This window comes from Strongylocentrotus purpuratus, unplaced genomic scaffold, assembly GCF_000002235.5.
Source record: "Strongylocentrotus purpuratus isolate Spur 01 unplaced genomic scaffold, Spur_5.0 spur5_scaffold_4, whole genome shotgun sequence".
NCBI classification, from domain to species: Eukaryota; Metazoa; Echinodermata; class Echinoidea; order Camarodonta; family Strongylocentrotidae; genus Strongylocentrotus; species Strongylocentrotus purpuratus.
In genome coordinates, this window is record NW_022145610.1 from 20583753 (window position 1) to 20872110 (window position 288358).

A 288358-nucleotide genomic window follows, 5' to 3' on the forward strand; every position below is an offset into this window, starting at 1 on the left:
TTTGACCGTTATCACAATATCTCAAGAACCATTTAAGATTTAAACTTAAGACTCGGGAATAGTATTTATCACCATAGGAAGACGATCTGATTAGATTTTGGAGTACGTAGGTCAAAGGTCACAGGTCACAGAGGTCAACTTATGAAATTCCTTGTATTGAGTTTGTTAGCATGATATCTCACGAACCATTTGAGATTTAAACTTCAAACTTAAGGATAGTATGTATCACCATAGGAAGACGATCTGATTAGATTTTGGAGCACGTATGTCAAAGGTCAAGGGTCACAGAGGTCAATTTATGAAATTCCGTACATTGAGATTGTTATCATGATATCTCAAGAACCACTGGAGATTTAAACTTCAAACTTAGTGATAGTGTGTATCACTATAGGAAAACAATCTGACTACATTTTGGAGCACGTAGGTCAAAGGTCAAGGGTCATAGAGGTCAACTTATGAAATTCCATACATTGAGATTGTTATCATGATATCTCAAGAACCACTGGAGATGTAAAAACTTCAAACTTAAGGATAGTATGTATCACCATAGGAAGACGATCTGATTAGATTTTGGAGCACGTAGGTCAAAGGTCAAGGGTCACAGAGGTCAACTTATGAAATTCCATACATTGAGATTGTTATCATAATATCTCAAGAACCACTGGAGATTTAAACTTCAAACTTAATGATAGTGTGTATCACCATAGGAAGACAATCTGATTAGATTTTGGAGCACGTAGGTCAAAGGTCAAGGGTCACAGAGGTCAACTTATGAAATTCCATACATTGAGATTGATATCATGATATCTCAAGAACCACTGGAGATTTAAACTCCAAACTTGTTTAAATTGCTCTATGGCGGAGGCATCATTTTCGACTGCGCGCAGTCAAAATTCCATCTAGTTAAAACTGTTTTCCCAACGATTTTTTATAACACTACAGTCTTATGGGGAAAATGAGTATGGTAAGACCGGTCACTCAAAAGTTTTTACTTTTTTGCGGCACTTCATAATCATTTTGAAGCGCAATTTTTGTTAGCGTGTCAATTACACCATATCACAGACGCCGATAACATGGCCATGAATCTCAAATTTGGCATTAAAGGTATAGACCAGTTCTGGTCATTGCATTGTGATAGAAACGTGGAATCGATCAGAAAAGTTAGCATATAAATATTGGTGTGTACTGCAAGGTTCTGGAATCATCAAAATGATAAGAATTTTGGCCCATGCAGTCTTGGTAAAGTTATAAGCACTGTATACACAGAAAGATGTATATGGGACTACGCGATATATATCCAGTCCAGATAGATATAATAATTTACTTAATATATCTATCCACTCCAGATAGATATAATAATTTACTTAATATATCTATCCAGTCCAGATAGATATAATAATTTACTTAATATTCTTTCACATGATTGGTAATAACATCTTCCATTTCATTTTTTGAGAACAGGGGGGGGGGGGGGTGTTCCAAAACTGGTATATACCTTTAAGACATGAATATTTTACCGTCTTATTTCATACAGCACACAGGCAGACCAGTTCGAAGCAGCCAAGGGCGTTGTTGATAAAGTTCTTGCAATAGAGACTGAGGAACTGGGTTCTGAACCAGAGAGACTAGTGAAGCTTTATGAGTTGAGTGCGAATCTCTCTGATGAGGTAATGTAGCTCTGAGATTTACTTTAAAGGTAAAGATCAGTTCTGGTCATGCGATTGCATTGTGAAAGAAGGGTGGAATCGATCAGAAAAGGTTGATCATCTAGCATATAAGTATTGGTGTGTACTGCAAATTTGGTCTAGTCTTGGTAAATTTACAAGCACTATACACAGAAATATGTATATGGGACTATGCGACACGTGGGCCATATTTATCAGCTCCAAATAGATATAATAATTTGCCAAACATGTCAATTAGTACGGTAGGCGGTTTCCCTTGAAAATTTGTATCATTACGTATTAGTCAAAACATATTCTTTCACATGATTGGTAGTATGAGCTTCCATTTCATTTTTTGGGAGGGGTACGTTTCCAAAACTGGTCTTTACCTTTAAAATAAAAAATAAATATTCCATTCTTGAACTTGGCAAGTTTTCATGATCATGTTTAATTATTGAAAATCCATTTTCTTTGTGTATTTACTCCATACATTTCAGGCCATTGACGTACATGTCACTGTGTTATCACTTTACTCATGTAGTACAGTGAAAATAAAGTCCACCCAAGGGAAAAATGAAAAGTGGTCTTTATAAGCAGGTGGTGTTTATATATGTACAGATTTCTTTAGTACAGGTTTCAACAAGAAACTATATTCGGGGGGGGGGGGGCATGCTGTCTTTATAGAGAGGTGGCCACTAAGAGAGGTTTGACTGTATATAGTTTCCATGAAGAAAAAAATGAAAATGAACCCTAGAGTAACATGATCGAGGACTACATGATGGTTTGCACATTCATTTACATGCAGCTATATAGATAGCCAATGAGATTCATGTTGAGAAGTTTTTAAAGTGACTCAGTAATATTGTTGAAGGTTGATGGAAAAAACTGTGTAATTTTTGTATTAAATGTTACTTACCGGTATTATATTCCTTCCACTGTACTAACCCTCTAGTTAACATGCAAAAATTTCTCAAACCACAAAGATATTTACGGTTTTCTTTGAAGGCGTCACTGTGCAACACCCTCTAGCAGTAAATTCTACCAACCATTTTTGGACTTTGCCAACCGGTTTCCATGAAAACAAGACATAAGACAGGCTTTTAAAAATCTTTCAACACTTAAATGGTATATAGAGCCAATTCATGAGGATGCTTTGAGACGTTGTACATTCACCTAAAATGTAAATAATTGTAATAATATAGTTGGGAGAATGAAGGAATCGATCAGATAATTTTTCCCCAATTTGTGTCATAAATCTTCTTCTTCTCTTCTTCAAGATAATCTGCCTCCTACAATACTGAAGATTCTTGCAGATGCCGTATACTCGGCCTGATTGGGGTGTGCAGGTGGACCATTACATCGGGGTTCCCCCTACTCTTATACGAATTGTGTAATGGGTTCTTACGTGCAAGGGTGGTGAGTCTCCTGTACACAGGGCCTCCATTCAACATCCTATCCGAGGGACGAAGTGTTTTCCACTTGACATAACCTGTGTCTATGAACAAGGGAAGGGGCACGTTAACACACAACGCAGACTTCAGTCATCCGCCTGGGTGGTAGTCGAACTTGGGATCTTTGGTTCGACAGCCTGACGCTTTACCGACTGAGCCAACTCGCCTCCTTCAAATAATGGTCTATTTTCACTCAAACTTTCAGATTATCTTTAATTGTACATCTAGCATTGAAGTCACTACCTCAGCACTATTTTCTCTCATCTTAACAATGTTACTATACCGGTAAGTCCCTCTAAAGACAGAATTGGAATCATTTAAAAGTATAGTCACCATAATTCATTTCAACTGGCTTATTCTGACAGATTCGCAATCTCCATAATAGTACCGGTACTTACATCAAGTTAGAACAGATCTCCTACTTGAGACCTACCATCGACTACTACAGGAAGTCTGTTGCAATCAGAGAAACGTTAGAAGGACCCTCTCACAAGGTACGTACAATATATGCAGTCTATTGTATAGGTCAATAATCCCAGTTTACATAATCGTTATTCACTTAAGACATTTCAATAAATAGATATTTCAACATGGTGCCAATATGAAGATTTTTAAATTCCTATCCTCCTTTCATATTTCTGATGTCAAATGACACTGGATATTGAATTCAACAATCCTGGGCACAATTTGTGCAAAAAGTTAATATTTTTATCGCTCTACTGAAAGGTAGTCACACACTGTACACACAATTACTGCTACGAATTAAAATTGAATGTGTGTGATTCATGAAACAAGCAGTTCAAACTCAAGCAAATACTGCAGATGTAAATATTACCTGTATTTGTCCAGGACAATTAAAAAATCAGCCGTCATAATAAGGCGCTAAAGCACTCATGGAATTTTCCTACCGGGTACCCATTTACTTCACCTGGGTGGAGAGTCACAAATGTAGATTAAATGGAGTGTAGCTTCACGAGACTATGTGTCTTTCCCGTAGCCTGACTTGGGCCAATCAGGTATAATACGACCGCAGCAATCACATATGTACAACATACGCAAAACCGAAGCTTGCGGAGAACTTTGGTCTGTTTCACGAACGCTGATCATGTAGAGATTAAGTCGCTGACTACCGTTAGTCAAGTCCATTCGTTTACGTGCAGTTCTTCAAAAGAAGACGTAGATGGCGTTAACCAGTATTTGCCAAGCTACACTCCCTTTAATGTCTTGCCAAAGGACATTAGTTATTAATATTAGTTTCATTATCATTTATGTCAGAGACCAATATGGAACCCCAAGCAAAACAAAGTATTAAACTCCAAGTATCTTTACATGATGTATCTTGTTTGTATAAAGTCAATTTCTTTTTTTTCCTCAGTTCAAGTTAGCACACGTGCTGATGCGGCTTGCTTTCGCCCTGTATACTTGGATAGAGTGTAGAGGAGGAGATGATACGCTCTCTCCAGCTGAAGCTGATGATGAACCTAAGAAACACGTAGAAAGGTCCATTCAGATGTTCAAAGAGGTAAACATGGCAATTACAACAATAACATCCCATAGAATGAGTCAGCACTAAATATTTTTGGGCCCCCTATTGTCTGGGTTTCCTTTAAATGATATTAGTTGTCAAACAAATGTGATGACATTGAACTTTGTAGTCTGGTTACCGTACCTTGTCAATTACTATACTCATTTTTTTTAATTATAAAACAATATGTCTTTTATGTATATTTTGTTATCTGTATTATATCTGCATGTGAAATGTGAAACCAATATACTCAACTCAACTCAACAACTCAACCCTATTTGGCCCTCACCCGTGCTGCCGGCTGGATTCGCCCCTGAGGCACAGTGTAGGAAAAGCTGTGAGACATTAGTGGCAACCAGCCTCCTTTGTGAAGATCGACAGTCTTCTTCTTCTCATGTCACTAAGCCACAATGTTCACTCTTGATTTAGATTGTCCCTATCCAGTGTTGAAGGCATTTTATATCACCATCTACAAGAACAAGGGCGAGCGAAGCGACTGCAACAACTACAGGGGCATCTCGCTCCTCAGCATAGTTGGCAAAGTCTACACACGTACCATCCTAGTTCGCCTAGTATACGTGTCCTTCCCAGTCCCATTGTGGCTTTCGCGCCAAGAGATCAACGGTAGACATGATTTTCTCCCTTCGCCAGCTTCAAGAGAGTTGCAGGTAACAGAACATGCCCCTGTACCTTGCTTTCATTGATCTTACCAAGGCATTCGATCTGGTCAGCAGAGAGGGCCTATTCAAGATCCTTCCAAAGATAGGATGCCCCCTGAAGCTGCAGAGCCTCATCGAGTCCTTCCATACAGACACGAAGGGGACAGTGCAATGTAACGGCAGCACGTCAGAGCCATTTGACATACGCAGCGGCGTCAAACAAGGCTGCGTCCTTGCTCGGACTCTCTTTGGGATCTTCTTTGCCATACTCCTGAAGCATGCCTACGGCTCAGCAACAGAGGGGATCTACCTACACACTCAATCAGATGGCAGCCTGTTCAACCTTGCCCGTCTCAAAGCCGAAACAAAAGTACAGGAGGTTCTGATCAGAGACATGCTATTTGCAGATGACGCTGCTGTCGCAACCAATACGGAGCAGGAGTTCCAGACCCTAATGGACAGTTTCTCCAAGGCCTACAAGGACTTTGGGCTGAAGAAGACGAACGTCCTGGGACAGGGTGTAGAAGCGATGCCATCCATCACCATTGATGACTACGAGCTGGAAGCTGTGAACCAGTTCACGTACCTTGGGTCCACCGTTTGCAGCAACCTCTCCCTGGAAGCAGAGCTCAACAAGAGATTAGGAAAGGCAGCAACAACACTCGCTCGCCTCACCACACGGGTGTGGGGTAACACCAAACACTCTGTCAAGACAAAGATGGCAGTTTACAATGCCTGCGTCCTCAGCACACTGCTGTACGGGAGTGAGACATGAACGACCTACTCCATACACGACAAGAGACTGAATGCCTTCCATTTGAGGTGTATCCGCCGCATACTCGGCATCTCATGGAAGGAAGTTTTGATCATTTGGGAATCGCAGACAAAAAGCACTGTATGGTGTGCGCGCTTGCACAAAGACAATTTTATCACGTAAACCAATGGGTATCGCAGCAAAATTTTACTATTTTCATGGTAACCAGAATTTTGAGGGATCTCACTCTCGGACTATCAAGCGTTATTAGCATTTTACGTTTCTTTACGGGAATTGAGGTATATAATTCTTACTATGAGAAGACAGTACCTGATGAGGAATGTTCCATTATTGTTATTTCAGATTGGAGACCTCGGTAAAGAAGCGGCAGCCAGCATGGTCAAGGGTCACCTTTGTCGAGATGGCAGTAAAGAACAGAGAGAGGTAAGATTGACATTGTATGTATAGCTGAACCATGATAAATGGATATTGGAAAATGAATTAAGAGTAATATTGAGGCTAATTTTTGCTGTATTTATATTATGCACATATCCATCCCACATCAAGGTGCCTAATAGGTATTATACAACTTACACCTACTAAGATTCTTGCAACCTCATTGGTCAATTCTTAATCACAGGACATGCGATAAAAGTAATGTTGAACAGCGTCATTCTCCAGACGTGCAATTCCGTTTGATCAGTCTTTTCAGCACATCAGGGCCCTGTTTCATAAAACTTGTTATCAATAACAAGTTGCAATAACTGTTATAAGCTACTGAAATTGATGCATTTGATTGGCGGAGAGCAAATTTGTTATAGAAATGTGGCACTTGTGATTGAAAACAAGTTTTATGAAACAGGGCCCAGATATTTGTGACAATCTCCTACAATAGTTCCATGTTACCTTTTTTTTTTGTGTGTGTGTTTTTTCTTCAGTGGTACCAGATAGCCCTTGAACAGTGTCAGCAAGCCCTTGGAGAGAAATGCAAACTCATGGAACTTATCATTAGCAGTATAGGTATTTACTACGAAGACAAAAAAAACTACTCTTCAGCTTATGACTACTTCTTGAAATCGCGTCAGCTCTGTATTGAGGTAAAGTATATATACAATATACAGTAGGCTTGCGGGTGCACCATGTGAGAGAGAGGGAGGATTGAGGAGTCCTGAAAAGGACTCTCGGTAATCTTTCTTGAGGGTTTGTAGTCCTGAAAAGGACTGTTGGTTATCTTTCTTAGCTTAGCAAGCCTACTGTATATCTACATCACCATGCAAGCCGACACTTACAAGCAGCATCTATATAATTATACAATGTTTTGCAAACAATAGAGCAAGATGATATAGTGGGGTTTGTTGAATCAATCCATGTTTCAAACTCTAGTCATTAGCTCTGTATTAAGGTATATGTGCAGCAAGTGATTGAATGAACCCATGTTGCAAACTTCAGACAACATTTGTTAGTACTAAAATGATATTGCATCATTAATTGCGTCTTTTTTAGAGAAGTTTTGATTACGGAATTACGTGCATTTGACATAGAATTTATTCAATTACAATTCAAAATTCATAACTTTTTTTATTCTTCACTTCAGTAAGTGCTTTATTGGAGAAGTTTTTGTAACTACTTGCATTTTATATATAATTTGTGTTTGTTCAGTGGCATTTTTTAATTCATAAATTACCTTTCTTTAATTCATACCGTACATGTATTTGTGGGAAGGACTTACAATGTGTTCCAGTGGTTAATTACCTATATATGCACAAGTGTAAAATTCCTTTCTCAGGACTTTGGTTGAAATTGTGTTCAGACATACACGTTTCCTCCTCCAACAATTGCACAGGGCTTCATTTGTTAATGATATTAGGCTAGGGTTGCGATTGGGTTTTAGGTTATGTTTCAGGTTGGGCTTTAGGTGTTTGGGTGGGTTTTAAGTGACATGTTAGGTTTGAGGTTAGGTTTGAGGTTAGGTTTGAGGTTAGGTTTAAGGTAAGGATTTAGGTTACATTTTAAGTTTTAGGTTACATTTTAGGTTTTATGGTTGGGGGTTAGCTAGTTACAATTTAGGATTTAGGAATTAGGTTTTAGGTTAGGTTTTTAGGTACAAGTAAGGTTTTAGGTTTTAAGTTAATACATGTAGCTGTATTGTTTGGTCCAGGGTTGAAGTTAGAAAATTGACTGAGGAGCAATTGTCGCAAGAACCCGTTTCGTACAACCTAAAATAGATATCAATCCAAGATACAAAGCAAAACTCACAAGATACTTAGAGTGATAATAGACATATTATCAATTGCCAATTCTTGAGACAATCGATAATGGTCCCTCTCATTCTTATTTTATATGAATTCGTTTTATGTACCCTTGTATGATACCCTCGAATTGCTGCTTTGTATCCTGTATTCCACTGTTTTAGTTTTATTTTTAATTGGAAAATGAATAAAACTACTGAAAGAATAATGTATATTTCTCTCTTGGTATAATAGGTGTTAGGGGATGGTCACCAGCGCACAATCTTAGCTAACTCCTATCTGAGCCATCCTTACTACAGACGGATCGCAAAGACCAAGGCTGCCAAGCCTGCCAAGCCCTCTCAGCCCTCTCAGCCCAGTGATGGAAAGAAGAAGAGGAAAAGGAAGGACAATTATGGAATCTACATCTACAAAGTCCTCAAGCAGGTTCATCCGGATACCAGTATCTCCAGTCGGGCCATGATCATCATGAACAGCTTCATGAACGACATCTTTGAGCAAATTGCTGTCGAATCTTCCCGCCTCGCTCAGCACAACAAGAAGTCAACCATCAGCAGTCGCGAGATTCAGACCGCCGTCCGCCTTATTTTCCCCAGAGAGCTGGCAAAGCACGCTGTGAGCGAGGGTTCCAAAGCAGTGACAAAATACACTACCTCCAAATAGACGGGTCATATCTTGCTCTGATCGAACAGACAACGGCCCTTTGCAGGGCCACACAAGATGAGGGAGGTGTGAGTTGGTCTAGCGGCATGCATGTTCACGCTTAAAGTGAGAGAATGAATTGAATGTATCAAATGAAATACATTGCATATGCTTTTTGCAGAAGCAAATGGCACAGACACACACGTGCGCGCACAAATGTTCGTTGATATTTGATATGTGTGGCATGATTTTGGTAGAAATGTTATGTGGATCCGCAAAGACCGAATTAATACTAAAATCCCAATTGTTTTATTCAAATATCACATAAGCATCTTTGGCGCAAGTCGATTTTTGCACTCTCTACAATGCCTCATATTCGTCCAACCGTGAACATGATACCAAATGATTTGGGATAAAACACTCTTTCATAAGATGTATAATAATGTACTGTCCATAGATGATTTCTAAAATAATAAGCAATTTTCTAGGTGTAAACTTTTTTTTTGACTCACACTGTATAGAGGATTAGAGGAGTACATTACACAATCATATCTGATAGTATTAATTCATTTTAGAGCTGTAATATTTAATGCCTGCTGTGTATGGTTATATGCATCTGGTTAAAACCACACACTCTGTTCTGTATATTAAGAATTTGTTGTACTAGAAGATGCTTCAGCAATAACTGTGTGTGAACATAAAGAGGAATCTATAGATAATACCTGTAAAGTTTATGAATTGTGAATGACCTGTCTTTCAAATTGTGAGATTGTGGCAATACCTTATACTCGATGATGTTCTTGTGTATGTACCATAATATAGATATAGATAATATCACCATGAAGCTAATTTCAATCTTTGTAGATAAACTGGATTTTTCAACATATGGTTTACTTTTATATAGTGTAGTTTTACCCAGTGCAATAATTTTGTGTTTAACAAGATTATGAATATGTAGGATTTTGTTCTTATCCAAACTTAGGTGTAAAATATTGATTCTAATATTGAGCAAGCAAGTGCCCATTGTTAAGCAAAGATTTGAAAAGATTTTGAATAATGTAGTGTTTTGTTCTTAGCCGAACTCTCATGTCAAAAGATCAATATTGGTTTCATCCTTTGGCAATCTAGTGGCTCCCCATTAGCAGAGTTTGAATTAAAGAATTAATATCTATTTTTATCTTTGAGCAAACTTGTTGCTCCTCATATCAAAGCATATTTTTGAATGAATGAATAACTATTTTCCGTACACCAAACCATGAGGAAATGTTGGATGTCAGACCTGCTTCTGGAGGCACTATTCATGTAGTAACAGGCTAACTTTGAATCATTGGGTCATGTAGGGTGGTCGTGTTGTTACACGACCTTTTGTAAATTGAAAGCGCAAGATCTTGTGAAGATCGATGCAACTTCACTTGTTTAACATGCTGGAGTGCATTTTCCCCAATTTTGTATAAACCTGTTTTAGTTACATATAGGCTGTAGCTTCAAACTGATGGATGCATATCATCTGCAATACCGTAGACCCTATCTATTATTGATACAGATCGGGGAGGTCGATGGCTCTTTAGGGATGCTGGTCCGTAAAATTTGCGCATTGATAAAAGTTAGTTCTTTCTTTCAGCATATAAATACGATATTTATTATAATGCTACATGAATGCCACTTTATATTGTAACATAGCAGGTTGTATACCCCCCCCCCCCTCCCATGGCTCGTATTTAATGAATTGCGATAATGACCATGTTATCCCAGATAACAATACGACGTTACGCCAACGTGGGGCCAACGTAAGCTGTTACGTTGGTCCAACGTCGCCAACATGATGTTGGGCCCACGGCTTTCTTGCCGGCGGGCCAACGTTGGCCCGACAGTGACAAAATGACATTAAGCCAACATCGGGCCAACGTTATGCCGACCCCTATCCGACCATATGTGCCGATGTCCTCCCGACATTGAACCAACGTTATGCCAACCTCTTTTCCACCGTATGCCGACGTCTTTCCGACATTGGACCAACGTCGTCCCAACCCTTTTTTAACCATGTGCCGACGTACGACCAACGTTATGCCAACCCCTATCCCACCATGTGCCGACGTTGTTCTGACATTGGATAAACGTTATGCCAACCCTTATCCCACCATGTGCCGACGTCTCCTCGACATTGGCCCAACGTTATACCAACCCCTTTTCAACCATGTGCCGACGTCTCCACGACGTAGGGCCAACGTTATTCCAACCCTTATCCCACCATGTGCCGACGTAGTTCCGACATTGGACCAACGTTATGCCAACCCCTATCCCACCATGTGCCGACGTCGTGGGCTGTTACGTTGCGCCATCGTCGCCAATGTGATGTTGGGCCAACGGCTTTCTTGCCGGCGGGCCAACGTTGGTTCGACAGCGACGAAATGACATTAAGCCAACATCGGGCCAACGTCCCCCCGACGTATGACCAACGTCATGTCAACCCCTATCCCACCATATGCCGACATAGGACAAACGTAATGCCAACCCCTTTTCCACCATGTGCCGACGTCTCCCTGACGTAGGACCAACGTAATGCCAACCCCTTTTACACTATGTGCCGACGTCTCCCCGACGTTGTCCTAACATAATGCCAACCCTTTTCCCACCAAGTGCCGACCCCTCCTCCACCATGTGCCAATGCTAGACCAACGTTATGCCAACCTCTTCTCCACCATTTGCCGACGTAGAAGCAACGTTATGCCAACCCGTATCCCACCATGTGCCGACGTTGTACCTCCCCTTTCCAGTTCATGCCAACATCCTTCTGACATTATACCAACACCAACTCAAAAACATATTCACACCAACATCAGTCGTCCGTTCATAAGAACATCGTCGAGATCATACTACATCGGACATGTACATTCATTCAAACACATGCATCACAACGTGACAAGGAAAAGCCAAGTAGTTTAAGATTGGATTAAATAAATAAACAGAGCAAAATCCACAAAATGAAGATAGTAACAATTCCATCAAAATTAGACTGAATTTGAGAAAAGTTCATTATAGAACTCGACTTAGATCCCTCTGGAAGATATGTATAATAACAATATTGAAGCAAGAGGGACATGTTATTTTAATTTCGTCATGTCTATTATCTTGTACATTTTAATCACTATCAAAACTTGATAACAACTTATTTGTCCCATTTTAATGAAAAGTTCACCATCTTGCTTCTTAGAATTTGCTCTGAATACATCCCCCTCCCTCCAAAACAAAAGAACAAGGAAAATAAACTGATTTTGTGATAAAACATACTTTATTTTTTGTGTAATAAACAAACTGTTGTAAATGCGAATACAATTATTGTACATCTTTCTTTTGTATTTTCGTTTGAATTCGAAAAAGATGTTAACATAGTTTCAAGTTCAAGGTATCTCAATGTGTCACAATATAGGCCTACTATCAATGAATGCTAGGACGATAGGAGCTGTTATAAAATGAATTGTCGCTTACACGTAACACAACATAACATACTGAAATTCATTGTACGAATATAATAAACAATCCTCACAACTTCCCGAGTAAAACAAAACAAACTTTCTGGCAGACGAACACGATTGCTTATGACAAGATTCCTCTACATATGTACAGCACAAACATATAAAGAAATTAATAAAGTGTCCACCATTTGCATACCAAGAACTAGGCAATTAATGTAAACAATGTTCCATAAAAAATAAAAAATAAAATTCAGAGCAATTGCCAGCATTTTTTATGCTTAGGCATTTCAGAGATGCTGATACATTTCGTCGCCATATCTATTGTTAACACATCTACAAACTGTTTTTTTTAGGAGGGATAGTATACATTGCTTGAATGTGTGAAGTAAAGCAATCGCTAAATGTTTATATAACAAGAGAGGAAATTTGAAAGTGAAGTAAGAAAGAGCAGAGCTTGTAAAGGGAAAAACACAAGTTTCTTCACTCTGATATACCACTTTCAATATTTCTTTAAATTGAGAAGAAGGTAGTACGAAAAACATTCAGTCACTTAGATATATGAAACATTTTTTTCTTACCTTTGAAATTCTTTATAGCATGCATTTAGTTGACACGTTATACAGGCATCCAAATCAATTACGACCTTCTTCGACTCATGGTATAGCTCTCTTTTTAAAATTGGGCCATTAGTGAAATTTCACCACAATAAATAACAAGTAAAGATGCATAGCACACTATTTAATAACAAAAGTTATTGTTTATGTTTGTGTACAAAACATAATGCATAGAGCTGGCTAGCAAGCACCGTAGCTTGCCTAAGCGGAGATCGTTCTTGATATAACATCACTAATCCTTTGGTCAATCATTCCGAGGAACTCTGAGAATTGTAAGGGGCGGGGTCCACCATTAGACGAGCAACTTGGACAGGTTTTCAAAAAATTGTAAAAAATATAAGGAGGCATTTATTTATGAAACAATTGTTATTATGTTGCTTTAAAAGGGTCTTGATACAAGACATAAAAGTTTTAATTTCCTAAGGCAATGGACCTTTAAAGAATGGGTTAGTCGGAATCAAAATCTTGTCTAGCTTGTGATGGTACAGCTTCAACATCTGCGGCAAAAAAAAGAAGAAGAAAGAAACCAAACAAGATTTAAAAGCAGATCATGGAAACATCACCTTGAAATAGTACGGATATTAATCAAATAGTACGGCATTCAAGGGAAGTAGTCCTGACTCCTGAGTGGCACATCCTCCCTAGTTTTGATGAAATTTCATGGATAGAAGTACTTTGTCATGAAAATAACTTCGTTCAAACTTTAGAGCGAATGACCCAGACGTATGGAAATTAGAAAGGAATGGATTTCTTTTATTTTTGTCTTGTTTAATTAGAATAGCATCAAACACTCTTCTTAACAAAGGAAATATACATTTGAGGTAAAATGGCAGTAATATTCTTCAATAGAAAGAACCAATTTATAGTATCTGTTTGCTCAGTGTTGAGATGCTTGATTGATAACAGTTTAAAGCCCCTCTTAAGTGTTGGATCCCAAAATTAGCCAAAGAATAGATGGCACAATCTCACTTAAATGGTATGATGTAAAAGAGGATGTCATTAACACCCGGACACTTCTGCAAATAGAATATTGCCCTAACAAATGTGTTTGAAGTAGAATATGGATGAAAGAATACAAAATTTGCGTTTTCTGCATACAACACAAAACCCTTAGTTAGTAAGTTTGTATTCTTTCCAATTTTAGGACAAATGTTTGAAGAAGAGTGGCATTTTCTTTCACATCATTATAACATTGAAGTGAAATGTGAAGCTCCCAATACTTTTTTTTGTATTTATGTAAGCTCCCAATACTTGAGAGAGCTCGAGGGGCTTCAAAGTAGAAACAAAAACACAAAGCTATATCGTTAGTTGCTTATACAAGAAACAAATCAATTGACTGTGTTTTGTTTTTTGTGGCACCCTGCATTCAGAATTGTTTCCAAAAAAATACTGCTATAAGCAGTATTTCATGATTTGTTGTTGTTGAATAGTTTTGTAAGTGATCACAATGCAGTTTCTCAATATAATCAGGAAACAGATTCTAGCATCCGTTAGCAGCTATGTCCTACACAAACGTACATTAATCCAGTACATTTGTACTTTGTGTGCAGGGCACAACTATAACGAATACTAAGAAGTGCTATCCTGTCTACATGTATAACTAAATACAAAATGAATAAAATGCCAAATGACATACCCATATTTCTGAATGTTGAGGTCAATGGGGTCGTTGGGGTCGACAGTGTTCTGGAGGTTGATGGGGTCGATGTCGAAGGGGTCCTTGGTGCTGTTGATGCTGTTCTGGATGATCGAGGTAGGGGTAGCTGGATATGAACGGGTAGAGGAATCTGGAATTTGTTGTGAAGTTGACGATATGAAATGCAGGATTTAATATTTAAATTTCAGAATTGTAGGGATTATAGGAGAAAAAAGTATATAAAATTGAATGTATTAATAAAGAACGTCAGAATTTTAAAAATAAATAATTAGAATATTTACCTTCAGTTCAAATTATAGCAATTTAATATACATGTGCATAATTAAACAATAAAAACTAATTTGAAAATGAGAATATAAATGCAGCAATAATCAAATTTGTGAATGAAAATTGTGAATGAAAATTATGGGATCGATCAGTGTTACCCCCGCCCCCAATAGTTTTTCCTATTTACTATTTGATCAAATTGAGGTTCTTGGCCAATTGCGACTTTAAATGATTGCAAATGCCAAAATGAGGGTAATTCCCACCAGCTACCTCTTTCACATCACACTCACAATCCACTAAATGTGTTGATACAAAGTTCTTGCATATTTTGGCAGACTTGGCACCCTTGTAAGATTTCAGGAGGCTAGAAACATGTACTAGCGGGATATCTTAATTCACAGCTCAATCTCGTAATTTATTCCTTTTCGAACTGAATCACCATCAGCATATATTGAGCTACTACAGAGTATAGTATAGACCTACTTCTAAATCTGAAAGTATCAGAGACTATAATATCATTTAGATATGCATAAAAAAATGATGCGTCTTCCCATTCAGCTCTATTTGATTCAATTGGTCTTTCCAACAATGCATCAGCACCTTCAACACTTGTAACACCAACAGATTCACAATCATTTGATTCATGGTCGATATTGCATATTGGGATGAACATCATCACTGTCACGGACGCTGCAACATGATGCATCAATACATCACCGAGGTCTAACTCTAAGTCAGGAACATATTAACATTTATCACGGCAAACACTCAATGCATCTGATGCCGACACTTTGGCCCCCATCATAGCCATCATAGCCATCACTCACACTTCAATTGCACGCAGCGGGTGTGCATGCTAAGCGTACGGCGAGCGGTACACTAGCTCGTACTCACTTTCACTTTCATTTGGACAGGGAATTATCAATGATTACTTTAACAATTTCTCATGCTATTTCCCTCGCTTTGTGACGGGGAGTTCTCACACTATACAATTTATCAGTTTCACGCGACATGCTCACAAAAATAACGTTAAAAGAGAAAGAAAATCATTCATTTACCATGCAGTGTTGGTACTCCCCGGCAACTGATCCAGACAAATGGACAGGATATGGCTGACGTACGTTGGAATTGCATGAGCACATGGGCATGCGCACGCATGCATTTTTTTTTACCCGGATGTAGCGGTACTAGGTCGTATTTGCTACGTTGACCCAACGTCATATAGCCAACCAATACATGCACTATTTATCAGTAAAGATGGAGACGATATAGACCAACGTTAAGCCAAGGTTGGCCCCCGGGTTGGCCCAACGTCGCGTATATTAGCCAACATATATCCACCATTTCTCAGTAAAATTTGAAACGATGGACCAACATTGAGCCAACGTTAATAGCCAAACGTCGAATAGCCAATTAACAGCCACAATTTATCAGTAATAATTGAGACGATGGACCAACGTTCAGCCAACATTGGCCCAACATCGAATGGCCAGCCAAAAGCCAACATTTAAAATTTAAAATTGAGACGATGGACCAACGTTCAGCCAACATTGGCCCAACATCGAATGGCCAGCCAAAAGCCAACATTTAAAATTTAAAATTGAGACGATGGACCAACGTTCAGCCGACGTTAGCCCAACGTCGAATAGCCAACCCAAAGCCACCATTTAAAAAAAAAATTGAGACGATGGACCAACATGAAGCCAACATTGGCCCAACGTCGAATAGCCAACCAATAGCCACCATTTATCAGTGAAAATGGCAACAATGGACCAACGTTGAGCCAACTTTAGCCCAACGTCGAATAGCCAACTAATAGCCACCATTTATCAGTGAAAATGGCGACAATGAGCCAACGTTAGCCCAACGTCGAATAGCCAACCAAAAGCCAACATTTATCAGTAATAAATGAGACAATAGACCAACGTTCAACCAACATTGGCCCAACGTCGAATAGCCAACCAATAGCCAACATTTATCAGTAATAAATGAGACAATAGACCAACGTTCAACCAACATTGGTCCAACGTCGAATAGCCAACCAATAGCCATCATTTATCAGTGAAAATGGCGACAATGGACCAACGTTCAGCCAACATTGGACCAACGTCGAATAGCCAACCAATAGCCACCATTTATCAGTGAAAATGGCGACAATGGACCAACGTTCAGCCAACATTGGCCCAACGTCGAATAGCCAACCAATAGCCACCATTAATCAGTGAAAATGGCGACAATGGACCAACGTTCAGCCAACATTGGCCCAACGTCGAATAGCCAACTAAAAGCCACCATTTATCAGTAAAAATGGTGACAATGGACCAACGTTCAGCCAACATTGGCCCAACGTCGAATAGCCAACCAAAGCCAACATTTATCAGTGAAAATGGCGACAATGGACCAACGTTCAGCCAACATTGGACCAACGTCGAATAGCCAACCAATAGCCACCATTTATCAGTGAAAATGGCGACAATGGACCAACGTTCAGCCAACATTGGCCCAACGTCGAATAGCCAACCCAAAGCCACCATTTATCAGTGAAAATGGTGACAATGGACCAACATTAAACCAACATTAGCCCAACGTCGAATAGCCAACCAAAAGCCACCATTTATCAGTGAAAATGGCGACAATGGACCAACGTTCAGCCAACATTGGCCAAACGTCGAATAGCCAACCAATAGCCACCATTTATCAGTGAAAATGGCGACAATGGACCAACGTTCAGCCAACATTGGTCCAACGTCGAATAGCCAACCAATAGCCACCATTTATCAGTGAAAATGGCGACAATGGACCAACGTTCAGCCAACATTGGCCCAACGTCGAATGAGCCAACCAATAGCCACCATTTATCAGTAAAAAATGGCGACGATGGCCCAACGATTAGCCAACGTTGGCTTGCCGACTGCGACCCTGCCGACCGTGGCCGACGTTGGCCCAACGCCGTATTGTTATCTGGGATATAAGGTGCTGGGTACTTTAAGAAATGTTAGAATAATAAATAATAATATCAATTATTTTATATGTACTCTAAAAAAGAAATAATGTGTCCTGTACCCATGAATCATTTATAAAAATTATTCACACATACTTGTGAATCAGTCTCTATAACTTTAGTCAACACGTACAGTTATAAAGAAAAGATGAATATATATGGTTTATTTTTAGTGATCAAGTCATATTTTGTGCTTATATGTATACTTATAAAAATAAATGTATTACAATTTTAAGCATCTGAAGTTGAAATTTTCAAATGGTTATAATACAAAACCAGCGTGTATGGGAGTGTCCTTTAAACACATGGGGTGTTCACTGTCTATGGCAGGTGTCACCATCATTTATTACCACCCCCCCCCCCCTCCTAAAAAAAGAAAAACACATGAAAGCAGAGGCCATGATAGAATGTCCCTGATTGCAAAAAGAAGACTAGTAGTAGATATAGTCTGTGATCTATGCCTCACTATTAATAGATGATTGTAGATGATTAAATGGCCCTTGTAAACAAAGAGTACTCAAATAGAAGACTAACTGAAATAGTCTTATAATTTAGGCATCTTAAGCCTTCTGAAACATGTTTAGTTTTCTGGCATGAATTCACTTCCTAGCATTGACATCACCTGTCTTTACTGAATTAACACAAGGATATGTGCATATATACTAAAGGCAGCGGTTGAAATATTAGGAAATAATTGGGAAAGTGTGATATTAAAAGGTCCCAAAACGAGATTCTGTACTTACTAGCACTGGCACGTACCCGTTTAATACATACATACAGGCGCGTACACAGGAGGGGGGGGGGTTTGGGGGTTAAACCCCCCCCCCCCTTTGGTAATTTTTTGTGTGTAAACCCCCCCTAAATTTCTCTAAAACCCTCCCCCTTTTGGATTTTTTTAATTTAAAAAAAAAAAAAATATTCCCATGGTTGACCTAAAAAAGCTGACCTTACCCCCCCCCCCCCCCAACGGAGCAAAATGTCAAATTTTCAAATTTCGAGACCAAACTCCCCCCCCCCCCCGCTTATTCAGCGGCTGGCTGAGTCGTTGCGAAATTTTCGGCCCGATTTATAAATGTTAAACCCCCCCCCCCCCCTTGAAAAAATCCTGCGTACGCGCCTGCATACATACATACATAAACACACATAACTGAATTAACCGTGACTAGATTACTAAAAGCAGCAGTTGAAGTTTCAAGAATCTCGATCACCCCCCCCCCCCCCCCCCCCCCACTCTTCCAGCTCCTGCCCGCCATATACACAGTGTCGGATTCCGTTTTTTGTTTTAAATTAGGGCCGGAAGGGGGGAAAAGAAGAAGAAAAGGGGAGAGGAGAAAGAGGAGGGAGGAAGGAAGAAAGGGAAAGAGAGAGAGAGAGAGGAGAAAAAAAAAGGCGGAGAAGGAAGAAAGGGGGAATGACAGAGAAGAGAAAAAGGGGAAAGGATAATAAAGAAGGGAAAAGAAAAGATAGGGGATGATGTTATAAGAAAATGTTTATTTACCGGGAAATAGGGGCGGGCCAGGTCTGCGGCCCCAACGTCTGCTTGTGCAAATCATGTCCATGTTATCTCACACATCTCAGCAGCGTATACGAGAGCTCTTCACGGGTGCTCAGTATGCCGGGGTTGTATTTAAGCGTTTTGTAATTTATGATAATCATTACTTAGAATTATGTTTCCAAGCATTGAATTTTGATAACCTTGTCGAATAAAAATTTCAACTTTGCAATAATGAAAATAAAGTTAGTTTTAAAAACCAATGAATCTACTTTAAAGGGGTTGTGGGGTGCGTTATACCCCACCTGTCAGGATATTGTCGGTACAACGTCAACGAATCGTCTTCTTTCTCTAAGCAAATAATTTAACAAAAAGTCGAGGCTTCCACGCTTCGCGCGGGAGGGGGGGGGGGCAACTGAATCAGACTAGGATTAAGAGTCGAGAACGGTACAACGAATCGTCTTCTTACAGAAATTGGATGCTCGAACGATTTAAAAAGGGAGGTCTGAATTGGGAGACTAGCTTTAATTTGGGCAAGGTTTTTGGGAGTGTGTAAAATTTTGGAGCTGAGGCCGAGGCCGCGCCGCCGAGGTGGTTTTGATGTGAGTGGGGAAGTGCTTAGAAGGAGCTGGGAAGATGTTGCTCGGGAGTTTTTAAAACCAAAAGGGCAAGAACCAGTATAAATGTGAGTAAATGTAACTGTACTTAGGTTGTGGCAAGTTAATATATCGGATACCACGTCCTTCATGTTTCTTTTGAATAAACATCAGTTACTTAAAAATCATTGTTCGATAACTCTTTTCTCGCAGAGACTGTTGTAAACATGGTAAAAGTTAACTCCGGGAACCTCCAACACCAGCACCTTCGGCATCGGCGTCGGAGCTTCCCGGAGTTAGGTAAAAGTGTAATTGTATGTGTTTGTGACTTGGCCAGGCATATGGCCTTGCGTGAGCATTGCTTTAGGCTAGACTAAACCTCTGCGCGCCCTAGAGTCTTTAAATTCCCCTTTTCTTATTAAAGAATTCCCAAAACTAGTTATAACAATAGGGTGATCATACTGCCTGTGCACACAGTCTGCCCCCACGCACACACACACACACACACACACGCACACCCCCCCCCCCCACACACACACACACAACAGCAGTTGGTAGAAATAACAATATTTAATTTTTTTATTTCACATATATTTCAAGCATACCTTTAACTACAATTCTGTGTAGTTTCATTGTTACAGGCATGTGGGAAATATGTTAAATTATTTAATTAGAATATTGTCTTTTCAGCCATGTGTGACATATGGGCCACATGGCCCGCTGATCACCCATTGACTTGCACTGTTATTCTGCGTGGTGAAAATGCACCTCAATTTATAAAACTCCCCTACAAAAAATGGAATACCCTCATGTGTTTCACTCGTTAAATCAATTTGTTGTTTACACTCAAGGTAGCCACAACTGTACTGGGTGCACCAAACTTTTTGCAACTCTGAAATTCAGTCCCTGGCCATGTGGAATAAATTATGGCGTGTTGAATGGTTTCTCAGAAAATCGTCATAAATCCTCAACTGTGACATCTTTTAAAAATACAAATATACTGTGATGTACTAGCTGAAAGTCTGCAGATTCTTATTATGTGATCTTTTTTCTGAATAATTTGTGAAACACATGAGGAAATAGCTGTGACGGTGATCCAAGTAAGTTCCATCGCCACCGCTGCACGCCACTGCAAATTTGGGTCATGGCTGACAACACTGATAAGATACTTCAGCTTGCTGGCTGGACAAGAGAAGAAATTGCACTTCTTATCAATGAAGGAATTTGTCCTGGTAAGTTATGAATCTATTTTTATGTTTATTAAAGTGTATTATGTTAAGTGGAAAACACTCCGTCCCTCGGATAGGACGTTAAATGGAGGCCCGTGTAGAGAAGATCGAGTCACTACCTTTGCACATTAAGAACCCACTGCACTATTCGTATAGGGGAAACCCCAGTGTAGTGGTGCACCTGCACACCCCAGGTTAGTATGATAATACTCTGTAAAGAGGTGTACTCAAAGTGGAAGAAGAAGGAAACTGTAAACAGCGTAGTCATTTGGGGAGTATGTACGTACATTGTAAGGATCGTGTACTGTTCTCATGCATCAGTCCCCTTCGATTATTTTCAAGTCTGCGCATGCGCGTTAATAGTGACTACCATATAAGGGCATAAATTGGCTGTGCCATATAGTGCTTGCAGTCCCTTGTTTAAATTAATAAAATTAAATAAAAAGAGTTTTTTGTTTCTACTTGTAGTTGATTGTTTTAAATAATTCTCAGTATATTATTATCGGTATACAGACATTAAATAACAAGATTTTTGCTTGTTGGCTTGAAAAATTTAAACTATAAATCAAAGTTAATTTGTTTTTAAGAATATTGTATGTAATGATTGATTGCATACAATGCATGATGTGCACCCTATTTTTCTGAAAATTAAATAAAGATATCAATAAAATGAAATATGTATTTTATTTTATAAATTGTTATACATATTTTTATTGTATTTTTCAGATCACTGGACTTCAAAGCCTATTCCAACATTTGCTTTGCTTGAAGTCATACGGAGTGCAGTTGATGCTTCTGAAAACAGCTACAGACAAGGACTGCCTCCCATCCTCAAATCGCTTGGCCTCCAACAACCACAGATTCTCACTGGAGTCATCGCGAAAGTCGAGCGTTATGTTGCAAAAGCTGAGAAGTCTAATGACTTTCTGCTGTTGATGCAGGAAATGAAAGAACTTTCAAAAAGTCAGGCAGATGAAATTGGACCAGCATGCTCAAAGATTGGTGTCACCCCAGAATGGTTGAATAATAATTTGAACACTCAAACTTGCACTGAAACTATTACAAACCAGGTAATAGTTGAAATTCAACAATACTGTAAAAGGAAAGGCATCACATGGAAAACTGTTCATGATGTGTGGTGGCCAAAATTATTTCCTGGAACTTCAGTTCCTAACATACAGACCATAGCGCGGAACTGGGATTTGTTGGCAGAAAGGAAGAAAACAATCTCACGCAACTGTACCAAAGATGAAAAGGAAACGTTCCTTCAGACACCTTATATACTAGCACAGTCGCGCCCGCCAAAACAAGTGAGTGCTAGCGCTGATGAGGAACCAGAACAAGATACAGATGAAAGTGATAATTTAATGAAACGTGAAAGCCACCGTGCTTCGCATCATGTAGACAAGGATTAGAGTAATGATTTAATGAACCGTCAAAGCTTCCCGCGGGAGTGGGGAAACTGAATTCAGACTATGAATAAAATGAGTCAAAAAACAGTACAACGAATCGTCTTCCAGGCTTTCTGTAATTATTTAATGAAACGTCAAAGCTTCCGCGCTGGAGGGGGGAGGGCAACCAAATTCAGACTAGGATAAAGAGTCGAGAACGGTACAACAAATTGTCTTCTTTCTCTAATAATTTAATGAAACGTCAGAGCAAAGTTTCGGGCCTTGCGCGGGATCGGCGAAAATGAATTTAGACAAGGATTAAGAGTAATAGTTAAATGAAATGACAAAGCTTTCGCGCGGGAGGGGGAAAACTGAATTCAGACAAGGACACAAAACAATGAATCGTCTTCTTTCTCTAATAATTTAATGAAAAAGTGATTGGTGAAAATGAATTCAGTTTACTATATTGTAAGAGGGGCAATTGCCAATTTCTGCGTCAGATTTTTATTCATCTTCTTGGCCTCATGAGTTGACTGCCTTCCATTTATAAATGATTCCTTGACAGTTTCCTGAACTTAATTGGTCTTTATTTTTAATTTTTTGAATAATGAAGGTATTGAAATTGTCTTTCAAACCTCAATTAAATATGTTGTATTGCAGATGTAATAAAATAGCTAAAAAAGATTTGATTTAATTTGATATATTTACCAACAGCAATACATGTTATACATACAAGAAGAGAAGCTATTGGTTGGTAAGATCATTTAACATATAAATTGATTTCATGTAAAATACCCATTTTTGTCTTTTCATTTTTCTTCATATTGCACATGCAACTCGATAAAAAAGTGAAAGAATTATAAAAGTTGAAAAGAATGAATTATAAAACGCCATAGAAATAACCATATTTTTCTTTGTACTGCAGATGAAAAGAAGACGTGTGAAGAAGAACATGGTGACGATGAGGAGATTGTCTGGGGGAGTGCTAACTGTTGAAAAAGTGAAGTTGATGGACATTCTTCGCCTTTCACGAGCTTCACGAGCTTCAGCTGGCATTGATGGCAATGCCAAACCATCTGGTACTGACCTGCCGTCAATATTGACCCTTTGTTGGCTTTTATGTGTTGGTTATCATACACACAACCAGCCATCCTGTGTATTGTTCTTATTAATTAATTCATTAATTAATTCATTAATTAACGGTTACCATATTTTTTTTAAAGTGGAGCTGAATTGGTATGATCGTATTCAATCTAAATTCACTCATTTTGAGGTCTAAAATTACCTTTAGGTTCTAAGAGGGCACCAGAAATGTCCTACATAAAATAAGAGCAATAACCATGCACTTTAAAGGTCTTTAACAAGAACTCAACTATCCCTTTAAGCTAATTCAACTCAATTCTCCTTCATTTGCTTACATTATTTTGTCATAATGAACTCTCTGACTTTTTCTCTCTTCTCTCGTTCCTCATCTTTCTCTTGTCTTTTTTCCCCTTCTCTCTTTCAAATTTTATCTCTCTTTATCCTATCCCCCTCCCCTCTTCCATTATGTCACTCTATCTTCTCTCTTTCTCAATTTTCTGACAAAGTGATAATCACCATGATTTTCTTCAAATATATAGTAAGCTTATCCTTCACATTAAATATATCAATTATCAACTTTAATAGATATCATTATATTGTAGTAGTATTGATTAATATACCATTTTATAATTTACAATTATATTTTTTGTGATGTTTTTTCCTACTATAACTAATTGCTGAATTTTGTAATCAATTGTTTTTAGTGCATTTTTATATGATACAATGGGGGGATAGAGCATTTTCTCATTCTGGTCCGTCCCTTTGGAATAAGCTGCCAGTTAGTATTCGTAATTTAACTACCCTTCATGCCTTCAAAGTTGCTCTAAAAACCCATCTCTTTCTAAACAGTGCTATCTAATCATGTCAATGTAGCGTTATAATTTGTGTTGTTTTAGTTTACTTTATTTTAGTTAAGAAGTTATATTTTTGTGATAGTAATACATGTATGTACAGCGCCATGAGCGTCAGAGCCTGGCGGATACCGGCGCTATATAAATATCCATATTATTATTATTATTATTTTTATTTGGTATATTTCTAATAAAACCGAAATTGAATTGAATTGAAAATGTAATGAGTTTGATTTGTTTGTAGTTTAGCTGGAATAGATACGATTCTATGAACAATAGAATGACAATATTAGTGACAAATTTTCATAAATGTGAATCTTTAACATAAGTGCATTATGGTTAATGTAGTAAATAATTTTGCATCCCCCCCCCCCCCAACTCACCTCTCTTGCTGATTATACAGATGTTAAATTTGCCTTTCACCTAATTGACTATAAAAAGACTTTTCATACATATTTCTCTTTCGTTTTTTATATCATTCAGGACTTGCTGCTGGCAAATCAACTGTTACTTCCCCTATTTCTGAAGAGGAGCAGGTAGAGGCCAATACTGCGGACCCAGAAACCACTGGTGATGAAAGTAAGCGAAATTATATACATTTTGAAACCTACTGTATCTAAGATACAGATTTAAGGAATTTATATTGTATCAAATCGTTAGTGGATGAATGAAAATAACTGGAGTGTAAACATTTGGGGTGGTAATCTGGAAAGCGGACTAACTTTAGTTTATGGTTTAATCCACCGACTAAGTATGGAATGCCAAGCGTCCATATGAATATGTTATTGAATAATTTAATCTGTCACTTAATCAAAATAAAATGTAATAACATTAATAAACAACAATTTAACTATGATTATGTTATCATGGTAATTTAGGGACATATTAAATTATTCAAAAATATATTCATATGGACACTTGGCATTCCATACTTAGTCGGAGGATTAAACCATGGACTAAAGTTAGTCCGCTTTCGAGAATACCACCGTTAGAGATGAAGGTGAGTTTATCAGATGATCAAATCATCATTTCAGACACACCATACTGTTTTGGCCTATACATGTAAGTGTAATAATCCAAACTCGGTTTTAGAAACGGGCAAATCAAGTTACCTTGTGTTGATAATCCCTTCTAATGCTCCTACTGATGTTTTTTAAGCTGTATATAGTAATTGTAGACATAATCTGGAAAGGATAATGGTTAGTTGGTGATTATTAGTGATTTTGAATGATTCTTATGCGTTCATGTCTTCATTTTATTTATTTCTAACAGAGCCATCAACGTCCTCAGGAGGACAAAGAATCTACTTGAAATTGAAGAAAACATGAGCTGTCTCTGAACCGATTTCGATCAAAGATGATTTCGTCATTTATATTGTATGCTCTTTCAAATTTAACACTCAGTTTTTCATTATCCCACAACAAGAAATATCTTGTGTAGCGCCCTCTCTATTCAAAATCTCAACCCTTTAAGAATCAGGCTCTCTCGATTTTGGTTGACTTTGTATCATATGCGGGCAACCGACACATTACAAACGATTGGTATAGGTAGTATACTCCCATTTCTTATTATGCTTCTGGTGAATCACGAAATACGATCCATTGCTGACCAAGTTTTATATTCTGCAGATTTTTTTTATTTTAAAAGGTAAGGAATACTTATGAAAGATATCTTTTATATAATGGGACCAAAGGAAAAATTTTCAAGAAATTCAAATGTCTTTGATACATGTATTACAATGTTTATGACACAAACAGTGTACTTTTTGAAATAACCATGAAGCAATTTCAAAGGATAATAAGAGCTATCATAATTCTTCATCTCTTCAATATTATCAATTTCAAGTAAGACAAAAAAATTATGAACATGTATTTCATGACATCCTCTTGCAGAAAATGTATGAATGTTGGTGAACATTAAAATACTTACCTCTGTGTTTATGTGCATCTTATGTTAATTGCTGTTTCAACAACACTTTTATCAAACCAAAACGACAACATTACACATGTGTATATGACATTTTCAATAAATTCCCCAAAACATTTTGGGAACATTTTTTTATGTTTGTTTGAAGCTTGCCACAAGATATATAGGAGACCGGTATACCATAGGCTGCCACCTATTATGCTTGGATATATGTGCTATCTGTGTAATTCATAAAGTTTTTTTAAAGAGTTAAATCCTTAACTATTAATCAACTCATAAGTTAGAAGCTAGTACCTCAACATTCAATGTACATTTTAATAGAGGATGATTTTTAACCTTTTATATGTTACCAATTAAGATCTTAGTGCATTTTTATTTTCTCTTCATATTATATATGAATATGTATTAGTTTAGTATGTAGGTTTGTGTCAATTTGTTTTTGTATCTCATGACATCTGTTAATAGTTAATTTGGGGGATTGGTTTATGTTGTATTTGCACTGTATTGAAGGTTCAATGTACATGTAAATGTCTGTTCTTTAACATTTATTTACTCTGTTATGTTTTCTGGGACTATTTAAGTTCATTCTTAACTATTTTCTTCAGACATACTTATTATAAAAAAATTGCAGTAATTAATTCAATTTTAACACTTTCTTAACTAATTAAGACTTAGGTGGTTTTGGTTGGACAATATTGTAAAGATGAGTAGTTTATGTTAGTTATATATTGTATAAATAGGTATTTTTTTATTAAAGAAAAGTATCTTTAAATCATATGCATTTTATATAATTTGTGTTGTTGTTCAACAGTTAACATTACATAATTTTTGCTATTCTATAACCCAGCCATGTATTGGAATTACTATTTTAACACTCATTAGGGCGCCCCCGCCAAACTGTGCCCCACTTGGTTGCTTTAATAGCTCCCTCACGAAGTGCTCCCCCCACACACACACACACAAAACACACACATTTTTGAGGGCTTTTGAGAAACTGCTTGGCCCTGCCCTATTGAGGTGTCAGACTAGTTAGCCCCCTAAAAATTGTCAATCAGCTAAATAGAAAAACATAGAAGAAAACAAAAACAGTAATTTGCAGATTGCCGACAGCATCTGACCTCAAGATTTCACTAACATTGCCCAGCAATATGAATGAAATATCCCTGTCCATTTTTCTATTGTAATAGCATTTATTCATGTTCTGTGAATGACTTTTAAAAAAATATCTATATAGCAAAATTAAAGGAATTCGAATTGAATAGAGATCAAAGATCAAAGAGCTGATGCGAGTGTGTCTCAATATATTTTTAGTATGCTGAGAAAAAGATTGAAAAAGGATGGATATTTTGAAAATCCTTTTTAATATAAAAGAAGACAGCTAGAGAATGAGCTTGAGAGAAAAGAAACGGAGAATAAGTGAATGAAAGAGCTATAGCTGAGAGAGAGAGAGAGAGAGAGAGAAAATAAGAGCTTGTAAATATACTTGTAAATAAACTGTAAACTGTAAATTGCAGTTAATACACACATGCACATAATTTGCCAGAATCTTAAGTCGATTGAATTAGAAGAAGAAGAGAGAGAGAGAGACATCACAACTTTGGAGCCCATCAACGAAAGTGAGTGGGTGTGGCTATAATATATTGAGGGGGTTCCCCTGTTTTGCCTGATGCCATGGGCGCGCTAGGAGCTAGCGCGCGGCCACTGCTCGTGTGTACGTGTCTCTCATTTAGCTCCCCGACGTCGACGCGACGCAATATATAGGAACTTCTCCGATCTTCTGACAATAGCGAGTTGTGCAGCGCTACGTGCTTTGTGATCAAAACTCAAGGTGAGATCTCTAGCTCATTTTGATAACCACAATTATTCCCCCTGCATTTCGCATTTTCAATTTATCTGATATCAGGAAGAATAAGAAGAAACAACCTCTGATATCGACGATGGTTCCGCTGAGACTAGATCTACGTCTGGCTCCACTAGCCGCCTGCGCCTGTAAACAGAAGGTAACTCCAGGGAGCTCCGCCGCCGTAAGCGTCGGGTCGGAGCTCTCTGGAGTTGAACAGAAAGTTGACAAACTCCCCATACTAGACAGTTACCGGTATGACTTTTTTCTAAAGATCGGACCCAAGTCCCCTACTACAATTTTGGTCAGGATCATGTCCATATTTCGACTCTGTAGACTATAAGGTCTAGATCTATACTTTTTTTCTTCTTCTTCTTCTTCCCTTTTTACTAAGTAGATCTAGATCTAGATCTAGGGTCTAGACTATACCGGTAAGAATTAACAGATTAAGAATTTTGCTTCATTTCATGCAGTTCAAAATAGAATTTTGAACATTTTTTCCCCTTTTTTTTTTATACTTTAAATTCAGGCTTAACTTTTTTATTTGCAGTATCTTTTCCGTCGGACGGTACGCGGTAGAAGAAGATGGCAACTAGCAAGGTATTAGCTGGCAGAATTGCTGTAATAACTGGTAAGAACTGAACAACTCTTGGCACTGTCTTGGACATATATGATATTGGAGACACTTTCATTAGATTAAAACTAAAACTGAGATGAAATGTAAAGTAATCATCAAGATTGATGCAAATAGATTCTAGTTTTATTTCAAAAAATGAAAATGTGTATAATATATATGCAATGCAAAGTTGTTCATGGATGAGTATTATTACATAAAGCAATCTTTGAAAAAAAAAGTTTTAATCTATTTCAAACATGTTTAACAAAGCATTAACATTTTGAATTGGCTCTTATAAAATAAAAAGGAATAGGGGTCCACATCCAGCGTCTAAAATCAATGGTAATCGTCGAAATTCATAAATTATTTCTTATTTCTTGGCTCTATATATATCATATCAGATAACGTGAGCAAACATTCCAGGTGTCTGGAATTAAAATCTTAATTTTTGAGAATAACACTTTTGCAGGTGGAGGAAGCGGCATAGGTCGCGCAACCAGCCAGCTCTTCGCTAAGCATGGAGCAAGCGTGGCCGTGGTGGATAGGACCCAGGGCGGTGCGGATGAAACCATCGCAAGCCTGCCCTCACACACAGACGAGCAGATCCACAAGTCGTTCGTGGCGGATGTCGGTGATGGGGATGCTGTGCGAGGTCTTGTTGCCGGGGTAATGGATACCTACAAGAAGCCGGCTACCATCTTGGTGAATTCGGCAGGTATCACAAGAGATCAGCTGATGCTAAAAATGTCTGAAGAGGATTTCGATGAGGTCATCAAGGTCAATCTTAAGGTAAACGATCAAAGCTTGATCTCAAAAAAAAGAGGAATATATTTGAAACAATGGAGCGTCACAATATCTCCAAAAAAAGAGGAATATTTGAAACAATGGAGGGTAACAATTTCTCTGTGGTCAATTTATTACACTTGCCAAATTTCTAACTCAAACAATTAAACCATTATCCCAAACCTGACCCAAAATTCAAAAGCAACCCAAGCCCAATCCTCATTTTCTTGATGAAATAAATCCAGCAGCAAATGCAGCTACTACCGGTAGTATCTAAAGTTTTGGATCACCTATTCAAAATCTACATTTTGATCAAAAGTGAGTGATGGCCAGGTATACCTCGTGAAGTAAAAAGCCTATTTTTTTGTAAATGGATGGGTCGTGTTTGTGTTGAGAAGGGAAGATGATTAATCTGTAAATAGAAAGTGGAATCTGGAAGTGGATGGCATAAGAGGGAAAGGAAGATCACAGATTCCATGGAAAGGTATGGTGAAGAATAAAAGCAATGAGGAGGATGCTCATGACAAGAAGAAGTGGAGGGAGGGAGTGCCCTCATGGTGCGAAAGTCAGTAACCCCTCTTGAGAGGGAAAATGCTGACTTTAAAAATGATGATAAGAAAGAATGAATTATGATAATGTAGTCCCATCTACTCATATACATGTGTCTATTCAGTAGTTATGCAAACAATACCTCGCTACATGTCTGTCATCATTCATCTTCAATTTTAAGAGGTAGCTATAAGAAGAATCTTTTACTACAGATCAAGTGTAAAACAGCTGGTGGATAATGTTGCTACTCATAACTCAGTATTATTTCTTACTCTATGATGGAGGTACAAGAATTTACTGTCCAGTTGGGTTTCTTCTTCTGTCTTAAAAAAAACAAAAGGAATTATACCTTTATCCTAAATTTGTATTGGTGGCATCTCAACCCCCCTCCCCCCCCCCCCCCCCCCCCCCAAGGTTAAATGAGAGTATGTATAATTTTGGCTAACTTCAGGAGTTAGGCCTAAACAAGTTCTAGCTTTCAGTTTAACGATTTCTTAAATGATATCTTGTGCTTTATTGTGATATAGGAAAAAGAGTGATTAATTTGCAGATTCAAGCATGACCTTTGACCCTTGTTTTTCTACAGGGCACATTTCTGATGTGTCAGGCAGTGAGCCAAGCTATGGTGAAGAGTAAAGTTACAGGAGGGAGCTTCATCAATATCAGCAGTATCATAGCCACGGTGAGTTGAACAAATTTATATTACAAGCTAATAATAATTCATAAATTCCCTAAAGATTAAACTGGTACCCCCCCCCCCCCCCCTCCCCCCCCCCCCCCCCAAAAAAAAGAGCTGTTAACAGGTGCTGATTTATGATTCATCATTCTTTCACATGTAATACAATTTGCCATAAAAATGGGGGCTTAATTACTTCAGTTAATCTTCAAATAGATATTTTCATGAAAGAACATCATTCTAATCCAGCAATATACCTTGTATGCTTTCTATATGTTCTCGATTCTGAAATACATAACCAATGATTCAGAAACAAAAGAGAGTACACTTATATTGATATGGGGAAAAATAAAAAGGCCGAAACCATTATCAGTCATGTTCACTACCTCCTTGTAATAGGAGTAATGACTTTGATGATACGAATGATAATATATGAGATTTGTAATTTAATTTTACGAATAATGGGCCAAATATCTTATCATTTTGATGATTCCAGAACCTTGCAGTACACACCAATACTAATATGCTAGATGTTCGACCTTTTCTGATCAATTCCACACCTTTTCTTTCACAATGTCATTGCATGACCCTGACCAGAACTCAACTTTATCTTTAAACAAATATGTGTTAAGATTATTTCTAAACACTTGAACTGATCTGCAATTACAAATCTTTTTTCTGTAGAATGACCCCAAAAAGTTGTCTGTGACATGAAAAGTAATCTCTTTGGCAGCATGATGATTAATGCCTTACTGTGGGGAATTTAGCACTCTGGATTGATCTTGAATCTTGGCTATATACCCTGTTTTCAAGATTTTGGTTCTGTTTTGTACCGTGGAATCTCATTATAAATAACCCTGCTATCAGATATAACAAACTTTTACAGTAATAACATAATTCTGCCTGTCCCACTTTGCATTTGTTAGCCCTGAGGGGTGTTCCACAAAGATCCTAGTCGAACTTAACTCTAAGTTGGACTAAAAAATTATGGAAAGCCATTTGTAGCCTTAAAATACAATATATTAAAAAGTGAAAATTCAAGTATCTTAGACTTTTTATAAATTCCACATCAAGAACATGAAATCTCCCATTATAATAGAAAATATGGGTGATTTGAATCATCAATTTATGCCTTTTCAAATAACTTTTACAAAATATTTTCATAGATGCTAACAGCTTTCCATAGTTTTTAAGTTCAACTTAGGATCTTTGTGAAACACCCCCTGATATGACAAGTTTTTTATTTTGTTACAACGTAACTTCCTTGGTCCGTAATGAGTTTTGTCATAACGAGGTCTCACTGTATGTACCACCCATTCCTCTGTGTGTTTGATGTATATAGATGGGCAACATCGGTCAGGCGAACTATTCAGCATCTAAAGCAGGTATCTTAGGAATGACTATGACAATGGCCAAGGAGCTTAGCAGGTAAGAAATAAACACACGAGCCATAGGGCATTTTTATAAGTTGAGGGAGGAGGGGGGGGGGGGGGGGTTTGGGGCTCGGCTTGTAACTGAGCATGTTATTTTTGTGGTAATGCCATAGTATTGTATGTGTCTTCCCAAACTCAAGGACGGGCTGGCTGTACATGTAGTGACCCAGCCCCCACCACCATAGTAATATATTGTGATACATGTTATTTCACTTGTTGACTGAAAAATGGGGCTACAGCCCACACCCCTACCCCCCCCCCCCCCTTCCTCTATGCAACATGTTGCATAGACCTTTTTTAAATGACTCTAATTTACCTTAGATCACAAATTTATTAAGACTCAAATTACAAAAAGCAAAGTGTGTAATTTTTTGCATTCGTCAGAGAAGTTGAGCTTTTCTTTTACTAAGTGGATGCATGAAATATCTAAATGAATACTTTGTTTAAATAAAGCAAAAGATTCTATGTAAAATACAATCTACTTACCGGTATGTACTTTTCCCCAGAATAGTGATTTTCTTTTATTCAAGTGCTGCATGTCTGTTGATCGCCTTGTTTCAATCTTGGTAATGTAATTTCTGATAATTTTTTATCTTTTTCTTTTCTTTCTTTAGATTTGATATCCGATGCAATAGTGTTTTACCTGGTTTTATCTCAACACCGATGACTGACAGGGTTCCTGAAAAAGTCATCAAAATGGTAGGTACAGGCTGCATTCATACATCATTTGAATCTATACAATAAATTTAATGCAATTGTCCTTTTCCCCCATCTTCTGTTTGTTTTTTTGTTTCCTTTTGTTTTTTTGTCTATTGACTAAGTGGTATTTATTAATATGTTAATTTAATGGTTGTATGTATTCATAAAGTGAGAGCTTCGGGCCATTTCTCCAAACCGTCAGAAGTGTAACTTCTTTGAGATCCCATTGAAATGTGTGTTTCTATGGAATGTCCGTGAACTTGAGAGTTATGACTGTTTCAAGAAACTTGCCCCAGCTTGATAAGTCGATGGTTAAGTACAAGACCCTTGATTATCAAATATTTCTTCTGTTTAGATCAGGATTTACATCTTGCTTTCTCTTTATCTCATCTTCATCCTCTGGACATTTCTTGCAGTTCTCTAGTACCCCCCCCCCCCCTCTCTTTCTCTCCCTCTCATTCTCTCTCTTTCTCTCTCTCCCCCTCCCTCTTTCTCTTTCTCTCTTTGATATCTGTCTCTGTCTCTGTCTATCTCCCACCTGCTGGTTTGATGTTTCTTGTGTCCACTCTTTCCAACGCAATAGCTTCTCATTGTGTTTCTATTTGCCCTCTATAGGAAAACAGTGAAGAAAAAAAGGTGCATATATTTGATAGCTCAGTATAGACAAAGCATCAGGGCCTAGGTTTTATTTCTTGGAAACACTCTGAAAAGAGGCCTTTTATTGTTTGGTTTGGTTTGGTTTGTTTTACCTGACTTCTAAGAAAGCATGTGTAGATCTATGCTTGTAAGTAAGCAACCAGGGGACCGATGGCTTGAAGTCTTCTCCAAGGGACTTGGTAATGAGGGTTAATGTTCTACCACTAAGCACTTCATTATATATATATATATATAAAGCTTAAAAATAGCCTTTGAAAACGAAAGATCTGTACCCTCTCTTTCACCAGATGTTATCCTGAAGTCTTCTCCAAGGGACTAGGTAATGAGGATTAATGTTCTACCACTAAGCACTTCATTATATACATGTATATAGCTTAAAAATAGCCCTTGAAAACAAAAGATCTGTACCCTCTCTTTCACCAGATGTTATCCTTAATCCCTCTGGGTACTCTTGGTCAACCCGAGGACATTGCAGAGACTTGTCTCTTCTTGGCCTCACCCGCCAGTAAATACATCACAGGAGCTAGCATAGATGTCAACGGTAAGTGACTTCCAAACTATCTATCCTCTCTTTTTTACTAGATGTCGAGATAGAAATAACATACATGTATGTGATTGATCGTACGTAAAAACAAAAACAATTAACAAAAGCAAAAACTAACAAACACACAAACAATAATAAACAAGATTATACCCAATTTGTTTAATTTGTAATAGTTGCCGAGTCCAATATTTCTTTGAACAACTTTTACATTTCCCAAAATGATCTGTTGAAATAATCAGGTAATATATTTTTTATTATTATTATCATTGTAAACCTTCTTTTTTTTTTGCTCTTTGACAAATCAACGTTGCTAATTTGCATGTGGTCTTGATTTGTCAAAAGGTGCAAAAAGTGTTTTAAGATTTCAAAATATATTTAAATCATTGTGGAAGGAAATGATGTAAAACTAGTAGAAGGAGGAATATACATGTTTACAGAAAGTGCATGAGTGCATAATTTGAAGAAATTTGTTGTATCTAAAAACTTCATTGAGAAAAAAGAAAGATTATTCTTTGTATCAATTTGTTTTCTTCTTTAGGAGGAATGATGGGGTGAGGTGGAGTCATCAAACTAATCAGGGAGTAAAGATTTGAACAAATCAAGATGTCTGATGATTCACTACGCATGGGATAATTGACTGCTGGAAATAAACACTATATTGCAATAGAGATAATGAAGATGATGAAAATTACAAGGACAATAATAATAATAATAATATTTAATTTGTATATAGCACTTAATACAAATGTCTCAAGCGCTTTACAAAATATACTATTATCCCGGTCATTAGATTCAGTGCTTGCCCGCACACACTGTGTGCACAATCTCCACTCCCTGGGGAGCATTCCAGCCAGGCGTTACTTGACGCTCAAAAACTGACGGCCGCATCCTACCGGGTATCCATTTGACACCTGGGTGGAAAGTTGCAAGTGCAGGTTAATATCTTGCCAAAGGATATTAGTGCCTTGTCGGGATTCAAACCCTTGACAATGATGATAATGATGATGTACATGTACATTGTAGACAAAGATGAATACCCAATAAGGTTGCCTTATTGTCTGTAGGCAATATGAACCTCATTGTTGCATGATTATTGAAACTGTTTGCAAATTATAGTGTATATTTGTATTATTACTTAGTCATTATAATTTGTCTATTTCAAATATTATACAGCAGACTTAAAAAAAAATAGATTTTCTGCTTTATTCTTTATATTCATTTTTTGCTTGTTGATTGCCAAAATTTATTGATAGATTCCAGGAGTGATGGTTTAAAGCCCCACTGCACTACTTATAGCTACTTGCGCCCTCTATATAGCAAACAATGCCTAATCGGTGATCCTTGGCCCCCCATGATCTTCTTTTTCTTATGTTAATTGAGAGCTTAATATATGATTATATGACGAGATAACCAACCGTCAGTGACCATGCAGAGGTCTATTCCCCCCTGGCCAAACTAGTGCGGTGGGGCTTTAATTGATAGACCGATTGTATGAATTGATTGATTGGATGGCTGTTGATTTCCTAAATCAATATGATTGACTGATTGATATATTGGTTCATTCATCAGTGGATAATTAGTTGATTGTTCATGAATTTTTTTTCTCAGTTTCTATGTTGCGATACTGGACTTTGGCGCGTCACATCATGCACATAACAAAGAGAAGCAAATCTAAATGTATGAATCGCGGCATAGTGCAATTCCACACGTCAAGGAGGCAATTGAATTTTTGTGGGGGCAAAGGTCGTACTCTGGAAATGAAACAAGTTTACAAGGCTACTGATTGAGGGGGGATCCGGATGCAGACAGTGGTCTAGGCATCTTCTCTTTTTATCCTTTTACCCTTCTCCTTTTCTCTCTTTTATCCTTTTACCCTTCTCCTTTTCTCTCTTTTCTCTTTTTTTTTTCAGCTATAGGAAATATAATATTCTCTACTAAATACAGACACTTGCACAACATGACATAGATTCCACATCAGTTTATTTATCTCCATTACAGGAAAATAATTTTTGTCCACATCTTAGTAGATTCATCCATTTGTATAAATTGAAACATTAAAATAGATCAACTGTTAATGAAAAATTTATCCAAATAATTTGTGTTTACAGGATACCATAAATAGCTACACATGTATAGAGATTACATCCAACATTAAAGGAGAGTGCGTATAAACTACATACGTGTTCATACAGACCAATTTATAGGTATTCTGCCCGTTCAGAGCTATAAAGGCATTGGCTCTCTGTTATTAAAAGATTTGAAGTCAACACCTTTTTAGTGACTCCAAATAAAGAATATGTAAAATAAATAGTGCTTTAAAGCATAAACCACGGATGCATTCTTTCCTCTTTAGTTTCTCAAATATTGTAGGGTTTGGGTTGCAAAATCGGTCAAAGGTTACATTTAGGGTCAGCATTTGGTCCATGGTTGAATTAAAGAAATCGGACAGTGTGGGAAAGTGACTGCTGCGCCACACACGGGGCATCGTATGTGTCGTACAACCATTTTTTAATTTTCATTTCTGAACTTGGTTACATGTACATGAACACGATTATTTCAAAATGCTGCTTGGCATAGACACTATATTTACTACCATACATGATGTCAGGTTAATGAGCAATGCAACAAATTTACAGTTAAGGCATTAGCATTTGAATTATAAAATTTGGCCCCGAAATTGAAAAGGTACAAGCACATAAAACCCTCGATGCTTTCAGAGCAAACAGCAGGCAACTCAAGGTACAGTACCATAGAAGAGAAAAAACGTAACTATTACGAAAGGACTACAGACAAACAGACAAATTCTACACTCTTTGGTATTATATCTTTTTAGAGTGATACATACAGTCAACTACTAAATCATTCAGTCATACCGATAGTATGTGCAGAATAGAAACCACCTGGCAGTGTAAACATATGTTAGAGGAGGCACACTTTATGAGCTTTAGTAGTGGTGACACATTTGTGTCGTAAGAGAAGGATACGTACGATAGAAGGATCACTAAAAGTACTAGAAGAGATTAATGCTCAGTCAAATTGTTGTTAGGGTTCCATATTTAGAAGGAATAAGCATGATGATATTCCATTCATACAAGTTAAACCAATAAGAATATCATCTTTACTATTTATGGACTAAATATACATGTATAACCAGGCACAGTCCTACATGTACATTACATCATTACAAGTAAATGGGATTAAGGATTATCGTGATAAGAATAAACATTTTCCTAAGCAGAAAACTTCTCCCTTATATAGTGTTCCATAAACTGTTTGATAACAATACAACAAATTTTGTTACATGCACTAAATGTTCCAGGCTTACAATCAATGTTTTGAAAAAAATATTAATTCCAAAACCACCTTTATATCGCTTACTCTGCTTAAGATAATTCTTCCTACAGGAATTGAGTGTTGATATATTTTTAGAATCAGCTTTGTTTTAGCAACACACAACAGAACAGGTACATTAATGTAGTCTACAAGCAATTTTGAACAGAGCACTTATACGTACATTTGGCTAAAATAACAGGAAAGATTGTTTTGTTCATGTCTCTTTTAGTAAGAGTGATTTATACATAGAAACACAAGGGATTCATGGGAGATCTATCTGTTTTCTTATCTTCTGCACCTCCTATTGCAAAGGCCCCTTGCGTATTTAAAGAAGTTCAAATTAGGAAGACGTTATGAATGAAACCGCAATCAAATTAGTAAAACGTATTTAATAATAAAACTCTCTTTTTCACTCACACACTTTAGGAACTGAAAAAAGCACATACTTTATTAACACAAGGATATAAACACGATCACACGACTTTCAAAAATCAACACAAGGGCGGTTCAGTAGAGTACCGAAGTGTGACGTCATACTGGCAAAGTTGTCAAGGTTACTGGTGCCAAACAATTTGTGCTAAACAACGGTGTGGTGATCACACCAGCCCCAATCACTGAATTTTTCCTGTTGCAGTCTATTGCTTGAATGACTTCAAGGTGAACCTCGTGTGCAGGCTCTGTTGTTTAGCACCAGCAACCTGGATGACGAGCGAATATGAGGTACTCATGACCTTGTTAATCACCTATTAGTCAATTACATAATCATTACATTAACTATTCAATAATAGAATGTAGAAATAGCCACCGTGTTGATTTCTTGTAAGTTTCTGTGATCGCGCTCATAATCAAAATTAAATTTCAATAGCACATATTCCATACACACACATTAACAGAATGCCCAGAGCATTGCAAGAAATTGCATACACAAATTATGCAGTGTGCACTACCCTATATAGAACTCTACCAGAACTACACATTTCTGTGCAATCAATCTCTCTCTAAATTACAGACTGTATTTACACATCCAATTGAAATTCTAAAAAATTTAAATACTTATATTGCAATGTGCTGTAGTCTGGTGCTATAATCAAGCCCATTCACACATGGCCAATAAACTGCCAAGGAAACGCAGCTGCAGCAAAATAAAATGCCATAATCATTCTGCACTTCACATTTCTGTATTCTTTAACCTGTTGACTACCGAATTTTCTAATTCCCATAGACTTAACACAGGGACCACCCGGTTCCAGTAAGCAACGAGTTAACACACATTAGTGAGTAAGCCAAAGCCTTGCTCAGATATGACTCGTTAAACTGCACATTTCTTTTAAACAATGACGTAAATGTAATGAGCTTCATATTTTGTATTTTCTTATAACACAGAGTTCAGTCAATATGCGTAGGACCATTGCAGTTGCCATTCACTTACGTTCTTTTAAACGCTGTGGTTCATCGCCTTTTATCTGAACGAGCATTTAGGAGCCTTGGTTGCCTACAGCTATTTTGTTTTTAAATCCTTTTTCACTCCCGCTTGTCATTCATACAGAATGGATTTACTTTGGCACTTCGGTTTACATCGCCAGGTGTGAATAACCCTTTCAAGTGTAAATGTACTACATATACTTGTACTTGTTTCCATTACAAATGCTGCCGTACAATCTGGTATGGACCTAGAATTCTTTACACTCCAATTTGCCTTTCATTTACACTTATAATAATTTACTTTGCTACTTTTTTATATATTTTTTAAATAATAAGGCAGTCAGTGGGCATTACACATGATGTCATACAATTTGGCATGATTTTCTCATAGAATAGACAACCTTTTAGCTCTCAAAAAAGTCGATTGAATATTCTTTTTCTATTACAGAGGATCAATCACCTCTAGTAGAGCCATGGTAGAAGATAAACTATGCCAGTATTGACATTTAGTTACAGAAAGTAACATTAAAAATACAAAATACATTAAATAACATACACATAGCTCTTAATACTATGTAATGTGTATGAACAAGGTATAACATCCTTTATCATGTATTTAATAATGCATATTTGTTAATACTTGTAGAGGAAAGAAAAAATGGCATGTAGACTAGTAGTAAGAGCGATTTCAACACTGTTCTATTGATAGGAGTGATAACAGATCAACCCAAAAATCCCCAACTACATATTGCATTATTAAAGTTTAGAGAAAGTTTACAAGGACATGGATAAAATTCCTTGATTTTGAGTAAGTTTTTTTGGTAACCTACATGTACCACCATAAAATATCTATACTCATGACATGATCTCCTGGCTTATACTAACTCTTACGACTTTCTGTTTCTAACTGATCTTTGGCATACAAACATTGCCAAACATGTCAAAATCTTAACATATATGCTGCGAAGGAAAGAATAGCAAAAGTCTGCACGACACGACACACAGAGAAGACAACGACAGATGCACAACATCAAAAATGGAGTATTGGGAAGAATCAAATCCTATTTCATATTTCTGCAGTGTTTTACGAGTTCCTTTTCTCAAGACAAGTATACATGAAATCAAATTTTGTTCGATAATCAGTATGTCACTAGTCCACAAAATATGAAAATGGGTTAAACGAGATACAAAAATACGCAGCATCTTGTTTAGGATGAGTTTGGAAAATATATACTGTGAATGTCGTACCAAGACTGATACATAAACTACTGTACGTTAATATAACTACTGATAGACACTTAGTTGTTATTTCCTTATTTCAGAAAAACTGCAGCTCTTCAAAGGCCCCTTCTTTTTATCACACAACTTGATAAACCTTCACAATATATTCCAAATCTAGTTATTGTCATGCTCATGCAGCCATTCAACACTTTCTGAAACTTTCAGAAGTAGAAGTCAGAAAGGCAATACGCTGCAAGCCTCTAACTTTGTATGTCATAGGCCACAGGTCACATTCTCTGCATGCTACCAATCTGTTGGGTCGAGATGAAAAAATGACAGCTTCCGGTTGGGACTGATGGAAAAAAACATCTGGGTCCTATTTCACAAAACTTGTCATCAGTGACAAATGGCAATTTTTGTTAATAGCTACTGAAATCCTAGTTTCCAATTGGTTATCAGCAGATTTGTCCCTCATTTTTGTCATTTGTCATTGGAAAAAAGGCTTTGTGAATTGCCTTCCAGGACACCAGGATCCTTGACACAGGTACATTGTATCCCAGAAGATGTCCTCAGGTCTCTTTGGTCTTTTAGCGACGTGATAATTCTTGCGTTGATTTCAGTTTCCTTCAATTCTCCATGATAGTGAGTATTCTGTCATCCCACCGTTCCGCTTCATGCATACCAGCATGTACGTACATGTGATGTTCCTGGCCACGGGACATCTCAGAAACGACCCTCAAAGTCCATCCTTCAAAATTTTTCCCTCTACCATGAAGACTAATCTTGACGGTCTAGGTCTCTCTATACCTGGTCTACTTCATAACCCTATTAAGTTCTACTTGTAGCTTTCCCTTTGGATTCATTGGACTCTCAAACCTGCTGAAATGCCCAATATACCGACTATCACAAGGTACATGTAGACTTAACCGCCCAGAAGTATTATCCTTGATCCTTCATGTTCATTTATGTTGCTATGACTACCGACGACTCACAGGACACTGATTCTAGTATTGCTTCTAAAGCAGCTACTTCGATGCTATTCTATCAATAGCTTCATTCAATTCCTTCTTGTTCACATCATTCCTGATGGTGATTGATGATGCAGCTACCACATTCAAAGTCATTGTGGTCGCTATGGTTAATAGTCCTGGCTGTCGAGGTCGCTGGGATGACATGAGCTTCATACTTCTATGTCAAATGTCAGATGAGGCTGTAGAGAGAGAGAGAGAGAGAGAGAGAAAAAAAAAGAGAGATTTTAGAAATGTATATAATGAAATGCAGTCAACATCTCCAATACACTAAATCACAAGTAGACAAATGAGAGACATACAGTGTGCAAATGAAAGACGGAGGATGAGACAGAGAAGAACATGAAAAGGAAGATGCTAACCCCATGTAACAATATTTTGAAGAAAGAAAAAAGATCATTACACCACTTATAAATGGGAAACTCAATGAAGGGATGAGTTGAAAGCAGTTGAAAGGAGCTTTAAAAAAAAAGATAGACAAGGAGAGGAATCAAGAGTGGAAAGCATGAGTACTCAAAAATTACAATCAGAACTTGTATGAGTTTGACAGGTGGAAGACAAAGTGGTGGTGCATGTAGACCGTATTGGATGAATTGATTCAGCAAAAGGCTAATCTGCCTAAGATCTTTCAAAATAGAAAAAGACAGAGAACAGAAACAACTAGATGGATGTAAGGGACGCAAGGACGTACGTATGGATGGACGTTTGGACGGACAACCCGAAAACATAATGCCTCCGGCTTCTTCGTAACAGAGGCATAAAAATGAGAGGGGGAAACGAGAGAGTGGCAAACAAGAGAGGATGAAATCTTACACTATTTTTGCTGAATTTGAGAAGGAACTCATCATCCGAGTCCGATTCAAGGTGACTTTCATCAAGCAACATAGATTTCATCTCCAGTTTGGTTTTCCTCGAGGACTTCTTGCTCTCCTTCTTCCCTGACGATTTATCGTCTTCATGACCGACCTGCTGCTTGGCAAACGTCACAAACACCTGCGAGACACATAGAAATTGAGATTCCATTGACACTATGCTTAACCCATTGAACGCCAGTTGACTTGGGTATGATTGGTTTGAAATACTGAAAAAAATTATTGATTATATTTTCATCATATGATTTCATAATTTTTTACAAATTTCTCTTCCTTTGATCTTTAAATTCCCCAGGTGCTTCAATCATTTTATTTTAAAAATGCATTCCTTTCAGTGTTATATCTTGTACAGTCCATTATGATGTGAAATTCATCTCCAACTTTTCCTGTATTCAATCATTGCAAATTCGTAGATGTGAGGGAATTTTTCTGGACATCTATGACTTCCAGTTTCTATTGGAAGGTTCTGTGAGCCAATTCTAAATCGACATATATATAAATATATATATAGAGAGAGAGAGAGAGATGGGGGGGGGGGGGTCCCACAAAAATATTTTCCATCACACTTCATTAAATCTCGTCAGACTGTTTGTAAAATCTACTCTGAATACTTACATCATCTAGCGTTGTTTGACTAACGGAGTACTCCTTGATGTTCAGCAAGGCTCTCACGTCTTCGATCTGACTGAAGATAGCAGCTAGATCAATGTGTTCTAGCTTTATACTGTATTGCAACATATTAAAATGCTCCTCCTGAAAACAAATAATTACAAAAAGAGCAAATAATAATTTTCCATCTATGGTAATTACCCTTTACAAAATTGGTAGTACATGGATAAAAGTACACACAAATGTACCATTGATTCATAACAAGAAAACTGCAAATTCTGGAAAATACAGACAGCAAAAAGCACAAAAATATGTCAACTCTCAATACATGGGCCTAAAAGAATTCATGAAAATTCCTTGGTAAATTGACTTACAAGTTTGTGATTTTTTGTCTTCTTCTAGTATTGATAATTACTGAGAGAAATAAAGAGAACTGGCAGGGAGCGGAAGAGGGGAGAAGGAAAAGAAAGACATATGATATCCACATAGAGATATAAAGAGGCAAAGACTCAGGAAACACAAGATATAAGGACAGAGATAGATTGAATTAAATTTATTCACCACTTTCATAAAAACATACAAAGGCAAATAATACAATAGTTTCTTGCAAACATACAATAAACCACTAAAATGGAAAATACACTAAAGGAAATTACGAAGTGGTTGGATCATCAAAAAAGTTACAAAAACTTATAGGTAGATGATCCTAAAAATGTACACACAAAAAACAAAAAAGGGGTAAAGAAAATACAATACTACAATGGTAACTACACACATAAAAATTGCATTTGTCAAATTCAAATTGTCTGTATCAGGTGAAGTTTTAGATGATGCTTAAAACTGTTTAAAGATGCACACTTTATAAGTTTAGGGGGTAGTTTGTTCCAAATAGTGGGAGAGAGATAGAGAGATGGAGATATAAATAGAGAGAGGCAGACAGACAGAGGGGAGAGAAAGAGGGTAGAGAGGGAGGTAGGGAGGAAAGGAGAGAGAGAGAGAGAGAGAGTAAGCATACCTTGAGTTCTGAATGTGGGAAGGTATGACTGAACCATCTTGTAACCGGTTTAATACAAGGCCTCTCCCCGTCCACCTTCAGCGTCACCGTGTACCCGTCGCCATAGCGATTCTTCAGATGCTGGGCGGAGCCAAGGCACTTGAATTTACCGTTGACCATGATGGCCAGACGGCCGCAGAGGACCTCGCACTCCTCCATACTGTGCGAGGTGAGGATGACCGACCTTTGACCTTCTCTGACGATGGAGAGGAGGCAGTCCCAGAGGAAGCGCCGTGAGTGGGGGTCCATCCCTGTTGTAGGTTCATCCTGCATCATACATGACAATGATGTAAAGTAATGATAAACTCACATGTATGAATATAGGAGAACTGGGGGGGGGGGGGGGGGGATGTTTCACAAAGACTAAGATCGACTTAATTATGGCAGGCCATTCATGCCACTGGTTGCTCTCACTATTTGTCTCTCAATTTGATCTTTAGATAATATTTTTTCCTTCAATGATGAACTTTTAAAAAATGTAAATTCTGTAGATTTGTGACCACGATTTATACGTCCCTTGAGAGACCAATGCCAGTAAATGGTGAGATCAAACAGTGGCATGAACGGCCTGCCATAGTTAAGTCCAACTTAAAGTCAATCTTAGTCTTTGTGAAACACCCCCCAGCAGCTTTGAGCAATTGCCAAATGGCTAGCACTGCAAGGATAACACAGGTGATACTTCGCAAAAGCTGTGTTAAAAATGTGAAGGAGTAGAGAATGGAAAGAGGACATATTCAATTCTTGTTGAGCATGCATGAATCTGTTATATCTACTGACAACAAACGGAGATTACACTAAACATGTCTATACTCCTACTTACTATCTCACTAATTTAAGTCCTTGATACCGATTTCTTTCCCCATTTCAATTTTAAAGTTGTCACCCAAAGAAAAATGACAACTTGATAATTATGGACAAATCATAATGGATGGAAAGATTTTCTCTTGAAAAACACAAATAATTTGCTAAAAAATCATATAGATATCATGAAAAGGCGTAAAATGCAATATTTTGGCTGGCTGTGTCTCGCATGTGACAGCAAAAATGTTGACGCTCTACGGAGGATGGCTGAAGGCAGAAAATCTGGATCTCAAAATGAACATTTTTGAGAGATGATTACTGCGGGCCCCAAACATATTTTGAAGAGGGAAGTTGTTGTATTCGATCAGTAAGGCTTCCCCTTTGCAATGATATGAATTTTGCATCAATTCAAAACACATTTGATTCTTCGGGTTACTACTTTACTACAACACTGGATAACTCAAGAATCTTACCATGAATATAATCTTTGGATTGCCGAGGAGAGCGATGGCAGTAGACAGCTTTCTTTTATTGCCTCCGCTGTATGTCCCAACCGGTCGGTCTGCATATTGCATCAATGCCATCTTACGTAATGCCCAAGTTACAACCTAAATTAATAGAGGATGAGACAAAAATAGAGATGATGAGAAATGATTCTTTCACCCAAGATTCAACCACGGTAAAGGACACATGTGTATCGTTATGAAAATCTTGACAATACAACAATAAACTGTGACTTCTAAAGGTACATGGACAATCTAATAGGTTTTGTTTCATGACCCGAGATTATTCTTTCTTAACATCACACTTCACATAATTTTTGTCTGAGAAAATTGTATATTCTCTTATCACACATCTCAGGGTCTACAGATACACCCTCAGCTAAGAGCAAGAAGGATGTTAAGTTTATATTAAATAAACACCTTTCTGATTCTTACCAGACAAAATGATGTTTCTCCACTTAAGATCGCATTTATCACATGCTTTATCAGCAACCATGTAGAGTATCCCCTACACATTGTGTATGGCACATATCCACTAACCTGTCTGATGATGTCCACATCATTACATATTGAATCATTTCAAGTCACCTGTTTCTCGTCTCTCTGTTGAACCCCCTTGATCCTTGCGTAGAATAATAGATGCTCTTTGGCAGTGAGTTCAACAAATCCATACTTATCAACACACACAAACCCTAATGTTATCATGATCATAATTATAGATAAATATTTCTCCTACATGTATTTTCATCTTTCTGCTGGAACCCTTTAGAATTTGCATAGAAGAGAAGGGGATCATCAAATCCATACTTATCCATCATAATCATCATAATTTGTAAATAAAAAACACAAACACTTAAAAAACATATCAATATACCTGTTTTTCATCTTTTTGTTGAACCCCTTTGATCCTTGCATAGAATAATAGATGCTCTCTGGCAGTGAGCTCATCAAACAATGCATCAAACTGGGGACAGTATCCTATACATTTATATGCCTTCATCTTCTTCTTGAATATACTGTAGACAAAAAAAATTTAAAAAAAATGAAAGAGTCAGAACCAAATGTCATAACAATAACAGGAACACAATTGTTTTCTAGCAGACTTCACACAAAGTTCATGTTTTATCAGGAGGGAAAAGCCTATTCCATATGTTAAATACATTTTTCATACAAGACTTCTGTTGCTCTCTTGAATAATGCTAAACATATTGCCAAACATGTCAAACAATGTTTGAATTTATATTAGCATTGTTTTTAGATTGTATTATTGGTTTTTATATGGGATAATGGAGAAAACAGGACTTATATTATTCCTTTCCACACAATCTTTTTAAGATTTACTCAAATTACTTTTTATTGTGACTGTTTACATCCAGGAAGAGCAATATGGTCATATAATCATGAATACCAGCATACAATACATTTAAGCAATTGCTCTATACAAAAATGTCATTGGCCTGAAGAGAATTAATGTTATCACATCATCATGAGACATTAATGGAAAGACATGTATGTCCATATACTTGTATTACTATGATTTCTACCTTCAACCATGGTTTATTGTGAACACTTATCTCTGTGAATTGTGTGAATCTATTTTCATTTCAGTCTAAGCTAAGTTAGGCTGAAATAATAAAAGATGTCCATAATTCACAGATATAAGATGAAGTAACTGAAGGAAACAAGGAAAGAAGACTTACCTATCTCTATTGATATATGCATCTCCCCCTGTGATGCCTAAATCACCACAGAGCATCTTAAATGTGGTGGTCTTACCTGCCCCATTCACTCCTAATAGACCAAAACACTGGCGAATCAAGATAAAGAAAAGTATTAAACATTGATAATATTTAGAGGACTTGATGACTTGACGTGCTTCTTCTGATTTATGAGATAAGTACAATATGATATTTTTCAGAGTTTAATATTGAATTTCACAGGAGCTTAAAGTTAAAGTTCAGCTGTATGTATGTATGTATGTATATATATATATATATATATATATATATATATATATATATGTTAGAGTTGAGAATTCTCGCACTTATATACTCTTCATTCATGATTCTAATGATTCTAATTCTTAGAGGAAAAGGAGGAAAATGATTATAGTTATTAAGAATAAAATTTGTTGAAACTCCAATTCATAATGTAGGAATCCTAATTATATGAATGATTCTTACCTCTCCTTCTGGCACTCCTAAACACAGACCATCCACCGCTAGATGTCTCCCTAATCTTCTAGTTTTATAAATCTGCAGCAAAAACAAATGAAACAGACTCAATTATTAAATAAATACATCGCTTATTATAATAATAATATTCCGCTTTTATATAGCGCTTAACACATCAATGATGTTTGTTTCTAAGCGCTTTACAGATATATGATTACCCTGGTCATCGGATTCAGGCTTGCCCACACACAATGTATGCACATTTCTCCACTCCCTGGGGAGCATTACGACCAGGCGTCATTTAAGCCCACACTTGCTCATCTTACCACATCAACTTATGACAAATGATGCATACCTACAGTGTACATGTACATGTATGATATGAATAGTGATAATCATAATCAAAGCATTTTGTAATCTGACATCTTTCTTGTCAGATTACTCTGAGGCAAAAGAGAGGATGATTACCCCATTTGAAACATGAGCACTATAAAACCAACTCTTTTACAATTGGTCTTGAAAATCTAAAACAGTGTTCATTATTTTCAATGAACAATTGAACTAGAAACAATGAACTGTAATAAAATAATAACGATAGGAATTTGTTATATGATGCAAATTGTTTAGTTTCCATGTTACTATTATAGCATTCTTTCACTTCTTAATTCTTTTACATGCTTTTTGTTGGATAATGCAATAAAGGGCTCTCTCTCCTAAAGCTGTTTCCATGTACTGAAGAGACGGCCTTATGTAAACCATACAAAATAAACAATTCTAACCCAAACCTCTTGAATGAAAGTTGAGAGAAGAACGACTCCTAAAATACTAAAAAACTTGGGCATACATGTACATGAAACTTTTGCACATTTCAAGAATGGTCCAGGATTTATGAAAATTTTACGCAACAAAAATGTCAGATTTAAACAATTTGTGAAAACTGCAAGTCACAAGAGTTCTAGTATTTAACAAATAACCAACAGTATTCCGATCAATAGTCATGCTCACCTTTGTGAGGTTTTCAATCCTGAGTAAATCTTGTGAAGCTTCTCCGACTAGCACTCTCTGCCTCTCCCTCAATACATCCTCATCTTCACTGAATAGAAGACTCTTATCAACCTTCTTTCTTCTAAAACAAGGTATCTCTCTGAATAGAAAAATAGAAAGACAATCAGAAAAGTTTTGAATGTTAGGCTTCATCTTCATCTCCATCTTCACTGAATAGAAGACTCTTGTCGACTTTCTTTCTTCTAAAACAAGGTAATATCTCTCTGGAATGAAAAGAGAAAGACAATCAGAAAAGTTGTGAATGTTAGGATACCTGGGAGACGTTACAAGAGTTCTTAAGAAATTTTTGGCTTGCACCTAGAAGATAAGATCACATGCTTAATCTTGTATTAGTAAACAAGTCAGACAAAATCTAGGAAAAAATCTTGCTAGTTCCTAGCTTTTTTCTGACTTGTTTTCAATTACACAATCTTTGTCAACTGGGTGCAAGCCAAACATTTCTTTAAAACAAATAAAAAAGTGTTATGTCATAATAGTAATACAGCTACATGTACATGTACCAAAAGTCAACACAAAAAGTTCACTACAAGCCATACTGGACATCTTCTTGTGCCAACCGATTTAAGAAAAATGTGATCCATTGAAACATTTGTCCTTCTTATCAAGTTATAGAAACAGAGAAACATAGGATCATGAAATAAACAGGAAATGAAATGTAAGACAAAACATTATTCAAGTTTTTTGCAATCATAACATGACAAATCAGGGCAATAAAAGTAGCATCCTTTTCCCTTTTTCTTTTACATATTAATTACAAAAATACAAAGCATACGAATTTCAAAATTTCAATCAAATTTGAAGGAAAATCATCATACCACACTTTAAATTTGCTCATGCATGGATAATCCAGGGCAGCACACGAACGTACGCACGGGAGGGTAATACCCATTGGCTCAGTGTTATGTAGTGATCACCAAGTTGCCTACTTCACGAACGACTATATACCCACGCATGAACATCTTTAACACTACACCAAATACTTCATAAAATGTTTTTACAAAGAAATTGTTTTCAAAGAGGGCAGTATTTCTTACATGGCTCTGAGGATATATCCATATTCACAAAGGAGGGTAAACGCAAATGCAAGAAGCATCTCTTTCCCTTTTTCTTTTTTACATTTAAATTACAAAAATACAAAGCTTATGAATTTCAAAATTTACACACTACACCAAAAACTTTTATTTCATAGAATGTTCTTACAAAACTAGATGGAATTTTGACTGCGCGCAGTCGAAAATGATGCCTCCGCCATAGAGCAATTTAAACTAGAGAGTTACTTGACCTATTGTGACCTAAGGTCAAGCCGAAAATCATTTTGTGTACAAAATGAATGGCAAAGTGAAGTTTCTAGTTTGGTCTATAAATCAGCATAATTTTACTCTTTAGAGTTTAGTTATCATTTATTCAAGCAAAATATTGATACGTAACAACCTCAAGTATCAGAAGTCCTAAAACAATACAATACATAAGATTAAGAATTAATAACAATAGAATACAAAAGAAGTTCATAAAACAATGAAATACATAAGAATTGAAATAGACATGGACAATTTTTTTATGTGATAATGCCCGATAGGCTTTTTAGAAACTTTTTGCCACAAAATCAACTCTGTAAAAGCTTTATTTATGTAATTGTTAATAAAAATCATTATTCATGAATTTGATTTGCATAAATTAGCATAATTGATAAAATAAGTAATTTTCAGCAAAATTATAGTGAGGTCTTTTCCTTTATGCAATTGCATAAATTAGCATAATTGATAAAATAAGCAATTTTCAACAAAATAATAGTGAGGTCTCTTCCTTTGCGCAATTTCTCAAGACGCGTGCCAAATTTTGAGGCAATCGGCCCCTCCCCCCCCCCCCCCCAGTCAGGGAGGTGCTCAAAATAGCCCAGTTAAGTACGGGTTAAGTAACGGAACATATTTCAAGTGGTTCTTGACATATCATGACAAGTCCTATACATGTAGTCTGAATTTTTCAAGTTGACCTCTATGACCTTTGACATACATGTACTCCAAAATCTAATCTGATCGTTTTCCTATGGTGATATATATACTATCCTTAAGTTTGAAGTTTAAAATCTCAAATGGTTCTTGAGATATCGCATTAACGAGCTGAAGACATGGAATTTCACAAGTTGACCTCTGTGACCCTTGACCTACGTGCTCCAAAATCTAAACAGATCGTCTTCCTATGGTGATACATACTATCATTAAGTTTGAAGTGAAAATTCTCCAGTGGTTCTTGAGATATCGCGATAACGATCTCAATGTATGGAATTTCATAAGTTGACCTCTGTGACCCTTGACCTGTGACCTACGTGCTCCAAAATCTAATCAGATTGTCTTCCTATGGTGATACATACATGAACTATCATCAAGTTTGGAGTTTAAATCTCCAGTGGTTCTTGAGATATCATGATAACAATCTCAATGTATGGAATTTCATAAGTTGACCTCTGTGACCCTTGACCTTTGACCTACGTGCTCCAAAATCTAATCAGATTGTCTTCCTATGGTGATACACAATCTCATTAAGTTTGAAGTTTAAATCTCCAGTGGTTCTTGAGATATTATGATATGGTGATACATACTATCATTAAGTTTGAAGTGAAAATTCTCCAGTGGTTCTTGAGATATCGCGATAACGATCTCAATGTATAGAATTTCATAAGTTGACCTCTGTGACCCTTGACCTTTGACCTACGTGCTCCAAAATGTAATCAGATTGTTTTCCTATAGTGACACACACTATCACTAAGTTTGAAGTTTAAATCTCCAGTGGTTCTTGAGATATCATGATAACAATCTCGAATGTATGGAATTTCATAAGTTGACCTCTGTGACCCTTGACCTTTGACATACGTGCTCTAAAATCTAATCAGATCGTCTTCCTATGGTGATACATACTATCCTTAAGTTTGAAGTTTAAATCTCAAATGGTTCTTGAGATATCGCGCTAACAAACTCAATACAAGGAATTTCATAGGTTGACCTCTGTGACCTGTGACCTTTGACCTACGTACTCCAAAATCTAATCAGATCGTCTTCCTATGGTGATAAATACTATTCCTGAGTCTTAAGTTTAAATCTTAAATGGTTCTTGAGATATTGTGATAACGGTCAAACGGGACGGACGTACGGACGTACGGACGGACAACCCGAAAACATGATGCCTCCGGCACCACCTTCGGTGGCGGAGGCATAAAAATTGTTTTCAAAGAGGGCGGTATTTCTTACATGGCTCTGAGGATATATCCATATTCACACAGGACGGTAAACGCAAACGCAAGAACGCCCTCTAGGACCATAACAAAGAACATCCGGTTCAGCATATCCCATCTGAATGGTGACTGCACCTCATCAACAGCACCTGTGTGAGACAAATGAGGACAAACGGAATAACATATAAAGACTACCTGCCTATAAAGACCACGTTTTTCATTTCCCATAAATTTAGTATCTAATTGAATATGGTACTAAAGGAGCCGGTATTTATTTATTTAACTTGATATATCACAATAATTGAACATTCATCAACTTCATTCAAATGTGAATTTCACCTGCTTCAAGTTGGAGTGAATTTAAAAAATGACTTCCCCTGGTATACAGTTGAACCTGCTTCAGTGATCACCTGTATAGAAAGACCACCTGTCTGTAAAGACTACATTTTTCATTTCCCTTAAATATGGTTTCTAATTGAATATGATACTAAAGGAACATGTACAAAAAGACCACCTGCCTATAAAGACCACTTTATTTTATTTAACTTGATGCAAGTATATCAAAATAATTGAACATTCATCAACTTTATTCCAACGTGAAATTGAGCATCGGCCATGCTTCAAGTAGGATTTCATTCAACCTGCTTTCTGTGAAAGTAGGTAGTGTTATATTAAACTTATCTAAAAGCATCAGTTAGCTAGCTTATAACATCTGCAACATTATTTTGAACACAGGGTATAAAAGAAATCAAAAAATATTTTAAAAAATCCTATGAAAGACTTTATTCTCCTCCATTTATTTTGTAATAATTATCATAAACTAAAGTTGGGGAATGAAATAGCTCTTCCTTAATACAAACAACTTAAAGCAACACATTCTTTGTTCTTACCAATTTTGGTGTAATATTCATTCATGTAGTCGTTGTAAGCTAGGTCCATGAGACCCCGGCCAAGACAGTAGTTTGGAAAGATGAGGAAGACTGTGTACATTGTGTCATACACCTTTTTGAGAAGCTGCAAGTTATAAATGAGATACACAAGAGTACAGTGTGTCATACAAACCTTTCTAAAGATTGTTAAATGAATCAATACAGAATATAAAGTCATCACCATATTATCATCATAATGAACCATTACTTAGACCAAGACCAGTACAGAAGTTGCACAAGATGATACAGGCTCAGAAAAACATAGGCTGCCATTACAATTCAGCCGATTAATCATCTATCTCCTTACCAAATCACGTTTTTAGATAGGACTTTAGGATTTTCATAACACATCAAATAACTTAAAGCCCATCTGCACTAGTTTGGCCAGGAGGGATTAGACCTCCCTGCATGGTCACTGACAGGTGGTTATCAAATCAAATCAGCTCTCAATTAACATAAGAAAAAAGGGGGGAAAAGGGGGTCATGGGGGACTAACAGGCACCGATAATGCATTGTTTGCCCTATAGAGGGCGCAAGTAGCTATAAGTAGTGCAGTGTGGCTTTAACACTTGAAATATGTATCAAATTCAGGTACCTCATCGTCGAGATTGAAGAGTTCCACCAGGAAGCTTCCACAGATGGTAGTGATACCGATGAAGAGATTGATGACAATGAGACACACGTAAGCGAGACTGGACTCCTTGAAGACAAATGAGGCTGGATACATCATCGGTGTGATGGAGAAACTAAGTGAAGGAATACAAAAGACAAAGACAAAATGAAAATATCATTAAAACATAATTTTACCAATAAAATTGCCTTTCTTTGCAAGCTTATGGCCCGTCCCACTGGCCGATGGACACAAAACATATGCATAAAGGACACAGCGGACGAGCAAAATCTCGGGGGTGGTTCCATCCGTTTTCATCCGCTCCAGAAATGGACAAAATTTGCGAAAACAGAACAGAAAATAACGGACGTGGTTAGTATGTAGCGGGGATGTTAAACGGATGTTCATCGGAAGCCTAGCGGATGAAATAGGATGGAAGTGAATGACAGCTTTGAATACTTCATATACGAGATGCATACGCTTACATCCTTTCTATTTCCGTGCTACTAACGATTTATAGACGTTCCATGTACCTTATCTTTCCTCCCTCTTTCCGTTTTCAGCTGCAGCGGATGTGAGTTGCGAGGATGCCCAAGAGGATGCAGAGAGGATACAGCGGACGTTTAACGGATGATAACGAACATAGAACGTTTGTGGCTCGTATTTGTCGCGGATTTTTCTTAGTAAAGTAACAAGCACTGTACACAGAAAGCTATATATGGGACAACACACATGGTGTCGGGGCTAGTACTACCTTGATTTCCTTGTCTTTCTATGCTCATTACTCAGCCAGTATACATTTTCTTCCAAAATTGTTTGGCACATGTCATTTATTTGTAATCTTGAACATTCAGTGTAAGTTTCGTTTGATTCTGTGAGAATTAATTTCCTTTTTTTTTTTACCAGAACTGGAGTTTATCTTTAGAAGGTCTGAGACATCATAATCCTATAAAATAAATTCACATCTGTACAAAATATTAAAATGAACACAAGTGACATCGATGCTTACCCGTATAGCAAGAATAGGATGATAACAGCTGGGAGATTGGTAGCTGATGAATAAGCTGGGATATCAAATGCCTTGAGTATCGTCACGCAACAAGCCGCTGGTATCAAGTAGTTTGTCTAAGAGTAGTATAACAAGAGAATGATTCAGTCATCTTTGAGATCATTGATTGATTGATTGATTGGAATTTATTTCATTTCATATATCAATTGTTTGCACAAGAAAAAACATAGTTGACAAAATAAGTTCAAAATAATTGAATGAAACAGGAACCTACTGGAAAGCATAGCTTATTTTTGTAGGTTCCCAAGAATAAATATAATATGAACATTATTTTCATAAATCATTTTGAAGTGTCTTAATAATCATAGTAAAATAAATATAATATAATAACATATTTTCATAAACCCTTTAAAAGTGTCTAAATAATTGTAATATACAACAACAAAAAAGAATTACAAAACGGGACACAAAGGACAGGAAACTGACATAATAAGATAACACAGGACATGACAAAACAGGAAAAACAAGACAAAAAACAAAGCTGCACACTACAGAAATTATAAGGAGAGAGAGAAACTGTGTGAACCAGGGGAGATGTGAGAGGTCTACCCATTTGGAGGAACTATTCAGTCTTATACAGTCAAACCTGCCTTAGTGACCACCTGTCTACAAAGACCACATTTTTTGTTCCCCTTGAAAATGCTTTCTCATTGAAACATGTACTAAAGAAACCTGTCTACAAAGACCACTTTGTGTTTCCCTTGGGCGGTCGCTATAGACAGGTTTGACTGTAATTGTATGCAAATGACATCACACACACTGAATCGACCAACATAGATGAAAGCAAATCTAAAGAAAAAGTGTAGTTCGATGATTTATTAAATGAGTGGATAGAGAGATAAGTAGAAAGGCAGAAAGGTAGATAAGTAGATCGATAGAGAGAGAGAGATAGATAGATAGATAAATAAAAAGACAGATAGACTGATACATGGAAAGATAGATATATAGATAGATAAAAAGACAGATAGACTGATACATGGAAAGATAGATATATAGATAGATAAAAAGACAGATAGACTTATACATAGAAAATAGATAGATAGATAGATAAAAAGACAGATAGAGAGATAGATAAATAGATAGATAGATAGATAAATAAAGAGACAGATAGACTGATACATTGAAAGATCTATAGATTGATCAATAGAGAGATAGATAAATAGATAGATAGATAGATAGATAATGTAGATACATATAGATTGACAGATAATGAGATCAGTGAATCAGGTTAGATATAGAGAAAATAAGATACGACTTGACCATGGGAAATTAGGTAACAATCCTTTAGTTAATACCTCAACTTCTAAATTGGTTTGTTTGTCCAACTGATTGACATCTACCAGTAGTGCCTACACCAAAGGCATGAGAAGCAGAAAGGGGAATGCTCCCCAGGGAGTGGAAAAGGTGCATACATTGTGTTACAGGTAAGCGTGAATCGATGACCAGGGTAATAATATGTGCTGCGCCTAGAAACAAAGTATTAGGCGCATTATAAATGTTAGCTACATGTATAATTAATATTATTTCTGTGAAACTTACCATGTCCCAGAAGAAGTTTGACAACCAGTAGACCAGAGGGCTGACCCCACTCACAAACTGGAGATGCTTGGCCTTGGAGGCCCTCTCCGCTACCACAAAGACCACGAAGCTGGCCGGTACAAAGGACATGGCCACGATGATGAACATGGCAATCAGGACCTGAGATGTTTCTTGGAGACTGCAGAATTGAAAGGTAGTAAAGAATGTAAGAAAAGTTGAAAAACAAGTAATATGCATTATATTCCAATTAGGAAAGAACATAGCCACTACCGGTTAATGTCTCTCTACATATTTCCGAAGTGTTTTGGACATGTTTTTTCATGGCTCTAGCTGTTAACCCTTACTGTACTGGGGGGGGGGCCTGGGAGGCCCCCCCCCTCGACATTTTCGGAGATTGCGCCGCAACCGCTCGGAATTTTGAATTGTCGTTTCATGACTTTTTTCCCTGAAGTCTTACGCACATTTTGATACCATTTTCGTCAAAATCGGATATACCTGTAAGGCGTTACATAACAATTAGTATGCGCATGTCATCAAAAAAACAACAAAAAAAATTAAAAATCCATCAAAATTTGCATTAATTATCATTATTAATTACATTAAAATAACTTTTTTGTGTTAGAAAAGAAATTTCATATGAATAATGAGTTTCAACATTCAAAAAGTGGAGTTTGACACGTTTTCTGTAAAATGCATAAAATTAGCGCATTTTGCATAATTAATTAGGCTAACGACAAAAATTTGCATATTCGGAAAAAACTAATTGTACCATCTTGTTCCTTACGTAAATATCTACAAACGTGCAAATTTTCGTGTTCATCGGACAATCGACGGCCGAGATCATAGGGGGGGGGCCTCCCAGGCCCCCCCCCCCCCCCCCCCCCCCAGTCAGTGGGTGCTCAAAATAGCCCAGTACAGTAAGGGTTAAAGGCCAAGTCCACTCCAAAAATAATTTATTTTCAATAGAAGCAGAAAAATCAGACAAACCAATCAAAAAAAGTGTAAGTAGAATCAGATATAAAGGATGCTCAAGAGAGTTACTCAATCCAATATTTTGATACCAGTGTTAGATGAGGCTTGACGTCGGTGTGATATAAGGCTTGACACCAGTGTTACATAAGGCCAAACACCGGTGTTAAATAAGGCTTGACACCAGTGTTAGATAAGATTTGACACTGGTGTTACATAAGCCTTGACACTGGTGTTAGATAAGGCTTAAGATTGGTGTTAGAGAAGGATTCACACAGTTGTTAGATAAGGCTTCACGCCGTTGTTGCATAAGGCTTCACACCGGTGTCAGATGAGATTTGACATTGCTGTTAGATAAGGCTTGACACCGGTGTTAGATAAGACTTACGAATAATCATCTAGCATGGTGGAGCTGGTCTTGTTCATCGGCTGGTTGATGACTGAGATGCCATATGCGGAGGGGTTACCATGGATACTAGGGTCTAGGTTAGCTCTCAATATAGCATTGTTCATCACGCTCAGATAGGTCGGCAGGCTGTGGAAACCTTTGTGGTTGTGCCATGTCTGAAAGGAAGATAAGCAATGAAAAATGCAGACTCATTTCACTTTCAATTTATAGCCCATTAAAGATGACTCAATTTTCATGAAGCATGGATTGATAATGGGTTCGATCCCGAGATACAGCAGGTTTTAAGCATGCTTCTGGGCATATCCGCATTAATGTGTGACCACATCATTCAAACAAAATGGTATAAAGGATGAGATCATGCATTTTTTTAATGATGAGGATCACATGTTCAGAGCAGCATTACAAGTTATTACATGACTGAAGCCTTGTTCGCCTAGGTAAATCACCTATAACAAAGTTCTAAAATATAATGACATATGAAAAGTGCACTTCAAATTGCTGTATCTTAAAACACATACTGTAGATAAGTAAGTAGACTAAGAAATCTTTATTGAATGAAGGTCCTCTTTAGCATTTCCATCCACCCTTCTCTTTCATATAAAATATTCATATTTGCAAAAGCATTTTGTTTTCTTCAGACGATTATCATGTAATGTGTAATTGAAGCTTTACAAACCAGTACAAAAACCTAGTTTCATTGACAGCTCATTTGAACTAAACCACGTGCACCTGTTAGAACATATGGTGAATCTAAATAGTTGCCAATTTGAGGACTTACCATTGCAGCATTGCGCACAGCGATCTTCTTGTAGATGGCAGGCACTTCATCATTGAATTTTGGAGGAACAAAGTTTCTAACATTGCCAAATGACAGAGCTCCATACCTGTAGATATACAAATAATATTGAGGGGTCATTTCCCTTTTCCAACATTGATCAAATTCAATTGAAATATATCTACCAGTAGTATGCTTTGATGAGCACAGGAATACATTATTTATTGTCACACTGGCTTACATATAATCTAATCAATTAAACATTTTCTTGCAAAATGGTATTCTTGCCATTGGGATACCCTACATGTATTTCACATGTAAAGTTTGAACTTTTTTGTTGTATCAAAAAGATGTGCAGAAATATTCCTGTTACTGATTTTTGTTTTTTTCCACTGAATTTCTTACTGTATTTATATAATTGTATTATATTTAGCTTTCTATTTAGCTTACATTTGAAGTCTGAACCTGTTTGTCATTTAGAGCAGATACTCTGACAGATCTCCCCAACTAAGTTCCAGTAGCAGATCACCATTGCTTGAACCCTAAACTCCAGACTCTAGACTAGGGTCACAACATTCTAAAGGCACTTAGTGATTACAGAATGTTCTACAAATTACATGTAGCTTACCTGTGAAGCCTGAACCTGTTTGTTGACAAGAGCATACACTGTGACAGATTTCCCCAACTAAGTTCCAGTAGCTGATCACCATTGCTTGAACCCTCAAACTCTAGACTCTAAGGGTCACGGGTGTCAATGTTCTTTAATACGACACTTACATAATTACGAAATGTCCTTCAAATTACATGTAGCTTACCTGTGAAGTCTGAACTTGTTTGTCGTATAGAGCAGATATTCAGACAGATTTCTCCCGCTGACGTCTTGCAGCTGGTCACTTGTGATGACCTCCAGGACCGCGGGGTCAGGGGTGCCGACGTTCTTGGGACACTGGAAGTTCTTGCGATCCTCGGAACATGAGCACTTTACCTCCTTGATGTGGGTTCCACCATGGGCTTCTGAATTATTATGAAATATATTACATTAGGCACAGTTAATTGGAAGTAAATCATTTTATTTACCGTACATGGTCATCTGATATTTGCACTTTTGTTCCAGGCTTATTTTTGTCAAAGATACAGGGTTACAATTTGGGTTGTAATCGTGTTTTAACTTCAGGTTAGGGTTAGGGTCATTTGGTGGGCATTAAATTTTGATTGTTGTTAAGTAGTGTTACAAAATTAGGTACATGGGTATCAGAAAGGACTTTCAATTTAATTTATTCATGTATTTATATATTTATTTATTTATTGATTTATTTATTTATTCAAAAAGGTAACTCTCTCAGTATTCAAACTCTTTCTTTAAAAAGCCCTGGAAGTTCCTCTCAGGGAATATCTGAAATCTGACAAATCTTAAATAAGAAGCATAGAATTACAGGAGTCAAAAATGATTTTGTAATTTGGTAATACGCTGAAGGCAAATACTTATTAGAACACAAAAACACCAAAATTTAACTTTATACAGGAGAATGACGGAAACTATATTTTCTTTTGCTAAACGCAAACACAGAATATCTTAACTACCGGTATCTATTAATTTGATGTGAAAATTGCAGATCTAAATAGGAAACTTTTAAATGAATCAAAGATTTTGAGAGAAGATGGTGTGGTGTGTGAATTGCAAAGTGCTGCAAAAACTAAAGAATTTAACTACTCTTATATTTTATTGTGAAAATAGATCACCATGAACACAAATAACAGGGTATCACCATTAATAATGTCATGTATGAAAGAATTGTCAGAGGCATCTTTGAAAGTTGAACAAAGAAATCCAATTATTGTTGAGAATTATGGGATATTTCAATTGAACACCGGTATGCTTGGGTCTTCACATTGTGATACAAGGGAGTCATCGTGCTAAAACGGTCAGGGGAGTGTTTCACAAAGACTAAGATCGACTTTAGGTTGGACTTAAAGGTAAAGACCAGTTATGGTCATGCGATTGCATTGTGAAAGAAACGTTGTGGAATCGATCAGAAAAGGTTGATCATCTAGCATCTAGCATCTGCAAGGTTCTGGAATCATCAAAATGATAAGAAATTTGACCCATTCTTCGTAGAGTTACAAGCACTATACACAGAAAGATGTATATGGGACTACCCTATATCTCTCACAGTCCATGAGAGAAAAAAATTTACCAAATATATGAATTAGTAGGCGGTTTCCTGGCAAGTTTTTTATCATCATGTATTAATCAAAACATATTCTTTCACATGATTGGTAATAAGAGCTTCCATTTCATTTTTTGAAATTGGGGCATTTCCAATACTGGTCTTAACCTTTAACTATGGCAGGCCATTTATGCCACAATTTTCTCTCACCATTTACTGACCTTGGTCTCTCAAGGAGCATACAAATCATGGTCACAAATCTAACAAATTTGTATTTATGTATAATTCACTATTGAAGGAAAAGGTATTATCTAAAGTTCATCATGGTGAGAGCAAACAGTGGCATGAACGGCCTGCCATAGTTAAGTCCAACTTAAAGTCGATCTTAGTCTTTGTGAAACGCTCCACTGGTTTCCCATGGCAGCCAGAATAAGCTGAATGGCACTTAAAATCAATAGTAAGGAAAGTATTCCAATCAGCAGCTGCATTCAGACTGCAACCAAAAATTAATAATTTTTCAAAATGGAGTTTGGGCTGTGTAAATGGGCCTAGTGTTTGTATTACTTTCAAATACTCGGGCAAGTGATTTGGCGTTTTGGAAAGTGTATCGAATTACTGACCCAATGGCAAGTTGGCCAAGTGTGGAAGAAATTTTGTGTAGCACTACTATGATCTTTGCGTTATTGTGAAAAGACAAAAGACCTGGTGATATAGGAATCTAACTAAATTCCGCCGCACATTACATGATTTTCCTGCAATCCAATCTTTGACGGCAGGGCATTTATACAACACACTGCCCTCCAGATCTAGGTTCTAAATGAGAATAACAATATTAACAACCAGAATTGTAGTGCATTTAAATCTTCTTGTCAGAATAAGAGCTGAGCTGGCTACAAATCGTAGACAATCGCAATAATGATCTGAAGTCAGTACGATTCTGAGCCTGCATGTACTGTACATGTGCAGATTACATTGCCTTGAACATTTCATCCCATGATAGTTTAAGCATTTGTGCAGCACTTCAAATGAACAAAGGTTAAAGCAAACCACACAGTGCAAAAAGAAAAATACAGTCAAACCTGTCTAAAATGTATATTAAAGGCCCACTGCACTACTGGTAGCTACTTGCGCCCTCTATATAACAAACAATTCCCAACCGGTGACCATTGGTCCCCCATGATCCTCTTTTTCTTATGTTAACTGAGAGCTGAGTTGATGAGATAACCACCTGTCCAGTGACCTTGCAGAGCGGTCTAATCCCTCCTGTAAACTACGGCAGATAAGCTTTAAGGCCACCCAGGGAAACACACACAAAATGGCCACTGTAGACAAGAGTGGCCATTATAGACAGGTTCTTCAAAACATGTTCCCTTCTAGAGGAGGCAATACAGGTCACCACTTTAGACAGGTGGCCTTTATATAGAGGTGATCACTATTAAAGACAGGTTTGACTGTAAATTAAAGTACATTGCGTCTCACACTGAGCTCTCAAATCATATTATTCAATCCAAGATGGAACCTCTATTATGCTACATGAAGAAGCAGATTTATACTGGAAATATACTGAAAAGGACAATGTTTTGTCCTAATTCGCATGCTATGTGCCATATTTGCAAGAATTAAAAGATTCTGGGTGCTGAGAATAAGACATACTGTAGAGGTGTAATTCATAAATGTACTGTTTATCTATTGTTATACATACATGTAAATTTTGCATTTGCACCAAATGTACTTTTTAATTCATAGAAGAATGTTTGAAGAGTTTGTCTATTTTTAGTACAGAAATACTAGTTTATCATAGTAAAGACTCAGTTTGCACTACATCCCTATACTGACTTTAAAAGAATTGGTTATCAAACTTGGATAAATACCATAAATTTCAAATGTTGAAAAAGCAAAGAAGAAAATTATGTCAAAGAGCAATTAACCAAGAGTTGATACTCATTGTTTTTTAAGAATCACTCCAAAAACACAGATTTATTTTCAACGTTGCAAAATTTTGTCACAATTCAAAGGAAATGATTCACATCTTTTTGAAACCCAAAAAATTTGTTATGAACCTTACAAATAAACAAAATAAGACTAAAATCTGTGCCTTCTGAAGAAGAGCTAATTTGTTTGTAATGATTGCTCAAGTAAAACAGTGCACTGAATGTATATTGCAGCATTCAAGAGATAGGTAGATTGCAGAGGTCACACAGTCACTGTCTGTGAAATAAAGACATCAATCAAACTATACTTACTCTCGTCATCTAAATGTGGACAAAGCAAAGGAGATGCAAAATCAAAATAAAAAGTCTAATAGTGATTACTCGCATTCTTGCTAAGGCCTGTCAGGACATAAACACAACTCATAAAGTAATGGGGGTGGGGTCAGAGGGAATGGAGGGGAAGGGGAGGAGGTGGAAACTGGGAGGGGGAGGGGGATCGAGGGGAGGAGAAGGAAAAGGGGGCAAAGGGGTAGGGGAAGGAGAGGGGGAGGGGAAGGAGAAGGGGAGGGGGAAGAGGAAGCGGAAGGGGAGGGGAAAGGGGAGGGGGAGGGGGAAGGGGAGGGGGAAGGGAAAGGGGAGGGGGAAGGGGAGGGGAAAGGGGAGGGGAAAGGGGAGGGGAAAGGGGAGGGGGAATGGGGAGGGGCAGGGAAGAGGGAAGGGGGACAAGTAAAAGGGGAAAAGGGGAAGAAGAGGGGGAAGGAGAGGGGGAAGGGGGACAAGGGGGAGAAGGAAAAGGGAAAGGAGAGGGGGAAGAAGAGAGAGGAAAGAGGGGGAAGGGGGTCAGTAGAGATGGGAAGGGAACTAGGGAGAATGGGAGAAAGATGGGAGGGGAGAGGTTACGAGTCATATGGCAGTGGGATGCTACATGTTAAACTGGAGTTGTCCAAACTGCCATTTCTTGCAACATGAGGATATAAAAAATAAAACATATATCGTGCATGAGCCCGAAAATCATGTCCATCAACGCTAAATATTAACTTAACCAAAATGCAGTCCCCATACATGTACCATATCAAAACTGGAGAATGAAAGATTTTATGATATTTACCAACAAAAATTAAGCAAACTGCCATGCTAATACATGCATGTATATATACATGTACAAGTCAAGGCTATGAGGTTACGCAATAACGGTTCAATATAAGTACATTCCTGTTTTCAATAATAATAATAATACAGTGCTTATAAAGCGTTTTCCACCAAAGGCTCTCAGCTATAATACATGTATATCAAAGCATTCACATGAAAACCATGCAAATCTTTTCATAATATGTTATCAATAAGGAATCATTATTAATCATTATGAAGGGATTAGAGTTCTAAACATGGGATTAGTTTGGGATTTATGGATTAACATGATGATTAGTTTCATGCTTGAATGTAATTTGTTGAATAAAATGCAGCAAAACTTAGATCTTCAAGCTTTCAATTTAGAGCCCTCTTGTGCATTTACCCACACAAATATATTCAGAATCTTGTTATCAACTTTCGGCTTTTTGTCATTACCATACCCCTTTTATAATACCCCATACAAATATATTGAGACGAATCATGCAAGAACAAAATAAATAAATGAAGAGATTTTTTTTCTCACCGTCTATCTCTTCCTCATCATCACGAGGGTTGGAACTGGGCGGGGTGGGAACGTAGTTGGAAAGGGGTTTCCCCTTAGTGAAGGATTCCTCACACATGTGATCATAGTACTGTCCAGTCAGCCCGACGCTGTGGGAGTAGTTGGCAGACTCCACCAGCTGGTCCAGGGTTCCGTTGAAGGGGGTCTTGAGGATGCAGCTGGCCCCGATGCCGGCGGGGAACTTGAAGGTCTCGGTGAGCTGCTGGGGCCCGGCGTCGCCGCACTTGGAGTGGTAGATCCGGTAGCTGCGTCGGTCGTTGAGGGCCTCATCGGTGTACGGGATGAAGTTACCTGAACATGAAGTGTATCGTAATTTTGTGAAGTAATTAGCAAGGTCTCACAAACATGGATATCAGGGCCCTGTTTCACAAAACTTGTCATCAGTGACAAATGACAGCTTGTGTTATAAGATACTGAAATCCTTGCTACTGATTGGTTATCAGCAGATTTGTCACTGATTTTTGTCAATTGTTATTGAAAAAAGGCTTTGTGAAACGGGACCCGGGAAGTTTGCTGATTTAGTCTTAAGAGAAACAAAGACATGTTAGTCAGTATAGTGTCAGAAAAATCCTGAAACAGATGCAAAACGGCTGAAATCAGGCAATAGCCTGAAAACTTGAATCCTGCATAATAAACCCATACATTGCATTTTCTTTATCTTCCATGACAGCGTATTAGGTTTAATATTTTCTATTTCTTCTTTGTAACCAAATCTTTGATAAACGTATACATGTACTTATATATGCAGATCCATACTAAAATTGATATATGTTTTCAATGAGTAGAAACATATGTAGAGTACTCCATCTCATTTTCATATATGTCAGTAAGAACAGTAAATCCGACCCTCCAGATATCTTTACAACTTGAAGACCCTGGGCTGGATTTGCAATAACAAAATTTAAAAATATATACTTACGATTAAGATTCACCACGTTAAAACATCTTTTTTTTATAATCATCTCTGAAACCTTGATCAATCGTCTGATAGTGAATCATCATTAATGTCATAATGAAAATTTATCTTGATCTTTTTGAATGATTTTAATGATATTCCACACTTGAAGCTGGATTTGCACCCCAAAAACAGAAACAAAAACAAACAAAATTGTGATTCAGATGCACAAAGTTAAAACATCTTCTGTTGTTTATAATCAACTCTAAAACCTTGATAAAATCGTGCGATAGTGATTCATCTATGATGTCATAATAAAAATTCATCTTGGTCTTTTTGAATGATTTCAAATGATATTCCACACTTGAAGCTGGATTTGCACCCAAAAAAGAAAAACAAAAAGAAAAAAAGTACCTGTGATTAAGATGCACCAAGTTTTTTATAATCAACTCTTAAACCTTGATCGTGTGATAGTGATCCATGTACAATGTCATAATAAAAGTTCATCTTGATCTGTTTGAATTAATTCAAATGATATTCCACACTTTTCCCAATGGCATAACCCAAACTCACCTTCTGGATACTGAAAGGGAAGATACTGAGATGGAGACAGGGTGAGGGAAGGAAGATCGCCGATATGGGGAGCCGAGAGCGCCACTGTCATCGCTATGGTAACAAAGAATGCCGGGAGAAGCAGCTGGGAGAAGAGCCCCTTGGGGTTCCTCTTGACGTGATGAAGCCTCTTCTTCATGAGCGCGATGAAGACAATCAGGTGGTGGAGGATACCGGTGTGCCTGGTGAAGGTGATGTTGTTACCCAACTGGGCAGCATCTATGCAAATGAGGTAAGAGGATGGAGGAGATGTGAGTCTACATACAAGTACAGTCAAACCTGTCTACAGCGACCACCCAAGGGAAACACAAAAAGTGGCCTTTGTGGACAGGTGGTCTTTATAGACAGGTTCCTTTGTTACATGATAAACCATTTTCAAGGAAAACAACAATGTGGCCTTTGTAGGCAGGTGTCTTTGCAGACAGGTGGTCACTAAAGCAGGTTTAACTGTATCATACTCTTGATGCATGTAAGATTACACATGAATTGAAGTAAATGTACATTTATGTTGTCCATCATAAAGATAGATTCTGGTATTTATCTGCTTTAATCTGAACCAATGGCTCTGGAGATGGAAATCGACCTATCATCCAAAATGAGATTTTTGAAAGTCTCTATTTCACACGACATAGCATGAAAGTAATACACACCAGCTGTCTTCTCTTGTATAGCATTCAGAACAACAATCATTAAAGAATTTAAGTGCTAAAACATTAGACCAGCCTTTATATGTACATACTGAGTTGACACATATCCATAATGAAAATTGTGCAAATGTAATCAATTCGCAGTCATTTATCTTTTCAACGTGATAAAACTTTGGAGTACCGTCTTGTGCAGAAGCGTTTCCATGGTTACTCGTCTCCTCATTGACGCTGATCAGAGGTACATCTCCGGCGGTACTGCTCCTCCTTGCTCCATCTCCTTTTCCTCTCCTCCTCCTCCACAGCTTGGCGAAGCTACCCCCTCCTGATCCCCCTCCTTCTTCTCCGTCTCCAGCCTCAGTTTCATCATTCTCCATCTCAGCTGGTGATGATGATGGGTACTGGTCTGATGATGATGATTGGGTTCTGAAAATAAAGGAATCGTAGTCTTCAAATAAAATGTCATAGTTGAAATCCCCATTTCCTCTTTTCCTTACGTTTCCAAACTATGGATCATGTCATTGATGATTGTCCTATCTACAAATCCCCTCACAGTGCTTCTGGACTTCGAGAGCTTGATGATGAGACAATCAGTTGGCTTAATAAGGATCTCCCTATCTAGATGATGTACTCCCTGATATTCTTTGTATGAACGAACGATCGAAGGAACTGTTTCCAAATAAGTAATGTACACACTGATACCCTGCTTATAAATACTGGTAGGATCTGTTGTTAAAGATGAGGCAATAGCAAATACTTTAAGAATTGAAAGAGTAATCCTGGTGATAATACAGTAGTTGGGTTTTTACTAGCATACATCCTTGTCCATCTCCATGCAATATTTAAACATTTAGATCTTGCTCTTGCTGAGCTCCCCAAATAATTCGGTACCAAGAAAAGGAACATGTTTTGAACGCAATATTACTAACATTTAAAATGTCATTGTTTAATATAGAGGTGTCGAGGCCTAGTGCATACATTATCGGACTGTGGATCACATGGTTTGTGGTTTGAGTTGCACTGCATTGTTAAAGGCCTTTGGTAAGACATTAATCTACATTTGCCACTCTGCACCCAGGTGTAGAAAATGGGTAATAATTATATGTACTTATATAGTGCCTAACATTTAATTTATCAGAAGTCTATAAGCGCTCTACAACAATGCGGCATAATTACCCTGGCTTTAGCAGAGCAGCTGTCATGTGCTCTTATTTCAAGGAATAAATTCCTACCAGGTCCCCATTTACCATTTGAATGTATTTCTTGCTGAAGGAAATTAATGTCCTGGAGTGGGATTCAATCTCACGACCTTATGATAGAAAGCGAAAAACAGAACAACTACACCATGACACACTTCCAGGTACCTGGTAGGACTTTATTCCCTAAATGCCTTGAGTGCTTTATCGCAGCAGCTGGGCTAAAGGAAGGGTAACTTTAGTACTTTTTAGGCACCTTGAGCATCCCCTTGGATGGACATGTGCTATTATAATTATTAAGGATGTGCTTGAAAACATTTGGGGGACATCCCCTCCTAGAGAACCATAATGGATTTGACCAGAGCCATCTATACACAGAGTTTGGCCAACTTGGTTTCACTGGGTCACAGCATGGCATATAGTCTTTTGTTTTGTGGTTGCCCAACAAAGCAGAAGTTGTCATATTGTGTCCAACTCGAACCGGGTTGGCCAAACTCTGTGTATAGATCGCTCTGGGTTTGACACTACCTCCTTGTTTTTGGTACTAACCTGAATGTGTTAGATCCTGAGCTGCTATGGGTATCCTGAGATTCGGCCGAGCTTTCAAACCCTGAGGATGAGCTACTCCTTGATGTTGACGGTACATCTGCAAGGGAATGAAATGATTGGTCTTCCATGTAAATACATTTAATTTTACTTAAATCACAATTAGTACATTTTGTCCTTAACAATGTACAGTAAAACCTGCTTTAGTGACCACCTGTCTACAAAGACCACGTTTTTTGTTTCCCTTGAAAATTGAAATATGTACTAAAGGAACCTGTCTACAAAGACCACTTTTTGTGTTTCCCTTGGGCAGTCGCTATAGACAGGTTTGACTGTATCAAGTATTGATTTACTTATGTGAATTAGAAATATCAATTTGCTGTTAGAAAGGTGCAGATAAATAAATACAATAGACACTAATGTAACTTTTTAGCATATATTCAAAATAAAAGCTGAGAAGCACTTATGGATTCTGAAAATTTTAATATCACTGCAAAAGCTGAGAAGCACTTATGGATTCTGAAAATTTTAATATCACTGCAACTTATGGATAGAGAGTGCTCTGAGATGACAGCCCTCTCGCAGCAATGGAGTCTAAGCTGTCAACTTCTACGCAGATCTGTAATTAAGATTTTTAATAGGTGAGGTCTCAGATGCTCTTTAAAATGTTCCACTGATGATGAAGATGTTTAGGCCTACATGAGTAGGAATTTAATTCCACAGCTCAAGACCAACATCATAAAACTTGTTATCAATAACAAATGCAAGTTTGTTGTTACTGAGTGCTAGAAAATAATAATAATAGGCATTTATATAGCGCCGTCTATCTAGACAATTCTAATCCGAGGCGCAAAAATTAATTATTACCCCGGCTTTAGCCTAGCTGCCATTACAGCCCTCTAGCATTTCAAGGAATTAATTCCTGCCAGGTTTCTGTTTACCTCATCCGGGTTGAGTGTGGCAAATGCAGATTAACGCCTTGCCTGGCAAACAGCGATTCAAACCCACCTTGCCTATTGGCGCCTGTCTTCTCCGCCACCTTGAGGAACACCTCCTCCAAGGTGGTGTCCATCAGACCGTAGCTTGAGACGTACAGTTTATCCTTCTTCTGCTCCAGCGCCGTGAAGAGCTTGGGGAAGTGCCCGCAGGCCACGCTGTCGAAGGGAAGGGTGTAGGACAACTCCCTGAGGTTCGTGCTGGTGAGGCAGGCGCCGGGGATCAGATCCTGGATGAACTTGGTGACGGTGCTCTCGGTACAGAGGGTGCGGAAGGATGTACCAAGGGTATCCTCTGAATTTGGAGGAAAAAAATCAAACATCACTTTAATGATCCAAACTAGCTCAGGTAATGAGCAAAGATCTGGTAAAAGCAGGGTATTAAAACATTTTTCAAATATCAGAATAAAACAGAATCGTTTTTTTAAATGATGCATTACAAAGATGTTTTCAGGTCCTGGATGAACTTGGTGACGGTGCTCTCGGTACAAAGGGTGCAGAAGGACGTACCAAGGGTGTCTTCTATCAAGTCAATAGAGTTAGATTTAAGAATGATATATACAGTCAAATCTGTATGGAATGAGGTGTGTGTGTATTGGGTTTTTACAGACGTTTTATCAATCAGATATGATTATTTACGTCTGGGGACCGACCTTTAACGTTACCATCCGAAAGACATGACTCAGTTTCGAACCGGGGTCACCTAGCTGAGCCAGTTTGTAGGCGTAGACAGAGAGCTGACCAAGTGAACGTGCCGCTAGACCAACTCACATCTTATGAGGGATAAGTAAAGCTATCTTTATAGGAAGGTGGTCTTGTTGTACATGTACTTAGATAAAGGTTTCAAGAAGAACCACTAATCAAGGGAAACAATTGTTAAGGTCTTCATGGACAGAAGGTCCTTCTGTACAGGTGGATGCTATAGCAGATTTCACTGTATCTGTTTTTTCTTCAGATGTCTCAAGGTATGAGCATCAAATCAAACTTCCTATAATATGCAATATGGCTATTCATTCATTTTGTAACGATTTTAACATTATGTATCCATGTTCTTCCAAGGGGGGGGGGATTTACAAAATGTACATTATGTAATTTCAATAATATTGTAGTAGTAATTGTAAACAAGTTTATACTCATTTTTTGAAAAAAAGATTGTATGAATAGTAAAAAGTCAGTGCTGCAAATTTTGAAAGTAAACTCTAATTTTTACAGTACTTAAAGCATCCATGTCTTTGATGAAATATGAGCATTTTATCAAATAACAAAATTGTGGTTGTAGAGTGCTGTTAGTAAAAGACTAAATGCAGCATTCAAACATGATAGCAATCAAATTCAAATATGTTCCTAAAACAGCTAGCAAATGCTATTTGTCTAAATCACTAGTGTTTACCTGATTCACTATTGCCCTGGTTCGGTTGTCCAGCAGGTTTCTTGACCACCGTGAGGTGATAGCCATCTCCATACGTGGTCTTGAGGAACATGGATGACCCGGCGCACTTGACCTGACCGTGGGAGATGATGGCTATACGATCTCCAAGGAAGTCTGCCTCGTCCATGTGATGGGTGGATAGCAGGATGGTACGACCTAAAAGAAGGAATACAAGATGAACAATCAATTAGATGAGGTAGAGGTGATGGGTGGAGGGTATGAAAGAAGGAATACAAGATGGGCAATCAAAGAGGAAAAGATGTGATGGGTGGATAGGAGGATGGTAGGACCTAGGAGAGAAAGAGCAGAAGATGGAATGTCAAAGGTCAATGGTGTCAATACAATGAAAAAGCAATTATAAGGGGCATTTAAAGCCTGTCTGCACTAGTTTAGCCAGGAGACCTCCATGCAAGGTCACTGACAGATGGTTATCTCATCTCATCAGCTCTCAATTAGCATAAGAAAAAGGGGATCATTGGGGACCAATGGGTACCGCTTATGCATTGTTTGCTACATAGAGGGCGCAAGTAGCTACGAGTAGTGCAGTTCTGCTTTAAAGTAACTTTAAATTAGACTCTGGAAAGGGTAAGCTCATGAAGAGAGGATAAAGTTTAGAGGAAAGAGACACACAAGAGCACTGAACGACAAAATGGGAAAGAATGTTCACATCGTGTAACATATCAAAATCATAATTACCATGTTTATACTTGAGAAGCAGGTCCCAGATAGCTCTCCTTGCACAAGGATCAACCCCAGCTGTCGGCTCGTCCAAGATGACGGTACGAGAGCCTCCTACGAAGGCGATGGCTACGGACAGGCGACGTTTCATTCCTCCTGATAAACGATGGACGGCCGTCTTCCTCTTGTGTGTAAGACCAATGTCACTGATTAGTCTAGAAGAGAATGAAATAGTTATGTATTTATCATCTCCTCCAATGTTTGTTGCTGTCACATCTGTAGGTGAAACTGTTCAAGGGAAATTATAGAAGTGGTCATTATAGACAAGTTCCCTCAATACAGATGAGAAACACTGCTCAAGTAAATGAAAAAAGGTTTTCTCTCTAAAGCAGTTCAAATTTTTTTTCAGGCAGGCTGTATTTCCAACATAATATTGATGTAGGTCAGTTTACATTAGTAACAGACATTATAATTAAATGTAACAACAGAAGCCATGTCAAAGGCAATGAGCAAATAAATACACATTTTCATAGTCTTAAAGGTACTATGTCCCCTTTGCAGCCATCCTTAAATTCTGTAGAACTTTGCAGGAATTATGAATATGTCATGTATGTCCTATCTGTGAAATTTAAACATTAGCAGTGTCCTAATATTCAAATTATGCAAGGAAACATGTTTACTTGCAAGACTTCACTGTCAGACACTATTGAGTGACTGACTGGCTTTTTTTTCCATTGGTAATAACATACATAAAATGAGCTGTAAAGGGTACATGCGCATTTGTCAACATCAATAACCCACTTCTTGTGATGGCCAAAATTAAACTGATTGAATCTTTGCACAGCATAAATCGTACGACCATTCGGTACAATGGTCTGAAAATCAAGACTATTACTTATTGGCTCTATAGCTCCTAAGTCGATTTGACAACTAATAGTCGTTATTTTCCCACTTAAAGACATTTTCAAGCCCCTCTTTTTTTAGGGAAGTTCTAAATTAGTATTTTCTTTCAAATGCCGTTGGAATATAACCTTTTTATTTTTTTGGCCTGCAAATGGGACATAGTACCTTTAAGGGATGGTTACCTGTATATTTCAAATGTGTTGTTTTTATCATAATCGTGATTATACACCACCAATACCACTTTCATCATCATCATTATCATCATAATAATCATGAATATCCACAAAATTTATCTTGCTCCAAATGTAATTATTCATATCTTGCTCTTACTTGTCAGTTTCTTCTTTGATCTGCCATGTGGGTTTTCCTTTCAGCTGAGCATAAAACCAGACGTGGTCTTCAACTGTCAACCTGTAGGGAAAAAAGGCAAACAAGAACGTAGAATCTTGGACCTTGGAAATTTATTCATCTCATTCTACAGGTCTAATGATTGATGTACATCGTACAATGGCAAAATCGTTATGGCGACTAATGTTCAAGAAGATTCATTTGAATTTGTGCATGCTAAGGATTCATGGAGCGATTCAACATCATTTTGTATCAGAAATAGTTCATTGCGCAATATTCTCCCTCCGTCCCTCCGTCCCTCTCTCTCTCTCTCCCTCCCTCCCTCCCTCCCTCCCTCCCTCCCTCCCTCCCTCCCTCCCTCCCTCCCTCCCTCCCTCCCTCCCTCCCTCCCCCTCTCTCTTTCCCTCTCTCTTTCCCTCTCTCTCTCTCTCCCTCTCCCTCTCCCTCTCCCCCCTCCCTCCCTCCCTCCCTCCCTCCCTCCCTCCCTCCCTCCCTCCCTCCCTCCCTCCCTCCCTCCCTGCCTGCCTCCCTCCCTCCCTCCCTCCCTCCCTCCCTCCCTCCCTCCCTCCCTCCCTCCCTCCCTCCCTCCCTCCCTCCCTCCCTCCCTCCCTCCCTCCCTCCCTCCCTCCCTCCCTCCCTCTCCCTCTCTCTCTCTGATCCTTTGGTCATATTGAATGAAGCTTGATACCAATTTCTAAAAATTATAATTTACTTGTCAAAGAGGGCGTTGTGTTGTGGGCACATCCCGAGGCTCTTCCTGATGGCGGTCATGTCCGTTCGGATGTCCTGACCGTAAATCTTTGCAGTCCCGGATGTCGGTGGGAACAACCCAGTCAAAACTGACCTGTAAAGGGATGGGAGAGGAAGAAAAATACAGAAGATATGATTATAGAAAGAGTATATGACAGACAGTGAGAAAGAGAAACAAAGAGATAATGTTATAGAAATTTAATTTAATTTGATTTAATTACTTAGTCTGAATCGCATTTTGTGTTATCTTTTTTCAAATCAAATGTATTATTCTGTATCCATCTGTACCTTTTGATGTTTATAATCTGTAATTTTGTATTGACATGCAAACAAAACAAATTGGACAATCAATTTGAATTGAATTGAATTGAAAGGAAAATAGAGAAATGCAATGGAAGTATAATGAAGAGGACAAGGAAGCAGTCAACATGCAAATACAGTGAAACCCGTCTATAAAGACCACCCAAGGGAGGCAAGAGATGTGGTCTTTATAGGCAGGTGGTCTTTATGTACAGGTTCCTTCAGTAGTAGATGTTTCAATGAGAAACCATTTTCAAGGGAAACAAAAATTGTGGTCTTTCTAAACAGGTGGTCACTAAAGCAGGTTGGACTGTATTTTTCATTCCAAACTTTCACTGCATATATTCAATTATTTTGAAGCTTTATGCAAACTAATATTTTGAAGACAAGTGACCATCATTTACATTTTGCAAATAAAACATCTTTTTTCCCCTCCAAAATCATGTGTTTATATCAGCCCCTCTTGGACACACAACCATCCTTCCCCCATTAGCAACCACTCTCACTGATACATCTACATATAGCAGGAGGAGTGATGACTTAGTGGTAGAGCAGTGGTCTCGTAACAGTGAGATCCTGTGTTCGAAACCAAGTTGATGCGCTAGTGCCCTTTGGTAAGGCATTAATCCTCCTTCCAAAGTCCCATGGAGAGTACCTGAAGCCGTCAGTCCCCTGGTTGCTTAGGTACAAGCATAAACATGCTTTCTTAGCAGTCAGATAACACAAAGAAACAAACAAACAAATAAGTTATATTTCTCTGGGATATATCTCGAAAACACTTACATTGTGGTTGTTTTGCCTGCTCCGTTGTGCCCTAAGAATGAAGTGATCTGTCCCTCGTAGAGGTTAAGACAAAGGTTGTTCACTGCCAGCTTCTTTCCTGTGCTATAAATCTATACAAAAAGGGAAAAGACAGAAATGAGGATTAGTTGAGACCAGCAAAGCTTATGTACATTGTATGCTTCAATCACTATGGGTTGTATTCTCAAAAGCGGACTAACTTTAGTCCATAGTTTAACCCTCCGACTAAGTATGAAATGCCTAGTGTCTATATGAATATATTTTTGAATAATCTGTTGTCCCTAAATTACCAATTGTAATTAACTATGTTTTTACAAAATATTTCTTTAATGAAAACATTTTTATTTTGATTGAGTGACAGATTAAATTATTCAAAAAGATATTCATATGGCACTGGTTTTTTTAACTTATACCAAATGTGTCCACAAATGGGTCCAAAATGAAATTATGTTTACTCACTTCAAACTTGTATTTTTAGGATCAGGACTAATCATATTTTTGAGAAATGCAAATTCTGGACCTTAATCTATCTCCTTATTTATTCACCAGATATGAATACTTTGAGTTTTTACAATTTTATTGTGAACTATAGCATATCTAATAACTGTGATATAAAACTCATTTGCTATTAACTACACCTTTAAATATGTTGGGTCTTTAAGAATATGTTTCAGAGATTATTCATGCAAATTGTTGAGTTTCTATCTTGAAAAATACAGATTTTGTATCCCTTGAAAGTGAAAAATAGCTCTAAATTAGGGTTTTGACAATAACAAGTTTTTATTTCAATAGGTAAAATGTTTTTTTCTTAGGTCAAACTTATTTTATTATAACAACTGATGATATAAGGTAAATACATGCAAAAAAATTGGGAACCAGTGCATTGCCTAATAATTTTCATATGGCACACCACTGATGTTTCGGACGTTACACACTGTTAACATTATAACTTTATTCAAGTTAATTGCTTTTCTTTAGGTATTATTGACCTCAGTTACATTAATTGTTTGCAGAAAAATACTTCTGTAACATTTATGGAAAAAAAATTGTGCAGTTTTAATTAGTTTAGCACATACATGTACATGTATACCAAGTTTGTCTTCATCGACCACTCAATTTATGTAAGGTATATTATTCATTTCAAGAATGTGTACCGGTAGTTAAAAATGCTTATGTGATCTAACAGAGTGAAATATGAAGCTAATAGCAATTGTAGTCATCAAAACTCCTTAGAAAATTCACTTAGAAACATACTCTTTATTGCATGTTATGAACAACAGTGTGAAATATATACTATGGTTTGTTTCGGATGTTACACGATGTTAACATTTCAATGAGATCATCAATTTCTACAAACTCTACAATATAGATGTTTAATCAGCTTGCTAATGTTCTTTGCCTTCAACTATATAGTGTGTCATTCAATAATATCACTAACACATACATGTATGTAAGCACTGAAAAATTGACAAATCTTTAAAAAAATAAAACTATAAAAAAGTACCCCCAGTCATGTACGGTATTTTTTTACGGTAATACGAAATAAGTGAATCCTAATGTATGTACATCTCGAGAATGAGACATTTTTGATGTATTTTAAAATTGTGTATGTTTTAGGTTATAATACTACTGTAGTAACAATCATCCTTTACCACTATTTGTATTAGGAGGCTGTTTCAAACGACAATATGTTTTAATGCTCTTAAATAAGTATTCATTTATTTATTTAATTGACGACCGATTGATGAATGGATGGATTGATTGGTTGGTCGGTTGGTTGGTTGATAGATCTTAACTCTTGCTGTGCCTATATTACAGGTGACAAACAATATACAGTGTACGTTAAACATGTACCGTATTTGCCGGCGATAAGGCCGCAGCGCCGCACCCCCAACTTTGACATTTCGTAGAGGAAAAAAAAAACGGACAGCCCATTTTATATTTCACACGAGTGTAGGGTTGCGGTTCTAACAGATAATTACTAGCACTCTTAACACAGAGGCAGCCCAGCAGACATGTTATAGGATTGATAACTACTAGCTAACTGACCAGGTTTTAATGTGTAAAAGCATTACAGCATTTTATGTAGCATTCCACATACATTCCATGCAAAGTAGAATTAATCAATAAATATTCATACAGTTCCATACAAATATAAATCAACATCACCAAGTATTCCTGAATATTCAAACATAAACAAAGGGTATATATTGAATATGCATAGTATATGTAAATTATACTACATAAGCTTGACTGCATCAGGTGAACATTGAAACCAATGAGAGAGAGAGATAGACAGATGAAAGGATGGTGGATGAAAAGGGTGAATGTGAATGAGGGATGACCTATTAATATGAAAGGGATGAATCATGGATATGAAGGGGAGTTTCAGAAGTTCAAAATAAATCCCTACACTACTTATACATTTTGTATGTATGCATACATTTGAGGAAGATACTACATGTATATGTTTAGGATCATTAAATAAGGTATTACTGGTAATGCCCTTTTCTTTTTTACATGTATGTACTTTCTACACAGATTAGTTACGTGTACTGAGTGCCCTTTTTAAAAGGTATTTTTAAATGAAAATCCATATTTCCCATAATTTTTTAGAAAAACATTTTAATTTGCTTGATTTTATCAACTTCATATACCTGTATCATATCCAAGTCATGACCATGCACACTGGGTATTGCTTAAGTGGGTGATTTTGATTTTTGTAACCTACCAGATAGTTTAGATTGACCATACAATCTTTGGTTATATGACATAATTTGGAACAACCTCTGTAAAAATGAAAACGTGATGATTTGCAAAGACACAGCAATGTAAATAGCAAAAGGAGAGGTTGAACAAATAAAATTTGCTATTCTCACATCTATCTTTGCCCCTCATTTGAACTAGTTAAAGTATGAAAGTGTCTGTTAACAGTTTAATGTAACATCCGAAACGTGCTACAGCATAACAGAAAGTGCTGTTAAAAAGGCTGAATAATGTTAATGAGTCACTTTTATTGAGATTGTTTCTGATAAATTACAATTAAGGATATAATAAGGCAGCCAGGAATGCCTTGCACCACAAAGTGTGGCTTCAATATTTATGTTTTAAAAGTCAATTTTGCAGAAAAATTAGATATTTTACGGAAAATTTGATTTTTTGCATCATATTTCTTCATATTTTTATATTTAGATCTAAATGAAATTATCAAAATAGTGTTTTTAACAGGAGTGTGCATTGTGAAATCGTAACTTGCACATATGATAGAAAATTAGTTGAAATTTGCAAACTATGTGTTAACAATCAAATAGTGTAACGTCCGAAACAACCTTCTTGAGTTTACACAAAATTATTGGATTTGAAAGACCTGATTTGTGTTTTGACTTGTGTTAAGACTTATAATAACTTATTTCATAATGATTTATTCACTCTAGAAACCTTAAAATATGGATTATTATCATTTTATTGGTATTTTTTGTTTCGGACGTTACATTTGTTTCGGACATTACAACTGTTAACGGAAAATTGGTTTTAACTATAAAATAGTATTGTAGTAATGTATTGCAGATTTCTTTGTTTTGGTAGGTAGCTGCCATGAGAAGTTAACAAAATGTTATGATAGATATATCCTGCTGTTCATATATTTTCTGCTACTTCAATTTTCTGCTACTTCAACTTGAAAATTGTTTCGGACGTTACAAAACTGTTTACGGAAAATGAGACGACTTTTTCAAATTTTAAGTATATTTCTAACATAAGCGCTACTATAATTAAATTATATTTTCTTTTAATATAATCACTTGGAGCAACTAATAAACTTACTCAAACCATATACAATCTCATTAATTTGTTGTTCTAGTGTGTTAAATGAGGGTCTACATTGTTTACGGAAAATGTAACGTCCGAAACGCCATTTTCAATTGCACTTTTCCATTAAAATAGGGGAGTTGATTCAGATTACTGTTAAGTTTCTTTAAGATCCACTCATGCTCATTAATCATCAATAGAAAAAAAACATATTGTTCGTGGCTATATATTTTTTTCAGCTCCGACCAAAATGGCATGTCAATTTTGTTACAAAATTCCGTAAACAATTTGCTGTTCAGGGATACCTCATGCGCATAAAGCAACGATGAAAATTTTTCGTTAAGCTATGGGAGGTTAACCTAGGTCCATGCTACTAGAAAAAGTTGTTACTGATTTCTAGTTCTTTATCTTTGGAAAGTTTCAGGCTCTCAAAGGGCCATTTAGGTATTTGGTCATAGTTAAAAAAAACCAGTGCCATATGGAAACTTGGCATTCCATACTTAGTCAGAAGTTTAAACCATGGACTAAAGTTAGTCTGCTTTCAAGAATACCACCTTATGGTATCAGGGTTACACAGGTGCACCAAAACTATACATAATTCATGAGACAATGGTAAATTCAGATGGATTTGATAGCTTACCTTGGTCAGGTTTTCAATGGTTACTCCCAGCTCCAGATCCACAGGTTCTGGCTCAAATCCTGGCTCTGTTAATTATTTTTAAAAGAACAAATATAAATATATAAGTGAGTGGACCTTTGCACGTTGATAACCCACTGCACAATTTTGATAAGAGTAGGGAGAAACCCCGGAAAAGCGGTCAACCTGCACATCCCTACCGATTATACCAAGAGGAGAGACAAGAGCGTCACTCTTCCCCTCCCAGGCACAGGTGACGCCAAATACTTAACACAGTCGAACCTGCTTTAGTGACCATCTGTCTACAAAGACCACATTTTTTTGTTCCCTTGAAAATGGTTTCTCATTGAAACATGACCTAAAGGAACCTGTCTCCAAAGACCACTTTTTGTGTTTCCCTTGGGCGGTCGCTATAGACAGGTTTGACTGTAATAACAATAATAATCGAGGATCCATACCATCATCTGAGCTTGACATGGCCATTGCCTGATCGTCTTCTATGACTGACAGATGACTGTAACGCTTGGGTTTCCAGAAGTTCTTTGACATGATGCTTCCCTTGAACCGATGAGTGCCAAACCAGTAGGAAGGCTGGACAGGGAAGTACCAGGGTCTGGGGAGACCATATGCACCTGGAATAATGGAGACAGTCGGGTGAGAAATTTAAAGAACTGAATTCAATATTGAATTGATATATACCTACAGTTTGGCAAAAAAAGAGAAATTGTAATGATGAAATGTCCTTATGGGACATATCATACAATATCAGGGTCTAGGAAAACCATATGCACCTAGTGTAAAGTAGACAGTCGGGTAAGAAGTTTAAAGAAACTCTAAACAATGTACTTTCTTGAAAGGGTTTATATACAGACCAATGCATGCGTTACATAGAAAATCAAAACTCGAAACATTGAAACCTTCTTTAATCGTTAAAATGATGTTTTAAAATCAATTGCAAGATGTTTTGACCTCTAGTAGCTCTCATGACCTGTCCATTCTTTCCTGAAGACAGATGGCACTAACGCCCTTTAGCAGGACATTAATCCACATTTGCCACTCTCTACCCAGGTGTCAATGGGTACCTGGCATTGCTAGGTTAATGATATATGCAGGGCCATCAGGAAGAACAGCATTTAAGGCTTTAAGATAAAGTTGAGTTCTGGTCATGCGATTCATTGTGAAAGAAACAGTGTGGAATCAATCAGAAAAAGTTGATCATCTAGCATATAAATATTGGTGTGTACTGCAAGGTTTTGGAGTCAGCAAAGTGACAAGAAATTTAGCCCAGTCTTGGTCGAGTAACAAGCACTGTACACAGAAAGATGTATATGGGACTACACATGTGGCATAAAAATCTGGCCTCATTTTTAAGCTGTTACTTGTCATATTTAGAATATGAAGGCATTTGAAGAGCCATGCTTTTCAGGGAAGATTTTTTCTCTGATGTTCTTCCACACTTGCATAATTACAATGATAACGCTCACAAATTATTTTTCACCTCTCCCCAGAACTCAACCTTCTCTTTAAGAGGCTTCCCCTGGGTAAAAAAATATGATTATTATATACGGATCAGCCAAACACTAGATGAATCTTATTTTAACTTACCTGGGTGAACCCCTTCAATGTACCAGGTTAGGAAGAGATACAGCACAATGTCTATGATCAGCATCTGGAAGATCTTCTGCAGGTTGAAGTCGTCATGCTCTACCGGACTCAGGTTTAGGGTGTGCCACTGCACCCCTACACCACCAATCTCGTAGAGGGCGAAGTAACGCGCCCCTAGACCAAAGGCTGTGGTGCAGGATAAAGACTGCAAGGAAGAATAACATGAGAACAGTTTCAAGTTCAAGTTTTTCAGGTATTAATGTCTACATGAGCTTAGAAATTGTTTAACAATGATAGTACATGTAGATGCAAAAACAGGTGTATAAAATGAAAGCAATGTTATATCTGTTATATCTGCCAAAATTGCTTAATATGAAATTAAAGATTGGAATTTTAACGTATCCAGACAACCAATATTAACTATTTAGGTGAAATTTAGTCTAAAAAGTTAACTTTAGATGCTCTTATCAATAGGAGCAGAATTTGCCTGTTTAGAAGATGTTAGAAAGATACACAAAAAGTGTAGAATGTTCTATAAACTTTTAAATACTTTTTTTTAATCCTGATGGGAGGAAATTGAGTGAAAAGATACTCACTGCCACAGACTTGATGAGAGCTGATATGGTGGTATAAGCCCAAGTCTCTTCTCTGATTTGAATGTAGATACACGGCACAAAGCTGGTGAAGTATATGATCCCTGCACATGCTGCAGCTATCTTAGCCTTGGAGCACAGGGAACTCACCAGGAAACTTAAGAAATGGGAATAAAAGCATTGACAAATTAATGAATCGTTCTTGATTTGAAAATCGACAAAAATCATTTTAATAACATTCTTCACACCCAGAGCTGGTGAAATATATGATTCCTGCACACGGTAAAGCTATCTTAGCCAAGGAGCACAGAGAACTCACCAGGAAACTTTTTTATAAAGTATATAAAAAAAGCATTGGCAAATGAATGAATTGTTCCTGATTTCATATAAGTATACAGTTTTTGATAACAATAATGATATAAAGTACAATAAGTATTTTTCTGACAATGAATCATAAATAAGCAAATATATATATATATATATATATATATATTAATTGTTATTTTCAAAAACGAAATGATAAACTGTCATAATTACTAAATTTCCACAAACATTATAAACCATTATAAAATTATTTGCGGAAAAAGGACTGTCATTGTAAGCAGATTGCTGGATAATTTGAAGATCCACAGAATAATTTTGAATGACACGATTCACACCCAGAGGAGTATAATGTCACATATCCTACAAGAACATTCTTTGAAAACACATTCAGCAGTTGGGGTGGATTTGGGGAAGTGGCTCGAAGTGCCTTAAACATGGAGAGCAATGAGTGTGTGTGCAGCACTATGTAAATACAAGGAAAAGGCAGTATATCCGATACCTTATAGGTTGGATTGGATTGGATTTTAATTACTGCTTCAACGTGGTTCCTTGTGTGCAACTCGATAGAATGTCTTGTCTGCATGTTTAATTTGTTTTTTTGCTTGTTTTGGGGTGTTGTCTTTTAGAAAGTTGTTCCTTCTGTTCTATTCATAGTTCAGTATGGTGATAAGGTACATGTACTGTATGCACAGAATTTCAGATAAAAAGTGAAATATTCTTGAACATATTCCTGAAAATAATGTCTCTGGCACTACCTTTGATGATGGAGGCATAACGATAGGTAGTACACTAGTGCCACTGACAGCAATATTAATGAAAACGAGATATAGGAATGGCTGTTATAATTACCAATCCAGTAAGGATTATAAGCTAGGCTTTGAGATCATCACATACACATGCACACCTTTAGTGGTATCATATTAAACACACTAGAAACTAGTAAGATATGCTTCCAAGGCGCACTATGCACAATCACTTCAATCTTCTGCTATTTCTCACCCAAAATCCAAAATCAGGGTTTTTTTTTCCTCAACCAAGCCCCCCATAAGTAAAAAAAAAAAAGAAAAGAGGATTCTGGGGGGGGGGGGGGATGGCATCTAACAACATTCCCAGCCTTTTGAGTAAGAAAATAACGAAAAAATAGGGAAAAATAGGGGGAAAAAAGAGAAAATAAGGGAAAAATCAGGCAAATCAGGATAAAATCAGGACGAAAAAAAAAAATGGGGGAAAAAAAAGAAGAAAAAAATCAGGAAGAAAAAAAAATCAGGATTTTTTTTGGTTTAAATCGGGAAACCGATTTAATTCGAGTAATTATCAGGCTTGCAAAATTTAAAAAGTATATTCTGTACCTGAAGCTGATAACGCTGACAGAATAGACAGTGAGGAAGAGCCATACAATGACAGGATTGCTGTTAGCCAACACCTTGCCTGCAATCAGCATGGCCGTTAGTGCTCCCGTAGTCACGGACAGCTGGAGGAAGCTGGTGATGAACCACGCTACCCAGTGAACAGCATTGCTTAGACCCATCATCTTCATCACCTGTAGGAGGAGAAGGAAAGAGGATTTCACTTTCTTTGGTCTCATTTATTATTAAAGGCATTTTTGCCAATTCTATTTCCACTTTTTAGTTGAATCTTTATTAATGACATATTTGGCAGGTCAAATATTTGATTCAACATTCAATAATTCTTTTTTATTAACATGAGCATGGAAGAAAAAAGGTATGATTTACATGGGGGTAAAGTGACTGAAAATGCATTAATCTGTTTTCAATTGCTTGGCAGAACACACATAGAAGTTTCAGGCACAAGATTGTTTAGTACTCTGTTGAGAGGAGAAATGTACTTTTTGTTCATTGTTTTTTGCAGCGAGATGGCTCACTGGTGGAGCAGTGGTCTAGTAACCAAGAGGTCCCGGGTTCAAAACCAAGTCAATGTGCTAGTGCTCTTTAGTAAGGCATTATTCCTCATTACCAAGTCCCTCCGAGAGGACTTAAAGCCATTGGTCCCCTGGTTGCTTTACTTACAAGCATAACATGCTTTCTTAGCAGTCAGGTAAAACAAACCATCAAATCAAACCAAAACCAATTATATACCTCACTTAAGAAATCCAGCCATCTGATTGGTCGAATTGCATTCATAAACTTCAACTGTTCCTGTAAAATTCCCGGTAACCATGCATAAAACATTTACTATTTTTAATAACCATGGTTATTAAAAAAATAGGTCAGCCTACATGGTTACCCCATAGGTTTACATGTTAAAAAATGGTTTGAGCGATCGAGGATTCCGTATGTGTGCGAAGGATTGGTCGGTAATTTCAATACAATTGAATCTCGATCGATCTTACCGACAATTTTATCTTGCATTGTTGACATGAAGACGAAAATAAACTTCCAAAAACAAAAAAACAACATCTGCCGATAGATCTTGATCTAAGTTCGTGCCAATATGCATTGCAAAAGTAAAAGAAGGGTGCTTTTGCGAAGCATTCATCACGCCGAAGCCGGTTTCAATCCACTTTAATGTATATATTGTACAAAACTGCCAAGCTCGTGAACAGCGCGCGATGGCCGAGTGGTGTAAGGCGTTGGTGTAAGATTCATCACTCATTGTACGCGAGAGTTCGACTCTCACCTTCGACAAAAAAAAAAATTATTTTTTATTTTTTATTTTTTAGTCTATTTTTTTTCGGCATATAAAAGTATTAATGACTGCTTTAATATTCGAGAAATAGTTGTTTTCATACGCTCTCGGTAAGGTTACAATTGGGCTATTCCCCTCGGCAAGCCTCGGGGAATAGCACAATTCTAACCTTCCCTTGAGCGTAATAAAACAACTATTTCTCTCAAAGCAGTCATTAATACTATACTGTCTAACAATCTTACCTAAAATATCTGTGGCAATGTTTCTGTCCATATCACTTTGAATTGATTGTGTGCCAACTGCCAAACCACCTAGATCGTTCCTTAAGACCTTAAATGACAATATCACACCTCTAATTTCTCACAACAAAAATAACACGACCATACAAGTAAAAGACCCACCTCTTTGAGTCGTAGTTCCTTCTCATAGACGATGCTCTGAGTGAGCATGGCTACTGAGTACACCCACGAGATGACCATCACCATAGGCATCACTTGTTCTATGGTGAACGGAAACCTGATAACATGAAAACAAGGAGAAACATTTCAATATCTATTTGCCAAACATTGTCATCTATTACAATATAATAATTATACCTCTGAAAAGATGATTGGTACTACAAAATCAGAAAATAGCGTTGAAAAGAGCCATACTTATGCTTCTCGTCTTACACTTATCAAAGTAAAATGCAAGAATGAAACAGAAAGCCAAAATCGAACAATATAAACGGGAACTTAAAGGAACAAGGCACGAATATAACTAGCTCTGATTGGCTGTCTAAGGTAACAGTAAATTAGGCTTATTGCCAACCTCTGACCTAGAACTGACCCTTAAACATCAAGTTCTATCTTATGTGAAACTCTATCATTTTTTATATTCCATATTGATTTATTCATGTCGTAAGACAGTCAGAAGACCAATGAAAAGAACTATCACACACTAAAAAATTGTATCATAAAATGGTGTTTAACATAATGGTCATCCGCGTTATTTTACTAAAATGCAAATGTTTAGTACATAACCTCTCATGAGAAACGTATAACATTAAAAAAATCAGGTGGAGGTCTTGCATAAGAATAAAACAGAAGTCCTGAATACGTATTTCTAAGAGGTATAAAATCAAGTTGCGATTAAATGTCACTATTATATTATACAAAAAGGCCCCTGTACGAACGAAAGGATTTACATTTAGAGAAAATGATTCTATGAGCTTGCTATCCTTCATCTATTAAAGCCCGTCTGCACTAGTTAGGCCAGGAGGGATTAGACCACCCTGCAAGGTCACTGACAGGTGGTTATCTCATCAACTCCGCTCTCACATAACATTAGAAAAAAAGGATCATGGGGGACCAACAGGCACTACTTAGGCATTGTTTTCTATATAGAGAGAGCAAGTAGCTATAATTTGTTCAGATTCTAAGAGCTTGCTATCCTTCATCTAAAGTGTATGTACTCACGTATCTGAGACGTAGCACGGGTAGGGGAACTCCTGGGCGTAGCTCCCTGGCTCGATGACCGTCCTACCCACTCTCTTATCAATGATAGCCCTATCGATGATGTCCTGCACCCAGACAAAGCCGTACGTGTAGTAGCCCAGGACCTGGTGGTGGTTGGAGCCCGGTCGCCAGAACCGACGTCGTACCAGGTCAGTGCGGTCGGTGAAGGAGGAGTTCTGGCGGATCTTGTAGACCGTGTGGGACGGAAGGGTGCCATCTTTGTTGGTCTCGAAGGCCACACCTGGAAAAGAAGAGAAAAGAAAGTGTATAACCTGGAGGGTGTTTCACAAAGCCTTTTTTCAATGACAAATGACAAAAATCAGTGTCAAATCTGCTGATAACTAATCAGAAGCAAGGATTTCAGTAGCTTATAACAAAAACTGTCATTTGTCACTGATGACAAGTTTTGTGAAACGCCCCCCTAATGTTTCCTAGAGCTATCCAGCAACTGAGGGCTCTAAATACAAAAACCCAACTTGAAATCACTCAATGTATAGTCTACTAAGGGACTGTAAAATGTGGCTACCGGTACTTTCTTTAGAGATGGCCACTACAACAGTTCTGACTGTACCACAGGAAACACTACTCACTGGCAAAGACGGTCCTTCCATCGGCATGAGACTCCTCCAGGGCGTACTGCACCATGGACGCCTCGTCCGGGAAGCCCACAAAGAGATCCCACTTGATGGGTCTGGTGAGTTCCAACCAAGCGCAGGCAGCATTGTCTATGACGTCCAGGTGGTTCCTGATGTAAGGCACGGACACCAGGGAGCTGTTGGTGATGAAGACCTGCAGGTCGGGACTCAGGCTGGAGTTGCTCAAGAACTCTGGATGCTCACTCAGCTGTTCTTCCATCTGAAAAACCCAAACATAATAAGAATTATAATATTCCGCTTATATAGTGCTTAAAGGTGAAATTCAAAGAAAATCACAAATATGTCAACTAATGTATCACTAAAAACTGGTAAGCTAACAGATGGCCATCGTACAAGATTGAGGTCAGCTACATATCGGGTGATTTATAAAAATACAAATACAACCACCTCCATAGCAGCTGGGATATACGAGAGATTCGCCAGAAAAATAACGATGTTTTAATGACGTCACAACAGGGACCAATACTGCCCAAGCAGACGACATCCCATAAAGAATGAACATAATTGCAAAGCTATTATTTGTCAAATTATAATGAGTTTAGTGTATATAAATGTACTGGCACGTCAAACCGATCAAAAGGGGACATGACCCGATTCTGATAACTAAAATCTTTTGCTTGTAAATACACAGGATAAGGGTTAATTAACAATCAAAGAAACCAGACTTTCAAATTGAAAAGCCCCCAGATTGATATTAAGGACGGCATTTGTTCCCTCTTAAAACGCCGAACATACCGCGGTGTCTGCAGCTGAATATACAATGGCGTCTTATTTTGTTTACAAGCGACAGATTCCTTTATTTTTGTATCGCTGCATTTGTCATCAAAATAAAAACATGCGCGGGGTTTAGAGTGAGGCAATAGATTATACATTTAGCCTGACGGTAGTGAAGTAAGAGAAATAACTCAATAGAAGATGAAAACACAGGCACTGAAAATGTGTGAGATGTTATGGGACATCGTCTGCTTGTGCAAATCATGTCCCTGCTGTGATCTCACACATCTCAGCAGCGTTCGGAGAGCTTTTCAGGTGCTATGCCGGGGCTGTATTTAAGCGTTTTGTAATTTATAATAATCATTACTTCGAATGTTTCCAAGCATTGAATTTTGATAACCTTGTCGAATCAAAGTTTCAACTTTGCAATAATGAAAATAAAGCTAGATTTAAAATCAATGAATATCTACTTTAATACAATGTCTCTAAGCGCTTTACAGATATACTATTACCCCGATGTGTGCACAATCTCCACTCCCTGGGGATTATTCCAGTCGGGCGTTACTTGACGCTCAAAAACTTTTTGACCAACAATGACGGTCGCATTCTACAGGGTACCATTTAGCACCTGGGTGGAGAGTAGCAAGTGTCGGTTAATATCTTGCAAAAGAATATTAGTGCGGTGTCGCAATCGGTTTCATTCAACTATTTGCCAACTTATCTAATTTCATTAAATCTTGTCTTTGTCTTATCCCATCTAGGAACTGTAGAGCTCCAATACCTAGTTACCACATCACGGGTACTGGTGAGACAAAGAAATAATGGGCTTGTTGCATAAAACTTACCATTGATGGTAACTTTGCCATCAATGGCAACTACCATGGTAACAGGGCTCAACAGCTCATTAAAAATCAAGGTTTCCATGGTAGTTACCATTGATGGCAAAGTTACCATCAATGGTAAGTTTTGTGCAGCGGGCCCAGTTCATACTGTTCATTAATCATAACGAAATAACAATAAGAAATAATAAGGACAACACATAAATAATACAGACCATTCTGTATATTGCTAGGACAAAACCTGACAGAATTACATGTGACTGAATATGCAATTCACTGCACGTTAGGTGTAAACATTTTCTAAAGATTTGGTAATATTTTTGTAGCTACATGTATATAACACATTATTTCACTGTGAGATATAACAATAACATTGACTTTATTATCAGTTTTCCTGTCAGAATATGACCATACCTTTCCTAGATACTTCAATTATATATTTTTGTAGGTATAAAACACATCATTTCACTGTAAGATATTAAAATAAAAAGGCTTTATTATCTGTTTTGCTGCTAGAATATGACCTTACCTTTCCAAGATACTGCAAGGCAAGTTGAGTTGTGTTCAGATCTAGGTACTGCCGGATGGTCTTGGAGATATTCAGCCACATTTCTGCACTGTGCGAGATGTTCTTTGCCAGGTAGATAAAGTCACTTGCCTGTAAAAAAAAAAAAGATGGAAGATTCATATCAATCACTTTTTTTATGAATTTGAGTGAATGTATGATTTCAATTATCATTAAGTTTGACTTAGTTTAAAAATGATTACCATAAATAAACTTCAAGAGCTGGAATTGTGGTTTTTGTGTTATGCTATGAAAATTGACATAAAACACATGAAATGGAATCGCAAATCATACACCTTTTTTTTCATCTCATAAGGAAAAAATAATACTATTTCATAAAGATCTCAGTCGAAACATAAAAACCACCATTTAAATTTTCTGATGGGATTTGTAGCCCATGACAGGAAATGGGTCAAGGCTCATTAGCATACTGTGCGGTACACTGCAGTATTTTTTATGGATGTAAGTAAAATGCACTGATTATGCATCAGATCTTTGTTGCATGCAGCTCCTTTTTTATCCCAAATTTCCATTTATTTATTCATTTTTATTTGGGGTTTTTTCTTCAAAATGTTCATTCATTTATTTTTCTTCAAACATTCGCTGCAGTTTCCAAGCCATCAATCACATAAGCTAGACAAACAAACATATCGCAAAAACTGAAGATTTATTTTTACCTTATCGATGACGTCCTTGACATCGGGCGTGTCGGGGGAATAGAGGATTGTGGGTCGGCTGAAGAGGACGTGAAGCAGAAGACTGAGACTTTTCTTCTGATTGTGGGTGAGTTTTAACCCCCTCACATCCCCCTTGTCCAGGAGGCGTTGATTCACTTTCAGTTCTACGCCACAGACACTGTCAGTGAAGTAAAAAAGCAGATTACATGAGAATCTGACACGATGTGGTTATGGGGACTTTCCCTAATCCAGTAAACTACTACTACTCCCCTCCCCTGGCCCCTCCCACTTGTCAGCTTTCACCTCCCTCCCTCCTAACTCACACACACACAAATATACAAACTCACACATGTAATTACCTATATTGTATCTTAGCCCAGAGCTTATAAAGAAGAGCTATTTTCTCTTTCTGTTCCTCTTGCTTAGTCTTGGGAGTGGGCGGAGGGCTCGGTTTCTTGGTTGCCTTGGGGGTGGGCGTGGTGAACACTGGGGTGGGCGTGGTCTTGGACATCGGGGATGCAGTCAGGTTGATCCACGACGACCCGTTCCAATTGGTGGAGAGGTTGGTGGTGAAGTTTGAGATGAACTCGTCCGGGAAGGTGGTGAGAGGGACCTCAGTGCCGAGACCTTCCACTAGGGTGTGGTCCTCGCTGGGAGCGGGAGGGGTGACGGAGGGGGACTGCGGTGTGATGATGGGAGTCTGGGAAGGGGAGGAGGAGGGGGAGGAGGAGGAGGAAGGGGATGAGGAGGGGGAGTAGGAAGGGGCCTCAGAGGTGGATGGAGATTCGGTGGGAGGGGGAGGGGTGGTAGGGGCGGGGCAGGCGTCTCCAGGAAGCTTCTGTGCAAACATGTAGACATCCTGAAGAGTCTGCTGGAATTGAGCAAACTTTTGAACCTGAAAAATTTCAAACACAAGTATTGTAAATTTATTGTATCAAATAGTAAAAGGGGCTTTACACAAAGACACCCCATACAATCTGTAATTACTACAGCATCGCCGGTACATCACATATATCAAGATATTTTACTTTATCCCTGGAAATTTACAAAAACTCTATCAGCCAATTTAAAAGTCTGTTACCCCTTTTTACCCTTATTTCTTGTAGGCAAATATGATCAACCACCCCTTCAACTCAAAATGGCCTAGAAATGCCCCTTTATTTCGCAACTTAAACAACATCCTAAATCAGCACATGATTTCACTAATGGTAATCCATCGCCTAATTCACAAGTTGTAAAAGTATCAAAAATATGATAATCCCTATGAAATGAAGTTATACTTGTATCATAGAAATATATAATAGGCAGGGAAAAAAATATTTAAAAAATTTTGGGGGTTACTTTTCAAGCTCGCTTGCATGAAAATAACACTCTTTAATTTGTTTTGCATTGAACTCTATGCAAATTTTTGGGGCTCTTTTATGACTCTCGGGGCTCTTTTGGGCATTTCGGGGGCGGATTCGCCCTCCGCCCCCGTGTATTTTGTTGAATAGGTAATCGTTTTAGTAGAGTCATGTTCATCCCGATGGTTACACACTCACCTCTTTTGAAGCAAGCACTGCTCTTATTCTGCTGTTAATCAGGTCATTATCAGTCAAGTTTAGCTGTTGAAAAATAAACACAAATATTATACAACCTAAAATTAAACAGAGGTACATGTACAGGTGTATATAAAATACCAAAAAACATTTCACACATCATTGAAAGGGTACAGGAATATAAGGAGTCAATCTCGTAATCTTATTCATTTTCAAATATTATGATGTACTTAAAGATAAAGTTGGGTTCTGGTCATGCGATTGCATTGTGAAAGAAACGTTGGGGAATCAATCATAAAAGGTTGATCTTTTAGCTTATGAGTATTGGTATGTACTGCAAGGTTCTGGAATCATCAAAATGATAAGAAATTTGGCCCAGTCTTGGTAAAGTTACAAGCACTGTACACAGAAAGATGTACATGGGACTACACAAATATGTGGCATAAAAATCTGTCCCGATTGTTATGTTACATGCCATATTTAAAATATTAAGGCATTTGAAGGGCTGTATCCTTTCAGGGAACATGTTTAATCTGATGTTCCTCCACACTTGCATCATAACAATGATAACGCTTACAAATTATTTTTCACCTCTTCCCAGAACTCAACCTTCTCTTTAAACCCTAGATGATAAACTGTCACATAATCGTGCATGGGAGCGCCTTGCACGAGTCCTGTTGCACCATGCCCTATAACATACTCCCATCAAATTACTGTATCAGGAACTGGGGTGAATAATCACATCAACATTGCACCTTGATACCAATTTATATCAACAAAGACCTGTAAATCAAGCGTGTGTCACCTAAGTACACACAAAATTGAGAAGGAAAAACAATGGTCAAACAGCCAGAGTATTTTTATGTGTCATTTTAATCTTTGTATTTTTATGTTGTTTTTAGTATATAATATTTAAGAAACATTTGATGTAAAAAAAAAAATTCTTTGGGAATAACCTTGATAGGCCATTGGCCTCTGTTTTTCCCACAACATTAGGATTTTAATTGAAGATGTTTTATCTTAAGGTTTATTATTGTATATATTCATATGAATTTTGTTTTTTTTATAATCAGATGTGGAGATAAAACTTGAACTTGAACTAACAGCTAGTCATAATCTTTTGGTTTATTCTTGTGATTATCATATGTATCTTTCACATGGAAATTAACCTTTTAATCCCTCTATAGTCACTTACCTGCAATGCTAAAAGTTTATGAAATTTAACTTTACCTCTATAAAAAATTAGTTAATGTTTTACACACTTCATTTTGCCCATTATTTTGATATAAGTTCTTAGAAGTATACAGCAATCCATCTTTTCAGAATAAAATTTAAATAAAGAATATAGGCACAAGAAGAAATGATAATTATAATAACAATGTTAAGTATATGTGGCATATAAACAATGTATATGTATGATTTTACATGTTGTTTTAAACCCAAGCTTATTCATTACAAAAGCATTATGTGTGTGATAAAAACTTTGATAACATTGAAACTGGGATCTAAATCACTTCTTTACTGTTTTCAGAATTTCATTAGGTTTCTATAGTTACTGGTACATACATGTAGGCCAGGATCCATATCAATACGATTCTTTGATGTGATTTGTATTGAAATAATATACAATCTAAAGAATACTTAAAAATATTTGTTAATATCTCATTAAAACTCATACTTAAAAACAGACAGATCAACAAAAAAGAAAACAAAACAAAGTGAATGCATAATGCAGAAGAATAAATAATCAATTAGATTGAGTTAAACTGAATATCATAATCAATCCATTACCAGTATATCGAATCAATATGTTTTAACAAATCATGTGAAGAATAAATATAATGAACCAAAGTTAAAATATGGAGGATAAGAAATTTAATAAAAGTTAATAAAAAATTTGGTCTTGCAACCAAAGATTCCCTTCACGCATTTCAAGTAGGAAAATTTACCTGAAAAGGGTTCCCTGTACCTAAAAGATTATATCATGTTTTGTGAGGTTTTGAATAAAATGAACTTGAATTTGAACTAAGATGTCCAATCAAAGGTCTGAAGTCTGAACATTTCTACTTACAAGTTTTTGTAACCTACGTGCAATAATGATCTTTAGTCAATAAAACAGAGAACAAGTTTGGGTGAGAATAAGGCGAGGGAAAAGATACGAGATAAAAAAGAGGGGAGTATATTATTAGAACATGAAGTCAAAGGGAGAAAATACACAAGTTAGAGAAAGGAAAACTAAAACTAGTAAAGGAACTGTTTTAAAGGACTTCTTTCAAAATGGTTTATAACATAAAGAAAGAAGCAGTGCATCAATCATAACAATTCTTAAATGAAACATTTACAAGTGCAACATCATGACATACTTGGCTGAGCATATTGGCACTGATTTCCCATTTTCCATGCTATTTTGAAGTTTTGCCTTGCTACACATATGTCCGTCTTTAACTAATCTATGCAAGTCACTACTACTGGGCAAAGTCTGATATGTCTGCTTCTCACAGGGTACCTTAAAGCCACACTGTACTACTTGTAGCTACTTACTCCCTCTATATAAAAAACTTCCCCAATCGGTGCCTGTTGGTCCCCCATGATCCTCTGTTTTCTTATGTTAATTGAGAGCTGAGTTAATGAGATAGCCACCTGTCAGTGACCTCACTGTGTGGTCTAATCCCTTCTGGCTGAACTACTACAGCCAGCCTTTAAGAGCAGTTGTGAAATTTCTTTCACTCTGGGTATAGCACCTGACCTCAAACTGAAAGCATTTGCCACCGTTCAGGCATTGACGGATAATTTTTCCAAACACCCTGAAATGGGCCCGACCCTATACTATTTGAGTAGAACAGCATTAAATGGATTGTAACACTAAACCACACGGATCGAACTGGATAGAATTGGATTTTGATGGATTAAAATAATTGTCAACAGGAATTAAACGAACTAGTTGAAATTAAAAGTATGTGCATACGATGGGTTGTACCAAGGTTAACTGAACTCTATCGCATTGAACTGGCTTGTACTTAACTGCAGTGGCGGATCCAGGGGGGGGCCCGGGGGGCCCGGGCCCCCCCCCCCCCCCCCTTGAGAAAAAAATCATGTAAAATCACGCGATTTTTACCTTTTTGGGGGGTTGGGCCCCCCCCCCCTGGCGCTCAAGGGGGGGGGGTGCAAATTTTAAAATTTTCGAGGACCAAAAAAAAAAAAAATGTGCTCACTACCCCCCCCCCCCTCCACTGAGCGACTTTTCGGCTGGTTGAGTCGTTGCGATTTTTTTTTTGGACTCCAAAAAAAAAGAAAAAAAAGTGCCGCTTACCCCCCCCCCCCACCGAGCGACTTTTCGGATAAGACAGGATTAAACCAGATTGAACTGGATTGCATGAAACCTACCTTGTCAACCAGTCTGTCCAGATCAATCTGGTCATGTAGCTCTTGGGAGAGACTGACAAATAATGGATAGCTCTCCTCGTGGTTGCACACTCGCTCTCTAAAACCGCCCTGTAAAAAATGTTTTAAACAAATATAAACAAGCTCTATGATTTGTCAAAATGTAATAAACATGCTGTATTATCATATGGAAAAAGTCCAAAGTATAATGTCATTTACGAGGCAATATGTTCTTAACGAGGATAGAATGTTTCTTGATGGTAATGGACTAATGGCATAAAGTTAAAGGAGAACTAACCCCAGAGAACAAGTGTAGGCATTCTGAAAAACAAGATGAATTCCTGCCTTTCGATGTACAATAAATCTTGCAAACATGTACAAGAGATACATAAATGAAGATTTCTTGGCATGATGCAATGTCTTTTAGCATGACATTGGTATAGCCATGTTCTTGAAAATGTGACGTACCAGGCGGAGTTGTTTTAATCTCTGAACATGTTGCCAATTTAAAGATTTTAAAGCTTATTTCCTCTTTAAAAGTCCTGGGATCAAATGCAATACAGTCATGAAACAAAAATGGATGCAGTGTGTGCGTACAGACATTTTCTCATTATTTTCTCAATAACTTGTGATTCAGAGCCCTAACAAATATGCCATATGCAGATCTGGGGAGTGTTTCACAAAGATCCTAAGTTGAACTTATCTCTAAGTTGTGCCTAAAAATTATGGAAAGCCATTAGCATCTTTGAAAATATTTTGTAAAAGTTATTTTGAAAGGCATTAATTGTGTATTCTAATCATTCATATTTTCTATCATCAAGGAGATTTCATGTTCTGGATTTGGAATTTATAAAAAAGTATAAAATACTTGAATTTCTGCTTTTGAATATATTTCATTTTAAGACTCCAATGGCTGTCCATAATTTTTAAGTCCAACTTAGAGTTAAGTTCTACTTAGGATCTTTGTGAAACACCCCCCTGGCATATTTGTTCACAAGTTATTGAGCCAAACCACGAAATGTGGCATGGTAGTCACGAAAGGCAGTGTCCATGCCTGTTGCCTCAGAGCAAATGACATGTACAACTGTATGTATGTAAACTGAGAAATGCACAGTCCTTGGGTACTCCATGTGAAGGGTCACATTTCCATCAAGTATATATCACTGTAGGAAACTTCCAATTATTGATTGATTGATAGATCATTTTGGAGGCTTTGGTGCAAAATCAAACTAAAATGTTTTTAAGAGAAACCATACTGCACAATGCACAAAATATCTCTCCAAAGTATCACAATTGTAGAGCATTATGGTCATTTTCATCTAGAGCTATGCAATTACACAACTACATGTAACATAGATAGCAGAAACAAAGATCTATTTTAAACAATTATCCTTTTGTATAACACTTTCCGATGTCGAGGTAATATCTATGGAAATTTCACACCAGGAAGAACTTACCGTAGTGTTAGTGTTTTGGCCTTGATCGGAAGAGGCTGTGTCATCATAGAGAGAAGTTCCTAGACCATTGTTGCAGGTAAGGTCTTGGAGCTCATCGGGATCTAAAAGCCGATCCTGTGGACATTAACAGAAAATACAATCACAATAAGAAATTGAATGCTGAATCCAGTGCAATAAGTTGAAGATTGAAGTACATGTTAATTAAGTTTATTGCTGAGATATAATGAGCTAAATCATTTCCAGGGAAAAGTGCAATAAATTATAAGACCAACTCACTTCTTTTCTGAAAACTCACTTCATAGAGGTATTTGCATAACACAAAGTGGTCACCTCCTTGTTCTATTTCACATTCTTTGTCATACATGTAGGTCTTGGTCTACTGTCTTAGCCTAAGGTCTTGGCTTATGGTAAAAGTCTCAAGGTCTTGGTATTAGGTCCTAGCCTAAGGTCTTTAACCAAGGTCTTGTTCTAAAGTCCTTCCCCCTGTCCACACACAACATTTTCCGTGATTAGCTAAACCGTGTGTGTGGACGCTCACTAACGATACGTCGTATAACGAAACTAGTCTAACGAAACACAGGTTTGGGCATCGTTTCGAACTGAAACTCAATAAAGAATCACGCCTAATCATGTAAATGTTGTGTGTGGACAGGGGGAGTGTAACTAGTGTAACTAACTGGGCGGGGCTTAACGTGACCTCGAGCGAAAGGAGACCAGACTGTAGAGTTACAGGATTACTTTCTTCTGTTTATGGACATCCTTGAATTTATACGATGATTATTTATATGACGTTTCTTGTGTGTGGACACTTTGAAATTTATACTATGATTCTTTATACGATGTTTCGTTATAGAGTTTCGGGATAAATTGTTTTGTGTGGGGACACGCTGCTTGTTTAAGGTCTTGGTTTAATGTATTGGTCTAAGGTCCTGCCCTGAGGTCTTGGACTAAAGTCCTGACCTAAGGTCTTGGTCTAATGTCCAACTTACCTCAAAGTACTGTGCTAGCTGCGTGGAAGCAGACTTGTTCCCTCCGGACTCATCTGTCCCTCCAGGAGAATCAGACACACCCGGTGCCTGGCTCAGAATATCCACCAACCCTTCCATGCTGTACATATCACTGGGGTCCGCAGTCCTGTAGAGGGCGCCACTCTTTACATGACCAAAGCGTCGGTCCAGGAAGTCGCTGAAGTCGGTGGCATTGTCGGGGGAGTAGGGATCGCTGGCATTACGGGGTTCACTGCCATATAAGACTTTGAACAACTGAAAATATGGTAAATGGAAAGGAAAAAGAATGTTTATAGCTTCCAAGTTTCCTTTAAGATATTACACAAAACGAAAATAAACTGAGCATGTAGATCATACAACTGCAATAATTGAGATCAAAATACTGTCAAGGACTTCTGCATAAATATAACTAACTTTAACATAATTTTCTGAAGTTCGTAGGGGTTGGGCAACGAACATACAGTGTACATGTAGCCATGTTTTATTGGTTATAACATTTCACTGATATTTATTCCAGTTAAAGCATCTAGAGGACAGTCCGTGAAAAAAAATGAAATAAATATTCCCTTGAAAAATCAAATTATTGGATAACATTTATATTCACAGCAGGACATTTCTACCATCCTCATTCCTTGACAACAATGATATAAGATTTCTAAATTGTACATGATAAGAAAACCCAAAACTGAAATTTGAGTGCATTTATCTCTTCTAGTCAAGTATAAAGGCCAAATCGGATTCAAATCATAGACAATCCCTCGACTGGTGTGAGTTTTGAGCTGATTAGCTTTTTCTTCTCCAACCCAGGTCGAAATTCCCATATAAACTAGTAGAGAAAACCAGTATAATTTCAACTGGTTTCTACTGGTCAATTCTCTCTCTCTCTCTCTCTCTCTCTCTCTCTCTCTAAGTGCCATATCGTTTGACTTTGGCGATCATGCTGTTCCACAACCCTTGGCTCCTAGCCTTCTCTACTGGTTTCAATATGGAAAGTGGAACTTTTTCCAGTAAAAACCAGTAGAAAAAATGATATCGGAACCAGAAGAAGACCAGTAGAATACATGTATCTCTACTGGTTTCTACTGGTTTCTACTGGTTTCTACTGGTTTCTACTTGTTTCTATGTGAATTTAGACCTGGGAAGGAAGCTTGAAATTCCTTGAAATCTAGATATCCTTTACCAAATGACTATTCAGATCCTCGGTCATTGAGATGTTTGAATGTTCATATATCTGCTATTGCAAATTCTTTCAAAATCAGATCTTAGTCAAATTGTATAGTGTGGCAGTGAGCTTTAGGTCCCTGAAATACTAGCTTTGCTACTTAGTGTAGGAAAACTGAAAGCTTAAATAGAGGCTTTCTGCTGGTATGCAGTATATGTATATGATATGCAGGAGATCATATGGCCAATTGATGTCACGTGGGTGTTGTATTTCTTTTCCTGAAGAAAGAAAGTCTGTATCTCTATCTGTGATTTTGTTTTTACCTTTAAAGGAAGAGTCTGAATGAAAATCATGTGAGTAATTCTTCTCTAGATTTAATTTGATCACTAACTAGAGAAGTCTAATAGTCTACTTTTCATTTCATTTATTTCATTCTTCATAAAAAAACATACAAACATGATATACAGATAAAAGATTGATTACAAGAAACATACAAAGGGAAGGAGCAAACAAAATTTTATGGGAATGTGGGGTTTAAAAAAGGGCAATTAGCCTTAAGAACGTCAACCCCTATGATCTATGCACTGTATAGTTAAACAGGATACCCACTGTTTACACTAAAATGCAATTAGGCTTTTATATGTGTAATTTGGTGTGCATGCCAAACTGACAAATTGTATAATATAGGTTTAACTACTAACAGATTCTATTATCATAATCACCCTTCATTTTTTTACCTTATCTTTACACTTGTTTGACTTCATAAACAATCCTCTGTACCGTCAGAACAAGTGCTCATTAGGGACACAAGTTTTGTGGGAGGCTACATTGTATGTTCATGCCCATTCAAGTGCAACAATGTGTAAAACTGTATAATGACCCTCCCAGTGGTACATGTACATTGTATGTATACACAGATAGATATTGGTATCATCTAAATAAATTAATATTTGGCCTTGTCCTCACATTTGTTCAACTTTATAAACAATTATCTGTAACATCACAACAAGTGCTCAGTAGGGACACAATTTTTTGCGGGACGCTTTTTTCATGCCCATCCAAGTGTAACGTAGTGTTAAACTGAATAATATTCCTCCCAGGGACACATTTTATAGACAGATACATGTAGATATTCTTTTCGTCTAAATAAATTCATATTTGGCCTTTTCCTCTGGCTTGTTTAAAATTTATAACAATTCTCTGTAACATCACAACAAGTGCTCATTAGGGACACAAGTTTTGCGGGACCCTATTTTCATGCCCATCCAAGTGTAACCTAGTGTTAAAATGAATAATGATCCACCCCGGGTACATTGTACATTGTATACACAGATAGATGTTCTTATCATCTTAAGACATGTAAATCAATATTTGGCCTTGTCCTCACATTTTTTCAACTTTATAAACAATTGTCTGTAACATCACAACAAGTGCTCAGTAAGGAAACAATTTTTGAGGGAGGCTTTGCAGCCTTTGCTTGTGCCCTTTCAAGTGTAACGGGTGTTCATGGGTGTTCCCAGCGTTTTAGAGAAGACTGTCATTGATTTTTCTCAACCCCACAATAGATTTCTATAATTCAATAAATAGCTTAGAGATCTAAGAACCCCTGCAAAATGCTTGGAATACAAAGTATTCTGTGTTTTGATAGTTGGTGTGTTCGTTTTCCCTGACTGCTATTAAAGAAAGCATGGTATTTTAATCGGAACCTCCCGTTTTCAGACCACTGTTCTACCACCGCGGCACTGCGCCTCCACATTGGGCGCTATCAACATGAAAACATTAAGGCATTGAAAGAAATGCTTTTATAAAAATGCTTTTGAAAAAAATGCTTTTGAAAATAACAAGAGCAATGTACTTCAAGAGAATTCTACTCGGTGACTTCATAAATGTCATTGTACTATTAAAGTGCATTTTCTGTCTACACTGTATATCCTTAATTACTTTTAATCAATAGCAACCACTCACTATAATCAATCAATCAATCTAATCTAGCCATCATTATATTTGGTATACTCTATTGTTTCGGGATGGAAGCAACATGGGAGTATGATTTGAAAATTGGGGAGATGATTAAACGCAAAAGCATCTCCCTAGACAGTGGGTCATTAAATGTCTGATGTTTAATGAAATTACAGATGGGATCAGTGGCATGGTTCTACTCACTGAAGGGACGCTAGAAGGATGAGGGGGAAGGGTTGGGGTTTTACTCTGAAAATGAAATGTTAATTTTAATACAAGGCTACTGAATAGGGGAGAGTGCAGGGGGTAGTCCAGGAGTCTTCCAATCTCATCATTTTTCATTTTCCCAGCCCCCCCCCCCCCCCCTCTCCTTCTCAACTCCCTCTCCCTCTTTTCTTGCTTTTCCTTTCTATTTTTGTTTAATCATCATCCAATTGGGGGGTGAGGGGCTTGGGACAAAGAGAAAGAAGGAGTGATCACCAAATGACACAGAGACAGGTGGAGGGGGGGGGGGGGAGATTTAGGGAGCAACAAAATATCTGCCCTCCCCCCCCCCCCTCCCATCTATACAATGTGTGTGTGTGTGTGTGTGTGTAATTGGGTTTTTACGGACATGTATCAATCAGATATGATTATTCTGTGGACCGACCTTTAGCGTCACCATCCGAAAGATGTGTAATGGATTGTGAGTTCTTATCAAAATGGCCTTTTATTTTGAAGTGATTTTTATTCAAGGGTACCATCAGCCCCTTACTGTTTCTCAGCATGAACACAGTTTTCTGCAGTGTATAAATTATGTACCTAATATATTTATTCCAATCAATATCTACTCTGTCAAGGTACCTACATGTAGGCCCATACCAGAATGATCAAAAGGTAGTAATATATGAACTTTTTCACTGCCATAGATGGTTTCAACCACTCAAACTTCAACATTTCATCTTACATTTCTGACATAAAAGATGCTTTTACTCTTTTTCATATCAAAATATGAAATTATTTATGAAGCTTAAAATCATAAAACACTGTTCAGAATTGTGTTCAGTAAAAGGAACCTTAAATGATATGCCTGATTAAATGTAATTTGTGAGGCAACTTTGCAACCTTACTTAGTGCCTTTAGTGGTATTATTAAGGTTGAGGTGGGGAAAAGATGAAAGTGAAAGTAAAATAGAATGGATAAACAATTAAAATTCATGTGAAATGAGGAAGCGTCACTCTTGTACTGAATAAACCATGTTCCCACTTCTACAATCTTATTTTAGAAAGTATTACATGAAACCCAAAGTTAAAATTTCTTAATCATTCTACAAACATACAACCATGTTATGGAACATGTTTCTGTTACACAAGTATATTTAAAAGTCGAAGCAGTGGAAAAAGGCATAGGAGCCGGAAGCAATTTAGCTGTTTAGCTGGATTTTCGTCTACGCAATACGGTATCAGTTTCTGTCTTTTTTTTTAAAAGTTTTATTTATGTGATATTTAACTCATCCATATTCATATGATCTTGACTATTTATTACTTAACAATACTTCATTTTTCTTCTACACAATATGGAATACACATTTGTCCTAAAGTATAATATGTGTATGTGACTATTACATGTACAGGTTGTATGTGTATATTTTTATGTTTTATGTTTTACTCAATATTTACTTTTATTCAATATTTCACATAAACATATACGTTCTTAACTTATTTATTTTGTTTTGTTTCTACTATATAAACCAACAGATTTTGATGTTCATAACTTATCTTAATTTTTATCTTTTAGGCCTATCAATATAGTTTTTATAATTAAAGTGTTTTTTTTATTTTATGTATATTGTTGTGTTATGGTTGTAAAGTTGTCAGTGTTATATTACTTTTTTTTAAATTTTGTCATGATTTTGTTGCTTTCCATTAACAAGGCCCTGATTTACACCAGTCTTTGGACTGTTTCGGGTTTTTTACTGTGTATAAATAAAATAAAATCAACTCGACTCAGCTAAGCGCAAAGAAAGCCCTGGAAAATTAGAAATGGTGTGCTGAGTTCAACAAATCCCAAAAATAGCATCTGTGAACAATGACATATCACCCTTCAAAAACATTCTGGTGTCAACAACAAGATAATTAATTGAAGAATCGTCTAATACCTGACTTGTACTTATGTTACGATTCACTATCTGATCGGCGTCGTGATTGCTCAAGCTCAGATTCTGAACCAAGAAATCCCTGAAACCTTCATCGTCCTTCAGTACAGATGACAGAGGAAAATCTGAGAGGAAAGAGAGAAATAGGGAAAATAAACATAATCATAATAATAATAATGATAATAATAATTTTGTTTTACCCGAGAAGCCTCATCAGCATCGATGCTGTTCTTCCTGACAGCCCTGCAATTATTATTACCCCAGCAATTGCCAGGTACTCATTGAAACCCGGATGGAGGGTGGCAAATGTGGATTACTGTCTTGCCAAAGAACATTGGTGCCAGGCTGGGATTCGAACCCTAAACCCTAGGATTGAGAGCCGAGTGAATAAACCACCATACCATGACTTTTGTATACAAATATTCTTTCGTACAATACAGGTACAGGGTTGTATCAACAAGAGGACGAATACCAGGGGGGAGTTTCACAAAGATCCTAAGTAGAACTTAACTCTAAGTTGGACTTAAAAATTATGGACAGCCATTGGAGTCTTAAAATGAAATATATTCAAAAGCAGAAATTCAAGTATTTTAGACTTTTTATGAATTCCACATCCAGAACATGAAATCTCCTTGATGATAGACAATATGAATGATTTGAATAAACAATTAATGCCTTTCAAAATAACTTTTACAAAATATTTTCAAAGAAACTAAAGGCCTTCCATAATTTTTAAGTCCAACTTAGAGATAAGTTCAACTTAGGATCTTTGTGAAACACCCCCCTGTAGTTATATCAGATCATGGTGGATAGCTATTTAAAAAGTTGAAGGGAGAAAAAAAGGACATAATTTTATCCCCTGGTATCAATACGCCTGTTCACATTTCCATTGTTCACGAATAAAAGATGTGAAAATAATAATAATAATTACATAAATTTAGCAATTTAATTTATCCATGCCATTACCAAGATTTGTCGTTTCTTAAGTATTGGAAATATTGACGTGTCCCAGCTGATGTTTCTTGAGAATGTGACATATTAAAGCTTTCATCTTAAAGTATTCAACAAAGGCCTTAATTCAACTTGAGTTATGAAAAACAAGAACACAAAATTAATAAGGGATATGAATAATAATTCAATTGTTAACTGTATATGTCAAGAATTTGTCTGAATTTACTGTTCCTACAGATCATGTTTTTCTATACGCATCATTTTACAATTCATGGTTGATGATGCTACATTTGGGAACAAAGTAACAATTATTGTATCAGTAAGCTCTCCACAAAAAAATGAATTGTTCATATTTGAGCAATCTATTCAAAGGCAAAGCATTCATTTATCAACCTAGGAAATGTCACAAAGGAGCAATTATTTTCATGATACCGGTACATGTACATGTAAATAATATCTTTTTTATTAGTGCTTACACTGCAAACAATGGATCAAACAATACAAATGTCTGCACAAAAGGCTTCATAATTCCATTGGAAAATGCATCAAGTGTGTCTTCGCTCTGTTCCCATACTGTACATGTACATGCATGCATCAGGGGGGGGGGGGGCATTTCACAAACTGGTTGTTAGTGACAAATGACAGAGTTTTGTTATAAGCTACTGAAAATCCTTGCTTCTGATTGGCTATCAGCAGATTTGTCATTGATTTATGTCATTTGTCATTGAAAAAAGGCTTGTGAAATGGGTCCCTGGATATCAATCATAGAGAAACACAGAGAAGTTCCTGACAAACACACAATCAGCAATCCCTAAATTGAAATGGAAACGGCAAAACATAATTCGATACTGTACACTTTTGTCGAGGCTGAAAGTGGATTGAAGTTTCTTGGGAGGATTGGATTCTGATATCAATTCTGTAAATGATACCTAGACTTTACATTTCATGATGTTCTGCATTTTCCAGGCACATACGTGTATATATTCATACAGTATCTGCAAGAACCATACAATGCATTCCATTTTGCCTTTTTTCCTGAAAACATTCCAAATTGAATTAAAATATTTTAGAGTGTTGGATTGAGATATTGTTTCTGTATAACTATAAGTGGTTCATGTACATCCACATTTTAATCAAATAATTGATGCAACATTTTTTCCATGCAAACAAGTACATTTGAACATGAAACAACATATTGCAAGAATTTATATCAATGCAAAATGGATGTAGACAGTCACATGATGTAATAAAAGTCCTCCAGTTTCACAAAGGGTGAAGAGTACAGTATCTGTTACTGTTCATATGGAAGCAGAATATCTCTTTATTTTTCTTCTTCTTCTTTTTCTGTTTGTGTCCTATCAATATTTGACCTTTTTATTATACCATCCATGCGTTAGAATCTTTATCACTAGCTAGTTGCTACACAAAAGGCCTGGCTTCATCAGCTCGAGATTGCCAAATATCCCGCTATTTGAACTATCCCGATCGCAAATTATCCAGTTAATTTGCGACTTCACCAGCTATAGCGGGATATTTGGTTGAGATAATCATCCCAAGATATCTTGGGCTAGTTTGCAAAATATCCCGCTATTTGTTTGGTGCGTCCTCACCAGCCCCGAAGACTCGCACTGTGCACGAACGCTCAGCAAAATATCTCAAGCTAATTTCTCGAGCTCGAGTTTCAAGTTTCGAGGTCAAATCTCAAGCGATTTGTAATTTCTGGATTATTTCCCAAATCAGAAAAAGCGGGCTTTTTGGCAATCTGGAGCTGATGAAAACAGGCCTAAAGAGATCTGATTAAACAGGCAGTAAACAAAATGGTTCAGTAGAATCGAAGGGCAAAAACACGAAAAAAAATTGAGTATTTTTAAGTAACTTCTGTTTGGAACTCCGATGGAAATAAATTGAAAGCATCAAAACAATCTTCAAACAACAGCTCCCAACTCAGTGAAGCATCATCAATACAGTTCCTTCCCCATTTCAGTCAACAATTGGCTATATACTTCTTGACAAAATGGAGCAATTTTCTTCTCATGAAGGTTATTTTACAATAAATTAACTAACATAACGACTAGTATTTCTCCAATCAATCAATCAACCACAACACATGGTCATTTCAATTCATTGGAGCACATTTCTAGTTATTCATTGCATTATCTATGCATTAATGTATGGTTGAATAAGAAACCCAGACAACTTCCAATAGGCGCGTCCTCATAATCTCGAGATTGCCAAATAGCCCGCTATTTCTGATTTGGGAAATAATCCCGAAGTAACAAATCGCGTCTTCACTATCTCGAGATTCGACATCGAAACTTGAAACTCAACCTTGAGAAATTAGCTCGAGATATTTTGCTCAGCGTTAGCGCGTATTGCGAATCTTCGGTCTAGTGAAGACGAACGGGACAAATAGCTGGATATTTTGCAAATTATCCCAAGATATCTTGGGATGACAATCCTGACCAAATATCCTTCTAATTGCTACTTCGGTCTGATGAAGACGCAAATTAGCTAGATAGTTTGCGATCGGGATATTTGGCAATCTCAAGCTAGTGAAGACAGGCCTAATATGTAATTCTATTGCTAGCAGCAGACGAGTGTGTACCCACTCCCACAAAATGTGAATCTCTACCCAGATACTACACACAAATTTATAGCGATACATATCTGATAGACAGATTTGGATAAATCTACCATCAGTGGGAACAGAGTTTAGGCAAACACACTATTCGCAGACGCAACAGTATCCTACCATGCAGACTATATACATGTTGACATATCTGAAGGTCTATCCAAACATGAAATCCTTTTGAAAGCAGTGGTTTCTTAGAATGTCAGACAATGATACCTTGTTCCGATGTTTTTTTAGATTCTATTTATGAAAGGAAGAAAAAAATTCTGAGGTAATTTGTTTTATTTTTTTAGACATTGCTCCAAGCTGCCCTGTATATTCTTTGCTTATGCATTTTAATGTCAATTAAATGTCAAATTTTCTTGATTTGATACAAATATACCCTTTTTGTGTGTTTTCTCTATTTGATACTTATATTCCTTTTAAGTGTTTTTGTTTTCTTTCTTTTTCTTTTTCTTCTTCTTTTTCTTATTTTCCCCTTTTCCCCCTTTATTGGGGCTGGGGGGGGGGGGGGCATACTAGACAGTAGCCATCTGTAACAAAGCTATTTTCTAACAAACATAGAAATTTAAAAAAGAGAAAAAGACTATACACACACCTGCAGCTGAAGCAAACTTGTATTCCACCGAGTCTTGATTTCCTAATCTTTGAGATTCTTTGTCTTTGATGATTTCCAGGACTGTCATCCAGTTTTGATAGTAACTCAATTGTCAACAGAGAGCTCTCTCCCTGGCATTTTCTTACTATTTTCTTACAAACATATAAATTAAAAAGAGAAAAGACTATACACACCTGCAGCTGAAGCAAACTTGTACTCCACCGAGTCTTGGTTCCTAAGGATGTCCTGGAAGACATCCGGTAGAAGACTGATATCACTGATGGAAAACTTGCGAGTGAAGATGGTGTTGGTGTTCACAAGCTGGTCAAGTTGCTCCAAAAACATGGTCACCCTGAAGATGGAAAAGATCAAAGCAGGATAAAATTGGTTTTCAATTTGGATTGCTACTTGTTATGTAGGAGTGTCGTTGCCGAGTGGTTAAGGCGCTTGACTGGATGGAGATGCGAAGGTCGAGGGTTCAAATCCCTAATATCCTTTGGCAAGATATTAACCTGCACTTCCTACTCTCCACCCAGGTGTTAAATGGGTACCCGGTAGGATGCGACCGTCATTGTTGGTCAAACAGTTTTTGAGTGTCAAGTCACGCCTGGCTGGAATGCTCCCCAGGGAGTGGAGATTGTGCACACAAGTATTGAATCCAATGACCGGGTAATAGTATATCTGCAAAGCGCTTAGGGACATCGTAGATGTATCAAGTGCTATATAAAAGCGCATTATGTTATTATTATTATGTTTATTTTGTGTTACATTTTTCTTCTTCAGAAATTCATATGCAACTTGGCTTGCACAAGTATAATTGTATTTACAGAGTGTTGAATGCCTTGGCTGATCATGAAATTGGACACTCTTGATAACTCCATTCCTTTGAAGAAACTACAGTGTTATGCTCTTGTTGATACAGAATGCATTTTTTTAAAGTCCTGCCTTCAAACTATCACATGGATATTGGATGTTCAGAATATCCACCACCCCTGCCCCCACGAGAAAAAAAATCCCTTGGCAAGCTCATTTGAAAAATTATAAACAGGAACGGCTAAAACTTAGCCATGCACAGATAATAAACCCTCAGTAAGAAAAACTAAAAGATAGTAATGAAGGTTCGATCCAAACGTAACCATGCAAAGTGAAATCTTGTCGGCCTGAATTAAGGTCAATAAACATGGGGAAGAAATGAACCAGCAAGTCCGTATAATTGAAATACAGATCTGCAAATAGGCAACCAACGGGATGACATTCAGCCTGTAATAATTGCCTGCATGATCTATACAAGAATAAATTGGTATGCACACCGGATCACCCCAAGAAACATTAGACGATGCTACATAGCTTCAATTATGATAATGATGATAGCTTTTGTGACAGAAAGAGGAAAGCACTGCCTCATCAATTATTCCTATATTCCAGATTCTATATGTAGAGCGAACTTATGGATGGAAGGAAATATAACCTAAATATACCACAAGAGGAAATCATTATAGCCATTTGAAGTAACACTGGTGTATCTTTTCATTATCATTGTATTTGATTCGTAACCTCTAATTTACTGTAAGTTATATGAGGAAATATATAACCTAAATATACCACAATTAAGAGGCAATAAATATAGCCATTTGAAGTAACACTGATGTATCTTTTCATTATTATTGTAATTATTTGATTTGTTACCTGTAAGATACTGTAAGTTATAGAAGGAAATATATAACCAACATACATGTATACCACAAGAGGCAATCATTATAGCCATTTGAAGTGACACTGATGAATCTTTTAATAATTATTGTAATCATTTTATTGGTAACCACTAAGATACTGTAAGTTATACTGTAGAAGGAAATATATAACCAACATACATGTATACCACAAGAGGCAATCATTATAGCCATTTGAAGTGACACTGATGAATCTTTTAATAATTATTGTAATCATTTTATTGGTAACCACTAAGATACTGTAAGTTATACTGTAGAAGGAAATATATAACCAACATACATGTATACCACAAGAGGCAATCATTATAGCCATTTGAAGTGACACTGATGAATCTTTTAATAATTATTGTAATCATTTTATTGGTAACCACTAAGATACTGTAAGTTATACTGTAGAAGGAAATATATAACCAACATACATGTATACCACAAGAGGCAATCATTATAGCCATTTGAAGTGACACTGATGAATCTTTTTATAATTATTGTAATCATTTTATTGGTAACCACTAAGATACTGTAAGTTATAGAAGGAAATATATAACCAACATACATGTACATGTATACCACAAGAGGCAATCATTATAGCCATTTGAAGTGACACTGATGAATCTTTTTATAATTATTGTAATCATTTTATTTGTATACATGTATCTTCAAATCACATCACAATCTACATCATACAAACTTTCCCATCAATCAATAGATGCCGCAAGCATGATAATTACATTTATTGTACTACTGGTACATGTACATGTATGTTTCGCTAATGATGCCCAATATGAAAACAAAATGTCAAATCCAACCGAATTCTGTTCTTTCATTTTCATGTATCCTTTACATGTACGTCTATGTACTGTAACCCTAGTTGTTTCCTTGTTCTTGGAATGCTGAACACATAATTACAAATACAGGTATTTAACGATATACACACAAGCAGTTTATTACTATCAGAAAGCACTGTGCAACAGCAGTCAAGTTTGTAAGAGCAATATAGTGGTGGTTATTTTAGTACCTGACTGCTAAGAAAGTACATGTATGTTTTCATAACCTAATTATAAAAACACAACCAAACATTAATAGGCATCTAAATATACATTCATGTTCTAACCCTAGTTGTGTTAATAATCTCCAAACACTGCCTAAACACATAATTATAAAGGTAACATCAATTAAAAACATGCGAAAAGCCATAAATATCAGAGAGACAGTTTCAATGGACCAAGTACTTTTGCTATACAAACATTTGTATTCATATACATGTATAGTGCTGTGAAACATTCTGTTACAGTGAAGTTTGCAAGGGGATTACATAAATGAAATTATTGCATTGTGTTGTAAAAGTTTCTATGCACTATCTCATACTTTCATTGATTAATTATTAACCACCAATTATCTTTTCGACAAACCATACAGGATGCATCCAATATTACATATAGGCCATGGTCATGGTACATGTATGTTGTCACAACCTAAATTTTACCAAAACCAAAGCACATCTAACACCAAGAAAACTAAATCCATACATGAATGTACTGTAACACTCCCCCTTTCACATCTTTAGATGGCAGAGAGGGTGGAAGTTCCAATGTACACAACATGTTAAATGCATCCTCTGAAAACTGACAACTTCCTGTGCCTTTGTTATGTTTATCCCTGTACATTACTGCACCTTCATTGTTAAAGGGGAAGTCCACCCTGAAATTAAGTTAGTTTTAATAGGAGTAGAAAAATGAGAGAAACAAGTCAGTGAAAGTTTGAGCAAATTCCGATTAAAAATAAGGAAGTTAGGATTTTTGAAGTTGTGATCAATCAAACACAAATTGGCAACACTATGATGTATCATGCGAGCTCAACTTCCATTTGCTCAGTACTAAAAAAATCTCAAATTTTCATTTTCCCTCAAGAAAAATTTCAACCATACATGCACCCTAAATATAATAATTGCAAATATGTTTCTATACTCCCCCTGCAAGGAACAAATATATATTCCATCATCAATAGCGAAGAAAACATGATTTTATGGAATATTATGCACAAAGCAAATGAAGGAGAGCTCGTATGATAAGTCACAGAGTTGCCAATTTGTATTTGATTGATCACAACTTCAATAATTCATAACTTTCTTATTTTCATTCAGAATTTGCTCAAACTTTCACTCACCTGATTTTCTTATTATTCTGCCTCTATCGAAACAAACTTATTTTGGGGGTGGACTTTCCCTTTAAGGGGTCCAAGCGTATATTATATACCTCACTTAAGAAATCCAGCCATCTGATTGGTCGAATTGCATTCATAAACTTCAACTGTTCCTGTAAAATTCTCGGTAACCATGCATAAAACATTTCAATATTTTTAATAACCATGGTTATTAAAAAAAGTTGGTCAGCGTCCATGGTTACCCCATAGGTTTACATGTTAAAAAATGGTTTGAGCGATGGAGGATGCCGTATGTGTGCGAAGGATTGGTCGGTAATTTCAATACAATTGAATCTCGATCGATCTTACCGACAATTTTATCTTGCATTGTTGACATGAAGACGAAAATAAACTTCCAAAAACAAAAAAACAACATCTGCCGATAGATCTTGATCTAAGTTCGTGCCAATATGCATTGCAAAAGTAAAAGAAGAGTCCGTATATGGAGCTTTTGCGAAGCATTCATCACACGCGAAGCCGGTTTCAATCCATTTTAATGTATATATTGGAGAAAACTGCCAATCATGTTAACGGCGGGCCATAGCCGAGTGGTCTAAGCGTTGGTTTTCGGTACACCTTTTGTTGTACGCAAGAGTTCGAATCCCGTCTTCGACAAAAATGATAAATATTTTTCATTTTTCATTTTTTAGTCTATTTTTTTCGGCATATAAAAGTATTAATGACTGCTAGTATTAAAAACAACATCTGCCGATAGATCTTGATCTAAGTTCGTGCCAATATGCATTGCAAAAGTAAAAGAAGAGTCCGTATATGGAGCTTTTGCGAAGCATTCATCACACGCGAAGCCGGTTTCAATCCATTTTAATGTATATATTGGAGAAAACTGCCAAGCATGTTAACGGCGGGCCATAGCCGAGTGGTCTAAGCGTTGGTTTTCGGTACACCTCTTGTTGTACGCAAGAGTTCGAATCCCGTCTTCGACAAAAATGATAAATATTTTTAATTTTTCATTTTTTAGTCTATTTTTTTTCGGCACATAAAAGTATTAATGACTGCTTTAATATTCGAGAAATAGTTGTTTTCATACGCTCTCGGGAAGGTTAGAATTGGGCTATTCTAACCTTCCCTTGAGCGTAATAAAACAACTATTTCTCTCAAAGCAGTCATTAATACTATATTATTTGTTGAAAGCCAGAAGGTACATATAGTTGATAGTTGATCGGTAAAAATCAATCTAAAGCGATGTAGAGCCTTGTCCGGCACTGGAATTATATACCAATGTCGCAAAGGATGTATTACAAGACCATGGCACACCTTCTATCGGTCCTCGGATATACAAAATGAAATTGAAATTACCCTTTGATGTTTGTGATAGTGTGAATTGATGGCCATTTAGCTACTAGTAATAATAGCTACATTTATATTGCGCATGTATCCATTAACCCCTGGGATGTAAAAGGAACCTTCAAAAGTACAAAGTAGTATCATTAGTTTATTGCCAGGGCTGGCTTTAGCCCAGCTGCTCTAAGGTGCTTTAAAGCATTCAAGGAATAAATTCCTACCGGGTACCTATTTACTGCATCTGGGTGGAGAGTGGCAAATGTAGATTAATGTCTTGCCAAAGGACATACGTGCCACAGCAGGACTCAAACCATGAACCATGTACCAGGTACATGTTACATGTCCTTTAAAGGTAAAGACCAGTATTGGAAACGCCCCAATTTCAAAAAATGAAATGGAAGCTCTTATTACCAATCATGTGAAAGAATATGTTTTGACTAATACATGATGATAACAAATTTGCCGGGAAACCGCCTACTAATTCATATATTTGGTAAATTTGTTTCTCTCATGGTCTGTAAGAGATATAGGGTAGTCCCATATACATCTTTCTGTGTATAGTGCTTGTAACTTTACGAAGAGTGGGCCAAATTTCTTATCATTTTGATGATTCCAGAACCTTGCAGATGCTAGATGCTAGATGATCAACCTTTTCTGATCGATTCCACAACGTTTCTTTCACAATGCAATCGCATGACCATAACTGGTCTTTACCTTTAAAGTTTGAGCCTAAAAGGTTTTGTTTACTTTCTTTTTATCTTCTTTCTCTCATCTTCAGTTTAAAAAACGTACATCATTTGGGGATAAACGTAATATTTCATAAGTGCACATTACTGTCACAACAAGAATTGGTAGGGGACCAGACCCCCCCCCCCCCTCCCCCACCCCAACAAACAAACACAAACACAAACACACACACATACAAATAAAAGTTCGTTCTAATTTAAGATATAACCCTGACAGAGAAGGAAAGACAGGAAATTACAGGATACAAGATTAGGAAGAGGGTTGTCAGAACTATTGTTGTCCTGGGCAATGTAGGCCTATAAGTTGTAAATGCTCAAAATGGTTAGTTCCTTTATTTACTGTAGAATCAGGAAATGTTTTATCAAATTTTGATATACATGTACTGCTTGCCTTTGATCCATCAAAAGGTAGGAAGTGAATATAGAACACAATACATGTTAAAGATCAACTTTTGTTAATATAATGGCCTAACTATCCCAGTGACAACATCAACATTTTGAATCTTGATCTAAGGAGACACGAACGAATGATCAATTGATGATTTCCTATTTGTTTTTGATCTTGAAATGTCTATATTATCCACATTTATTTAAGTCCAAGGTGTAAGTATGTGTACATTACTAGATATTCTTGAAATGAATTATGGAATCGTAAACATGAAAAGACATGATTTTATGTTTTGACAGCTTCAAGTTCTATAGTTCAAGTTCTATAGTAGGGGTATCAGCTTGATACAGGCACCAGATAAACAGAAATTTTAGATGTAGTCTGGCATTTATGTTGAAATAATTTATGAGTTTGGAATTGCCCTTAATCACTCCCGATATTATACTGTAGCCTTTTTGACAATTTTTGTACGTAAAAGAGCAGCAGCAGGTTTAAAATAAACTTATTAGCGGAAATAAAAGTAGAAGAATTAAAACCAAGAGGTACACAATTGTTATGCTGTTTTGTTGTTATGTTCTCAGTTGTTGTTTTTTTCTTCACATTTTAAATCTTTAGGAAATGGTTGTATTGTCAATTTGAAGGACAGATACTTACTCTGAATTTGGGTGGTCCGGGAGACCAAAGGGGTCCCTGACTGCTGTAGGACAGAAGACCTGCATGACAGGTATGACACCGGAGGAGGGCAAAGGTTGCGCCATGTAGTATTCTGTAGACAGATGGAGAGAAAGAGATTGTATCATGAATGGTAAGGTTTACACGGCAGACCGTAAAGTTAAAGTTGAGGTCATGGTTATGACACTTGAAGTTTACTCAATGCTATCAACCGCAAGTGATCTTATGAGGCCTGTCATCATCAGACTGAAGTTGGAAGAAAAAAAAACACTATTTTCAGACTCGGGATATTTTCCCCAAGCGCGAAAATGCGTCGTCACCAGACCGATACGCTCATCACAAATGAGCTCGAACCGGCGCGAAATAGCGGGCTATTTTGGAAACAAGACCAAGATCTCTCGGGATATTTTCTTGACCAAATAGCCGCTAATTGCAACTGAAGGCTGATGGAGACGCAAATTAGCTGGCATATTTGAGATCAGGCTAGTTAAAATAGCGTATTATTTTGCAACTTCGGTCTGATGAGGGCAGGCCTATGGTAAGCGCGAAAATTATGAGCAGCAAGGGGGATCTCACTCCAGGTTGCATGCCGTACGGACGCAATTACTTTTGCAGTTACACCAACTTGTAAGTAAAATGACTGCTTGGCAAGATTGTAGTTTAAAACTCTGTATACTCTGTTTTGGTCCAGTGTGAACCCCAGCCATTGTCAATGAATAGTTGTTTAAAACTTTGAGGTTTTGCAAACTTAAAAGTTAAAAACTACAACAGTCCCGTCACTCCCGTGTGAACATATCAGTGAGAGAGTGAGAAACACATCAACAACTATGACAGCACAGGTTGCACCATGTAATGTAATGTAATAAAGACATCAACCATCACGACAGATTACACCATTTAGTAATCTGTACACAGATGGGGAGAGAGAGAGAGAGAAAGAAAGAAAGGATAGGTCTATAAGAAAGACGTCAGCAAAATTACATAGCAAGGTTGGGCTATGTAAAACTGCAGATGAGAGATATTTAGAAAATCCATGCCACAGCTCTAGCATCCTTTCGCAAGACTTTCATCTACATTTGCCACACTCCATATCAACAATCATGGCATGCCATGTAGTAAATGGAGAAAGAGAGGGGGGGGCAGGAGAGAAAGATGGAAAGACATAGATAAGGAGGGAGATGGAGAGAGGGGGTAGAGAGAGGAAGATAGATGAGAAGGGAGGGGGAAGGAGAGGGAGAAAAAAGGAAAGAGAGGGAGAGAGGTGTGGAAAGGGTGACTGTCAAATACTTATGCCTTCTCAAGTATTCTGGAGAAAGTGTAAGGTGAAAGGTTGTAAAGTGATTGAAAGTGTCACAATGATGAGAGAATCTAATCTTTGACTGGAGACAAAATCTAAAAGGCCAAACTTGACATCCGAAGATGAAACCCAAATTTCATCTCTCATTGGCCTACCGGTAAATATTACCATAGATAGAAGAAAAAACGTTTTGTGGGTTTCTTACTTTCTTGCCATACATCAAGTATTTATTTTTTAAATCCCAGTCCCACACACCCATTCGATTTGGTGGAGTTTTATAATGTACACAAACCTATTCAATGCTTGGTGCACATCTTCAAAACAAGTTTGCAAAAGGGGTGTAAATGTGTATCAATCATGTATGTGCAAACTACGGTAGGTTAAAGACCTTAAAATACTGTTACGAATTTAGATATATGTCTGTATCATGTGCATAGTCCATTATTATTTCGCTATAATATTATTGCTTGCTGTGCAAGTCAAACTTGTCCTTCGGTAGATTTACGACGTTGTTTTTCGTCCTCGAGTAATTCTTGCAGTTCGATTGCGTAAGCCCAGGGCCACGCTCGTCTAGAGAATCTGTCCTCGTCTTACGTAACGGCAAGGACAGATACTCAGTCGCGTGCGGCCTCCGACTGACCCCGAGCGGAGGCCAGACTTTGTCCTCAGTTTGAGGACAGACTCTGCCCTTTAGCTCGAGGTCGGGTTGTGTCCTTGCTGCTACAAAACAGCTCCCTATATAAAGCCAGGGATTCTAAAATCGAGAGAGTTCGGACTGACTTCTTGAGACTTCTCCTCGTACTCCTTTCTGCCGTTTTTCGTAATTCACTGAACCTGACTGTATACCAAGTTGTCATTATTTGAAGTAATAAACATCGAATGGAACTGAAACTCACGAATACTCCATTTCTTCTGTTGAATTTATATTGCATACACGCATGAGCTCGAGTGAGAGAGATATTGAGCGAGAACTGAACGAGAGCAGTCTGAATTAAACACTTGTAATCAAATTTCGTTACACTGGTGGCAGCGGTGGGATTTTGGACTTCAACACGCTAATCGAAATGGCAAGGAGGCGTAGAAAAACAGATTTAGAACAGGAGATCAGGGAGCTCCAATTGGAGCTTGATGAAGCACGACTTCAAATTCAACACTCTAGCGAGACAGATGCACAACCTTTGGAAGAGGAGGTTCAAATTCGCAGCCCCGCTCAACCAAGGGCTGCTATTCAGCTACCCCATCAGGAACATTTTGATGGAACACGCCCGTGGGAAAGCTTCATCTTTTCGTTCCAGAACATTGCAGAAGCGTGTGGATGGAACAAAAACGAAAAACGATTTCGAATACTGGCTTGCTTGCGAGGTAATGCAGCAGACTTCGCTTTCCAACAACTCTCCTCTGACGTCACAGGGGACTTCGATAACCTGGTAGCGGCGCTAAATGAGCGATTCGAAAATAGGAAAACACCGGCCTCATTCGTCTCCCAGTTGGAGGCAAGGCGTCTTGGACCGAAGGAGACTATTGCCGATTATGCCGCCGACGTAAGAAGACTGACAACTTTCGGTTATCCGAGTGCCGACGTCGACACAATAGAAACCATCAGCACAAGACATTTTCTACGAGGAATCGGAGACCAAAACATGACATTAACAGTGGGAATGCACGAACCTAAATCCCTGCAAGAGGCCCGTGAGATAGCCGAGCGGTATTTCAATCTGCGAGAGGAGAGTAGCCCCAATGCCTACCGGCCGATTAGGGCCCTGTCATCCTCGCAATCGGTTAGCGTTACCGAAGGCCGGCTTGCTGATTTTGAACGTCGCGTTATGTCCATTGACGAAAGACTGAACACACTCTCATCCCTCTTAAAGGATCAGGCTGAAAGAAATTCGAGAGATGCCAATACAACGGGAGATAGACGGCAAGGTAGGCGAGGGAATGATGACAGAGGACGTCAACCTCGAGGTGGTAGACCCATGCACAACAGATGTTACGAGTGTGATAGGGAGGGGCATTTAGCTAGGAACTGCCCTAATCCTCGTTATGACAACCGCCGCTATCAACAACAACAACCATTCGTCCCACAAGCCTGGGCACCTCCACAGTTTGTGCCGCCCCAGCCCCAGCCAAAGACACAGCAGCAAATGTGGGTACCACAGGCACCACCACCACCACAGCATCAACAACATGTACAACATCCGCAGCCTATGCATCAACGACAGGCCAACCCCTTACCATCCGTAAATAATGTCGAGGCGGGAAACTAGCTGGGGCCGATCCAATCGACCAGGTTTCGGCCCTTAAAACTACAGTGAGTAATGCATCGAGAATAATTAAACTCGTCAAAAGTACAGGGCTTTCGGCTTTTATTGGAGCAAATGTTCATGGTGCAAACGCTAAATTTTTGGTCGACTCGGGCGCAGCAGTGACTGTTATTTCCTCTAAAGTTTACGAAGGTATAGACATAGATTTGCGTAAACATCTTAACGAGCCGACAGAGGACATTCAACTTCAAGCAGCGAATGATGAAATACTACATATCTATGGGACTATTGATCTCGACATCACACTTGAGGACATGACATTCAAGTGGAATGTCTTCGTGGCTGATATAAGTGACGAGGGCCTTCTCGGATTTGACTTCATGCACCACTTTAACTTTATTCTTGAACCTAGACGTGGGCTTCGTTTGAATGATCGCTTGTTTCAATGCGAAATTATTTCTGACTTGAGCTGTAATGTGATAGCCAAGCGTGACGTCATTATCCCTGCTAACTCTGAATTCATCATCGCCGGCAGTGCTAATGTCACTAAACTAAAAGGCGATCTTCCATACGGATTGATTGAACCCATGAATAGCGGAGAAACATTACAACCAATCCATGTAGCCAGCTGCGTGATCGATATCAATAGGAATGATATCGATTTGCCTGTACGCGTAGCCAACACACTTGGGGTGGATATTCATGTGCATGCCGGAACCAAGCTCGCAAACCTACAGCTTATAGACAAAGTGTACCATGAAGGTAGTGATGGAGCTAAGCCTCTTCCTCGAAATATTAATGTTGTAAAAGGTAGCTCTGCATCAGGGAAACCTAGGTTTGAGGATTGGTCTGAAGACTTAAAGTCGTTGTATAATCGGAGCTGCGGAGAGTTGTCATCGACACATGAGAGGGACAAATTAGCTGAGCTACTCGATAAGCATAAATCGACATTTGCAGTTTCTCCAAATGACTTAGGACGAACATCATTGGTTAAGCATGCAATCGACACAGGTAATGCCTCACCCATTAAGCAGAGGCCAAGACGCCCGCCTCGAGCTTTTGTGGAAGAAGAGGAGGAGATAATTCAGACACAGTTGCGATCAGGGGTTATCCGCGAATCCACGAGCGCCTGGTCGAGCCCGCTGGTGTATGTAAGGAAACGAGATGGATCAACAAGGCCATGCGTAGATTATCGCAAATTAAATGAAGTGACGACGAAAGATGCTTATCCACTTCCTCGTATAGAGGACTGTCTTGATTGCATAGGAGGTGCTAAAATCTTTAGCACTTTAGATTTACAATCCGGATACTGGCAAATAGAACTAAAGGAGGAGGACCAGCAGAAGACGGCATTTAGCACTAGAAGCGGACATTACGAGTACATCACGATGCCGTTTGGATTATGCAATGCCCCGAGCACGTTCGAGCGGGGTATGGAGCTTCTCATGAAAGGTTTGCAATGGAAAACCTTAATCCTTTATCTCGACGATATCATCGTTCTCGGTTCCACCTTTGAAGAGCATCTCGAGAGGCTCAATGAGGTACTCTCTCGTCTTGGCCAAGCAGGGCTAAAACTAAAACCAAGCAAATGCAACCTAGTGAAGTCGGAAGTACACTGTATGCTATCTGGGGCATGTAGTGAGCGCAAAAGGCATCAAGCCCGACCCCGACAAGATAGATAGGATTCACCAATGGCCTACACCCAAGACGGTAACCGATGTTAGATCTTTTATCGGTCTTTGCTCTTACTACAGGAGATTTATCCGTGGATTCTCTTCTATCGCTTCACCCTTGACTCGCCTCATGGAAAAATCTCGCACATTTGAGTGGGACAGTGAATGTCAATCTGCCTTCGATGAGCTGAAACTAGCGATCACGAGTGATAATTGCATGGCATATCCAAATGATGAGGGTATGTTCATATTAGATACTGATGCGTCAGCTACAGGCGTCGGTGCTGTTTTGTCCCAACTACAGTGGGATGAGTCAGCCCAGTGCGAATTGGAGAGACCAGTCGCATTCGCTAGTCGATCTCTTACTAAGACACAACGTCGTTACTGCACTACACGTCGAGAACTATTAGCAGTTGTCTCATTCGTTTGCCACTTCCGTCATTTTCTGTTTGGCAGAAAATTCTTGATCCGGACTGATCACTCATCTCTTAGATGGATAATGTCATTTCGCGAACCAACTGATCAAATGGCTAGATGGATTGAGAGATTATCTCAATTCGACTTCGTGATCGAACATCGGGAAGTGAGAAAGCACGGCAATGCTGACGCGTTATCTAGAATCGCATGTGATCCCGATACATGTGACTGCTATGACAAATCATCGATCCTCGAAAAACTACCATGTGGAGGATGTAAGACCTGTGAGAGGCGACATCGTGAATGGTCTGACTTCTTCGAAGAAGACGACATCATCCCACTTTCCGCGAGAAGTATCCGGCCAACACAGAAACCGGCCTCACACATCCAAGCTGACGCAAGCTGTCAGACTACGCCAATAAGTTCTCATCAAGGAAGGGGACCTGAAGTAAAGAAGGGACTATACGTCATGATTGTGTTCGTCATCGCTTTCTTTATGAGTTTGATCAGCAGTATAACAAGGTGTAGAACGCTATGGGGAATTATGACAGTGTGTATCCTCGGTATTTTGGCAGTATTTTGGCAGAATGTTGTGCATGGAGGATATTATGTTATGAATGGAGCAGTATTGTCGTTTGGAGGAGGATTATGGTCAATCCCAAGTAGATTAGCTAGAGTGAATCGTGCTTCGACGTCGCAGAAGAAGGTGCCGCCTGATAAGCGAGGTAATGATGTTAACAACGATGGCCAGTCAGACTTTGTAAGTGGGGGGAGGCCCGAGCTCCAGGGAGTCATCATTGGAAATCTTACCCGCGAAGAATTGATAACTATGCAAAAGAACGACCCCAATGTCGCGATCGTGCTCGATTGGCTCACCAAGTCACCTGACCAGCCTGACAGACCAGCACGCAATCTTGTGCAGGATAAGAGTCCTACTGTTCGAAACCTATGGTTGTCCTGGCAACAGCTGCAAATTGTTGATGGGTTGTTGTACAAACGCCATGACACTAATTCAAAACTCACAACAAGATTACAACTGGTTGTTCCGGAGAAGTTACAAGACCGTGTGATTGAAGCTAATCATGCCTCAATTTTCGCTGGACATTTGGGAGCTAAAAAGACATTAAGTAGAATATCACCCAGTTTTTTTTGGCTCAATATGAACGAAGCAGTCCGCCTATTCATAGCAAATTGCGTAATATGTGGTGCTAGGAAACGACCAACATCGAAGCCAAGGGCACCACTGGGAGAATATAATGTCGGGCACCCCATGGATCGAATTGCAATTGACATTATGGGCCCCCTTCCAGTTAGTGACAATGGAAATAGATACGTCATGGTTGTAGGTGACACTTTCACTAAATGGATTGAGGCATACGCCATCCCAGACCAGACCGCCGAGACAGTAGCCGAGAAACTTGTTAATGAATTCATATCTCGATTTGGAACGCCCTTAGAGCTTCATTCTGACCAAGGCAGGACATTCGAATCTAACCTATTTCAGGACGTCTGCAAATTACTCGGAATTACCAAGACAAGAACAACTCCATACCACCCCTCCTCAAATGGAATGATTGAAAGATTCAACCTGACTCTTGCCAACATGATCTCATCTTTCGTGGATAAAAACCAAAAAGACTGGGACAAGAATTTACCACTTTTGACGGCGGGGTACAGAAGTTCTACACACGAAACTATAGGATTTTCTCCTAATTTCCTCATGCTAGGTCGTGAAGTACGGACACCGTTAGAGTTTTCACTCGACATCGACCCGATTGACGAGGAACCGAGTGATATCGGAGGATATGCTAACCGGATGGCCAAAACAATGAAACAATCATGGAAGCTAGCTCGTGACAACATTGGGAGAAGTACGTCTAGGCAAAAGCGCAATTATGATTTGCGTACATCAGTCAACAACTATGAAGTCGGCGACCTAGTCTACCGTCTAGACTCCACTAGGCACAAGGGCCTATCTCCTAAACTTAAAAGTGCACGATGGATAGGCCCCTGTGTAATCACGAGAAAGCTAAGTGAATTAATATTTGAAATTCGCAGTAGCCCGAGAGGAAAAACGACGATTCTTCATCATGATAGACTCAAACCCTTCCTTTCAGCCAACGTGCCATCATGGGCCCGAGAACTATCCCAACATGCACGAAATGTGTTTACTACTAGGAATCAACGACAGGCTGGAACACAGACTAATCCCAAGGACGGCATCGAACTGAGGAGGAGCGGCCGAAGGCCAAGACCGCCCGTCCGGCTTAGTTTATAAACAACGGATCTGGCCATCATCGGTTTTGGCATATCTCGTCATTCCATGCCAATAACTTCAACAAGACGAGACGCCTGCTATTCACTCCTATATTTCTACAATGGCTTACCACCCTTCATATTTGACAATGGGGATGAATAACTGTGATGGGAATATGGACAGCGGGTTTGCATCTCCATCGACACCCATTGTCGATGAGAGGACCTACTCTCCTGTATCGGCGGCGGGTGATGAGGCCATCCGCAAGTTGCCGAATGATGAATTCAAGACAGCTACCCAGGGGTTCATCTTCACCCACACGCCCCTACCAAGAGACACCACGCGAGGGACGGCAGGGAGGAAGCGCCAGAAGGAGGAGCCCCGAACTGGCAGTGATGTCGACAGGGTCCTGGTCGCCATGGCAGCCATGGAGAGGAGATTCTCCACCGAGGTGAGCTCGCTTCGGGAGGAGGTGAAATCACTGCAACATTCGGTGGAGCAGCTTTGCCACCAAACCGAACTGAACAGCGGCGAGGCCCGTACTTTTACGGAGCATGTCCAACTGGACATCGTGAAAGGTGTGAACCATTTGTCGGGACTCATCCAATTAAGGCAGGAGAAGATTCACAAAGCATCGTTTATCTTGCAGGATTTGTTGACAGCTCCTCGGCCCTCTCCATAATTAGTCTCTTAACTGTGCCATTTATTTGGATATTACTGTTCCGGATTATTTTCATCAAATGTTTCACTCTCTGTCCCTTTTCTTCTTCTTCTGTTGTTCGATGGAGATTAATCATTCAACCTATTAAGGCGTCCAGCATGACATGGTCATTTATTTTGAAATTGGTGTGTTGAGCCAATTGTATAATGTGTTTAACATGTACCTGCTCTTCGTTCACGAAAAAGGAAGCGTTTGTACTTCAGGATTTATCATAGATACGAGGAAATATACTGCATGACCAGTCGACGATTTCAAAGGGAAACCGAGTGCCTTTTTATTTATTTTTGACGGTTGCTGCATTGGGTGCCAGCCTCAGAAGGGGAGCACAGCAATGGCAACAAGAGGACGTAGTGCATGGCCATTTATTTAGTAGCAATAGTTTCGTATGTGTAGGGCCAATTTATTTTTGTTCATTTTATTTGTCGAGAGCATCGGTGTGGAAAACGGAGGCAGAGAGTCATCATTTGGATAGCGTTAGAGATCTCGGCATCGTATTAGTTTTGTTGGCGAATTTTTTGTGTATGCGTCAGTTTGGAAACCACGGGACAACCTCGAAGATATCGGAGCAACGTCAATCATTCGTGTCCATGATATTGCGCCATGTAGAAGTGGAGGACCCGCCGTAGATACTTGATTGTCAATTTGTCATGTGTTGGGAATATTGCGAAGTCGACATGCTGAGTCAATGCTGTTACGTGATCCTTATGGAATATCCTAAAAATATTCTTATTTCTGATTGAGTTATCTGAATTCAGTATAGAGGCGAGTTTATACAACCACGAGCTTTATCATGTTTATGGAAGCAGAATTATCATTACAAATTTCCCGAATATAATGGAATATCAATGTGAAGCCAGGATTCCTACACAGAGTCACTCTCGCTTAAACTTAAATCAGCAGGACAAGACATCGGTCCTCGTCGACAGATCTGGACATTTATTCTAACATTTCAAGATAAACTGGGACTATTTGATCATAGATCGAGGAGACTTTGATAGAGAACTCTGTTGTCCGAATGAAGATTGCGCGATTCTTTTACCGAACTTTGTTTCATTGTTGAAACTGTTGTTTTGAATCTATTTTGTACATGTTATCAATTGTATATTGCATTTGCATTCTCTTCTCTTGTTCCTCTCTCCATCTATTTCCCTATCACTATGTCTTCTCTATTACCTCTCCTTATTTCTAGCCCTCGGCAACAATATGCCTCCCTTTATACCTCTCGATCCTTATAATTATCTTTCTTCTCTTGTTCCTCTCTCCATCTATTTCCCTATCACTATGTCTTCTCTATTTTTCTGTTACATATTTCTATGATGTGATTGAGATGTTTTAATCTTTTAATCGATTTTTGTGCATATCGTTGAAACTCAATTCGTTAGCGGCCGCGTAGCCGTTATCTTGGGAACGTATTTTTGTGTGTTAAGTTTAGCACCCCTCGTTCACTGATATTCTTTTCGGCCTGTACGTCTTGACATCCGAAGCCGTCATATTGCTGCTAGAGGCATGGTGATGAGTAATCACAATGATCGCGTTTTTTCGGATCGCGTGCTGCATTTCTGCTGACCAAGAGTGGAAAAAAAAAAAAAAATCGGACACGTGGCCACTAAATTTGCTTCGCCAAAAAAAAAAAAAAAAAAAAAAAAAAAAAAAAATTGATACTGTTGAAGCGGCTTTCATTCTGCTGCTTCAGCAAATCTTGACTAAAAAAGGATATCAGTGTACGAGGCGGTTAATTGTCAATAATTTTACAGCATTTCAGTAGCTTTTGTTTTTGCTATTTGTTGTTTTCAATTTCATATATCTTATTGCAACCTGAACGATTATGTAAATAATTAGGTCTGCTTTGACGTTGTATTTCTAGTATTATATTAGTTCTCCTCGACTTTTCGACAGTTACTTGCGTTGTATTATAGTAACCTGTAAACGATACTTTTTTATGTCTTACATAGATTTTCGTTTTACTTTATAAGGTCGTGGCTTCATGACCCCGAATCTTATGTCAAACTCACCAAAACTTTTGAAAACTAGATTACACTGTACCAAGCGATTAAGACTGTGCTGGTTTCTATCACAATGTTACGTATGGGTAGACAAACATATATGCCGTTTTGAAATTTACAAAGTCATGTCGTCTGTTAAAGTGCTAATTAGGCAACTTCTGCAACGTGCTTTTATTTTGACCAAGTTTTCAGATTCAGATTTGATGTTTGCTATCCCTCATTCGCTTCATTACACGATATGTCAGGATTTTTTTCCTTTAAATTCGTTATATACATTGTAGTGCAAATCTTTTGGTTTAACATGACTGTAATTCTATTTTTTTATCAATCACTGAGGACAGTGACTTTTTAAGGAGAGGGGGAATAGTGTTACGAATTTAGATATATGTCTGTATCATGTGCATAGTCCATTATTATTTCGCTATAATATTATTGCTTGCTGTGCAAGTCAAACTTGTCCTTCGGTAGATTTACGACGTTGTTTTTCGTCCTCGAGTAATTCTTGCAGTTCGATTGCGTAAGCCCAGGGCCACGCTCGTCTAGAGAATCTGTCCTCGTCTTACGTAACGGCAAGGACAGATACTCAGTCGCGTGCGGCCTCCGACTGACCCCGAGCGGAGGCCAGACTTTGTCCTCAGTTTGAGGACAGACTCTGCCCTTTAGCTCGAGGTCGGGTTGTGTCCTTGCTGCTACAAAACAGCTCCCTATATAAAGCCAGGGATTCTAAAATCGAGAGAGTTCGGACTGACTTCTTGAGACTTCTCCTCGTACTCCTTTCTGCCGTTTTTCGTAATTCACTGAACCTGACTGTATACCAAGTTGTCATTATTTGAAGTAATAAACATCGAATGGAACTGAAACTCACGAATACTCCATTTCTTCTGTTGAATTTATATTGCATACACGCATGAGCTCGAGTGAGAGAGATATTGAGCGAGAACTGAACGAGAGCAGTCTGAATTAAACACTTGTAATCAAATTTCGTTACAATACTGTTGGCTAGTTGAACCAACCTACATATGAAGCGACAGACTTTATACACATCCAGTTTCCAAGGGTCTTCGTTTAGCCAGCCACCCAAAGTTCTGTTGAACACTGAATGCACCATTTCAGATTTAAAGGATCCTATAACTTTGTCTCAGATTTTTAAACAAAATCCTGGATTTAGCTCATGCTACGATGATAAGTATAAACCTTTAGGTCAGTCACGAACTCCATGACTTTTACAAGCCTATCGCATGTCTGATTATAATCAGGTGGGCTGTATATAATACAGACCACCTTATATTTTTGTTAAAATCGCCTTTATTTATTTATTAGGTGGTCTGTTGAAAACAGATCACCTATTGTTTTCGTCAGAATTTTCTTTCTTCTTTATTATTATTTATTTATTCTTTATTTTTATTTCTCCCCCTTTTTTGTTCAGAGGATAACTGAAGATCAGTTAAATCAATTTCTTTTAATTTTGGCACAGTCATAGGTCATTGTCATGAGACGTGACAGGAACATTTTCAAGGTCATCAGGTCATCGTGACGTCATCCAGGCGCCATTTTGTGAAATCACGTTATCCATCATATCTTCATGATGCATAAGCAAAGGTCATTCATATTCATATCACATATACTTCAGGTCAAGGGTCAACAAGTCATGTCATCAAAGGTCACATAAAGGTCATGACGCGCACGTACGCGCGCGTCAAAATTTAAAAATGCTCAAAATCACTTAACTATTAAACGAGAGTACGAATCAGGTCATTTTAAGCATTTCAAAATTTTCCGTCCGTAAGTGTCACCGCGCGCGTTGCGCGCGCTCATAATGCGCGGAAAAGGTCAAATTCAAATTGTTTACATGATTTAGATTCCTCTTACCGTAAATGACAATTTACATTAATTTCAGTCACTCTTGACCTTTCATAAGGCCGTGAGCGCGCGTCAAAGTTAAAAATCTGCGCGTGCTGCTATGGGCAATATAATGCAAATTTGATCAAAAACATCCCATTTTAAAAATCAAAATAGCTCTTCAGATAGTCAATTGACCCCAACTTTTATATCATGGTCGGAAAAAACATGAGTTGGAGATATGATTTCATGTGTCATTTGACCCTCAATTAACTCATGACGTCATCATAATGGCCACCGAACTCATAATTTCAATTTGCATATTATGACGTCAGAAGATTTTTGAAAAATTGATTGTATCTCTGTAAATATTAATTAATTTTCTTCCAAATTTTGATATGTTCTACCTGAGAATATTGTCTACAAATGCAGTTTTCACGATATTTCATTTTGACAAGGGCATCATGGCGTATTTTTGCGATTAAAGGAGGCATGTCAATTTTTCACATTTTGCGTGTATTCTCTATGGGACATGACTTTTTCTCAAAACTGGATTCTACATTCTCGTCTTTCGGGAGCAATATCTCCATCGTTTTATCTTTGTTTATGCTGAGCTTTGAGTATGATGTAGCTGAGAGAATAAGCTATCACAAGTGTGCCTTTTATTTTTCGATCAGATGCCGGGATCATGCTCATATTTCACTTATAAAGTGGGATTTGTGAATTCTATTTTCCGTTTACGTGTAATCTCTATGGGAAATGTTTTGGCATATCGGTAACGCACTTGACTTCCGACCTGGAGGTCCCTGGTTCGAGTCCGGGAGTCTCCAACAATTTTTTTTTTTTTTTTCTTTTTTGACTTTTCAATGATCATAAAATTGAAAACAGACCACCTAATTCGTCCCCACGACGAATTAAATTTCTAGTTTATTTATTTATTTTTCTTAATTCGACCCACTTTTTTGTGTGCAAGATAATTTAAAAATGGCTCAAGCAAATGTCTTTAAATTTGGCACACGTATTTATAGGTATATGAACAAAGCACAGCAACGTTTTCAACCTTGACCTTGACTGATGACGTCATCTAGGCGCCATTTTGTGAATTTTTTTGAAAATTTACTCATGATCATATTTTCATAACGGTAAATCATTTTTCATTCATATTCAACATGATCAAGGTCAATATCCGTCCGGTCAATTTCGGGTCAAAAAACGCGCGCCTGCGCGTACGTCCGCGCGTCAGTGCGCGCGCAAAATTTTTAAATGCTCAAAATCGTCTAAAATTTATTTTGCATACGTTTCAGGTCATATTAAGCATTTTATAAAAAATCGCGCGTACGAGCATGCGCGCGCGTTTTCGCGCGTAACACCATTACAAAACATAGAATCGCCATTTTTTTTTCTTTCATGATATTTCTCATATTTTTTCAAGGAATTTGATACCATGTTTATCTCTTTATGACCATTATTAACAAGATGAGCGTAAATTCAAGATAAATGTCAGTGCGCGCGAGCTCTTGTAATACATAACATACATGGGCAAAAAAATGCCTATACACAATCCATTATAGCTCATTGGGATGCACCTGGACCCCAATTCTGTTTTAATATTTGAAAAGAGTATGAGTCAGAAATATGATTTCATGTCTCATTTGGCCATTAAGTGTATCGTGACATCATGTTAATGGCCTTGGAACTCAAAATACGAATTTGCATATTATGACGTCAGCATATTTATGGAAAATTGATTGTATCTCTGTATATATTGATTGATTTTCTTCAAAATTTCAATATGTTGTAGCTAAGATAATTCTCTACAAGTTAAAAAAAAAACTTTTTCATTTTGATGACGTCATCAGAGTGAAAATTTTGATTAAAGGCCTCATGTCAGAAATTTCATAATTTGCGTGTTATGACTATAGAAGGTGAATTTCGTTCACGTAATGAATCTACATGAAAGTGTTTTTTAAGAATTTTCAAGCAGTATCTCGCTTAATTTTGCTCTATTTTGTTTTCAAATTTAAGTTGACCAGCCCACCTATACTTGTTCCAAACAAGTATTATGTCTAGTTATGATTGGAAATCGAAACCAAATTTTGCGTTTTACTAACAGTTTTCATAACACTATACAGTCTATTTGGGAAAGCGAGTATGGTAAAACCTGTCTCTCAAAGGTTTGTATTTTTTTGAGGCACTTCTTGATCATTTTGAAGAATGAAGAGCGATTTTTTTTTCAGGGCTTCACTATTACACCATATCACAGACACTGATAACACGTAGGGCCATGCATCCATGCCTTTAAATTGTAATTGAATGACATGTCCAAGTTGTTTGTACACGAGGGACTACATGCCTACATGTTTGTATTAGTATGGACTATGGTTGCGTTTATCAACCAGATTTTTGGCTAGAATCAGGTTTCTCAAACGTCTTTCAGGCAAATTTAGAAGGTGATAAACGCAAAGCCTTTTTCAAACGTCTTTAGATATGGGCATATCTAAAGACGCAAAAAGGTGCGTTTTGTATGTGACATACAGCCAGAATCACGTTTCTGAGAGATGATAAACGCAAAGCTGTTTTGAACCTCACATACAAATATGACCACCCAGGTGTTGTGTACAAGCATGTACATGTATGTGAAGTTGATCTCTGAGAAACTGTCTGCTTCCCTGGTCAAAACAGCTGGGCAGACACAAGGCCTTTATTTTGAATCGTGAAGGGACGATAAACGCGACATCCCGATCGTATAGTGGAATTCGATAGTGGGGTACGATATGTACATATCTAGTGGCAAGCCTTGATAAACGCGCCCTATGTCTGAGGACAGATGAATTGCTCTTTTGTCATGGTTATTTGTAGACACTCCAGGCAATCCTTGGCAATTCCTTGTCATGTTACCAAGCTCAATTCAACCACATCAAACTATAAAAATCAACACCAGCCGACATATCATGACAGATGATGTGTTGTATGATACAATATGCTCCAGCAACAATTACTCCATACATATAGTCAACATCTTAATGATCCTATGGTACAGTAACCAAATTCTCAACTTCAACCCTGGACCAAACACTTACCTGTAATACCAAACCCTAGAAATACAACTGAACTTAAACCCAAATGCAACATTAAAGGTAAAGACCAGTTATGGTCATGCGATTGCATTGTGAAAGAAACGGTGTGGAATCGATCAGAAAAGGTTGATCATCTACCATCTAGCATCTGCAAGGTTCTGGAATCATCAAAATGATAAGAAATTTGGCCCATTCTTCGTAAAGTTACAAGCACTATACACAGAAAGATGTATATGGGACTACCCTATATCTCTCACAGACCATGAGAGAAACAAATTTACCAAATATATGTATGAATTAGTAGGCGGTTTCCCGGCAAATTTTTTATCATCATGTATTAGTCAAAACATATTCTTTCACATGATTGGTAATGAGAGCTTCCATTTCATTTTTTGAAATTGGGTGTTTCCAATACTGGTCTTTACCTTTAATATCTACAAAATGTATGTTACACCGCCAAACCCACTTCAGACCGACTCCAGACCGACTCCCAACCGACCGATTCTTGGTCACAGATGTAGTGTACTATTTTGTTCGGTCTAATGTTGGTCTGGTGTCAGTCTTGTCGGTGTGACTACGGGTGTGTTTATTGGGTCTTGCTACTAGGTATGTACATATCGTACCCCACTATCATACCCCACTATCGAACCCCACTATACGATCGTGATTTGCGGGATGTCGCGTTTATCGTCTCTTCACGATTCCCAATAAAGGCCTTGTCTCTACAAAGCTGCTCTGCGCCGCCGTTTGACCGAGGAAGCAGACAGTTTCTCGGAGGTCAACTTCACACACATGCTTGTACATGTACAACAACATGACACAACACATGGCGCGCTAGCCTCCGAACCGGAAATTAACCTGGGAGGTCTGATTTGTATGTGGGGTTCAAAACAGCTTTGCGTTTATCATCTCTCAGAAATGTGATTCTGGCTGTATGTCACATTCAAAACACACCTTTTTGCGTCTTTAGATATGCCCATATGCCCATACCTTTAAAAAAGACCTTTAAAAAAGGCGTTTATCACCTTCTAAATTTGCCTGAAAGACGTTTGAGAAACCTGATTCTAGCCAAAAATTTGGTCAATAAACGCACCCTAAGGTACATGTATATAACCCTTAACCTACATGTATATCTTTCAAGACATGAAATTTGGAGCCACTGTCACCAGAGCAAATAAATCAAAGCATCCAATGAAGAATAGGCCTGTCCTTATCAGCTTAAGTTTACCAAATAACCCACTATATTTTAACTATTGCAAATTAACCAGTTAATTTGTATCTTCATCAGCCCGCAGTTACAATTAGCGGGATATTTGGTCGAGAAAATATCCAGAGAAATCTTGGTCTTGTTTCCCAAATGTCCCACTATTTCATTCGTGCCCGTCCGAGCTAGTTTGTGATGAGCCTATCGATCTGATGAAGCCGCAATTTTGAGCGAGTCTGAAAATAGCGGGTTATTTGGCAAAGTCAAGCTGGTGAGGACAAGCCTATTGTCCCTTCTAAGCTGCTTCATACTACCCAAACAATCAAATCAAATTATTTCTAGTGGCTTAAAATTCAGATGCAGAGAGAAAATTGAATTAGCATTGAGCAATTCCAATTATGCAACAGAGTACACACCACGATAATGTACATTGTGTACATGCACATGTACATTTCAAATGTACTTTGTATAATTTCATGTCTATCGAAATACAGCAGATTCCAAGGACATTTTACCACAAAGCGAGACACCAAGGTCGTTTGTTTGAGTCATTCTTTACTAACCAAGGTACATGTAATCTATTCAACATGTTTTTATCTTTTCGTAGTAGAATTGTGCATATATATATTTCAAAGTGGTAGAAAGATAATCCTTTTGGTATGGGTTTAAGGAAAATCTTGCATTCTTTTGAGTCCTACATGTACTTTATTTTCATAATATTGCACTGGATACCAGTTTAGTGTTTAGTTTTATTTCCATATTGTTTTGTTTTCCTTTCTTTTGTTTCCTTCCAAGGGGGGGGGGGGGGGGGGGGGGGGCTGGGGTGATTTGTATCAAACAATACTGAATACTTTATCTTGCACTACCGGTATATCATAACGATGTTAAACACTAGCCACATCTGATCATTTTGATCATTTCAGAACACTTGGTATGAAGTCACATTACAAGTTGCAAGTGATCAATCAACTTCGAGAACCACAGTTGGGGATGCTGTAAATGTCTTCCTTAAATGTAATTTAAAATTCACCCTCAACAGGCCAATGCTGTGTATCATAAAGTGAAGTGTTTATAAACAATGTGCCACATGCATACTTCCAGAAGAAACATGTATCAATCATCCACAAAAGATAGCACCTAAAGTTTAAATTCTCGTTCAGATATATGCGGTGGTTAAAACTGCAGCAGGACTTTTTTAAGATGACGTTAACTGTCATAGTTATCCGTTCACATTTTTGTATCTTAGACCATTTTGAAAAATATACATGTTTAGCATCCAAAAAAACAAACATGGAAAACACTGCTAGAATTATCAATTACTGTTTTTGTTTTTTTTTAATTTAAAAAATGCCGGCGGCCAGCTTGAAAAATAGCCGACTGTCAGGGGAAATGTACCGAGCTGCCATTTTGAAGAAAAAAAAGGGCCTCCTCCTTCCTATATTTCAAAAAGGCAGAACGTTAAACATGTTTGTTTTTTTATTTGGCCTTATATCATAGAGCTCAGTGACTATGCATTAGACATTTGTTGTGTGCAGTGTCCATTCACTTAAAGATGAAGTTGAGTTCTGGTCATGCGATTGCATTGTGAAAGAAACGGCGTGGAACCGACCAGAAAAGGTTGATCATCTAGCATATAAGAATTTGTGTGTATTGCAAGGTTCTGGAATCATCAAAATGATAAGAAATTTGGCCAAGTCTTGGTAAAGTTACAAACACTGTACACAGAAAGATGTATATGGGACTACACGAACACGTGGCGTAAAAAGCCGGCCCCCGATTTTTACGATGTTACATGCATATTTAGAATATGAAGGCATTTGAAGAGCCATGCTTTTTAGGGAACATGTCTTAACTGATGTTCTTCCACACTTGCATAATAAGAATGAGTAATGCTCACAAATTATTTTTCACCTCTTCCCAGAACTCAACCTTCTCTTTAAACATTTTTTCTTTTTAAACAGTATGCTTTTGCGGCTGTTCACCATGTCATATCTGAACCAACCTTAACAAGGCCATCTCTCTTCATCCTGTGTTAAAACAAGGGAACATGTTGAACTGTACACCAGGGCCCTGTATTAATGAGCCAAATCGATTACACTTCTTCGATCAAACGCAACTTATAATCTCATATCTTTTACATTACAAGAACAGATCTGCAATAGCGATGCATTTTAATCAATCGCAGCTCTTTACAAAACAAGGTCTGTATGTCCCCTCGGGGGGGGGGGGGGTGTTCAACCAAATAAATGACAGCTATAAAAAGAAATCTGGGTTTATTAAAGTCCTAGGCTCCCATTTCTGTCTTTTCCTAGAAAAAAAGTATGAGGTGGTCAAAACTCAAAAGGTACAGTTCTTAGTTTACTTTTTAAAAACAGAAACCCATTAAAATCATTGCATTTTCTAAACAGATCTTGAAGACAGACATGGAGATAATAGACTCTTCGAAATTCACAACAAAATCATTACAATTTACAGGGGGGCAATTCCACGGTAACGGAAGGACACTCAGACAAGATTTTTGAACTTCAGGTTCATACTAAATGAACTGTTTTATTAGTATAAGATGTGAAACAGTACAGATATAATACCTATATAAGTGCCTTTAATTCTCCCCAAAAAATTGTCATTAGAGTTAAGTAGTTTAAGAATGTGCATATTAATTATCTCGGTAACGGAAGGACATAAAAATGGACATGGTTTTTCCAGTTAATTAGTGTTTATCCAAACTTTGTGAAGTTGATGAAGCTTTCCACTTGACTGAAACACATTTTGTTCCCCATAGTTTAATACATACAAATAAAACATTTCTTTTAGTATGAACCTGAAGTTCAAAAATCTTGTCTGAGTGTCCTTCCGTTACCGTGGAATTGCCCAGGGGCCAATCTTTCTGTGGTCTAGCCAAGTGGAAAGGGGAATCCAGAAGTCCATACAAATATTTGAAGAGATTAGATTTTAAAAGCCCATATGAGACAAAGAATCTCCTTTACCTCTATCTTTGCTTTGTACAACAGAGAAGAAAAAAACTTTAATAGGTGGAGTATTAACTTAAAGGACGCTACAGAAATACCGCCATCACTGACCAAGCGTAAAATCTTCAATCGAATGAGTTGTTCATAATCCCTGATTAAATGCCACAAAAGACAGGAAATCAACCGAGATGTAAGCAACATCTTCTCTAAAATGTCTAGCTTCCTCTAGTTGGCAAATTGTTAGTTTCAAGCCAGCTGCTCACAAATCTATTATGCACACAGTTAAAGGGAAAGTCCACCCCCAAAATAAGTTTGTTTCGATAGAGGCAGAATAATAAGAAAATCAGGTGAGTGAAAGTTTGAGCAAATTCTGAATGAAAATAAGAAAGTTATGAATTATTGAAGTTGTGATCAATCAAATACAAATTGGCAACTCTGTGACTTATTATACGAGCTCTCCTTCATTTGCTTTGTGCATAATATTCCATAAAATCATGTTTTCTTTGTTATTGATGACGGAATATATATTTGTTCCTTGCAGGGGGAGTATAGAAACATATTTTCAATTATTATATTTAGGGTGCATGTATGGTTGAAATTTTTCTTGAGGAAAAATGAAAATTTTAGATTTTTTTAGTACTGAGCAAATGGAAGTTGAGCTCGCATGATACGTCATAGAGTTGCCAATTTGTGTTTGATTGATCACAACTTCAAAAATCCTAACTTCCTTATTTTTAATCGGAATTTGCTCAAACTTTCACTGACTTGTTTCTCTCATTTTTCTACTCCTATTAAAACTAACTTAATTTCAGGGTGGACTTTCCCTTTAATGATCCTTTATCTATTGTTTATCTAAAGTGCAATGTTGATATTGCGGGACTTCACAGATATATTATGTACAAGTATACAGTGGAACGTCATAAATCATGGTCACTTCAAACAAGCGTTATCATATCAAACAATTAAGTTTGAGATACTATTGTATCCACTCACTAATGATTGATACTATAAAACAACACTTGACCTCTTAAAGTAGGTCCTTTGATTTAACCTCGGTTCTGAATTTGACCCTTATTAAAAATGTACAAAAGGAATCTTGAATAAAGTGACGAGACAATTATAATAAAATGAATATCAAAAACAACAAAAACCATCATCACTATTAACACAACAACAATGGCTTTAAAGTATGGTGTTCTTATCTACCATACAATTCCATCCTACAAAGTACATATAAGACTATCTACATGTACCACTTACTACAAAGAAGAAAGTGACTAATGATGGCTATTTTTTGCCGTAACACAACAGTGCCATACTGGGGATTGAACCCACAACCTGCACATTCCCAGTTTAGTACATAAACCACTTGACTACGATCAATCTCCTACAGTCAAACCTGTCTATAGCGACCGCCCGAGGAAAACACAAAGAATCAATGAGAAATCATTTTCAAGGGAAACAAAAAAAATGTGGTCTTTGTAAACAGGTTCCTTTAGTACATGTTTCAATAAGAGACCATTTTTTTCAAGGGAAACAAAAAAAGTGATCTTTGTAGACAGGTTCCTTTAGTACATGTTTCAATGAGAAACCATTTTCAAGGGAAACAAAAAATGTGGTCTTTGTAGACAGGCGGTCACTAAAGCAGGTTTGACTGAACATTAAAACTCTGACTTACTTTGGCCTCTTGGAACGGATGGTTTATGATGTCTGAGAGACACCAGGATGAAGAAGAGAGTGAGTGGAATCAAGATCTCCAACAGAAGGACAAACTGGGTGGAAAAACAACAAGATATGAACAAATTAAAGAGAATGTTGAGTTCTGGGGAGAGGTGAAAATAATTTGTGAGCATTATCATTGTTATTATGCAAGTATGGAAGAACATCAGAGTAAAAATGTCCTCTGAAAAAGCATGGCTCTTCAAATACCTTCATTTTCTAAATATGACAAGTAACAGCTTAAGAATGAGGCCTGATTTTTATGCCACATCTTTGTGTAGTCCCATATACGTCTTTCTGTGTACAGTGCTCGTTACCTTACCAAGACTGTGCCAATTTTCTTATCATTTCAACGACTCGAGAACCTTGCAGTACACACCAATACTAGGTATGCTACATGTTCAACATTTTCAGATCATTTCTTTCACAATGCAATTGCATAACCAGTACTCAACTTTATCTTTAAATACCAAGCACATAATGATCAAGCTCCAGTTCAATTCAGCGATGACAAAAATAAGAAATAATAGAAGTATGGATTTCATAACAATTTATCTTTAAAATGCCTGTAGGCATCACACAATTATTAGGAACTATAAAATTCCACTGCGTTGTAGATGGCAATAGAGATTACACACTTCAAGAAGCTAATGATCTTGTTTCAGATTAGGAACATAAAGTAATTGCAAGTGTTACATCAATATGTGATACATACATGGATGATATGTACATGTACATACTACTATACTTTAAAGATCCATTCAAGTGCATGTATACTGAACATGATGGGGTGAGTCATAGAGCATTATTATTCCCACGCTCATTTAGAGATCAATTGTTTGTGTTTGTACCAGAGTATATTTGCATATTTTTTAACTTTAGCAGTTCTTTATGCAGATAATGACCTTTCCATATGGGGCGATTGGTGGAAAATGCAGAGCGTTACATAAGGCCTGTTGGTCATAAAACTGAAGGCTAATCCCGGTTTAATATTGACAACACCTGTTATTGGGTAAACACCAGAATGGTGTCTTATTCCTGGCAATAAAGTACCAAAGCTGTGACATCATAAAAATCTATTTTTAGAACATTTTGCTCTGGTTCATAACATTACGAACCAGAGCCAAATAACACTGACTTCCTATCAGAAATCTATTTAATCAGATGGTCATATCTCAGCCAATACTTCACATATTCATTTGGTTTTTCGACATTTGGACATTATTTTTGATGCTCTTTTGGAAAATGGACGAAAAAATGGAGAATTTTTGATGACATCACACTTCACCACTTTATACTTACCGGACTTCTCCTCTTCAATGTCCAGTTCTTCCACAGAAGAATAAGGAGCTGGTGCATAAACCCCATTTTGGTTCTGGTGGGCTACAGGAGGACAGCTCAAATGTCTTTCAAAACAACCAGAGAAACTAGTACCTGACAATATCTCACTTGGCTATGGACCTGTTTACAGAAGAAGACAAAAATGGGTACAATAAATCATACAAATAATCTTTTCCCTTAAAATTTCTGAAATAGTTAAGCACTAACTTTACACAAGTCGACAACAACAAGCTAAAATACATGTACATGAAGGTATCTTTTGGCAAATGATAGGCCTGTATTTCTTTTAAATCTGAATGTGTTAAAATGTGGTTCACAGGCAATATTTCACATAGTTAATTTGGGGCAGTGCTTTATAATCTTTGATGTTTGTATTACTTGGGAGGTGGGACTGAGCTTGGATCATGTTCTCCATAAAATTTTGAATTTTGAAGTATAATCGGGCGAATGTAATTCCTAATATAAACGGATCAATTTGTTATTCTTATTGTTTTCCTCTCATCCAGCTGATCATGCCCTACACCTCATTTCCATTTTCAGTGAATCATACACAATTACCCATCTGTCATCCCATGTCATCCTCGTCGGTTCACCTTTCACCCCTGGTTCTTCTTCTTTCTGGATTATCATTATACGTACCATTCTCTCTTTTTTTGGTTATAGCATGGTTACCTTTCTTTACCATTTCTAATATTTGCATATTTTGTAAAAACCTTCCAGAGAAAAAGGTGTGCTGTGTAGGCTGATACATCAGAGCATTTCTGGATTTCTTGATGTCAACAGTTTTTCTTTTGAGTACTTCTCTCGTTTCAGCTACGTATATTTTTAGGTTCCTGATTTAATTAAGTTGGTGCTCTAACTAGCAATTTTTTCTTTGCCCCAGTTTGATTCTTGTTTGTTTGATTGTGGAGTGTGTTACACTAGTCTCTGTGAACATATACTAGTACAGCATTTTCAGTTGGCATGCACAGCTGGTTAAATGAGCTAGGAGAAATGTAACATGTGCAGGTTGCATTGTTATTTTCTTGGCTTACTTCAGAGTGGCCAAATATTTCCAATCCACCAACCCAAATAAGCCCATTTTAGCTGTGGTTGACATCTGACTTGCAGAGGTCATTACTCCAAAATAATCACACAATTCAACCAAAGCTCGATAATCAAATATATATTATTTCAAATATAATTCCATTGGCTGGATCTCTTTCACCTCGATCAAGCAGCATGTTCAGGCCGTTTTTTGTATACATGTACCCAGACATTGTGTCTGGACAGGTACAGGCTGTGTATCCAGATCTTAAATGACTGTAGGCCTGTACAATATTATCATAGATAAATTTATGATGGCTAGTGCTACATGTATCTGATGCATACATCGTATCAAATCCAAAGGCAAAAGTGGTGGCATTATTTGTGGTAATCAATCGGGACAAATGTGACATATAATATATACCCCCCATCATAACACAACCTATCAGCTGCTGCGGTAACATCTCCAACAGTGACCATCTTCCAGGAGGCTGCTCTACCCATCATCAGAGCGTTGCCTCCTCCTGTTGGGTCCAAGCTACTGTAGACAATACGACTCCACGTCTCGGTTTTTACTTGCACGTCCACCGTTTTATTGTAAATAATAGACATCATTCACTGTTTTGAATTACTTCATGCACTGTCACTATGCCAGCATGTTGCATGGACATCCCAGTTTAGCTGTATGATAGCTGCCATCTGGATTATCTCTACAAGTAACAAGTAATAGCTCGCAATCTTGCTCTTGTGAAACTCTTGCACAATTTGAAGATATGCGCTCACAGAAATCTACCAAGCCTGGCCGGTATGTAATAAAGTGGTGTGGGTGGCGCTGGTCCGAGAACAAGGATAGGTCGCATGAACGAGGATCGTCACCGTAAACACGGACAGATCGACGCGTGCTAAGAAATAAGGATCGTCTGCATTTTCGCGGACGATTCTTATTTCCTATCCGCGATGATGCTCTTTGATGCATTTCACATTCACTTTGCACAGAGACTTTCACGTTATGAATGATAAATCCTCGGGAAGGCAGACAACCCATAAGCAGACGGTGACCTGGGGGTATTTTATAACATGGAATCCGTTTTCGGATTGCCAGTGAGCCGATTTGTCCATGTTTACGAGGATAGTCTACTGTCTAGATCTAGTCTATATCCTTGTTTATGCGGATGATCCTAATTCTCTGAGCTGACCAGCGCCCTACGGCCCTAGGCCCTACAATACCCTATCAACTCGTTTAGCACCATTTCTCAAAACATGCCCATTTAGTGTGATGAAAAGAAGAACAAAATTGGCAGGACAATAATAAACATTAGAACTAACGTTAGAAGCTCTTACTCTCAGACTATCCCACACATACACACTGACATTCACACTCACTTCTCGGCTCATTCACACAACACTCGAACAGTTATCATGACTTGGACTTCCACTGTTTCACTTTCAGTTTCATGCTTCATCAGCTCAAAGTAACAAATATATCCACTTACTGCAGCCACTGTTCAATGTCTTTCTCCTATTTCTGACCTTTCTGCCATTTCTAGATAAACTCGGCAACGAATGGGATATGCGGCACGATAAAATTAGACACGTCCTATTCAGAATCGTGTAAGAAGATGTCAACAAATTGCCAATAGTGCACTAGTGGTACTGGTACTGTACAGATCCGCCGGTAATATCTCTGCATCATTTCTGAGTTTGCGTTGCTCACTCTGTTTTCTGTCCGTATTTGCTCAAGAGATGGCGCTATTGCACAAAGAGACCGTAGGAGGACATACTGTGTATGATCGAATCTCTTTAAAAGAAACATTTTGGACTACAAGACTGTATTTCTACAACTTTTCTGATAAAAAGACTATTGCACAAAGAGACCGTAGGAGGACATACTGTGTATGATCGAATCTCTTTAAAAGAGACATTTTGGACTTCAAGACTGTATTTCTACAACTGTTCTGATAAAAAACACATTACTAAACTCTTATGTACTTTAATTCTTAAAAATGTGTTTGATAATCTCAGTTACATAATAGTAAAACACATTAAATGTAATTCTCTCTCTGGAAAACCAGACAAAATAAACCGTAAACAATAATTGGAGACTATGTAGACGGAGGTAAAAGAATGATACATTTACCCTCAATTATTTCAGGCTTAAAGATTGCCTGGGTTAAACGTCTTCTTGACGATAGTAATGTTGGGCAATGGAAATGTTTTTATGAAGTTTGTTTGGCTCCATTCGGAGGAAATCTTTTTTGGTATAGTGATATTAATGAAAACGATTCTAGTATATTGTCGATAAAAAACATTTTTATGCGGGAAGTTGCCCAGTCATGGGCTACTTTAACACGGAAATCAGTCCTTCCCATATCAGACGACAAAATATATGGAACAACACTATGATTCGTGGGAACAAAAAAGTATTATTCATAAAGTCATGGTATGACAAAAGTATAATTAAATTATCTTATCTTCTTGACGAAAATGGTAATATTTTTACCTTCTTTCAATTTAGAAACAAATATAAGTTTGAATACAATTTTGTAGAATTTTATTCTGTGAAAACGGCTATTCCCCATAATTGGAAAAATAATATGCCTAAAGGTTCAGAGGCAGACCTAACAGCTCAAGAGGAAATGATTAAAAATATAATGAAGGCAACGAAGATATGTCGCTATATTCATAATGTAAGTGTTCAACAGGTTTTTAGTCCCCCTAAATCAATAGATAAATTGAATTCTCTGTTTAATATACCAAACATAGACTGGGGTAAAATTTTCTGAGTTCCTGTTAGGTTATGTTTATCTACACGGATCCGTTATTTTCAGTTTAAGATAATACATCGTATACTTGGTGTTAATAAATATCTTAAATTATTAAATATTTCGCAGTCAGACCTATGTTCATTTTGTTATAGCTCCGTGGAATCTATAGAACATTTATTTTAGGATTGCCCAATCATTAGAAGGTTTATTGCGGATGTCCAACATTTCATTTTAGAGGATAAAGTTACTTTGAATAAAATTAATTTCATATTTGGGTTTTATGGAAACGTTAGAGTTCAATTTAATTTTGTTATTTTATATGCCAAATACTATTTTCCAACAAATGCAAAAATATCGTACTCTCACCAAATTCTTTTAAATGCATGTTAAGGTATTATCGTTCTATTGAACAATACATTCATGTTCAAAATAACAAATTTGTATCATTTAATAATAGGTGGAAAAACATTGTGTTGCTTTAAAAAAAAATTATCTTGTATAATCAGCTATATTCTTGTTGTTGATTCTATTGGCTATATTATGTATGTATATTCATATATGTTTTGTTATGTTTTGTAAAGTCGAAAGCAAAATTGAATAAAGATGATTTTAATAAAGAAAACAAAAATTCTCTCTCTCTCTCTCTCTCTCTATCTCTCAATGACTCTAATTTAGTCTCGTAGGCCTATCATTCTTTTTTTTCTTCTGTATGCTGTACTTTTCCAACACCACGAATTACCCCCTAATTGATGTATTTTGCTTGTAAATGTACTTAATATTGTCAGGTCTCACAAGGCAAGCTTCGCTTATCTTGGAGCCCTAGCCAGTTCTGTTTGAAATAAGTTCATATTCCTTCATGTATGTTTAATCTATAATGATGTTATTATGTATTCAGAACTTGAAAAAAATGAAATTAAGAAAGAAAAAAATGAATTAAAAATGTTACCTCATAATAGGTTTATATGCTATTTTTCAATAAAAAAGGAATGTGCTTTTCCTCTTGGCTTTAATTTTTTTTAATGTCTCTTTTTCTTCTTCTTCTTCTTCTTCTTCTTCTTCTTCTTCTTCTTCTTCTGTTCTTCTCTCTTCCTTCTCCTCCTGTACCACCAACTCTTCCTCTTTTCTCTTCTCCTCCTCTGCCCCTCCTCCTCCTCCTCCTTCTTCTTCTTTGTCTCTTTCTCCTCTTCTCTCTCATTACCTACTAATTATAATACTCTTAAGGGCGCGTTCATGCTTGATTTTGACGGCCAGAATCAGGCATCTGTTACGCGTTTAGTTTAAAACACGCTTGCGTTCATGCTCACTTTTGTAGAATCACCGAAAAACGGCGATCACGATCGCCGATCGTAAACTCACAAAAAGATGCGTTTACAATTTGTAAACGCGTTTAAATGGGGTCAACGCACTGACCTCTAGTGGGTCTACGTAGCATGCGCACACAGGTTTGCGAATCCAGCTGAAGGCCACCCAAGAAGAATTGCCTGGAGAAGTAAGCATGAACACTACATCGTGGAACTGCGATCACGATGAGCGTTTACGATGAGCGTTTCAGATCGCTCATTCTGCCTTCAAAATTTAAGCATGAACGCAGCCTTAGTCGATGAAATAACGATCAATTGATAAATAAACAAAATAGACTGATCTGAACGCATGTAATAACAAAGAGGTTCTGATAACGTGGATAGGGAACACATATCTAGTTAATGATTAATCACAGAATACATAATCTTTCCGAGTCAGACATTGTCAATATTAACAGGTCAAAGGTAAGCATGAAATTCGTTCATCTTTCGTTTGAACGCAATGTAGACTGCCTGATCGGTATTTTTAAAAGTCCATATGCATAGGTCATTCTGAACAGTGAACTGCCATTAGTTTTGTGGATCTTATGTCATTATTATATGAATTAATTATTTCATATTTGCGTGCATGCGGTATGTTATCTTGGATGACGTCATTTTCAGGGCGGAATGCTTATTGATCATCAACACATCACTTTGCAGTAGTAAGTAAGTAATAACTATTACATTATGTACATACATGTATTTCTTGTATCGTTCATCTGATCTAGCAAATCCTATAGTTACAGGCTTCTGCTGCTATACTGCTTAACCTTATACAGCAGATATAGACACGTGTCTCTATATCTGATGGTTATACAGCTTACAGCTTCCACTACAGACTGGTAATCAATTAAAATGTTACAATTAGTTTTTTTTTGTTAGTGGCTAGCGGTGATAGTATAGTATGCACTTATTAACAGTACTGAACAGGCTTAGATCAGTTGGGGATCGTTCGCTATTTTAAGCAGCCAGGTTTTGTATGAAGTATTTTTGTAGCATACTAATAATTACAGTAGACTGATGGCACATATTGCAGTATATACCTTTACAGAGATCAGAATCAGAATGATTGATTGATTGATTTTTATTCGACAAGTTTCAAACATACAACAATAATAACAGATCAAAAATAAGTCAGCTTGAACAGGATAACCCACGAAAGCTCGAGAGCTTGTTTTCAGTGGGGTCCCTTACAGACATGTATAAAATTAATAAGTTAAAATAATAATATTTACAGACAGATAATGGTCACGTTTTGTTTTGTTTCAGAAACATATTCTTTAAGCAAATCAAAAGAAACAATTATTGTTTACCATCGCAAAATTACCAGGTATCCCTCCTTTACACAACAAAAATAAAAGAGGTAAAGTGAAAGGGTTTGTCAAAAAAAAAATCCCTGGATATTAAGCCTACTCCCCAGTGTCTTCCTAATTATTATCTCGCATACTACCTCTCCCCCTCTTCTTCTTCTCTCCCTTTCTCCCTCTTCTCTCTCTCCCCTCTCCCTCCCTCCCCCTCTCTCTCTCTCTCTCCCTCCTCTCTCTCTCTCTCTCTCGTTCTCTCGTTCTCTCTCTCTCTCTCTCTCTCTCATCCCCTTTCTCTCCAATGAATTCAATGATAGAAGATGTATTCATCACAAATACGAGAGAAATAGTCATTATGCTATAAAAATAGTTACAGCGATGAAAACCTAAAATTGGAGCAGATGGTGATGTGGCGTTACAAATTATCACATAAACTATTTTTGTTTGATCTTGAGAGTAGGCCTAATACGAGCAAATGATGAATGCACACTTCGCCATTCACATTCTATGCCATTTTTGTGTGTTTACATCGAGGTAGTTCCAGGCAGGAATGATAAATGAAGCGATGTTTCGTGGTCGCTCTCGTCGATTGGCTGTTGGGGCAATCACCGTGGTCATCGTCCTCCTCGTATCGATGTGGTCGACATGGTCGAGAGGTAATACGAGCGAGGTGCTTGACCTAAAGGAAGACGGTCTCGATTTCATCAACAAAGAGATGGTGAGAAAATCTTATTTCTGCACGATTTATATATTGTTTTACCTCGGGAAATTCACTGTAATAATTGAGATGAAGGCTTACACGAAATGAAGGAAATAAGATATTGAAACCGCAGGGTTATATTATAAATGAACTAAATCGATAAGAAATAATAACAAATTTTGATTCTACCTTATTGATGACTCTTCACTTTGAAACAATAGGCTATAAGGTGACTTGAATTGAATAAGGAAATAAAGAATACAAAAAGATATTAAAAAAAATAATGTGAAAATGCGAAGAAGAGGAAGGAGATGACTTGAATTAAATGTAGAAATAAAGAATTAAGAAAGAGATAAAATAATGTTGAAAATACAAAGAAGAAGAGGAAGAAGATGACTTGAATTAAATGTAGAAATGAAGAATTAAGAAAGATATAAAATAATGTTAAAGATGCAAAGAAGAGGAGGAAGAAGAAGGAAAAAACAGCAGCAAGAAGAAGAAGAAGTAGAAGAAAATTAAGGAAAACAAAAGAAGAAAAGAAACGAAGATGAACAAGGACAATATTTGGGCAAAGGCATTGAGATGAAGTTGGAGAAGTATTAGAATATGTGATATACAGGAAGTCAACGTCATTGCTCCCCTTCCGGTTTTGGCTCTGTTCTTTAAGTTACACAAATGATCTTGATCAGCCTTTCCATCATTAATGACAACATCCTCTAATACTCAAGGCTGACAAAAAGAAAAGACACCAATAATGGTCAAATTTCTGTATCCTCCTTATAATCATTTTATTTTATTGTTATCAGTGGCATTGTTAAATAGGATGTTTGCTCTAAAGACTAGGCTTTATCTACCATTATTAGTTGTTTTAGATTTAGATTGTAGGGGATGCCACAGGTTAATAATTTTAAGAATTATTTGTATTCTATTCGTGCATTTAGGAGAAAACTTCAAGGCTTACGTCCTAGTCATCTCAAATCAAAGAAAATCACTGACTCATGAATACAAAAAAAAAACATCTTTAAATTACAGTAGAACCAGTGGAATGGTCAAATTTCTGTATCCTCCTTATGATCAATTTGATTTATCGTTATCAGTGGCATTGTTAAATATGATGTTTGCTCTAAAGACTAGGCTTTATCTACCATTATTAGCTGTTTTAGATTTGGATTTTAGGGGATACCATAGATCAATAATTCTAAGAATTATTTGTATTCTATTCGTGTATTTAGCAGACAACTTCAAGGCTCACTTCTTGGTCATCTCAACAGACAAAAGAAAACAAATCTTTACTGACTCATGAATACCAAAAAACATCTTTAAATTACAGTAGATCCAGTGAAATGTGTGACAAGATTACCATTTTATTTCTGAATGTTGTCGTACATTACTGAAATAATTTCTTGTTATTGCTACCTCTAGCATGTTGCATCAAAACCCTGTCCTCAGCCATCTCGACATAGAGAAGAAGAAAAAAAGAAGAAGAAAATCGTCACTTATTCATGAATACCAAAAAACATCTTTAAATTACAGTAGATCCAGTGGAATGTGTGACAAGATGACCATTTTATTTCTGAATGTACATTACTGAAAAATAATTTCTTTTTATTGCTACCTCTAGCATGCTGCATCGAAACCCAGTCCTCATCCATCTCGAAATAAAGAAGATCTTTACCGCACCATGAACACTAAACAGCAGTTTTGTCGGATCGACTCGACACCGAAGATAAAACCAAGCCTCCCTCGGATTAAACCGTTCGACTGGGTGTACGGTTCGGACATCACCAGCAGACTAAACTCAACGTTTGAAATCATCAATAAAAAGAGTGCCTACGAAGTTTGTGATAGGATACAAGTCAGGATAACAGCCAGAAACGGGCGGAACGAACAGAAGAGATTTGGCGGGGATTATTTCCGATCGCGGATCGTGACCAACGATCACAAAGGACATACGTGGTCGTCGATGTCGGATGGTGAGGTGGATGACCACGGTGATGGAACATACACGGCAACGTTTACTTTAAAGTGGCCCGGAGAGGTACAGTGATAAACGGGATGTCTTACTTTGCTATTATCATTATTTACTATGTATTCGACCACAAGAAAAGTTATAAAATAAAATGTGACAGTAGACCAACATGTCACCAATATAAAATACAAATGTAATTTCATTGTAATATTTTAGGGAAATTGTTCTAAGCAATCTAAGTATTTCCTTCCAGCACAAGTAATGTCCAATGTATACCGAGTTGATATTTTCAATTGTTTATAATGCTAAGGTAAAGAAATAATTGTATTTTCTACAAGCGTTGGCCTGTCGGGCAGATATCAAAGTGTAATGAAGAAATAAACTGAAAGATTAACGTTTGATAAGCTAATCTATTACAAGAGAACTAGTTGAAAAAATAAACCAATCAGTCATTGAAAAAAAGAAGGCAGTCTATCTTTAGAATCGAAATATGACGCATTCAGTTCTAAATCCTCGGTCAGAGGTGCCACTAGAAAAAAGTAAGAAAGAGAAAAAGAAAAAAAGGAGGGGAGGGGAGGGAGTGATGGAGAGAAAGAGAGACAAAGAGAGAGAGATAGAGAGAGAGAGAGAGAGAGAGAGAGAGAGAGAGAGAGAGAGAGAGAGAGGGGAGGAGGAGTCTCGCCCAATATTCTGGCTGTTATTGTTTGGACTCTAACAAATCCATATCCTAATTGGCAATTTTCGTAAGTTTGTATTTGGAAAATGTAACCAACCTTGGGCGGAATATTGTGACCCTCGATACACCCCATTAAACATATATCAGGGGCACCCCTATCTAAAATGAAAGCACAATGCCCCTTTTAACAATTTATGACTTATTTAATTCCAGGTGGTGATTCGTATCTACCTAGTGCATCCCAGTGAAGCAGTGTCAGTTCTTCAAAAGCAAAGCCAGTCTCAACTAGCTCGATATTCTTACAAAGGAATCTTCTGTTCAAACCATGGGCCCGTGGTTCAAGAGGAAAGAGAATGCAACGTCTTTATGTCACCACAGGTATGCATGGCACTATAGCCCATCTAATCCAGGGATTGCCATGATGTAGATAGGCAAGTTAAGTTGTAATATAAACGCAGGAATAGCTATGGGGCGCACATGGCACATGCCAGTTCCACACCAAAGACTCCCAACTAGGGTAGTTTCAGCTTATCCTCAAATTCGTCCTCATCTCCCTCTCCCCACGCTCTCTCTCTCTCTCTCTCTCTCTCTCTCCTCTGTATTCCATTCGATTGGGGAGAGAGGCATGGCATTAACCTCTTGCTAACTGTAGCATTATCATGCATTTGCACATGTATATTTTGAAAACTGATGATGCGTTCTTTGGTATAGTGTGAGTTTTAGTGGTGAGAATATTTAGTGGTTTCGATTTATCTATTTTGTGTGGATGTGACGGTATATCGGTTCGTGTAATGGTGATGACGATGTATTTATTTGATGTGGGGGTGACGATGTATCTGTTTAGTGTGGTGACGATGCATCTATTTGGTGTGGTGGTGACTATGTATCTATTGGTATAATGTGACGATGTATCTATTTAGTGTTGTGGTGACGATGTATCTATTTTATGTAATGATGAAGATGTATCTATTTGGTGTGATGTTGACGATGTATCTGTTTAGTGTTGTGGTGACGATGTATCTATTTAGTGTGGTGATGACGATGTATCTATTTGGGGTAATGGTGACGATGTATCTATTTGGTGTAATGATGACGATGTATCTATTTGGTGTGATGTTGACGATGTATCTATTTGGTGTAATGGTGATGATGTATCTATTTGGTGTGGTGGTGACGATGTATCTATTTGGTGTTGGTGGTGGTGGTGACGATGTATCTATTTGGTGTAATGGTGACGATGTATCTTTTTGGTGTTGGTGGCGATGGTGACGATGTATCTATTTGGTGTGATGGTGACGTTGTATCTATTTGGTGTGGTGGTGACGATGTATATATTTGGGGTGGTGGTGATGATGCATATATTTGGTGTGGTGACGATGTATCTAGTTGGTGTGGCGTAGTTTCGATGTATTTATATTGTGGCGATGACGATGAATCTATTTGGTGTGGATGTAGGTTGTATCTATTTAGTTTGATGGTGACGATGTATCTATTTGGTGTGGTGATGACGATGTTTCTATTTTGCGTGATGGTGACGATATATCTATTGGGTCTGATGGCAATGACGATGTATCTTTTTGGTGTGCTGGTGACAATGTATCTAATATCTATTTGATACGGTGGTGAAGGTGTATCTTTTCGGCGGGATTGTGACGATATTTCTATTTGATGCGATGATGACGGTGTATATATTTCTTGCAATGATGACATTTATGTATCTATATCCTTTTCAGACTAAGCATGTCTGTAAGTTTACTGACCGTCGGACGCGACTCTCTTGGTACTGTCACCATCCCACGAGGGCAGGTCTTAACTGCTCCCACTGGTGTCGTTTTAGGAGCGATTCTCGCTCAGCTATCACCTATATGATGACGACTTTGCCAGAAAAGGAGAAGGCACTATTCCAAACGTGAGTTTTGGGAAAGGGATATTCTTTTATCCATCTTTAAATTATAAATTCTCCATGGATTTGTAATAAATTTTAACAATGAATGGAATAACAGAATAATTCGGACACGATATAAAGGTTTTATTGATAATCATATACCCTGTAATTTCTTTCCGCCGTCAACATGTTCAATAAAAGATATCAAACAATTTTTTTACTATGATGATGTTTTTACTTCTTATCGATAGAAACCGAACCAAAATACAATGGCAAGAAAATGATTAGATTTTACAATTATAATGTTTCATTTCTGCTTTAAAACGTTGAAATCACTGGATGAATACATAAATAAAATAGATAGTTAAATGTTGTGAGGTTTTATAACATATCTGGAAAGCCAGATTTGTTCAATTCCACCATCGCAACGGAAATACAAACAATGTCGCCACTCTCTTTTTTTGTAGAGATTTGAAAGTAAGAAACAAGGATTATTTTGAATATTCTAAGAAAAATCTTCTCTACATGTCTTTTTATTTGTTGCACAGATCTATAATGAATAATAGGAATTTGCTTCATTCAAAGGACTATACAGTTCAGGGTAAGTTTTTAAAATGGAATGCTATAAATTGGCATTCCAACGTAACAGCACAACTTTAGATTAAATGCTTGTAATAAATTATCCGAAAAGGGGAAAGGTGTTAAAACATATTTAATTTTGTGATGTGGTGAAACGAACTTGGGGGAGAGGAATTAGATCAAGTTACAAATGTAAATGCACCCACTACCATGATTGCAAATGTAATAAATCTCTCGCCGTCAATATCAAGGGTCCCTTTATTGGTTTATGTATTAGAATCACCTGACACGATTTGTTGGCATTTTACCAATTGGAAAGTCATAACCATGGCGACTCTCCGCAAAGGTATTTAGTTTGAAGCTTGGCATTTGATGCGACGAAGGATGATTAAAAACCTTGTCTTTAGACGAACAATTTAATGATAATTCATAGTTGGACGCTCCCTGTTACAACTCGATTATCTGGTTCACTAGGAGTTTATTTAAACCATTAAAGCGTGTAAATTTATATCGTATAATGTCAGTCTACTGAAGTTTGAGTTTAGATAAGCTTTCATTAGTTTGCTTTTATTTGAAGCCCTCGTAATTCGACTCCTTTATATTTTTTTCCAGCAAAACCCGACATTCATCAAAGGATGGACTTCTTACCGCCATGTAAGCCTGGTATCCATGGGAACAGCTTCGCCCACTCTGGATACTATGCAGACGATGAGTGGGTATCGTCGTACTGCAACATTTTGCGTTTCTCATCATCTTTTCCCGCCACTTTGGATTGTTTACGCAAGAAGACTCTCTTCTTTCTGGGGGACTCCACCGTCAAACAACTGTTCGACTACTTCATGAAGCGACTTGAAGGAAACGTGGAGATCTTTCACGGGAACACCTTCTCCGCGGGAAAGAGTGCTCCGATCCTAGCCGTGGACGAGAAACATCGGATCAACCTCATTTTCCGCTCTCACGGGTATCCTATCGGGGACGATGCCGTGTACGACATCCAAAGCATCCAGTATCTCGCGAACACCCTCGACGATATGAAAGTCGGAGACAAGAGCGTGGTCATTGTATCGATCTGGAGATACTTCACTCCACATAGCGAATCGCTTTACGAAGAACGCATCAGAACAATCGTTGAGGCTGTGAAGAGGTTGCATACGCGAAGCCCCAAAACACTTGTGATCTTCAACAGCGCGAACACAGGAAACATGGACACATTAGAGAGCGTCGTGTACAACAGTGACTGGTACGCGAGGAACTTAGATGAAATTTTAAGACGGGAATTGTCTGGGTATGATCGCATCGGTTTTCTAGATTCTTGGGAAATGACGAACGCTCAGCTCTTTCCACATCGGACTCATCCAGTCGGCATGCATGTACAGAACCTAGCAGATCATCTTTTGTCCTTTATATGTCCATCTAGCCAGCTGAAGTGATGTATACGGAGAGGCTGAATACGACGAATAGAAATATGTTTTTACACTCTTTATTGTTTCTAGCATATATTCCAAGGAACATGTACTCTAATAGAACACTCGTCAATGTATTGCATTGGTTTCACTGACTATCTATCTCCCCTACCTCAAATTCTGTCGATCTCTTTTTACTACAACTAATTCCTTCCTTCTGTCTTTCTTTTTATATCGGCGCCCTGCTTCATACCCCCCTTCTATCATTTCTGCATCCTTTATAGTAATGCTGTCTCTTTTCTCCTCTTCTACCTCTCTGCTCCTTTTAATGTCAAACTACCAACCTCCGTCCGCTTAGGCCTCAGTCACAAATGCCATTACGAACTGCTACGAACGCCGTACGAACGATTTTCTGATAATGGAAATTCGGGAAGACAATGGAAAAACAGGGAGATTCGTACGAAATTATCGTTTGTACAAACCTTTGTGACCGTAGCATTACTCCCTTCTCTCCCCCACTCTTTCTCTGTGTTACGTCTATTTATTACTTTGTCTCTCATTTGTATCTCTCCCATCTCCTCTCTACTGCTAATGCCGTCTCCTGTCTCCCCCGTCTCCTCTCCGCTCTCTTCAATGTCAAACTACCAAACTTCTTTTGCCTACCCGTTTCTCTCTCCCTCCCTTTCTCTGCTTTACATATATTCCTCTTCTACCTGTTTTCTCTCTTCTACCTCTCTCCATCCATTCTCTATGTCGGTCTAGATCTATCTCTCTTCCTCTCTCCATTTTCCTCTCTCACTTTCTCCTTTCTTTCACTCTCTCTTCTCTTCTTTTACATGTTTATATGAATGTTCTCTCATTTGAAGAAAAAAATGCATATCGCACTGAATAGAAATTGCAAAGCTGACTATCCTGACACTTTTTCTTATCATGATCACGTGAAAAGTTGTGATGAAATTGAAGCTGCAATCTAAGCCAGATATTAAGTCATTAATCATCATTACACAAAAATAAAGGACTTCTTTCTACAAAACTTTATTATGTACATTTTTTTTATACAGTACATGTATATACAAAACAGAATATTTGTGTTAGAAATGAAATGTAACACAGTAAATAGTAGTGTACAAGAATAAATGTAGCTCACTGAATATGGAATGGAGTCAATGGACATTGACCATTTCGTATCTTCTGAGCCAGAAAGGCATCATCTCATAAAGTTAAAGGGGAAGTCCACCCTGATATCAAATTAGTTTTAATAGAAGCAGAAGAATTAGAGCAACAATTCAGTGAAAGTTTGAGAAAAATCGGGCAATAAATAAGAGGTTATGAATTTTTGAAAATCATGGAATCTTTGAGTGAAATTGGCGATGTGGTCAGAAATGTTGATGTCATCCCTTATAGTTCACCACTGATCTGAATGACAGAATGACAGAATGACCCAAAATCTCAATTTCTCTGAATGTTAATGGAATAGTAGACCTATCTTATACGGGGGTGCATGAATAAACATGTTTTCTGTTATATGTGATCGAGATAGGCATGAAGAAGATATATGTTTTTGATCAAAATGAAACTTAATGACATTTCTTGCATTCAACAAAGGATAAAAGGTGAGGGGGTGACACCATATTTAGAGACCGCGTAGTCAATTTGATTTCATGAAAAGTTATGGATTTAAAAAAAAACATATATATAATAATATCTGATTTTTCTCAAATCTTCGCTGATCTGTTCTTCTCATTTTTCTCCTTGTATTAAAACGAACTATTTATCAGGGTGGATTTCTCCTTTATTAAGCACAGAGTGAATAATCCTCCTATCTCTCAACACATGTTTTTTAATTAAATATAGCACTTTACAATGCCAAGTAGCAGAGTACATGTATATCTACAACTGGGTCAGTCATGCATTTGAACGATGCAGATAAGCATGCCAAGCAATTTTGATGTGAGCGCAGATTCAAACCAAATGTTTATGCTTCATAGAGGGTAATTACAATGTGCATCTTGTTTGATGGAATCATCTAATCTAGGTCATAATATTGAGAGTTGGATAAATTAAGGTAAATAATGTGCTATAATTAATTGTAGATTGGCACATAATATTGTACATACCGAAAATCTCATAACTGAAATAATCTGCCGGCAAATTCAATTCAGCCTACACCCATGCTATTTTCTTTAGCATTGTAGATGAATCAAGAATATTTTGATTGTATATCACATTTGAATTTGAAATTGAATAGCAATGGAAATAAATATCTTTATAAATTTTTAATGAAATGTAATTAAAGTTTGTTTTTATTATTTTTATTATTTTTTATAAACAGTATATGACTTGCTTTAGAATTGACATTGGGGACTGCGAATAAGGACAATCGTAAACTGTAAAGACAATAATAAGACACATTTTCATTTGAACAATACCTTCCTGCATACCTGAAATAAGGTATTTATTCTCAATTTAACCCACTGAATACCAGGCCAGAGGTAACTTAAGTTTGAATCTATGTAAAATGCAAAGTACACCAAAATCAAACCATTAAAGATTTAATGTTTATTATTCATCTCTGTAGCTATTATGTGTCCCCTAATAACTTACTGACATCCCAAGATATTGAGCATATTCATAATTCTGAAGTTTTCTCTATCATTAGGTATAGATAATAACATATTAGGGAGTGGTGCTCCTGCATACATGCCAACATTTGAAAATCAGAAATCTGTACAAATTATGCTATTTTCAAAAAAAAGAGGAACAATCCTAACTCTCCTATTCAATACTACAGACAAATTTGTACAGGAAGAGGAACACCTGCATTAAAATGATAATTATCTTCTCCCAAAAAGAGGAATGTTCCTCTTTAATCTGAACAGTTGGCATGTATGCTCCTGCTCCACTACACTGTTACTTTAACAATGTTTTGGCAGGGTACAGTAGGAGTATGATAGTACAGGTCCCTGTCTTATAAAAAGGTTACAATTGATCTGCATTGATTGAAAGTCCTACTTTCAATCACAAAGTTCACTGATGTCTTATGTACCGAGTTGCAATTGATATCAAAATCATCAGAAGGAAGTTTATATGTGATCAATTTGGATCAATCACAAATCATTATAAGACAGGGCTCAGTTGTATAAGCTTAACATACACTGATCCAGTAAGTTACAACGCGAAGGACCTTCATTGCAAGCAGATACCTTTTCTTATCCCCACTTGCAGTTCACTTACATGTAAAAAAAAAAACCTGCCATGGTTTATCACATCACACATGGATGAGGCTTTACATGCTAGCTAAAGTTCTAGGCCCTGCCAAATAAACAGTTGCCGTAAATCGCAACTAATTTACGATTGATATCAATTGCAACTATGTACATACAAGACAAGAGACTGTAAACTAGCGATCGATTGGAGGACTTGCGATTGATTCTGACCAATCGCAACTCTTTTATGAAAAAGGGCCCTGGGGGTGTTTCACAAAGATCCTAAGTTAGACATATTTTTTAAAAGGCATAAAATGTTAATTCAAATCAATCATATTTTCTATTATCAAGGAGATTTCATGTTCTTGATGTGGAATTTATCAAAAGTCTAAAATACTTGAGTTTTTGCTTTTAAATATATTTTATTTTAAGGCTACAAATGGCTCTCCATAATTTTTAAGTCCAACTTAGAGATAAGTTCAACTTAGCATCTTGGTGATGGTGGTTATTTTACCTGACTGCTAAGAAAGCATAAATGCTTGTAAGTAAGCAACCAGACGGCCGACGGCTTTGAGTCCTCTCAGAGGGACATGGTAATGAAGATTAATGCCTCACCAAAGGGCACTAGTACTTTGTGAAACACCACCCTGATTTATTAGCTGGATTAACCTCAACATAATATTGTCTGCAGCTCACGATGCATCATCAGCAATGGGGTTGGCATGTATGGTGACTCTCTTGATCTTACATTCCGTCAATGGTTTGAAGTTCTTCTCGTTGACCCTCAACTTTTCAAGCTCGTCCAAGGTCTCTAAGCCATCGATTACTCTGAGGAAGGGGGGGGAGGAGGAAGAAAGAAAGAAAGAGAAGTACTTGTTACAATCCAAATCAGTTTTTAGTAGAGACCAACTGTATAGAAAGACTACTTGTCTATTAGACCTCAGTTTGGTTCCTTCAAAATAAATTTTCATTGAAAGCTGTATTAAGCTAACTTGGATATAAAGAGCACGTGCTTGTTACAACCACTTTTCTTGTCTCTTTCAATGAGTCTCTGTATAAGAGTCTCTTTTTTAGAGACCCCCCCCCCTCCATAAAAAACCTAATAGGCATGTACATTGCATTACACTTTCACTGAGAAAATATTACACATTTCAATCTGTGTTTCTCATGTGTAATTGTGTAGATAATTGTGTAACATGAAACGATTTAAATGTATGAAAACTTCTCATTTGACATATGACTTGCTAACCATTGGCTTTCACAACTCAAAAGAGAAATGTACAGGTATGCTGAGTTCTAGTCTTTTATCAAAAGTAGCTTTAAATATAAATATCAAATGAAGGGGAAAATATATATATATACAGTCAAACCTGCTTTAGTGACCACCTGTATAGAAAGACCACCTTTCCTTAAAGACCAAATTTTTTGTTTCCCTTGAAAATGGTTACTTATTGAAACATGTACTAAAGGAACCTGTACATAAAGACCACCTGCCTATAAAGACCACTTTTCTTGTCTCCCTTGGATGGTCTTTATAGACAGGTTTCACTGTATATGAATATTGAAGATTCTCTTACTTTCCAATGATGGTGTATTTCATATCGAGATGAGGTTGCTTGGCATATGTGATGAAGAACTGAGATCCAACGGTATTGGGTCCATTATTCGCCATGGAAACGACACCTCGAACATTGTGCTGTATTATAATAAAGACATGAGATAATAATGAGGAAACTAATGCAATTATAGTTATAACATATAAATTTATTAATCTTTATTACCCAGAATAGTCTCATTAGTATCTATACTGGGGGGACAGGGGGTGTTTCACAAAACTTGTCATCAGTGACAAATGACAGTTTTTGTTATAAGCTACTGAAATCCTTGCTTCTAATTGGCTATCCGCAGATTTGACAATGATTTTTGTAACTTGTCATTGAAAAAAGGCAATGTGAAACAGGTCCCTGTTCTCCTTGGAGGCCGTACAATCATATTATTACCCAAGCTTTAGCCAGGCTACCATGATACGGTGCACAAGCTTCAAGAATGTCTTCTAACGGGGTAATTCACCTGGGTGGATAGTGGCAAATGTGGATTGATATCTTGCCGGATGTTAATGCTGTGTCAGGTTTAGAACCTTTTCTTTAAAGGCATCGTTTAACAATGTTAAATCTGAGATGCACAGCCCTAGGTGTTATCAGTGTCTGTGATATGGTGTAATATTGAAGTCCTAAAAAATTGCGCTTCAAAATGATCAAGAAGTGCCTCAAAAAAGTAAAAATCTTTGAGTGACCGATTTGACCATACTTGTTTTCCCCAATAGACTGTAGTGTTATGAAAACCGTTAGGCAAACACAAAATTTGGCAGCATGAGCTGAATCCAGGATTTTGTTTCAGAATCTGAGACAAAGTTACCAGATCCCTTTAATGACTAACCTTCAATTGTTTAGGCCAACAATCATCAACTCACTCACTTTCCTCACTCTCTTATTCAAAACTGCATCTCTTTTACTACCTTACCCTCAAGTCGTCAACAAGTTCATCTTCTATTTTCTTTCCCCAGCAGCTCATTCCTCCCTTCCCTGTTCCTGTCGGATCGCCTGTCTGCACCATGAAACCTGGGATATTCCTGAAAAAATATAATAGTTGTAATAATAACATTAATAATAATAATAATAGCAACAACAGTAGTTATTGTAGTAGTAGTACTAGTAGTAGTATAAGGAGTAGTAAAAGTAGTAGTAGCAGTAATAGTAGCAGTAGTAGTAGTAGTAGTAAAAGTAGAAGTAGCAGTAACAGTAGTAGTAGTAGTAGTAGTAGTAGTAGCAGTAGTAGTAGTAGTAGTAGTAGTAGTAGTAAAAGTATAGTTGTAGCAGTTGTTGTTGTTACAGAAGTAGTAGCCTACTAGTAGTGGTATAATAGTAGTAGTAGTAGTAGCAGTAGTGGATTTTTGTAAAGTGCTCAAGCTGTCATATTTTACACTCCTGGCAATACAAGAAAATGTGATACAATAAGGACATAGGCTTTTTTTCTGCTGTGGTCTACTTTTGCAATGAGCAAATGTCTGCTTAATACAGATCATATTATATATTGCATATCAAACTATATTGGCAGTTCAGGAATTCACAAATTAGCAAACAAAGGATAACAGTTCATGTTGATGTCAAAGAACTCTTGTTACTATCACAACCTGCAAGCAATGTCATTTCAGACAGGCTTTTATGCTTTTATGAGCTTTAAGTTTGTTTGGTAGAATCCTCGGAAAAAATATTCTCGCAACACCCATGTACAGTCAAACCTGCTTTAGCGACAACCTGTATAGAACGACCACATTTTTTGTTTCCCTTGAAAATTGTTTTTTAATGAAACATGTACTAAAGGAACCTGTACATAAAAACCACCTGCCTATAAAGACTGCTTTTCTTGACTCACTTGGGTGGTCTTTATAGACAGGTTTCACTGTATCATGGTTTAACAAGGATAACACCACAAACCTGTGAAAGAGGCAGTCGTTGTAGTAATCACTGGCACACAACGCTAGGAAGTTCTCACAGGACTTGGGCACCTGGTCACAGAACAGCTCAATCTTGATATCACCGACATCGGTATGGATCGTCACAGACTACAGGCAATGAAGCGAGGAGATTAAGAAGACAGAGAGGGAAAAAAATGTTGGAAATTAGGTCAGATTCTTTTAATAGGCACCTTGTAATGGATACGAATGGTCCTCATTCTCCTTTTCATTTTCTACTCTGTCCATCTCTATACCCCTCTCTAATCTTTTATATATTCTCTAATCAATATTTCTTTCTTTCTTTCTTCTTCTCCCTCCTCTTCTTCCTTCTAGTTTCGTCTCTCTCTCCTTTCCCTCTTACCTTTGATGACACAGAAGTTTCAATATATTTAGATTTGTATGTAATATTTCAGAGTTTTATATAGTTCATTATGCATGATTTATGGTTGTACGTTTTAGTCATTCATATTTTGATAGTTTCTTTTGTTGTACTTTCAATTGGTAAATTTAGCAATTTCAGCTTTCCAGCTGCTTGTTCTTTTATTGCAATGAATCAATTCAATATTCATTTTAATGCAACTGATTATACATGAACATGCATTCCTTATTCTTCTTCTTCCAGTCGAGTACCGGCCTCTTAAATAGAGTATTTTCGTACTTCATGCGGTGCTTTTATGCCGTGTGAATTGTGAAGGGTGTGGATGCGCATCTGTCCTTCTAATATTCAATGACTAAGAAAGTGTCTTTTGCAAGTAAAAATGTCCCCTGTGTACCATCTACTCTGACCCCAGTGTGACTCCTTCTAGCTCCCTTTTGAACTGCGTAAGGGTGTAAGCTGCTCCAGGAGATGGCAGAAGTATATGCCACAGGCATTTGGGGGATAACTAAAAATGTGGATCTAGGTAATAGCTGTTAATCATCACCATAGTCCTCATATACAAATAATCAAGATTTGTAAATTTATCACAAGTATATTACAAGTATGTTACATTGCATTTTGAAGAAACGGTAGGGCCTAATGACTGATATGTTTTATTTAGAAGAAAGAATATTGGGTCTATAAATATGGCATGATTCGGTTGAAGAAAAACTTTTTTGATAGGAGTTGTTTCAAACTATGAGTTGCAACATATTTATTTTTTGAAAGAGAAGCAGGGATATATCCTTTAGCCTAATCTAAAAATGAACAAAAACAAGCATTGTGAGCAAATTTGTTGATATCTTAAATTTCATTTTCATTTACAGCAATCCCTTGTCCATATCTCTTTTATTTTATATTGAAGGTATCATTGATTTTTCATTCAAATTTTGCCTATTTAAATAGAAAATAAAATGGAAAGTAGGGTAAAAGTACAAATGGGAGATGAATGATCGCATAAGCACTGTACAGGCACACACACACCCATATGCACCCCCTCCACACCCACACATTTATGCAACCCCCCCCCCTACACACACACGCGCACACACACACACACGCATGTATGCACCCACACACACACACAAACACCCACTGATAGAGAGACAGATCTAGAGAAAAAAAGACAACATAAAATAGATAGACAGACTGATAAAGTATCATATATATATGAAATAGATGAATAGATAGACTGACCTATCAAATTTTAAAGATCCTGTATTTTAAATGTATTGTATAGTTGTAACATCTCAGTCTATCTAAAAAAAAAATTAATGAACCTCTTTGCTATTTTCAAAAGAATCTTTAGGCTATTCCAAACAAAACATGAACAATTTTGCTACTTCATAATATGTATTCTCAGAAGGCACATTTGAAAAACATTCATAAAACTTGTTATCAATAACAAATTATAATAACTATTTTAAGCTTGTGAAATCATTGCATTTATTTGGATGAGAGCAAATTTGTCATAGAAATTTAGCATTCATTTTTGAAAATAAACTTTTATGAAACAGGGCTCAGATGTGACCATTTGATTGCAAACACTGTTGTTGAAATAAAAACAACTATAAAAGATTGACATTTTCCACTTGTATTTTAATATTCATATCCACTTTTTCCACACACATTCCACTGGTCAATGAATGAACACACAATATTATGGATGGCTAGATAATATCTATTTTAACACAAACGTAACAATGCACTTTAAAAAATAAAAAGCATAATGTTGCAGATTTTAGCGTAACGTTTGTCTCTGCTTTCCAAAACTTCTTGTACTGCTCAAAGAACTATAAAAGGACTTACCGACATATTTAGGAATTTTCTATCAAACATTTGCACAGCTTATCAAAAGTCAAAATCACAAATAAATTGATGTTCATGGACACTACTACCTTCAAACACCGACATCACTATTGTCAGTGCTCTTTAAAATAGTTAGATTTTACTAATTTTGCGAGTCTATACTTATACATGTGCCTTTTGTATTTTAAGATTACACTTGTATCTTGATATCAAGGATTGTTATTTCTTGCATCTTGTTTAAGTTACCATCTGTTGTATATTCATGTCACTCCTTTAACTCTTCCTTTTTCCTCTGTTTCTATCCTTCTCTCTATCTTCTTCTTCTTCTCTCTCTCTCTCTCTCTCTCTCTTATCTATCTATCTTCATCTACCTGAGCAACTCTGTTTCAAAATACAACCCCACATGAAGTCTTCGCTCCTCATCAGACACACTATTACTTAATATACCCAGAATAAAACATGCTTGGGGGGAACGGGCTTTCTCAGCCATGGGTCCAAAACTGTGGAATAAGCTCCCTCTAAAATTACGTCAACTGTCATCGACAGAAACATTCAAATTACAACTAAAAACCTATTTGTTTCTTTCATTGTAATTATTGCAATATTCTAATTTACTATGTCTAGGAGAATTCCGAATTTGTTTTTCGGTTTATTGTTTTTTCTTTCTGATGCCTGTTACATGTACTCTTTTCTAAGCGCCATGAGCACCGAAAGGTGGACCTGTGTGCTATACAAGTAGCCACTATTATTATTATAATTATTATCTCTCTCCTCACACACATCTTTTCATCTCACTTCATGTCTCCTTATTATATTCTTTCTTCCCCTTTTATTTCTCCTTGATCTCCCTCTCTCTTTCATCATTGTTGGATATATATCCTTTTCCCTCTATCGTCATATTTTACCTTACTTAATTCAGCAGGCATATGATTTAAATGCCAATTTTATTATCAATGTTTTTAATGTACATCTTGAAGTGACAGTGTAATTGTAAAACTTTGCAATTTGGCCTTGTGGCCATGAGGAAAGTATTTGAATTAACCAATTTGAATGAATAAATGAATATTGCACATGTAATGGATCATGGTTATACAATGGTTCTATCATAAGCAATGCAAAGGTAGAGGTAGGAGCCACCAAATATCAGAGCACACGCTACATGTAGTCCTTGAATTGATCCATTGGCATCGGACCTCTTAAATATAATGCTTAAATGTGCATAAGTAATACCAAAACCTAACCTTTATCCTTAAAGATAAAGTTGAGTTCTGGTCATGTGATTGCATTGTGTAAGAAAAGGTGTGGAATGGATCAGAAAAGGTTGATCATCTAGCATATAAGTATTGGTGTGTACTGCAAGGTTCTGGAATCATCAAAATGATAAGAAATTTGGCCCAGTCTTGGTAAAGTAACAAGTACTATATATATGGGACTATACCAACATGTGGCATAAAATGGGGCCTCATTTTAAAGTTGTTACCTGTCACATTTAGAATATAAAGGAATTTTAAGAGCCATGCTTTTCAGGGAACATTTTTCCTCTGATGTTCTTCCACACTTGCATAATAACAATGATAATGCTCACAAATTATTTTTCACCTCTCCCCAGAACTCAACCTTCTCTTTGATCTAGCCTAAACCTACATGTATACATATGGGGTTTCCTCTCAAAGAAAAAAGAAATATCCAAAAAACATAAAAGGGCAACAATGTCAATGTTATAGCACAGAGGGCTGTACAGTAGTCTGTATAAAGGCAAGTCTTAATGATTAATGATGTAATCTAGTCAAAACGATTTTTGCGGATGTTGGGTACTTCGACTTACAATGTTTTCAGGAAACGAGAACCACATTTCAAAGGAATGAATTTTAAGTTTATAATCTAGAGCTATATATATATATACATCCAGCTGCATTATCAGAGGTACCTTTGGCAAGTTCCACTTCCCTTCCAAACATGAATGGAATATGTTTTGCATGGAACAATTGATACAGTTCACTACAAACAGGGGGAAAGAGAGAATACTGTATAACTAGAAACTTGAAAGGATCACAAATTTTGAAGTGCAGCCATTTCATGAAAACTTCCATGAATCACAAAAGCCTAGTGTGGTGTAAGTTGTGAGTCATATATTGATCCAATTATGTTGACACGTGAAACTTTAGTGACAAATCTGCCAGGTTTTTATAGTAAGTAGAGAGAATGATTTATCTACCTTGGAAAAGGATAGTACATTGAAAATCAGAAAATTACACTCATTGAAAAAATATATGTTTGTAAAAATAGCCCATTCAGAAAACTCTGTAAGATATTGTGTGACATTAGAATTAATAGGTAACGAAGAAATCTACCAAATCCTTACCATTTCGTTCTAATATCACTGGCTGGTATGATATCCAAAGGTTTTTTTTAAAGATTATGAACTTATTAGGATATTTTCAAAATTGTACTAGAGTAGATATAAATAATAAAATGTATGTAGAGTTGGTAGTCCCTTTAGCTATTGATAATCTGATATACATGTATAAGCGGTTTTGTGGTTGAGTGGATATGTCACCGGACTGTGGATCACAAGGTCTGTGGTTCGAGTACCGCTGCAGCACTAAAGTCGTTTTGCAAGACATTAATCTACATTTGCCACACTCGACCCAGATGAGGTACAGAAAATGGGTACCTGGTAGGAAATTAGATTTTGGAGCATAAGAATGAACATGATTGTTGTGTCAGTCAGGAATGTAAAAATATAAATCATTACAAATACATCCTATGATGGAGTTGACATACATGTAGGTTTAAACAACAAAATCAACTCACAATATTAAACAATTGGGTCATTTCTCTAATTTCATGATTGATTGTTATTCTTCCATCCCTTATATTGCATGAATTCAATTTTGAACAATTCGTACAGTCCCAGGAAGTAGGCACCGCCAACGGACATCCAAATGAATCGAGGCACAACTCCATAAAACAGCCCCCTCACACCCTTCTCCTTGAGCAGGGTCCTAAAGATGTCTGGAATACGATCAATGTGACCCTTCGACCCTTGACCTCCAAGCATGACACGCGTCTTAACCACATCACAGGGTGTGGTGATGATTCCTGCAATCCCACCCGCTATTGCACCACATATACTCGACTGCCACACCGTCACTGGATATCCCTGTTGCCTTGCCCATATCCTCTTGCAGAGTTCCCATAGAGGATACTGCACAAAGGCGTATGGTGCGTCCCTCAAGACAGTACTGGCGAATCCTCTGTAAAGGCCTCTGTAACCGTCTTGCTTGAGGATATCACTCAGGATGGCCAGGCTGGGTATCCTGGACGCCTGCGCACGTTGCTTGACAACCTCTGCAGGAACCCGTATCAACAGGGAAGTCACTTCCCCGGCCGTTGCACCGGACATCATAATCCATGGCTCATACTTGGCCGGGAGATGGGCATCACCAAGTGCTTTCGCAGTCTCATAGCAGCCAAAGAATATGGCAGAATTGGGAGCCGTGACCAAGAGAACGGGCAAGATACCGGCGAAAGAACCTCGAAAGCCACCGGCCTTCCACAAGCCACCGGGGGACTGTAGTCTGGTTTTGATGGTGTCGATGGGATGGAGGGTGGAGTCTACAATGGTTCCTGTCACGCCTCCAGCCAGGAGAGCCGCGGGAAGGGACGGGATCTGATCGCTCATTCTTCACAAGTCATATCTGAGGCAAAATAATGAGAAAACACATGTTTAGCATCCTGCTTTTTTTAAATAAAGGAAGGAGGAAGCACTTTTCCTTTCTTTCCAATTGCCTGCTCAACTCTTTTTTGAAAAGACTGGCCCAGGTCAGGAGTCTCGAATGGACATACCGGTACTGACTTTTTGTGGACCGAGAGGCAACTAATGATTCAGTGCAAAAAGTTCAATGAATAAAATATATTTTGTCTATAAAAAATTCAAATAAGGCAAGCAGCCTAAAAAGGAAGTACCGGTAATAATAATAATAATAATATTTAATTTTTATATTTTTATATTTTATATTTTTATAGTAGGCAGGGATGCTAAACATGCTTTCTCATCAGTTTACCAGTAGCAGAAAATGATCAGATACTCCAAAGCAATTGATAAGACTAAAGTCTTGTAGTTCTACTTATTTCTTCTCTCTAGCTTTCTGACCATATAGGCTTACAATGTACATTGTTTGGTCTCCTAACTTCATGCTTTTGCATAATTTTGTTTTTGTTGTTGTTGAAATAAATCTTTATTCAGATAAAATCATGGATAACATCCTATATACATGTAAATATTCATAACAAAACACTTAATCACATGATTAAATGAGATCAAATCAAAAAATATATCTCTATTTACTTAATTGATAGCAGATCGTAATAATCAGTAATTATCTTCCTCCACTTAGTAATATTCAAATCTGTTGTCTTAGTTTTATTTTCCTTGACTTCTAGGTTATTTATCAATTCCTGATATCCCATTTAAAATGGTGCTTCTTCTTTGGCAATAAATGTTATGACACAAAATGATTTTATTTTGTATCATTCATTTGCATGTATTAGTGTTGCTAAAGATCACATATATGAATAATAAATAAAAATATTATATTGTGCCCTTTATCCAAAGAATAATACACACAATGTTAGTCCCTAATAGGCTAATACTGTAAAGGTTCTATAGCTAGTATAATAAATCACCTTACAAGAATATTTGGACTTGCAACTGTAATGTTGAATTACAAATCCTGGACAAAACCTTAATTTATGCTTGTGATATTGTGAGTCACGATATTCTATGTCCTGTTATACATTTAATGTACATGTAGCATGTAATAAACTTCATTTAATATGTAGTCATGTAATTGTATTTCATATTGTATGGATTTCAAACTGAGAATATGACCCAAAATAAGACAAAATACCCAAAATAAAAGAGCAATAGACTGACATAATGTAAATAACTTTTTATTTGAATGGTAACCTCTTATTACCAATATTTCTTTTCATTTTTTCATTTTAAATCACCTCACAAGAACAATTGGACTTGCAACTGTTACATGTATATGTAGCATGTAATGTATTCATGTAATTGTATTTCATATTGTATGGATTTCAAACTGAGAATAAGACCCAAAATAAGACAAAATACCCAAAATAAAAGAGCAATAGACTGACATAATGTAAATAACTTTTAATTTGAATGGTAACCTCTGATTACCAATTTTGTTTTCATGCACCTTAAATACGTAGGCCTACATGAATAAGCAGTAATTTTTCCTTTTTTTCTCTCTTTTAGACAAGAAATGCATATCTCTATTCGATGAGTTTTCTAATCAGGGCATAGCAGTAAAACAAACACACAAACAAACAAATAAAAAGACAAAAATATGGGAGCTCTAAAAAAAATGGAAGTTACACTCCTATAAAGTTCCAGATGAAATATACTACATGTAGTTGTATACCGGTACATGATATATCATTTTCATATACCGTAAACATGAAAAGATTATTTAAAATTCTTTCAATGGTAGATGACTCAGTGAAAAAAATACATGGGGGCTCAGGGCGAATTTGCCCCCGAAATGCCCCAAAGAGCCCCCGAAAATCAGAAAAGAGCCCCTGTAAATTGCATAGAGTTCAATGCAAAACAAATTTTAGAGTGTTATTTTTATGCAGGCAAGCTTGAAAAGTAGCCCCCGAAAAATAAATATTATTTTTTTCCCTGAGATGACTTATTATCCTTCAGATTGATTTACAAAAATATTCAAAAAATAAATGACTAAAAGCAACAACGAAATGGGCATATAACAGGCACAGCTAAAAAATTGCTTTGTACTGAAACTGAAACATACTACATGTACAATCAATATTCTAAACTACAACTTTCCCTGTTTTAAAAAAAAGAGTAAAGAGGGCCTCAACTGCAAAGAAAATAGAGTTACACCTATCATTTGGTGTATAATACCTAAGATGTTTCTTCAAAATGTTTCTTCAGGAACATATATGGCACTGCTAAATTTTCTGGATTATCTTTCTGACATTATCACACATTTCTTAAATACTGGCAAATTTTTCAATACATGATTCAGGAAAAATGTTTCTAGTTAAAACCGCAGTACCTACTGTAAATGAATATCCTTGTAGTTTGTTACTTGATAACATAATTTCAAAAACAGTCAGTCACACCATTCATGAAGCTGCTAGATTGCTACAAGCAGATTTTGTACATTCATAAGTTACAAATTAATCAAATGCTCAAGAGAGTCAAGATGTGGTTGTGCAAAAGGTAAAAATCACATGAAAATACCCTAACAAAATTACAACATGATTAGTTTAGAATGTAAAAACCCAAAGAGAATGATTAATCATATAAAAATCAAGGATTTCCTCTTAGTCTTAACTCCTTGGTCAAATCAATCATCCCTTTTAGGTTATTTCTGAACACTCCCAACTAATCTGCTATTACAAATCGCTCGAGGGAGAGCATTCCACAGCGAAGGTTCTTTCACCCACTTTCTATTTAGCTTAGAAAGAACAAGAAATCAAGAGCATAAAGATCAAGATGGAATGTAGCGATTTATCAAAGTAACATTTTACCGTGAAGAAGAGCTATGGTCACATCAAAACAAAAGCAAACACAATGGATTCACTCATGGGCAACCAATGGAATGCTTTGAGAACTGGTGTGATGTGAGATCATGTGACTCTGTTTTATACACGTATCACTATCATAAGTCTTGATTCGCATAGAATCAATTGCTTTGTAAACTGCAGCAAAATCTATTCATTAGCAGAGATAAAAGGGGATTGCTTCCCATAGGTACATGTAATAGTTGGACATAGTCTTCAGGACAAACAAAGCTGATCACTTTCTAGAGAATATATCCCTGTTTATGAAAGCTGGAGCATTACTATCTTAGACTTTTCATACATGCCTAGAAACACAAACCCTCCTATCGATATCCACATAACCCGAGGTACAATGCCAGCAAACAGTCCTCTTAGTCCTTTCTCCTTGTGTATCTCCCTAGCAACTTTAGAAAATACAACTGTAGCTGGACCGTTCTCTCTCGATGATAGCATAATCCTTGTCTTCACAACATCAAGTGGGGTGGTTGTTGCAGCTGCAATGCCTCCTGCAAAGGACCCGCAGACGGCCGACTGCCAAGCGTCTACCGGACGTCCTTGATGACCAGTCCACAGCTTCTTGGTCAACTCCCACAAGGGAAACTGGATCAGGGAGAAGGGGATTTCTCGTAAAAGTGTCACAAAATAGCCGCGGTAGAGTCCGCCCACTCCCTCGCTCTGTACGGTACGGAGGAAGATACCGCTGCTTGCTTGGCGAGTGGCTTGAGCACGCTGTTTGATCACCTCTACTGGTACACGTATCAAACATGCCACGACCTCGCCACACGATGCTGCAGCCATGTGGACAAGGGAATCATACCGCCGCGGGATGTATTTGTTTCCTACAAACTTTGTCGCCTCATACGTGCTAAAGAACAACGCGGCAGATGGGGCAGAGCCTAAAAAGGCAGGCAAGATACCAGAGTAAATTCCGCGAAATCCCCCAGTTTTCCAGAAACCCTGCGAGCTTTGAAGACGTGTCTTGACAGTGTCGATTGGGAAGAGGGAGGCATCGACAGACACACCAGCAATGGCTCCGGCAGCCAGGGCCACGTAAAACGGTGGCCTCTCTTCGTTCATAGTGTCTGAGGCAGGGAAATACAAACAGAAAGAATACACATCAGGGGGACTCTCGTCAGTACGTAACACTTGAAGATTACATCAAGCGATCCGGTTTTCTTAATAGAGAAAAACTACTTCCTGGGGGAAAAATTCTCCAAACGTGTGGGGTACTAAATGTCCCAGTGAATTACTCCACTTGTTCAACCAGCACAAGAGATGTGGCCCCATGCAGATACTGCAGTCCAAGCTTAATGAATTGGCTGACACATGCTTGTAATTTATAATCAAATTTTAGCCTGAACTTGCACACAAAAAAGAGGCAAAGGAATAACCATGTCCAAAGTCCTGAACTTCTAGAATGATTTGCATTTTCTAGAGATAGGCAAACACAGAGTTTGTATACTTTCATGTTACAGTTCAAAGGTCATGTTATGTTTTCATTCCCACTTCTTGCTAAGTCAGTGTAGGTCCACACACCTTCTTTCTAGATTCTTCTATTTCAAGTCTTGCTCTTTTATCAAAATACATTCGAACCCAGCGGCATACGCAGGATTTTTTAAGGGGGGAGGGGGGTTTAACATTTTTAAATCGAGCCGAAAATTTCGCAACCTCTCAGCCAACCGCTGAATAAGTGGGGGGGGGGGGGGGGGGGGGGGTTAAGAGCACATTATTTTTAAACCCCCTGCTGCGTACACGCCTGTTCAAACCTATGATCTATAGTAGAGAAAGAATGCTGTGTCATACACCTTTCTGGATTCTTCCATTTTAGTCTTGCTCTTTTATCAAAATACATTCAAACCTATGATCCATAGTAAAGAAAAGAATGCTGTGTCATAAATACACTGCAGTAGTCATTACTGAACTTGCTGACTTGCTGTAACGTTTTTAAAGGAGCAGGACCGCCGTCACAATGCTAGAGCCTGAAAATGTCACGATATCAAGGCGAAAGAGATCCACCTCAAGAGAAGTCGTCACTCACCAGATATAATTTTTTAGTTTAGGTACATGTAGGTAGTCATTACTGAACTTGCTGACTTGCTGTAACGTTTTTAAAGGAGCAGGACCGCCGTCCCAATGCTAGAGCCTGAAAATGTCACGATATCAAGGGGATAGAGATCCACCTCAAGAGAAGTCGTCACTCGCCAGATATGATTTTTTAGTTTAGGTATGATTCTAAAAAAGGAGTTCCTCGGCTTTAAAATATTAATGATATAACTCATCATAATTGGATGTTACTAACCAAATCAAAAATGAGAACAATGTCCAGTCTTATAGAATGTTACTTTAAAAGAAAATGGCATTTAAAGTCTTGAGTCTATTTCAGCATGATAACTCACAAGGAATTGTGCAAGGTGATAAGGACATTAGTGCGTGGAGAAAGCTTGCGATTTTCCATTTGATCCGATACCAAAATCATGACATTCCAGTCAAACCTCGATTTTGTATGATTTCTTCAGCATATTCAATGTCTTACTTAAGTTTTCATTTTTTTCTTCATATTTAACATACAAACTGGCAAGTTGTGCTGAAATGTTCGTAGATTTGTTTGTAGATGTGTGAAGTGCGTCACCTGTATAAAGCATGACATGTCAGTGTGTAGTAAGATTGTGTTTGGTCAGCACCATTGTGCTTCACTTCAATTTAAAACTGCTCAAGAGGATCGGCCAATGGGAGCGTGTTAACTCACTGTACAGCGCTCAGTGTGAAAAGTTCTACGTGCACGTGTAGGGTCAGTTCCCACACAAAAATAATTGGATTTAAAAGATACAAGTATGAAATAAAATCACACACACACAAGCAGGGCTCAAATTAATTTTTTGTCCATGAAGGCTCTTCCAACAAAATAGAGCTTTTAATACTGACGGGGCCTCTTTTTTTAATACAAATTTCCATTGAATTGGTGGTGCCCATGATACTCCTAAATTCTTTGCTATTTCATCATTATCGGCATTATTTCCCTCTTACAACTTCACAAGTTATAACATGCAGCTAATGGTCAGATCTCCTCCCTCTGTACGAAATTTCTGGTCCAAGCCCGTAGAGTCTCCTCGCCAACTGGTTTCCTTTTACTAAATTTAGCTTTCGGTTGATTTACTGGTCGAGGTTCATTATTTGCTGGTCTTTTGGAATCACCAGATTTCAGGAGATTCATGATTTTCACAACGAAAAACTTCTCCATGTTTCGGTCCTTGCGCGATCGCCTCTATCTAGCTCCAGCAGATATGGGGCAAAAGCGTGCACACTATACTATCGGCACAGCTAGTATAGCAACTGCTGATGGCCGCAGTGCACTGCGAGCTTCCGTTGTTTGTATCTGAAAAACTCTTTATAGAGATGTGGAGATGGTCGATGGGAGATATAGCGCAATCTTGCTGCGAAAAAGCGTTCATTTGTTTACAATATGGCAGCCTCTAGACACTGAAAAATTAGAGCGAGAAATCCTGCACGCTAACCTTATTTCCATAATTCCATTTCATTGGTTTAATGTTTGAAAGTTGAACTCAATATCAGCAGGGGCGCTGGTCCGAGAATGAGGATCGTCCTCATAAAGAAGGATATCCTCATAAACGCGGACAAATGCGTCCTCATAAACAAGGATCGTTTTTTTTTATCAGCGCTCTGCAGTTTTTGGGTTACCGAACCTTCCGCTGGCAATGCAAAATTTGGATTCCCCAGAGGAAAATATCCCTAGTTGACCGTCTGCTTTTATGGGATGTCCATCTTCCCAAGGATTTATTGCTCATAATGTGAAATTCCCTGTACAAAGTCAATGTAAAATGCATCAAGAAAATCATCCCAGAATCCGTTTTTTGCATCGCCAATATGCCGATCAAAAATATGGAACATCTGCTTTTTTGAGGACGCATTGGTCCGCGTTTACAAAGATGATCTTCGTTTATGAAGACAATCCTTATTCTCGGACCAGCGCCCCTACTGAATATTGTGTGAGAGTTATAACAGAAAAGATCATCTTTATTAATTTTATTAATAAAGATCATCTTTATTAATTTTATTAATCTTAATTTTGCAATCGCCCCCGTGAGCAATCTGACAGAGGTGATTAGGAAGCTCACGGGGGCGAATCGCCTACCACCCCCGTGTATTTTGAGCCTTGCACACAAGACATACATTCTAAGATCAAGTGGCAGCCATTCACATCAACAACAAAAAAGTTAAGCAAGCTTATTTATTTGTAATTTTTGTAATGTAGGCTTTGGCTTTGCCTTTAGATCTAGGGTAGCACGCCCAGTATTCAGTCAGACAGCCGTTTCAACAGCTGTAACAACTAAAAAAAATAATTAATGAGCCGCGAAACTTGCACAAATCAGTCAGCTGAACAACTTTTCTTAACTCTCAAAATTAAATCAGATATAGGGCCCCTCAAAGATCTCCAACTTGGCTCGAAATTGGTCAGTGTCGCACAACTTTCTGCACTTCCGCGTTCTGTTAGCACATGCGCTAACATGCATAGCAATATGTAGAAGTCTAAATTGTATTGCGAAACAACTATGTGTGCTGTCGCAATGAATTTAGTATTTGTGTGAAGAGGAGCTCTTCCGTGTTCGCTCCATCGCAGCGAATTTGCAAATGACGCACTTGCCGATGTGCAAGAGGTGTTTATACCATACCCTTGCCATGCGGTATCGCTAGTCTAGTATTCGGTCAACGCATTGACAATCAGTGCTTTACCATGCAATTGTGTGAAAATAGTGCGCAAATACGCTTGGCTCCTTGGCAACGGAGATACCAAGCACAAATCGCGTGATCGAATTCTAATCAGCGCGGCCGAATTCTGGGCAATAAAATGCTCCGTCTTCTTTCAGAAATATTTTTCTTATCATCATTCTTTATTTTAAGTGACAATAAAATCCTGTTAGAGGAATAATTTTCTTTTCTTTTGATGGGTAGATTGCAAAATAAAAGAGGTAAGAATTCAAAATATTAGTGATTTCCCCTTGTCTTAACTTAAGTGACCGAATACTGGGCACTCTACCCTAGAGTAAAGGAGCCGGTTTTCGGCCACTTAAGACAAAATCCTATTTTTTGGACCCTTTACTTCCTATTTATTATCATTTTTTGTTCAAATCATCAAGCAAATATTATTATTATTTAAACAAAACAAGAATCCCAGAAAAAAAATCACGAATTGCCATGACAATATTCATTTCAATTTTCACTGTTTCGGAGTCAGTTTTCGGCATAGCGTACCAGTTTTCGGCCGCATGTACAAAGTCAATAGGAAGCGCGCGCACGCGCCGTGCGTTTCCGCGCTGATCTATAGCACTAGCAGATATCCCACGCCGGAGCTCGCGAGGCCGAAAACTAGTACTGCGGTGATCGGATATTGGAATCTGAATTAGATAGAGATATCGTGTGTGCGTTGTGGTGTGCGGCTGCATTGATTTAATACATGCGATGAGATACTTTTGAGCTTGCGACTAGCACAAAATCAGGCTCTAAATCTGAAAAATACTTGAAATAAAGCTCATTTTATGGTTGGTACCCATATTTCTTACAGACACGCGTAAGATACTCGATTTTTCAGATTCGGGTAGCGGGACGGCCGATTACATCACTAAAATGTGATATTTTAGAATATATTTTTCATTGCAAATGTGGTTCTTCAGTGACACTGGCATGGTATGGTATGTGTGGGATATGTGTTATGCTATTATGGATTTATGCGATGTATTTTAGAGGGATTTTACCTTGCATCCAACCAATCGGCCGAAAACTGGAGCTGGCCGATTACCGGCTCCTTTACATACTTTATCTTAATGGTGTTTTTTCCCCCAAACTTAAGTTTTAATTTATGGCCCCTTTCTCTTCTTTTCAGGCACAACATCAGTAAAGATATGTGCCTCTAACTTTAACAAAGCGATGTTAATCTTCCATCCTGGCCTGCTCCGTGCGCCTGTACCATAGGCCATACATGAATTAACAGCCATGGGACTACAATGACAATTTGGGCGTCCGACAAGATTGAATTCGATGTTTAAACATTTCGTTTAACGTACAAGTACACATAAATGACGATAAATGTGTGATTTTTATTAACTTACCATATTTGTAAAAGACTCTAATTCAAAGCGTTTCAAATTATCAAATTGTAAAACGAAGCGTGGTCTCGGCGTTTTCGATTTCAGTTGAAATGATGTATTCAATGACACAAATGAAATAAGGAAAAGGAAAATACACCTGGCCTGGAGAGAAGCAACAGCGTGATGGCTCTCCAGGGGGCCGTTTCATGGAACCAACTCCATGACAGTCATATCCAGGGGCGTACGCAGGGGGGGGGGGGGGGTTCAAACCCCCCCCCCCTTTGGTATTTTTATGTGTGTAAACCACCCTAAAAAAAACTAAACCCCCCCCCCTTTGTTTTATTTTTTTGTTTTTTTGTTTTGTTTTTTTTTAATTAAAAAAAAAAAAAAAAAATTATGCCCACGGCTAACGTAAAGTGACCTTACCCCCCCCCCCCCAACGAATTTTTTTCTTCAAATTTTCAAATTTCGAGACCCCCCCCCCCCCCCCCCCCCCCCCCCCCCCAAAAAAAAAAAGCGTCCGTCTTTGGATATAGTGCTGCCGAGGTAAGTGAAGTCATCTACCTGGTTTAGGGCTGTCCCATCCACTAGGATCTCCTCCTCCTCTCGATGGTCTGTACTTGGTTGGAATAGTACTTCAGTCTTGTTTATGTTTATTTGGAGACCGAACTTCTTTGATGCTGATGAAAATACATCTATAACATGTTGCATCCGCTCTGGTGTATGAGCAACAAGAGCACTGTCATCTGCAAAGAGGAGTTCCCTCACGAGAATATGTGTAGACTTCGTCTTAGCTTTGAAGTGTGCGACATTGAATAGGTCGGCGTCTTGACGTGATTGTATGTATATACGCCCTCCTCAAACTCCGCAAAGGCCTCCTCCAGCATCGCCGAGAGAAAGATGGAGAACAGCGTAGGGGCCAACACACATCCTTGTTTACACCGTTACTTACAGGGAAGCTATGGGATGTTTCGCCTGCTTCCTTGACTTTAGCCATCATACCCGTATGTATAAGGACTCTACCATTCCGGTGAACTTCTCGGGACATCCATACTTTCGGAGTAGTTGCCAAAGACCTGTCCTACCAACAGTGTCAAAGGCTTTCGTGAAATCGACAAAAAAACCACATGGAGGGATCGGTTGTGCTCAATACACTTCTCCTGTAGTTGTCTGAGGAAGAAGATCATATCTACTGTGCTCCGGTTGTCCCTAAATCCGCACTGCGTCTCCGACAATATATCTGGTGTTATGTGGGCATTCAATCTGTTCAGAAGGATCCTGGCAAAAACTTTCCCCGCTATTGACAATAGCGATATTCCTCTGTAGTTTCCACATTGAGTTATATCTCCTTTTTTGGAGATGGCGACAATATTAGCATCCTTCCATTCTTGAGGTACGGAGCCTTCTGCCCATGCTTGTTGCATCAGCACTAGTAAACTGTTGGTTAGTGTGGCTCCTCCGTGCTTCCATATCTCGCTTGGTATCCCATCCACTCCGGGAGCCTTGCCATCACCCAAGGAGGCAATTGCCAGGTTTAGCTCTTTTCGTGTTGGAATATCATCGAGTGCAGTAATTACAGGTCGCTGGTTAATCCTATCACGCGCTGCAGGCTCGATATCTCCTGGCTGGTTGAGTAGTGTCTCAAAATGCTTTGTGCGACCATCGTTCAAGCACCCTTTTGTTGTCTGAAAAGGTTGTGTTACCGTCCAGGGACTTGAGATGAACTGTACTCCTTGTCTTGGGGCCCCAGACTTCTTTCAGTCCAGTGTAGAAGGACTAATAAGGAAGTAACGATTTTTTTAAAAGTATGAACAACTATAGAACTTAGAAAATCAGTTTGTTAAGTCATTGCCTCGATATTTTTTATCCCATTAATTTCCCTTTTTATGCCCCAAAACTTGATTTCCCCATGCCTTTGCCCAGGGTATATGATTTGTATCATAATTTATTGCGTGCACAAAATTTCATGAAATCTGTTATGAACTTTGAAGAATTGATACTATTTTCTGAATATTGTACATTCTACATTCATAATAATTGATTTTTATGTAAATAGTGTATCAAATTTCACATTTTTCATGATTTAACTGAAACAAATAATGCATCCACACAAGAACATATTACTATCAATATAACTTGGATGCTGGTGTTAGAAAATAAGATTTTTTAGGAGGAAAATTGGAATTTATATTATCAATATGGATAGTGAGGCAATGACGTCACAGACTCATGGGTGAGTTGCGAATTTGTCCTGTCATTCTCAAAGATTTTCATGTCATTAAAGATTCATAACTTTCTTATTAGTTATCCGATTTTGCTCAAACTTTTTTGATCGGTTTGTCTGATTTTATTTCTGCTTCTATTAAAACTAAGGAGTTGACTTGCCCTTTGAATAGAAGCGATGAAGTTTTGCCAAATTATAATTGCCCTAGCTACCCCTTTGATGGAATAACCGTCCCCCACCCTCCTCGCAACAATGTAAAAAACAAACAAACATACAAACCTCTAGTCAAAAGTATACACATGTACATGTACATGTACATGTAGATATGAACAATTAAAAACTTTTTGTAAGTAATCGATTATTTTTATTGTATAATCGATTATTAATATACAGCAATAAAATGTTCGCTGATTAAACTAATATCCGTTATATTTAACTTGTTAATAATAATCATGCTTATAAAAGATGTTTTTTAAATACATAATTAATAGTTGTTAGTATAACTTATTTTTTTCTTCTTTTGAATACTAAATAGCGTTAAAATGCGTAATTTCATATGTGCCAACTGGAAATATATATGTATATTGTATTGTAGGTGTAACATGGCGGACAACCTTGAATTAAACGGACGGACGGCACGGACAACCCAGTCTTTCTGACTGCGCGTAGTCGAATCCGATGCCTATAATTAATAGTTTTTGGAGTCCATTGAAAGATGGACTTACTTTACCTTATGAAATGAACGAACATTAAAGATAAACTTGAGTTCTGGTAATGCGATTGCATTGTTAAAGAAAAGGTGTGGAATGGATCAGAAAAGTTGATCATATAGCATGTAAGTAATGGTGTGTAATGCAAGGCTCTGGAGTCATCAAAATCATAACTTTGGCAGAGTCTTGGTAAAGTAACAATCACTTACACAGAAAGATGTATATGGGACAACACACATGGTGTCGGGGCTAGTATTACCCTGATTTCCTTATCTTTCAATGCTCATTACTCAGCCAGTATACATTTTCTTCCAAAAGTGTTCAGCACATGACATTTATTTGTAATCTTGAACATTCAGTGTAAGTTTCGTTAGATTCTGTGAGAATTCATTTTCTTTTTTTACCAGAACTCAAGTTTATCTTTAAGCTATTTTACAAGTCTCGTCGAAAACTTATCATGTTATGTATATCATGATGCGAAAGCTAATGTGCTTAGATTAGCAAGTGCGCTTGTAAAAATAGTGCACTGGCTGATATGCTCCCCAGGGAGTGGAGAATGTGCATACATTGTGTGCGGGTAAGCCTGAATCCGATGACCGGGGTCAGGCGCGGATCCAGGATTTCTTAGGGGAGGGGGCCCAACTTTTTTTTTCTTTTTGCTCCCGAAAATTTGAAAATCGCGCCGGCCGAAAAGTCGCTCAGTGGGGGGGGGGGGGGGGGGGGGGGATGGGGGGGGGGGGGGGTAAGCGGACATTTTTTTTTTTTTTTTTTGGAGTCCCAAAAAAAAAATCGCAACGACTCAGCCAGCCGAAAAGTCGCTCAGTGGGGGGGGGGGGGGGGGGGGGGGGGGGGGGTAGTGAGCACAATTTTTTTTTTTTGGTCCTCGAAAATTTTAAAATTTGCACCCCCCCCCCCCCCCCCCCCCCTGGATCCGCCACTGACCGGGGTAATAATATGATTGCAGGGCCCTCAGGGAGAACAGTATGAAAACTGATGAGGCTACCCTGGGTAAACAAGACATATTATTATTATTATTGTCTGTATTACTGCCAATTACATCACATCTTGGTACTTTGAGAATTCTGAATTAATTATATCTGAAGAAAAAAAAAATCCGTAAATAAAGCACTCTTTCCACGCACCTTGTGAATCATCATTTCAATAGAACCATTTCGATTACAGAATAAGAGTAGGGAGAAAGGTAGAAGTTTGTTCGAAATTGGACATGAACACGGATATGTTATGTATCCTGTCTTATGATACTTTGAGAATTCTGAATTAATTATATCTGAAGAAAAAAAAAAATCCGTAAATAAAGCACTCTTTCCACGCACCTTGTGAATCATCATTTCAATAGAACCATTTCGATTACAGAATAAGAGTAGGGAGAAAGGTGGACATGAACAGAAGTCTGGAAAGTGGTGTAAACTTGCATTTTTAGTCTTTGGACTTTTTGACAAGTCGTGAATAAAACCTCATTTGAATCTTGAATGTAATGAGCAGTAATACGAATGATATAATGTGATAAAGTTTCTATGATTAAGACGAGACAATGTATTAAAGCTAATGTTCTTTCATTTCATAAAAATTTAAGTCCATCTTTCAATGGACTCCAAAAACTATGTATTATAGGCATCAATTCGACTACACGCAGTCAGAAGGACTGGGTTGTCCGTGCCGTACGTCCGTTTGTTCGGGTAGGTCCGCCATGTTTAATATACAATACAATATACATATATATTTCCAGTTGGCACATATAAAATTACACATTTTAACGCTATTTAGTATTCAAAAGAAGAACAAAAATTAATTTCTACTTACAAATAATGAATAAATATTTAAAAAACATCGTTTATAAGTATGATTGTTATTAACAAGTTAAATATACCGGATATTAGTTTAATCAGCGAACATTTTATTGCTGTATATCGGTAATCGATTATATAATAATAAATAATCGATTACTTAAATAAAAAATAAAATAATAATAATTGTTAATTGTTCATATCTAAACGCAATGTGTGTATACTTTTGACGAGAGGGTTGTATGTTTGTTTGTTTTTTACATTGTTGCGAGGAGGGTGGGGACGATTATTCCATCAAAAAGGTAGCTAGGGCAAGTATTCAACACAAAGTAATTGTCCATCATCATACCGTATTTATAACCACATGTCCTATCTTCTTGTAATTTATTTATTGTCTAATGTACTTCAGTATTGCAGTTTCATCAATTATACTTAATTAATGTATTTACATTTTCATTTTTCATTATCATGTTATTGTTATACATTGTTAGTTAAGTAATTCGTTCAAACTAAGCGCATTGTTCATTTCACGTTTCTTGTTAATCCTTGTTACACATTTAGTTTAACCGTACTTTTCATTTCACTTGTTTTGTAAAGCGCTTAGAAACTCTATTTGTATACCAGCGCTATATAAATCTTAAATATTATTATTATTATTATAATTTGGCAAAACTTCATCGCTTCTATTTAACGGGCAAGTCAACTCCTTAGTTTCAATAGAAGCAGAAAAAATCAGACAAACCGATCAAAAAAGTTTGAGCAAAATCGGATAACTAATAAGAAAGTTATGAATTTTTAATGACATGAAAATCTATGAGAATCACAGGACAAATTCGCAACTCACTCATGAGTCTGTGACGTCATTGCCTCACTATCCATATTGATAATATAAATTCCAATTTTCCTCCTTAAAAATCTTCTTTTCTCACACTAGCATCCAAGTTATATTGGTAGTAATATGTTCTTGTGTGGATGCACTACTTTTTTTTCAGTTAAATCATGAAAAATGTGAAATTTAATATACTATTTATACATGAATATAGAATATACAATATTCAGAAAATAGTATCAATTCTTCAAAGTTCATTAAACATTTTGTGAAATTTCATGCACGCAATATGATACAAAACATATAAACTGGGCAAAGGCATGGGAAAATCAAGTTTTGGGGCATAAAAAGGGAAATTAATGGGATAAAAAAATATATAAAGCAATTATTGATGAATAGTTAGGCAATGACGTCAAAAACTGATAACCAATTTGTGTATTGATCGATTTTCTAAATTCCATATAGTTGTTCATACTTTTTAAAAATTCATTACTTCCTTACAAAAGCTCTTGGGGAACTGAATTCTTGGCTGAATAAAAATAAGTTGATTTTGAAAAGTGATAAAACCAAAACGATGCTGCTAGGATCAAAGCAAAAGCTTAGATCATAAGATAACAGTATGCTGTCGATTGAATTAAATGGATGCCAATTGGAATGTGTATATACATATAAATGTTTGGGAGTTATAATTGATAACAGTCTTGACTTCAAAAAACATATCGAAAGTATTGCTTTAATTGTGAAACAGAAATTAGGAACTATTCGTCGATGTAAACATTATTTTGATAAAGCACAATTGAACAAACTGTACTGGGCTTTTGCAGTGCCCCATTTAATGTACTGCTGTACCGTTTGGTCAGGGAGATCTGAAGCAAACCATAGTAAACTGGAAAGATTACATAAGAGGGCAGCATATATGATATCTCGTTTTTCCTGGGAAACCCCATCTGAACAAATTTGTGAAATTCTATCTTGGCCGAAAATAGATCATCTGTTTTTTAGAGCATCTTGTTGCATGATTCACAAATGTTTACATAAAGCTGCACCTGAAGTACTCGGTGATAAGTTTATTTATATTAAAGCGATATCATCTCGGAGAACAAGGAGAATAAATAAGATGCTAATTAGGATGCCACATGTTCGTACGACCTTTTATCAGAAGTCATTTCTTGTCACAGGTCCATCAAACTGGAATAAATTACCCGAACGTATTCGATTTATAGAAAATATGAAACCATTTAAACAAGAATTGGCATAAATACAGGACCCGCCGGGAGAGCAGAAACGTGATGTGGCTGCCATAGGTAAATAAGACCCTATCGTATTTTTAACAATTTGTTATAATATATATATATATATTGTTATTATCATCATTGTTATTATCATTATTGTTATACCGTATTCAAAAAGTTCGTCCCGCCCCTATTTGCCAACTTATCTGTTCATAAGACTACTTTAGTAATAGCGCAATCTGTTACTAACCAAATGTACATGTACTGGATGTATACTAATGACATTGACCTCACGTTTTGCCGGGCTTTGCCTAGACATGAATAAGGACCTTCTTGCATCATTAGTGGACGATAACTGGACCAAGCGTGTTTCACAGGTGATCGACCACCAAGGAGTTTGTTCGTTCTATGTTGGTATGTGTATGTTGGTGTGTGTTTGGTATACTGTTGTACTTGTTATGTGTTTAAATGTTGTGTGGGGCGGGGGGGTAGTAGGTGTTTTCTAGCTCTTTCTCTTTTTATATATACTTTTTTTTGTCTCTAAAGGAAATTTAAGAGGAAAACAGAATATTGTAGAAAAGAGATTTATGATCAAACTGGTCGAGAAAATAGTACAAACTTTATTTGCGACTTTTTTTTTTTGGGGGGGGGGGGTGAACATATAATTTGTTTATGTGAATATTTTTCATCTGTAAATGTTTAACTTTAGTTGGAACCTTGTATGTAAATGTAAAAGTTCATTTTCAAATTTATTAAGACCTATGTTAAAAATATTTTTATTAGTTTGTATACAATGTTATAAATTATGTACAATTTTTCATTATGAGAGAAATGAATAAAAAAAAAACTATGAAAACAAAGGATAAGGCAATGCAAGGAAAGTACTCGCAAACATGAATCTTGTTGGTTTGTTATTGTGGTTGTTGCTGTTGTTTATTATTTTTTTAAATATTTCACTGTTTGCTTCAATTAGGATATATGGCATTCGTATCATATACATATTACTCATTTCGTTATTCTCTATTAAAAGAAATATCCACTGTTTTTACATTCAGGAAAAAATATAAATGTTATCTTCTTAATTGTGAGTAGTTTTATTTGATCTAATTGCCTTTTATGTGATTTATGTAAATAATTATGTTGTGTTTTTTATGTGATTATGCTATGTTATATTATCTGTTTGTTTGATTGTTTTTATTTTTTATATTTTGTATAATGTATTTCTCTTGAAGGGTGGAAATATAGGGGATCAACCTTGACAGGCCAATGGCCTTTGTTGATCCCCCACATCCTCCACCCTTCATCCTTATTCATCAGTACAATGTAAATGAATGTTTTTTGTATGTATTTATATTGTTTTAAATAATGATTTGTTTGTATATCTTTTAATGTGTTTTTTAAAGAGATGTGAAATAAAATTGAATACTGAATACTTGAATACTATGTTCAAATCCTTATTTATAACTTGGTTTGCAATTTTTTGTTTGCTAAAGTCGTATTTTGTAATTTTCTATATTGATTTATATTTTGATGTGTTTGCAAAATGTATATACTTGTTTGTGTCATGAAGCGTCTCAACGAAAACCAGTAAAGTTTATTTGCTGATTGGGCTATCCTTCTTTTTAAAGGTAGGCGTTACTACTGCAGCTAGAAGGGATTAGACCACACAGCGAGCCAACGAGGTCACTGTGACAGGTGGCTATCTCATTAACTCAGCTCTCATTTAACATAAGAAAAAGAGGATCATGGGGGACCAACAGGCACCAATTTGGGAAGTTTTCTATATAGAGGGAGCAAGTAGCTACAAGTAGGACAGTGTGCCTTTAAAGTTGTTTAATGATAAATAATCGGTATTTGTTGTGGTTTAGTCCTGTTTGGACGCATCATCGATCTGTGACAACATTATACAGTGTTTCTTCATGATGTCCTTCTAGGGGCTATACTATCCAATCCTCATTAAGCTCTCTTTAACGACTCGGCGAGCAACAACACAACCTTTGTTTGCCTCGTTGTATACGCTCTCTCCTATTCTGCTACAATTGATACACGATCTGCTATTAAATCCTTGTTTTGAATAAGATTCTATAGCGTCGACCTTATCCGGTTCCATAATGTTCCGAGTTCCGTGAGACCCATCTGGGTGTTGTAATGTTAACGAATAACGCATTCATGATCAGCAATCAAACAGATAGAGTTATCTTTCTCCAGCTGCAGCGGTGGAATCCATTCCTATCTCACTCAACCCCGGATTTAACTACCTAGCGACTTCAAACTTGTGCAGAAACTTCTTTCCAAAGTCTTACTCGGAGTTTCAAGAGCATGGACCCGGTACACTTCAAATTTGTAATGGTCTGGCTTCTGCTAAACTACTTGATATTAAGTCATATTACAAAGGGTAGGTATTATTTCGTACCATTTTGCGTCATGCATATACTAAGACAATGACGATGATGATGGTGGTGGTATATGATGATGATCATTATTAATGATATTATTTCATGTATTATTAAAGGTAAAGATCAGTTATGGTCATGCGATTGCATTGTGAAAGAAACGTTGTGGAATCGATCAGAAAAGGTTGATCATCAGCATCTAGCATCTGCAAGGTTCTGGAATCATCAAAATGATAAGAAATTTGGCCCATTCTTCGTAAAGTTACAAGCACTATACACAGAAAGATGTATATGGGACTACCCTATATCTCTCACAGACCATGAGAGAAACAAATTTACCAAATATATGAATTAGTAGGCGGTTTCCCTGCAAATTTTTTATCATCATGTATTAGTCAAAACATATTCTTTCACCTGATTGGTAATGAGAGCTTCCATTTCATTTTTTGAAATTGGGGCGTTTCCAATACTGACTGGTCTTTACCTTTAACACTCTTATCATCATTATTACTAGTACTACTATCCATTAGTCTAATAATCATTTAATCATAAATAATAATCATCATCAAATGGTTATTAGAGTATTATACCCTATGGACAGCACACGAAATGGACGTTAGACAAACTTGCATTTAGACTAAATGAACAATAGACTAAATGGGTAGTAGACTTATTTGAGATTAGTCCAAATGTAAGTAGACGTAATGGTTATTAGACCATGTTGATAGTAGACGGGTAGACCAATCGGCAACGGAAAGACAGAGGGAAAACAGATTGTGACGTTGTTCAAGAGAAACGGTAAATCCAATTGTGATACAAGATGATTCTAAATACAAGCAGAAAAAATGAGAACTTTAAACACGTAGTAGGAATACTTTAAAAATATTTTAAAAGATATAAATGCGACTGCGTCTCCTATATACCCCGCCCTAAATTCAGTTTAGGAAATGGATGAACTTTTGGGTTTTTTTTGTAGCATTTTTTAATTGTATTCATTCAGTACAAAATATATATAAACAAATAAACATACAGCTTCATTGATTTACATAACATATCAAAACATAAAGAAAATTGTACATCCCTCAAAAAATACTTAAGATAGTTTAATACACAGTACATAATGTTTTCAAATTAATTATACTGATTGAATATTATAAATCAAAGCGTTATACGCACAGACAGACAGACACACCACACACGCTCACATACTCAGACACACATACACACTTAAATATCCCCTCCCCCCCTTCATTCCAAAGCTCAACAAATCCCCCTCCCTTCCCGGAGCATACACATCTACACATTTGTTGGAAATCCTGTCCCTTCCTTTTCCTTAAGACCAAATTATATAAAAAATGTCTGAGTCTGAGAAAGAAGTATTTGCCTCGCCGTCCTTGACTGTGGAAGTTGTCACATTTCCTGAAGTGAAGTGTTAAAGTGCCCCTCTCCCCCGCTAATTCCTTTTCTTCTTGCCTATTTTCTATAATTCTTTTTTTAATTTCTTGAGAAATTGGGGGTCTATTTTCAGTTGAACTATATTTAAAAATCATATGTTTTGTTAAAAGAATAATGTGACTTAACAATTGTTCTTCTCCTGCATTGGATCTATTTATCCCGATATGAATTTTTTGCCAGTGTAGATTTGTTAACGCTGATAAAGCGTGACATATCACTATGGAAACAAAAAGCCTATCTTTAGTAGTTCTTGAGATATCATCATAACGAGGCCAATACCTGGAATTTCATAAGTTGACCTCTGTGACTTTTGACATTTGACCTAGTTACTCCAAAAGCTATCTATGGTGATACATACTATATTCAAGTTTTAAATTCATATCTCAAGTGGCTCTTGTGATATCGCGTTAACGAGAAAGCGGGACGGACGTACAGACGGACGGACGGACGTACAATCCGAAAACATAATGCCTCCTGCACCACCCAGGGGCGGATCTAGCTTTTTGCTCAGGGGGGGTTGACCAATAATGACGATGCGGAGCATCGTCCACGAGCCGATTTTTTTTGGGGTGTTTATTTGAACCCCGTAAGTGATGTTTTCCTGGCATCTATTAACACAATGGATACCATAAAAAGCAGTGCATGATAACGTCTTTTTAAATCAAGTAACAGTTAAATACACAGTTATATCCAGAGTTATCATGTGTTTGGTTAAGTTACCAGATGAGTTGAATATCTTCTCAAAATATTTGCACTTGAAAGGGTTTCTCTCCAGCGTGCGTTCTTTTTTCTTTCTTTTTTTTTTTTTTTTTTTTCTTTTTTTTTCCTTTTTTTTTTTTTTTTTTTTTTTTTAATGTGGGGATTTTGGGGATGAGAATCGGCAACGCTGGCCTAGCTTGTCACTTCGGCGGTGGCCCGTGTCCTCAAAAAAGCTGATGGGGGGGGGGGGGGCAAGGGACTCTGTGACATTTGTTCGCCCAACCCCCCCCCCCTCCCCCAAAAAGAAATAATAATAATAATAATAATAATAATAATAATAATAATAATAATAATAATAATAATAATAATAAATGAAATAAATACATAGAAATAGAATAAAATAAAATTACAAGTTTTAAAAAAAAAGATAAGATTTAAAAAAATGGTCCCCGGATTTTTTTTTGGGGGGGGTTGCAACCCCCCCAACCCCCCCTCTAGATCCGCTTCTGCCACCAATGGCAGGCAGAGGCATAAAAAGGAAATTTCTGGGTTGAAATTGGTCCAAGAAAATTGACAGTTCGGTCATGCAACTGTGATGTCCTATATCATATTCATATACTTTTTGTCATTTGTTTTGAACATTGATATATAATCATTTTCTCTATTTTTAAAGTCAGTTCCTATTTTGTCTGAGGTAACGAGTATCGAAACAGGAACTGAATTCCCAGACTGAATTCCTGTATGTGAAATAAAAGGATGATTAATAAATCGCCCTCTTCCCCTCTGCTACAGCTCACAGAGTAGACGTCAACACAACTTTATCGGCAGAAAGCAACATCACGACGGAGAAAGAGTTAGTTGCGAATCTCCTCTCGGAATATGGCGACACTTCTGTTCGGCCTGTCAAGGATCACCTCCAACCAGTGGAAGTCTTTTTCAGAATGCTCCTCTTTGAGCTAATCACCTTGGTAAGGGTAGATCACGTTGCTGTGGGGAATATTTTTCCAGGGAGCGAGTGGTTTACGGTTAGTAGAGGTGTTGTGGACGTTTACGGTTAGTAAAGGTCCGTGGTTCAAGTCCCGCAGCACTAATGTCCATTGGCAAGACATTGATCTACATTTGCCACTCTCCACCCAGGTGTTAAATGGGTACCCGGTAGGATGCGAAAGCTAATGTGGTTAGATTAGCAAGTGTGCGCTTGTAAAAATGACGCCTGGCTGGAATGCTCCCCAGGGAGTGGAGAATGTACATATATTGTGTGCGGGTCAAGGCCTGAATCCAATGACCGGGGTAATAATATACTTATCTGTAAAGCGCTTTGAGAGGGCCTCCGGTCCTGAAAAGCGCTATATAAGAACGAGCTATTATTGCAATGACGAACCTTCGTCATTGCCTTGTTTTCGTTCACATTCTGCCCCATTAATATTCTCCTCCTTATAATTATATTCCTCGTCAGAAAATCGCATTCGTTTTACACATGGTGCTTGTGATTCCTAGTTAGGTGCTTTCCTCATGTCCTTTTCATTTCAAATTTCATAGGCATAGTCTCTAGCATCTCATCAAGGTCACCTACTTTTTCGATTTTCGAAATCACTCATGCATAACCGTCCAGGCGCCATTTTGTCCGTTTCTGGTCCATTTTAAGGCCTTTCTATCTTCCTTCCTATCTCCACTATCCTAGATCCTACACATTTCTAACAATTTCTCTAGATAGTCTAAGAGATGTTCTTTCATCTGCGACGTATAACCTGACCTTCAAAATGCCATCTTCGTACTCAAAATTCAAATCTGAAACTGACTGCGTCAAAAATCTCTCAAATTCTTAAAAAAATGGACCCCTAAAAATCTAAAACTGCCATAACTTTCTCATATAAATTCCGTTTTGTGTTTAAATCTCACATTATCCTTATCTCATAATTGCACATAGCCATGCCAAATTTCATGCTCCAATGACTATGCAAAACATAAATAGCGCCCTCTAAAGTTCTGGGAATTGGCTTTCTCTCTGTGGCCGTATCTCCATAATGGCTTGGCAAACCCGTACCCTTTTTTGGATTTAGATACTTGAAGATATGCCCTTTCCAGCCATATACAAAATTATATACCCTATAACTGACCAAATATGAGAAAATTGCCCTCCAAATTCGCCATTTTCAAGAAAATTGAGAAATAACTTCAGCTTGCTCTAAACCGGCGATCTTTATACCTACATCAATGAAACTTGGCAGACACATGTATCCATATACGTGACAACTGTCTGCTAAGTTTGGTAAATTGTAATGCTCTATTCGCCAAGTTATCGCCAAAAATGATGAATTTACTATGCTTTACGTATTAGCGCGTTTGATGCGTGCAGTACGTTTTGCGCAGATGACAATGGTGTCAAACTGACCGCACTGAAGTGCCCTTTCGAATGATACCAAGTATGGTATATGTTCACGCACAAAATTGTGAGTAAATCACATTTGAACAAGTACGAATTCCGCCGAGTTTCCATGACGTCATTTGTTAAGACTGTTATTCGGTTGTGTTAGTATGGGCGGCCGTTCGTGCCAAAGCACGCGTCGTAACATGTTCATCATGCACCAAGTCATATTGGTTTTGCACGCAGTGCTTGCGAGCCCTTTCTAGATCCCTTCCTCTACTCCAATTCCCTTCAAAATTCGTAGGCGTAGTCTCTAGCATTCCTTCAAGGTCACTAAATTCTTCGTTCTCCGGAAACCCTCATGCGTGACCGTCCAGGCACCAATTTTTCCGTTTCGGGCCGTTTTGGTGACCTTTCTTTCGCCCTAACTATCTCCACTATCACAGAAGCTACAGACTTCTTTCATATTGCTCTGGATAGTCCGAGAGTAGCTCCTTCGTTTGACACGTAGAAACATGGCGTCATTGCACGCACATCGTTGTGACACGATTGCATTTCTAGTTATTAGTATTATTAGTGTTACGAAGGGTACTTAGCAGATAGTAATAGGGACTTTTAGATTTACACGACGAGAACGTGGACCGCCACGTGTGACATCCTTTTAAGGTAATGTGACGTCCTTTTAAGGCACTGCTAGCTGGGCACGGCCCAGTGTCACACGCGGCAGTCCACGCTTTCCTCTTGTAAATCTAAAAGTCCCTAATTAAACCAGTGGGGCCCCCCTCCTCCCCCGAAGGCTTAAACTTGTAGACATCTTTTTAGGAGCAAGCAAGAAAGCACACAGAAGAAGACAACAAAATGTTCTCATAATAGAATTTGCCTAAATTAAAAGATATGTCCTTTGTCCAATTCCCTTAAATCATAATGTTCCTCTCGAGTAATACAGTTATACTAAAAATAGGATCAGTTAATGATAAAAATGCTGTCACTGACAAGACACCTGAATTCAGGTTCGAATCTCAGCCCGGCACTAATGGCCTTTGGCATGAGATTAAACCACCGCTCTCCACTCAGTAATCAATGGGTACCTGGCAATCGCTGGGGATAATAAGAATAGCAGGGCCTCATGATGAACAGCATAGAAACAAATTTATTCTTCATTTAATTATTTTGTAGTTCATGATCTATTATCATCATCATTATTATTATTAGTTCTATTATCATCCCTATCATTATCTTTATTATTTGTATTATTATCATCATCATTATAATAACACTTCTTTGACGTAATGCCCAATGCCTGAACCACTTTCTGTAATTCCCCATAATCTCTAAACATTTTCTCTCTCACCATGTTTCCAGGATGAAACACATCAGATGGTCACAGTTCGCTCCAATATGAGACTGGTAAGATGCTATCGCGAAATACAATTGCACAGACGGTATTTCTATATCATAAACAAAATCCAAGCTATTTTAGCTGTGCCATGTCCCACCCTCAAACGTGTTAAGTTGTAGTATATCTGACTACTATACTAGCTGATAGCATTAAAAGTTGGAGCTCGGATCAGCCTGTTTGTCAAATTGTTACAATCATGTATGATACCGTAATACCATTCCATAATATTTGGTAATGTATTGACATGCCGTGGACTTGCTCTCTAATATACATGATAGAAGATAGTGTAAATAACAAGCTTCAAATGGAGTGGATCGTCAGTGTCCATGTGCAGAAGGTAATAATTCGCTGACACCAGACTTGGTAGAAATACTACGGTGGTGGGTGTACAAGTCTGCACACATCAAACCCGTAGTCCCATCACGAAATACCTCCTAGTCTTTCTTGGAGAGTCTTTAAAAGGGAAATGAAAGATAATGACTGTACCATATTAAATATGAGTGGAAAATTCAAAGCATTACGTAAGGCCTGTTGGTCATAAACCTGAAGACAAATCTTAGTGATTGACAGCACATAATTTGGGTAAACACCCGAATTGTGTCGAATTTCCCATGAGAGCCCATTAATATGCGTCTTCAAAATGCATGCAGTAATACACCAGTTTACAGTTGTATCAGTGCGCATGCGCAGACAGTTGACCTCGGGTCATTGGCCCCAAAATTGGGGCCAATAACCTCTGACCTCTGGTATTTATGCGTAAATTAAAATTGCGCCCATGCAAATGATGATGTGCGCGCACAACGCAGCGCGCAGGCAGTGATGTCATCATTATTTGCATGGGCGCAATCTTAATTTACGCATAAATACATGACTCCCAGGTCATTAGCTTTGTTTAAAATGGCGCACACAACTGTAAACTGGTGTATTCATACTAGGAATCGAGTCTTTCAAATTCATACATTTCTGTGAGCGTGCGTGTGTGTGTGCGTGTGTGTGCGTGCGTGCGTCTGTGCGTGTGTGAAAAAAGTGTGTGTGTGTTGTGCAAATTTGAGGCTTTGAAATACAACCCACAACGGAAACACAGATAATAACGTCCTCGTCTGAAAATTAATAAAGATAGCATGCCATCAAATATCAAGTCGGAATTAAATGAAGTCACAAGCACAAAAAGATGATAAGTTTTAAATCATTATCGTTTCCATGGTAATAGCAATGGACAGATGAGTACCTACAATGGGACCCGGATGAGAATGGTGGTATCTACAACATCACACTCAAGACGAATCAAGTTTGGAGACCTGATGTAGTCTTAGATGAAGAGTAAGTGATGATTTTTAGCGTTATATGCACGTGGTCATTAATGTAATTAAACCAATCTTGATTAAACCAGAGAGTTGGAACTTCCTGGTTGAGCGGAGGCTTTACGTTCGTACCTTGATGAGGATCAATATCCCCGTTTAATCACAGAATAAAAAGGCATCAACACCATAAATATATTAAAATCATGGCACATTAATTTGCAAAACTATATGAAGACAAAAACCACGGAAATAAGCCACAAACAAGCAAGAAATAATATTTATATCCAAGTAACTTCTTCCATTTTCGTACCTCAAAATCAGTCTGGACCGCGATTTCATCAGTATTCCTGAGGCCGACACGTTTGTGATCGTCCAGTACACCGGAGCGATGGACTGGCTATTCCCGGCAATCACCACCAGTGCATGTAAGATGAACATACAGTATTTCCCGTTCGACACACAGCAGTGTGTCCTCACTTTTTATCCGTGGACACTGGACGAAAGCAAGGTAAGTAGCGAAAGGTGCACGCCAAAGTATTATTTGAATTCGATTGGGGCTGAGACGAAGATGACGAACAAAAAGAAGAAGAATACAAGAAAGATTAAAAAAAAAACAAGAAGAAGAAGAATAAAAAGAAGAAGGAAGAAAAAAAGAGAGAAAGAAAGAAGATTAAGAAGATCCTTAGAATCATGGGCAAGAATTCTTCATTTTCATTTTTTTTCAAAACTTTATTATTATTTAATTATCTATCATAACGCAGTTTGCCAGTATGAGTAACACATTGCTCTCATGCTGCTATTTGCCTATATAATGGAATTAAGAATTCACAATCGAAAGTACAACGGGAGGGGGGGGGGTGGATGTTACACGAGATTCCTCCAGAGACGTCATATTGCGTGACCGCCTCTCACCAGTTGCTTCGAGTATTGCAACCATAATCATTATAAATAATGATTAGATCAATTTTCATAGCGCAGATACTATATATACATTATTGAAATAAAAATATCTCCTGTAAGTATTATTTTTTGTTTTTTCAGCCGTCATTATTTATAGGCCTATCTTCTGATGTTCATATCAATCAAGTATAGTAGGCCTGTTCATATTCCCTTATATGCACCAATCCTGCATCTTTAAGTTTAAACACCATTCAGAGTAATGCGAAATTACGACAGACGTATCGAAATCAAAATTGTCATCATAATTCGTAATCTTCTTCTGATTTAAATTTTCAGATGCGTTTCTTCGCTAAGAATGACGAGGATGCCTTGCAGGCGCGGTACGTCCGCAATGGCATCTGGTCTATGACAGACTTCAAACCTGAGAACTTCAGCTTCAGGTACATTTGCTGTCCCTACCCCAACGACCACATCCGTTATACCCTGACCTTCGATCGAGAATACGGTTTCTTTCTTTCCAATATAATCGTTCCTGCTATTTTCCTGACGTCGTTGATGCTCGTTGGTTTCTGGCTTCATCCTGACTCGGGGGAGAAGGTCGCATTCACCGTCACCAACCTGTTGGCTCTGATTCTCTTCCAGCAGCTGGTCAGTGATAGCATGCCGCCCATCGGTGAACCAAGATCCATCATAGGTTTGTCCGCAATAAGAAAATACGACCAACTTTAATACAGTGAGGTAGGGGAGGGGGCATGGGGCGGCTATTATGATACACGCTCGGGTACCTAGATCTGCAGCCAATAATCTTTACTATAACCATGCTTACTGAATTATGCATCAAGTTCATCTAAACCCTGAACCAAACTCTTTTCGTGAAGCTAAACTTAACACTAAACCTAAAACACATTTTTTTTTCTTTTTCTTTTTCAAAGCAATTTTGTTTTATTTCTTCAAATGTGTAATATAAACCATAACATACAATTGAATAAAATAAACGTGTTCAATATTGATTGCTTTAACACAAACATAATTAAACAAAATCTTATTTGCAGTATAATTATATAACTTAGCAAAAAAAGTAAACGTATAAGTACCTAAACATAATATATATGTCATTTGTAAATGTTATTCACTTATATAAAAAAAAATTTAAACAAATCCGGAGGTAATTTTACTGGAGCAATGCCTGCTCCTCCCTGCCCCCTCCCTCCCCTCCCTCACACAAACACCCTCACCCACCCACCCACGCACATACTCACCCACCCACACACATACTTACCCACCCCCACCCCCACACACATGCAAACATACACTTTTTAAATATTTTTTTAACAATTTTGTTTTATTTCTCCAAATGTGTAATACAAACCATAACATACAATTGAATAAAATAAACGTGTTCAATATTGATACACATACACGCACACACTTGCACGCACACACGCACCAAAAGCCTATCTCTGACGAAATAAATCATGGAGCCTGTGTTGCCAAAGCATGTAAGAACCTGCCCCCTATAATCGAGCGAGGGCAGAATAGAAGAAATTAAGTAAAAGCAGGTTGAGAAGAAAATGAAAATTCTATTTCCGAACTATTGATTTAAAATCAAAATAAATCATATCTACTGAATTGCTTGATATTTCATGGCCTCTTCCAATATTGTTTTCATGATTCTATGGCAGGTGGGGGTGGGGAAGGGCGGGGGTGGGCGGCGGCTAATTTGGGAAGAAATGTTATTTTTGTTGGTAATTAATGTGTAGGCTACTTAGAATATACCAGAACTGCGGCTTTATCACACCGATTTCGAATGTTAAGACTGAAAACTACTTCAACAAATATTGTAAAAATAGTGTTGAACATCACTTTTCTACTCTGCAAGACAAACGGATATATTCTGTGTCCTTGTCTCTCTCTGTCTCTCACACACTCACTCTGTTTCTCTCTCTGTCTCTTACTCTCTCCCTCCTTCTGCCTTTATATCTCCAGTCACGTGTTTCTTCATGCTGGTTGTCGTGAGCGGATGCAGTGTATTCTTCTCTGTATTGGTCCTACGTATGTACCATCACGATGCAACGTCTATCCCTCCGCGTTTGGCCATCAAGATGCTCATGCCTTGGATAAGTAAGGGAAAGAACAAGAATTATATGAGGTGAGAGGTACACTCTAAAACTCAAGGTTAAATCAACGCATAAAAGTACAGAACTTTAAAGTACAAGTCCACTCCAAAAATAATTTACTTTCAATAGAAGCAAAAAACTCAGACAAACCAATCTAAAAAAGTTTGAGCAAAATCGGATAACTAATAAGAAAGTTATGCATTTTTGAAAAAATATGTAAACCTATGGAACAATGAATATCACTACACAAATTGCCAATTTGGTTTTCAGTTCGTGACGTCATGTCCTCACTATTTATCAATTGCTTTATATAGTTTAATCCCATTAATTTCCCTTTTTATCCCCCAAAAATTGATTCCCCCACACCTTTGCCCAGGTTATATGATTTGTATCATATTGCGTGCATGACATTTCACAAAATCTTTTATGAACTTTGAAGAATCAATACTTTTTTCTGAATATTATATATTCTTAATTATTGATTTTTATATAAATAGTTTATAAAAAAAAAAATCACATTTTTCATGATTTCACTGGAGAAAAAACAACAACTCTATATTAGTGCATCTACACAAAAACATATTAACATCAATCTAACTTGGATGCTGGTGTGAAGAAATAAGATTCTTAGGGGGGAAATAGGAAATTTATATCATCAATATATAGAAATAATTAGTGGATAGTGAGGACACGACGTCACAGACTGATGAGTGAGTTCCCAATTTGTCTTGTGCTTTTCATTGTTCTATGATAGTTTTACATACTTTTTCTAAAATTCATAACTTTCTTATTAGTTATCCGAATCTGCTCAAACTTTTTTTGATTGGTTTGTCTGATTTTTCTACTTCAGCCCTTTTGGATGCTAGTTTAGAGTGTGCAATGAAAGGACATATATATATATACAGTGTGATTCAAAAAAAAGTTTACACCTAGAAAATTGCTCATTATTTAAAAAATCATCGCTGAACATTAAACTGTTATATGTCTTTTGAAAGAGTGTTTTATCTTTGCAAAAAACATATGCAATGCATTTCATACATTCAATCCATTTTCTCACTCCGCTAATCCCAACATAATACATACTGTAGGCATCACTTTGGCGCAAGTCGATTTGTGCCCTCTCGAAACAATGCCACCTGTTCATCCAAGCGTGAACACATAACACACAAAAATGGTACCAAATGATTTGGGATAAAACACTCTTTTATAAGATGTATAATAATTTACTGTTCATAGATGATTTTAAAAGTAATTAGCAATTTTCTAGGTGTAAACTTTTTTTTTACTCACACGATACACACACACAGGGGTGGCGATATATATATACAGGGGCGGTGATTTCTTTTCATGACAGGGGGGGGGGGGGGACGAAAAGCGAGATTTTTTTTTACAATATTCACTTTACTTTTTAAGGGACATTATACGAGGGTGCGTAGCGATTGAGCCAGAAGATTTTTGCATTTTTATGAGTCTAAATGCTGCACTCTTCCAAACAGCCTAAAAGTGTGTTGCAATCTTCAGTCAGTACTTGTTATACATTTTTTCTCAACTTTTTACAATTTCCAGGGGGGGGGGGGATACCTGTCCCCGCGATCACCGCCCCTGTATAAATATTATATATATATATATATATATATATATACGTACACATAATGTTTTTGTGGGTGTTGGCGGAGGGGGTTGCATGTCACAAATTCTGGCTTTTTCAAGGGGTCGGGCAACTCAGGTAGGCTAGATGAGCCTAAACATGCTAAAAATTTGAACAGGAGTAACACGTTTACCTGCGCAGTTCGAATGTTTTGGATGTGCAAATAAGGTTTATCAATGATAAATATTAGAGATAGAGGGAGAGGATAATTTTGCCCTGCCTCCCCTAATTATTCGCAGGTGATTGTCGGAAATGGATTTGGTCAACATATCCGAGTTAGAATGCTTGTCGAAATTTTATGCCAAGAAATAAGAGCAAAATCGATGCATTGCTTTTTAATAGGTTCCTCACATTCTACTTACAGCCTTTTCACACACAGCTAAAATTCTATACACATGATTAGTTTAAAGGGCTTTAAAATAATCAGCTATACATACGACATCATTCACACACAGAAATTTCGGTGCGATCGTTATTCGTTTCGTGATTAACTACTGCTCTTAAAAAGCGCAGTAGTGCCATTGCGCATTGAAGGTCATGGTCATATCAAACAAAGCGCACGCTCCATCCAGTTTAAACACGTTTAACCGTTCACACATAAAATGTCAAGCTCTCTAGATACGAACTTCGTATCTGCAGCCTGCTTTGAGGGGCGTATGAATCGCAACTTCGTATCTATCCGAACTTCGTATAAACGATGTTCACACAGGGATTTTTTTAAAAGCTGTTTAAAACTGTTGAGTTAAATACGTTTAATTAATCATCTCTAGATACGATGAATTTTAGCTGTGCGTGAAAAGGCTGAAGATCTATCATATGAATTGAGAATCATTGAGACGTGCTCATATATACTACATGCAGTGGTGTACGCAGGATTTTGTCAAAGGAGGGGGGGGGGGGGGGGGGGGCTAACAAGCGGGGGTGGGGTAAGAGCACTTTTTGTTTGTTTTTTGGTCCCAAAAATTTCGCAACGACTCGGGGGGGGGGGGGTTAAGGTCACTTTTTTGGTTTACCCTTTTTCACACAATTTTTGCCAATTAAAAAAAAAATTACTGGGGGGATTAACCCCAAACCTCCCAAACCCCCCACATTGTTTAATTTTTATTTTATATGTATGTCTATACTTTGTGTAAACTGTGGAACAAATAAAACTCGAAACTTGAAATGCAAATTGAAAGCACATTACTTAAAGATCGGGCGACATCCAAATATAAGTTGATTCCTGTTGATGTGCAGGGCTGCATACAAATCAAATTTTATTATTCAAACATCTAGATATATTTCATATATTTTTAAATATTAAAACAAATAAAATTCTCAGACCTGCTAAGCTCTAACGAAATATAATGACATCATCTCTCAATTAGTGAGCTAACGCGAGACAGTGGTATGTAACTTCCCCTGGCTCAGCACATGCTCACAAACTTGAAAGAATTGCATTCTTTCGAAGAATACCTCCATATTACCTTTCTTTTCCTGGTGATGCTATAGTACGTCGGACATAGCAACTCTTATGCTGGTATTGTAATGGTCTTTTCTAAAATGGTGGTCAGCTCTGGTGAATTGTAATGTAAATTTAGAAAGAAATTAATTAAAGTTAAATGAACATCCTTTTTTTTTTAGCGAAAAAATATTTTGTTTACTTAAAATTTATTAGCAGTGTTACATTACGTATTGAATAGTTCCCTTCAAATCTTTTTCTCCGTCCAATATATTTTTTCTAACACCAGTATGTAACCATGATCTTTTTTAATACCGATATGCCACAGCATGTATTTGTTTGAAGTATTTCAGTACTTTTTGTTCACTAATGATTTAATACACTATTTACTTTAAATCACAGGAAATTTTACAGCTCCTCTCTACCCAACATCACGGACATCGTTTTTATGAACGGGAAAACGGAGGTAAATAAAAGTAGTTCCAAGGCAGACGATGATCAAGAAATGGATGACAGAAATGTATATTTATGGAAACAAACGGCCCTGGCATTTGACTCCTTCTGCGGAACGATTCTCTCTCTCTGTATGCTTGGCACATTGCTGTATGCTCTTATCAGTTTCCTTATGGGAATATAGTTAATGTGACGATTCGTGCATTCTAACTGCTACTGTGCTGGGGGTGTTTCACAAAGATTCTAAGTCGAACTTAACTCTAAGTTGGACTTAAAAATTATGGAGAGCCATTTGTAGCCTTAAAATAAAATATATAATAAAAAGCAAATATTCAAGTATTTTAGACTTTTTATAAATTCCACATCAAAAACATGAAATCTCTCATCATAATTGAAAATATTCATGATTTAAATCAACATTTTATGCCTTTTAAAATAAGTTTTACAAAATATTTTCAAAGGTGCTACTGACGGCTTTCCATAATTGTTAAGTCCAACTTAGAGATAAGTTAAAATTAGGATCTTTGTGAAACACCCCCAGGTGTCCTATTATGCGACAAACAGCCCATGTATTTTCCACCGAACACTGTTTTACCAAGAAATATGCACGTGGTGCTTGGTCTATTTGTTTCAACCTTTAGAGCAAGAATCATTCATACAGTAGGCTTGCGGGTGCACCATGTGAGAGTGAGAGTGACTATCAGGAGTGACTATCCGTCGTCAGGAGTTGACTATCCGTCGTCTCCTGACGACGGATAGTCAACCTGTTCGAAACGTCGAGCCACTCCCGCCACTCATCCTCTCCAAGCGCTATAGTTCTCCTTAGAACTATAAGCTAAGAAAGATAACCAACAGTCTTTTTCAAGACTATACCAACAGTCCTTTTCAGGACACCCTCAGAAAAATTACCAAGAGTCCTTTTCAGGACTCCTCAATCCTCGGCCCCTCTCTCTCTCTCTCTCTCACATGGTGCACCCGCAAGCCTACTGTATATCTACATCACCATGCAAGCCGATACTTACAAGCAGCATCTAAGAATCAATCATTTTTAATATTTAAGAAAGATTAGATCCAATAGTAATTTTTAAACTATTTTTTTCAAATTAAAAATTCCAGATTTTTAACGTGATATTTTCTCACTTTAACATAACAAATGATAAATATAATACTTTGGGGGCATTTATTGATCTGTGTACTCTCTTGACCTTTGCTCTGTGTATTTTTATATTCCCTATATTTATTGTTTACATATATTTTATTTCTTTTCTTGAATTGTTATATCATTGTTTCTTTTAAATGTGCCTTTTTATGACAAATGAAGAAGGAATTAATGAGTAACAGAAACGTCAAGGACAATAGGAAACTAATTTTATTCAAATATAATTGTGATGCAGGAAATGGAGTGAAGTAGATAGGTTTGTTTATCATCACAAAATATAACGAATTTTCTATAACTTTGGTATATAAAATGTGGTAATTGGTTTAAACATTGCAGACGTTCACGACGCTTGGAATGTAAGCATTGTTTGTGTTTTAGTAATATCGGAACAAGAAACTCCTCATGTAGGCTTAACACAAGGAGATAATATCTCTTTGGTTCAAAGCACAATTTTTTACATGAGCACTGATATCGAAAAAGTGAAACAGGCCTGAAAACACATGAACTCGTTCCTTTCCGTCTTTCATTTTTCTGTACCACTTTCCTTCTTTTTCTCGATATTCTTTCTTTTTCGTTGTTATCATTTTATTTCATTCATTTACATACTCATTATCATTATTATTATATATTTCTTATATTATATAGTTTAGAGTGTAATCGATGTACCTCATTTTCTTTTCTTTTATGATAAGGATTATGGCAATATTAACAGTTGTATAAATCGTCCTTGTTTTCACGAAGTGACGGTAGTGAGGAAAATCGTAACGCAAAGTGAATGCAATTTTTGTTCACTTCCGTCACTTCGTGAAAACAGCGACGAAATAATTAATAAAAATAATAATAAGAAGAAGAAGAAGAATAATGATGAGAATGATATTAATATTGATGATAATAATGTAAATAATGTTAAATATTGTAATAATATTAATGAAAACACTAATAATAATTATAATGATAACAAATATGATAATGAAATAATAGTAATCATAATAACGATCATGTTTACTCAGGGAAGCCTCATAAGCTTCAATGCGTATAATCCTCCCGAAGGCACAGCAATTATCATTACTGCAGTAACTACAAGGTACTCAGTTACACCAGGGTGAAGAGTGGCAAATGTGGATTAATGTCTTGCCAAAGGACGCTATATAGGACCATACTGAGATTCGAACCCCAAACCTTTGTATTGAAATACAAGTGAATGAACTTCTTTACAGCGTCACCTTCTCTTTTAGATATATTGATTACTCAACAATGACCAAATTGGAATCATGTATGTTGTTGCACGCTTTGCCACGCCCATGATTGTGTTGAGCAAGGCTGCTTACTTTTCTCAATTATATACAGATTGCTTATTTATTTTAAAAAAAATCAGTATTACTAAAAGCTTTCAGATTTATATTTCATAACATTGTCAAATAATGTAAATTGAGAAGGAAGTCACAAAGTGTAATAATGTTGCACATCAATTTTAGAAAATAAAACTTTCCTTATTTTCATGATTATTTCCATAATAAAACCGTGTCGTAATCAGAGTATCGACTCACTTGTCAATGTAATTTTTTCAGCCAGTGTAAATTAACATACTTTCAAAGAATACGAGAAGTCTCAATGAAAGTAATACCAAACAGGATTGCAGCGAATAATCATATAATTTAGGCCTTACGTCGGGATTAACTTATTCTTCCTATTATAATTTGTGTTCATATTTTAAAACTCCTACTACTACTTTTACTTTTAATGCTACAATTAATACTACTACTACTACCAACACTAGTAACAGTAGACTAGTAGTAGACGTTTTAGTTGTAGTAGTCAGGGGCGTAGACAACGGGGGGGATGAGGGGGATGGCATGTACAATCATCCCCCCCCCAGGTTTTGGGGAATGATGATAATAATAGTAATAATAATAATGATAACAATTATAATATTAATATTAATAATAATTATGATGATGATAATAATAATCCTCATCATTATTGTGTTTATTGTTATTAGCCGCATTCACACGGTGAAAGCCAATTCAGACGGTAAAAAAAAAGAAAATCTTACAAGTATTTTGTGGTTATCTTGTGGTTTGGAAACCACAAGATAACCACAAGGTTAAACAGGCGCGGATCTACGGGGGGTTTAGGGGGTTTAAACCCCCCCTTGGGCGGCCCCAAAAAACAAACAAAAAAAAAGGGGGGGGGGGGGAAAAAGAAAAAAAAAGAAAGAAAAAAGAACGCACGCTGGAGAGAAACCCTTTCAAGTGCAAATATTGTGAGAAGATATTCAACTCATCTGGTAACTTAACCAAACACATGATAACTCTGGATATAACTGTGTATTTAACTGTTACTTGATTTAAAAAGACGTTATCATGCACTGCTTTTTATGGTCTCCATTGTGTTAATAGATGCCAGGAAAACATCACTTACGGGGTTCAAATAAACACCCCCAAAAAAAATCGGCTCGCCGCTACGCGGCTCGTGGACGATGCTCCGCATCGTCATTATTTTGGTCAACCCCCCCCCCCCCTTAGCAAAAAGCTAGATCCGCCCCTGAGTCATCCCCCCAGGTGTACGAACCTGTCTACGCCACTGGTAGTAGAACTATTATTATTATTAGTTTTAATAGTAGAACTATTATGAATAGAAGTAGCAGTAGTAGTATTAGTAGAGTAATGACAGTAGTAGAAGTAGTAGAAGAAGTAGTAGTAATAGTAGTAGTGGTAGATTTTACCGACGCTCACAATGCTGAGCAAACTACTTTTTCATCCTATCGGGTACCCATATAACAGAGTGACACATGTAGATTGAGTGCCAAAGGACGTTAGTGTCGGGCTGGGATTTGAACCCGTACCTTGTGATCTGCAGTCGGATGACTAATCCACTAGACCACAACACCTCTACATGGCATAGAAAGGCGAATGTGTCACGTTTTTTTTTCATATTTGGAACAACCCAATCTCTTAGGGCAAGTCCGAGCTAATTTTATCACATACGTTACCGAACACATCTAAAATATACCTGATGACTGTTTCAAGCTGATAGCCCAACTACAACTTGAAACAAAAATATCAATAATATTTGGTAACGTAATGAGGCATACCCAGGACTTTGCCCATAACCTTGAAATCAGATTCATAAGTTTTGCTTCTTTTTTTGTTGTATTATAATTTCATATATTCCGCTTTGCTATCAATCTAGTGATGTCATTTCCCTTTATTTTTTCTTCATTAAGTTTAGTTTTCTGTATGAAATTAAATTTTTGAAAAGATTCTCTCTGTATGCATTTTACTTTATATATACTTTTTAGGATTCGAGCGAGTTTGTAGGTTTTTTACCCCCACTGACCAGGTTATGGGATGAATATACAGCGTACGTGTGACAAAAATCGGCTGTTGCAGACCGATGTTCGTTCCATTTATCCACCCGAACCCGCCGTAAAACAAAGGTAATACAAAGTTTTGGGATATTTTGAAAATTGGGTGGATAGTGATTCTTTACAATTTTGATATAATTGGATGCCCATGTAGATGTATTATAAGCCCTAGAAAATGTATTCCCTAAAACACTTCTGCTTTTGAGAAAAATTGAATATAAAAATCTACCGGTGCTCCCTTTAAATTTTGACAAATTTCAAATAGCGCCTACCGCCATACAATGGTATCTGCGACCGTGAAAATCTCAGAATATGTAGTTGTGATATATAATTTTCAAACAGGATTAGCTAATCGGTCGATTTAAGTCAAGAAACATTGTTTCATAGCTTAATTAATATCTTGACCTTGAGAGGGAGCTATTCAACATAAAGAGTTTATTATTTACAATATCATAACTTTAGACTCGAATTCAACCGCGACAACGATCACTGGATATTGTAGGATCGCATATGCTTCCAATATTATGTTCATTTCAACCAAATTCATGACCCCACACCAAAACTTTGTATTACCTTTAAGTTACAGCTGTTAAAAGATGTGGATTTTCAGAAGTGGCATCTTGTTTATGAAAATGGGTCGGTCTAATTGTATACGTCGAAGTAATATTTCACTCAGTCTTGGCCATAAGCGGTTATATGTCAGGGGCGGATCTAGCTTTTTGCTAAGGGGGGGTTGACCAATAATGACGATGCGGAGCATCGTCCACGAGCCGATTTTTTTTTTGGGTGTTTATTTGAACCCCGTAAGTGATGTTTTCCTGGCATCTATTAACACAATGGAGACCATAAAAAGCAGTGCATGATAACGTCTTTTTAAATCAAGTAACAGTTAAATACACAGTTATATCCAGAGTTATCATGTGTTTGGTTAAGTTACCAGATGAGTTGAATATCTTCTCACAATATTTGCACTTGAAAGGGTTTCTCTCCAGCGTGCGTGATTTTTTCTTTTTTTTTTTTTTTTTTCCTTTCCCCCCCCCCCCCCGGCCCCCTTTTTTTTTGTTTTGTTTTTTGGGCCGCCCAAGGGAGGGGTTTAAACCCCCTAACCCCCCCCCCCCGTAGATCCGCGCCTGTTTCCCTGCGAAGCGTGGGCGCTGGATGTGTTTTATTTACTCAAATTATAGTATTACAACACGTCCGTATTACACCCCCATGTATGGTAATTTACCCTGTATGCCAACTTTTTTGCATGATTCAAACATACCTTCCAGTAAAAAAAGATGCGAGACTGGATTGCCGCAACTTCTTTGCCCTGTTTGCTTCCATATTGCTTGTCACTACACCAGTGGCGTACCTGGGGTACTCCGTCAGGGGGGGCAAGCGACCGAAAAAGAAAGAAAAAAAGGCGATGCTAATTTTCATTTCTGGCGAGCGAGCGAGCAAAAAAAATCTTTAAGTAGCGTTTGGTATATAAACTGGTATTGTTGCAAGTTGGGGGTGGGAATATTTACTTGTTAGTGACGTTAATTTCATTTTTTTGCAAACGAGCGTAGCGAGCAAGAAAAAAAATCACTTCTTTTTAATAATTGCCACTTAAACTTGGTTCAATTGTCCCATGCAGGGCGCGGGAACAATATTGTGTTTAGGGTGATTTTATACGCATCTTAGCTAGCGAGTGAAAATACATCTTTCTCTCAATGAATTGCTATATAAAATTTGTTTCATTGTTGCAGGTCGGGGGCGGGCACAATCGTGTTTAAGGCAATGTCAATCCCATTTTGGCGGGCAGGCAACCCCCTACATTTCTCTTTTTAATGATATTGTAGCAGGTTAGTGGTGGGCACATAATTCCACGAGCTAGCGAGCGAAAAAAATCACTTCTCTTTTATAGGGAAAATATGGTACATAAAACTTGGGTTCATTGTTCCATGTCAGTGACGTGATTATTAAAAGCGGTGTTATTTCTATTTTGGCGAGCGAGCCTAGCGAGCGAGCAAAAAAAATCACTTCTCTTTTATAGAGAAAATATGGTACATAAAACTTGGGTTCATTGTTCCATGTCAGGGACGTGATTATTAAAAGCGGTGTTATTTCTATTTTGGCGAGCGAGCGTAGCGAGCGAGCAAAAAAATCACTTCTCTTTTATAGGGAAAATATGGTACATAAAACTTGGGTTCATTGTTCCATGTCAGGGACGTACGTGATTATTAAAAGCGGTGTTATTTCTATTTTGGCGAGCGAGCGTAGCGAGCGAGCAAAATGTTTGTAATGATAATTGGTTCATAAATTTCAGATTTTGTTGTTGCAGGTCAGGGCTTACACAATCATGTCTAAGGTGATGTTAATTCCGTTTGGCGAGCACGAGCACACCAAAACTTCTTTGAATAACGTTTGGTACATAATTATTAACTGGTTGTTGCAGGTTGGGGCGGGCACGTTAGCGGTGTCAATTCCATTTTGGCGAGCGAGCATATAGCGAGCAAGCAAAAAAAAATAAATTCTCTTTTAGTAGAAATTAATAAATAAACTTGTTTTTATTGGTGCAGGTCAGGATGGACGCAATCGCGTTTAACGCGATTCAATTCCTTTTTGGCGAGAGGGCGAAACAACTCTTCCATTTTTAATGATATTGTTGCAGGTCAAGGGTGGGCACAATTGTTTCCAAAGCAATGTCTATTCATTTTATTCGCGAGCGAGTGTAGCGAGCGAGAAAAATGAATTAATCTCTTTTAGTAACATTTGGTACATACATTGTGTGTTATTGTTGCCATGGTTGCAGGTCGGGACCCGTCGGGGCAGGCACAATTGTATTCTAGGCAATGCTAATCCTTTTCTTTTTTCAGGGGGACGAGCAAGTGAAAATATTTAATACAAAATAGGCTAGCAAGCAGTTCGCGCCAGCTAGGAGTTTCGAATTTGTTATACCACTTATATTTTCCTATTTTCATTTGTCTTCATTTTTCAGGGCCGTTTGCGGAATATTTTTCTGGTGGGGGAGGGGGAAAGATGCGTTAAAAGTTTTCGAAGAATCTCAAAAGCAAAAGGATTGAAGGGAGTTCGAGCGACCGAACTGGTAATGAGGGTACTTTTGCATTTTCAAAAGTAGAATTGAAGGATTTGGTATAGGCCTACACTACATTTTCGGGAAAAAACTGTACGTTTTCAAAATATCTGGGGTCAACTGCCCCCCCCCCCCCCGATGCGTACGGCCATGGTCTTTTTTTTTATTTTCCCCATTTTTTTCCTTTCCTTTTCTTTTTCCCTTTTTCTTCCTTTTCTCTTCTTCTTCCTTTTTTCTTTCCTTTTCCTTTTTTCCTTTTTTCTCTTTCTTTCCTTTTTTTCTTCCCTTTTCCTTTTTCTTTTTCTTTCCTTTCCTTTCTTTTCTTTTCTTTTCTTTCCCCTTTTCTTTTTTCCCCTGGAGCCCGTCAGGGGGGGCACTCTGCCCCCCCTGCCCCCCCCCCCATAGGTACGCCAGTGCACTACACTCAGACCAGACTGATAAAAAAGTGAGCAACTTGAACAAGTAATCCAGGAAATGAGCAGCCCAGCTCAGCGTGCGTTGCCAGGTTAAATCTTCACAAAATCCCCACCCAAACGACACTTAAAATATCCCCAAAGTTGCCAAATTTTGACAGAAAATCCCCAAATTCGTTTTTCATAAAACTCAATATTATTTTCATTCCCAAATATTTATTTTTCATCCCCAAAGACTTCAACAATCCCCCAATTTTTTTTTTTTTTTTTTAATGTGGGGATTTTGGGGATGAGAATCGGCAACGCTGGCCTAGCTTGTCACTTCGGCGGTGGCCCGTGTCCTCAAAAAAGCTGATGGGGGGGGGGGGGGGGGGGGGGACTCTGTGACATTTGTTCGCCCAACCCCCCCCCCCCTCCCCCAAAAAAGAAATAATAATAATAATAATAATAATAATAAATGAAATAAATACATAGAAATAGAATAAAATAAAATTACAAGTTTAAAAAAAAAGATAAGATTTAAAAAAATGGTCCCCGGTTTTTTTTTTTTTGGGGGGGGGGTTGCAACCCCCCCCCCCCAACACCCCCTCTAGATCCGCTTCTGTATGTATCTATTAAAGTTTGTATTAACCTCATGTAAATGCGGTGTTGTTCTTCTACAATTGCTGTGATGCAGTTTAGATGTATTATATGATACAGGGGCACAGGGCTATCATGTTAAACAATATTAGTTATACATGTACTTTTATTTCGAATTTATTACATTGTTCAGTCCACTTTAATGTTGCCCTACATGAACTATGGTATACTTGCCTGAGGTAGTTCATTGAACCCAAACCGGGCAAAATCCTGGTTGTTCAAAAAAGAGCAATACGTACGATTTGCAATGTACCTATTCGTACTCACTCGAGCCCTCTCTTCTTTCATACTAAGGTACTGAGAGTTCAGGATATTTTTAATTTACAATGAGGCTGCCTCATGACTTGCTTCGGCTGAAAACCAACGAACTGCCCCAGGCACTATCATATTTGTTTTAAGAAAAGAAATCAAGTTCACGACTATCCGACCCTACAGGCGTTTTCCTACCAACCTTCCTAGAACGAGAATACGCTTTGCTCAACATACCTTAATATATAAGGTCCCAAGTTCTGGAATTCTGTCGATTCTGTGGTTAAAAGGTCTGTAAGTTCATGTATTCAGAAGAAAATCGAAATGTCATTATTTGAATACATATTGTCATTCCTGATTCCTGACTATTTTTGTCTCCAAGCAGTATACTTTTCTTGATTACAATGAGTAAAGAACAGTATATGACCATGCCAACTATAATGTCGATATTATACTCATATTGGGACCAAACTATTGTTTCAATAAGTTGCAGATATATTCCCTTCCCTTTCCCTTTTTTGTGTAATTAATTGTGAGTATTGGTTAATGAATCCCTATAATCTCTCTCCTTTCCCTGTTTTAGCGTCTATTTGTATTTTATAAACCTAACTTAAGTTAATTATGTCATTTGTAGTTTAAGGAGCCTGTCCACAACAAGCTTTGCTTTTCCATAGGCTCCGTCACTATATCTCAATTGTCTGTATAGTGTGTACCGCGGTACTGTATGTACATGTATATTATAATAATTTTTCAATATGTTGTATATGCAATCTTTATAAAATGAGATACTGTGGAAAGCAATAAACTAACTATCTAGCTGGTATTACTACTAAACAGAGCACGTCACAACTTTTCCAAGAACCCATCACCATTGCATCTTGTTACTCAATTTCCAAACAAACGCAACTTCCTTACAGAGAGCCACGACATTTATATTCAGAAGAGACACTAGGTATGTATATATACAATCTTAATGAGTCATTTATTTTTCTGACTACCAAGTAATCTGTATAAAAACACATCATCATTGTTATGGCATAAGTTTGCAAACACGTCACCTCTGACAGAAATACTGTTCTATGACACATTGTTTGTTATACGTATGGGTACTCGCTGTTCCCTCAACATTTTACCAATAAAATAAGTATAACCGAACAAAACAAAACACGAACCCTTACTCAACCACGAACAAAAAAGTATAGGCATATCAGCTGATTTCCTAAACTTGTGATGTTCTTTGAAATAAACAAACTTAGGTTTGTCTACTTCCAGTGGCGTATCCAGGACAGAGTGTAGCCGATGTGTGCCCCCTCTCTTTTAAAGGCACATAAAAATAGTTATAATAATTATACAGAGGTATATCATCTCTCTTTTAAAGGCACATAAAAATAGTTATCATAATTATACAGAGGTATATCATGGTGGTAAGAATTAACATCGACCCCCCCCCCCCCCCCCCAATCAAGGGAGAACCTGCTCTTCCTTATCGAATTTTGAATACACAATTACTAATGATATTTAACGACTGACTGCAAAACATTAAAAACAAAGCAATACATAATCAACAATGGAAAATAAATATCATTTAAAAAAACAACGATGTGTAGACAAAAAAAGTGGCGTTTTTGTCATGAATACTGTCCTTAGGCCTCAAGTCACACCAACGACATCGGCACGAGATCGACTACGTACATGCCATCACAATATTAAACTACCCTCGGTCTGGGGGGCGTTTCACAAAACTTGTCATCAGTGACAAACGACAGTTTTGGTTATAAGCTACTGAAATCCTTGCTTCTGATTGGTTATCAACAGATTTGTCACTGATTTTTGTCATTTGGCATTCAAAAAAGGTTGTGTGAAACGTGTCCCTGGAGCAGGCGCAGATCCAGGATTTCTTAGGGGAGGGGGCCCAACTTTTTTTTTTTTTTGCTCCCGAAAATTTGAAAATCGCGCCAGCCGAAAAGTCGTTCAGTGGGGGGGGGGGGGGGGGGGGGGGGGGGGGGGGGGGGGGGGGGGGGGGTACAGAGCACAATTTTTTTTTTTTTTTTTTTTGCTCCCGAAAATTTGAAAAACGCGCCGGCCAAAAATTCGCTCAGTGGGGGGGGGGGGGGGGGGGGGGGGGGTAGTGAGCACATTTTTTTTTTTTTGATCCTCAAAAAAAATTTCAATTTGCACCCCCCCCCCCCCCCCCCCCCCCCTTGAGCGCCAGGGGGGGGGGGCCCAACCCCAAAAAAGGTAAAAATCACGTGATTTTACATGATTTTTTTCTCAAGGGGGGGCCCGGGCCCCCCGGCCCCCCCTCCCCTGGATCCGCCACTGCCCTGGAGTCAGGTTGGAGACAGTTCGGCAGTGTGACTGAGGTATTACATATTTTTATAAGCATTACAACTGTCCTTTACTGATGATGCAAACAGCCATGGAAACGTTGACGATGATCCCAATGACATGAGCTAGCAGGCGGGAGGGTTGCGGGAGGGGTGAGAGGTAGGCTACGGTGTGGAAGACTCGAGAGAATGCGAATGCCCGGAAGAGAAGCGAAGCTGCATTGAAGGTAGGCTCTGTTGCTATGTAAAGCAAGCCCAATGCGATGAAAGGAACGATGTTTTCAAGATCGTTTACATGGCATCTGTAAAGGAATGAAGAAAAAAATGATATAATGTTATCCTAGGTCTATGTAATATAAGATACGACCGCCCCTTCCCTTACTCTAGAAAAGAAAAATAAATTTACCCTTTTTACTGTAACCCCGCCCCTCTCCTCCACCCCGAGTTGCGAGAAACGGATCCCGGGAAAATTGTCATGCTTTTTTTTTTGGGAGGGGGGGGGGGTGAGTTGTTCTAACCTCCACTTAAGTATAAAAAACAGTTAATTTTGTTTATTTTTTTAATAATAATAATTATCATTAATATTATTATTGCTATTATTGTTGTTGGTTCTATTATTATTATTTTCATTATTACTATAATCGTTATTATTATAATTGTTATTGTTATAGTAGTAGTAGTAGTAGTAATTCCTGTAGTAGTAGTAGTAGAAGTAGTAGTAGTAGTAGTAGAAGTAATATTTTATTTGGCGATAAATAATATACAAATAAAAAGAAGAATCTTGAACAGGTTTTCTTATACCTTTTAAGTCTTTCTACATTTTGATCATCATAAATAGGTTTGAGTTTATCACTGTCGTCTCGGGCTAAGGCTAAGTCTTCATGGTTGGCAAATACCTGGAAAGAAAGACAGAAAGAAAGGAAGCAAAAAAGAAATAGAAAGAAAGATAGACAGAGAGTAAATAGCAAGAAAGAAATAAAGAAAAAAAAAGAACAACGTGAACTAAATAAGCGTTTAATAATGTTTCACCCCTATAATATTACAGCTCGTTGCAATTATCGTAACATCCATAAGGATTCTTTAAAAGGTGTAATGCAATGGTTAGACGCAATAATGTTTCTGTTATAACACATGACATGAATATCGGCGCACCTGTCTCACACACAAAAACAGAGAAATATATACATTATATTTTCGATATTTCATATTTACGTTGCCAACTTTTTAGCTTCCTTGAGCTAAATTTCACATCTCCAAATGGGTGTCGATTCGGTTAAAAATGGACATGTGTGCCACCCACTGCTTTTGCCTGCAGTGTGCCTTTACTTCACTCCTGTTTCTGTCCATCTTATAAGAAAGGGGGAAATCCAAGTTTTACTCAAAATCATGAGACCCGTCTGCAAACCAACTTTAATAGGCAATTTCGGCCTCTCAGTGGGAAGCGCATTTCTCGCAATTAACCAATTACCTGTAAGCATGCTATAATTAATGCTCTTTATTCATTCACATTCTGTTTCGTGGCCGCAGTGATCTAATTTGCTTTGAATAGTGCACTTCTTAGAAACTAAAATTCACCATTTACGGAAGGAGCGATTCAAGAATTTTCTTGAATTAAAAGGACGATATAATTATGTCATTCAGACAAATAGTAAACATTACAAAGCATCTATTATGGTTGTTGTGTACTATAGGTAAATTTTGATATCAAAGGAGGGGGAACGGGCCGTTGCGCTCCATGCACTAAATCGGGGATGATTGTGATAGGTGAATACTTTCATGATACCTATTTTCTTACTGGAACAATCACCATATTAAGCAAAACTTGGTGAACGCCAATAATAATTTATAAACCATAAGGAAATACTCTTATCCTGGCCACGTCATTTTTTAGAATAAATATGTGCATCCAATGAGGGTTACCGATGTCATTATTATGCATGATTTCAAAAGCAGATAATGTATTTCAATTGGAAGAATAAGACTTGAGCACAGTTAAGTTACACTCTAAAAAAAACTGCTCAATTTGAGTCAAAATGTTACTCTTTTGGGTGGTCAAAAGGAAACCACCGACTTTTGAGTAAACTTTACTCAGCATGTGTTGAGTAACAAATCTACCCATCTGTTGAGTAAAAATATTACTCAATAAAAGACTAAATCTCTACTCAGTTGAATGAGTCAACCTTTACTCAATATTTACTCTTTGTTTAGCGGGTTTCCTTTTTTACTCAGTACTGGGTAGAAACGTAATCAACTCATGTCGAGTAAGAAACTGCTCATGAGTTGAGCCAAATTTTACTCAATTAACGAGTACATGTTTTGACTCAAATTGTTTGAGCGATTTTTTTGCTCAAATATTGAGTATGTTTTCTGGGTAACGCTTAGTTGCTCAATCAATATTGAGTAAAAACATGTACTAAGTTAAGTACATGTTTTTACTCCATTAGGGGTGCAAACCGATGCAATAGCAGCACCTTTAGGGGTTCAATCCTGCACCCTTTAAAAGGTGCAATCCTGCACCCATCATCGAGGAATACTGGTAAAATTTGCTCGTACACGAATACATATTAAACATGCATGATGTTTCTTGGTTAGTAATCATATAATCAATATATCTATTGCTAAAACGTGAATGTAATTGTAACATGATCAGACAAAATAATATATTGGTTAATGATTGCCAAAGGAAAATACAAAATCAAAAAATTGATGTGCATTGTCATAATTTGCTTAACAAATCATGATAAATGTATTTTTATGTGAACACGTGGAAAGTAATCATGAATATGCATGCAATATGCAAACTTTTATTTTGCACCCTCTTTTGGTCGATAGGGTTCATTTTTGTGGGAAGGGTGCAAAATCTTATTTTCCCCTTTTCCTTCAATAGGGTTCATTTTTATGTAAAGGGTGCAAACTCTTATTTTGCATCCTTTTTTGCACCCTTTTTTCTAAGAGTGTATCTCAGTTCTTTCGCATCTTTCTGCACGCGCACATGCATGCACGAGACATGCACATGACGGACAATGAAAGAGTACAAAATATCCAGTTCCTTAGGTAGACAAAGGAACATACAGCTGCTATTATGTAAAAATGTGTAGAACAGGTGTCACATGCATATTGACAGCTAGTTGCACTTTCCATCGATCCAACTTTCACTCGCACCCGAGGTAAATTCGGGTAAGAGAACAATGTTGATTTATTTATCACCTGCCGCAGCGTAATACCCAAACGTAGTTTACTCAAAATTGATACAAACGAAATTCGTACTCAATGTGAGTCATTGATTACTCTTTATCGAAGGTAACAAATTACTCGGGTGACGAGTACCACTAAAATCAAGGTCTTACTCCAGCTTGAGTACTGAATTGCTCATTTTGTTACTCAACTTGTTTTACTCGGCACAATTTACTCGCTGACATTAAGAGTGTACCTTATAAACATCTGGATCGGGACTCGAGAAACCCTCAACCTCTCGAATAAAAGTGGAACAAAACAACCATTATATCATAGTGCCCTCATATTTGTAGGAAACGTTAGTACTCAAATTTCAGACACAGCGATAACCCCTCAATATGCCACGCGTGATTCACTCTGTTCAGATACACGCAAGGGCATCAGAGTATTATTATCGAAAAAAAAAGATAAACCTGTATGCTCTTATAGATAAGGAAAGTCATCAATACTATGGTATCTGCATTCTACAGAAATAAAACGCATTACAAATAACATAAAGGTATACGGTTAACTCCACATTATATGTTTGGAAAGAAAATACACAATGTATACAATATACAAAAACAACTTTGAACCATCCTTTATTTTCACGGTGGAATTTTATTTTATTATCGACAGATTCGACTATATGATTTTATTTACCCAAAAACAGAAATAAGCATTTTGGAGAGACAAATCGTTTCGATTTTTACGTAACTCTTATTCGGAATAATGAAGATGTGTCATCACAGTCTCTTGTTTTGATTTTATTTAGTCTCGTTTGATGCAAGGTGTGATGCTTTCTCGGTTAATTGTTAATCATGTGCAGATATTAAATAGACTGAATAGCAAGCAGTCGTTTGGTGACTTCAAATACAATATATTACATTATACATGTAGGCTACATCGCATTACAAATTATTACAAAGTAAGCATATTAAATACTCAATGATTGAAAACACAAGTTAGCAGTTAATTGTCTCCATCAACTACCGCGGAGAATTGTTTAGTAGAGACTTAAATTAGTATCTCGTCTTTTTTTTACTCAAGTCTCAACCAGAATTGTAATCGCACACTAGTACAGAGACGTTGACATTTTAATTCTAACCCAAATCATGGATATACTAATTAATAGGATACTACCGTACGACCACGCCCAAGATAACTATAGACTTTTCTTTTCTGAAGTGCTATAAAAAGAGGCCTATTGAAAAGGGGGAACGAAGAATAGATAGCAGGATATAAGAGAAGACGAATAACAGAAGATTACTGAGAAAGAAGACAAAGGAAGAGAGATTGCGACCACCGATAAGAAAGCGCGCAAACCTTCCAGTCTTCGTCAGTATCTTGCAGTAAGAAATCTTAGAATATAAACCTGTACATACCTTGTTTTGAATACGGTATTTCGATGTCCACATGCCGACTGCTAACATCTTGATGATAACGATGGAAATATAGGTCGCGAAAAGGCAGAATATTTCATTTCAAATGAATACAAAGCTGCAGATGCCATGATTCAGAATGTTAAACTACAACTGACCGACACAGTTAATTTAGCATTACACCTGGACTGTGGCATTCGACCTTCAGACAAAATACTATATACAGCGAGGGGGCTATGAATGAAAGATGCAATAAGTGGGCGGGGGCGTAGTCTGCACACACAAACCTTTGTGAGTCGCAATGCATAAGATGGTGTCTGAATTAGGAAACTATAGAGAGACAGCCCTCAATAAACACCGCAGTTAGCTGCTCTTCTTATTTAAAATAGTCAGAGACTAAAATAGTTAGGTTATGCTCAAGATTATAAATAATTTAGATTAAATGATTAAACTATAGTCTGCTTTGAAAGACTACATAGAGGGAAGGATGATTGGGAACGGTAACTGATTACGCAATACCAAGGTCCGGGTTAGTCCATTCTCTGATGAGGGATGACAACAAAAAATGCTAGTGAAAACCATTACAACTTCCTGTGAAAAGACGGTATGGGCCCGTGTCTTGAGGCGCAAGCATATTTATAATTTAACTAATGGGAATGTGTTGTTTATGTATTTTTAATTGATTTATTTATTCGTTTATTAATTAATTAATCACCTACCCTTTTATTTTTTCTTCAAGTATATTTATTAATTCATTCGTTCATTCATTTATTTATTTTCTTAATTATTTAGGTATTGATTTATCTGTTTGTCCCATATGTGTGTGTCGCTCTTTCTTCTCTTATTCTTTGCACCCCCTCTCTAATTTTTATCTTTTTCTTTCCCTTTCTCCCTATTCCTCCTCCTTTTCCTCTCTCTCTCTCTCTCTCTCTCTCTGTCATCTTCCCTTGTCTATATCTGTGTGTGAATCTTTTGTTGTCTCTTCTTGTTCTTCCATTGGATAAGTCCATTTCAGGCAAGACAAACCACACAATACATAATTATAATATAATTGGAATGTTGGATGTGGTTTATGCTAGTCAAACCTGCTATAGTGACCATCTGTCTGCAAGGACCACATTTTTTTTGTTTTCCTTGGGCGGTCGCTATAGACAGGTTTGACTGTATTGTGAGTATAAATGGATCAATTATTTGATAATTTAACTCACATACCTTAATTTTGTACCACTGTGGTACATTTTTCTTTTCAATTAAATTCCAATAGAAAAAATTATTAGAAGATTATGATACACCTACGATACATTTCTAGCTGTTATTACTACTAAACGGAACACTTAACCACTTTTTCAAGAACCCACCATTGTATCTACTCAATTTCTCAATTTCCAAACATACACAACTTCCTTACAAAGAGCCACAACATTCATATTCAAAAGATACAACAGGTATGTATACAATCTTAACGAGTCATTTATTTGTCTGACTACCAAGTAATCTGTATAACTATAAACACATCATCATCGTTATGACAAAAGTTTGCAAACACATCGACTCTTTAATCAACAGAATCTGCCAGAAATGCTGTTCTATGACACATCGTTTCTTACGTATGGGTACTCGCTTTTCCTTTGCTTGCCCATCAATGTGCAAACATACCTTTAACCAACTTTAATGAACTGTTTAACCCTGGTACATATTTTGTGTGTTCAAATATAGTACCAACGGTTGTTGAATTGTGCATTAAATTGATATAAATATTTTATTCCTAAAAGTAGCTTCACCTTTACTTTTCATCCCCGTTTTGATTTAATCAGTACTTCAAACCCATAACTGGTGTTCACAACCTTTTGTCATACACTCAAAATGTCCCTTGTATACAACAATGGGAAGGCATATATTTATAACACAGGATACTCATATTACAATCCTTTACACATTGTATTTACACTGTATAATAGTAAGATTTATCAGATTAGTCAATGCAAAAAGGGGTTATGTACAAATATGATGTTTCACAGAAATTAATTTTAGTTTGACATTAACCTTTCTTCATACTAATATACTGGTCAGGGAAAAGTAAAATAAGAGCTGGATTTGGGGAGGGAGCAGTCCAATCCTTGGGTCAAGCAACAAATAAATTGATAAACACGACATTTTAGGATCATACCATCAGTTAAGAGTTGGAAGAGCGTTAACACTCTAATTCTGGCTCAAAACAGGGGAGGGTTTCACAAAGACTTAGATCGACTTTAACATATACTGCCTATAGAACTTTTTTCTTCTTCAGAATTTGAGAAATGGTCGTTTTATTTGCATATCAGAACACATAGGGAAAAACTGAATATGTGTGCCTGGATGTAAGTGAGAATGGATTAAAAATATGTTGCTTTGATACCAAACAGTAAATACTTCCAAGTACCAGTAAATGCAAATATTTGAAGGCCTATATAACCTGGTAAAATGACTTCAAATATAGCAAGTCAACTCTCTCTTACAAACAAATTATACCAAGGATTACTGCTTTCTTTTATCACCAAGTCTCTCCGTTAATATAATGTAATTCACATTATCTGCTTGTCAAAAATCGTTTGTAGAGACAGGGCTTCGAAATCTGATGAATACAAATTTATTTGATATAAACATTACTCCTTTTTCTTAAACAAAAAGCACATTTTGTATTTTCACATTTGACAAGCATGTTTTGCATTTACTAATGTGTTATAAAAATAAGTCAATGAGAGGTTACAAAACTTCAACTTAACAGAATTTAGAGAACAATGGCACATGTTTATTCCTAAAAAAGTGAGAAAACAATGCAATTTGTCTATTTCTAGAACATTTCAGCATGCAGTTGGCTTAACAGAGGTATACACATAACTCAGAATTGAAATGCTAGTACTTTGTTTAAGAAATGTTTATCTTCCGATACACTCTTGGTTCTGGGATCTGAAGCCTTGCACCCATCCTCTGTGCTATCATTCTACACTTGATTTGTATATGTTCAGAGGAGTGTTTCACACAGCCTTTTTTCAATGACAAATGACAAAAATCAGTGACAAATCTGCTGATAACCAATCAGGAGCAAGGATTTCAGTAGCTTACAACAAAAACTGTCATTTGTCACTGATGACAAGTTTTGTGAAATGGGGCCCCAGTTCTATACATTTCACATTATCATGGACATCAACCAACATGAAACATACAATGTATAAACATTCTCCTCCTTAAACAGAGAGAAAAATGGAGAATGATCAAATGGAAGCATCAATATACATGATTACTGGTATCCAGTGACTGCTCAAAAGCAGTATTTCAAAAATCATGATAGGTAATAATAATAACAGTGGGTTCTTGTATAGCACTCATATCTGTCAGACTTGACACTCCTGGCGCTCCACAATTATTACCCTGGCTTTAGCATGGCTGCCATTACAGCACTCTAGCATTCAAGGAATTAATTCCTGCCAGATACCCATTTACATCACCTGGGTTGAGTCAGAGTGTGGCAAATGTAGATCAATGTCTTGCCAAACGACATTGGTGCTGCCGCTGCGGGACTTCAACCGCGGACCTTGTGATCCACAGTCCGGTGGCGTGTCCACTCAACCACGACACCTCTGTGTCAAAACAGATCACGTGTCCAAACTTTCCATCTGTTCAGAGCCAGAAGGGTATTGGTGTGTTCAAGTAAACGAGCCAACATCCTTCTGGCTCTTAACAGATAACACACAATTGGCCCGGAATATACCGAGGGTTCAGTGACACAAAGACGTAACTCCACATTTTTTTTGAAAAATGAGTATTTGATATCAAAATGTTCAGAAAAATGTGGGCTTTCGAGGAAACACACAGACTTAACTCCACCCAACACCCCATTGAAGTCAATGGCTAGTGAAACATAGACTTAACTCCTAAGTTAAGGCCAAAGTGCTCAGTGACACATAAAGAACTTTTTCTCAAAATGGCAAAAATGGAGTTACGTCTTTGTGTCACTGACCCCTCGATACGTTCATCACCTTTCTGTGAATCCTGCAGTCCTCCAGTGCCCCTGTTTCATAAAACTAGTAATCAATAACAAGTTCCAATAACTGTTATAAGCTACTGAAATCGTGGCATTTGATTGGCCGACAGCTAGTTTGTCGTAGAATTAATAGCATTTGTTATTGAAAACAAGTTTGATGAAACAGGGCCAAGGACTAGAAACAAATTCAACTACAGAAGACAAAGGCTTCTCTTTTATTGTAGAAAGTAGATGCCTGCTGATGCCTTTGACAACTATTACATACACAGATACATTTTGTGCAGACATTACCCAACAACCCACTGCAATAGAAATTTTGCAATGACATTTACATCATCTTTTACCCAAGGAGATTTAACATTGTTTTGAGAGTACTGCCCCAGCGTTTAGTGTTCCGTCTTCAGCTTAGATTCTCAAATGGGACTTGTCCTTGACCATGTACCTGGAAATGAAAAGGCACAGAATAAAACATAGAAAGATAAATTTAGTAAACAAGGAAGTTTTTGATTGCGAAAAGAATTATCCATTTTGGAATGTTATTGAAATATTATTATGTAACTCCTGTAGAAATGTTAAATTCTCACCTATTTGTGTTGTATATGGTTTTCATGACATAAAGGAAAATATTACAAATATTAATTTACTGCTTCATGTTGCTATATTTGCAATTTATATAGCGAGAGTTGCAAATAAATTTAAATGATGGAGAAATATTTCTTGTTTATGTTAAAATACAGACTAGAAGTTGAAAAAAATAAAACTAAGAAAATAGATGTAAATACTACTAGTGGATGAAGATAATTTATGATTTACAGGAAATGCAATCATAATCTGCTTTCAAGTAAATATATATATATTATTTGATCTTATTTAAACATGTGATGATTTGCTTGTTATAAATAATTATGTTTGATGACATCCATGATTTTGTAACTGAATAAAGATTTGATAAAAAATAAAAAAAAGTTACCAAGGAGAGATAATCATCACAAAGAGATATGACTCATGTAAATGTTCTTTAAAGGAAGTTCATTAAAATTAGGCCCCTGCTTCTGACTCACTGTATTCTGGCCTGTGCTTTACAAGAAACGCTTTGATAATTTGATTTGATTTGATTTATTTATTTCTGTTTGATTTTCTTTTTCTTTTGCAGTTTTACAATTATCTAACAAACAAATCCTTTCAAATTTTATACATGATGAAAGAGTATATGTAGAATATAGTAAGGTTCGCTGTTGACAGGTGATGGGTGATGCAAAAGTGCTAATTCTGCGGGGTCTTTAAATATATTATCGGAATAGTATGCAAGTAGTGGAAATAGTAGAGAAGTTTTACTTACTTGTCTAAGACTTCCCAGAAATTGAGAAGTCTAGCTTTGTCCAAATGGCGTTTACTCCGACTGAGATCCATAACGTGTACATTCCATTTCTTGACATTGGGATCGATCTTGAGATTATCATACTTCAAATGGAATCCACGAACTGAAAGGAAGATGATTGATAAATAAAAGCAGTGAATTTCAGACCTCCCAATGGTGACAAGTACAGCAGTTCATAATAGAGTACCGAAGCTGTGATGTCATAAAAATCTATTTTGATAATTTCTTGATTTGAACTTTGAATTTTCAGAAAGAGCATCAAAAATAATGTCCAAATGTTGAAAACCAATTGAATATGTCAAGTATTGGCTGAGATATGACAACCAAATAAATAGTTTTCCTATAGAAAATCACTTTTATTTTGCTCTGGTTCATAACTTTAAGAACCAGAGCAAAATAATAGTGATTGAAATCTACTTTTTTGGATGGTCATATCTCAGCCAATACTGAACATATTCAATTGATTTTCAACATTTGGACATTAATCTTGATGCTCTTTCGGAAATTGAAGTTCAAATTTGGAAAAAACTCTAAAAGTAGGTTTTTGATGACGTCACACTTGACCACTCTATGGTGTTATAATCAGATGTTCGCATTAAAGGTAAGCTTCAGTTCTGGTAATTATAGAAAAAAATTCTCACATAATCCAAAAAAACTGACATTGAATCTTCAACATTGCAAATAAATGACATGTGCTAAACGATTTCGGTAGAAAATGTAAAGGGGCTGAGTAATGAGCATAGAAAGTAGGCCCGACACCATGTGCTTAACACAGGTCACTATGTGCACATGAGAGTTGTGGTTTTTATTGTTGATGATTTCCAGCAAGTTTTTGTGAGTTTGTTTTTATTTAACTGGTTCAAACAATCAATCTACTGCAGGATAAATAACCCGGAATGAATTATAATGCGATTCCAATACCAGAGCTCAAGATTAGCCTTAATAATTACATAATAGCCAAATGACAATCAGTAAATATCAACAAAGTCATTCCAGCTAAAGTGCCCTTCTATGATTCCTAGCATTTCCTGTATAGTACATGAACATTTTTTGTTAATTGTCGTATCTTCTGTGAAGAAGAGATGAGAATTGTTAAATAGAAAGCCCATTCTTTATTTCTGCCATTCGTCTATCAAATCTATGATACTGTCTAGACAAAGCCTTTCCTGGTTTTGAACAGCAATGCTCAATTCACTTTTATGGCAAAATGATAAAAGTTAAAAAAATATTTAAATAAAATTCCAATTATGTATCTAATTTGATACGGCACTAGAATTTTTTAATCAATGTACAAATGTTGAATAAGAGGGAGTTGAACTATAAACAACAGTTCTAGGACACCTACCCCCTGGACATCTACCCCCGGACAACCACCCCCAGTAAACTAGGGCAACCATCCTCTAGGACGACTAACCCCCGGACAACTACCCCCAGACAACTACCCTCGGACAACTATCTCCTAGGACAACTACCCCCTGGACAACTACCCCCTAGACAACTACCCCCTACGACAACTATCCTAGGAGGGTAGTTGTCTGGGGGGTGGTTGCCCTAGGGGGTAGTTTACTGGGGGTGATAATCCGGGGGTAGATGTCCAGGGGGTAGGTGTCCGGATACGATAAACAGCACATCAAGAATTAGTTTGGAGAACACTTACTTCTAGCAAAGATATCTACAGGATTGTTTCCATTCATATATGGCCATCCTTTGAATTGCCACGTTGGTCCTTGAACAAATACTGCTACTACACGATCCCTGTTAATAATAAAATTAAGAAAGAGAAAATGTTACTATCAGATATCAAGCAACAGTTATCATACTATTAGCATATGGGTTTTACACTAAATGTAAAGCATAAATCAACACTTTACTGCTATGATTATAATAATAATATAATAATTTTGTTTTCATTCATTCATTGAACTCACTGTCACTGCTTGGTATCTTGTATATATAACTCTAGCATCGACTTATTCACAGCGTCTCAAAGCGCTTTGCATCTAGCAGAAAAGGCGCTATATACATCGCAACCATCATGACAACTATTATTGTTAACCGAAGGAAGTCTCATCAGCACCAACGCTGTTCTTCCCGAGGGCCCTGCAATTATTATTACCCCAGTAATTGCTGGGTACCTATTAACACCTGGGTGGAGAGTAGCAAATGCGCATTAACGTCTTGCCGAAGGATGTTTGTGCTAGGCTGGGACTCGAACCCTCAACCCTTGGATTGAGAGTGAAGTGAATGAACCACTATACCGCGACAAAAGCAGAAAGCAGAAAATTAGGACATAACTCTTGTAAGTACATCCAAGATCTTAGAGCAACATAATGTGGGGATGAGGAGGAAAGAATTGACCATCCCTCTTCCAACAACCTCCCCTCCCCCCCCCCCCCCACCAAAAAAAATTAAAAATTCTAGACTTTCAGTTTTAAATCTTATAAAGACTAGCCAGACTCAAAATGCCTACCGTATTTGCCGGCGTAAAGGCCGCAGTATTTTGGAAGAGAAAACATCAAAAAGTCGGGGTGCGGGCTTTACGACGAAAGAGTAAAAAAAAAAGTCAAAACCAACACGAATTTGCACGTATGGGACTAGAAACGGTAAAATAACAATACCACTATGGTACAGGACATTTCCAAACATCTTACCGACAATTTTATCTTGCATTGTTGGCATGAAGACGAAAATAAACGTCCTAACACAACATTTGCCGATAGATCTTGACCTTTGTGCCAATGCATTGCAAAAGTAAAGGAAGGGACAGTCTAACGGAGCTGCCGCGAACATCCATCCGAAGTCGCCATTTTGTTTTTCCATTTCATGCAGTTTCGCATTACACCGTACATTGTGGTAGGGGTATATCGGACACCAAATCTGCCTGCGATCACTTTTTTAGGTAAACTTCCGGTAAATTATAAGAATATGGATGAATTTGGTATCAGTTTGTAAAAAAAAAATAGTGTTTTCGAGAAAATTATGATTATTTTATTTTGTCCGTTTGTTTTTTTTTCCTTTTTTTTCTTCCCTCTTTTAAATGTCAAAGTTGGGGTGCCGGCAAATATGGTAGTCAATATTGATTGCAATGGTATTAATCTACAAAGACATACCAATTAAAAAAACAACAACAACTAAATCAATGACCTTGACGAAGAATTTGCATCACCGTTAAATCTGGTTAATACAATTTGAGGCGCTTACCAATCCGCTCGAGTGAGTTTGGTTACTGTGTCTATGACTCTGTATGGCACTGTACTACCATCGTCTTTCCTTCTCTGAATTAGGACATCATTCTCCTTCCTGGAACCTTGCTTCTTCTTTTCATCCGACGTCACAAACCTGCAGCAAGAAAAAGGAAAGGTTTTTAACATTACACAGAGCTGCTAACCTTGTGGGACCAAAAAAAGGAACCATGGCAAAAAAAAGGAATTCAGTAAATCAAAACATACAACCATGCGTGACACACTTCCAATGCAGAAATGTCCATTCCTAATCATTGCTCATGCTGTTTTTTCTATACAAGCAGGTATTTTTCTTTGTTATTTTGGTATTATCGGCATTTCATTCCTTTTGAGAATATTTTTCTCTTCAAGTATGTTTTAAACTTAGTTTTCTATTGAATTTGTGATCAAATCAACATTTTAGGGCAGTTGTTTGATGTGCGGTTTGTAAACAACAAAAACAAACAAAAAATTAAAAACATATTTTATGAAGAAAAAACGTACCGTAATTTGGAGGAAAAAACAGAGTAAATCTGGCAAAAATGGAATGGTTGGCAGCTCTGATTACATGTTAGTTATGACAATTCAGTATGACAATTCAGTCCTATGGACTACAGGGGATAATATTTTCTTGAAATGTTCTTAAAGCGGGACTTCACTACTTGTAGCTACCTGCGCCCTCTATACAGCCAACAATGCCTAAGCGGTTCCCGTTGATCCCCCATGGTACCCTTTTTCTTATGTTAGTTGAGAGCTGATTTGATGAGATAACCACCTGCCAGTGACCACGCAGAGAGGTCTAATCCCCCTGGCCAAACTGGTGCAGATAGGCGTTAAGCCTTGCTCTGGACTGTTTCAAGTACAAATGCTTTCCCCATATCTGTAGAATCCACAGTGATGTGGGTCAAAGGTAAAGACAAGTTCTGGTCATGCGATTGCATTGTGAAAGAAACGTGGAATTGATCAGAAAAGGTTAATCATCTAGCATATAAGTATTGGTGTGTACTGCAAGGTTCTGGAATCATCAAAATGATAAGAAATTTGGCCCAGTCTTTGTAAAGTTACAAGCACTGTACACAGAAGATGTATATGGGACTGTACGACACATGCGTGATATCTATCCGGTCCAGATAGATATAATAATTTACCCAATATGTCAATTGGTAAGCGGTTTCCTGGCAAAATTTGTATCATCACATATTAGCCAAACATATTCTTTCACATGATTGGTAATAACTTTTGAGAGGGGGCGTTTCCAAAACTGGTCTATACCCTTAAACATAATGAGACAAACCTAAAATCTTGTAAAAGGTCCATGGCATTGTAGAGTGTGATGAGAGCTGTGGTGGCCGCAGGAACGATGATGATGGGGGTACGCGAGACCCTCTTGGTGGGCGTCTGGGGTTTAGGAGCTACCACCGGTTCTGGGCGTGGTACTGGTGTAGGGGCGACAGGCTTCCTGGCAGGTGCAGCTTCCTGATCAGAAAAGAGAGAAGATACTTTGATGAGACTTGCTGACAAAAAAAAATTACGACTTTTGATGCTGTTGTATGGATAGATATACAGTCAAACCTGCTTTAGTGGCCACCTGTCTACAAAGACCACCTGTCTACAAAGACCACTTTTTGTGTTTCCCTTGGGCGGTTGCTGTAGACAGGTTTGACAGTATGTTGGACCTCTGCAGGCAACAAAGCCTCAAAATGAAAATACCACTTGTAAACCCAATTTTCGAGTTCATTTCATGGAGAACCTAAGTATCTGAATGCATTAGTCCATCAGAAGTCCATCTGAAGTCACTACAATTCTGAGCCAATTTAGTTAGCTTTTCCTCTTCCAAGGAAGCATGAAATCCCTTGAAATTTAGATTTTCTTAATCACATGACTAGTCAGATTATTTTTGTTTACATGTTTGAATGTTCGTATCAAATGCTAATGCAAATTCTTTCAAAATCGGATCATAGTCAAATCGTAAAGTGTGCGTTGGCACAGCACAAGTCAACATTTTGGGAGGAGGGGAGCGGTTGCCACCAATGTACCCCGAGGGTTGACACACCTTGGGGGTGTTTCACAAAGATCCTAAGTCAAACTTAACTCTAAGTTGGACTTTAATATTATGGAGAGCCATTTGTAGCCTTAAAAGAAAAAATAAAAAAAATAAACAATTCTAGTTTTAGACTTTTCATAAATTACACATCAAGAACATGAAATCTCCTTGATAATAGAAAATATGAATGATTTGAATTAACATTTTATGCCTTTTAAAATAACTTCTACAAAATATTTTCAAAGATGCTAACAGCTTTCCATGATTTTTAAGTCCAACTTTGAGATAAATTCAACTTAGGATCTTTATGAAACACCCCCCTGGTCTACAAACGATATCACAGAGGTTGCTTACCTGTGCAGGTTTGGCGAGACTTGACATGCCATGGAAGGCACCCATGTGAGATCCACCGGTATCAATCTTGAAACCCTCAGTTTCTGTTTAAAAATGTGTGGAATACACAAATACCATTAATGTCAAAATAATAATCCAACACAAAATATGTTTTTATACATTTACACAATCCCTTCAAGCACAATACTGAACTACTTTTGCTAATCAGTATGATTCATAGAAATAATGAATAGGCAACACGCATGTTCCCAAAATCTGACTACCGGTATATATTTTTTCTCACAAATTTTAAGCTTTTGTGTACATCAATTTTGTCTGGTCGTAGTCCTGAAAAAGAAAAAAAAAGGGATTGAACTTCAACTAAATAACAATTTGTAAGAAGGGTACAGTGTAATACAGTGAAACTTGAATTTAAAGACCACTCAAACTTTATACCTCTTTTTAGCCTCATTGTACAACACATGCCAGTATATTGAAATGAAGTTACTTTATCATACCTTCTTTTCCCTTGAATCTTTCCTGATCGTATCTGTTGTATTGCTGTGCGGTTTGCTGAACAGTTTTCCTTCTTTCTGTGGGTTGCTGAAAAGACAAATGCAAGAACACAAAATAAAATTAAATATGGATTTATTCTCATAGAACTCTGTTATCAACATTTTATTTATAATAACCAAGAGGCAATGATATCATATTATTATACATACAAGCCTCTTTTCCCAGAGAATAAAATCATGTACTTGATTCCCTTTCTCTGATCGAGTTCAATAATGTTAGCATATTGCTTTTCCTACGTACAATACGTCTAGTCGAGGCAATGTTGGATTGGAAATATCCATGGATGGGATAAATTGATCTTTTCAATCCTTTAAGTTACACTGTAGTTCAATTTTGTTTATGTATAATAACAATTAATATTGGCTTTCTTTTGTGATATATCAGGGGGGTGTATCACAAAGATCCTAAGTTGAACTTATCTCTAAGTTGGACTTAACAATTATGGAAAGCCATTAGCATCATTGAAAATATTTTAAAATGCATAAAATGTAATTCAAATCATTAATATTTTCTATGATCATGGGAGATTTCATGTTCTTGATGTGGAATTTATGAACAGTCTAAAATACTTGAATTTTTGCATTTGAATATATTTCATTTTAAGTCTAACTAGATGGAACTTCAACTGCGCGCAGTCGAAATGATGCCTCCGTCATAGAGCAATTTTACAAACAAAAACAGAAGAAATTTTTCAAATTCAAGTTCAATTGTAATCCATTAACAGTTTCTCAGAATATCGTGATTACAAGCAATTTCTCATATACATATATGACCCTTTGATCTTTGACCTCATGACCCTAACATCTACTCAGTTCATTGGCTCTACAAGATGTCCCGAGTTAAATAGTAATCCATTTGTCAGTTCTAATGAGAATGCGTTCACGAGCTATTTTTGCATACATAATGAGCCGCATGACCTTTGACCTTGACCTTATGACCCCAAAATCTAATCAGTTCATCGGCTCTGCAAGTAACATACATGACCTAATTTTGGCAGGAATCCATCAATCGGTTCTTCAGATAACGCGATCACGAGCTGTTTTTGCATACATAATGAGCCCTGTGACCTTTGACCTTTGAACTCGTGACCCCAAAATCTAATCAGTTCATCGGCTCTGCAAGATACATACATGACCAAAGTTTGGCAGGAATCCATCAATCGGTTCTTCAGATAACGCGATCACGAGCTGTTTTTGCATACATAATGAGCCCTGTGACCTTCGACCTTTGAACTCGTGACCCCCAAATCTAATCAGTTCATCGGCTCTGCAAGATACATACATGACCAAAGTTTGGCAGGAATCCATCAATCGGTTCTTCAGATAACGCGATCACGAGAACGGGACGTACGGACGGACGGACGGACGTACGGACGGACGGACGGACGGACAACCCGAAAACATAATGCCTCCGGCTACTTCGTAACGGAGGCATAAAAATGGTTCTCCATAATATTTAAGTCCAACTTAGAGTTAGATTCAACTTAGAATCTTTGTGAAACACCCCCCCCCCCCCCAGATATAGTGCATTCAGCTAGCATGAATATTGCACTCGTCTTTGACTTGTGCAATATTAATAGTGAGCTGAATGCAATATATCTCATATAACACTCAAGGGTAGCCAATATTAAATCAATATTTCCATAGGATAGTTAGTATATAACCCTCTTATCAGTGAGAGTACACTTCTTTGTAATTACCCCTTAGAAATGTTTTGATCATACCTGACTTTGTGATGGGGTTTGATGTGATGATTGATTCTGACTCTGCTGGCTTTGCTTTCCTTCCTCTCGCGCTTTCACAGACTGAAGAATAGCAAAGATGTTCTTGAACTCCTGTTCACAATGAAAATAAACATGTTAAAGGGACCCGGTAACTTTGTCTCAGATTCTGAAACAAAATCCTGGATTTAGCTCATGCTGCAATGATAATTATAAACATTTAGGTCAGTCAGGAACCCCATGACTTTTACAAGCCAATCGCATGTCTGATTATCAAGATATTTATGATTGGAAATCGAAACCAAATTTTGCGTTTTCATAACACTACAGTATATTGGGGAAAATGAGTATGGTAAAACCGGTAACTCAAAGATTTTTACTCTTTTGAGGCACTTCATGATCATTTTGAAGCCAATTTTTTTAGGGCTTCAATATTACACCATATCACAGACACTGAAAACATGTAGGGCCGTGTATCTCAGATTTAACATTGTTAAACGATCCCTTTAATAGTAAATTAGTTGGGCTGAAAAAAGGGGTTAGGTATAATTGTGCATTTACACAAATATGATACCCAACTAGTGTTTCCCTGACAAGGTACAGAGGATTAATTTTAGATATCATTATACAAAGTTACAAACTGTCACACTCTTTTATCCATGCCTGTTATGTCAATTCATTTTCTTATCTCTATTCTAACACCTTTTCTTCACTGCTAAAGCATTATCAAACACATCCAGAACAATTCATAATCCACATTTCTTTAATTTCCCTCCTCAAATAATAATAATAATAATAATAATAATAATAATAATGATATTTAGCTGTTATATAGCGCTTAATACAAATGTCTCTAAGCGCTTTACAAATATACTATTACCCCGGTCATTGGATTCAGTGCTTGCCCGCATAATCTCCACATTCCAGTCAGGCATTACTTGATGCTCAAAAACTGTTTGACCAACAATGACGGTCGCATCCTTTGGGGTACCCATTTATCACCTGGGTGGAGATTAGCAAGTGAAGGTTAATATCTTGCCAAAGGATATTAGTGCCGTGTCGGGATTTGAATTAACTTATAGACATGAACAGTTAAATGTAATAATTTCTTATTTCATCGACAATACAAAAAACTCACCTTTCCATTACTCCTTAGTACCGACGTTCTCGTTCTCCAATTTCTTTCTCTGCTCATGATATCCCTCGACACGTCGACCTCTGCATCGATGAAACTTCTCTGCTCGAGACCTCCGACCCCGAGGTCAGCCTCCACGTCCGCTTTGATGGTCACACGTTTCTTGATGTGGAACTTTGCTCGGATGGATGCGATACGCTCAATGGACATGGTATCGGAAAGGGGTCTGTAAAGGTTTTGTCAGATAGCAATGTCCTCCTGAATTAAGATTATGGTTTCTAGACATGAATGTAACATGGTGTAGATTTGTGTATAATAAGTGGTCATTAAGGTTTTTTGCAGTTTGTCTAAAGTTTTGAAGTATAGAACTTAACTAGAGAATTATAGCAGCAATAGTAACCAGAAACAGAATGCAGCCGTGATTAAGACCAGAAATGAGCAGTTCACGCTTCGGATCTCTTCGTAGGCAATAGCTTATAATGGGCAATTTTCTAGTCATTCTCCTGAAAACAATCAGAGCGTACTGATCGAAACATCCTGAAAGACAGCTCTCAGCGGAGCTCACCAGCCCTTTTCAATGGTCATATTCAATTAAAAGAATTACATGGGATAACCCTGAAAACTTTACCTACAATTTGACATCACTAACTTACTTAACTTTTCAAATGAATAGTAGTGCAGTTTATAAGATGATGAAGCGAATCCTAATCAAATGATTGGTTGAGAGCGTACACGTGACCAGGCATTTATTTTGCCTAACGCATAATTTTACTAATGACCGATCATTAGTAAGATCATGAAATAAAACATCATTTTATAAAAGAAGTAAAACATCATCTTATAAAACAAATAATACACATCATTTTGTTCGGGCATTAGTAAAATTACCCCGTCAAAACACCTTTGGCTATCGCCTCGGGCATGTTAGACTGTTCCAAAGTTACCTTGTGTGGGTTATTTTTACTAATGCCTTCACTGCTGTGTATTATTTGTATAATAACTCACCTAATTTGATTAGTTGTTGCAACAGCACCTTCTTTATGACCCTCCAGTCTCTCCAAGAGACGTTTCTATGGAAATAAAAACATCAAGCAAATCATAAACATTTTAATTATGTTATTATTATCTTATTCTTTTAATGCAACCTTCTTAAAATTGTGATGAAGTTTAAATGTTATGTTGAAATGTAATTATTTTGTCTGTATTATATATTTATGAACATGTATAGCACCTTTAAATGTCCGAAGACAAATTTTATGTTTTTTTTACATGACAATAAATTATCTTGATTATTAAATCTTGAAGACAAAAAAAGTTGTTGACCAAATCATCATTTAGAGTAATCTCACTCTATGGAAAACTACATTTAAACATGTATATAATGACCACTTAGGGTAGATAAGAAAAGAGGTCTTTGTACGCAAGTGGTCTTTATAGACAGATTGTTTTAGTACAAGTTTCAATAGAAAAGAATTTTCAAGGGAAACAAACTATTTTGGTTTCGCTGTATTATAAAATGAAAGGATTTCTGACAAACTCATTGGCCCAAATTCACAAAGGAGGTTTGAAACGCGTCAAGTGATACACATAAACCTAGGTTTGTCTACAAACCTCCTCTGTGAAATCGGGCCATTAAGTACAACAAAATGAAGCAAGGGTTACCTTGTCTTGCCTAACTTCATCATCCTCAAATCTGATTTTCTTGGTTGTTTCTGTCTGTGGCTCTTCTGCACTTCTTTTGACTGCACGAGAAGTACAGGGAAAAAGACCTTATATACATGTATATCAGAAATAAATGGCTTCTATATACTACTAAAGATCAAATAGTTAATCAATTTGATGCAATTGATACCATAAAAAGATACCATTGGCAACACTGTGACGAATCATGCGAGCTCCTCTCCAATTTGCTCTGTCCAGAAAATTTCATAAACTATAGGTTATGATGTAATAAATTTGTTTCATACAGGGGTTGTATAAAAACATATTTGCAATAATTATATTTAGGGATTTAAAATTTTCTATAAGGGAAAATATTTATTTCGATTTATGATGGAATAGATTTTTTTCATACAGTGGCTGTATAAATCATATTTGCAATAACTATATTTATGGTGAATGTATCTTTAAAAGTATGAAAATCTTAAAATTCTCTAAATTCTCCTGTTGATTCCTTTTGAGAGTAGCATGCATAAGGAGCTCCATGAGTCCGTCTATGTAAAAAATACAATCGAAAGACTCTTTATCTGATTGATCTCATTTAGAAGTTGAATTATATGTACATAACTGCATAGGCCGATATCATAGCATGTTACCACAGATATCGATTAACTGAAGATAAAAAAGCATTTACATTTGCTCGAGTATATTACCTTGTGTTGGTCTTTGTCTTGATATTTCAGGAGGTGCACTCTTGTCGATATTTGCAGATGTTTCTGATTAGATAGAAAACAAATAAGCAAACAAGTTACAAAAGCATATAGATATAATATATAATCAGACATAGAGAAGATATTTTGCATTTCTTTGATAACTTTTATATAATTATGGTTATGGAAGTGGCTTTTACTGATTTGGTCATAAGAGTTTAGTAAACCAAAGCACTACAATCAGAAAGTACTAGAAAGTACTTATCAGAAGTACTTATAAATTTAAAAATAGTAGCAATTTCTCTTTTTTATTTGAAATCTTATGCCATTCTTCTTATTATATTCTTTTCATTCGGCAAACACAAGGGAGAGAGAGAGAGAGAGAGGATCTAAATATTACTCACTTATTTCTCCACTGAGATAGGCGAGGAGATCTCTCCTGTCAGGCCTACGCACAACTGGAATATTCTCTGCCTGTAAATTGGTAAGAAAACAAATATTTTGCACAATAAAATGGTAATACGACTGATAATGTAATAAAAAGGAAAAAGAATAGAATATTATACAAATACTCTGCTTGTATTTAAAGCAATAACATCCTTCTTTCTGTGAAAATGTCAGCTGAATTGTTTAATCACTTTAAGAAATCTGTACACCAACATAATGACAAAGCTGGGTTATCAAATAGATTACGCGATGTTGTGGTTTTCATACGCAAACAAATACAGATTACCCCGCAACACAAGCTACTCTAACCACTTTAACACAGTGACCCTACGGTTTAACCCTGACAATAACCGTAATCACAACCCTTACTCTGACCCTGACAAGTTGCACTGATGCATGGTGTGTTAGTCTGAAGTTAAAGGGATCTTTTAACAATGTTAAATCTGAGATGCATGGCCCTACGTGTTATCAGTGTCTGTGATATGGTGTTATACTGAAGCCCTAACAAAATTGCGCTTCAAAATGATCAAGAAGTGCCTCAAAAAAGTAAAAACCTTTGAGTGACCAGTTTTACCATACTTGTTTACCCCAATAGACTGTAGTGTTATGAAAACCGTTTGACAAACGCAAAATTTGATTTCGATTTTCAATCATAAATATCTTGATAATCAGAGAGGCAATAGGCTTGTAAAACTCTTGGGGTTACTGACTAACTTAAAGGTTTATAATTATCATTGCAGCATGAGCCAAATCAAGGATTTTTTTAAAGGATCTAAGACAAAGTTACCGGATCCCTTCAAGCCATTCATACTTACGAGAGCTTTCTTGACATAGCTGGTGTGAGTAAGCTTCTCGTTCTTGAGGAGATAGAGGATAGATTCTAGCGTGTAGTAACTCTTCGCCTCACCTTCTTTGCCAGTACTGCATGGAAAGAAAAGAAAAGGAGACTAGCAATCAATTACTATCCATTTATATCACAATTTTAAAAATACCACAATAGATCTATAACAAAAGTGAAGAAAACATGGGCAAAGACAAGATGACAACATGTGTTATTTTGGGGTTGCAGACAACATTGCAAAAGGCTATATTTCTGTAATAAAAATGATAGAAAAAGAACAAATATAGGTAAAATTTGTCATCTTTCTGTCTTGTTATTAATTCATATTTTCAATTTATTTTTTGTTCTTAGTTCTTACTTGGTTAAAACTGCAAAGGAAGAAATAGACTAGGAAATAGACAACAAATTTCTTGCAAAGAATCATTTTAGATTAATAATGTATAAATAACTAAGTTAAACATAACCAGTCATGTTAACAGTTCTGTTGACAGAGTCAACAAAACTTCAAAATCAGAAGAAGGACTAATCATGCATGACACTATTTTTGAGTGTCAGACAGTATCTGAAAGAAGCAAATATACATAATTAAAAATCAAAAACTTGCTGAAAATCATATTTACTGAAATGTAAAACACCAGGGAATAATTTTCCTCAAATATTTTGATTAGCAATTTCAGCTGATGGACAAATAATTCAAATGAAATTCTGTACATTTCTATGGAAGAAAACTGCTACACAAACAATATTTTGTATAGCAGTCATGCAAAAATGCATAGCAAATTGCGATGCGATACCAGGAAAATTATTCCCTGAACACCATGGATTATCATAATACAGATCCAGTTTGATTGACTAGTCACTTGTGCGCACCTGTGACACGTACACGTCAGTGGGTTTGGTACGGTCAACATCATTGCACTTCAGCCAATGGGAGCATGTTAACTCTGCGTGACTTGGCAGCGCACTTGCAAGCAAGAAAACATCGAAAACAAAAAAATAAAGATCCAAATCAAGTCTTTAAAAAGTTTCATTTGTACATGAGCACAGCAACAACCAAAGACTTGGAAGACCAGCTGACAGGTCTCAACAGGGAGAGCAAACGTATTGGCCTAACTATGCACAAAGAGAAAACTAAATATATGACTAACTATGACACAGATGAAAACATCGAAATAGAAGGTCGAACGTTAGAGAGAGTGAGCAGTTACAAGTATCTGGGACAAACTTTGAAAATGGAGGACACCACAAAAAAAGAAGTTATGATGAGAGTAAAAGCAGGATGGATGAACTTTGGAAGATACAAAGACATGTTGACTGATAAAAACATACCCATGCCACTAAGAAGAAGAATGTTCAACCAATGCATTTTAACAACTATGACATATGGATCAGAAACATGGTCATTGACAAAGGATCTAGAACAAAAGCTTGTGACTACTCAACGAGCTATGGAGAGAAAGATGTCGCATTTATCTCTGCAAGACAAAATCAACCACAAAGTCATACGCCAGAAAACAAAGGTTAAAGACATCATGGAGAAAGTCAGAGAATCAAAGTGGAGATGGGCTGGGCATGTAGCAAGACTTAAGGACAATAGATGGACAAATCGTTTAACAGAATGGGAACCAAGGATGGGAAAGAGAAGAAGAGGAAGGCAGAAGAGAAGATGGAGAGATGACCTAACATCATACATGGGAACGGCCGCTTGGACTAGGACAGCTAGAGACAGAAGAGAATGGAAATTTCATGAGGAGGGCTTTGTCCAACGTCTGGATGAACTATAGCCTGATAGATAGATAGATAGACAGCAGGACCTGTCTTAACTTTGACAATGATATGACTCGACAAGTTCAGAAAACATGGTCCTAGAGGGTCTATGCCATAACTTTAAAAATATTATTAGAAATTTTGGATTTTATTTTTATTTTTATTTTTATTTTTATTTTATTCTTAGAGCGGAGGAAGAAGAAGAAGAAGAAGAAGAAGATGAAAATTGACGGCATGCCAATTTATTCAAATCAATTTAAAGTAAAAATGTATTGCATAAGAAGGTCGGCTGTTTAGACCAACGAAAAACATTGATTTTAGACTTTTCTTGGAAATGATAGTAGACCTAGACCTAAATGCTTTTGGTTCCCCATCAATCATTGCTATAATCAATGATCATTCACACATCGGCCCCAGTGCACTCGCTGCGATTAAGGCCTAACCCTCGTCTCTGTACGCGCAAGTTGTGCATTGGCACAGCGCACCGGTCCGAGTTAACGTTAATCTACTGAACAAAAAATAGAGAACTTACCCATAAGTGACGTAGTTAGTCTTGGTATCTTTGGGCCACGAAAATTCTCCGAAAATGACATCGTCATTTCTTTCTGTAATAACCTTGTTTTGAGAATGATAAACACGAAGTAAACTTAAAACGTCAGCCATATCGGCATCTCTTCCTAACGTCGGTCGAAAGCAGCTTGAGCAGTTCTCACATAAAATGAATCGCCCTAAACCCAAAGAAGAACTAACTCGGCCAAAACACATACTCGCAAAATATGAACTCGGTCAACATTGTTTACTCGTACTTTACATAGGGAATTGATCTCGGGATCTATACTTGTCTATACCATTTCCCATATTATTTGAAACACATCTAGACGAAGTCATGTCAATACAATTCATTTTAGGCCTGTTTATTTAATCATGATATATGGCGCAGCCCAAGGTATGATAGTCTCATGAAAAAATTCAATTCATACTAGATAAATCCTATTAAGAAAGTCATTCCACCGCTGATAATTATATCCTTATGCCAAATAAAATATTGATTCCCAATTTTCTCCTCCGGTTTTTTTCTTCTTCAAAAGATGAGGAGGAGGAGAAGGAGGAGGAGGGGGGGGGGGGGAGGAGTTCTGTGTTATTTGATATTTGATATTTTCATGTACGCGTTTTTAACAATGGTTTCTAACGAACAATAATCTATCTGTTTCTTTTTGGTGGATGCCGACAGGCCTACTTTAATTCTAGTCGGCCAGAAAGTCCCCCCTCTCTCTATCTCTTTGTCTCTATCTGTTTCTCTCTATCTATCTCTGTCTCTCTCTGTCCCTCTTTGTTGCTCTCTGTCTCTCTCCATCTATTCCCCTTTCTCTCTCTCTCTCTCTCTCTCCCATTTTCTATTTTTCAATTGATGTCGAACTTTCTTACAACAAAAGTGCACTGAAGCGTATAGCCTCGAGAAGGGGCGGGGGTGGTTTTTGTGTCTTAAAATATCCCCCGCCCCCTTTGAGTTTTTTTTGTATGTGTATGTTTTGTGTATGTTTTTTGGGAACCCCCCCCCCCGCCCCCTTTAGAGCTTTTTTTTGGGGGGGGGGAATAAAAAAAAATAAAATAAAAAAAGATTATGCCAATGGCTGACCTAAAAAAGGTGGCCCTACCCCCCCCCCAAAAAAAGTGTCCTCTTACCCCCTCCCCCCGCTTATTCAGCGGCTGGCTGAGTCGTTGCGAAATTTTTGGCCCGATTTTAAACCCCCCCCCCCTTGAAAAAATCCTGCGTACCCCACTGGTTGCACCTGACTTTTAATATTATTGTTAGACAGCGGTGTGGCGCTAGGATGACTCAGGCAGTGCCCCCCCCCAAAAAAAAACAAAGGAAAGAGCCCTTGGTACTACATGTAATTTGTTATATATACAGTGCGTCCCAGAAAAAAAGAAACCGAGAGTTATCGATGTTTTATCATAACTTAATCACAATTATATGCTTAATAATTGACACATATTAGTGAAGCTTAGATCCTTCTCTTTCATTTGAGGCAACTCATTTGATGCATATTTCACGCATGAGCGATTAAAAAAAAAGGCGAATGTTATCTGAATTTTAAAGAGAAAATCACATTTCCAGAAAGTTCATTTTCTGCCTTTTCATATGACATCTCAATCATGAATAAAAAAAAAAGTTCTGTTTGTTTAAAGTAATAATTGCATTTCCATAATTTTATCAAACTAATTAGTTTTTAATGGCTGCCTGCCGTGGCAACAAACAACAAACTCCGTTTCGTTGACAATCAGCCATGTCTTTCGTCTTCTGTGTTGTTAGTGCAGACAACCAGTGAAAATAAAGTGAGTTTTTAAAATCAATGAATATCTACTTTAATATAATTATGGAAATGCAAGCATTCACTTGATCTTACGAGAGTGCTACCCACACGTGTCCATCAACCTCTAAAATGGACCCCAATGGCCCGGCCCCCACTCCGGGGCCGGAATGACCGCATGTGTGTTACCAAAATTTCCGGTAAAGGGGTACTTTTCACGCAAAAATCCGGCCCGTATTGACTTTACACACCGGACTTGGGGGGTGTTTTCAAAGGAGGGAACACGCATTATGCGTACCGTAAATAGCATTGAGTGGGGGGGGGGGGGGGGGGGCTAATGGATGGCGTATCGCACCTTTTCTGAGATGGACCCTAATGGCGTCGCATCGCACCTTTTCTGAAATGACCCTTATATCCACCTTTATCCATCTTTTATCTCACCACCTGGTCGACAGTTGCAGATTATCGCATAATTTTTCGGCGGCTTGGAGCATGGGGTCAAAGGAAAGCGGCTTGATTCCACTCTTCATATGATAATTGCCCTTTTTAATTTGACACGAGCACTTTTTCTTTTCTAATAATTGTCCTTTTACCTTTTCATAAGTGTCTATTTTTCCTTTCTCCATAACATGACTTAGAGCCCCTTTTTCTATAATTTTCCCTGGAATTCACTCGCTAGGCCTGTTCGCTTTAATAGATGTTATAATTATGTTTCTTATAACAGAACTTTAGTAGTGAGGAATAACTTTTTTGTTTGGCCCCTCGAAAATTTGAAAAATCGCACCCCCCCCCCCCTTGAGCGCCAGGGGAGGGGGCCCATCTCCAAAAAGGGTAAAATTATTGTTTTTACACGTTTTTTCCCCGGGCCCCCTGGATCCGCCACTGGTAATCACAATCATGACGATTTAGGGGTATATACCAATGTTTTTTTAATGTTTCCCTGTGTAGGTGCCCCTTTTTAAGTTGGTGCCCCCTATATTTTGGAAGACGCACCGCCGCCCCTGCATTATGCTACTTGGTGGTGATGCGGATTTTGTTCTGAACCATCAAAAGTTTTTGCTCACTACGCCACTGCCTATTGGCGCATGTATAAAGAAAACATTGAAACCTGTGAGCCTGATATACCCTTCAGTTTTTGGTTTTTGTGCAATCAGTGTTTGAAAAACACCCCCTTTTTAAAGAAAACGTCGACGACTCCGTATAATAAAAATCACCTTTTGGCGACGCTTGTTCTCGGGGAGCGGGTGCGTATAGCCAGTCATGTACGCGTTGCCGGAATGACCCGCGCCCCCGGGGTTAGGCCAACCAATTCATTATAGGCTTTTAATATTTATTGTTTACATATTGTTACTTTTAATATTCTATGAGCACTGATATACAACGCATTTAATAAACAAAAACAAAAGCAAACAAACAAAATTCAAAAGGATCACGTTCGGCCTACTTTGAATAAATTGTCCTTTTTATTGTCTTTTGTCACAATCCTAAAGTTACCCCTCAGTTTTATTAACTGAACGATTAATTCCTGCATTTTTTGGTATAAAGAAGTCCCTCTCACTGCAAACAAGATCAATCAGTACAGTTGGTGAATATTTAAGCAGGATTGCCTAATCATTAAAAAAAGAAAGGAAAAGAAGGGCCAGGCCTGATCCCCTGCATGCTTGCATGACTTATAAAAATACATAATCACTTCAGACTTGACAAAATGAAAAGAAGACGGCCTATATTTTATTGAACATAATATACTTAAAAGTGCATGGATTATATGAATATATATTTGTGAACTGTTACTGAATAATCATAAGAACATCCAATATTATCAAATCCATTATATTGTCCAACTGTATTATGTAACTGGATGCTTAGGCCCTCGATCTAGCCGGCCGCCGTCGTTCAGATGATATTAAATAGGAATTTAAAGGTATATAGATTGAGGGAGAGTGAAGAAAGAGGGAGTCTCAGACTAGGAGAGGCCTTAGAAGAAGGCAATAAAGGAAGGAAAAGAGAGAGAGACTACTGAGATAGAGAGAGAGAGAGAGAGAGAGAGAGAGAGAGAGAGAGAGAGAGAGAGAGAGAGAGAGAGAGGGGGGGGGGGGGGGGGGGGGAGGAGGGAGGGAGGGATAATTATTAATCAATATTAAACCACTTCCCTTTTCGTGGCTTCCATCAAGGCCATTAGCCCAATACCATTTCTCTTACTATAGCGGCTGAAACTAAAATGAATTTAAGAGTGATAAAAATACCTAATTAGGACCTATAAATAATGTTCACATGTTCATATTGATATAGACTCTAGTGTACATAATGCAAATGCATTTATAACTTTGTGTTTCGGAAGTGACGTCATAATTGTTGTTTTGGCATACGAGGAAGGAATTCAGGGATCGGAAGAGGCTCTCTAAACAAGGTAATTTGTTTTGCGATTTAAACATTCTTCTGTTGTCTATATGTTTTCAGTTTTGAAACTTAAGTAGTAAGCATCGATTGTAATGCCTGGAGTAGCTCATTTTATAATTATTGCTGATGAATTTGATGTTTTTGTGTGCTTTTTTTTAAATGGTGAGTGAGTGAGCGTGGGAAAGTATTGTCGTGGACACGGGCGTGTTGCTTCAATGCGAAGGCACCGCAGCGGGCCAAGCGTGCAGCCTGCCAGGCACCTGCACGCAGCTCAGATACAGGGTCCGCTTGCAGCTCGCTTCATCAAGTTCATGTTGGGCGGCGCGGTCTCTGTATAACTCTTAAAGTAGACCTACACATAATACGCAGGCCTTTAATAGCCCTGTAATACAGCTAAATTGATTTAGACAATGTCATTAATGTAGTGGATCTAGACCAATTATTAAGAAAGATATGAGTGTTTGAAAAAATGAGATCACCAAACTAAGCTACCGCGTGCAAATCTCAAATCGGCAAATTGGTTACAACAGGATTGAGATGTACATGTACTAGCTATGTAGTCGACTCTAGGTCTAGATGTGGAAAAAATTCTCTCCCATTTCTCGTGTACAAAAATACCATATATTTCTATTTTTTCCTTGGCGCCTTCTTCCTCGGAGCACTACTCAAAATATGTTGCTGGTACAAACCTGGTAGCATATAATTAAAGGTTCTCTAAAAAGAATAGACGCCCCCGAGTCATAGTCTGGGGGAAAAATTACACTTTAGTCATTTTGTGTGTGGGAACAAATTGGATTACAATTGATGAATCAATTATACATTTGTTTTATTGTCAAAAGTCAAAGAAGAATACAAAATAAGAAAAGAAGAAGAAGGAGGAGGAGGAGGAGGGAGAAAGGAAAACAAAAAGAGGAGTAGATGAATGAGGGGGAGATGAACAAAGAAAGAGGAGAATTTGGAGGAGAAGAAGACATTAAGAAAAGGAAGAAAATTTAAACTTTAAATATAAGAATGAAAAAAATGCAAAAGCTGAACAGAAAGTACTCAATTATATTTGCAGCTAATGCCAGCTACAATGTAAAGTTGTACACTACAATGACTGACATGTAGATTGTAATTTAAATAAAGCCTTTTGAATCATCTATAACGCAAAAGTTGTAACTCAAAGGCTGTAAACCTTTTTTTTTTTTTTTTCATGAAGAATTCATGACTATTGGGTTACAACTGTGAAATTTCAATTTTGAATCACATTACTGTATGTGAATTAATTAATGATAAATACTAATGTATGGCCTTGATTTAGCCCCCCCCCCCCCAAAAAAAAAATTATAACCTGGGGTTCATAGCATTATTTTAATAATATCAATTGAATTGGTGTCATACAAATTGCTCCAAAATCAAATGGCTTTAACCGTTTTTTTTTACATCATTTATATTATACAAATATACACTGCCTTGAGAGGTTCTGGTTAAAACTATGCGCAAGATGTGACTCCAATAGTACGATTTGCTGAGGGGCGCAGCCCCGAAGCAATGTTTCTCATTGTGTGTAAACTAGTCTACAGTGAAACAATGCATAATATGAATGTACATCATGTATGTGCTATATTGTGCTTTTATCTGTGCAGGTAAAACTTGTATTAGAAGGCAGTGTATCAATGGTTGGTGTTTGGGTTAAAAGGAAAAGTGGCAGAACAGCGACCCATTTCACAAAGCCTTTTTTCAATGACAAATGACAAAAACCAATGACAAACCTGCAGATAACCAATCAGAAGTAAGGATTGCAGAAGCTTATAACAAAGACTGTCATTTGTCACTGATGACAGGTTTTGTGGGTCCCTGCTGTGTGTGTTCTTCAGGCCTCCTTCCCTGTGAAGATTCTAAGGCATGGATCAAAGAGAGCTAGATGTAGATGCTTCTCTTCCTTTGACTTTAGCCTAGGTGGAGAATGTGTGATGTGTTTGTAAAAAGATTTGTGTGGTATTACCATGAGATGGTTGTACAGGATGTTGAATTATTACAGAAGATGATTCATGCAGTAATAAGCCGATGACATCTGATTATTTCTTTAAAGACGTTCACTCACAAAAGCATGTACATGTACAGTGCCTGTATTTGCATGCACATGTACACTGTACAGTGTGTATGCATATAGTTGCTGCTTGCATACAACTTTTCTAACAACTATTTTTACAACATGTACCCTCTGATTGCCATACAGTACTTCTCCTTCTGGTATAGACTCTCTAATTTCAATACAGCATGTACATGTACATGTAAATCAGTGTAGCATAAATTAATTTCATGAACGCAATGACATTTCCCAAACTTTGGACAGAATTGTTATGAATAATATGAAGTCTTCTTTCAAATGGCATCACAAGTCATGTACTGTACAAACCGTCAAAACATGAAATATCAGTGCTCTGTAGAAATTTGTTAATTTTTGCTGGATAATGGTGCACTCTTCATGTAATTTATCTGTTTCCACTTTGCAGGTTACCGGGTTAGAAGTTCTTCAGTTTCTTCTCAGTTTGCCTGACCTTTCAACTCATCCAAGATGGCATCCGAAGGGGAAACGAACAACATTGGAATTAACTCCGACCTGGTCACCCTCAGACGATACCTCTCTATGGGCCAAACGAGTGGAACATACTACGTTGTTAACAAAGAACCCAAAGAGAATCCCCTTCCAGAATGCACTCAAACGATCCTCGAGGAAGGGCGTGGAGGGGACATTGTCAAAGAACTTGTAAGGTTTTCTAAGGCCGGGCACGTGCTCCATGAGGAATCCTACATGAAAGTATTGGTATGCGTTGCAAGGAGCAAGGACACGAGTGCCAAGAAGGCCGTCTATAATGAGCTGGGTCAGCTGTGCTCGACGGCGTCTGGACTCTTCCGGTTTGTGGACGGGGTGGAGAAAGGGGGAGAGGGGACAGGCTGGGGACGTATGCAGAGGAAGGCAATATGCAATTGGTATTGTAGTAAAGATGGTCAGGAGTTAGCCAGACTGGTGACAGGGTGCAAGCAACGGGGTGGATGGTCGCATCGAGATCTCATACGACTTGCTCATGTCAAACCACCCGCAGAAGGTGAGTTACAAACTATTAATATTTTGTTACGATATTTTGTTGTTCACTATTGTACTCTTACTTTTATGATATTTAAAGAAAAATATACCAAACATTGGACTTCTACTGACAGTTTATTTCTTCTTGTGAATATTCTTAGGCAGTCATTTGATTTTTGTTTGTAAATTAATCATTTATATTTTTATTTCCAGTCTTACATCTATGTTGATTGCCTAAGTTTTTTTAATAATTTGATATCAGATGCATGTTTTGAATCAAGATACGTTATGAACATGTCCCAAAATTACATTTGTAAAAGGACTTACCGGTAATCTTCCTGGTTGCTTCATGATATCTCTTTATAGAATACATGTACATGTACATTTTTTGTACATATATTTGATAATATGCAAGAATAGACTTTCAGTTTCATGCTGTCTCAAGTTTTGGGCCTATTTGGGGCAAAGTTGCAATGGGCCTTGTGCCTTGTAGTAGTTTGCATCACTAATACCGAAAGCGGTACTTTTTATGCCCGATTGGGCAATTCCATTCTTATGCTCATCTACATAGTACACACTAGGTTGTCTTGTGCGAATGCACATAATGTATTCTCTTCCACATGACACATGTTTTTCATGTTTCATGTTTGTGTCAACATGTCAGTTGTCACACAAATAGCAGCCCAAAATATCTTATCAATATTAAATAATCAATTAAACCACATGTAGGGTGTACATGTACATGTATGTACCATTGTTTAAAGAATCAAGCCTGCTACAGAAAATTGATTGGTTACATTTTCCTCATGTTTTGTACATTCAATGTAGGCTTGTTCGAATGAAAATGAAAATTATGTTATAATTTTTAAGGATCAATAGGCCATTTTCGTAAGGTAACCAAATTTAATGCATACATGTAGGTCTTTGTGAGGTGTCTCAATACAAATTATTTCATTCACCTGATAAAAATAATAGTATTTCAATAGTCAGCATGCAAACTGCATATAGTGCTGCTAGGTAGGTCAAGCCATTATGTTTGTCCTACCTGGCAACAACTAATGTATGCAGTTCAAATTCTGTATGAAATGTATGAGATGGATGTAACCCAGGTACACATTGACAGACAATAAGAAACTAGAAATGTCATTTTCCCAAATGGTGACACCTTTATCCCCTCCTCTCAACCACAGCATGCTTCACATACCAGCATGTCTTAGTGATGAAGGGAGGGAATCTTTATTCTGGAGTGCGACCATTTCACTCAGACTCTCTTCCAAATAGACATTGGGAATTGTGTGCAATATTTCTTGAAGCAGCGTTTACATGTGAGATAGGGGAGAAGGCTGGGGAGGGGGAGGAAGGGAGGGGTATGGAGGGAGGGAGGGAGGGGCAGGATACTTGATAGTGTAGAAAACTAAAAATACCAGTAACAATTTTTCTGGGGCTTTCATGTTCAGCCAGCCAGAAAGCAAGTGTTCTCACTGTTCTTTATTATATATTTTTGTTTTGTTTTTTGTTTTGTTGCAGTAACAGCACTTCAATATTTTTTAAAAATAATATTAGTTTACACAAGATTTTCCCTTAGCCCCTAACTTAATGTTATTTTTTTCCCCTTCAAGTTCTTTACCTAATGCAAGTAATGTTCCATGCCTTGCTACATGCAACATTCATGATGACACATAATATACCAGCATGGGGTCATGTACAGTGAGGCCTCCATAATGGCCAGTACTTTGTTTTAAAATTTGAGACAAACTCGCCTTGAATATATCTGGTTCATACCAATATGTGTCCATGTGCCTATGTACAACTGTATTGTATGGACATCTTTCAATATATCTGCATTAATCTGAAAATGGTGTTCAGTTGATACGTTTTTATGATGTATAAATTCTTCTCTTTTATCATTCAGACTTTTAAGAAAGGCACCAAAAGTACCCAAATTTGATGTAGTGGTCTAATATGGTTTTACACAAATTTTACAATTCATGAATTGTTTGACCAGAAACTGTATTATTATTATTATAGAACAAAATAATGAAATGACCCCATACACATACACAGGCGCGTACGCAGGGGGGGGGGGGGGGGGGGTTTGGGGGATAAACCCCCCCTTTGGAAATTTGTTGTGTGTAAACCCCCTAAAAAAAACCTAAAACCCCCCCCCCCCCCTTTTGGATTTTTTTTTTTTTTTTTTTTTTTTTTTTTATTAAAAAAAAAAAAAAAAAAAAAAAATTATTCCCATGGCCGACCTAAAAAAGGTGACTTTACCCCCCCCCCCCAACGGAGCAAAATGTCAAATTTCCAAATTTCGAGACCAAAAAAAAAAAAAAAAGTGTCCTCTTACCCCCCCCCCCCCCCCCCCCCCCCCCCCCCCCCCCCCCCCCCCGCTTATTCAGCGGTCGGCTGAGTCGTTGCGATTTTTTTGGGACCAAAAAAAAAAAAAAATGTGTCCTCTTACCCCCCCCCCCCCCCCCCCCCCCCCCCCCCCCCCCCCCCCCCCCCCCCCCTCCCCCCCGCTTATTCAGCGGCTGGCTGAGTCGTTGCGAAATTTTCGGACCGATTTATAAATGTTAAAACCCCCCCTTGAAAAAATCCTGCGTACGCGCCTGCACATACATGTATATTGTGTGCATTGATGAATTAAATAAATTATTTTATTGGAGTACAGATACATGTACACTGTACATGTACAGTACATAGACAAGAATATTAGAGTAAAGATACAGAAATTTTGTTTTCCACTGGTGTTACCTACATGGAATACATATTAATTATGCAAAGATGGTATGGTATTCTTTGCTAAAAGCCAGAAGGGCATTAACAGATCATAAAATATGAATCAATATGTATCAGAAAATCAAATTAAAGATAAACTCCAGTACTGGTAAAAAAAAAAAATTAATTCTCACAGAATCAAACAAAACTTACACTGAATGTTCAAAATTACAAATAAATGACATGTGCCAAACAATTTTGGAAGAAAATGTATATTGGCTGAGTAATGAGCATAGAAAGACAAGGAAATCAAGGTAGTACTAGCCCTGACACCATGTGTGTTGTCCCATATATAGCTTTCTATGTGAGTGCTTGTTACTTAACCAAGACTCGGTCAAATTTATTATGATTTTGATGACTCCAGAACCTTGCAGTGCACACCAATACTTACATGCTACATGATCAACTGTTTCTGATCCTTTCACACCTTTTCTTTCACAATGCAATCGCATTACCAGCACTAAAGTTTATCTTTAAGCACTGATTTGATTTTGTTTCCCCTTCTTTGATTTGTCACTAGGTTCAGGCACAGCTATTGTGTTGAAGTACATCATGCGTGGGTTGAAGAACGTCTTGGAGTCCCACCCCAGCGAGGGGGCGGACGACAGCACCCGGGCCTTGACGGAGTTCCTCAGGGATGTAGATGGTCTCCGTAAGGAGGAGGACTTGGAGAGAGTCGCAGGCCTGGTAGAGAAACACAAACTCTCGCCAGAACATCTTCCTACCAAGAGCCTCAAATCAAAAGATGTAAGTGGGAAACTAGCAGATCATCTTTAAAATATTTAACTGTACCGGTACTGACTAAAAAAAAATATTTCCTCCAATTGTCGATTTGTCTCTCTCTCTTTCTTTCTCTCCTTACTTCTTTTTCTTAGTCTCCTCACCTGTTTCTTACTTCTTACTTCATTCTTTCCACTATCATCTTGATTCCCTCTTCTCAAACTCTCCCTTTCTCCTACATTCCTTCTACATGTACAGTGTACATGTACTCTCTTTTTTTTGCTCTATCTCTCAGTGCAATAAATGTGAACCTAATTTGACCCTGTTTTAAAGGAAACCAAAACCTTCATACTAAGTTACTTATATTGTAAAGTTTAAGATATTTGAAAAATATCAGTGAAAATTTGAACAAAATCGGGCAAGGAATAAGGAAGTAAGAGCTTTTTTAAATTACTAGTCACTAGAGGGCGGTATTCAATTTGATGACATCATCTGTGGACAACCCTCCATGCCTTTTGTACATAAAATTTTATGTTTTTCCTTCTTTCTTGTGATTGAGATAATGTACTCCCCTGAAAGCAAGATATAGAATGCAAAATGATATTCTACTTCACATGTTATGAAGTCGGATCAAGAACACAAATAAATACGAAGAAAACAAAAAAATTGTGAAATTATATGTACAAAAGGCATGGAGAGTTGTTCACAGATGATGTCATCAAATTGAATACTGCCCTCTAGTGACTAGTAATTTAAAAAAGCTCTTACTTCCTTATTCCTTGCCCGATTTTGTTCAAATTTTCACTGATATTTTTCAAATATCTTAAACTTTACAATAAAAGTAACTTTAATAGTATGAAGGTAATTACTTTGATTGCTGTATTGTTTTGATATTGAATATGTTCACATTGTGTACAATAGGCTAGTGTACAACTGTGTATCTTGCACTGTTGCATACAGTACTTGCATATTCTTCCTATAATCATCAAAACAATTGTATTATGGTCCATTGTAGTTTGAAATTGCTATGTTGAGAGTGTTCAGGATGGCAAGAAATATAGAACATTCAGAAATACAACTGAAGTTGAACAGCCATAATGTAGAATGCTCAATGGATAAAACATGTACATCTATATGTACATGTTGCCATGGTGGTATTAGAAAATGAAAATTATTTAGACTGAAAAAATGATAGAAATGTAGAATATCCTAGTCTGTCTAAAGGTTGGATCCTGAAGTAATTGCTTTGTTTATGTTCATGGCTATGCACCTGTTGTGCCTTTTCAAAAACTCTGTAATACCAGGGGGGTATTTTACAAAGATCCTTAAAGTCAAACTTAACTCTAAGTTGGACTTAAAAATTATGGAGAGCCATTTGTAGCCTTAAAATGAAATATATTCAAAATCGAAAATTCAAGTATTTTAGATTTTTTATAAATTCTACATCAAGAACATGAAATCTCCTTGATAATAGAAAATATGAATGATCTGAATCAACATTTTATGTCTTTTAAAAAACTTTTACAAAATATTTTCATAAATGCGAATGGCTTTCCATAACTGTTAAGTCCAAATTAGAGATAAGTTCCAACTTTGGATCTTTGTGAAACACCCCCATATGTTGTAACATATATTGTTTACAATACATATAATCTACACAGGTATGGAAAGCCCTAGTCCCTCACTTGTCGGTCCAGTCCCTACTGGATAACATCGTGAGACTAGCCTCAATGGGTCTATTCAAACCTAAGAGTCCCGAGGTCGACGTGATATGCAGGCGATTGCAGACTCCCAGCGCTCTGTCAGAATCGCACGTTCATCCGTTCAGTGTGCTGATGGCGCAACGTATCTACCGCTCCAAGAAGGTGGAGAAGACCAAGGCCCACTGGGAGATCAACAAGGAACTAATGAAAGCCCTGACAGAAGCTTACCATAAAGCCTTTGAGGTGAGTTGAGTTTGAGTTTGAGTTTGAGTTTGAGTTTGAGTTTTGAGTTTGAGTTCATTGGTTTCACATTTCAGATCTAGATATAATACAGATAGATAACAAAATAAACATAAAAGACATACGGTATTGTTTCATGATTTAAAAAAATGATTATAGTAATTGACAAATTAATCAGACTACAAAGTTACATATCATCAAATTTGTTTGACAACTAATATCATTTAAAGGAAAAGAAAAGTATAAACTGTGATGATTGTTTAGAGAGAAATGGAAGGTCTAATGGTCACTTCTTTAGTCTTCCTTTAAACCTATCCGAGTTTGAACCACGTTCTGTCTTTGGGATAGTAACATACCATGGACTTAAAGTTTCTAAATTTTGATTCTTTGTTTATATTTCCTTTGTGGGAACTGAAGATGCATCATCTGTATTTCTGTTTCAGGAAGAAATTGCTATCATTTGTCCAAACATATATGGTACAATATTTGATTTCTTTGGCAAGATTTGCCACCCAAGGCAGGAAAGGGTTCGATTCCTATTTTGTTCTGATGGTTTAGCTGCACAATGAAAACATGGACAAAAAAGGTTTTAGTGTGACCCTTGTTACCTTACCCTTCATTCATCCAATTTGTTTTCTTCACTCTTTCTCTTTCAAGGCTTTTAAAGAAAATGTTGATTTTTCTCTGAGATGTCTTTTTAAAGGTCTATAGAGTACTGAAGCTCTGACATCATAAAAATCTATTTATGGAATTTCTCAATTTTTTCTTCATTTTCCGAAAGAGCATGAAAAATAATGTCCAAATGTCGAAAACCAATTGAATTGTATTGGCTGAGATATGACCATCTGAATAAATAGATATCCTTATAGGAACTCAGTGGTATATCGCTCTGGCTCGTAATGTTATGGACCAGAGCAATATAACACTGAGTTCCCATAGGAAATCTGTTTATTCAGATGGTCAGTTCCGAAGTTAGGACATTATTTTTGATGCTCTTTCGGAAAATGAAGACAAAATTGAGAAATTCCAAAAATAGATTTTAGATGATGTCACACTTCACCACTCTATTATGCCTTCCTAATCTAAATCACTCTCTACTCCGTGCATTCTTTTTTCCTGCTGTCCTTAGGTCTCGGAAAAAACAGGCAAGCGTTATCTTCTGGCCGTAGACGTCAGTTCATCGATGGCCCTGAGCGGTGTGAACGGCACCAGGAACATCGCCGCTAGAGAGGCTGCCGCCACCATAGCCATGATGATCGCTAAGAAAGAAGAAGATAGTCGTGTCATGGGCTTCACTTCAGAACTCAAGGAGATCCCCATCACTGCTAACATGAAGCTAGAAGATGCCGTCAAGAAGATGGGAGAGGTTTGTATATTTCATTTATTTCATTTATTTTTCATTTATTTACAGTTAAAGATACTATCTCCCTTTTGCAGCCAACATCAAATTCTGTTGAACTTTGCAGGATTTATGAATATGTCATATATGTCCTATCTGTGAAATTTAAACGTTAGCAGTGTCCTAATATTCAAATTATGCAAGGAAACCTGTTTACCTTCTAGACTTCACTGTCAGACACTATTGAGTGACTGACTGGCTTTTTTTCTTCTTTTAATAACATACATAAAATGAGCTGTAAAGGGTCATGATCATTTGTCTACATCAATAACCCACTTCTTGTATATGGCCAAAATTAAACTGATTGAATATTTGCGCAGCATAAAATATACGACCATTCGGTACAATGGTCTGAAAATCAGACTATTACTTACTGGCTCTATAGCTCTGAAGTCGATTCGACAACTAATAGTCATTCTTTTCCCACTTAAAGACATTTTCAAGCCCCCCCCCCCTTTTTTTTAGGGAAGTTCTAAATTAGTATTATCTTTCAAATGCCGATGGAATTTAACCTTTTCATTTTTTTGGCCTGCAAATGGGACATAGTACCTTTAACAATTTAATCATTCATAACCTCACCAAGTATGTGAAAAAGATGATTTGCCCCAATTTATGTATTTTGAGAATGTGGCATATATCAAATCTTACATCTAATAGTATTAAAAAAAGGCCCTGATTCAACCAGTCCAGCTTTCACTCTTGAGTTACAAAGAGCACAAAAAGCATGAAATTTACAAGGAGTATGAATAATTCTGTTGTTAGGCTAAGAACTAAATTATTCATACCCTTACCAAAGCTTGTAATTTTTTAAGTACCGGTATGTGAAAAATTGATTCCAGAAATTCAACCTATGATTCTTGAGTTATAAAAAAACCCCAAAAAAACTGTCCAATTAACAAGGGGTATTAATAATTCAGTCGTTAAATGTAGCTTTAACTTTTTTATTTTCTAAAATTTCCATCAATTTGATACAGCTTTCGATGGGTCAAACAGACTTTGCTCAACCGATGCTCTGGGCAGTTAAGAACAAGATCGCTGTGGATCAGTTCATCATGTGCACAGACTGCGAGACCTTCAACGGCGATGTCTCGGCGGCCGACGCCCTCGCTCAGTACCGCCAGGCCATGAAGATCGATGCCAAGGTTGCCATCGTTGCCATGACGTCCAACAGCTTCTCCATGGCAAACGCAGATGACCAAAGCATGCTGGATATAGCAGGCTTCAATGGCCATGCGGCCAAACTCTTACAAAGCATGGCGCTGAATTTTCAGTGATGCATGTTATATAGTTCAAAGAGTGCAACAATATTTATTATTATTATCATTATGTCTTGATGCTTTGATGTATGTCATTCTATTGCGATGGTGGCACACAAAAGATATCTTCCTGTGGTGCTACTGGCAGGAGACCACACGTTACCTGGGGGGCGTTTCACAAAACTTGTCATCAGTGAAAAATGACAGTTTTTGTTATAAGCTACTGAAATCCTTGCATCTGATTGGTTATCAGCAGATTTGTCGCTGATTTTTGTCATTTGTCATTGAAAAAAGGCTTTGTGAAACGGGTCCCAGATCTACTCCATTTGGGTTCACATTTATTGCTATGCCAATCTAATACAAAGAGTACCGGTAACAATGTTAAAATCAGTCTATCCAAGTTTGTCATTTTTTTGCAATGAAATGAAGCAAGTTTACATAAATGTACTGTGCAGTCAATTACTCTTGAATCTATTTTATACAGAATATCACTGTATTAAGAGATGAATTTTCACATGAACTTATCCCATTTTTTTCTCTTTTTTTTTTCTGTGTTTATTTCAAAATTGGAATAATGAATTGCTTATTGCCACTGAATTGAGTTGTTGAAATGTACTACCGGTAATCTACATTTCCTTGATCCATGCTTAAGCTCCTCATTATATTGTGGACAATCTCTTACCTGAGAAGCTACAATTAAATTTGAAATCAGTATTATAAGATGAAATCTATTTTTAGATGTGATGAGATCATATGAATAGAAATTCCTGAACCATATTAGTTTCATACTTGTAATTCAACAACAAACACAAGTGTGGAGAAAAGATAGGTTACTCTCACTCGACTATCATGGTGATGGTTTAGATGCTATCATTTCTCTTGGATGCCAAAGTACTTCTTTCTTTTTATTGCAACCTGCTGCAAAGTGGGGAATCTTTTGTCTTCTTATTGACTTATACGCTTCAGTTTCCTGAAACGAATTGATTTGTTACATCTGTGGCCAAAATTCTCAACGACAAAAAAGACACACAAACAAGGGATTTCAACAAACCGTTTTTTATGTTACTCATAATTTATTAGTATATTACCTTGATCCTTTGGTGTTTTTATTGGGAGGAGGGGGAAGGGGGTTGACAAAATTATGCAGTCTCAATTCAAGACCCTAGTTGATTTTAACATTGAATGAATTTTTCTCGATTTCAATGTTTCCCAATTTAACACCCTCACAATGTACATGTATGATGCAAGAACCATAACAGTAATATTGAAGATGGTAAATAGTATAGTATTATATTATTGCTATCATTATGATGATGATTATTATATTTTTTTAAATTATACATGTATTCTACAAATGCAAGTAGAACTGTTTTGGTATAATATGGAAGGTCTCATGAAATCAACTTGAATAATTTTGCAGAGAGGCATTATAAATAAGACATTCGACCCTCATTCCCAACTTTTAAGATACACATCCCGGATACTGACCTAACATGCTTTTTTTGTGTGCCAATGAATAGAGAGTTGTGGTTGTGGTCGATTCTACCGGTAAGCCGAAAAGTATATTGTGCCTTGTTTTGGTCAAGAAGATTTGTCAAAATATAATTCCATTTTTTTAATTTGGCTGTGCCAAGGAAGTGGATTGCTGTTTTTGAAAGTTATCTAATTTACTGTTGCATACACAGTTTTGAATAATTGACCAAAACATTTGAATTTCGTGGTCCTATTTAAAAAATTTGGATTGACGTAAAATAAAATAATGCAATTAGATTGGGCATTTTTTTTCAACTTTGAAAAACCTTTATGTAAATGATTTTTTATTAAATGATGCAGTACTTTTAATGTGTTTACTGCAAATGATAATTTTTAAAATTGCAGTAGCCTGTGTATAGTTGTTTGATATACTTGTAGATATTGTGTTTTTATTGCGGCATTATGTTTGCATGATTGATAATCAAGTTTCTAAATCTTAACCTTATAAATGAAGTAAAGTACATGTACGTTTGTAATTCAAGTAAATTATGCATGCAGGAATAGCCTGATGTCAGGTAAAGTTGATAAGTTAATCTACCAGTAATTTAACTTCTCTATAGAGGGAGTGTATGAGATATCGGTAATCCTACATTTTAAAACGCTTTTAAAAAGATATGCTGCAAGTTTGATGAAGAGTTTGTTATTTGTGTAGTACACAACTCACCTACATGTAGCAGAGACATATATTCACCAAGCATAAATCTTGTATTTAAAGATAAAGTTAAGTACTGGTCATGTGATTGCATTGTGAAAAAAAAGGTGTGGAATGGATCAGAAAAATTTGATCATGTAGCATGTAAGTATTGGTGTGTACTGCAAGGTTCTGGAGTCATCAAAATCATAATAAATTTGGCCCAGCCTTGGTAAAGGAACAAGCACTTTACACTGAAAGATGTGGGTCTACACAAATGTTGTCGGGCCTACTTACCTTGATTTCCTTATCTTTTTATGCTCATTACTCAGCCAGTATACATTTTCTACCAAAATGGTTTGGCAAATGACAATTTGTAATCTTGAACATTCGGTGTCAGTTTCGTTTGATTCCGTGAGAGTTCATTTTCTTTTTTTTACCGGGGGGGGGGGGGGGGGATGTTTCACAAAGATCCTAAGTTGAACTTATCTCTAAGTTGGACTTAACATTTATGGAAAGCCGTTAGCATCGATGAAAATATTTTGTAAAAGTTATTGTAAAAGTTATTTTAAAAGGCATAAAATTTTGATTCAACTCATTTGTATTTTCTATAATATCAAGGAGATAGCATGTTCTTGATGTGGAATGTATAAAGTCTAAAATACTTGACTTTTTGCTTTTGAACATATTTTATATTAAGGTTACAAATGGCTCTCCATAATTTTTAAGTCCAACTTAAATTTAAGTTCGACTTAAAATCTTTGTGAAACACCCCCCAGATCTCACGTATGCTATGACCATGCAATCTGCAAGACTCAATATTTTGAGGAGATCAATCACTTTAATTCTGGAGGGATTCAATCCATCCTACGTTTCTAATGTACAATTTGTAAGAGGATAATGTATCTTGATATTGCATTATCATTAAATATATATGCAAATATAAGTTCTAAATTTAAGGGGGGAATTGGTTGAGTTTTTTGCAGGCAAAATGAACTTATTGAAATGTGTAAGGTCTTTGCCAATTTGTGATTCATTTTCAATTCAGAATTTCATTAATTGGAAGTGAAACATCTGTTTTTTTTTCTTCTCAACTGATTTATTTGTATGCATTGAAATATAGTTACATGTACATTGTCAAAAGAAAATAGACATTGCACTGCATGTAGGACATTCTTAAAATGTTGGCTGAAAATGTCATATCTGAAGATTCTTCTTGCCAGTCTATAGTTATTAAATATTGTTTTACAGAGAAGCTATGGATTTAATAACAAATGCCAATTCATATACAGTCAAACCTGCTTTAGTGACCACCCATCTACAAAGACCACATTTTTGTTCCCTTGAAAATGTTTCCTCATTGAAACATGTACTAAAGATACCTGTACATAAAGACCGCCTGCCTATAAAATATAACATTGGTATATGATGGACGTGAGGCTCTGAATATTCAGAATGATAAATTGTCCCAACCTCGTTTACAAGCACATGCACACAGAAATAGGTATATGGGACTACATACACATGCAGATTTAGTGTCTGGCCCAAACCCTTTAGCTATTTATCTGTTTGAACTGTCCTTTAATCGATTTATGAAAATGATTGAACTGCACTATTCTCATCATATTTTGAAAATTAGGGCATTTGGAGAGCAATGCTTTTCAGAAGACATTTCTACCGCAATATGCTTCTAAACCGAGAGAAAAAGAATGGGAGAGTTTACAAATTATGTTTCAACTTTACAAGAACTCAACTTTTCCTTCAAGGAATGGCTAGGCATCGAGGTCATCCAAGTTTGCATATGATGGGTGGACTGTCATGTGATATATCTGATATTGGTTCATTTATCACTACTAAGCCAATATATTTAAAGTGTGTTTTATTGGGTTATAGATTGAAGTTCTAGCAAGTGCTTCACTGCTACACAGTGCCTAAAGAAAATGAAGAGACAAGTTGAACATGATGAAAAGTGTGTGGAATATTAGCTATCATGTCATAGCAAGACTTACAAAGTTAGCTTTAGTATTTGTCAACAGTATACAGATAACAAAATCTGACATATAAATGTGAATGTTACTTTATTGTTCAAGGAAACAATACTAGATAAGAGATTAAACCCTTGTTGTGAAAACTGCACTTTAGTTTAGATATTCATTTGTGACAGATGTAGATACGTTTGTGTGAGAGAGAGGATGGGGGAGGTAAGAAAGGGAGAGAGTACTTGAAACATACAATAAAAATACTGGTATGATTTTTTCTCTTCAGGTTTATTCATATATTTATACACTTTTTCCCACCAGATAATATACAACGCTACACTGCATAGAGATATATCCATATGAAATTCTAATCAAATCCCCATCTTTGAATAATACAGAAATTGTGAAGATAAAAAAATGAACCCCTCGTTTATTCTCAGTCACATTGTAAGCCTGTTGACAGACTACAAGATTGACAAAGCCCATGTATAATTCAACTATGCAAGGGAGTGAAGGGACATATTCTAGATTTAGAAGAAAAAATTAAGGGATGTGGCATGAATTTTTTTTTACATGCATGCGTGTATATAGGAGTTGGCCCAGGAAATTTCTGTTACAACTCTAGACTATAAACTGTATATAAAAAAAAATCATCACATCTAAACACAAACGAACATAGGTGTATATCACAAGCGAATGAAAACTGAATGGCTAAATTCAGATGAAGATGAACTACACGTATACACTTCTTCTGGATCAAACTTTCTCATGCAAATTGAGACTGAACACGAGAATCTTTGGTTTTTAATTACATATCATGCTTCATGCAACTTAATGTTTTAATAGTAAACAAAGAAAAATATTCCAGCATGAAAGAAACGTGTCAGACAACAAAAATTTCAAAGATAACATCTCATTCAAGACCAAATTCTTCTTGAAATTCAGGCAAACAATGGGCCCAATTTTAGTTGCTTCAACAAATGTCCTTTCAGATCAGGAATTTTTTAAGTATAAATAAATACTACATTCTTCAAATTGGCAACACGGTGGCAAATTTGAAATCAGTTTAAAAACAAAAATCAGAATGCTTGCCTAGTGATATCATTTCCATTCAGCTGTTTTCATTTCTCTTATATGTATGAAATGATATGAACGGGTATTAAAAAATGTCAGTGACGCATGCTTGATGAAAATACTGATTTCATTAGAAATCAAACACTTTGAAATGGCCCTCATCATCTCTGCATCATAAAAATCACACAAAAATACAGTGACACAAACATCGGAAAAGAAACAAATATTAAAATTAAAACAATAAGAAAATATAAAGAGCAAATAATGTTAAAAAGGCATGAAAAAGACATTGAATTTGCTTTAAAATAAATTCTGTTTACTGAATTTGAAGACTTATCATACAAAGTGTTAGGATGGTTAGAGCAATGCAAGTTAGTTGTTCCTGAGTTTGATGTACCGTCATGGGACTTCTAAGACAATTAAATGTGATCAACATATGAAACCTGTGTTTGCCTATTTTTATTAGGTAGTAATATTTCCATTCCTATTTGTCGAATTTTCCTAATAACAAAACCTGGGTGGTATTTCCCAAAGATCCTAAGTTGAACTTATCTCCGAGTTGGATTTAACAATTATGGAAAGCTGTTAGCATTTTTGAAAATATTTCGTAAAATCTACCGTTTTAAAAGGCATAAAATGTTGATTTAAATCATTCATATTTTCTATTATCAAGGAGATTTCACGTTCTTGATGTGAAGTTTATAAAAATTCTAAAATACTTGAATTTTTGCTATTGAATATATCTTTGTTAAGGCTACAAATTGCTCTCCATAATGTTTAAGTCCAACTTAGACATAAGTTCAACTTTAAGATTTTTGTGAAAACACCCCCATATCTCTTATCCTCATACTGTACAGTGTGCACACATCCACATACTGGATCCTATCTCATCCCATACCTAATGTCTAATGTATGAACATGCACTACACAATATTATTTACAATAATATACAAAATACTTGTAAAATACAATTATACAACTTGATATCTCTTCACCATCTGTCAAAAAATCTTGAATAAGAGAAAATGTTGGGTCCTCGGGTTGACTACATTTTTGTCATATTCCAGCCATTATTTCACAATTATGACTCTAGAAGGGGAAATGAGAGCCAGACCATGTTATGGGAGAGCAATAAATAATATTGTCATAGATTAAGAGTGTATTCATCAATTTCTGTTTATTGTTATTCACTCAAATCTGGCTGTAAAAATGGTAAAATAATGTTGAAAATACAGAAACGGTTAAGTATGCACAAAGTAGAAATACGGTAACGTGTGAATTAAAGGTGTGGATCATGGATACAACTGAACAATAAATACTGGTACATGGATAATAGGATGACGTTCTTTCTGATTTAGGTATAAAGCTTAAAACCAAATTTTTGTGAGTGCAACGTGAGAAAGATTCAATTTAATGCAAGGATATATGAATAAGATTTACATTTTGTTTAAAAAAAAGTTTGACTCCAGTAATCAACAAGGCTAGTTTATTTTCAAAATAGCAATAACCATTGTGCTTCTTGTATCTAGATTTCTCACATGACAATATACGCATGTTTTTCAATAAGATCAATATCTTGCTTCTGGAGGACCAGTACATAAATCTTCTCCATATTGACCATAAAACAGTGACTTTATAGAGCAATTTTTTATTAGATTAGCTTGGATGGGATTGAAAATAAAAATACAGTCAAACCTGTCTTAGCGGCCACCTCTCCATAAAGACCACCTGTCTACCTCTAAGAACAAATGTGTGTTATAGACCTGTCTAGGAAGGCCAGTTTTCCCATTTACTAGAATCTAGAATACATACGGCCGATCCACAGCAACAGGTGCAGATAGGTGTTTTAATAATCCTAATCAAATATGCCACTTGCTCCATGTCGAACAGTCTTTACGAGATTAACAAAATGTGGAGAATCAGAGGAAATATGGAGTTGTCGTCCTGGCTGGAATCACACGTTCGCTGTCTGGAACGTTGCGGAATAGTTTTGCCTCTCGGGTGGTGGCGTCGTTGAATGCGAGTATCGATGCGATGTTTCCACAGCGGTAGCAGTAGTTGGGGGCGCTCCACACCGTTACTAGCTTATCGTCAAACATGTACTTGTATCCTTCTTGCACTAGCTGGTGAGCTCTGCATATTAGCTTCAGGTTGTTGATGTGAACAAACTGAATAAAGATGACACAAATAGAAATACAAGTTGGTGAGGAATAAGTTATGCATTAATCATGCACTTGTGATATCTTTGCACCAAATGTTTTGTTTGTTTGATGATTGTTTTACCCGACTGCTAAGAAAGCATGTATATGCTTGTAAGTAAACAACCAGGTGACCAACGGCTTCATGTCCTCTCCGAGGGACTTGGTAATCAGGATTAATGCCTAACCAAAGGGCACAAGCGCATGGACTTCGTTTCGAACCCTGGACCTCCCGGTTACAAGACCACTGCTCTACCACTGAGCCATCACGCCTCCTAGCTCTCCACATTTGCTTTAAACTCTCAAAAGATCAGGAATTTTCTAAATTGTAAATACAAATGTTGTATGATTCAAGACTACAAAGGAAAACTTCATTCTCTTCACAAAAACAGTTTTCAATACTGACCTCATTGGTGACCTTTGACCCAAACAGCCAGCCTGCTCCCCTCGGACTGATGGCCCATGTTTCCACGTTGTCAGGGTCCGACCAGACAAGATGTGAAGACTACTAAGTCAAGGAGAATCAACATTTAAAATATTATCAACACTGAATATCAAACATTGTCATTTATTAACCAATGGGATAAAATAAGTGTGTGATATTGTATTAACTCAAACTAATTATACATTCATACCCTCTTTCTACAATCGACCTGCTTTATTGCAAACCTAAAGGATGAGGATGATGAAGAAACAGAGCAGAGCAGATTTCCCATTATTAAATATGAAATCAAATCAGTTGTTCAATACCTCACATATGTTTGACATTCTTAGGAATCATACTTCGTTGTATCACCCATTCCTCGTCGATATAATCTTTCCTTCTGTATTTCAAAAACTCTATTTTTTTTTTCTAGTCACATTTGTCGAACAAATACATGGAAATACTGAGTTTGTAAAGGATATCACAAAATGCTCCTTTGTGTGGTATTTCCTGTGCACGTTCTATCATTCTGATCTGGTCGATAGTTTTGACGTCTGGTGACAGGCCTCCGTGTACACATAGAACCTGTTCATCTATGATCTAATAAAGACAGAGAGAAAATCAAAGAATAAATACTTCAATGAATAAAGAAGTGAATGATTTATTGCAAGGATGATCAAGCCCTTCTATATATATATCAAGCACCAATAAAGATTACCCCTTTACTTCTCTTGATGCATTTTCCTTCCTCCTTCCCTCCCTCCTTCTCTCTCTCTCTCTCTCTCTCTCTCTCCCCCTCTCTCCTTCCCTCTTTTTCTCTGACTTTGACACCTTTCTCTTATTGATTACAGTTATAGCATTCAATTTGTTTACTACCTTAACATGCATAATATTCAATTGGTTTTAATTCCAAATCTTCTTAAAACATCACTGAAAACATGAACAAAAAATATATCGGACTCATTCTATCAATAATATTTAATTCATTTAGACCGTATAATAATATAATTGATTAGGTACTTACTGCAGCAATAGTCAGAAGATCAAAGACTTTGGTACAGTATCTCCATGCATTAGCATTGCCGTATTTTGTCTGACATTCATCTAAAACACAATGACAATAACAAAATAGATTTCACATATCAACATATCTGTTGTAAAAGTGGAAAATGTATGCTTTGAATACTTGAAGACAAGAATGGGTGCATGTGAGAAGAGGTATGCGCCCAGTACCCCTTGGAGTCTATGCCAAGGTGAAGGCAAAGTGACGAATATGCCACTGAGAAATTGAACAGCAACTGTACTACAAGCCTCCAAAACCAGGAAAGAAAATATCACAATGATTGTAGGTACTGCGTCATGCTATATGAATTCTATTTAAGCAGGCCTTAAATTTCGTCATTTTTAGGGCAAGGCCAGTTTGGCCTCGAGTACCTCATATTTTTAAGGGCACCAAGGCCAAAATATTTTTACAAAAAGGGCATCGAGGCCAAAATATTTTACAAAAAGGGCATCGAGTATGAGGCCAAAAAAATTGATTCTATTTTTGTTAGATGTCATGTGTATTTTATGAAACTTGTGCAGGATCAATTTCCCATGACTTTTAGCACCAGCTTCTTCACAGAATGTATAGAGGTCTACGGTACATACAAACAAGCAGGCGCGTAGCCACGGGGGGCACGTGCCCCCCCTAAAATTTCCAGGATCGGTTGAAATTTTGTAGACCCCTTTTTTTTACCTCGATCGATTACATGTATGTGCCCCCCCCCCAAACACCAAACTCTGGCTACGCGCCTGCAAACAAGGCGGCGGCCCGCAAGCCTTAGATTTAGCAGCCAGGAGCAAGGGGCAATTTTTGTTTTAAGTTGCCCTTTGCCACGGGAATTTACCAGAGCAAGGGGCAATTTTCCAAAAACAGATAGGCCGCTTATCTAATCATAAGTTCAAAGAGAGACAAATGTTAATTTCATAATGTGAATAGATTGAACGATCAATTTAATAACTTTTTAATCTTAACAATATGAACAGGAAAGATTGATTAAGAACATCAAACTTGCACATTAAACAGTATTTTAAAGTAACTAAAAATATTGATGAGCAAATGAATAAATAAATTGTCAATTTCACAAACATCGAAAGTCAGAAGGACTTAATTGGCAAGTTTACCGGGCCGGGTATTCCAAATCAAAATCGCACCTCACACACAAACCTTCCGCCACTCTCTCGGTAGTAGGAGCAAATTTGAAGAAATTATCTTTTGAACTGTTGTATAGAAAGGTCTACATAGGCCTAACTAATGAAATAAGATGTAAAAATGTCCTTATAGACATTCGACAGCTGAAAGTGACACGCTCAGCTCAGTTGCGTAACGTGCATTCACGAAACCAAAATCGTTCCTCGCACACACACTCTCGCCACTTTTGGTGGGAAGCTGTCGGGCTGGAAGTTTGCCAGCGAAACCGATGCACCCTCGGAATTTTACCGGGACTCGAAACGTTCGTCTTGGGAAGCTGGCGGGGTAGCTTTTTGAAGCGAGGTCGGCTGGTGGCAAAATGAGAGTAACTACGATCGAGAACATCGTAGGTGTTCTGAACTTATTAATAAGATAATTCTAAATTCTATTTGAGATAAAATAATAAACTAGGCCTACAAACAAACCTCGACAGATCTCTAATGACTATTTGAATGCTTGTTTATTTCTCCATTTGACGATTTGTTTTCTTGATCCTGGCCTTCGATTTGTACGTACGTGCGTGCGTCAACAGCATGCACCGTATGCATATCATGCGATCGCATAATATGAACGTACGTACGTACGTACGTGCGCTAGCGCATTGCCTATATAATAACAAAGGGCGCATTTTCACGGCACTTGCGCCTTATTAAAGCACTAAATACGAAGCGAGCTCGTGGGCGGCAAACTGTTCGTGATTCGTGTATTTTTACTGTTCTAATAATTTATGGGCGCATTTTCACGGAAAACACTTGCGCCTTGCCGTCTAGTTTTAGATGATTATGGGCGCAATTGGTGGTTTTATGTGCGCAAATTTAAAATAAAAAGGGCACGTCCAGTTGGAAAAAAAGGCCATCGGCCAGTTTGAAAAAAAGGGCACGGCCTTTTTGGCCGTGAATATATCTTTTTTTGGGAGGGCACCGCGGCCAGTCATAGGGGCATCGACGGCCTGGCCGTCGATGGCCGTCGATTAATTTAAGGCCTGATTTAAGTGTATGCAACAAAACTTGAATCAATTTAGATAGCTATGCTTAGGGTAGAAAAGTTATTGGTAATTTTATTTCTGAGGTAAGAAGAAAAAAAAAAGCGTTATAGCAAGGTACGGCGTACAATTGCGAGAGGGAAGTACCAAGAAAAATATATCTTGGTTATTTACATAATGAATATAAAATAATCTTGACCATAAAATTGGAATAACTTTTCTTTCCTTTCTTTAATTAAACGATTGTGACAAGGTATGATCTATTTTCCATAGATAAACTTGACTTTCTTTTCAGATCTGTATTGATTTATATCTATGACTCCTTACACTATTTAATAAAGTTCAGAGAAGATATAAACTTTATCTATCAAGAATAAATCATACTGTCACAATCATTTCATTAAAAAGAGGTAGCCAAAATTTATTCAACTTTATGGGCAATAGTGTACCATTATCATTAATTCAGAGATGCCAACCTCTTGACACAAAAAAACAGACTGAGTATCCTAAAAATTTCAAAAAAATGTTTGCTCTTTCATTAATTTAATAAGAAAATTGTAAAGCAAAATTTTTGTTGGGGTTGCGGGGGTTCACTTGTACATGTTTATGCGGTTCTGCTGTTTTTATGGGTTAAAAAAAAATAAAAAAATAAAAATGAAAAATCATATTTTAAGATCGTATTTCACTCTTATTATCGTACTGGTTGGCATCTCTGTTAAATTCCCTATAAAGGGAGCCTGTATAGGAATTTTTTCCAAGGTTGCATTCAGCGACAGATTGATTACTTGAACTCACCATAGAATCCATAGACCTGTGTAATTTGTCTGCTCTCGTGGTTCCCACGTAACAGGACAATACGGTCCGGAAACTTAGCTTTGAGTGTGAGTAACCTGGTGAATGTCTCCAAGCTGTAGTACCCTCTGTCTACGAAGTCACCCTGCAAAAAGAAAATAATAATAATGATAATAATACATTTATAGAGCGCAGAAACTATTTAACATTAAGTATATATTCTACCGCGCTACAAGAGCTCCTGATATGCTTAGATTTACAGTTAATTAAAAAGATGTGTTTTCAGTTATGATTTAAAAATATTTACAGATGGTGATTTCCTGACTTCAAATGGCAAGTGATTTCAGAGTTTTGGGGCTGCACAAGCAAAAGCTCGATCACCTAGTGTTATTTTTGTTTTGATAGATGGGATCTGCAGCGACAAAGTATCACGGAAACTGCGCAAGTTGCAATTGTGTTGATTAAGTTTGAAATTCAACAGTTCTTTGATATAAGTGGGAGCTTGACCAAGAATGGGACCCATGAAGTATTTCAAAATGACACCCTGAATTGGAATTCTTTTTGAGGTGTCATGGTCTGGTGGATACATCGTCGGCCTGTGGAGCACATGGTTTGTGGTACGAGTACCACTGCAGAATTAATGTCCTTCGACATAAGAATTATAAAAACCTAGAGCCAAGTCCAAGGGTAGGAACCATCATATTGTCACTCTGGAGCTAGACGGGTGCGTCAAGTAATATCATTATATCGAAACACAAAGCCCCCCGCCTGGCTGAGCTGGCTCTAAATGGATGATATTAATATAAAAACAAATCCAGACATTCTTCAATCCCTTATTACTATATTTTAAGTAAATTTCCATTTATGTAACATGCAGTATACACTTAGATGTCTAAAACAAGATTTCACTTACAAGAATAGATGATTAACAAAAATATTAAAAAAATTACCATGAAAATGTAGCTTGTATCTGGGATCTGACCTCCTGTCCTAAACAGCTCTTCCAAGTCATAAAACTGCAAAAAAGAAGAAAAAAACAAACTTTAACAGTAAATAGGGGAAAATATACAACAACAAATGTGTAACGTGGCAAAGGTACATGTACATTTAAGTGTAAACGAAAGATATCAAATGGGTGAAATTGACAAATCTGAAAAACGATAAAGGCATGTAAAAGAATACAGTGACTGCTACCACACTCACAAAAAAGTATCAATTTCTTCTTATAATGATACATTGAAGGAGGAGGAGGAGGAGGAGGAGGAGGAGAGGAGGAGAAAGGAGGAGAAAGGAGGAGAAAGGAGGAGGAGGAGGAGGAGAAAGGAGGAGGAGGAAGAAGAAAGCAACAAATTTAATCAGGAATGCTTCTCAAGTACATCAAAATTACCTGGCCATGTATATCCCCACATACTGTCACTGGAGTTGAAACCGGCTGAACGTTGCATTCTTCTAACTGCAGGTCACACACCAAGTCACATAATTTCTAGGAGATGAAAAGTAGAGAAATAATTTATTTGGAAGGCATGAAGTACATACAAGACACTATGAACATGACAGACAAAGAGAGCGGACAAAATATACAGTTCCTCAGGTAGACAAAGGAACATTCCTTCACTGCTATTGTGTAAAACAGGTGTCATATGCATATTCACCTGTTCTACACATTTTTACATAATAGCAGAGAAGGGATGTTCCTTTGTCTACCTGAGGAACTGTATATTTTGTCCGCCTTCTTTGTCTGTCATATTCATAGTGAGAGGAGCATGTGTGTAGTACACACACACAGAGGCATATATATCAAGGTAGACCAAATGCTCCAGACTCTGATACCGACGATTATTCCAACTGACTCACTGAATGCCTCTATGCAGAGACTGAAGTACATCGTACAGGTAAGTGAGGCAATGCACTTTGCATGATTGCTAATCTCATCATGTGCAGTTCACTAACTTCAAGAAAAAAACGGACAGATTAGATTAGCTGAAAGTTAAGTCCTTATGTTTTTATATTTTACAATGATTTTCAACATTTTTGTTTATAGTTTATATAAAATTTGACTTATTTTCTTTCTACTCATCATTTTTAAGACTAGATAACTTGTGCATTTGGCAAGGATTACCATCTGTGTATAGGGAAGATTGACAAATATTGTCAATTTTACTAAAGAATTCCCCACACCAGATGGGTAGGATGAGAGAAGCCAGTTAATGAAAAGTCAATTTCCCAGAGACTCTCTATAGACATTAAGTTCTCAAATATATTGATGAGATTGGAAAACAAAAAGTTAAGCTCAAAGTAAAGTAGCAATGGCTTCTTACAAGGAGTTTTCAAGGCTGGAAGAGGTGTTCAAAATGTACATGATAAACCGCCGAGTTGCCAATTGGCGTTTGATTAATTATACAATTTCTACTTCCCAATCTTCTATCAGATTTTACTTGAACTTAACCTGATATGAATGATCCTCTCATTTTTAATTTTATACCTTTGTATTGGGCAACTTGATGCCCGAGTTGAGTGGACTTTTCCTTTTGTTTCGTCTCCGTACAACAGAATTTACTACAATGCTTAGAGTCTATCCTAATTTGTGCATTGCAATAACAAATAAAACATGCAGTTGGTGCAACAATTGAACAGTTAATAATACTTTCAAATAGACCTCTATTCTAAACATCCTGACCATTTGTCCTTTCACATTTTCATTCTATCTTGAATTTTGAAACCTGTGCCTGATTTTGAGGGGACTGGCAGGCATTTTACTTAGGAGTAGCAGCACACAGACATTGTCATTGATCAGGTTCTTGATTTAGCAATTTAGCGGCGACTCGAGTCCAAGATTGAAACATTTTCAATGTGATATTTACTCATGACAGTTCTGTTGTAAAAGAATATTTACAAGTTGCTTGTGATGCTCAAATGACATCATGTATTGAATGACTCAACCTTAAACTTTACCTTTCGTCCTACATCAACTCAATCGCCACTGCACTGCACTGCAGTTGCTGAGCCGAGCTGATCAGTGAGCGGCGCACAGCGTTAGTGTAACTGTAAGTGCCAATGCATGAAAACTACGGCTTCCCAAACCACGGAAAAGATTTGTGGTTTATATTTAAAATAACACGAATGATAAATATTTAGCTAGTTTCTAAGAGTGTCCGTACATACCTTCAAGTCATTTTCTGGAAGATATTTGCACTGCTTCGCAATCTCTATCCATCTATCGAGGTTCGATGTTTCTGCCATTTTGAATGAATATGTGAGTCATGAGCTAAGAACCGGAAGTTGATGATTCTTGTTATGTATGCGCTACACATGCACGGTACGGTGGCTGCATCGAGGGGATGGGAGCCAAAGGAGGGCTAGGGGTGGCGGTGGTGGTGGTGGTGGTGGGGGGGGGGGGGGGGGGGGGGTATTTACGTCATAGCCGTTAAGTTAGAACAAGAAGTGAAAGAAAGAAATAAATAAAAGAAGAAAGGGAGATTGAAAAATAAAGAGAGAGAGGGAGATTAAAACATTTAATTAAAACAAATATGTTCATACTGCAGATCCTCCGGCCCCCATGCACCCCTCCCCCCGGCACCCCCCCCCCCGAAAAAAAAAAAAAATTGAGAGAGAACCATAACATATTGAAATTTGCAAGAATCAAATGACAAATGAATGTCAAGGTAATGTCAAGAATTTTTTCAATTGCCTGTCAATCTACCCCCTTTCTTTCATCATCGTCATCGTCATCATCATCGTCATCATCATCATCATCATCATCATCTTCATCATCATCATATCGACATTTCTGGATTGAATTTAATCTATAAGTTATGTGCATGAAATCTAAATTTCGATCAGGAATGTATGTGGATATAATAAATCAGATGTACATAATTACTATACACCATCATTGCAGTGACTTTTTTTAATACCGTTTACATTTAAGCTGAAAAACACATATAAACAAATGAATACATCTGAAGACATCATGTTCTTATAAAATATTTATTCAAAACTTTCCCTCATTTCATTTCCATTCCTTATACATGTATACAACATACATGAATAATAAACATGCAAAGTAAAAGGAGACTTCGCATAGCAGCACGTAATATACACATTTTTATCAATTAACAAACAAGTATAAACATGATGACTTTTAAAAGTACTTTGATCTATAAAAACATCCAGGTCATATATATGTGAATGATTCGAAACCAAATAATTATATAAAACAGAAAAAAAAGAAGAAAAAAAAAGAACATAGGTAAACATGATACATGAATTGGCCACTAAACAATAGTTAGATATCTTGATCAAACCTGATCACATAAATGTGTTGGTCCTCTGCATTTAATGTGGTAAGAGCATTGGTTATTTGATTTAGTGGTCACACCACTTGGAAAATGCTAATGAAAAGAGCCTCGCAATCTAGAAGTAAAAAAATATATACCGGTAGTACATATAGTTATCATTATCAGAAGAGGATGACAGAGCCTTTAGTAAAATTGTGTTTTTAAAGAAATCTTTGCAGAAAAAAAAATCAAATTGCAATAACTACAATCTGTGTTTTGATAGTTTACAAAATATATATATGATATTGGTTGCATATATTCTGACAGGCAAATGTTTCTTATCTGTACAATCTATATAAAAACTTTTCTATGGTATTTGAATTCCTGATAAACAGAATATTGTATTTCACTAGTGGGCATACAACCTAAACTGTGATTATATCTCCCAAACTATAAGCCCTGTTTCATAAAACTTGCTATCAATCCTGATTAAATGCTAAATTTTGTATGACAAATTTTCTCTCAGTGAATCAAATGCCACGATTTCAGTAGTTTATAACATTAATTGTAACTTGTTATTGATAACAATTAGTTTTGTGAAACAGGGCCTAGAACCTAGCTGAGCCATTCATGAAGATAAAGAGACCTACAAGAATCTTAAAACACATACCGGTACATAGTACATACAAGATACAAGATAATTAATTTGGTCTTTGCAAACATGATAGTTACATAGAAATTTGGCTTCCACTGGCGTTACAATAATATTCAAGAAAATACACAACTACAAGAAATAAATATATCACATTTATAGATGAAATAAGGAACAAATACATGTAAAAGATAATGTTTGGTTTCCCAAAATTCAGGAATCATTAAAAATAGAGAATCTCTGTTCTTGCCTTTATAAAGAATTTAGAAGTATACAACGCCACCCTTTATAGAAAGTAATCCACGAAGGATTGAATCTGGTTTCAAATGAAAGTGGACGTAATATTCAAGATATGGAATTGTCAGAGCTGTGCTGGCTGCCAAGGTGGAGTATGCAGTTGGACATGTATGAAAGGATGATGGAAGGATATGTGCATTTGTGTGTCTGTGTGTGATAATGTATGTATGTTTGTTAATTTGAAATGAGCTGGTGGAATCAGTGTGGCAGGGTTTAGCTAAGATATAAGGTGGACATAGATGGAGATGAGCATGTGGTTGAGCTAAAGACCAAGACCAGTGAACTTCCAGGAGACCCACCCACCCACCCAGCCATAGCCATACCAGCAAGCTGAGGAAGAGGCCGATGCAACGTCCAAGAGATCCCCCATCCTCAAGATGACAAACCAGCTGCCACATACTCCAGTCACGTGGAGGAAGGAATTTCGAATTCAGGGGCAGATTGGCGAGCCTAGCCAGAAGAATAAACTTTCTTTTGTTTCCCTCACCAGACAGATCAGCAGTAGCCTAAAGAAGGGATTCCCAGCTGATGAGATCACAGAAGCAGTGGTGCGTGCCGTCAGCCCAGGGCTCTCGCTTCGAAAGCTATTTGGAGGGGCGAAATGATTTAGACTTGCCACTGCTGCGATCCCATTTTAGGGAGAGGGACGCCACTGCACTCTTTCAAGAATTATCCACTGCTGTACAGGTTTCTAAGGAATCAGCGCATGACTTCGTCCTCCGCACCCTGGACCTGAAACAGAAAGTACTGTTCGCCTCGGAGGAAAAGGGAGCAGCAATCTGCTATGGCAGCACGCAGGTCCACAAGATGGCATGGAGAGCAATCTCCACCGGTCTCCAGGATGCTGTTATCCAGCATGAGCTCAGATCAACTCTGCAATAAGATGTCTCCGATGAGGAGCTCCTGGAGGTATTGACTACTGCAGTTGCCCATGAGAGCGAGCGGCAACAAAAGTTAAAACCCCACCAAGCCCGAGTTGCTGCTGCTGTCATCACAGAACCGACACAACCGACACATTCTACCCCTAAACAAACAAGTAAGCCAGAGACTTTGTCAAGGCGGAGCTCAGTGCGCTGATGGCTTAACAGAGAGGACCAAGAGCTGGTAGGAGAGAGAGGGGCTGCGAGGCATGCCAGCAGCAAGGACAAGGGGAGAGCTGTCGCCACTGTTTCCGCTGTGGAAGCTCCGAACACTATGCCAGGGGCTGCCACCTAAGGAGGCAGGGAAATGGGGTAGGGTTACTCGGGAGGGACAACCAGTAACCTCAGACCCGTCACAGTCCCTACCTACCCTCAACTCAACAACAATAAACCCCAAGACGAGGACGAGGATGGTGAAACTGGTAGGAAAGCAATGCATTGTATCTCTGGTCCTGAATGATACTCCTGTGGAAGTCTTGTGGGACACAGGGGCACAAGTCTCGATAATATCATCAGATTGGCTGCGACGGTGCATACCAAAAGCCCAAGTACTACCGATTTCAGCTAACCTGGATGGAGAAGAGTTTGCGTTTGCGTGACTTCATTACTTCCCTACACAACTGGGGGAGAATCGGGTACAGCTGGAAAAGGCGACGAGAGGAGGAATGCAAACAAGGATCAATGAACCAGGGAGCAGCACTCCCGACAGAGTGGGAAATGTCAAACATCCTCACTCACAATGTGTCCTCCGACTACCGTATGTGGATGGTTGAAGGTCGTTGGGAGAGTAAGGTGAGAAAGCAGGCCTCCTTCTATCAAGGACCTTCTTGACGAGGAAAATGACCAGTCTTTGGCAAACTGATGGAGAAAGACCAGGGCAGCAACACCTCAACCCCTTTGTGATTAAGACCAAGCAACACTCTACCACCTGATGTCTTTGAGAATCAAGATCTGTTTGGCCGTCAACATTGGCGTCAAGTACAGTACTTGGCGGATGTCTTCTGGAGAAGGTGGATCAAGGAATATCTGCCAACCTTGCAGTGCAGACAGAAGTGGCTGAACAAGGAAAGAAACTTATCGATTGGTGAATAAAATAAAAAAATAAAATATTTTGATAAACATTTTTTTTGTCAGAGTGGTAAATTGAAGAAAAGAGTGGAGGAGCTGGAGAAAGAGCTGGGAGTAGGAGGAGTAAGTGTCCCAGTAAGTGTCATATCAAATTGTATAATTCTAAGATAACTTTTAGACCAGGTTTAGACCAGATAGTTTTTAGAAAAAATGACTTTTCATGTACTGTAATTGTTCATGATGCTATTATGTATTAAATGTATGCTTAAGTTAATATTTCTGTGAATTTATCATGTTTCTTCAAAGGAGTATCAATATATTCTATGATTGTCTGGTCGAAAAACTATTTTGCTGAAGCCCTTATTCTTAACTAGTGGGAGAAAAGACATAAAAATATATGCCACTTTCAACTTGAATTTTTCTTCTTCTCATTTCTCCTAACAGATCATCCATGCTCAGGACAGGTTCCGCCAGGGAGGGCCAAATATTTGTATGTAAGATATATAGAATTGTCATTCATTTGCATTATTTTGTACAAACATGGCTTGACCTAAATGGCTAGATTACTTTTCTAGCGATGATTTGTGAAACATGATAGTAATTGCCTTTAACGTATATGTATAGCTTTTGATGTAATTGTGTGTGTGTGTATCTATAAATGAATATGTTATGGTAAAATAATCTTTCCATTAATATACAGTTTTCTCTCTGGTGGGGACCTTCAGCTTCCCCTCTCCCAGAAATCCCACCCCATCAGCATGATGAAGACGGAATAAGCTTCAATGCGAACCCTGTCGACGCGTGGTATGAATATACTAATGACACTGGAACCCAAACGTCAGACCCCGAGGACCACATATAAGCGTCAATGGACAGATGCCGTATTTCTATCAAACAAAACCCGGACTCAACACACACCGAGGCCTGCAGCAAGACTCAGAGCTACTTTCACATGTTAAAAAGTAGAGAAAGTATTGCCCGGGTCTTCAAGACTCTTCACCTTCCCGGAGGAGGGTTTTATACAAGATTTGAGTATAAAGTTTGCAAGTTCTCAACGAGGGTGACGGCCGGTACAATATACACAGGCCTAAGCGATTTAGTGAATTAAGCGACATTTAGAGATTCTTCTTGTATTATTCTGGAAAATTACTCTCTACAGAAGGAGAATTGTGGAGACAAGGGGATATATATGTCTGTAGTAAACTGTTTGCTCTGTGTTGCTGTGTTGATGCCCCTGCTGGTGCATCAATGCAAAATAACTTTGCGTTTCAATGGTTATTTTGGGTGTGGCCTTTGTTACCATCCTGGAAAACTTGTAGACAGTGTTGTGAAATATCGTATTGATGTATGTGATTAGGAAGATAGGGATAATAATGACATGACAGGGTGTGGCCTGTGTTACCATCCTGTAAAACTTGTAGACAGAGTTGTGAAATATCCTATTGATGTGTGTGATTATGAAGATAGGGATAATAATGACATGACAGGGTGTGGCCTGTGTTACCATCCTGGAAAACTTGTAGACAGAGTTGTGAAATATCCTATTGATGTGTGTGATTATGAAGATAGGGATAATAATGACATGACAGGGTGTGGCCTGTGTTACCATCCTGGAAAACGTGAAGACGGAGTTGTGAAATATCCTATTGATGTGTGTGATTATGAAGATAGGGATAATAATGACATGACAGGGTGTGGCCTGTGTTACCATCCTGGAAAACTTGTAGACAGAGTTGTGAAATATCCTATTGATGTGTGTGATTAGGAAGATAGGGATAATAATGACATGCAGGATGATACGGCTCAATCCATGTAGGAAGGAAGAACAATAAGAGGAGTCAAGGGTCCAAGTGCCTTTATTAACTTCGATTATTTCCAATAGCTTGGGGATTCCCTGCAGATTTTATGCATTGTTTACTGTTAGGAGTTGTAAGACAAATAGCAGTCTTATGGTAACCCATACTATATCGGGTCTCCCAGAATACTGTCTTTGTTAGATGAACGACTCAAGTCAATTAAACCTCCTAGCTTTGTTGCCAGAGCCCCACGTCCAATGTCAGAGCGAAAATTTTGGAAGGCCACTGAATGGTACATGTGGTTGCTTTTTTATAGTTTACCATGTCTGAGCGGCATTTTGCCAGATATTTATATGAATCATTGGTTGTTACTACAGAAATGTATTTCTCCTGATGATTGAAACACAAGTGATATACTGATAGTTTCATTTGTAGGCAGAATGCAGATCTTGTATGGATCTGCAGCCATGTCATTTAATTTGCATTCTTAACACATTTACCCAAAAGTGTCAGCATGTGGGGTCCCTTATAGACACGCTCATGTTTTCCATTTGAGTCGTTTAACTGGCGCATTGAACAACAGTTGCAAGGGTACAGAGGAATTATTACACAAACTATGCATGAGTTTTTAATTTTGCAGAATCTTCCTCACTGGATAGACATTTATTTAACGTCTCCTATTCCAAGTGATTTCTCTAACGTAATGCTAAATAAAAGAAAAATTGAAGACAGAAAGACTGCATATTTGGGGGTGTGTTTGTCCTGGGCATTGGCAAGCTTCGTGATCTCTCAAGACCTTCGAGCTGGGGCATATACTCAAAGAAGGGTACCACACGTCAAGTGATCTTACACTTGCCTTTGATCAGTCAAATGGGGGGTTTCACTTCCCCCCTCAATCTTGACCAATATTAATCCACTCGATTGAGCAGTGGACGAGTGCGATGTTGACCTTTGTATCAATTTACACAAAGAGGCATGGTTCACGGTCGCGAGAGCTGCTTAAGTACATGAACATAGTGAGGACGGCTGCTCAATCTTGACCATGTTATCCGCTCGATTGAGCAGTGGACGAGCGCGATGTTGACCTTTGTATCAATTTACACAAAGAGGCATGTGTCACATATTAAGTGCAAACAAACTAACAAAGTAGTTGAATTCCATAAACCATAGTCTGGTGTTTATTCCCCGCACTGGGTATCAAGTCACGCGTATCGCATATACATCGCGCACATGCGATCTGACCTCCTGAGGTCACAGGTGTCACATTTGCATAATCTGATACATATTCATTATCATGACAGCATGGTTCACGGTCGCGAGAGCTGCTTAAGTACATGAACATAGTGAGGACGGCTGCTCAATCTTGACCATGTAAACCGCTCGATTGAGCAGTGGACGAGCGAGATGTTGACCTTTGTGTCAATTTACACAGAGAGGCATGGTTCACGGTCAAGAGAGCTGCTTAAGTACATGAACATAGTGAGGACGGCTGCGGCGTCGAACTACAATTGGCACGAGTACGATATTCAGTTTCGGTCGCGCTAAGCCACAAGGCCTGAAGCGTCGTAGGGGGCAGTCGACACGGAACAAATGATAATATTCCATTTTTTTAAATAGCTTTTTAATATATTTGGTTTGTAGAAATAAAATAAAAAATATGTTTGAAATATATTTCAGAAAAAAATATGTCTGAAATATATTTAAGAACTATTTTTATTTCAAAGCTATTTAAGGCTCCTATTTTAGGTTCCAAATCTATGCTATTTGAAATATATTTTTTGGGAATGAGAAAAATAGGAAAAAAATATATTTCAAAACTATTTGTGGCTTTATATTTGTTCTTTTTTTTGTTCCAAATCTATGCTATTTGAAATATATTTTGGGGGGATGACAAAAATAGGAAAAAAATATATTTTTGTATTTATTTTTTCCCTATTTTTTCTTATTTTTTTCCTATTTATTTTTTACTAGGGAATCGTTGATAATCTTCCAAGGAACAAATGGCTAATGGGAAAGGTAGCTGAAACCTCTCCAGTGAAAGTGAAGCATAGCAGTGGAAGCCTTGTATATAATAAAGATTGGCTGCGACGGTGCATGCTATAAGTCCAATTCCTACCAATTTCATCTCTCCTAGATGGAGAGAAGACCTTACAGGTCGCTGCAGTCAACAACACAGTCGTCTCTTATAAAGGGCTGGCAAAGCTCCAATTAAACATACCAAGGAGTGAGCAGGAACCAGCCATTACCGTTCCCTACAAAATGCCAAAATTGGAATAACCGTAACGCCGGCAAATACGGTATGGGCCAGCCTCATACATAGTCATGACGAATAGCGATGGCCTGGTGCATAGCAGACTAGCAGTCTACTAGTGGCAAAGTCTCACTTACACCACTGAAGAGAGTAACTATCCCTTGACTGGAGCTAATGGCAGCGACTCTCTCAGTGAAGCTGGATGCTATTATAGTGATCCCCAAGAAGCTCCAGATAGGTACTTTGTATAATGCCACTGTAGTAGGAGGAACAGAGCCGGGGACAGATCCACCCAGAGGAACTGGAGCTGCACCAGTACATGTAGATGTTGATTGGTCTTCACTCGGTAAAAGACAGTCCCAGGCGCTGGAGGACCTCTTAGAGAGACATCGTGAGGTTTTTTCAGCACATGACCAGGATTTTGGTTATACTGACAAGGTAATTCATCGGATTGAGACCGGGGACGCCGTCCCATTCAAAGAGAGACATAGGCCCCTTCCTCCGACTCAGTACCAGGCGGTACGAGATCATATCCATGACCTGATACGTAAGGGAGTTGTTCGGGAGAGTCAGAGTCCATGGGCCTCGCCCGTAGTGATAGTCAGAAAGAAAGACTCAAGCATCAGGTTGTGTGTGGATTATCGTCACTTGAATTGCCTTACACGTCGGGATTCTTTCCCACTCCACAGGATAGAGGAATCACTCCAAGCTTTAGGGGGAGCCCAGTTCTTCACGGTGCTAGACTTGACCAGTGGCTATTATCAGGTAGCTATGCACTCGGGTGATATTGAAAAGACTGCATTTTCCGTGCCCTTCGGACTCTTTGAGTACACACGACTCCCATTTGGGTTGACGAATGCCCCTGCGACCTTTCAGAGACTCATGCAAAGATGTCTTGGAGACATGTGCTATACAAGTGTACTACTATACATAGATGACATAATTGTATTCTCCCCTGACTTTGATACTCACCTACAGAAGCTTGATGAAGTATTCTCTAGATTGAAGAGCTACGGGTTGAAACTGAAGCCTTCGAAATGCCACATCCTGCAGAAAGAAGTCCAGTATCTTGGGCATAGAGTGTCATCAGCCGGAGTAGCAGTTGACCCGGAGAAGGTATCCACAGTAAAGGAATGGCGGGAACCAGCGACTGTCAAAGAGGTTAGAGCATTCTTAGGGTTCACTGGTTTTTTTAGGAGATTCGTGGAAGGATATGCCACCATGGCCGGCCCTCTGTTCAATCTACTCAAGGCAGACCCAGATAGAAAGGGGAAAAGCAGGAAGAGAGCAGTTCCTGGTTCTAAGAAGGTAGTATTGGATGAAGAAGCTAGAACAGCTTTCCGAAAGCTGATAGAGTGTCTCACAAATGCACCTATTCTAGCATATGCAGACTTCACAAAAACCTTTCAGGTAGAGACAGATGCTAGTGTAACAGGACTTGGGGCCATACTCACTCAATCTGATGAGACCGGTAACCATCATGTGATAGCCTATGCCTCCAGGACTTTACGGCCTGCAGAGCGTAGTGGACGGTACAGCGCCTTTAAACTCGAGCTTCTTGCGATAAAGTGGGCTGTAACAGAGGCCTTCAGAGACTATCTCCTCAGCCAGCCATTGTCATCTGTATTGTCCGAGGTCTACCCCCACTCATTCCGGCTACCCGTCACAATCTACCACCCCCTTACACTATGCTGAGAAGAGAACTAGAGGTACCCATCAACCGGCCAGTCTTCTGGACTGAAAGCAATACTGCAGTACATCAGAAATGAAGAGAAAAGGTTCAACACCTTTGTAGCCAACAGAATAGCAGTCATCAGAGACCATTCAGAACCATTCAGCAAGATCTGTATGACCGTCAACGGTGGCGTCAAGTACAGTTCTTGGCGGATGTCTTCTGGAGAAGGTGGATCAAGGAATATCTGCGGACCTTGCAGTGCAGACAGAAGTGGCTGAACAAGGAAAGAAACTTATCGATTGGTGACATCGTGCTAATCATCGATGATCTTCCAAGGAATAAATTCTTCTCGTATTATTCTGGAAATTACTCTCTACAGAAGAAGTATTGTGGAGACAAGGGGATATATACATCTGTAGTAAACTGTTTGCTTTGTGTTGCTGTGTTGATGCCCCTGCTCGTGCATCAATGCAAAATACTTTGCGTTTCAATGGTTATTTTGGGTGTGGCCTGTGTTACCATCCTGGAAAACTTGTAGACAGAGTTGTGAAATATCCTATTGATGTGTGTGATTATGAAGATAGGAATAATAATGACATGCAGGATGATACGGCTCAATCCATGCAGGACGGAAGAACGATAAGAGGAGTCAAGGGTCCAAGTGCCTTTATTAACTTCGATTATTTCCAATAGCTTGGGATTCCCTGCAGATTTTATGCATTGTTTACTGTTGGGAATGGTAAGACAAATAGCAGACTTATGGTTTTCATCACCAGCAGGTAACCCATACTATATCACGCCTCCCAGAATACTGTCTTTGTTAGATGAACGACTCAAGTCAATTAAACCTCCTAGCTTTGTTGCGAGAGCCCCGCGTCCAATGTCAGAGCGAAAATTTTGGAAGGCCACTGAATGGTACATGTGGTTGCATTTTTATAGTTTACCATGTCTGAGTGGCATTTTGCCAGATATTTATATGAATCATTGGGTCATTTTTGTTCAAGCTTCCTTTTTGATACTTCAGAAATGTATTTCTCCTGATGACTTAAACAGAAGTGAGATACTGGTAGTTTTAATTGTAGGCAGAATGCAGATCTTGTATGGAACTGCAGCCATGACATTCAATTGCATTCTTTAACACATTTACCCCACAGTGTCAGCATGTGGGGTCCCTTATGGACTCACTCATGTTTTCCATTTGAGTCGTTTAACTGGCGCATTAAACAACAGTTGCAAGGGTACAGAGGAATTATTACACAAACTATGCATGAGTTTTTAATTTTGCAGAATCTTCCTCACTGGATAGACATTTATTCAACGTCTCCTATCTCCTGTGGGGTCCCTTATGGACTCGCTCATGTTTTCCATTTGAGTCGTTTAACTGGTGCATTAAACACCAGTTGCAAGGGTACAGAGGAATTATTACACAAACTATGCTTACGTTTTTAATTTTGCAGAATCTTCCTCACTGGATAGACATTTATTCAACGTCTCCTGTTCCAAGTGATTTCTCTAACGTACCGGTAATGCTAAAAAAAAGAAAACTTGGAGACAGAATGACTGCAAATTTTGGGGAATAGGATGTGTTTGTCCTGGGCATTGGCAATTGTCCTGGGCATTGGCAAGCTTCATGATCTCTCTGCACATGAAACTGATGCTCTTCAAAGAACTGATTATTATGTTAGGGAACGTAATGAGGTTCAAGAGTTCAAAAGAATGTATAAGAATGGAATGTCCTTTTACACTACTACATACAGGACGCAAAGTATTCGTAGAAATAATAGTCTTGTGTTACTTCAGAATCAGAGAGTAGGAGAATTGCAGAGTATACTCACTTATAATCAGCAGTGTATCATGATTGTAAAGTTTTTAGGCTATAATGGAAGAGTCCCCATTTTTAGACATGCAGACACCGGCTGCAACTCACATTTGAGAATATAAAATGGCTTTGAACCGGAGATCCAGGCCTTGTATGCAAATGAACCTGAGATCCAGGCCTTGTATGCAAATGAACCTGAGATCCACGCCTTGTATGCAAACGAACCTGAGATCCACGCCTTGTATGCAAATGAACCTGAGATCCACGCCTTGTATGCAAACGAACCTGAGATCCAGGCCTTGTATGCAAATGAGGCGCTTGGTAATTGTGTGCTTATGTCTTTTGGAAAAAGTCATTGCGTTGGAAGTTTTCCCAACTATGTATTACATTACTTAACTAGCTTTAAAATTGCATTAATGCACATTTCTTCTATGATTACCCGTCTCCTCTGCAATTGTAAAAGTAAACAATACTATGTATTTTTAAATGTGTTTGTGTGTGTTCTGCTAGGGCACAAATACATCTAGACAATAGCAAATTTGGCACAGGCCATTGTTATGCCTATACCCATCTCCATACTCACTGTAAGCTTCATACTTTAGAGATGAATGGTAGTAAAGTGACATGTTCAGTTGTAATGTATGCAAATCTATGTTTGTATAGAACAATCAGGTACCCTTATAATAAGCGATTTCGTAATTAGACCATGGGCTGCCGGCGAGTCACGTGACTTGGCTAGGTCACGGGGTCATTTCCCCTAAAAAATCTCGCTTTCGAACCCGCTGTGTGTGTGTACATGCACGCTTCGTATACAACTTACATGTTTGTTTACATCTAGTTTTCAGCGTACAAACTCTCGGAAATTCAATCATACGATCACCCATTCTTGTCTAATTTACTGCTTTTTTATTTTTATCGACAATGGAAGACGATACTGTGGTGTCTATAGATGACATAAAGTTGTGGACAGTTCCTGCCCTCAAAGATTATCTTCGCAAAAGGAACTTGAAAGTCAGCGGGCGAAAGGAGGAGTTGGTAGCGCTTGTGTTTGCTGCGAAGATGATGCCGGAGCTCGCGGCGCCAGCAACCTCAGCCGGTATGGCAGAGCAGCAGAAGAAGAGACATTAAAGAGACTTGTTGAAGACCCCAACAGGTAGCTTGCCGGACCCTGATGGACTTATACAAGGATGGGAGTCTGAGGCAACAGCCATCACTAAGTGGCCACCGGCAATGGCATTCGAGATAGGTTCCTATCTTCAAAATATTGATGACATCCCTCTTCGAAAGAGACTGATTTCTGATTATAAGGATCAAAAGACCTACAGCTATTTTGCATCCGGCTGGATGAAGGAAGTCGAATTCCATCAGATCACCCCCAGACAGCAAGTTCTGCTTTCTTTGCACGAAGTGCACACCATCTCAACGTGTTCGTGACATTCCGTGGAGTTTGTGGATTGCTGTGGAGAAACAGAGTGGAGTGGTGCATAGTGCTTTTTGCAAGTGTTTTGCTGGGTGAGTTAGCCCGCATTCTTTTTATAAAGCTTTAAAAAATCATTGAAATTGTATGTGAATTACAACCCATTAATCACATGTACATATTACACTGCAGGTACCTGATTTGAAGCAAAACCAAGAGGGTTTTTTTCTCTGAAGTTGGGCAATAACATTTCATTAATTAATTTGGCTTTTAATTTATTATCGATTACAGGTACAGTTCAACATGCAACCATGTAGCTGCTCTGCTCTTCAAGATTGACTTCGCATGGCGTCATGGGCTCACCAATCCAGCCTGCACTTCAAGGGAGTGTGAGTGGTCAGTATTTGCAGGCAAGAATGTGGTAGACTGTGCACAGTTTCATGACCTGGACCAAGCATCAGTTTTCGAGACAAGGTATTTTCATAATTTTTTAAGATAAATTAACCCAAAATAAACAAAATTGAGATGCATGGTGCAGTGTATTAATTGTGTCTTCATGCACCATCATTGTATGTATTTTTATACAGCTTTGAATTCTGGTATATTAGACAATGATTATTTGTTGGATTTTATATCTATTCAATACTTGTCAAACTTTGGTATCATTATAGTAATATTTGTTTTATCACTTGGTGTGTGTATTAGAAAAAAATATCAATCAATGAAATACAGAATAATATTTATACATGTAAATTCAAATTTTTGTTATGTTAAACAATAATTTGCCAATGAAGAAAAACATAAGTTTATGAGATGATCCAGAGAACGATTTCATGAGTTAAGTTCTAAAAATGCATTATTATCTCTAAAAATTATTTTCTTTTTCTTTTCCAGCTTCATCTCCCAGAGCTGAAGGAAACAACACCACCACACGTCGCCTCTTTTCACCGTTGAGCAGCAGATCGATGACAGGAAAGTAAACTCTGAAGTCCATGACGGAAGAATTCAGCTCGACCTTCCCAAAAGCCAGCTGCTTCCAGTTTGTCAACGTCACCGCCGACAAGCAGCCTAAAGTTCCCGAGGTCGCAGCTGAGGAAGAGGTTTCTTCGCTAAACCTACCGCTACCACTCCCAGCCTACGCTTCACATTTCTCCTCAGGGGAGGATTTCCTCAAGGAACTGCCTATCTACACAACAGACATGACAAGACTGATTGAACGGATGACACGTGGACAAGCAGACAACAATGACTGGCACCTTTACCGGCATGGACGGATCACCGGCTCCACTGCTCATGCTGTCCTGACGAGAGGAAGAAAGTTGGCAGCAAGCGATGGAGCAGGACCGTCCACCACAGCACCTTCAAATCTTGCCAATCGTATATTAGGTCGCGAGGTGGTGTCTGCATCGATCCCTGCCTTGAAGTATGGGAGGGAAATGGAAGGAGAGGCCAGAGCAGCCTACGTCATCACTTAGCTAAAATAATCTTCTCTCTACTTTGTTTATGAACTTTAAAATCCATGAGGCAATTTTCTTCTTTTCTTAGAATGTTGTACTTTCCATCTGATTTAAAATCATAAAAAAACAATTACTGTCTGTGTGCATACAAGGATAACAAGGAAGTTTTCTTCCGTAAGATGTTTTGTTGCTGTCATAAGTTTATGCCATGCACAGACCAGTTATTAACTGGTGCAACTGGAAATATGCCATGCACAGACCAGTTATCAACTGGTGCAACTGGAAATATGCCATGCACAGACCAGTTATCCAACCGGTGCAACTGGAAATATGCAAACAGACCACCAGTCACACCAAATTTCCGCTTAATGTGCATCATGGACCAGTTAGAATCAACTGGAACTAGTTGAATTTAACTGGTTCCAGTTGAAGTTAACTGGATCCAGTTGGAAATTTCAACTGGTGGTAACTGCTTTTTCCTTCTGGGTGGGCCGGGACATGGTTTTTGATCACCTTCAGTGATAGTTCCATTTTCTCTCTTTTAATCCTTGATGCAGGTCAAGGATCTGGAGATATCATTGATGGTCAAGGATCTGGATCTTCAGACGAAACGCTGTGAGGGTTGACCAGTCAATCAAAATGGAGTCCAGAATGACGTAACAATCTCCTTAGATGCTAGGCGTTTAGACACAACTATGGAAAAGCTCATCGATGAGCCGAAAAAATTAGGAAAGAACTCTTACGTGAGAACATGGCTACAACAATAAACAATTGCCAAAGTGCAAAGTACAGAATTAAATTGCGAGAAGTACAATTTTTTGCTGAACTATGTATGTATATTGAGCATACTCTATCACTGTCATGCAGAAGCTTCCAAAAGCAATTTGATCTTGGTCTTTGTAATATCGATATAGACCTGCAGCTTTTGGATCTAGGTGTAGATACTTAAAAGCAAAGAATACAGCTTCAAGGCTAGGAATATATGCCAAAGCTTGATGCATGTCTTGATCCTCAGTAGGATCTGCTTGTCTGTACCACTCTTACAAGATCTGTGACATCCCTGAAAATTAAACTTGCTGCCAACATACACCTCCAGGGTACCATCTAATTTGCTGAGTATCCTGGAGTGGTACAAATTGAGAACTACAGAAATAAGTTGAGGAAACACCTAGAGCATGGCTTATAAAGTAACTGAAATCAATCAACAAATTAAGGAATGGGCTGTGCACTAATGCTCAAAGCTACTACCCAAAGGGCAACTCTAAAGTAGAAATTCTGTAGGCTTTGGAAAAACTGTCAGCTGTTAATGGCAGATTTTGCGCCATCATAAAGGGGGATGGATGGTGCAAACAGTGCACCATGCGGTTTCCATTAGATGGAAAACTAGCCCTGTTCAATTCTATGATAATTCTGTGAACACCTGGTGTAAAGGAGACTAAGCAGCTGGTGTACAGTTCATATTGGAAAGAGCACTTGGCCATAAAATGACAAAACTAGTGGCACGCTGAGCTTCGTCTAATTAGTTTTCAAGAATCGTTGAGTCGTTCCATCCGGGATCTTGAAGACATCGTCACATGACCGATTGCCGTAATGAGTGATTACGGGGCATCATCCTTCCGACACAAGTCTCCAGGGATCTATTCATCGTAGAAACCATGTCTTTTGATATAGCAACAAATATTAGCAAATACCAAACAAAAGGCCTTTCGCGTAATTCAGACATTTGTCCTAATTTCGGACACTTCAGATAATTACTGAACTTGAAACGACGGTTGCTCCGCCGACATTAGCTACGCATGAAGCGACACTTGCTCCTGTGACATTTGCTCCGACGACATTTGCTCCGCCCAAAAAGTGTCATGCTTCGCCGACAATATTGTTTTTCACAGGTTATTTTGTTGTTGTTTTTTTGTCATTTTCTGAATGCATTCCACGAAATAATGTAGATGAAATGAAATGAATGAATGTTGATGATGTGGGAGGAAAAAGGAGTTGCCTAAAAGTCATTTCGAATATACTGAAATAACTTTCCATCTATCCCTGTACGTCCCATATAATGTACACTAAACACTCATTACATGTCATGGGCAGTTTTTAAAAAAAAGTAAAGCAGCAAGCCACATTCCCCAATACCTCCTAGTTAATTTCAAACAGCTCATCAATGTGTAAGACCTGAAACAACCTCAATGCAAGCAAGCCCATGCATCTTACTAGGTAAACCATCTGCAAGTAAAGCATTATACAATGTACTAGGTCATCATGGAAGTTCTAGAAAACAACAGGGGAGGGATCAAAATAAGCTTTGAAGGGCACTTATACGTTAAGAAGAGAACCCATTCAGATGGGAAAATTAGATGGCAGCCTTTCTGCTTATTCCCATTTATACAAATCATTTTGTTGCAGTTTGACGTTAGTTCTTCGTGATAAGCCAATTGCTCTTCTTCCGGTGGGTCCGTGAGTCCCTTAAAGTCAGTAAAAACAAAGTACTTGAATGAGATGGGGTGTTTTACAAACTATACAGTAAATCTACATACACTTAACTGAAGGAGAAAAACCTATAGAAAACGAACTGAATTTTATTGAAAATACTATTCTAAACAAGAATGTACTACATTACGTTACAATTTCACGAGAGAAATAGAACTCGAGAGGGGAGAAGAGAAAAAGTGATGAAAATGAAAGAAGACTAATAGCATGAGAGGAAACAAAAAGAGTTAAGAAGAGTTATTTTCCTCAAAGAGACATAGTTTTGGACCAAGTTAGTTCTTTTCAGCTACGTTCGTCGAGAAGACAACTTCTAAGTTCTAGTTTGAATCACTTCAAGTTTACCTGTTTACTTAGACTGATCGGTGAGTACAAACTACAACCTTCTTTTTTCTCACGTCTTTATAATTGAACCTACACTTTGGATCTAAAAATCCATTATACGACTTAGTACTTGGACAAGCGTCTGGCGTTAGGAAATCGGACGACCTTGACCCTGACCGGACACCACGGTATCACCATGCGAATGCAGTGGAAACCAGGGAACAGAAGAGGCAAGCAGCATGGTTTAGGCCACCCCTCCATGTGCCAAAGCCATTCGATGATGCTGTGGTGGTTGAAGATTTGATCAAATGCTTTGGTCAAATTTGCTGTGGTCAAAGCCCAGGCCGAGGATAAATCTTTGTCCACAGTAGATACCGGAGAAAAGAAGACAAGTCGGCAAGAGAATTCTTCTCAGTTTCCCCATAGCAAGGGGGTTGAGGAAGTGACCGATAGACAATGGTCACTGGTGAGGTGGTCTACAGTGAGACCTGGGGGTGTTTCACAAAGATTTTAAGTTGAACTTATCTCTAAGTTGTCCAACAATTATGGAAAGCCGTTAGCATCTATGAAAATGTTTTGTAACAGTTACTTTAAAAGGCATAAAATGTTAATTCAAATCATTCATATTTTCGATTACGGTATCAAGGAGATTTCATGTTCTGAGTGTGGAATATATGAAAAGTCTTAAATACTTGATTTTTCGCTTTTGAATATATTTTATTTAAAGGCTACAAATGGCTCTCTATAATTGTTAAGTCCAACTTAGAGTGAAGTTCGACTTAGGATCTTTGTGAAACACCCCCCTGGTGCTTCTATATAGACATGGTAGAGCACCTGCTTCTCTTCATCAGAGCAACACAAGAAGGAAACTGGTCGATGCTTCTTGTCTTCCGTGAGAGGACTGCTTCCATGGTATAATGTGGGGTTGTTTAGCTGTACTGAAATGACGACACATAGAGAATGATCAGACGCTTGATCCAACCTCCGATGGCGGGCGTTCTCCAACCCCAACCCCCTGTGCCAGCCCTCCGGCTGAAGTAAACCACCAGCAGACTACCCGCAGTGGCCATGTGATCAAGAAGCCTGAGAAGTTAACTTATTGATAGGTTTTTGGAAGATAGCAAAAAGGCAAATCTTTTGCCATTCGGTTCAAATAGGGTTTTATTTTGTAACTTGGACAATAATAGTTTTGGTGAACTTTTAAACACACCTGATTGTTTATATAACACTGAAGACAGAAGCGAAACTACACCAAGAAGATTGCTGGAAGTAGTTACGAAGAAGGAAATTTCGTTTGGTTACGAAATAATCTGAGACACAAAGGCATCAGTCCAAAACTAAGTTACAGATGGAATGGCCCATTCAAGATTAAGACAAAGTTGTCTGATGTTACATACAGAATCCAAAAGAGTCCTGGAACCAAGATGAAGGTTGTGCATTTTGACTGTTTAAAACCATGTAATGGAGACGAGCCTAATAAATGGAAGAACTAGACGAGAAGATGCTGGAAATGATGCCAGAGAGATAGATAGAGCCCAACTCTGAAGAGGTTGATCATGATTCAACGCCCGACGTGACTGTAAATAAGAGACAAGAAGTTACTAGACGCTATCCACTAAGAAAAAAAAGACCCACACGTTTCTTTTATTAAACAATGGTTTTGTGGAGATAAACTTCAAAGGATGAACTATAAGCATCGTAACTTATAAAATCTTGTTTTATATTTATTCTACATATATTAGATGAAGAGCTACGTCCGAAAAACGATCGGAATTCAACAGAGGCCTGCATCTTATAGGTGCAGGTACTGCCAGTACCGCTCTACAATTCAGGAACTATTACGCCTGCACGAATTGGAAGTCCACAGGTAAAAGAGTGGACCACACACGCTACCTACGGCCCCAAGGTACAGGAGGCACCACCGACATCAGGAACTTCTGCCCGGGCGCCTACCAACCCCAACTAGGTCTCCAATCACCTAGTCCATAAAACCAAGGCGAAGCGTTACTCCGGTGCTATTCGAGGAATTTCCGGCTATCATATCGCCGCTAGCTTAGACTCCGAACCCCACATCGTGGAGGAAATCTGGGAGGAACTAAACAGTCAACAATGCCACCCAGGTGGAACTCGATGTAGGAAACAGGGAAACTCAAACCGACCCCACTCCCACTGTAAATGATCTATTTCAATCAGGAATGGCTGCCATAAAGAAGAGAGGAACCATCGTGAGCGACATAAGGAACCACACAGCTGGACAGGAGATTATCCACACCGTAGAAACAATTGAACTTCCAGATGGAACAAAATACACCCGTTGCTCATATACAGTAAAGGATAGCATTTGCGAGGAATTTTAAGACTTGTGATTTTTGCACAGCGAGCACGGCTGCCCTAAAGCATTAGGTAACATATGCGGTCCGATGCGCTGGGCTAAGCTGCTCGCTGTGATTTGCTATAATCAGTAGACTAGATCCTAAGTTTAATTTCGAATTTTCGTCTTGGGCAGGGCGGGCTATTCTGCTTTGCCTATTTTGTCATTTGTTGTGTATATTTTTCTGTTGTTTCGTGTGGGTGTCGCGAGCCGGGCTGTAATATTAGCTCAGTTTAAGACATTTTTGCTGTGATTTTTTGGTCGATCGTCTGCACTCCGAGTATAGTTCCGGCGCGGCTAGGAATTGGAATTGGAACCAAAAGCGGGTATCGGAAGGACCCATGCGGTGATCTGCACTTCTCCTCGGGAAGCCGGAGCCGCGATGGAGGAACCCGCTATAAAGACCGTAAGACTAAGGCCTGTTGGAGTCGCGGATGGGTTACCCTTGCCCGAGGACAGGCTGCGGGTCGAACAAGAGAAAGATCCTACTCTGAAGGCGCTGAGTAGATGGCTAGAGGATCAGCGGGAACCCGATGAGGCCACCATAATGCTGTGGGGTCCGGAGGAGAAGTTCCTCTGGATTAACAGGACTCAGTTCACGCTGGTCGAAGGGGTCATCTGCAAAAATGGTGAGGACCAGGGTTTATTGCTGCTAGTGCCCAGGTCGTTGAGGGAGGAGGTCATGTATGCAGGTCATGACCTTCCGGCTGCGGGTCATCCCGGCAGGGATCGGACCAAGTCGTACATTCGGGTCAAGTACTTTTGGTACAAAATGGGCCAGGATGTGGCGGAGTATGTCCGAACTTGCCAGGCCTGCAATCAGAACAAAAAGACAACCAGGTACGGTAAAAGTCCCATGCGCAATTATCACGCGGGGGCACCTATGGAGCGGGTTCACCTGGATTTTCTTGGGCCCTTGCCTAAGTCATCCAGGGGAAACGAGCACATACTCATGATGGTGGACCAGTTCACCAAGTGGGTAGAGTGTATCCCACTACCATCTCAGACGGCGGAGGAGACTGCCCGTGCTGCAGTGGGGGAATTCTTCTGCCGTTTCGGCTATCCGTTTGCGTTTTTTACGGATCAGGGGCGCAATTTTGAAAGCAAACTCTTTAAGGGAGTTTGCAAAGTCCTGCTGATTCACAAGGCCAAGACAACACCGTACCGACCTTCGGGAAATGGCCAGGTAGAAAGGTATAACCGTACCTTGATGGATGCAGTCCGGTGCTACGTGGGGCGGAACCAAAATGAATGGGACGAGTACCTGCCACAAATCTCCGGAGCACTCCGGGCTACAGTTAACCGGAATACCGGATATACCGCTAACCGGTTGATGCTCGGGCGGGAGGTGAACCAGCCAGCCCATTTAATGTATCCCCTCCCCAGGGGCAATTTGACCCTGGATCGAGAGGAGTACTTGAGCAAGCTGGTCAAGGCAACCCAGGCGGCGCATGAGGCAGCTAGGGCCAATCTACAGAGCGCCCAGAAACGAATGAAGCGCGATTACGATGTGCACTCGTTCCGGCGGCAATTCAATGAGGGTGATCCAGTGTATGTCCTTGACACTGCACAGGTCAAGGGCAGATGTAAGAAACTGAGCAGCCCTTGGAAAGGCCCGGGAGGGTGGTTAAGAGGCTGACTCCAGATCTTTATCGGGTAGAACTCCGAAAGTCGATCTCCACTGTCCATCAGGATCGCCATGCCGGGACCGGGAGTTGCCGGAGTGGTGCCAAGAGAGCAGGCGAGTCGACCCGGAGAGCTTGTTTTGTATATGTCGCCAGCCATATGATGAGACCCGTTTTATGATCGGCTGCCACGGCTGCGAAGATTGGTTCCATGGGGACTGCGAGAGAACCAATATAGATAAGTATTATTGTCCTCTGTGTGTGGAGCGAAGGAAGAGGTAAGGTTAGACGTAGTTATTTTGGGGCGGGAACTAATTGTGTTTCCGCCTTTCTCTTTTCTTCCCTACAGATGAAGGAAGCGGCGAATATGCCGCTACCTTTGGACGACACAGAGGACTTCTCAGACCTGGAAGACATATCGGAGGGGGATAGGCTTTTGGCGCCCTCTGAGGAGCAAGGGGGGCCTGGGTTTCTTGGGGTTCCTGGGAGTACCGTTAGGGGAGGGGCAGATATGGCACCTCCAAGGGAGGAAGTAGTAGCTAGGGGGGTCCTGGATTGGCTCGGGAGGGGTAGACACCTTCCATATCCGGGTGTATTAGTGCGTATGGCCCTGTCGAAGCTTCCCTGGGACGTAGTCCTGGGGTCCCTCGATGGGGCGTATGGGCGGGCGGTCACCAATGATGATGCGGGCTGGGTTGGTTGCCTGCATGAGTACCTCCGGGGGCGTTTGCCCCTGGAGGAATACATCAGCAGGTTCCCGTTACTGGGGGCCGGGGAGGGAGCCGAGGAGGAGGACGAGGCACTTATGTACTTCGATCCCGATACTCCTTGGTGGGAGCCGGGCATGGTTGAGAGCCAACGCTTTCACCACGGCCTGGCTCAACTGTCACCATTCGGGGGGAGGGCTTCTATGTTGCCTTCCAACATGGGCAGCATACGAACCCAGGGAACACAGTTCCCAGGGTCAGGGATAGAGGATCTAGCAGCGGATCCAGGCACTGTGTGCCAGGAACCTGCTGTGGGTCCTTTCCCAGACATCCAAATGGAATCGGGACCGCGCGAGGAAGAAATCATGGACACCACCGGGAATTCTTCTCCTGGTTCCGGGTCATTTTCTTCAGCTACCCCCGGGTCATCTCCTGGGGGCGCGAGTGCACAGGGTGGGGAACAGTTTTCCGGGGAGGGTATAACCTCTCGGGAGGAAGGGACTCCATACCCGGACGCGGGTGCAGTAGAGCGCCAGTTAAGCCAGGATGCGAGAAACCAGCCAGGCCAGGGAAAGCGGCCATTGAGCGGGTCAGTCACGGGACCTGCTAAGAAGCATAAGGGGCGGGGGGCGTGTCCTATGTGCGGGGCCCGCCCTAGTGTCAAACTGCAGCAGCACGTATACGGGCATATGCCCGTAGCGTTGCGCCTATGCCAGGGGAAGCACTCTCCCGGGGAGCCCCGAATACTCCAGCAGGTGGCCTGCCTGAGGTTCCTGGCGGAATGTATCATGGGTTCTCCCCGCCTGGAAGGGTTAATGGACTACGTGAACGAGGAGGCACCGGAAGGCTGGGAGTGGAATATCCCGGCTGCAATGGAGGGAGACATGCTTTCCTTTCTTGAGCAGTCGGGGGGTGCCATTCCCAACCAGATCTGTGCCCGTCCTCTCAACACGCCGGCGGCGCTTCTCCACTGGCGCATCCTTGCTTGGCTGGTCTCCCAGTTAGATGACAGCCAGCTGCAGTACCTCGGGAGGGATCCCCTTTCGGAGGGCACTGCGGCCGCGCCGCTGAAATCCGAAGGCGGGAATTTTGAATTTGTTGCTGTTTCGGAGAGGCGGGACACTGGACCGCCAGCAAAGGGGGGTAGCGGGATCGAGAATCCTGCTAAGGTTGATCCTGTTGCGGGTGTGTTTCCACCACCTGCAAATTTGAGACTTACTGTGCGCTCCAGGGAGCCAGGCAATACTTATGCCCAGGTCATCTCTAAACCTCCTATCCCCCTGGCTTTCGATAGCCACTTCCATTTGGACAGGCTAGAAGCCAGGGTGGGGAAGAGGGGCCTGGATTGTATAGAGGCCATCTCGGGCAGGGAGCCACGGGTTCCGGTGCGTCTCTGTGGGGGCGTCATCAACTATTGTGACCCCAGGAGGCACCGGGACATACGGTTCCCTGACGACCGGAGGTGGAAGGTGGCAGTAGGGGTGCACCCAAAGCACGCCCACCTGATCGACAAGCCAGCCCTGGACGCCTGGGCAGGCTCATATCTGACGCCACGGTCAGCGCCCTGGGGGAAGTGGGGTTAGATTACTCCATGCCCCCAAGGACGTGGGGGGCCCAACTGAATCTTTTCCGGGCCATCCTGGAGAAGATCGGTGCCACTGGCAGGGTTTTGATCTTGCACATCCGCGGGGAGAAGGGGGCTCCAACCTCCGATGGACCTTCCAAGGTTTGTAGGCAAGAGGTCCAACGGAGGGTGAATAGGCATCAACGTATCCATATACATTGCTGCACGTTGGGCCCTCATGAAGTTGAGGCGTGGGGAAAAACTTTTCCCAACGCTTACTTTAGCTTCAATGCTCTAGTAAGGTCCTACAACCAGGAACAGCGGGCTGCCCTTAGCCTGCTGCCGCGGAGTCGGCTGCTGCTAGAGACCGACTCTCCACATCTACCCGTTGGGGGAGGCGTTATTTACGCCACTCCCGCCTACATCGGGGAGGTGGGGGAGTTGGTAGCTGAAATGAGGGGTGACAATCTGCAGGCCCTCTTGGAGCAGACTCGGGTCAACGCCCAAGCGCTCTACGGCCCGTAGGTCGAGTGTCTACGGGAACTTCTGGAACTAAGTTTTCTTGGTGCGCTTGAAGGTGGGAACTATTTAGTTCCTATCTCCTTGTTTTGCTATATTAGCTACGGGAACTTCTGTTCCTGTAGTGCTACATTTTCATGGTGCGCTTGAAGGTGGGAACTATTTAGTTCCTATCTCCTTGTTTTTGCTACATTAACAAAAACATATACCGTAGGTCGGGTGTGCACGGGAACTTCTGTTCCCGTAGCACTAGGGGTCCGTTAAATTTTCAGGGTATACTTGAGGTGGGGATTATTTAGTCCCTATCACCTTGTTTTTGCTACATTAGCAAGAATATATACCGTATGTCAGTAAGTTTTTTTGATTTTTAGTATTTTTTCCTAAATGCCCATTGGCATATGTTTTGGTTGTTCCAGGGGGGACTTTTTTCCAAATGGCCCGCTCCGTGCTATAGCGGAACTGACGCCTCCTTCCTGCGCCAGAGTGACCTAGGTGAGTTTCTGGTTCTCCAGTCACACTCCGAAAAACCTGAGAAATATACCTCTCGGGTAGGTAAGATGGCGTCACAGCCTGGGAGGACCAGCGGATGGCTCCCCGCTATGGGGGCGTGGATTGTTTTGGGTAGGGAATCTCCCCCTGGCAATGGTAGTGTTAAGCATTAATTAGTAGGTTGGTTTTTTAACCAATAAAACAAAAATATTTTCATGTTGTATTTACCCCGTGTTTTGCTTGTTAGGGGTCTCGTTTGGCATGTTTGATACATGTTTTTAGATTGGGATGTTGTACGGCCACAAGGGAGGGGAACGCATAATTTTTTTTTTCTCCATCCGGTTGTGGGTAAGATACTTCCCTGGGTTTATTTCAATTGGTCCTGGGTTTTTTAAAACGGGGGGGAATGTAGTAGGAATTGCCCCCACCCTCCTACAAGCTATTACAAGCTCATACAAGCTCCTAACACAAGGGGGCGCCATTGGTCTTCGTGCACTGGCAAGGCAGACAAGCTCCTAACACAAGAGGGCGCCATTGGTCTTCGTGCACTGGCAAGACAGATTGAGAACTAGACACTGACTGATACCAGACTTGAGGGATACTCCGAGCCTAAAGATATCGGTAAGTGCCTTCTTTGTCTCTTTTGTAGTATTTAAGAAGTAGTACATCGTAGCCTATGATCTGTAGACCAGGGCTACTATATTATTGACGATGAAGTCACCATGGGTGATAGAATGGTATTTCCCCACAAGGATCATCTACCTTTCTCAATGCACAAAAAGGGTGGTAAAATGGAGAAAAAGTACCCTGGGAGGCATTACTACGATACCTTTTCATGGCTCACGTCAAGTGAGATGGATGGCTATGAGGGTGCTCTGTGTCTCTGGGGTGCATTGTTCATGTCTTCCAGCACCTGTGGGGGCCACTGGGATATGGAGATACAAACTGTGGGTATGTTATTGAAGAAGCCCCTGAAATCATTTGCCAAACTGACTGGAAAGGACGGCGCTCTAACAACCCATGCAAACACCAACTACCACAAGTCTGTCACCAGCAAAGTGACAGAATTCCTTGCTCGTACCCAAGTATATTCAAAAGATGACATAGCAAGCCTGATCGACAAATTAAAGAGAAGAGAGGGGAAAATAGATCAGTATTAAGAATCATAACGGATACAGCCATCACATGCGCGAGTCAGAACATAGCTCTGAGGGGAGACAGTGGAAAATTTGATCTCTATGAGCCTGAGGAGAATGATGGAAACTTTCGGATTCGAAACTGGCGATAAGAAACTGCAGCACCATGTCATCCACGGTCTAGGAAATGCCCAGTATATCAGCCCCGAGATACAAAACCAACTATTTGAGTGTACAGCTGAATTACTCAAGGAGAAGATTCTCCATAAGGCTAAGCAGGCAGGAGTGTGGAGCATCATCGCAGATGAAACAACCGATGGGAAGAAAAGAGAACAGTTAACAAAAGTTTTAGATATGTGGAATTCATTCTTGTTAAAAAAGTTATTTGTGCAATTGATGTCAATTTACTATGTATAATGATAATGTTTCTGATTTTGCAGACGTAACACGGAGTTCCCCAGGGATCTATACTTGGCCCATTACTTTTTTTGATATATATTAATGACTTAACTCAATCGTCTCATATCATGCAGTATATTTTCATTGAAGAAGGGAATGGTGGAAAACAAAAGCCAACCATTGTAGAGGCCCCTATCTGCCTAATAGATGTCCTGCAAGAGATGGTAGAAAAGGTTGGGATAGACCCAAGCAATGGTCACAGTGAGCTGGCGATGAGCGGGTGCAATATTGGCACAGTCATCTTAGCGAAAATGAAGGAACTCAAACTGGACTTGAACAAACTTGTCGGCCAAGTCGAGACAATGACATACAAGATTTGATGAAGCACACACTTAAATCATAGCCTTTGGCCTGGCAACAGACGAAAGGAACTTACCGTAGTTAAAAACAAACAAAGCTACTTTGCTTCGACAGTTTGAAGTAAAATGTGTGCAAACTTCAGATGAACCAATTATCCCGAAAGAAACAGTTTGGGTAATAGACCCAAATGTCAAGCCATAGAAGCTTCATTTCGTGACCATAAAAAAGGTGGGGATAATTTTTGTTTGATAATTTAGATAAAAATACAAAAACTAATCAGTTAATTTTTACAAGCGTAATTTTGGTGCATTATTGATAATTATTGGTTTTATTTCACTATTTTTGGCACAAATCGTCGCATATGCTTAGTAAAACATTGACCAATCAGACATTGTATTAGATCGCTCGTAGAATCACTCATAAAATTACAGCCAATGACAGCTCGCGTAGTATACGTATTACGTTTACGGTGTTCAACATGGCAGATTCCAGTGAAGAGGATTGTCCGTCTTCTAGTGAAGAAAGTTTGGTCGAAAATGTATGTTACATGTGTGTACACCCATCAAAAAAAGCGGAAGTTACTCCTTTTTCCGAGAAGACCTGGTCCTGATTTCTAAATTTTGTATCAAAATGGAGAAATTTGGAAGGTCCACAAGCAAAGATAGCGGCAGATTTTTCTGCTTTCTGCAGCGGTGCTTCATCTAGTACTACCGACCTGCCCGCCAGTGGCGGGGCAGACTTCCCTGTCCATGGAGGTACCGGGTTTCACTGCCAGTAAATATGATTGATCCTGACAAACACCAGCAAGACTGGGATAGATATATTCCTTTTGCTACCGCCGCGTACAGAAGCACCGTACACGAAACAATACAGGAGACACCAAACATGATGATGTTTGGCCGAGAAGTTACCCACCCTGTAGACCTTTCGTTTGAGCAAGCAACTTCAGAACTAAACACTGATTATGCTCAGAATCTACGAAACAGAATGGATAGTATGTATTCGAGGGTAACAGAACAAAGTGACAAAAACTTGAGACGACAAAAGCGAAACTATGATAGGCATACAAATGACGAAACGTTCACTGTAGGTCAATTTGTTTGGCTTCGCCATGACCAAAGAAAGAAGGTATAAGTCCAAAACTAACAAACCGATGGGACGGACCTTTCCGAGTAATAACCAAACTATCCAATGTAACTTATCGCACCCAGAACACCCCAGAAGATCGTTCACTACGATCGTCTGAAACCATATGAAGGACCAGAACTCGACGCTTGGAAGAAACCAAAAACACAAAGAACCATCATATGTGATGTCGAGGAGACACTCAACAATCAGGACGGAACTTGTAACAATAACAAAGACAACAATACTAACACGGCCAAACATGACAGATGTTATCCCCAAAGAAATAGACGTCCGCCTACTTATTTTTACTAATGAAACTATGATCATTTCTAATTTCGGCACATGAAGTAATAAATATATTTCAATATTATCACAACTAGAACATCACCATGGTCTTCAAGTGCCGGATGTGTAGATATTATAAGAACAGTAACGAGGAAGTTGTGAGAAATCACGAGAGAGACAGACATGGCGACAGTAAGCCTAGAGATCGAAGCCGATTCACCGGGATGTACTGGCTTTTGTCCCCAGAGCGTGACGTCCAGCCACTACCAGTCCCTTCAGTAGAACAACCGATTCTTTCGCCAGCATTCGTCAAACAGAACCTGAATGTTGATTTTCTTCTAGACAAACTTAAGATTTCTGTGGAACAACAACAAGCTGTCGAGCAAGCAGCAAGCTGTCTAGCGAGCAACAAAGGGCCAGCGACACAACCCTGTTTGGCATCAACTCAGGAAAGGGAGGTTAACCGCCAGCAATTTTGGGGTCTTGTTGAAGGCGAAAAAGAGTCACACCATCTCTTATCAAACGGCTAACAGGGACTTACGACCTAAGTGGCGTCCAAGTCATCAACTGGGTGGGGCATAACCCAAGAGGAGGAAGGTATCAAAGCGTTAAAAGCATCCAAGCAATACGAGGTAGTCGACTCTGGACTCTGTC

General features: G+C 37.9%; 12 protein-coding genes and 2 long non-coding RNA genes across 22 annotated transcripts; 7 read left to right on the forward strand and 7 right to left on the reverse strand.

Moving 5' to 3' along the window:
* The first annotated feature begins 1484 nt into the window (after positions 1-1484).
* On the forward strand, positions 1485-10685 carry LOC592703. 2 transcript variants are annotated; one of them, XM_792213.4, is made up of 6 exons: positions 1485-1667; positions 3481-3609; positions 4491-4637; positions 6417-6497; positions 6992-7150; positions 8537-10685. In XM_792213.4, the coding sequence occupies exons 3-6, from the start codon at positions 4512-4514 to the stop codon at positions 8963-8965; spliced, it is 795 nt and encodes a 264-aa protein (XP_797306.2). In that variant the 5' UTR covers positions 1485-1667; positions 3481-3609; positions 4491-4511; the 3' UTR covers positions 8966-10685. The 2 variants fall into 2 exon arrangements, with proteins under 2 accessions (XP_797306.2, XP_030853547.1); XM_030997687.1 differs by lacking the exon at positions 1485-1667 and having other exon boundaries at positions 3358-3609.
* A 9218-nt stretch (positions 10686-19903) lies between these two features.
* LOC100893480 lies at positions 19904-26759 on the forward strand. The gene is made up of 6 exons (XM_030997837.1): positions 19904-20133; positions 21128-21276; positions 22000-22583; positions 23590-23743; positions 25082-25177; positions 25871-26759. Exons 2-6 carry the CDS (start codon positions 21189-21191, stop codon positions 25924-25926), a joined length of 978 nt encoding a protein of 325 aa, XP_030853697.1. The 5' UTR covers positions 19904-20133; positions 21128-21188; the 3' UTR covers positions 25927-26759.
* Positions 26760-28914: 2155 nt separating this feature from the next.
* LOC592790 (estradiol 17-beta-dehydrogenase 8) lies at positions 28915-35071 on the forward strand. The gene is made up of 7 exons (XM_030997838.1): positions 28915-28995; positions 29450-29769; positions 30899-30994; positions 32331-32416; positions 33036-33120; positions 34201-34318; positions 34860-35071. Exons 1-7 carry the CDS (start codon positions 28950-28952, stop codon positions 34874-34876), a joined length of 768 nt encoding a protein of 255 aa, XP_030853698.1. The 5' UTR covers positions 28915-28949; the 3' UTR covers positions 34877-35071.
* A 1213-nt stretch (positions 35072-36284) lies between these two features.
* Positions 36285-39411, reverse strand: LOC115929183. Its single transcript, XR_004066361.1, has 2 exons — positions 38921-39411; positions 36285-38844 (listed from the first exon to the last, which is right to left on the reverse strand). It is a non-coding gene; the product is annotated as an uncharacterized LOC115929183 (long non-coding RNA).
* A 1383-nt stretch (positions 39412-40794) lies between these two features.
* Positions 40795-137724, reverse strand: LOC593710 (ATP-binding cassette sub-family A member 2). Of its 3 annotated transcripts, XM_030997635.1 has the most exons (49): positions 137531-137724; positions 134973-135131; positions 133630-133723; positions 112216-112327; positions 105391-105548; positions 101019-101140; positions 95743-96015; positions 94754-94867; positions 93300-93407; positions 89919-89981; positions 88737-89272; positions 88378-88555; positions 87665-87793; positions 85517-85781; positions 84888-85167; positions 83832-83946; positions 82134-82324; positions 80464-80617; positions 79868-80072; positions 78721-78894; positions 78266-78330; positions 73801-73910; positions 72680-72811; positions 71950-72030; positions 70735-70931; positions 70000-70194; positions 68623-68904; positions 67618-67714; positions 66057-66298; positions 65190-65447; positions 63683-64012; positions 62341-62349; positions 58745-58943; positions 57933-58038; positions 57134-57309; positions 55777-55954; positions 54178-54293; positions 53154-53304; positions 52520-52643; positions 51646-51778; positions 48344-48482; positions 47348-47419; positions 46865-46971; positions 46039-46180; positions 45135-45269; positions 43822-44127; positions 42813-42950; positions 42139-42318; positions 40796-41507 (listed from the first exon to the last, which is right to left on the reverse strand). In XM_030997635.1, exons 2-49 carry the CDS (start codon positions 135036-135038, stop codon positions 41478-41480), a joined length of 7767 nt encoding a protein of 2588 aa, XP_030853495.1. In that variant the 5' UTR covers positions 135039-135131; positions 137531-137724; the 3' UTR covers positions 40796-41477. The 3 variants fall into 3 exon arrangements, with proteins under 3 accessions (XP_030853497.1, XP_030853495.1, XP_030853496.1); XM_030997636.1 differs by lacking the exon at positions 62341-62349 and having other exon boundaries at positions 137531-137723; XM_030997637.1 differs by lacking the exons at positions 105391-105548; positions 112216-112327; positions 133630-133723; positions 134973-135131; positions 137531-137724 and adding an exon at positions 105197-105382 and having other exon boundaries at positions 40795-41507.
* Positions 137725-140620: 2896 nt separating this feature from the next.
* LOC592254 (NXPE family member 3) lies at positions 140621-148890 on the forward strand. 4 transcript variants are annotated; one of them, XM_011662721.2, is made up of 7 exons: positions 140621-140811; positions 141984-142167; positions 143771-144187; positions 145008-145172; positions 146528-146703; positions 147228-147280; positions 147871-148890. In XM_011662721.2, the coding sequence occupies exons 2-7, from the start codon at positions 142000-142002 to the stop codon at positions 148686-148688; spliced, it is 1797 nt and encodes a 598-aa protein (XP_011661023.2). In that variant the 5' UTR covers positions 140621-140811; positions 141984-141999; the 3' UTR covers positions 148689-148890. The 4 variants fall into 4 exon arrangements, with proteins under 4 accessions (XP_011661023.2, XP_011661016.2, XP_030853639.1 ...); XM_011662714.2 differs by having other exon boundaries at positions 141988-142167; XM_030997779.1 differs by having other exon boundaries at positions 140621-140807.
* Positions 148891-152336: 3446 nt separating this feature from the next.
* Positions 152337-170509, reverse strand: LOC592104 (peptidyl-prolyl cis-trans isomerase-like 3). Of its 3 annotated transcripts, XM_030997506.1 has the most exons (5): positions 170352-170484; positions 155362-155489; positions 154388-154496; positions 153445-153563; positions 152337-152695 (listed from the first exon to the last, which is right to left on the reverse strand). In XM_030997506.1, the coding sequence occupies exons 1-5, from the start codon at positions 170352-170354 to the stop codon at positions 152560-152562; spliced, it is 495 nt and encodes a 164-aa protein (XP_030853366.1). In that variant the 5' UTR covers positions 170355-170484; the 3' UTR covers positions 152337-152559. The 3 variants fall into 3 exon arrangements, with proteins under 3 accessions (XP_030853366.1, XP_030853364.1, XP_030853365.1); XM_030997504.1 differs by lacking the exons at positions 152337-152695; positions 153445-153563; positions 154388-154496; positions 155362-155489 and adding an exon at positions 159211-161309 and having other exon boundaries at positions 170352-170504; XM_030997505.1 differs by lacking the exons at positions 152337-152695; positions 153445-153563; positions 154388-154496; positions 155362-155489 and adding an exon at positions 163990-165311 and having other exon boundaries at positions 170352-170509.
* Positions 170510-179231: 8722 nt separating this feature from the next.
* On the forward strand, positions 179232-193580 carry LOC115929323 (neuronal acetylcholine receptor subunit alpha-9-like). Its single transcript, XM_030998071.1, has 8 exons — positions 179232-179525; positions 182470-182645; positions 185405-185449; positions 186652-186761; positions 187064-187250; positions 187979-188336; positions 189629-189791; positions 193251-193580. The coding sequence occupies exons 1-8, from the start codon at positions 179450-179452 to the stop codon at positions 193483-193485; spliced, it is 1350 nt and encodes a 449-aa protein (XP_030853931.1). The 5' UTR covers positions 179232-179449; the 3' UTR covers positions 193486-193580.
* Positions 193581-204517: 10937 nt separating this feature from the next.
* On the reverse strand, positions 204518-209325 carry LOC105436784 (microsomal glutathione S-transferase 1-like). The gene is made up of 3 exons (XM_030998188.1): positions 209115-209325; positions 205318-205412; positions 204518-204818 (listed from the first exon to the last, which is right to left on the reverse strand). Exons 1-3 carry the CDS (start codon positions 209160-209162, stop codon positions 204575-204577), a joined length of 387 nt encoding a protein of 128 aa, XP_030854048.1. The 5' UTR covers positions 209163-209325; the 3' UTR covers positions 204518-204574.
* Positions 209326-213018: 3693 nt separating this feature from the next.
* LOC753029 (parafibromin) lies at positions 213019-229686 on the reverse strand. Its single transcript, XM_001176791.4, has 15 exons — positions 229496-229686; positions 227171-227276; positions 226313-226382; positions 225912-225974; positions 225202-225281; positions 224545-224609; positions 223543-223765; positions 222408-222518; positions 220627-220711; positions 220130-220212; positions 219026-219207; positions 217712-217849; positions 216168-216265; positions 214472-214613; positions 213019-213574 (listed from the first exon to the last, which is right to left on the reverse strand). Exons 1-15 carry the CDS (start codon positions 229624-229626, stop codon positions 213538-213540), a joined length of 1614 nt encoding a protein of 537 aa, XP_001176791.2. The 5' UTR covers positions 229627-229686; the 3' UTR covers positions 213019-213537.
* A 3945-nt stretch (positions 229687-233631) lies between these two features.
* On the forward strand, positions 233632-247280 carry LOC115929206 (60 kDa SS-A/Ro ribonucleoprotein-like). Its single transcript, XM_030997723.1, has 6 exons — positions 233632-233682; positions 236171-236764; positions 240041-240267; positions 241902-242186; positions 243313-243549; positions 244557-247280. Exons 2-6 carry the CDS (start codon positions 236233-236235, stop codon positions 244854-244856), a joined length of 1581 nt encoding a protein of 526 aa, XP_030853583.1. The 5' UTR covers positions 233632-233682; positions 236171-236232; the 3' UTR covers positions 244857-247280.
* Positions 247281-250874: 3594 nt separating this feature from the next.
* On the reverse strand, positions 250875-259965 carry LOC763822 (serine/threonine-protein phosphatase 6 catalytic subunit). The gene is made up of 8 exons (XM_030997508.1): positions 259847-259965; positions 258072-258167; positions 257635-257700; positions 256688-256829; positions 253702-253781; positions 253160-253277; positions 252660-252751; positions 250875-252223 (listed from the first exon to the last, which is right to left on the reverse strand). The coding sequence occupies exons 1-8, from the start codon at positions 259922-259924 to the stop codon at positions 251975-251977; spliced, it is 921 nt and encodes a 306-aa protein (XP_030853368.1). The 5' UTR covers positions 259925-259965; the 3' UTR covers positions 250875-251974.
* Positions 259966-260659: 694 nt separating this feature from the next.
* On the reverse strand, positions 260660-267435 carry LOC115929162. The gene is made up of 2 exons (XR_004066348.1): positions 267107-267435; positions 260660-266779 (listed from the first exon to the last, which is right to left on the reverse strand). It is a non-coding gene; the product is annotated as an uncharacterized LOC115929162 (long non-coding RNA).
* A 15980-nt stretch (positions 267436-283415) lies between these two features.
* Positions 283416-283913, forward strand: LOC115929074 (uncharacterized metal-dependent hydrolase YcfH-like). Its single transcript, XM_030997223.1, has one exon. It carries the CDS (start codon positions 283416-283418, stop codon positions 283911-283913), a length of 498 nt encoding a protein of 165 aa, XP_030853083.1.
* Positions 283914-288358: the final 4445 nt, after the last annotated feature.

Bases quoted from the DNA above. Each gene is read 5' to 3' on its own strand.
- LOC753029 (XM_001176791.4), bottom strand. From the start codon at position 229,626: ATGGCTGACGTTTTAAGTTTACTTCGTGTTTATCATTCTCAAAACAAG. The intron at 225,282-225,911 runs GTAATATACTCG...CTTCTCGTGCAG, and splicing joins AAGACAAAGACCAACACAAG to TCAAAAGAAGTGCAGAAGAG. The intron at 223,766-224,544 runs GTGAGTTATTAT...AAACCTTTACAG, and splicing joins GCAACAACTAATCAAATTAG to ACCCCTTTCCGATACCATGT.
- LOC592104 (XM_030997504.1), bottom strand. From the start codon at position 161,293: ATGAGCGATCAGATCCCGTCCCTTCCCGCGGCTCTCCTGGCTGGAGGC.
- LOC592703 (XM_792213.4), top strand. From the start codon at position 4,512: ATGCGGCTTGCTTTCGCCCTGTATACTTGGATAGAGTGTAGAGGAGGA. The intron at 6,498-6,991 runs GTAAGATTGACA...TTTTTTCTTCAG, and splicing joins GCAGTAAAGAACAGAGAGAG to TGGTACCAGATAGCCCTTGA. The intron at 7,151-8,536 runs GTAAAGTATATA...TTGGTATAATAG, and splicing joins CGCGTCAGCTCTGTATTGAG to GTGTTAGGGGATGGTCACCA.
- LOC592790 (XM_030997838.1), top strand. From the start codon at position 28,950: ATGGCAACTAGCAAGGTATTAGCTGGCAGAATTGCTGTAATAACTG. The intron at 30,995-32,330 runs GTGAGTTGAACA...TGATGTATATAG, and splicing joins TCAGCAGTATCATAGCCACG to ATGGGCAACATCGGTCAGGC. The intron at 32,417-33,035 runs GTAAGAAATAAA...TTCTTTCTTTAG, and splicing joins ATGGCCAAGGAGCTTAGCAG to ATTTGATATCCGATGCAATA.
- LOC592254 (XM_011662721.2), top strand. From the start codon at position 142,000: ATGATAAATGAAGCGATGTTTCGTGGTCGCTCTCGTCGATTGGCTGTT. The intron at 142,168-143,770 runs GTGAGAAAATCT...TGCTACCTCTAG, and splicing joins ATTTCATCAACAAAGAGATG to CATGCTGCATCGAAACCCAG. The intron at 146,704-147,227 runs GTGAGTTTTGGG...TTTGTTGCACAG, and splicing joins GAGAAGGCACTATTCCAAAC to ATCTATAATGAATAATAGGA.
- LOC105436784 (XM_030998188.1), bottom strand. From the start codon at position 209,162: ATGTTAGCAGTCGGCATGTGGACATCGAAATACCGTATTCAAAACAAG. The intron at 205,413-209,114 runs GTATGTACAGGT...CTTTCTTTCCAG, and splicing joins AATACCGTATTCAAAACAAG to GTATTTGCCAACCATGAAGA. The intron at 204,819-205,317 runs GTATAAGAAAAC...ATTCCTTTACAG, and splicing joins AATGTAGAAAGACTTAAAAG to ATGCCATGTAAACGATCTTG.
- LOC115929323 (XM_030998071.1), top strand. From the start codon at position 179,450: ATGGACCCGGTACACTTCAAATTTGTAATGGTCTGGCTTCTGCTAAAC. The intron at 187,251-187,978 runs GTAAGTAGCGAA...TTAAATTTTCAG, and splicing joins GGACACTGGACGAAAGCAAG to ATGCGTTTCTTCGCTAAGAA. The intron at 188,337-189,628 runs GTTTGTCCGCAA...TTATATCTCCAG, and splicing joins TGAACCAAGATCCATCATAG to TCACGTGTTTCTTCATGCTG.
- LOC115929074 (XM_030997223.1), top strand. From the start codon at position 283,416: ATGCCCCCAAGGACGTGGGGGGCCCAACTGAATCTTTTCCGGGCCATC.
- LOC593710 (XM_030997635.1), bottom strand. From the start codon at position 135,038: ATGGGGTTTATGCACCAGCTCCTTATTCTTCTGTGGAAGAACTGGACA. The intron at 89,273-89,918 runs GTGAGTGTGTAA...GAAATTTTTCAG, and splicing joins CAGTGCTTGCTTCAAAAGAG to GTTCAAAAGTTTGCTCAATT. The intron at 80,073-80,463 runs GTGAGTATCTTT...TCTTCCTTGCAG, and splicing joins CTCTCATCAAGTCTGTGGCA to TCTTTATCCTGCACCACAGC.
- LOC100893480 (XM_030997837.1), top strand. From the start codon at position 21,189: ATGGCTGACAACACTGATAAGATACTTCAGCTTGCTGGCTGGACAAGA. The intron at 21,277-21,999 runs GTAAGTTATGAA...TGTATTTTTCAG, and splicing joins CAATGAAGGAATTTGTCCTG to ATCACTGGACTTCAAAGCCT. The intron at 23,744-25,081 runs GTACTGACCTGC...TATATCATTCAG, and splicing joins TGGCAATGCCAAACCATCTG to GACTTGCTGCTGGCAAATCA.
- LOC763822 (XM_030997508.1), bottom strand. From the start codon at position 259,924: ATGGCAGAAACATCGAACCTCGATAGATGGATAGAGATTGCGAAGCAG. The intron at 256,830-257,634 runs GTAATTTTTTTA...TTCTTTTTGCAG, and splicing joins ATACAAGCTACATTTTCATG to GGTGACTTCGTAGACAGAGG. The intron at 253,782-256,687 runs GTGAGTTCAAGT...ATTGTGTTTTAG, and splicing joins ACAGGTCTATGGATTCTATG to ATGAATGTCAGACAAAATAC.
- LOC115929206 (XM_030997723.1), top strand. From the start codon at position 236,233: ATGGCATCCGAAGGGGAAACGAACAACATTGGAATTAACTCCGACCTG. The intron at 236,765-240,040 runs GTGAGTTACAAA...ATTTGTCACTAG, and splicing joins TGTCAAACCACCCGCAGAAG to GTTCAGGCACAGCTATTGTG. The intron at 242,187-243,312 runs GTGAGTTGAGTT...TGCTGTCCTTAG, and splicing joins CTTACCATAAAGCCTTTGAG to GTCTCGGAAAAAACAGGCAA.